The sequence below is a fragment of the Anolis sagrei genome, chromosome 4 (genome assembly GCF_037176765.1).
Source record: "Anolis sagrei isolate rAnoSag1 chromosome 4, rAnoSag1.mat, whole genome shotgun sequence".
NCBI lineage: Eukaryota > Metazoa > Chordata > Lepidosauria > Squamata > Dactyloidae > Anolis > Anolis sagrei.
The window spans coordinates 198,653,908-198,930,326 of NC_090024.1; the positions used below are offsets into that span (position 1 = coordinate 198,653,908).

The 276,419-nt window shown below is 39.1% G+C and overlaps 5 protein-coding genes across 17 annotated transcripts; 3 read left to right on the plus strand and 2 right to left on the minus strand.

Annotated features, from left to right (window-relative positions):
• Positions 1 to 24,702: 24,702 nt before the first annotated feature.
• On the plus strand, positions 24,703 to 83,335 carry CAMK1G (calcium/calmodulin dependent protein kinase IG). Of its 2 annotated transcripts, XM_060772842.2 has the most exons (14): positions 24,703 to 25,068; positions 35,546 to 35,626; positions 44,139 to 44,256; positions 61,651 to 61,779; positions 63,097 to 63,171; positions 66,754 to 66,892; positions 67,227 to 67,350; positions 67,888 to 67,963; positions 72,815 to 72,927; positions 76,201 to 76,279; positions 77,772 to 77,859; positions 78,866 to 79,281; positions 81,712 to 81,836; positions 82,701 to 83,335. In XM_060772842.2, the coding sequence occupies exons 2-13, from the start codon at positions 35,548 to 35,550 to the stop codon at positions 81,797 to 81,799; spliced, it is 1,524 nt and encodes a 507-aa protein (XP_060628825.2). In that variant the 5' UTR covers positions 24,703 to 25,068; positions 35,546 to 35,547; the 3' UTR covers positions 81,800 to 81,836; positions 82,701 to 83,335. The 2 variants fall into 2 exon arrangements, with proteins under 2 accessions (XP_060628825.2, XP_060628826.2); XM_060772843.2 differs by lacking the exon at positions 35,546 to 35,626 and having other exon boundaries at positions 24,704 to 25,068.
• Positions 83,336 to 83,636: 301 nt separating this feature from the next.
• Positions 83,637 to 151,992, minus strand: LAMB3 (laminin subunit beta 3). Of its 9 annotated transcripts, XM_060772836.2 has the most exons (24): positions 145,711 to 145,796; positions 145,512 to 145,608; positions 143,420 to 143,479; positions 141,247 to 141,401; positions 118,449 to 118,563; positions 118,093 to 118,166; positions 117,059 to 117,250; positions 115,825 to 115,888; positions 113,685 to 113,872; positions 112,244 to 112,364; positions 111,111 to 111,299; positions 107,777 to 107,932; positions 103,501 to 103,697; positions 100,905 to 101,016; positions 98,448 to 98,820; positions 97,503 to 97,663; positions 93,990 to 94,198; positions 91,563 to 91,766; positions 90,785 to 90,929; positions 88,295 to 88,502; positions 87,493 to 87,634; positions 87,183 to 87,359; positions 86,010 to 86,163; positions 83,637 to 83,859 (listed from the first exon to the last, which is right to left on the minus strand). In XM_060772836.2, the coding sequence occupies exons 3-24, from the start codon at positions 143,448 to 143,450 to the stop codon at positions 83,720 to 83,722; spliced, it is 3,507 nt and encodes a 1,168-aa protein (XP_060628819.2). In that variant the 5' UTR covers positions 143,451 to 143,479; positions 145,512 to 145,608; positions 145,711 to 145,796; the 3' UTR covers positions 83,637 to 83,719. The 9 variants fall into 9 exon arrangements, with proteins under 9 accessions (XP_060628819.2, XP_060628815.2, XP_060628821.2 ...); XM_060772832.2 differs by lacking the exons at positions 145,512 to 145,608; positions 145,711 to 145,796 and adding an exon at positions 151,950 to 151,992; XM_060772838.2 differs by lacking the exons at positions 145,512 to 145,608; positions 145,711 to 145,796 and adding an exon at positions 151,510 to 151,535.
• A 24,938-nt stretch (positions 151,993 to 176,930) lies between these two features.
• G0S2 (G0/G1 switch 2) lies at positions 176,931 to 179,071 on the plus strand. Its single transcript, XM_060772830.2, has 2 exons — positions 176,931 to 177,082; positions 178,359 to 179,071. Exon 2 carries the CDS (start codon positions 178,403 to 178,405, stop codon positions 178,721 to 178,723), a length of 321 nt encoding a protein of 106 aa, XP_060628813.2. The 5' UTR covers positions 176,931 to 177,082; positions 178,359 to 178,402; the 3' UTR covers positions 178,724 to 179,071.
• Positions 179,072 to 208,110: 29,039 nt separating this feature from the next.
• HSD11B1 (hydroxysteroid 11-beta dehydrogenase 1) lies at positions 208,111 to 232,149 on the plus strand. Of its 2 annotated transcripts, none has more exons than XM_060772829.2 (6): positions 208,111 to 208,531; positions 209,453 to 209,583; positions 212,326 to 212,437; positions 219,306 to 219,491; positions 227,407 to 227,550; positions 229,357 to 232,149. In XM_060772829.2, the coding sequence occupies exons 2-6, from the start codon at positions 209,455 to 209,457 to the stop codon at positions 229,575 to 229,577; spliced, it is 792 nt and encodes a 263-aa protein (XP_060628812.2). In that variant the 5' UTR covers positions 208,111 to 208,531; positions 209,453 to 209,454; the 3' UTR covers positions 229,578 to 232,149. The 2 variants fall into 2 exon arrangements, with proteins under 2 accessions (XP_060628812.2, XP_060628811.2); XM_060772828.2 differs by having other exon boundaries at positions 208,112 to 208,775.
• Positions 232,150 to 242,336: 10,187 nt separating this feature from the next.
• On the minus strand, positions 242,337 to 268,081 carry TRAF3IP3 (TRAF3 interacting protein 3). Of its 3 annotated transcripts, XM_067468075.1 has the most exons (14): positions 267,805 to 268,081; positions 266,905 to 267,086; positions 259,063 to 259,403; positions 257,933 to 258,068; positions 257,470 to 257,527; positions 255,914 to 255,938; positions 254,871 to 254,900; positions 254,226 to 254,321; positions 250,919 to 250,990; positions 249,804 to 249,944; positions 247,515 to 247,652; positions 245,065 to 245,203; positions 243,925 to 243,987; positions 242,337 to 242,814 (listed from the first exon to the last, which is right to left on the minus strand). In XM_067468075.1, exons 3-14 carry the CDS (start codon positions 259,342 to 259,344, stop codon positions 242,750 to 242,752), a joined length of 1,245 nt encoding a protein of 414 aa, XP_067324176.1. In that variant the 5' UTR covers positions 259,345 to 259,403; positions 266,905 to 267,086; positions 267,805 to 268,081; the 3' UTR covers positions 242,337 to 242,749. The 3 variants fall into 3 exon arrangements, with proteins under 3 accessions (XP_067324176.1, XP_060628810.2, XP_067324175.1); XM_060772827.2 differs by lacking the exon at positions 266,905 to 267,086; XM_067468074.1 differs by lacking the exons at positions 266,905 to 267,086; positions 267,805 to 268,081 and adding an exon at positions 260,619 to 260,785.
• Positions 268,082 to 276,419: the final 8,338 nt, after the last annotated feature.

A 276,419-nucleotide genomic window follows, 5' to 3' on the forward strand; every position in this document is an offset into this window, starting at 1 on the left:
ATGACTTCCATAGGGTTGTCTAAGGCAAGGAATAGGTACCAAAATCTGTGGATGTAGGTGCTAAATGCCGAATTCAGCATTAAGTCCTTATGCCATTATTACAGTTTGTAGACAACACAGGGATTTCTAAAGACATACAGGAAAGACTTCTAAAAACCACAGTGAGCTTACACACATGGAAGAGGCTCTTGTCTTCAGGCTTTCTGTTGAAAGAGTTTTTGTTGAGGAGTGGAGCAGGATTCTCTGTTCCTCATACAGCCTTATCACATGAGGTAAATTAATTGTCTTAGGACACTTTCAGGACACTTTCTCCTCACCGCCCACTGGACACTATCACATGGCTTCCAGTGGGGCCCCTTTGTCACAGGAGGCTTCCCTTGGAACACAGGAGGCATCCTGTGTTCCATAGGAAAACCACAGGACCAAGTTCTACCTGAGATGGGGAAACGCCAGGTGAGATGGGGCGCAGGGTGCCAGGTTTGCCCTGCTGATTCATCACGGGTAGTAACCAATTGCTACGAGGGATCTCATCGATGTGATGAGGTCCCTAGGGTGAACATATAAATTCAATCAATGTTAATAATAATAATAATAATAATAATAATAATAATAATAATAATTTTGTTTTATACCCCTCCTCCATCTTCCCAAAGGGACTCGGGGTGGCTTACATGGCGACAAGCCCAAGGTTCAACATAGTTAAAATATAACAACAAAATTCATAAAAACATTTCAATAATATAAAACATCCACAGAATACAATGTTGTGATGAGAGCCAACTCTATCATTAAACAGAGCCTCCCCAGCATGTGTCATTAAAGGGCAGAAAAATATTAGCTGTTTAATATGCTAAACAGTGTTTTTTTATCTGCTAGAAATGGGGAATGGTCTCTGAGGGCTCTTCTGATCCAGAGCCAAGGTTTCATTACTAACAGGGGGAGGGGAGGATATACTACTTGGCCTCATGGGTCCTGATCTGCTAAGCCTCAGTCTTGATCCTAGTTTCAAAAATTTGTGTCCAGACTTCCACTTTATCCCGACAAAACCATGTTTGAAGATTAAGACTGCACCACACCAGTCCTTTACTAATCATGCTCTTTGCTCAAAGACTGCAGAAACAATATGTCTTGAGCAATTGCCATAGCATGAGATTACAGCCAAGAAGAATAATTATCCCTGGCACCAATCAAGATAAAATTCTCACATATTACTGTTTAACAGTGACAGGGGCTGTCTGTTTCTCTTAGCAGGTATGTCATTGACTCTTGAGGAACTGTCATAATTGTTAAAGGTGAAATAGTAATTGTGGTTATATAAGGAGACACCATAAAGGACACACATATAAAACCTGGTGCTCCTATTTAAAGCATTTTAGACATTCAGGGATTTTTCTCTAAATGGCATTAAAAGGGTACTTTCCATTTGTATTTGTTGGTTTATTTCTATGCTTTGAAAATGATTCTTGGGAGAAAGATCTGGCCAAGGTGTGTTGTATGAAGATTTAAACATTTCTTTAAAATTTTCTTTTAATTAGGGAAATCCCATACCAAGGATATAAGTCACTACTAAAATATCACTATAATTTTACTATCCTTTCTTCTCTCAAATCCTTCCTCAAAATTGTCATTTTCTTTTTTATATGTAAGTTTTATTTTAAAATACAATAGAGCAGCAATAAAACTAACAAGCAAATTTGGAGGTATTTGATACTAAAAACTACATGCTACCTATTATGACAAAACTACAGCTAAAAACCTATTAAAATAACAAAACTTAAAAACAAAATAGAACACACAGTACACACAAAAACTAAACAAAGAAACATGAAAATTTTCTTTCACATGTGGCGGACCTTTAAAAAAGGAAGAGAATTCTAGGATAAGGTTCAAAAAACACTGCAGGAAATGTTTAAATCAAAGACACAACTGGAGCCCAAATTGTTTTTATTGGGAATGTCAAATAATCAAACAAAATCATTAAACTACAAAGTATTGCACTACATCATCACAGCAGCAAGAACAGTATACAGACAGTTCTGGAAGAAGGCAGACCTCCCAACAATAGAAGAGTGGGTGGCCTCACACCTCTCTAAAATAGTAGAAATGGACAAATTACAAGTGATGAACAAAAGAAAAAACACAAAAATGTATCAAAAACTGGGAGGCATTTCTAAACTTTGTAAAAAGAAAAAGAAAAAAAAGGAAGGAAAAGTTTTTTTAGAAGTCTTCAGAATTTAACTTGTTAGAATTGGTGTAGGGAATTTATAAATAATAAAAATTAGGCCAGAAGGAAGATTAGAAAAAAATGTAATAGGAACAAAGAATGGAATTATATATGGATGTCTCCAACCCAAGGGTTGGGAAGTCACTAAATTGGGTGGGGTGGGAGGAGGCGAGACTGTAACGCAATATGAATATTGTATAGATGTTATGAAATATTGTACAAGTTCATGCATATATCCATGTATATAGATTTGTTTTGCTATTTTTATGAACATGTATATTGAAAATCAAAATGTATTAATAGAAGAAAACAGATCAATGAACCTCAGACTCACTGGCAGATTTTTCCCCATATAAGTCTCCTCCATTTAAATGATATAATCACATGACTACTTGTGGTAACACTATGAATTCATAAATTTTACAATTGACAAATGCCCTCATCATTGTTGTGAAAAGTAACAAAGAAATCCTAATCTTTCTTAAAGTTGGTCAAAGATTTTCCCATCTTCTAGTTGAAATGGACAGACTGACTATGCTGATTAAAGAGAAATCTTCATTTTCTTTTGGGATTTTGATTTAACATCTGATAGAGTAATTCTAATCTTTCTGAACTGCCATGTTTAGCAAGGAGTGGAACTGCTCCTCCTTCAGTAAGTTGGCCTATCTACTTTAGAGGCCTCATGTAAGCCCATGGGAGTAAGAGTACCACTAACCAGGTTTGTGGACCTCTGATGAGCTGTTCCAGGACCACATCAAGGATAACCTGAGATCTGCAAGTTCCAAACTTTTCCTTTTCCCTTGAGAGCCTGCATGACTATGCCCATTAACCATGGTGTCCTGGAGATACAATACTGGCTTAACCAGAAACAGTGCACAGCAGCCTGGATATCATACTGGTGCACTGGTGGCTAGCTAGTAGGACTGAAAATAGTAGGAAGGGGAGGCAAATATAATAAGCCAGTTAGGAGTAAGCTGTTTCTATAATGTCTTGCTATTTGCTTAGCTATTGTGCTAGCAGGCTCTTTCTACCTTCCATCACTGGCTAAACCAACATATATGTTTGCACAGTACACCAACAATATTTCCTCCTCCAATTGAAGGTAATGGAAAGGAGTCGCATGGCAATGGTGACCTTGAACAACAAATCTTTCATCAATTTCAAGAATAAGGGAAAGGTACCACATAACACCCTGGATGGAGTGGGGTGGCAGAGATTTGAAGATTACCAGACTTAGGATCCAGACAGTCCTAACCAGAAAATGTGGAGAAGTGACCTTTGGAAACTACCTCCCAGAATTTCAGCATGGCCAATGACTGCAGTAGATACCATACCCCAAAAAAGGGATTCCTTCCCAAGCTCTGCCTAATTTCACAATTTTTTTTGTCGTGTCAGGAGCGACCTGAGAAACTGCAAGTCGCTCCTGTTGTGAGAGAATTGGCCGTCTGCAAGGACGTTGCCCAGGGGACGCCTGGATGATTTTGATGTTTTATCATCCTTGTGGGAGGCTTCTCTCATGTCCCCGCATGAGGAGCTGGAGCTGATAGAGGGAGCTCATCCGCCTCTCGCCGGATTCGAACCTGCAACCTGTCGGTCTTCAGTCCTGCCGGCACAGGGCTTTAAACCACTGAGCCACCGGGGGCTCCAATTTCACAATGAAGTGTACACATATGAAACTGTACTTGAACATAGGCGCTTTCTTGTACTTTACATCACCTCCCAGTATCAGTGCTTGATGTCAATACTTTTTGCCATCACATCTTACTTCAAGCAGCATTGCAATTGTTTTGCAACACCCCAACTTCAAAATATACACATGGTTTCCAGCAGCAGTTATTACTTGTTTGCACCATTCCAAGTATTTGACTAGTGGATAGTGCACAGAGACAAGTTGGAACAAAGGAAGGACTTGATATAAGACCTGCACATTTCTGTCTGTGACTTATATTTCCAGATATGGGAAGACATGAATCAAATAAAGTTGGCAAAAACTACCAATAGATACTGCAACATAGGAGTGCCATAGAGCAAAGCTTCTCAAAGTTGGAGTCACATAAGTGGTGGGGGTCATGAAAAATATGGCCAAAAAGGGGTATGTATAGACATCAGACCTCATCATACGACTAAATTTCAGTGTCATAGGATGCTTCATCACAAGTTGAGCCACGGATGCCATCAGATGATGTAGGCTCATTTACGATAGGGCTCCATGGCTCAACCAGGGTGCAAGCATCCTACGACACTGCACCAGCAACATGGGATCCTCCCCATGTTCCATTAGAAATAACAGGGCTAGCACCGAAGGGGGGGGGGGGGGGTGGGAGCCATGCAACAACACTTCCCCACATGTGATGGGGAAGCGTAGCTGCTGGCAAGGATTCACCACGGAGACTGGTGAATTGGAAAACAAGGCCTCATCAATGTTATGAGGAGGAATTGGGCTTCAGTTTGAGAAAGTTGAAAAAGTGCACAGACAAAGGAGGAGGAGAAGTTGGGTTTTACTTTCAGTGAATGTTTATTTATATATCTTTTAAAAAGGTTGCAGGTGGAAAAAATAAGAAGCCCCATTTTTGACTGATCTAAATATGGGAGTAATTCAGAATGGTCAGCTTTTCCCAGAATGCAATCACCAATGTCTATTTCCTCCATCCCTTCCCTTTTCCTAAGAGGCCCCAGTGGCACAATGGGTTAAACCCTTGTGCTAACAGGATGTTCAAATCTGGGAAGAGCTCCCTCTGTCAGCTCCATCTCCCCATGTGGGGACATGAGAGAAGCCTCCCACAAGGGTGGTAAAATATCAAAACACCTGGGCATCCCCTGACCAATTCTCACACACCAGAAGTGGCTTGCAGTTTCTCAAGTCACTCCTGACAGGGGAAAAAAAAATTCATGTTCCTGATATTTAAGCAGTCCAATTTCTTGGCATACTGGGTCAGCAATAACATGGGCACACCATCATACTACAATCCAGCAGTTTCCAGATGCCTCATGTAACACCACTGGAAAGCACTGTTAACCTAACGAGCGTCTCTAGAGTCACTTGCAGAAAAGCACCTAAATGATAGTTTCCTTCTTTGAGTCCTGCACAAAAGAGCAATCTTTTCCAGAAGGCGCTGGGCCTGAGACACACAGAAAATCAGGCGGTAATGCATGACTGCAGTTATGCCCCCACCGCATGTGTGAGAACAAAATGAGATAAGATTCAAGATGTGCTGTGATTTGAGAGTTCTATTTTCTTTTTCTCCCCTTTCCTTTTTGTCTTTTTGCTGATCTCTTAAAATCACCGAGTTTTTTCTGATTCGGAAGCTGACAAATGCTTCCACAATGTGTGCTTACAACAGCAACTGTAGTGATTGCAAGCCTGGTTTATCATTCTTGATAATAAGATTATCTTCCTTTTCTAAGCAAGTGGAAAAAAGCTCCTAGTACAAATCAATACCAGTTACTGGAGACCTAAAAAAGGAAGAAGAAAAAACCCTTACCCAAGGATGAGCTGATTAAATGCAATTCAATCAGAGAAGTCCAGCCAACATATCAAAGTCACACTGCCAGTTACTTACAATTCTCATATGCACTGCTTTTAACTATTCTCTTCTTAATTCTTGGAAACAGTAGGCATTTTTGTCCTACTTATGTCAAGGCTTAGTGTCTACTGCCCCCTGATGGAAATTTCTATGAATTACACAGCTAAATGTGAAGTAGTATTATTCAAGATGTCCCACTGCAAAATGTCTGAATGTTTCAATAATTTTTCAGATATCTGCCAGATGGGCCAATGTTTCACATCTATATAAATAAAAATGTAATGTTTGTTTGTGGGATTAACATAACTCAAAAACCACTGGACAAATTGACACCAAATTTGGACACAGTACACATATTAGGCCAACAAGTGACCATCACTCATAAAAACACTAAAAAACACAGCAGAAGAGACTTTAAAAGCCAAAAAATAAAAATACATTACAACGCATGCGCAAAACCACACACACACACACACACACATATATACATGCAAACACACATATATACACATATACACAAATATATGCACACACATATACACACACAAAGCACATATACACAGACTGGGCCATGGCAACACATGGCAGGCGATGACTACTATTTTATAATCTCCTAAGGCATTCTGGAATATTGTTGCATAAGCTGATTAAGTGTATGACTAACAAACTTTGGTATATGAAAAAGAGAAAATATGAATGTGAAGGACCATAGAAGGTCAAAAGTCAGAACTGACTGTAATTTGAGATGTGAGACAAAATGGTGACCAATTAGCAGATCCTAGAACTGGAAATCCTATTCAATTCATACATAATAGGAAACATAGAAGATTAATGGCAGTTGAAAATCAAACTTGAGAAAGTTAGTTTTTGAAATAGAATTCCACCTAAAAATGGAAATAATGCATGTTATTTTACATTTCCTTCCCTCAAAATGGGGTTCACAATGCTTGGGAAATCCATTCAGGAAGAATAATATAGAGGCAAGAATGTTGTAGTTCTGTTTATTTAATAATGCTAGAAGAAGCTAGTTTCAATTTAAAATCACTGTCTCCATCTTCCTTGTCTTTTGAACCCTTGACATAAAAAGTGATTCTAGATCATCTTGATGTGTTACTTTATTTTCTCTATATAAAATAAAATATTTTGATGGGACCTTCAGTGTCATTTAACCCAATTGCTTGCACTCTGCAGGATCTACAATATGGGATGCAGCTTCAGCTCTTCTAACAGTCATTGAATCTCTCCTTTAAAATATCAATTACAGAAGAGCTCACTAGGTCCAAAGGCATTCTCTACCATTCAGCAACTTTCCATGAGGACTCTTCTACCAAACTTTAAATATAATCCGCATTCCTAAAACTTCCAACTACAGTTTCTAAACCTGATTTCTGCTCTCTGGAATGGCAAACATGTATGTCCTCTGCCTTGTTCTCTCACCTGCCACATGACAGCACTTTAGATGCTCAAGTGCAGCTATTGGGTCTGTTCTCTAGGGCTCCTTTTACATTGCCATATAATCCAGGTTATCAAAGCAGATAATCCACATTATCTGCTTTGAACTGGATTATATGAGTCTACACTGCTATATAACCCACTTCAAAGCAGATAATCTTATAACAGAGGGCTGCTATCATCCTCTTCTTATCCAGGTCATCAATACCTTCTCCCATCCTCCAGGTGATGAGTCTTTTGGCAAGCAAACCCAGACAGTAATCTATGATCAGTCATATCTAAGGGCAAGGATTAGTTGAAAACCCAGGCCCCATCTACACTGGCATATAAAATCCAAGATAGTCCACTATTTTAAGTGCTTCTCTTATCCTGTAAAATTCTAGGGAAACATGGCATTAATGGAAAGGGGATCCAAGATGGCTAGTGGCTTATGTTCTTGTCTTCCTTCCTTCCTTCCTTCCTTCCTTCCTTCCTTCCTTCCTTCCTTCCTTCCTTCCTTCCTTCCTTCCTTCCTTCCTTCCTTGTTTAGAATAGAGCAGTGCCAAGGGCAAAGCTAAGTTCAGAAGCCTCCACCCTCCTTCTAAATGCAAATGAGGATCACTGTGGGGAAAAGAAATGACCTTTTTTTAGGGTAGTACGCTGGAGATAATGTTTCTTTGCATGCTCCCAAGAGACAATGATGCACCCCTCTGCACTACCTTGAGGATTCAGGATTGTCAGAAGCCATTTCATGCCAGGTTCATTAACCCCAGCAACAACTAAGGAAGGAGGGGAAGTGAAAGAGGAGTTATGCTGAAAATTGTCAGCAGCTCAGAAGAAACAATAGTGGAATGAGGGTGGAGAGATAGGAGAAGGAAGTCATAGACTTGTAGGAGGAGAAGGGCTTTCCGTTTGAGTTGTGGTGATGAGCAGAGGGATACAAACAAATGCCAGGGTCAACTGGGGAAGCTGGAATACAAAATTGGCCTGCCCTCTATGAAATTTAGTCTAAATTAAGTCTAAATCTGCCTATCTATACCTAGATATGCAGGGTTAGATATACATGCATGCTGTTTTGGTATCTTTTGTACCACTGCAGCTACCAGGCCATCCTGTGGCTTTTTGAATAGTTATGCTAATACTTGGCTAATCCCCCAACTACTTAGAGTTTTTACAAAGGAATCCAAGTTGCTACCATGGCATCACTGGTCGTTTGTTCCTATGCAGAGTGAAATCAACATTCATGTTTAAAAGAATTCATTTTCTTCTGATACTAGTTATTCAACATGTGTGCAGGCCACCCACTGCTACAGCAATCTATAGTGGATTTAAGAAGAAGAAGAAACATTAGTGACAACCCAGTTAACAAATCTAACATTTTCAGTAGGATCGTTACTGGCTACCCACCCACCAACATACATATAACTGAGAATTATATGGTTAGTGTGGGAGAAGAGGGGGTGGGAAATAGATAGTTTGGTTGTCTTTGGAAACCAAGCAAAATGACTAACATGTCTCTGCTTCCATTTTCAGAACAGCAGTTTAAAGGAAATTATCTGCCTTTCTTAACATGTAAAAATTCCCTAAGTTCTCTTGTTATGGTTGTAAGTATAGCAATTCTCTCATTTTGAGCATTATGCAGTTGTTCTATTTTTCATATTGCTTCTCAATCCATTTCTCATGCTGTGATAGATTGCTTTGTGAAAAGAATGAAAGCAGAGCATTGGCTCCTGATGCTTAGGGTGATAAGATCTCCTTTTTTGCCTGTAGGCTTCCACCCTCAGTGATTGGAGGGTTGTTATATTTTTTTTCCTGCTTGTGGCTGTAGAGGGGTCAGGGGAGAAAGGAATGTGAAAATACATATTCTTGACTGGAATGTTTCCATGTTTGTTCCATTTGGTAAACTCCTAACAGTTGAGCTCATCAATTGCTGGATGTCTAGAACAAAGATTTGTTTCATTATTAGTACCTATTAGTACTATTAGTCACTATTAATACCTAGTAGCCTTAGTACCTATCATGTTACCATGATAACACCATGATAACATGATTTTTGTTCCTGGGTTATAAATGTCATTTCCTAATTGATTCTAACAGAAAAACAGGGGGAAAGTTTATTAAACTGCAAAAATTTTGTCTGCACATGGGAAGGCTTAATACACCATGTTTTCATTAAGGAAAATTATGAACAAAGTACTTAACTCTAGACTGAAGGCAATAATAGTATTACCCTCAGCCACAAAAACAAAGTTTCTGGGGTATATCAACTTCTTTCAAAGTAAGTACCACACAATTAACCAGAAAATAATACTTTCAAACTGGGAACATTTTTAAAAAAAAAAAATGTGTTACATAGTGTAATGTTACAAGCCTCATGTAACAAAAGACATGAAATAGCAATGTAAATCGTCATAAATATTTTTCTATGGTCACATTTTTTTTCTATTTTTCTCTCAGTGCAAGAAAGTGCATACTTTTACAATATTTGTAACTCTGAATTCTGTGCAAAAAAAGAGTTCAACTATTTTGTGCACAAAAATAGCATTTTCTACTCAGAAATGTTATTTTCTTTGGGTTGTTGTAGGTTTTTCCGGGCTATATGGCCATATTCTGGAGGCAATTTTTCTCCTGACGTTTCGCCTGCATCTATGGCAAGCATCCTCAGAGGTAGTGAGGTCCTTTGCAATAAATTCTGGTGTTGGTGTGAAATTCAGAATAGGGTCTGAATTGTGAAGATTCTCATGCACCCAGGATTCTTTTCCCCAGCACTCAAGAAAACTGGTTAACAACAACGTTCTGAATATTTTGAACAGCTTTTACATTCCTGCAAGAGAATATATAGAAAATATAAACTGGTGAGTTCCATGTGGACTCCAAATTAGAACATAGTTTAGAGAATATAATACTAGTAGTCTTTGATTTTATCATTCAGTATTACCTTGATTATCTTGACATGGCTAGGGCACAGAGAGATCAAATATGTGTACTGAAAAAGTGATTAAATCATGTACAGAAGGGATCATGCTGTCTTGCTCCATCTGTCGTAGCCTACATTACATGAAAATCCGTACCTGATCTGGGACAATGACGCACAGTTGCAAGAAGAGTGGTAGAGGGATGGTGGTACTTATGCCTTTTAGGCATAAGTACCAGATGGTAGAGGGATGATGGTTGCATCCTGGCATGGAGCACCAGGCATAGAGAAGAACAGGAAGAACCTGAGGTTTAGAAGTCTGCTCTGCTATGGAGTTTCCCTTCCTCATTATTGAACAGCCTAGCTATCCACCCTATAAATAGATCAGCCACTTACTGTTTAGAATTTGTGGCCAGGTTAGAATTTTCTCCTCCCTTTTCAGATGGTTTTCTGCCTGCCTTGTACTGTTGTGTGTGGAACATGGGCAACTTTGAGTGGATCGCTTCATAGCTAGTCACTTGTGTCTAGGTAGGGGATTAAAGCATTAGTAAGAGTGAACACTCCCTAGGTGCCTACTTAGTGGATGTGACTAATCCAGGCTTACTCCTGTAGGTCATGAAAACTTCAGAGTGGGAAAAGAAAATACTCTTGGAGTCAGCCGGGATCATTTTGTCCCTTTAGGCCATGGGATGTTACAAGAGTGGTCTTCAAAGAAAATCTCCTTTGTTGATGACTGACTGGATGCTCAGTCAAAATGGTGGCTGGCAGTGCTTAACCCAAGGTTGTCTGGGGAAGTGATCAGGCTGAGGTCTCAGCTGGAACTCATTTTAGTCTTCTCCCTACCTCCTACCAGGTCATAAAGATTAAAGTTGAAAACTTAAAGTTGAATAAAGTTAGCTTTCAGTATCCAGCTCAGGTGTCTGGTCTCATTATTTTTTAGTTGATAAGCTAACAGCAGTTCTTTAGAGCGGAGTTGCTCTACATGCAAAGGATTTCTATGCAAGCCAAAACTCTGGATAAACTTGATTAGGGTTCAGATAGAGACTCTAGATATAGAAGACATTCTCCTGGATAGCGATTAATAGAGTTGGATAGGTTGGGTTCAGAAAAGCCTAAAAGTCATAAAAACCTACTGAATTTGGGCTTCCGAAAACCATGAACCATGCAGGAAAAGTGGGAGGGGCAAATCCGAATTTGAACCACTTACCTTTTTTTGGTAAATATGCAATAATGTTCGGATGTCTCCCAAGATTATTTTAGTTTTCACAGCCATTAAGCAACTTTGATAAAGGCAAGAGAATTTTAAAAATCTCATTCTTTCTGCCGGCGATGCAAGGAAGGAAGCGGTGGATGTGGCTAATCACAACCACCTTTAACTGTAGTTTGTGAAGGCCAGGCCCCCAATGGTAGAGATTGCAAAAGGCCCTGTTCTTAAACTACATTTCCCACAATGCACGCCTGCTCATTAGCCAAAGTATGACAAAGTATATCAAAGTATGACAACCAAACATGATAGGACCTATGATCATGACAACATGCAGCCATTGCAGTTGAAGTGGAATTATAGAACTATGTTGTGTGAAAGACCTTAGGAAAGAGAAAGATGCAGTACCTTTGGAAGAAGAAAATAGTATTCTTCCAAAATAGTATTCAGGTAGCATCAGCTAAGGGTCACTGAGTGTCAGACTATGACTCTAGAATCCAGGGTTAAACTCCTTGTTCTGCTGTGGAAATCTCTTGAGACCCAGTCTAACAGGCTAAACACCCTGGCTTACATGGCTAGCCACTTTTTCCAATGGCAATATTTTGGGTTCACAAATCAACATCATTTTTTTGCTATGGAGAGGAAACTGTGTGGGCCTTAGAAATGCTGTTTTGGGAGGGCATAGCAACTTTAAAAAATAGAGTTTTCAAACACTGGGTATTTGTTTTCCAATTGGAGCTCCTTCTATCCAATTGTGCATTCACCAGTCACAACCTTACAATATTTGGTATGATACTTTTCATCTGAAAGGCCCCAAGAAGGATCCCAGTGTTTTCTCCAGACCCCTCATAGGGGGTTGTTCCGTCTCCCAGGAGTATGGGTTTTGCATTTCCTTTAAGTTACTGGAAACAGCCTCTCCTTGTGTTTCTCCCAGGCTGCTGCAGCCTCTGCAAGGCCTAAAAAGTTAGCAGCCAGAGGTAGGAAAGCCAGTTTGCAGGCCCTCTGCAATGATTGGCCAAAGAGTAGCTCCTTGGGCCTGCCCCTGCTTCCAGGGTAGAAGCAGCCATTTTGGAGGTTTCCCTGCCCCTTCAGTCTTAAGGAAGAATCCATGATGTGCTGTTGGCAGAAAGGTACCTCCGAAGATATCACTGTAAAAACAATTGAGACCTATACATAATAGATAGATAGATAGATAGATAGATAGATAGATAGATGATAGATTTATTGAGTAATTGAGTTTAATTGAGTTTAATTGAGTCATAGATAGGGAACAATTGAATATAGATAGAATTTATTAATATAGATGGAATTTATTACTCATTGACTGTTTGTAACATTGATAAGCGGAGCCAAGTCTACCAGGACTTTGCGAATAAATACCCTGTTTGATGTTTCAAACTTGAAGTGGACTCAGTTATTCAAGAAAGCTCAATCGCCTAAAGAAAGACCCCAGCAGTTTCGCCCAGACATAGATAGCAGCACATCAAAATTTTATTTTAAAGCGTCTGGGTGTAACGGCACAGGGGTCATGGAAACCAGGATGATACAAAGAGCTGCTTTCACTCAAGTGTTGCATGGAATTGTAGTAAAGCATGTTAGTTGTACAACTGGGAAATTGGACAGGGAACATGAAAAAAGTAGGGAACCCATTATTGCCTAAGACATTTGTTTTGCTAATAACTTTCTTTCTTTTATTGTTTTTGGAATGCTAGATTGATAACGATTTTCAGGAGGCAAAGCAGCATGAACAAACAACTTCACATTCCTCTGAGCTTTCTTTAGGAGCAAATTACTGTAGTAATCATAAATACCAAAGTTATGCAGAGGTTTCAGGCTAATTATCAGCCTAATTAAAAACAATTTTGTATTTTCATGATTGCATAAATTAGTCAACTGTGTACTTTTTAAACATACTATCAAAATTTGCAAAGCTTCCCCCACCTCTTCTGACTGATGGATGAGAATCATTTTCTTTTCTTTTTTCCTTCTTTTTTTTCTTTCTTTCTTTTATAATAAAACCTTGCTTCAAAAGTTCAGTTTTATGATCAGCCTTCACAGGCAGACAGTTTTGTTTTGGTTTTTGGCTTTTTTATATATATGTGGGTGCATTTATTGGATTTATCAATTTTCACTTGCACAGAAAATCCACTTTGCATAATATTTTCTGTACAGCATTTCAGAATGTTTGAATACATAGGAATATGGACTGAATGAAGATGGTGAAACTGAAGCCTCATCCAGACAAAACAGAGATGCACTTGCTCAATTTGAAAAACAGATAAAACAATAGTGATCCTACCTGTGCTGAATTAGGTTATGCACCCCATGAAGACATGGGTTTTATCTTGGATATGGTCCTGGATTCAGCCCTGATCATAAAAACTCAGTTTTCAGCTGTTGTCAAAAACAAACTTACATAATCACAAGTGGGACACACTTCTAACTACAATGACACATGTATTCATTTGAATTATTGCAATGTTTTCTATGTGAGATTTGAAGAGGTGTCTCTTCCATTTGGTTCAAGGAACTTCACTCAGTTTGGTAAATGGGGCTGACCACATTGTTACAACAGAAAAAAAATCATGTTTCAACGGGCTTTTAGGGGACTATTTTCCCAAGTAGAAATGTTTGGTTTTGAGGCAAGTAATGGAGTAAATGTGGCTGCATTCCTTTAGTCATCATGCAGTATCATGCAGAGCAATTTTTATAAATAATATTAATAAATATTTCCAAAATGGAACAATGGAATTTACATCACTGTTCATTCAAATGCTTTATTAAATGTCAAATTCTGTAGATTTACATGCCCCAGGATTATAGTAGAGTGACGTTTAGCAGTGTGGAATAGTAGATTAGAAATTCAGTATTGTTATTTAGGTTATTACAGCCAAAGATGTTGGCTGTGGAATTAAACTCCTCTGATCGGTGATTAACTGTCCTGTTGGTGACATATGAATGTACTATGTATATCGTTCATTTCACAATCAGTCCAGAAGCTCTTTCCGCAGTGTCCTCCCCATCATGTCCCAAGCTTGATGCAAAAGGCAAATATACACATTCTAATGCAGTGGTATAATAATAATAATAATAATAATAATAATAATAATAATAATAATAACAACAACAACAACAACTTTATTAATATCCTATCAGAATCTCCCAGAAGAAACTTGGGGAGGCTTACAGAACAGCACATAATAATGCCATAAAATACATAAAATAAATCAACATTTATAACAATAACAATGTCAATTAACTTAAAACAACATTTACAAAAAATAAGAAAAACTCAACTCAGTTTAAATAAAATAATAAAAACACAGCAATAGCTACTAATTTAAACGGGCAGTACAACCATGTTAAACCCCCTCCCCAGCCACAAAACAAGTTAAAAGTAACATTAAAGTGCCAAAACGAATATCTATTTATGTATGTATGTATTTAAAACATCTATATTCCACCCTTCTCACCCCGAAGGGGACTCAGGGCAGACCACGGAATATATACGGCAAACATTAAATGCCAGAGCATAAATTCATTATATGCATACATAAACATTAAAAACATTTGTCTCAATATTAAAATACACTGTTTAAACCATCTTGATCATCTGTGTCGAATCTAATTGGCCTGGTAAGGTTTCCTATCGCTGCTTTATTGCACTGTCCCGAAAACTTGGTCCCACAGCCAAGTTTTTACCATTCAATCTGATCTCACCAGGAAGGGAGTTCCATAGTTAGAGGGCAATCACCGAGAAGTCCCTCTCTCTCATTCCCACCCATCGCGCCTGTAACAATAGAAGAGCAGGGCCTCCTCAGAGGATCTTAATCTCTACAATGGTTCATAGGGGGAGACATGTAAATTGGGCTGGGCTGTTTAGGGCTTTACAGGCCAAAGCCAGCACTTTGAATTGTGCCCGGTAGCAAACTGGCGTAACATGGGAGTTGTATGCTCCCTGTATGCCACCCCAGTTATTAACCTGGCTGCCATTCATTGGACTATGAAGCTTCTAAGCAGTCTTCAAAGGCAACTCCACGGAGAGTGTGTTGCAGTCGTCTATCCTAGATGTAACAAGAACATGGGCCACCGTGGTCAAGTCTGGCTTCCCAAAGTATGGGTGCAGCTAGCACACAAGTTTTAATTGTGTGAAAACTCCCCTGGCCACTGCCATAACCTGGGATTCCAGACTCAGTGATGAGTCCAGGAGAACTCTCAAGCTGTGAACCTGTGCCTTCAAGGGGAGTGTAACCCCTTGTTTGGTCATCTAAGACCCCTTCCACACAGCTGAATAAAATCCCACATTATCTTCTTTGACCTGGAATATATGGCAGTGTGGACTCAGATAACCCAGTTCAAAGATGATAGTATGGGTTATTCTGCCTTGGTATTCTGGGTTATAGGACTGTGTGGAAGGGCCCTAATTTAGCAGGTTTCCAACCTTTGATCCTCCAGGTGTTTCAGATTCAACACTTAAAATTCCCAGCTGTCTTACCAGCTGTTAGGAATTGTTGTAGCTGAAGTCCAAAACAACTCAAGGACCAAAGGTATGGTGGGAACTACTGTTGTAGTGACTGGAGAAAGTGGACAGCCCTTTAGTACCTAGAAGAAGGTGCACAACTCCTAGCCATTTAGTGGAAAAGTACAATTGTTCCCTTCCCTAGGAGCCATGATAGCCTTGTTAAAATATTTGAAATAATGTCATATTGAGGAAGATGAAACCTTACTTTCTGCTGGTCTAGAGACCTAAATATTAGAAAGAATGTCCTGGTGGTAACTACTGCTCAAAATGGTGCCTCAGAGTATGGTAAAGTTATTGTACTCCAGAGCAGGAACACCTTTGACCTTAAACACCATAACAGCTTGGTAAAATCAGCAAGCAGTTTATTGAAGACTATAGGTAGGCAAAGCAGTAAAAATGGTAAAAACAGTATAGTCCCAAGATAAAGAATAGTCCATGAGCTTCAAAACACAAGGTAAATCACAAGATTCAGAGGTACAGTGCGAAAATCCTATACATAGTTCAGGAGCTTGGCAAACCTTGGTACATGAAACTAGGGACATTTCAAAACAAAACTGTCGGGGAATTCCAATGTTGACGAAACTGAGGCAATTCTTTCCCTTGAATCAATATAAAGCTTTTCCTGATCCCAGAACCGAAAGGAAAGCATTTCTCTTGCCTTCACAACCAAATAAAGCTTTCTTATCTCTCTTTTCCTGCAAACAAATTAACCTTCGCTCTGCCTGAGAACTTTGCCTCTGTTTACAAAAAATCTGCTTTCTATCTTCACTCTCATTAAATTCTGCACCTGACAATTCATCTTCAGAAGACAGTTTCTCAGAGAAAGACTGTTGAGGGCCTCTCCCAGGAATGTGACTTGTGACTCTTCATGAGACACATCAGGCCTCTCATCTGTGCTTAACTCAGGCCCAGGCAAACTCTTATCCCCAATGCTAACAGACCCAGGCCCAGAAAACCCTTCATCCCCATTCTCATCATGCACATCAGACACAATGACAGACTGAACTACAACAAGAATCTCCTCTTCTTGAGAGGTTTTCAAACATAAGTTGGATGGCTATCCATTAGAAGTGCTTCAATTGTGTATTCCTGTATGGCAGGAGGTTGGATTGGATAGCCCTTGTGCTCTCTTCCAGCTCTGTGATTCAATGTTTCTATGAAAAGCAGTTAGGTCCTATTATGGTTGTATTTCTAAAACCTTTTGGTTTTACTAAACTTTTCACTGATTATTTTAAATAAAATCTGAATGTTATGATCTATACTACTGTTCCATGGTAGAAAACATTTGTTGTTTGCATCTTCCATTCAAACCACAGTGGAACACAATCTATAGCACAAGGCACAACAACACTGAGCACAGGTTTCTCTAAATCCCAGCTGAACATTTTTTTTCTCAATCTTCCTTTGTCTTTGCTTAAAAGACTTTTGCTTTTCCTCTTGTGCAAAAACATGAGATATATTTATGCATTTTAACACAGTTTATCTAAGTTGCACAAATTTGTCCATTGACAAAACATATTTCTCCATTCTAAAATGCATCTGTGTTGTGTTCTGTGCACTTTATTTCTCAGTAATGCTTGGTAAACCAGTCAAATGTGCAAATGCTCAGTGCAAGTCGTCCATTTTCTTGCAATACATTTCAAGATGTTCAGAAATTTAATTTTCATTCAGATGTCAAGTTCAATGAAAATTTTCCCCACTCTTAAGACTAACCCTGCCAACAGTGATGTAACCAAATTAAACTGATGGGAATTACATAACTGTTGATTAACTATTTAACAATTCATTTAATATCTGTATTCTAATTGTAATCTATAGTGTTCAAGCCTCTGACTCCTGCCAGTTCCATTTCCTGTCATGCCAGACATGTTGGCATTGTTTAAATGTATCTACATTGGGGGGTTTAAAGAGAGGAGAAACTATAAGGTGGTGCTGGAAAGTTCTTATTTCACTCTTTGATTATTGACCTCTAAGGTTCTATAGTATTTTGTATTGTCCCTCCATGCTATTTAATATATATATGAAACTGCTGGGAGAGGTTCTCTGGCAGTTAAAGTGAAATCATGGTACTATAAATGTATAGTGGGAAAGAGGCCCAGTTTAGTGATTTAGAAACATCTACTATTGATTCCACTGACGTCAAGAAAGACATATTACTAAATCTATTTTAAAACTGCAAGGGTCTTGTCTACACTTGCCAAAACCCACAGACTCACCTCCAATTGAAGGCTGTCTGTCTTTGCAATACACAGCTAATGCCAGAGAATACTCCAGAACCAGGGGTTTGAGACCACCTTTGGCCTTTTTTGGGCAAAGTTAGAAATGCTCCAGAATTTGCTGGAAACTTCTGGGTATTCTGCAGTTTCAAGGCAGTCTAGTCAGCTAGATCAGGTCCAATTCAGCCTGATATGCTGTTCAAATGGGATACTAGTTCTGTGATCCTTTCCTTGTAATTATCTTCTCAGCAAAAGAGGATGGATCATGACTGTATTCAGGGCTGCATGAGCTCCTGAACATTGCAGGTGCCTCTTCTAACATCAGTATGGGGTGTCGTGAAAGCACCATAAAGGAATGAAAATTGAAGGTATGAGAGACCTGATCCATATATGTAGCTCGGAGGTAAAGTGAATGATTAACATAGCATATAGTTTTACTGTTAGTTTCTCATGAAAATCTTAAAATAGTGTGCTTGAGAAACAGTTTCCACATTTGTCCTGAACATGTTCTTTAAGTGAAATCCAGTACAAATTGTGTAATAAGCATTTTGTCCTTCACACATTCACTGGTCTCTCTGAGACTTTTTGGCTTCCATTGAAAAATTGTGTATGATGTCTGAAAGGAAGAAAGGAACCAGATGTAAATGTTGACATAAGTGACATTTCAATGACATTTCTGAGACTGTTATGTCTTATATATGTCCATGCATACTATTAGCTCGAACCTGAATGCATCTTTTTATATTTCAGAAATAACCAGAGGTATATTCATGGGTATTCATTGCAAAATTTGCAGTGTTCGTATGGGTAGAATTAATACAAGATAGGAAAAAACACTAGATTATAAACTTTTCAAGTCTGCCCAGTATCAACCTCTAGAGGGCAATATTTGTTCATATAGTGAAAAAAAAACTAATAGCGGGGGGGGGGGGGTCATGCTTAAGTTAGAGAATTAGATTATTTGAAGTGGAAATTGTGTCTTCCCAAGATCTGATCCTAGGTTTTCTGATTATCCCAGATTATCTGGCAGGACAGACTCATATAATCCAGTTTAAAGCAGAAAACCTGGGATCAAATCTGTCTGGAAGGGCCCTGTGATAAAGGGATCATGTACTAAGGTATAAAAGTACAATTCATGCTCACATTTTCTACACGTGTTTAAATGGAGTCCAGCCCATGTAAAAATGTACACCTACTGCAAAGTTCTCTGGCATTGCTGATGTGAAACAAGATTGCTTGCACAAATTTTCAGAATGTTCTTTGTTCTGCTGAGAAAAAAATCCTAGTTTCAGGAGATTAGTCACCATCTGTAATGCAAGATCTAATGTGAACCAAAACTCAGCAAGCTTTCTAAACAATGAGTATCCTTTTAAAGAAACTATAGTGTATATGAGCTTTAACTATTAGGACCACCTGGCAACTGGAATAAGAGTGTTCAACAATGGTGAGATATTCAAGATTGTGTCTGTGAAATCCGTCCTGCTACAGCTAATTGAATGCTTGGCCATCATCCTATTACATCTTGCAGTTATTTATTATATATAAATATGAAACCCCAGGTTTCAGCAGTGGCCAGAGGAGCAATCCCACAATAAAAAACTTGTGTGCCAGTTGTGCTCGTACCTTGGGAAGTCAGACTTGGCCACAGTAGTCCACAGTCTGGTTACATCCCAAATAGACTATGCAATGCACTCTACATGGGGCTGCCTTTGAAGACTGTTCAGAAGCTACAAATGATCCAACGGGTGACAGCCAAATTGTTCACTGGAGCGGCATACAAGTAGCATACAACCCACCCTTACGTCAGGTCCACTGGCTGCCAATCTGCTACCGAGCACAATTCAAAGTGCTGTCTTTAGCCTATAAAGCTCTAAACAGTTGTGGCCCAGCTTATCTGTCCAAACATATCTCCCTCTTTGAACCACCATGGAGTTTAAGATAATCTGGGGAGGCCCTGCTCTCGGTCCCACCTCCCTCACAGACATGATTGGCGGAGACAAGAGACAGGGTCTTGTCAGTGGTGACCCCTCAGCTGTGGAACTCCCTCCCCAGCGATGTTAGATCAGCCCCTTCCTTTCTGACCTTCCACAAGAGAGTGAAAACATGTCTTTGTGACCAAGCCTTTAAAGAACTTCTGCAATAGATAGACTTGGAACAATGTGCAATGACTATTTGAACAGCCTGGATTACACTCGTGGATTACGTTTAATTCTTAATTTATTGTTTTCAAATATTTTAATTGTTTTAATGTACTTTTACATTTTATTTTAATATTTAGTTAAGTGTGCATTGTGTTTTAGGGCATCGAATTGCTGCCTGCATGTAAAGCCACCTTGAGTCCCCTCCAAGGTGAGAAAGGCGAGGTAGAAATGTCACAAATAAATAAATAAATTCAAAATTAGTCTCCCCCAATCCAAGAGAGATCAAGGCTGTAAACAACATGTCACAGCATTGACCATCCCATTTGTCCAAGAACCTGTGATGTCGTCAAAAAGCTTTGGGGTCATGCATTATTATAGTGTAACTGGATTGCATTCAGCTATTTCTCTCATCTCTTATTACAGATGACTTCTTGAAGTTTCTATAGTGATGAAATGTAGCGGTCAATGTTCATCATTATCCCATGCTCAAGGAAGTCAAACAAAATCATTCTCTTGTCATCCCAGAAGACATTCACTATAGTATTCCAAGGTGAGCTGTGTTTTGTTTTGTTTTCTAGGGCAGGTGGAGTGCTACAATCCAGTGGACTGGCACTTGGTTATACAGTGGTCTCATCAATGTCTTTGGAAAATGAGCTAATAGGAAGTTACTGGAGTTTTATGCTTTTAATGTTTTTTACAGAGTTTTTATATTGTGTGTTAGAATCATAGAATCATAGAATCAAAGAGTTGGAAGAGACCTCATGGGCCATCCAGTCCAAACCCCTGCCAAGAAGCAGGAATGTTGCATTCAAATCACCCCTGACAGATGGCCATCCAGCCTCTGTTTAAAAGCTTCCAAAGAAGGAGCCTCCACCACACTCTGGGGCAGAGAGTTCCACTGCTGAACGGCTCTCACAGTCAGGAAGTTCTTCATCATGTTCAAATGGAATCTCCTCCCCTGTAGTTTGAAGCCATTGTTCCGCGTCCTAGTCTCCAGGGAAGCAGAAAACAAGTTTGCTCCCTCCTCCCTGTGGCTTCCTCTCACATATTTATACATGGCTATCATATCCCCTCTCAGCCTTCTCTTCTTCAGGCTAAACATGCCCAGCTCCTTAAGCCACTCCTCATAGGGCTTGTTCTCCAGACCCTTTATTATTTTAGTCGCTCTCCTCTGGACACATTCCAGCTTGTCAATATCTCTCTTGAATTGTGGTGCCCAGAATTGGACACAATATTCCAGGTGTGGTCTAACCAAAGCAGAACAGAGGGGTAGCATTAATTTTGTTTTATTTTTGTTTATATTCATTGTGGCATCGAATCGTGCCAGTGTGAGCCATCATGGGTCGCCTTTGGGCTGAGAAAGGTGGCATAGAAATTCAGCAAATAAATAAATAAATCACCAGGGCAAGCATCACTGCATAATATAGATTTCAGATGATGTTGGCCAGAAATACAGAAATTATTTTAGACATGCAACAGATTACAATATCTGGTGCTGTAATATCATTATAGCTTCAGAAAAAAATGGTACATAGGCATGACTTTCAGTATAACCCATGCAAATGAGGTTATGCAGCCATTATGATCCTCTTTTTAGTGCTCAATTTCCTCCTTTGGGGACATCTCTAATTAGACTCTGAGGTAATGAGATGTGCCAGTTTTGTTTCTTCCACATTTTTTTTCCTAAATTCTACTTATTTTTCTCAGATATATATGAAGAAATAAGAAAATATTGGTGATTTCTTTTGAAAATGAACTGAACAAAGTTATTTCTCATTAATTTCAGTCAAATTCAATAGCCGCATTTTTCCCAGCATGGAAAGGACTGTTGAGATCACGACCTGCATGGGTGACTGTATTTATTCCCATTTCAACTCCCTCATATTCTTTTTTTTTAAAAAAAAAAAAACTCTTATGTTATTTGTGTTGAATATGGGACTTTTCCTGCTCAGTTTGATGGTTCTTTCTGCCTTGCCATTTAATTTGTCTGGTTTTAAAAAATGTTTATGGAGAAATTAGTTCACATTGTCAAATTTCTATTCAAAATATGAATGAAATACAATTTCCACCCTAAGGCAGAAACTGTATGTGTTTGATACTAGGACAGATTATGTGACATTCACATCTCCTGCAATGTATGTGTCATGATCATGTTCCTTGTAGCAGGGCTCTAAGAATATGTGGTTATGTTTCTGCTGGGCTGTAATTTCAATCAGTTAAAAATAATGTTCTTACCTGGCACAGTGCAATGCCTGGGTACTGCAGTCAGCCCTCCAACAATGTAGGCTAAAATGAATCTGTTGAACTATGAGAACTGGGGCTCTCATAGATTTTATGGTTTATTTTGCCACCTTTTCCCTGGTATTTTATTTGTGTGCCAGCTTTTTCCCAGTATGGAACTCAAGGTCAACAGGTAAACAGAAAAACTTAGCTAAAACCGTAACAATAAAAATACACAAAAATTAAAACTAAAGTGTCCATCCCTTTCCCAGGAGAAAGCTACTTGAATGCAATTACTCTTTAAAAGCCTGCTTGAACAAGAATGTATCTCCCTAGCAGCCAAAAGAGAGCTCAGAGGAGTTCAGTCTGGCCTCCCATGGAAGGAAATTCCACAGATTGGGAGCAACCATAGAGAAGGCCCTCTCATGTCTTCTCACCAAACACAACTATGGTGGTGAATGGACTGAAAGAAAGTTGTTCCCCTGAGGTTAAGACTCCATTTTTTTACTCCATGTGGGGCACACAGCCCACAGGAGGCAATTTGATTTTTAAAAGGTGCAATTTGAGAAAGTACACGGCAGACAGCTGGTGACAACGGAGAGAGGAAAAGCACACTCATAGAGAGGAGGAGGCATAGAGTTAACTAGAGAATGCATGAGCACAGAAAAGTGAGGCCACTTTCATTCCAAACACCTCACTCTTCAAAATGCATTATAATGTCTTTTTGTTCTGTATATGTATGTATGTAGCAAGAAATCTGTGAAAAAATCCTAAGTATAATTAATTATTGCTTTCATAGGTAAGTCAATATTTTTGTATGGAAAAAAAGATTATCAGCTTGTTGTAGTTTTTTCGAGCTATATGGCCATGTTCTAGAGGCATTCTAGATTATTGGCCACAAGAAAATTAACATCAGACGACAATATTCTTGCATATTCTCACCAAATACACACAATGAAGTTGGACTCAATTCAATGAAGATTACTCAAATCAGTTGTGTATAAAATATTACTACTGTCCACATGATAGATGTCCTATTTCATTACTTTATCAAGCTTGAAATATTTTCATTAGCAAAACCTGGTATTTGCCAGGTTAAAGCATAGAAATCTCAGATTTTCCATTCCTGTGAGGTTTTCCTGATATCTTGCTGAATTCTTAAAAAATTGCATTATTTTTAATGAAAAGAATCATTTGAATGGATAATGAACATAGAACATACATTGACACATCATTAACCATCAACAAATGACATCGCACATAAATGTCAGAAAACCAATCAGCTGAAGTTTTGGATCTACCTTTAATTCCTCTGTCTCTTTATGACAAAATAATACCAAACATGCCATCAAATTGCTCATAGAAAAAAATGTTTCTTCCATATGAATAGGAGTCACTTTTTGAATGATAAGAATTGTATGCCACGGGGGAGTGGGACATCAGGATTTGAGAGGTGCTTAGGTGAGGCATAGCCAAAAAAGGTTGGGGACTACTGGTCTAGACCTAAGCCATATACCTATATTTTAGCACAAGGGTCCTCAAACTTATTAAACAGAGGGCCAGGTGACAGTCCCTCAAACATGAATGAATTCCTATGCACACTTCACATATCTTAGTTGTAGGGCAAAAACACTTAAAAACAATACAATAGTTAAAACGAAGAACAATTTTAAGAAATATAAACTTATTAGTATTTCAATGGGAAGTGTGGGCCTGCTTTTGGCTGATGCGATAGGATTGTTGTTGTTGTGTGCTTTCAAGTCGTTTCAGACCTAGGTTGACCCTGAGTGAGGGCTGGGTAAATGACCTTGGAGGGCCGTATCTGATTTGAGGACCCCTGTTTTAGCAAGTAAGATAAACAATGAACTCTAATGGTCCCAGAGTAGAGATGGGAGGGGGGCGGTAATTGGATTTGACTGTCTCAATGAAAATGGCCTGTTATGAGGAGAAATGCACCTCACTTTGGGAATTTGTACATTTGCAAGGCACATGGGGTATTTGGAGGCAATGAGATATGGACAGAACAATACTGTTGAAATAGCAATTGGCTTAAAATGCATACATCTGGAAAATACACACATTAGGAAATCTGCATTGAAATGCTTGCAAATATCCATTCCCACCTCCACTTCCCATGAAGTCTTGCACCTGATAAGCAAAAAGGATGGAAAGAATCCAGATAGGCTTCAGAAAAAAATTACCAAAATACAGGGTACAAGATTGTGACATCCCTAGACCTGAGCTAAACATGGCTTTTCCCACAGCAGCTAAAGCAGACCCGCCCATAGGTAGAAAAGAAGGTCAACATGATAATGAGCTTCTTATTAAAGTAGCTAGGCATTTTACGAGAGAGAAAATCTAAGCATGCAGAAATATAAATTACTAGCTGTTGCTATGTGGCTTGGTGTGTACTAATGACAGGTCTTCTGAAAAAGTCCAACGCCACTTGCATTTCTGTTTCAGAGGCACCCACCGAGAAAAGGCTTTTTAATTTTCATTCACTCCCCTTTAAGAGCTGCCTAGCTACTATCTCATGAAAGAAGCCTCCTGAATCCCTCCCCTTTAATCTCATTTTATTGTTAGCACTGTGCCTGCCTTTAATCCCTGCAGACCTGTGGGAGCTGAGCAGAAGAATCAGAGAACAGAAGTTGCTTCATTTTGGGGTCTTGGGGGTAAGCTGATTCAATTTCCTTGACAACCATTTGTGCTCTGTGTTTGTTTTCTCAAAAGTATGAATGGCATCCAGTCCGGGCTGTTGACAGACTCTTTTAAACTAGATTTGATGTGATGTTTTCATCCTAAACATAAAAGCTTTGCAGATTTTGTAGCCTGCATTGTACTTTACCCTATATTTTATGAACAAGAATTCCAGCCAGGAGGGAAGTGTGTGTTTGAGAGATAATATTATTTGGCAAGCATTTGTATTGATTTAATAAATAATAACAAAATTGATTTTGGAAAACCTAGTCACTCAACTCTGACAGACACATTCCTTTGGTATTCGATAGCTGATAGGTGGTTCATAATTTATGTTCTAGCTAGGGAACTGTCCTTTTGCCTATATTTGCTATCCTGAATGTTAGCAGAATTAAAGCAAAAAGTTTAGATTACATGTGTAGCACCTCTCTTTGTCCAAATATATCATTAAAAGTTATAGAAGATGGCAAATCGAGAAGCATGATATTGCATTTTTTTTCATATTAACTTTGCCTCTCAACTATTATTGCCTGTGTTTCTGAGGTTTTCCTAATTGATGTATTTAGCGGCAGACTCTGTTAACATATCTGCTGCTGATGCCATAAGACGTGAAAGCTGAACAATTTTTTACTGGGAAATATTTATGCAAGGTCATAACATTCATTATATAGTAATTGGTGACACATCGTTGTCTGGATTAAACAGAATAAAGCAAGTTTAATGTGCACGTATCTGATGTCTAGTGTTCAGGGAGGGAGTGAATCTTCCATGGTTAAGCTTTCCATATTGCCACTACTTTCTCTTTGCAAAACAAACACGTCCTGGCTGAGATACAGACAGAGGCAGCAATTTAGCAGCTCCGGGTATTGTTATTGGGTGGCCCAAAAGCATTAAAATAAATGTGTGGTGCTTTTTACCCACAAAGGGCTCTCTTGAGAACATTAATTCTTTATAGACCAAAGTTTATACACTCTGAATAAAGAGCAGACTATACTTTACGGATGTTTCATTTAATAAGAGATACAGGTTGTCTTATTTTACTGTTACACATAAGACTCCACAGCAATATATGCCAAGCCATTTTTGTCTTCTGCATTTCTTCAATTTGCATCTCTTTTTTTCCCTCAAGGAGAATAATGTTATAGTACTTCTGTGAATTTTATTCTTTACATAGTACTAGATCAATAAATCTTTACTGTGACCATCTAAAGTACACCAAGACTGTTATACCAATTTGTCTGATAAAACTTGGAACAAGTTACTTTCTTGTGCTAGAATTCCTAGAATCCATCACCCAAGATTTTCACAGGGAATGCTGGCTTGAAGATACCAGCTGTTGCAATATGAAAAGTAACTTTTCTAAACTTGGTTGTTTAGGCTGTAAGTGGGGAGGGATGAAGTAAGACTTTTCATTTTGCTTAGATCCAGCTTCATGACATGAACTTTGTAACTAAGAATCTAGTGCCTGAGTTTACTATTTGCCTCCTCCTTTTCAGTGATTTTTTTTCTGTTAAGTTATTCTTTGCAAACTACTCCTTTTTGGCTGAAAAATGGGGTGAACAAGCTAGCTATAGATAAATAAAAACAAAGAAAAGACAAAATTATACCCGTGCAGCTTGTAAATATATGAAACCAGCAATGAGCAATTTCCAGATGTTTTTGAATTGCAATATCCATAATCTCTCTCAACTGGCTATCCAGAAGTGGTGGATGTTGTAGTCCAGAAACATATGTATGGCCAAAGTGGCCCTTTTCATAAAACAGATGGCAGTCCAGTGTAAACTAGTTCAGTGGTAACCTGAATCAGAGTGATCATTTACAGCAGTGTCACAGTAACATTTCTGCAAAATTGCATTGACATTGTAGTCAAAGGAGCTCCATGCCTATCATAAGTGAATGCTAAAGAGCTGTCCCATGTGTGAATTTTTAAAAGGGCTATTAGTAGTTTAAGAAATTAAAAGGGTGGTTATTTACATGCCACCTTTCCCCCAAGAGTTAGACTCGAAGTGGCTTGACTAGGACTCTGGAATTTAAATCCCTGTTTGACCATAGAAAGTCATGGGTAAGTTACACTCTCTCAGAGAAAAGCAATGGCAAACCTCATCTGAATAAATCTTGCCAAACAAAGCCCAAAAATAGGGACTCTGTGTGGTGGAAATGAAATAATACCAAGAGATTCCAAGTGGATGTTTCTGCAGAATCAAAGCATGCGTATTTTGTATTCAGTGGAGGGTATGTGTGTGTGCAGATTTCCAGGGTTGTATTCATTGTTACTGGAATCCTAAGAACCTTTAACTCACTCTTGTAGAGGGTGGGAGAGAAATTAAGGACCTCATGGATGCAGTCTTCTCTCTGTTCTGTTCTGTTCTGGAACTCAGAGCAATTCTTGGGCTCGTGATTATGGACCTCATCAGACAGACGGGGGAAAGGAAAGGGAACCTTCCACCTTCATTCCCAACCATCTTTCCCCATCTACTTTCCTTTCATTTGTTATGCTTTCTCTGCTTTCTCCCATTTTCTACAGTCAGGGACCTCATCCAATGTTCCTTTATAAAGTGGGGAACAATGGGTAAAAGTGTGGGGCAGTGTAGGGAACTGTCTGCCTGTGTTCCCTACATCAGGGTGCATGCCATCCTTTCGACGATGTTTCCCCATTTCCCCCACTTCCTCTTTGGCTCCTCTGCCTTTTTTGTATGAGAAGTCTGGTGTACACTCCACTCTGCTGACACAGAGACCAACAAAGTTCTGCCAGAAGTAACCCTGCCTCATGTGATGTTCTCTGGAGGACTCAGTGCAAGCAGTGCAGAGAGCAATGAGAAGACACTTTTCTGCCTTCATCTGATGAGGTCATAGGAGTTCAGTAGCATTCAAATCCTGAAAACTGATTCTTCATTCCATTTTCAGGCACTGGCAAAATGGACTCCTATGGAGGCCATCCCATGACACATGGCCACATCTGGTGGCTGCCTATGGGAATCTGTGATGCCAGTGCCTAAAAACAGAGAGACCCAATTCCTAACGGCAGAAAATGGGGTGGAAGCAAGGAAAACATGATAAATGACAGAAAATGATGTGGAATAGTTGCCCATCCCAGAAGACGGGAAAAGACAGTAAGTGATAAAGGAGGACAGTTGCCTCTGCTTTCCCCATGTACATCTAATGAGGTCCAAGAATTGGTCTAAGTTCCTTTTATCCTCAGAATCCTCCTGTTCTCACTAACTCACGTTTTAAGGAGCAGTATCTAATTCATGTGTTGAACCTGAAAAGCAATCCCCCCCCCCCCCCACTAACCAATCTTTTGTGTACCTCTTTGTCAATCACAGACTTGCATAGGTGCCAAGAAAAAGTGCTTTTGCCTTTGCTCAGGTTTCCCCAAGGCAGCCACAACAACAGTGTTTATATTGAGGAAAGAAGGCAGCATCCAAAAATGGCAGGGCATTGTGGTATGCCAAACAGAGATACTATGTACAGTCATAGTTGTTCTCACAAATCAACACATACCTTGTAACTAAGAGGAAGTAAAATGGGGGGTTACACTGATGCCAATAGCCAATCAATGAGATTTTTAAAAGAATGTCTGAGAAAATGCACATTTTCTGTCAATCACAGAGAATCCTCAACACACATTTTGTAATTAAAAAAAAAACCCCACCCTTCTGTGTGCAAATCTGTGGGCATGTGCAAGATAGCTAGAAGCCAGAAACAGATGTTCCTCAGGATAGCAACTGCAGGAGGATTATTTCACAATCTAAGAAAGGTAGGAAGTAACACTTCCTCCCTGATCCCATTTTTAATTTTGTTTCTGTGTATATTTACTTTTGTCTGTTGTTTTTGCATGTTTGTAGTGGAAAGTGGAAAAGAAGACCTACATTTTCCTAAAACTCATCAGTTTTTATGATCGCTTGCTATTTGGCAACCAGCTGAGGATTGTTGGATAAGGAGATTGTAACCATTCCCCACAATCTTGCTATACTACATATTCAGTAGGGGTGATAAAGTAGATCAATAGGAAAATAAAAAGAAATAAGCAAAACTTCTGATTTCTGTGTTAAATAATCATTGCAATCAGGCCCGTAGCCAGGATTTTGACTTGGGGGTGAGCTGAGTTTGATTTGGGGGGGGGGGGGGCTGGGGATCTACCCTAGCAAACCTTTTGTATCATTATCCCAATACCCCCAATGCATATGGGATATGCATGGTGATCAGATCATGATATGAATAAGCAAAAATAATATATCTGTAAGGCCTTCTCGCGGACCACCCTGAGAATTTTGGGGGAGTGGGCTGAAGCCCCTCAAGCTCCCCCCCCCCCCCCAGCTACATGCCTGATTGCAATAGTAGGAAGCATTCTGTAAATGTGTGGGTGGGTGGGTGGAATTGGACAAGAGATGTCTCCATGTCTGTGAAAGAGTATGGGGATGATTAATAATAATAAAACTTTATTTATACCCTTCTACCATCTCGGTAGTAGGTGTGGTTTACATGAGGCCAAGCCCGCAGTACATCAATAACAAGAGCAATAACAAAAACAATCAGTACAATACAATTAATATAAATCACATAAACAAAAATAAACAGTAACACACAAGCATTTGAAAACCAATGGCATTACCCTTTTCTCCTCCTGTCATCTCTTCGTCTGGCTGTCTCCAGCCTCCAAGGCAGGCATGTAGCTGGGGGGGGGGGGGTTGGGGGCTTCACCCCCCCCCCGTGAAATTCTCATGGTGGTCCGCGAGAAGGCCTTACTGGTGCATTATTTAAATTGTTATGTTTATTAATATCATTATCTGATCACCATTTTCAATATATCCCATATGTATGGGGATATTGGGGTAACGATACAAAAGGTTTGCTAGGATAGACCCTCTTTCACTCAGATATATTCCTGGCAGTGACCTCTTTAATTGAAAGTTTGGTACCAAATGCAGAAATAGCATGGAAAAAGCATGAAGAGTTACTATACCAGAAGCATAATACACCAGTTCAATCTGTTTCAGCAAACATTTCATTTAAAATTAACAATAGGGACATGCATCATTAAACAATCAGCCACCTCATCACATTGGGGTTTATATGGCCCCTTTTGCCTCTTTTGTATGGGACCTGACAATGACACTGGTTTGGCCCCGCCACCATTCCACCTGAATAGAGGGGAAGCATCACAAGATACTTCCTCAGCCACCACGGAGAGGAAAGTGTATTTTGGATAGTTCTGATGGAGCTACCCTTTTGTTGCCCTTTCACCCATATGATGGGGGAAAGGCCACCACGTGTTGCCACCCTTTCACCCATATGATGGGGACAGGGTGCCACCATGTGATAGGGGAAGGAGGATAATACGTGGGGCACTGTGAGGTGCCCCACACACCTGCTCTTTTGGTGGCAAGCCCCAGGGGCCATGTGAAGAGGTCCCAGGTCAAAGAAGCCTTTTTTAAGTAAATAAAAAATTGAAATCTCAGAACCTTCTAGAGACCACTTGAATGCTTCTTTCAAAATGAATTCAAGGATTACTTTTGTCACACCAATCTCTGCTGTTCTTATGATTGTCCTCTTGGAAGCCAAACTTATACATTTATGTTGTTGTTTTAGCATACTGGAGTAGCTAGTGTGGCAGGCTTATCTGCTTTATCCATCTTTGTTTTTGCTATCCAAAAATGCTCAATAAGGGATTTTGCTATTTACCTTGCCTGTTGGGTGTAAGCAGACACTGCTATAGTAGGGTTGACTAGAGTTGAATCCTTTCTGCTCCCTGCCCCCAGCTCAAGCTTGTTTACTGCACTGAAAGATGTTGAAATGTTTTTCTTTTTTGTGGTGGAAGAATCTAAGTCTAATCTTTCCATATTATTTCTGCCCCTGGTACAAACGTTTATAGAGTCCCTAGTAGGATAAATGGAATCAAAACACCTGCAGTTAAAAGGATGAATAATAGACACATAATGTCTTCGTGAATTCTTTTTCAGCTTATGTAGATGTTCAGACTTTATATGATGAAAGAAACCAGCCACAACACAGAGTGTATGTTAAGCTTAAATGCATGGAGCACAGTCGGGAACAATTTCTAAATGTGTAGTGCTCTTTCCACATAATAAGCATCTATGAAATGACAGTGCCCTTCATTATGCATATAAAACTATATGTATGCTCCGCTATACATTTATACATTTCAAGCTGACATTCAATAGAAAGCACACAGGTTCTCCCTAACGATAATATTCTTACAATACTTAGTTTGAATACCTGCATGGGTTTACAGTTGGTCCTTTGTATCCACAGATTCTGAATCCATTGATTCAACCATCCACAGCTTGATTTTTTTTAAGTCCAAAAAGCATATCTTGATTTTTCCATTTTATATAAAGGACACAATGTCATGATGTCATTTTATATAACAGGACTTGAGCATCTAGCAATATTGATATCCACAGTGGGTCCTGAGAACAACCCCATAGGAAACCAAGGGTTCACTGTTTAACTTTTGTCAGAGCTCTAGATGACACTATAGCCATATCCTTTCTCACAGTGTCTTTTTCACTAAAATGTTGACTCATAGACTTTTTTCTATGGATTTCAATCATTTGCAAGACCTGTCTTGCCAGGGGGCAACAGCATACCAATAGAAATATGAGACCACTTCATTGCTCTTAAAATTAACTGATGACTTCACCATGAGTGGCTTAATGCTTCCAAAGAGTATAAATCATCACTCCCTACATTAGTAAAAATGGCATTGGAAAGGGAAAGGGAATGGTAACTAATAATCTTCCAAATGTCCTGCTATCACATTCAACTGCATAGCTCATATCACTTTGTAAGATTCTTAAAGAGAAAAATATATCATAGGTGAACCTAATTAGGGTTTAGTACAATCCACTTTTGTTAACAGCTCCGCTAGTTCATACCTGATCACAGTGGCTTCTTGGCTACTCTCGTGTCTTTTCTATTTGTTACAGTGGCTTAATCTAGCAGGCTTTGGGGAGCTTAGCTTTCACATGGTGTCCATGTGAGTTCCCTGCTCAGAGGGCGAAGCATGTTGCCCAGGGGAAATAGCTGGCTGTGTATGTTTATGTTGTGCTGTCTGTCTGCTAGCCAGTGATCTGAGACTAGATTCCATGGTTTCCTATCCATTTCTGAAATAAAGACAAATATGTGAAACAATTGTAACTCATGAACAGCAATTGCACCAACTGTGCAAAGCAAATTTCAGAAAATCACTCTTGGTCTAGCTCTGATCTCATTTAAAAAACAAACCGTAGTGGGGAGAAAGGGAAGAGGGGTGGGCCTTTTAAACTTTGACATTGGCATTATGCAACTGAGAAGAGCTAATGATAGGAAATCCCAAAATCGCTCGTCTTAGAATATCAGACATGCACTTTCTACATATTTTGTTGTGTTGATGTACTGTGTGTATATACCCACAGTACATCAACAGTGTGCAGTGACCCAATTACTGTTTATATTTCATTTTTACACCCCTGAATTCTTCTGTTTACCCCAGATTATCTGGCAGTGTGGACTCATACAATCCAGTTTAAAGCAGAAAACCTGAGATCAGATCCTGGGATATAGGGCCTGTCAAGAAGGGCCCTTAGTCAGGTTTCCACTATAAAGAGGGTCATGTTATACCTGTCAGCTATGTAGCAACTAGAGATAAAAAGACTTTCAGGAAAGAAGGTCAGCCACCCAAATTCAGCACCACAATCATGGATAATAACAAAGTGATTCAAAACTAAGAGTTAAGCATTCAAGCCTTCTGCCCAAATTAAATAATCTGTTTGGTACAAATTACTTTAGCACTTTTTCAGAGGTGAAAGAAGGTATCTGCTTGTCATAACATAAACAATTTACCTACTTATATTGTATTTATTGTACTTTGCTTCATGATCAGTCTCTGGGTGATAAACATTGGACAAAAGCCTCTATTGGCTTGGTGGTATGCAATGTTCTACCAAGCAATTCTCCTGATTCACATCTTGCATTTGTTCTGACAACTGAAAATGCAGACTTGTTCACATGGGTGACATTACTTGAAAAACATAATGAATACTCCTTCTGCAGTGATCTCAGGGAATATACAGTATACAGAAGTAACAGGGGTTTACACCTTTGTATGTCATTATTAGGGTTCCAGTCATTTATTAAATTCCTATATTGCTCAAAGAATGATGTGTTTTGTGGAAAATAAAATTGTTTGATAACAAATAATACACATTTCCCTTAATTATTTCCCCTATAATCTTACTTTTGCACATTTTTTCAATGTGGCTATTAAAGGATCAGGTTCTTTCCCTTCTGGTTATGAAGAGGTGGATTTGTACATTGTTACTGAAAAACAAATGAAGAAATCTTGACCTATATCTCTAGTCTTTAAAAAATGTCTTATTTAACCTTCATCCAGATCTCCACTTCAGCCTACTCACAGTTCAAACACCACACAGAAGTCCTAAGTGCCCATTTAGTTAGCTTAGAAATGCTACTGTAAAATGTAACTCATTAGTGTCATTTTAGTACAAAGTAATCCATTGCCATTATACATTACAGTCTGTTTTGCATCCAGGGATTCCATCATCCATAGTTTAGAATTTAAAAAAAACTCCAATAGGCAAAACTCAATTTTACTGTTTTGTATAAGGGATAGCATTTTATTACATTATTGAATATATTTGGACTTGAGAATCCATGTATTTTTATATCCACTTGGTATCCTGGAACCCCAGTGGATACCACTATATTGACAGTTTTAAAGTTCCATGTTGCATTGTTTTTAGTATAGCTCAGGCATGGGTAAACTAAGGCCTGGGGGAGTGGATGTGGCCCCCTGGGTGCTTACCACAGACCTCATTTTCCCTGTCCTTTTAGTATAAGGACACAGGGGCCCAAAACATCCTTATGCAAAAAGAACAAGGGAGAAAGGCATGCATCAGCTGAGAGCCCTCTGAAGTGCTCTCAGCCACCACATGACTCACCCTCCTCCCAGCATAAGGATGGTGCGTACGGCCCCATCCTTATGCCAAGAGGACAGCCCAAGTAAGGCACTCAGCAGCTGAGAGCCCTCTGAAGCTCTCTCGACCATTGCTTGTCTCACCCTCCTCCAAATATAATGCTGAGAAGACAACCTGAGGATTGGGTAGGAGGATTGGAGCAGGAGCTACATGCCTCGTTTTCCTCCTGGCATAAGGATGGGGTGAGCAGTCCCATCCTTATGCCAGGACAACCCAAGGATGACCTAGGCCCTGCCCCACCCTCTCCTGAACCCATCTTCTCTGGTCCATCTCACCCAGCATGTACCCAGACACCCTCTCTCCCAACCTGGCCCTCTTGGTCAGGCCCACAATGCAGCCCCAAGGCATAAAAGTTTGCCCATGCTTGGCATAGCTGATACTTTGGGGAAAAAGAAACTCAACTAAAAATACAAAAATATTGCACTTTCCTAAATATGGACATTTTCCAAAATGATGTTTGGAAGTTACCTTTTATGGGGGTGCAGGGAGTCTTTTAACATCCCTGCCATTAAAACACTGATTAGGAAGGTTGCTGTCTACTATGCAAAAAAAGTGTTAAGTAATAATCTGTGGCTTCCCAGGAACACTTCTGTCTGTACCTGGGATCTAATGCCTATTTTAAAAAAATACACAACCCACAGGGCCAACCTGGACCCAAGATCCCTTGGATCACTCACTGTCTCTAGGAACATCATATTCCTAGTTATTATAGAGATTGGCTCTCCTTCCTACTTCTAACCCTTTCCTCCAATTAAAACAAAAAGTCGAAATGTTGTCTCCACTGATTTTTCTGGAAATCAGGTTTGAGCAGGTATACAGATAGCTCTCTGATAACTATTGACCCTGTGTATATTTACACTGCACACTTATAGTATTTGGTTACCATGGCTCCTTCTCATGGATTCCTGGAATTTATGTGCTCTTAACATTTGTACTCTGTTAACTTCTATGTAGCATTTCAGAAGAGTGGACTAAATATCTGTCAAACTACTTATCATAGGATCCATAACCCTGAGCATTTAAGGGGACCCCAAATTGCAATAAATATAGCATAGATACACTTAGTAGTGTGCACACACAATAGCCATGTATTCTCCTTTAGAGGAAAGTCTTCTGTTTGAAAGGCTGTTGGAAGGTTGTCCTTTATTTGAAGGCCTCTTCTGTCTGAAGACTTGTCCAATTCAAATCCAGTTTAAAAATAGATAACAATAAGAAGGCAGAGCAGCAGGGTCTATAAAGTTACCCATCAAGAGCAATTGGATAGCAGATTTATTAGACAGACACACAAGTCACCTGGACACAGTCAACTCCTGTAGTAAAATATGCTGCAATTATTTTTAAATGATGCCAATTGTTTCTAGCTGTGCATCTATACATATTAAATAGTATGTGTAAATCTTATGCACTCTTGTGTCATTTTCCCCTTTTGGTGATGAATTTCCTCCTTTTTTAGTGATGCATAATTCACCAAACTATCTCGACATGAACCAGAATGAGGAAAGAAAGAGGAGTGGAATGGATTGTAGCACATCAGGTAGGGTTTTACATTTTTGGCTGATCATGTGCCTTAAAAAAAACCCCTCAACTTCTTGGAAGTAGAAAATTAGCATGAAAGGGATGTGATGGAGTAGACCTTTACTCTTTTATGTGCTAATTTTTAAGTAGTACAGAAGGGAGCAGTACACTTCAGAGAGGATTCAAAATGATGGTTTAGTCCAGGGGCCATTATATTGTCTCATTCTGAAGTGCATATAGACTAAAGCTGAGTTTATCATTAGGAGGTAGTGCCAGAAATTTCTGGGAAATGCTATTTATTATATTGATAATACAATTTAATTTGCTAATGTAAAATATTTGTACTGCCAGATACAAATTATTATGCCAGATGCAGTTATATGTATCAACTGATTGAAACTAGAAAACCTCTACTAGAAAAGCCAACTAAAGAACTTAAAATATTACATTTAAAGTAACACTTTGAATCACATTTACTTTTCACAGTGAATTTTCATTCAGTGAATTTCATTTTCTACATTCAATAGATCTTCTTTAGGCGGTTCCAGATTAGAGCAGAGGAGGCATCATAAATCATAAAATGAACAAGCCAACACATAATTCTACACGAAGATGATAGTATTGATCATCCTTCATACTTGTCAGGATTTGCTTGCTGTCAGCATGGAACAAGACGCAACAAGTTGCATGATCTTTATTCACCAATCAAGACTATTTGTGTCATGTTCAAGGCACCAGAATGTATCCATGCCATTAGTTCACAGGCAAGGTTGAGGAATGAAAACAGAATGAAAACATCTGGGGCCCTACATTGGAAAGATCCTTATAACACAAACCAGCTCAGGCTGGAAAACCTGGAGACTAGAGCTGAAGGTATGGGGTTTTGGGGGTATTGAACTGAGAAGTTGCCCAAGTTTTCTTCATTCATAACTTTGCTGTATAGTAGCAACCTAGCACTAAAGACATTTTCAAGGTTGCAAGTGAATTTAACTGCTACTAAGGTTCTCCTTTAGATAACATAGTTTAGTCCACTTTCCAAGTTTCTACATTAAAATGAAAATGATATCTCATACCTTTGTTAGTTTTGAGAAGTTCATGTTTTGAGACTTTCCCTCTCTGGCGAAGCTAGGGAGGGAGAGCAATGTGCCTCCTCCCCTGAGGAAGAGGTGTGATGGTTCCAAGGGAACTATCTAGAAGAGGGGCGTGGCTAGCCAAAGAGCAGCCAGCCCCCATGTCATTCAGCTGCCAAACACTGACCTGCCACTCCCACGCATTAACAGTATAACTATGTGGTTGCCTATTGGGACTGGGTAGGAATTTTTCCTTCCTATGTTCTGGTAAGGTTTTCCGCCTTCCCCTATACTGTTTAAGGGCTAGCTGGGATGGTGTGGTCTGTTTAAATAGGCCTAGTAAAAATAGCTAGGGAAACACAAAAGAGTTGGTGTACATCCAAGGCACCCCCATTTTAGATAATGGTGTGGGCCATTACCTAATACACTCACCTTGATATCCATTTGAGGGGTGAAGTGAAATCAAAAGGCCCAAAAACTGGAAGAGTCTGGTTTCAACAACTTTGAGAGAGGCTTCTCCATATGTCTCCCTTAGAGGTTGCCCGGGTTTAGGTCACCAGGGGACCCAGATGTTTCGCCCTTATAAGCTGAGGGGTAGGCCGGGCAGGGACGCTACCTCAGCTTCGCCACACCAAATTCGACACACTGTTAGTTTAGTTATCAGGAAAAGTTAAATAGGTAGCAGTTAATAAACATTGCCCAATTATTAACCCAAAAGATTTGTGTCTGGTATCTTCATTTCAGGGATGGGTAGGCAAAAAGATATACACATTAAACCCCATTAATCCCTATCCTTGGGACTGTCCAGGGATAGTCTCTTTTTTCTCCTGTTCTAGTAAAAGCAGGAGCAAATATGCTTGCAAAGTCCTGAAAAAGAGCAAGATGCTGAATAGGTTCTTGTAGGTTTTTTCGGGCTATAGGGCCATGTTCTAGAGGCATTTCTCGAGGATGCTTGCCATAGATGCAGGCGAAACGTCAGGAGAAATGCCTCTAGAACATGGCCCTATAGCCCAAAAAAACCTACAAGAGCCTAGTGATTCCAGCCATGAAAGCCTTCGACAATAAGATGCTGAATGTTTAAAATGTGCAGAAGCATCTTGATGGGAATTGAGTGGCCTAGCTTCAACACAGAATCCCAAGCAGAATAATACTTATGGCTAGGAATAGAGAGATGAATGAAGGTAAAGGTTATACTGTAGTTCCTCTGAAGTGGTCCCATGAGGATGAATGGGATAATCCTCTCTGAGTAGGATTATGCCCTTGGCATTCAAGTTCAAGATCTAAAAATTATGTAACAATTAACTCGAAGCTCAAAGCAGTTGTGGCCAGAAGCTGTAGAGCTGGTAAGGCAATAAATGTACAGTGTTTGAATTTTAAAAGAATTAGCCCAGATTTTGGACCCTATTTTTAAAGTAGCTTCAGTACTACGAAGAGCTCTGTTACAGTTTCAACTAAAACCCAGAACTGATTTGCTGCTTCCAATGATAACGAGGGCAACAGTAGCCAAAGTTTGTTTGCTTTTTTAATACTTGATTCAACTTTTTGATATAATACTACATTTAATAATGAATCTTAGAGCAAATTATTAGATCAAAAACGATGGTGAAACAAAACAGAACACCTGCAAGGAGTAATTTTTTTCATTTTTGAATTTTGTCAAGTCTGCTAAAACTTACATGTCCATGTAAAACAGAAACAGAAAAGGGCATCTTTTACCAAGACTTGTAACTGTGCAGTTCATTGGGGAACTTGCAAGCTCCCAAGCAGATAAAGGCAAACTCACATGTTGGCCTTTAAGGAGCTTATAGACTGAAGCTGTCATTCTGTAGCAGCTGAGTCAATTTCTCTTTCACTACACTTGAATTAACCTTTGAAGCCTGAAGCTGGAGCACCAGTAAATACCATGCCACCCTGTTCATTAAAGGTGACAAATACAGTTTCTATGAGAATTGAAAACCTCAACTACCTGTCACAAGAAACAAACTTTTACCCACTGGTTTTTTACTCTTGTTTACTGTTCAAAATGTTCCTTTTCACCAAGAAATTTAATTTGATCCCTGGCAAATTCAACCATGTGCTTAGAGGTTCTAGTTGCTCCTGAAAAAAAGATCAATGGACCATGAATGGGTCTTTGAGGCAATATCAAGGCATCCTTCTTCTATTGCTTTGTTTTTGTTCCTAAACACAATTGGGGCATTTTCAAGAGTCTTTGTCATTTCCACTTCTTAACTGCACTACTTGTTGTGACAGAATAAAAATTCCCTAGTGTGTTTTTAACTTCTTGTGTGAACAAGCAGCTTGTACTGAGGAATTGTTGTGGGTGGTAGATGTTAGTTTTTGGACTGCAATCTAGATTAAGCTTTCACAGTTGTGAAACTCATTATCCCCTAGCCTAATTTACACAGAGATTGTGAAAATCACATGAGGCTGGAAATATGTAGTTTCTCAGCTCCTTTGGGGAATGGAAGGATCAACATTAATTGACTTCTTCTGAGAGCAAAGCTTTGAGGAATGACAACTGTCATTTGGATTCCAGCCTGTCTAAATTTTCCACTCATTTTTCAAATTGATGATGCAGGAAGCCCAATTGCCATACACAAAAGAGCAAATAAGTGTTTTCTGGCCCTCACACTTGTTAGGAAAATACCAGCGCAGGAAACCATAAGCAACCTTCATTTATCATTCTATCTGGTACCTAAGTGTGTACTGGATGACAACCTTAATGCTTTCACCCAGACTAGTCATTGAGTGGTCTGCATTTTAAGGAGGTTTGAGCAATTGTTGCTGTTGGGAATGATACATCCTTCCTTACCATGTGTATCTCAGTCTATTTATTCGTTCATTTGGGATTTTATTTTCTGCTTAACTAGCCTGTATGCCATGCATTCTAAGCAGTTCATTTTCCATACTTATGTTGAAATGATGGTGCTGATCATAGTATCTCATTTCTTCAGTTTTTTAAAATCCACTCAGGACCTTAACATTTCAATCGTATGCAATCCCTACTGAACATAATGAGAATTATAAGTAAATATGCATCATATCTGGTGCATAGGATTAAATTATTGACTTAGCTATAAGCGATTGATAACTTTTTTAATTTTCTCACTACTATGCTTGCTTGGAAGTACAACACACTTTTTCAATCTGAACCAGCTTTCATTTGTCTTTTTCTTCAAAAAGCATGCACCCAATGCTTTATTTCTTGATTTCTTGGAGAAATTTGGTGGTGAAAATCTTTTATTTATACAAAGACTTCAAGACATTTTATACTTACTTGGAAGTAATCTACTAGATTCTTTGTTAGAGCTATACAACCATTTGAGTTTGGATATGGAAGCAAAATAAAAGTTTAATTTAGAATGTTATACAGTGAAATCGTGAATTAAGAGCACTCCAACGCAAGAGCATTTTGAGTTAAGAGATGTCGCTCAGCCCAGATTTTGCTTTGACATGTGAGCAGCATTTTGAATTAGGAGCCCTAGTGCCACAGGGCTTCAAGGGAGCAGCCTCTGTGCCTTGTGCCTCTGTGTCTTCATGCCTCTGGGCTTTTGTCTACTTTGAGAGATTGCTGTCCGCTTTGCTCTTGTTCACTTTGAGGAACTTTGGGTTAGTTGATTTTGTATGGTTTTTATTCCTAGTATGTTTGGCTTCTTGAAAAGAGACCAAGAGAGAGGGGGAGGCTGGAATGAGTACAGTATGAAGAAAATGACCCTTCTGCCTTTTCACTTTGTGCTTTGTGCTTCCTTGCCACAATTTTGTGCTTCTACCATTTTAAAGTTGATATTTCTTTTTTATTGATCTTTCTTTTTTTATGAAAGCCTTCAACAATGCATTTTCTTTTTTATTGTTCCTTTGCACATTATGTATTATTTATAAAGTACACTTTCTTATTTTAAAACACATAACAAAATTTGAGGCCAGGGCAGAATCGATTAATAGCATTTCAATGGGAACTTTTGCTTTGAGATAAGAGTGATTTGAGTTAAGAACTCAGTCACAGAGCGAATTCAAGGTATCACTGTAAGTTAATGTTTTCTCATTTCAAAGTATGTTTTTGCCATTTTATTAAAACATGGCTGAAGCAAAATAACTGAAACCCAAATTGCTTGCAAGCATTTTGATGAAGACTTATATTTTAGATCATTTCCAGTACCTGCACATTGCCATTGTGTTTTAGTTTTATGGCAAAGCCATTTGCACAGACAGAAATGTGATTTTATGTGTCTTTGCAAATTGCTGTATGGTTTGATATATCCTAGGCTATTTCAATCAATTAGACTGCATACTGTATTTTCACATATATGAATTCTGTGCCTCCCTTGGAAGTATTTATGGACAATATTTTTAGTTAATTCCTGTTCAGTTGAAAAACATATGTTTGCTAGTTCTTTTCCTGGAGCATTAATTCTGTATAAACACTGACTATAGAATCTGTCTGGTTTTATATTTATTTACTCTATTTTCTAAAAGTAGGCTATTAAATGGGATGAATGTAGTCACAATGACTTCCTACTATTCTCATAAGCAACTATAAATTACATCTGACTGTCTGTGTTACCGCCTAAGATCCCTACATTTTTTCCTTTAACATGAAAGCCATTTTAATAGAAATAGCTTACTTAGTTATTACATGCATTGTAATGACAGTGAGAGAAAATAGAATCAGGACTTTCTATGTGATAATTTCTAAAAACAGATTTACTGTGCTAATTGTGATGAATCCTCTGCTGTGTGGATAAACACGAGGTTAACGTCTTTTATGAAATCAACACAGCTTTCCCTAACACAATGAGTTATATGAGCAGACAATCAATAGATATTATGGTGGCATCACATAGAAAGTTGTTTTTGAGAAATGCAAGTAGCTGATACCTTCTCTAATCTCTTAGAATCATCACATTTAAATTTTCACAGTTCAGGCATGTGAAATGTTGTCATGTCTAACAGTTCTTCCCAGACTACCTGTTGTGGAAACTTGCTATTATTATTATTATTATTATTATTATTATTATTATTATTATTTGCCATTTTGCCTGGGAAATAGCTACAATTGTAATCTTGTCAAGGGTAATAACTCATGCACCAACATTTTTGAAGTGCTTGGGTCTATAAAAATCTATTATGAAAGGTTTTAGAAAACACAACTTTAAAATTAAGTAAAAATGCAGAGGATGCTTTTGGTGAAAAATGCCTGACATTTCTGAGACTATCCATTAGAACTGTAAACACTTGATTCAGTTGACAATCTTGTCTCTTTAAATTTTTATCCCAAAAGATCAAGATGATGGTCATGGTGGTGATGGTGGATTTTGCTGCTTTTTATTAATATAGTAAGACAACCATAACCACAGAACCAATATCCTCAGGCCCATTTGCCCATGTCTGGAAATAAAATGTTCTCTCTTTGAGTTTTCTGTGTCATTTAGGCCAGGGTTTCTTAGAAGTTTTTCACTTGCAACTCCTTTCCACCTGAGAAGTTTTATTTATCCCAGGTATATAGGTAAATAAAATAGGTATAAAATCCAACATTTACTGATAATAAAGTTCTAAGCCACTCCCATGCTTTCTTGCTGTCGACCTTCCCTTCAATGTACTTAAAATACTATCCATGGAATGGCTTGCTAAGCCACTGCTCTTTTTGTGTTGCAAACTGTTGAGCTCTGTACTCTTGTTTTGATTCTTTGACTTTCAGCATCTCAGCCTTATGGACTTCTTTCAATGCTGGCTCTTGGTTTGTTTGTTTTTTAAATTTCTTTCAGGCTGCTTTTCTCTTTCTCTACTGATTGCTTGACTTGGAATAGCCCTCTTCTTCCTTCAGACCTTGCTATATAGAGTCTGTCTATGTCACTTCTTGGGTGAAGTGCTCAATTTATGGTTGTAATTGTTCATGTTTTTCTACACAAGGGGTCCAATTCAGCTTGTGTCCAGTTAATTATGTCTATAGTGTAACATACTACAGGCACAGTCCATGTATTGATTGCCTTCATAGAATTTCCTCCATTGAACTTTGATTTCAAGATTTTTCTGACCCTTCTAAAATATTCCTTCCTAATTGTGCCTTTGACTTATGCATGCTTGATGTTATCTGCTTGCAGTATTTCCAAGTTTTTGTAACCTTCATTCACTGGTAAACACTTTATTTCTATGCCATTTTGCATATTTTACACCTTCGCATGATGCTAATTTTCCTTTATTATGCTCCAAAGATGCACACTTGTCAAATCCAAAATCTATTGTAATGTCTGTGCTGAAGATTGTTACAGTGATCTGTAGTAGTAGTAGTAGTAGTAGTAGTTGTTGTTGTTGTTATTTGATACACAACAAGATTAGTACACAGCAAACACGATCACTATGCTGGCTTTTGTATTTAATCATCCATCAGATGCTTCCTAAGTGTCTAGTGCTTCCTAAGTGTCTAGTACAGATCCAAGTAGAGTGACCTTTTGCAGCTGACGGTAATTTTGTCAGTGCCTATTGTTTTTAAGTGCAGGCCAAGGTCTTTAGGCATTGCACCCAGTGTGCCAGTCACCACTGGGACCACCTTTGCTGGATTGTGCCAGAGTCTTCAGTTTGATCTTTAAATCCTCATATCATGTAAGCTTTTCCAGTTGCCTCTCGTCAATTCTGCTGTCATCTGGGATTGCAGCATCAACGAGCCATACTTTGGTTTTTTTTCCCCATGATCATGAGGTCAGGAGTATTATTAGTATTATTATGGTTATATATGCCCAGCTTTTTTTCTACACAAAGGAAACACAAAGCATCTGATCAAGAGAAGGAGGTCCATTCAACTTGCTTTCAGGGAGCATGATGTTCTTTCCACTGCTCACCCACCAACATGTGAGGCTGAATCAAGGACCAAGAAGAGGAATTCTGCTTCATATGGTCATAGACTCACTCTGATCAATAGCTGAACAAACCTTTTTCTGATCCAGCTGCTTGGTCTTAATGTGGACTGAGGTAGCGTTTATGTAGTTTTACACTAGAACTATGTTGTCTTATTGAATACAGAATGGTCGTAGGTCCATAAGTCTAGGTTACCAATGTATACTGAATTGAATAATAGCCAATGTCTCTCACTCAAGAGGAAAACTTTATATGATCCCTGAATAGAAATATGTTGCAAAGAACAACAAAATCCCTTTCTACGTAAAACTCAAAGGGAATGCATTACTTTCTGAGTTCACATGGCAGAATATATAAAAAGAATATAGGCCAACATCACCATTATCTGTCCTTGGTAATATAAGTGAAAGTTTAAAGAGCCAATTACATTGGTAGGAGACTAAATACAAAAATTGCTAGCATACAGTGTTTATTAAGGAATGGCAAATACTTTCCATATAAAAAGCTGAAAATATAGGTTAGCACTAGCATCTCTGTGTACAAATTGCTACAGCTGAACGTGTTTTCCTTGTATACATGAATCATTCTGTCATAATTATTATACCTTGTCAGAAATCTCAACTAGAGCTCTGGAGAAGATGGGCCACAAACAAGAGGAGGGGGTTAATCCCTGGAAGAAACAGACAACCAACATCAGAAAAACATTTATTTTCATGGAAGCACTTGGATCGTAAGTGTTTGTTACTTTTTTATTTATTATGGACATTTTTATGCCCAGACTTTGCAGTTCAAACAGCAATCAAAGAAAACATTCCAAAAAATGATAGTTTAAAAACACAAGAGTCAATGGTGACAACTTGGGGCTAGGCTGTTGCACGCACTACAAGCAGAGTGGGAGATTGTGACTCTCCAGATGCTTTGAGACTGCATCTCTCAGCATTCCTTGCAATTAGCTAAGGCCTGAACCTGTACAGAAAGGAAGTTCTTCAAAGCAATTGCCATGGAGCAGGTGGTCATGAATAAAATGCAAGCAGCTTTTGGTCTCTTTGCATCTGTAGATTCTATGTTTTCCTCTAGATTCCATTATCCTTAGTAAAAAAAATGTTCAATAAGGGTGGTGGCACAGGAATACAACATCATCTGGAAGAGACCCAAATCTCCATGGCTACGTTAAAGAAATATGATCTTGATTTGTATTCAGAAGCTAAGTATTCATTATACCTGAGTTAAATATGTTTCCACTTCTCAGGGCTTGTTTACCTTTTAACCTACATCAGACTAGCGGTTGCTCCTTGACATCCTCACAATGTCTAGGTACTTCTAGTCTCTAACATGAGATAAAAACAGTTAACCCTTTTTTTTTTTTTGTCTCGTATTAAGGTGGAGGAACCAGGGAATTATCTGAGGTTTCAATGAAACTCCAGAGCAGCCAGCATTCCAGGGTTAAAGTGGTCAGTTGGACCACCTCTAATTCAAACTGATCTACAGTCCAAACATGAAGAATACTAACTGAACTATCATTCTTCCTGTCATAACGCTATTTTTTCAGTCTCGGAATAAATAATTCTGAGTAATCTTTTCATCTACAGAATTAACTCACAGATCTAAATCAGTTGCAGCAGAGTGTCAGCAAAAAAGTATCCGATGTATTTCTATGTTTTATAATTACTTGCCTTTTTATTGTACGGTGCTGTATAACATTAAGTAGAAACTGTTTCATGTCATTGATTATTTGCCAAATATTATTGTATTGTCTAAATTAGGGCAAGGATCTTGTAGCCCTTACCTTGTAGCTTTCTTGGCCCTCCTATCCTCTCCCCTCCCACTAAACTCAGAAATCCCCCAAATTTTTGAAGAAATTTGAGACAATTCCTTTTTTAAAAAAATGGATATGACTTCCAGGCACTTCTGGTTTTGAAAAAGTCTGTTCCTAGGCTTAAATGACAAACAAGCCTGAATTGTAGTAAACCTGTGCTCCCATTCTCCAAGAGGACACACAGTCTCAAGAGACCTTTTCAGTTTTAAAAAAACAAGATATGATGTGTGGCATAAAACATGTTTTATGTTTATCTCTACCTGACCATTTTCTGTCACACCAGCAAAAAGGGCCTCTTATACAATCACTGGCTCATGCTTTCCCATGTTTGAGGAGTCTAGAGCAGTCATGGGAAGATTTTGGCCCTCCAGGTGTTTTTGACTTCAACTCACAGTACTAGCTGTTAGGAATTGTGGGAGTTGAAGTCTAAAACATCTGGGATATTGAAGTTTGACCATGCAAAGTCCTCTTCAGACTTGTTTTTATTTTATGTGTTCATTCTGACTCTGGTGGAGTCGATGAGTGTTAGAACGTAAGACATTTTGTTGTCTGGTTGAAACTGTATTCTGAACAATTAGCATAATTTCCCATCAGCTGTATTCTGTTTCTCATGCATTCAGTACATTCAAGCAACTGAGGCTCAGATTCCATTTCAAGGGGCAGAAAGGTTCATTCTGGATTTTAGTTCTAGGACTCTTTCCCACCATACAGTTTGATATCACTTTATCTGCCATTCCTCAATTTTGAGGAATCCTGGAATTTGTAGTCTCATGGAGGACTTAGAATTCTCTGAGAGAGAACAGTAGTAGTGCCTACTCAAACTACAAACACCAGGATTCCATATGATACAGCCATGGTAGTTAATCCAAGAGTTGCAATAGTGTAAAATAGGTGTCCAGATCTGACTCCTTGATTCTGTTCTAAATGGTATAATAGAAAAACCTAAAAGTGTTACATCAGTTTTGGAAGATATCTGATTGAACATTTGCAGGAAAAGATTTTTCCAAAGTTAATCTTTTATATTAATTTGACATTTCTTCTCAGTAAGGGGCCAAGACAATTCAATATAGTTTGTTGGCTAAAGCAAATATGCTGGCACTGCTTCATTTCCACTTACAGAAGTCAACTTAACTATTAGCTGAAACATTCATGATGGCACAGCAGGCTATACCTTACTTCAGGGCAGAAGGCAGAAATGGCAGGATGTGTGGAGCATACCACTTGTTTTTCACACAGAGAGGACTGTCGTCCACACAATACATCATGTACTTATGAGGCAAACACATGTACTTCACACTGTCTCATGGTAGGACCAACACTAACATGGAGGATACCTCTCTTGCTTGGCTGTAGAAACCACACTAAAAAGTATTATGAGAAACTGTTTAAGCTTTTACTTTATATATTAGGCTTCCACTAAATGAAACATGAGAGACCATAACATTATAATTCCTCTCCCTTACAACAGAGAACATGATCTAACTTCATTCTATGGATAGGATGGAAGGAAAGCTACATGTTACTAGGGTCCGGAAGGACAGAATATATAGTTTATCCTGAATTTCTCTTTATAGGAAAGGGATTGCAGCATAGGCCATGATCTCTAAATTTCTGGGCTCTAGTAAAATAATAACAATAACACCACACATGAACATTGTGTGGCCCCTGACTATCACTACATGTTACTTCACCTGGTCTTATTCTTCCATATCTACAGCTTTTAAATTACACCGGGATTGTGGCGCAGCTGGCTGAGTGTCAGCTGCATTAAGATCACTCTGACCAAAAGGTCATGAGTTCAAAGCCAGCCCGGGCTGGAGTGGGTGTCCAGCCATTGTGTAGCCCGTTGTCGACCTTTGCAACCCGAAAGACAGTTGCATCTGTCAAGTAGGAAAATAAGGGACCACCTTGTGTGGGAGGCTAAATTTAACTAATTTATGAGGCCATAAAGAAAGAAGACTCCGGGGAATGTGGAATGCGGAAGAACTTCATCGGTGTCGTTGATGGACGATGAAAAGCAGCAGCTCCCCTGGCGGCCAGAAAAAAGTTAAATAGCCTTTGTCTGTTAAATGTTGTTTGTCAAACTGGCATTGAATGTTTGCCATATATGTGTTTACTGTAATCCGCCCTGAGTCCCCTGCGGGGTGAGAAGGGCGGAATATAAGAACTGTAAATAAATAAATAAATAAATAATAGTGAGTAGGCATTTTCTATGCTTTGGGAAACATGGTAAGGGTAAAAGAAAACTCAAGTGGGAACACAAATGGACATAGAAGTTAGTGGACTCCCATGCAAGTCCTATATTAGTAGGACAAGTTGGAAGTGTTGTTACATTCCCATAGTTTGCTATTAAACTTCTTTGCAACAAAGGGGAAGCAGTAGCCTGATACTGTGTATTATTTTGCCTTATTGTGCTGAGAGATCCTTTCTGGACAAGTCACATATCATTCCTCCCTCCCTGTACCTTCTAAATTATTTATTATTTATTTACAGCATTTTTACCCCGCCCTTCTCAACCCCCGGGGATGGGGGGACTCACAGCAGCTAACAAAGGCAGCCATTCGATGCCACAATCAATAACACAGTATAAAACCATAAATACATATAGAGTTAAAACAATAGCTATTAATTATAACCAAATTATCATAACAGTCATTAAAACAATACTCAGTCCACAAACCCACTGATGGAACCATAAAACTGTATCCTCATACATATCATCTTGCCAATCCATTTCCAGTCAAAGTGCTGCTTTATGTTTATTGTCCGAAAGCCTGGTCCCAAAACCAAGATTTTTAATTTCTTCCTGAACGCCAGGAGGGATGGGGTCAATCGTATTTCATTTGGAAGCACTTTCCACAGGTGGGGGCTACAGCTGAGAAGGCCCTGTCTCTCGTCCCCACCAGCCGCGTTTGTGATGTTGGCGGGAGCAAGAGCAGGGCCTCCCCGGATGATCTTAAGTTATGAGGTGGGATGTAGAGGCAGATGCATCCGGACAAGTAAGCTGGGCCAGAACCGTATGGAGCTTTATAGGTCAAAACCAGCACTTTGAATTGGGCTCGGAAGTGGACAAGCACCCAGTGGAGCTGACACAACAAGGGGGTGGTATGCTCCCTGTATGTAGCTCCTGTTAGTAATCTGGCTGCCCCCAGTTGGACTAACTGCAGTTTCCGAACCGTCTTCAAAGGCAGCCCCACGTAGAGTGCGTTGCAGTAATCTATTCGGGATGTGACCGGAGGCTTAGCGATGAGTCCAGGATCACTCCCAAGCTGCAAACCTTCATCTTCAGGGGGAGTGTAACCCCATCCAACACAGGCTGTAACCCTATGTCCTGTTCAGCCTTTTGACTGGCCAGGGGATCTCTGTCTTGTCAGGATTCAGTTTCAAGTTGTTAGCCCTCATCCAGTCCGACACAGCAGCCAAGCACCGATTCAAAGTCTGGCCAGCCTCCTTAGTAACAGGTGGGAAGGAGTGACAGATTTGGATGTCATCTCCATACAGATAACATCTTACTCCGAAACTCTGGATGATCTTCCCCAGCAGTTTCATGTAGATGTTAAATAACTTCGAGGACAATACTGAGCCCTGAGGGACTTCACAAGACAACGGTTGTTGAGTCGAACAGGTGTCACCCAATAACACCCTCTGGGACTGACCCTGCAGGAAGGACTGGAGCCACTGCAGAGCAGTACCTCCAAGTCCCATTTCTGCTAGGCGTCCCAGAAGGATACCATGGTCAATGGTATCAAAGGCCACTGATAGGTCCAGCAGAACCAACAGGGACACACTCCCCCTGTCTAGCTCCCGGTGTAGATCATCTACTAAGGCGACCAAGGCAGTCTCAGTTCCATGTCCCGGCCTAAAGCCAGACTGTGCCGGATCAAGATAATCGGTGTCTACCAAGAACCCCTTGAGTTGCGAGGCCACCACATGTTCCATGACTTTGCCCATCACCTTATCCCACTCTGCCAAACCCCCTCTGGCTTCTTTGATCAGCCAGGATGGGCAGGGGTCTAGGATGCATGTGGTATGCCTCGCTTCTCCAAGGATCTTGTCCACATCCTCAAACTGAACCAATTGAAATGAATCCATTAAAACCAGACAAGCAGATGCTCGTGTCACATCCTCAGAGACTGCCATTAAAGTGGCATCGAAATCGGAATGGATCAGAGCAACTTTGTCCGCGAAGAACCAAGCAAATTCCTCACAGCGATCTGTTGAGCTGTCTGGGATCTCACTCTCTGGTGGATTTAATAGTCCTCTGACAACTTGGAACAGTTCCGCTGGACGGTTCTTAGCATATGCAGTATTGGCCGCGATTGATGTTTTCTGTGCAGCCTTTATTGCTGCGCCATAGGTGCTTAGATAAGAACCCAGACGTGCTTGGGCTAATCTGCTCTGCTTCCTGCGCCACATGCACTCTAGCCTCCTCTTATTTTGCTTCATCGCTGCCAGCTCCTCAGTAAACAAAGGAGCTGGTTTAGCTCGGTTACTCAAGAGGCGGCATTCTGGAGCAATCATGTCTATAGCCCTGGTCATCTCCCTATCCCAGAGAGAGACCAGAGCCTCGACAGGGTCACTTACCAAGGAGGCGGGAAAATCCCCAAGAGCTGTCAGGAATCAATCGGGATCCATAAGTCTCTTGGGGCGGACCATTTTAGTGGGTCCACCACCCCTGCAGAGGTGGAAAGGCGCAGTAAGTCTAAACCTGATCAGGTGGTGGTCGGTCCATGGCAATGGAGCAATGGTCAGCTCCTCCACCCCGCCACCTTCTTCCCATCCCTGACAGGCCACTCCGGCTAGCTCAGGTAGGGAGACTATAGTGCAGTGGGGTGGCCGGTACACTAACAGAATCCCTATCCTGTCCCGGTCACTGATCCTCAGACCAACACATGCTAACGTGGTTGACTGTGGGATGGGGCACCTGGTCAGTGGGATGAAATCCTTATAGACAAGTGCGACACCACCTCCCCGCCCTCCAGGTCTTGACTGGTGCTGTACGGAGTAACCTGGTGGACAAAGTGGGGAGAGATTACCCCCCCCCCCAGCTTCGTCCAGCTTCGTCCAGCCAGGTCTCTGTTATACAAGCAAGGTCTGCATGTTCTTCAAGGGATTAAATCCTGGATAATTGATGTTTTACCATTAACTGACCTGGCATTGAACAGCACCACTCTCAGCCAGGAGGGACCGCCTTCCTAAGTACTCAACTTAACTTTGTCAGGAGCCCGGTTTAAATTTATTAAAGTTCTTGCACAAATTTTTGCCCGAATTGGTAATTTAGAACATTCGCTTGTAGGCCGAATTGGCAATTTAGATATATCACAAATTCTAGACCACTTTGGTGGTTTGGGTCTCCCTTTCCCGCATCTCCCCCTACCAACCACCACCCCAGTGGGGGCCCCCCGCCTGGGACCCAGCCCTCCTTCTTGTTCCCTTATCCTATCTCTAGACCATGAATTACATAACAGTCTCTGATTTGGTACACTTGGACAGGGGGAGTGTGACCTTGTTGGTTCTCTTGGACATCTCAGCGGCTTTCGATACCATCGATCATGGTATCCTTCTGGGTTGACTCTCTGGGATGGGCCTCGGGGGCATGGTTTTGTCATGGCTCCGGTCCTTCCTGGAGGGTCGATCCCAGATGGCGAAGCTGGGAAACGCCTGCTCGGACCCCTGGCCTTTGACCTGTGGGGTCCCGCAAGGCTCTATTTTGTCTCCCATGCTTTTTAACATCTACATGAAACCGCTGGGTGAGGTCATCTGGAGTTTTGGAGTTAGGTGCCATCTCTATGCAGATGACACACAACTCTATTACTCATTTCCACCTAATTCCAAGGAGGCCTCTCAAGTGCTGGATGAGTGCCTGGCCACTGTGTCTATCTGGATGAGGATGAACAAACTGAAGATCAATCCCGACAAGACAGAGGTCCTCCTGGTCAATCGTAAACCGGATCGGGGTATAGGGTGGCAACCTGTGCTGGACGGGGTTACACTCCCCCTGAAGTCACAGGTCCACAGTTTGGGAGTCCTCTTGGATTCATCACTTACACTTGAGGCTCAGGTGTCGGCAGTGTCCGGGAGGGCTTTTGCACAATTGAGACTCGTGCGCCAACTGCAACCGTACCTCACAAAGGCTGATCTGGCCGGGGTGGTCCATGCCTTGGTCACCTCTAGATTGGACTACTGTAATGTGCTCTATGTGGGGCTGCCCTTGAAAATGGCTCGGAAATTTCAACTGGTCCAACAGGTGGTGGCCAGGATGTTAACTGGTGCTCCTTACAGAGAGAGGTCAACCCTCCTGTTTAAGGAGCTCCATTGGCTGCCGTTTATTTTCCGATCCCAATTCAAGGTGCAGCTGCTTACTTACAAAGCCCTAAACGGTTTGGGACAAGCCTACCTGCGTGACCGCATCTCTGTTTATGAACCCACACGTTCTCTTCACTCATCCGGAGAGGCCCTGCTCGCGATTCCGCCTGCATCGCAGGCGCGTTTGGTGGGGATGCCTTTTCCATGGTAGCCCCCTGGCTTTGGAACACCCTCCCCAAAGACATCAGACAGGCCCCTACGTTGGCAGTCTTTAGGAAGAACTTGAAGACCTGGCTGTTCTGATGTGTCTTTCCAGAATAGGAAAATTCCAGCAATATGTCCCAGAAGCACTTTATTAGAGTTTAAGATTGCCTGCACATTGCACTTACCCTAAAATCCGATATACCACCTGTCACACTCAGCACTTTTTAATCTGTATCCATTACATTTGGCCCGGCCCTAGTTTTATCGTGTCTTGGTGTATTGTTTTTTGTTGTTTTGATATTGCTTTAATTGTTTTTGATTTGCTTTAAGTTGTGTATTTGGCCTTTGTAAGCCGCATCGAGTTTTTTGGGAGATGCTAGTGGGGTACAAATAAAGATAATAATAATAATAATAATAATAATAATAATAATATAGTTATTAGATATCGATCTCCCCATCCCACCCACCCTGCAGCTTCCACCTCCCTCCAGTTTGCTCTGATCTTCGAACAATGCACAAAGTGCAAGTGCAAATGTAAAGTGCAATGTGTTTAAAAGCAATATAGGTAAACGTGGAAGACAATGTTATATATAAAGGGCAGGGCAGGCCTCTAAAATATAAAGTGTGATGAGATAAAGTGCAATGGAGATCAAAGTTGGGAATCTAAAATTAGGGACCAGGCTTAGCACCTGAGTTTGTTATAGCAACAGAATAACAATAGCAGCAAAACAGGTTAACAAGTTCTATAATTGAATGTAATAATGAAGATGATAATAATGTCCATTTGTGCTATTCAAACCAATGTCATAGCTCTGTAGTCATGATGTAATTATAAAGGAGCAGCTTCACTGGCCCAGGTCTCAAACAACTGTTCACCCAAGTGACCTGTGGAAAACCAGCCAGCACCAATTGGAACCACAGCAATCCCATCCCTGCTCCAGTAAATCAACACCCCAATAGGAACTACAGGTGACCCAGTACAAATGGGAATAGTCCTTGTCAAACCAAGCAGAGATGGATACAATTAAAGGATACAATAAAAGGCAGGGATGATAAGGGAGCAGCTGGGAGGCAGAAGTTTTAAAGCCTTGTTCTCCCTCTTGCTTCTCTTGCCTCTCTTGTTTCTCTCACCGGTGTAGGGCATGGGGCAGCTAGGACACCCTCTTTCTCCTGTTTTAGCAGGCAGGGATGATAAGCAAGGGAGCAGCTGGGAGGCAGAAGTTTTAAAACCTCGTTCTCCCTCTTGCTTCTCTCACTGGTGTAAGGGTGAGGCAGCCAGGACACCCTCTTTCTCCTATTCTAGCAGGCAGGAATGATAAGCAAGGGAGCAGCTGGGAGGCAGAAGTTCTAAAGCCTTATTCTCTCTTGCTTCTCTCACAGGTGTAGGGGGTGAGGAAGCAAGGACATCCTCTTTCTCCTTGGGACTTCACATAAAAATATGTGAGATGTGTGCTAATAGGATTCTCCTTTTGTAGTTTGGGAAGTCTGACTGTAAAGCTATGGAAAATTGGCATATTCTGATGAAAATTCCTAATTCATCAATTAATTACTGAATAAATATACAATATACAATATACAATGGAGGGCCCCCGGTGGCGCAGTGGGTTAAAGCACTGAGCTGCTGAGCTTGTTGATCGAAAGGTCGCAGGTTCGATTCCGGGGAGCGGCGTGAGCTTCCGCTGTCAACCGTAGCTTCTGCCAACCTAGCAGTTCGAAAACATGCAAATGTGAGTAGATCAATAGGTACTGCTCTGGCGAGAAGGTAACGGCGTTCCATGCAGTCATGCCGGTCACATGACCTTGGAGATGTCTACGGACAACGCTGGCTCTTCGGCTTAGAAATGGAGATGAGCACCACACCCCAGAGTCAGACATGACTGGACTTAATGTCAGGGGACTACCTTTACCTTTACCTAGATATACAATGGCTTTCCCTGATTGGGATCTTTCCCAAATTGTTTGACATTTTGTCCTGATCAGGCCCTGATCATCACATCTTCCTCCAAGGAGCTCAGTTACAGAGTTGAAATCCTCACAGTATGAGTTCACAGTATTGTGTAAAATTGGTAAAGCTCAGGAAAAGCCTCTTAACAGATGGTCATTGAATCTGTTTAAAAACCTCAAGAGAAGGAGATTCCACCACACTCTGAGGCAGCATAATGTACTGTCGAACAGCTCTTACCATCAGAAAGTTCTTCCGAGTGTTTAGGCAGAATATCTTTTCCTGAAATTTGAATCCATTACTCAATGTCCATGTTCTAGCCTTTAGAACAGTAGAAAACAAGCTTTCCCCCTCCTCAATGTGACATCCTTTCCAATTAAACATGACTATCATGTACCTTCTCGAACTTCTCTTCTTACAGGTTAAATATACCCAGTTCCCTAAGCCACTTCTCATAGGGCCTGTATCCAGACCTTTGCCCATTTTTGTTGCCCTTCTCTGGACACATTCCATTTTATCAATATTCTTCTTCTTGAGTTCTGGTGTGCAGAACTGGGCACAGTATTCCAGATGAGATCTGACCATAGCAGAATAGAGTGGTATTATTACCACACCTTCTTTTCTTCCCACCCTAAACTCACATCCAAAGCTAGTTTTTCAAGACTCCGTCAAGAGGCATGCCTGAGTTCTCTTCCAGGAATCTGTTAAAAGGAGGACATTATTACTGTATTTCCAGTTATGGAAACATAGACACTTCACCAAGCCACTAAATGGCTGTCATGGAAGTACGGCAAGTGAGTTTGGGATGGAATTTAGATATTATGTGAGGTCAGTAGAGAATTCTGACCTCCACAATGACCAAAAACAAAACTCAACAACATATACAGACATAAGTTGTACTTATGTAAGTGACTAACATGATGCCAACTATTTTCATAGCTCATAAGATCATATGTATGGGATGAGGGATTATTGTATCAGTATGGGAATGCATCCATCTTGCAAGATTGAATGATGTATCGACTCTTGTGGCAGCAACTCTTGCAGTTGAATTTATTTATGTGTATGTGATAAAACACTCTTTCACCACATATAGCTCTTAGGTTTACTGCTTCCTCCTTCCTAATGAAAGTCTTATATGTAATCATTTTAATGGATGCTCTCCTTCTTACCTTATACTCTATTTGATAAAAAAAATCTCTAAGGTATCTTAATAATCTATGTTCCAGTTTAGCAACTTTCTAGTCTCTTGATTATGATTACATAGCTCAATGGTCAAAAAATTCTCCTTCACACTTCACATCTTTTTAATTCTTTCTTGACATTTAAGTGGCTTCAATATTGTACCACTGGCATAATTTCTGAAGCTTGTAAGGGGTCAGCTATTTTTTCAATTATACTTGCATGCAAGATTCCTTTTACCCATAAAGGATTTTTTTTAAAATTACTCATTGCATCAATTTACATTTTCTGCTTTAGTTTCTCATTTAAAGCACTCAGAACAAATGCTATAAATACCTAACAACCACCGTTTTTAAAAATCTGACTTCGGTAGCTGGCAAAATTTATTGGATAAAGTGTGGAAATATTTATCATTTCCCTATGTTGCATTTCAACATGCAATAAATAGCATTATATGGGTGGAGGGGTCAACTAGCCAAGGGGTATTTATTATTTTGAGATGTTCTGAGGGTGTACATTTATCTCATTATTTAATAACTTAATTTCTTTCTCACTTTCAGAAATAAAGGTTCTTGAGGGTTTTGGTTCTTCCATATTTGCTAGCAATTAATTCACTGGATGCATGTATGCATATTTGTGTGTGTGCTTAAAGCAGCTTGAGGCAAAACTGGATTCAGAAATTGATGGACAAATATGTGAAAAGTTATAACAACTTGTTCCAACTCTTGTGAGAAATTAGATTATAACTAGGCTACTTTGAAGTACTAGTGGACTGAACAGTGCTTCACTAGGCAACTGAGACACAAAATATGATATTCCCATGAGATTTGTCACATAATGATACAACTCCAAAAAAAACCTTGTCTGTGGAAATACTTCTTTTTCCTATCTTTTCTCACTCCTATCCTTCCTTTTCACTCACATCCAAAACATATGGTGCTTGTGACTCCTTAAGTGTTGTAGGATTGCAGTTTCTCTCATTCCTCATCAATCACTATGACTATGACTGATGGAAGGTATAGTGCTGCAGCAGAACATTTCCCATCCTGTTGAGCAGAATATTTCCCATCCATAATCCAAGCCTTTAATTAAAATTTATATCTTAGCAGTTCTCAAAAATTAGACTTCAAATGATTCTGAGCAGCATCACCAACAAACAATCTGGACAATTTTAATATTTGTTAAAGGATTAATGTCTGTATGCACAACATTTCTGAGAAAACTGACTTTGGGATAAAATCAATTCACTAAGCACACACCCTGTAGCAAACAAACAAAAACATTTTCATTATCTACATGGATGAATACCCAATGATCAGAGCAGGATGAAGTTTCTGCCTAATGTCCTTATTCTCAACTCCATGTGTTGATTTAAGCTTTTCCCCTAGCAGTTGATGAACAGAGATACTATATTTACAAGGATAAAGAGTTCAATTATTCTGATAAAAATTAGGGAAAGGATCAGCAGATATATACAGTGGGGGTTCAGAGTATCAGCATTTTGTTGGTTAGGATATCTCTAGAATTAATGCAATCTAATACCATTTTAACGGCTATGGCTCAATGCTATGGTATTGTGGGAGCTGTAGTTTGGTGAGGCACTAATATTCTTTGGCAAAGAAGACTGCCATGATTCCATTTCATTGAGCCATGGCAATTAAAATGGCATCGAACTTAATTAATTCTTCAGTGTAGAGGCACCCATTGTTCCAAATAGTGTAGATCCATTTAATCAGTTGTCAAACAATGAATTAATAAATCTAATGGATTAAATGGGTCTGCCCTGGTTGAAACTAAAAGAGGACTTAGACCAGTGTATGCAGGGGTGTGCAAGAGTATGGATCTTTGAGAGACAGAAAATGAAATTCTCCCCAGTATGGTCTTCAGTGGCTCATGTATCAGAGGGACATTGAATCTGTTCTGAGGATTTACTCTGAACTTTTAAAGGAGTGAAACAAGGTTCTATTTTGAATAGAAAATTCAGCACCTCTGATTTCACCTTTAAACTGTGGATTGAAACCCAGAGTGAATTCTCTGCCCCATTGCCATGGGATCCACCAAATCATTAGTTGAACTTTTTAAAGTTTAGACCCACTTTTATAAAAGAAAGAAAAGGACTATCAAGCTTACAATACACAAATTAAGTGCAGGTTATCATCCATTCATAGATAGTAAACTTATAATAAATGATAATATGGATTAAAAACAGAAAAATTGTAGTTATGAACAAAATTGAGATACATGGTATGAAATGAAATGAAATCTTGGAACAGTGTGTTGTTATTTAGAGAACAAAGGCAAAATAAAAAAAGATAAATTGGTAAGATATTTAATTTGAACAGAAGTAGAGTTCGAGTCATAAAGGAAAACAAGTCTCTTCCTTTAAATCCTTAAAATTGTATATTATTGGTCTTTTCTCATGCTTTCACACGCATAACTTCTTGGCATGTGATGCATCCCACGGTTAGGCAGATCTAAGGATGAGATCAGTTCTCCAGAGAAGGGGACTAGTGAAAGCTTTTGTTTCTTCTGTGCCAGCTTGTTGATTCAAGTAGTCTAAATGCAGGGCTGTAATTATCTTAAACTGTTTAGGCATGAAGCATGGAACAGATGCGGGAACATCTGATTCGTGGGCTGATGGTTTCCTACTGTCTTTGGTCGTAAGGGGAGATTATAGAAATGTCGATTTTCTCATCAATAGTGTGGGTGTTTTAGTAAGTGTTACTGGACAGTGCAGATAAAAGAGTAAAGGGTTGTTTTTTTTTTTAAAGAAAATAGGGAGCAATGTTGTGTGAAGGCACACAACAATAGCAAGGGATGAGTACTGCTCAAAAACTGCAAAAACCCTTGTCTTCTCACAAAAAGAGAGAGATAAACCACACGTTTCTTCCTTTCACCTTGTACCTGTGCCTCTTCAAAATCTATAGCTATGTTTGTAACAGCTGACCTCCAGTTATAACACTCAAGTGGCAGGGCTTCCCAGTTCTTGGTGTTTATACCACATTTTTTAAAGTTAGCTTTGAGCCCATCAACATTCCAAAATTGATTCGTCTTTTTCAGTTGCAAGGTGGTTACTCCTCTAGATTGGAAGTGCAGTCAGGGATAAAAGAGACAGGTTATGAGGGACCTTTTCTAGCCCCAACCCTATATGGGGTGAGCAGAGTGGATCCGAAATAGGATTGCTTAGACATGGATACAGATGCTGAACTGCCTCAGATCTTGAGTTCGAACCACTGAATCCAAGTCCGCCACCCATGTGCTGATCTGTTGCTAGGGACTTCCAGATTTCACTCTGCCCCATCACCACTTGCCAGTCACAATGGGACTTTTGTTGGTTTTGTTGCTTGCAAGGGGCTTGTGTGTGAATTTGTTTTATATCTGGGGATCAGTGCACAATGACCCACATGTAATCCTCACAGAAAATCCAATGGCATGGATGCCATGATGATTGGTGGCCTCTTATATGCTGCAGCTGCTGTGTCCCTTCACAGCTGCTGTAACATACACCATATTACCAGCCACCTGGTCTGCCATTGAGGACTTTCTCAAACAGTTATTTGCCTGGTTCCTCCCCTGTGACCCTGCTGCTAGAGGTGACCCTGCTGGGAGAACATAACGGCTTTGCTCGGAAATTACTGGAACACACATCTTGGTTTGACAGCAGTGCATATGAAAGAGAGCTAGGAGTCTTTGTAGATCACAAGCTGAACAAGTGTGAAAAGTGTGATGTGGCAGTTTACAAAGTGAATGCAATTCTAGGCTGCATCAATAGGAATAAAGTGTCTAGATCAAATAACATAATAGTAGAAATAATATTACCACTGTATTCAACTTTAATCAGACCCTTTCAAGAATGGTATATGAAGCCTTGGAGTGTGGTAGAGGTTTTTAAATGGGTGCTGGATGACCATCTTTTGGGAGTGTGTTGATTGTGTATTCCTGCATGGCAGGAGGTTGGACTGGATGGCCCTTGTGGTCTCTTCTAACTCTATGATTCTACAATTCTAGTCCAGGATTCAATAGTGTGTGTTTGCCATAGCTTAATTCATCTAGAATTGACAATACCATCTTTCTTCTTGCAAACATGCATAAACAGATATGCTCACACAGAATATTTTCTAAAATGAGTGCTTTGTGACAGGTTTTCATACCACAGGAGGCTACGACAACCAGGGGTTTCTGCAAGCATTAGATGATAGGGTGCTGTGCTGGATCATCACCATGTTAAAATTAAAGTATCTTCAATGAAAAAAGTTCCAAGTTTTGTTGTACTGTACAGCCTGTTTTCCATTGTTAGCATTTTCTGTAAGAGCATCAATCTTCAAAGACCTTAGTGCTATTCAATCTTAAGTGCTTCCAAAAAATGTGAGGACTTGGCTTAAGCTGTCTCCTTCCTACTTTGCACTTTTGGCAATTAACTAGTGTTCATACTGTTAAAATGTTAGAGCTACTTTTGCCAAGAGATGTATCATTTCTTAGCAGAGAATACACTTTCTATACTAAGACACGAAAGTTATTCTTCTTATTTGCATTGTGAACATGGCTGGGGTTGCATATAATGTCAGCAACATAAAAGGATTTCTTTTTAAAATGAATTTTACTTGTATCTCAGTGAAGAAAAAAGGCAACATTTGAAAAAAAAATCAAGACAATAAAATGGAAGTACATTTTTAAGGGTTTAAAAAGCAAATATCTTCACAAGACAATGGAGCAATAATCTATTTAAGCTAAGTTAGGCAAAATCAAGTAGAAGGACTTTGTAGACCTTTAACTCGCACCTCATAACCATTTTTTCTTGTCAATCCCAACAGAGACTTGCTCAGTTTGTTGCATCTTGTTACAGTGTTGCTAAAGAAATTTCAGTTATTTTAACCCTCCATCTTATTATCTCTTCAATGTACAAGTGAAGTTATTAATGAAGCCTAATGTTTCAGATCACTGCATCTAGTTTGGAGGGCTTGCAATTTTTTCATGCCATTATACCATAGACTGGTACCATATTTGTTCCACATTGGCTATCACTGTTTGTTTATTTCTTTCTATATTTCTTCCCCATTGGCTACTTATCTACCTTCCCTTCCTTCCTTCCTTCCTTCCTTCCTTCCTTCCTTTCTTTCTTTCTTTCTTTCTTTCTTTCTGTATTGTTGCCCATTAGCTACATTTTTTATTTATTTCTTAACTTGCCAGGTTCCAATAGCAGATGGCTTATGAACCACAATTTTGAGTAACATTTTTTAGTCAATTTTCATGACATCTTTTTGGAAAAACTCATATTCAGAATGCCTGGCATATTAGCACAAATACCCTATGTTGGTTTCTAAATTTGTAGAGCAATGAGAGACAAGTTTTACCCTATGAGAAATCAAAAATACCCTTCAAAGTCCCTTGGAGAGGTTTCCAGTTTGATATTTTATCTTATTTATGAGTAGGTCAAAGTGGGAAAGGTGAAAAAGTTCCTAGATATATGTAAGAGGGCAGCATCTCATGGGTTATGCTATTCCTGGCACCTATTGAGCCACAGAAACCCACTGAGAGGACATGTCACACTCACTCAGCCTAAAAGGAAGACCTCTTAGGAATAAATCATGCAAGGAAAACTCCATAATTTTTTGACTTTAAGGCAGAGAAAAATAACAATAACTCAAACTTGTCTTTTGTTCAGTTTGGTTAATGCAGAGGTGTGCAAAGCAGTAGTAATTGGTTGGTAAATCTGCTCTGGGTTTAAATCTGAATTATTATTATTATGACTATGCAAAATAGTGACTCAATTTTGAGGATATAGTTCAGCACCTTGGATAGCTCTTTTGAAGGGCAGCATGGATTCATTGACCCACTGACATGGAAGGCACCATCTCCCACATGTCCTTAAACTCTTTCCGAAGACTTCCCTTCATCAGAAGTTGCCCGCTGCAGTGATAGTGACCAAAAACATAGGCAGCCAACCATGTGTGGGCTGCAAAAACAAGAATAACTAGGATCTTTGTTTGCTATGCTAGATCAGTCCCCCATCATTCTTACCCTGTGCTCACCTTTTGTATCTGTGATATAGTTGGAAAAGAGGAAGCCATACAATACAGATGTATGGAGAGTCAAGAAAACTACCTCTGCTCTAAGATTACAAGAACTTAGTAAAACACTTCATAACAGGGTGTCTTAAAGGTTTATCGGTTTATCATAAATCAAAACCAGCTTGCTGACAATTAATAACAACAATGTCTCCCCTCTCATTTGATGCCATTTTCAAAACCATAAATTCAAGCCTTTATTTTAGGTTTATACATTGAAGTAGTATGTTACTAAGGAATAAGAAGTTGCTATGCAATTGCTACATTTCAGCCCACATAACTACCATTGTTCCATGGTGCTGTTTTCCCTCTATGTTTCCTACAAAGCCACACGGTAAATAGAAATCCACATCCCTCTGGGTATTTATGCAATTAATATACTTCAATTTGCAGCCAAATCCCCAGGTCTAATTACTAATGCCATCTGTTTCTGAAAAGAGTATTAATTTGTTACTGTATTATTTTCTGGCTATTTCAATGACAGCTTTTGCTGTGTGCATTCCACAGTGGTTTGCAGTCAAGCCTTTGGATCTATCAGTTGTTTGCAGTTAAGCCATGCCAATGAAACCTTGTCCCCAATTTTTTTTTGTGTGTTTGTCTTTCTCACAGAGGTGCCTTTTCTGAAGTTTTCCTGGTGAAGCACAGAACCACGGGCCAGCTTTTTGCTTTGAAATGCATTAAAAAGTCACCGGTCACCCAGGACAGCAACCTTGAAAATGAAATAGCTGTGTTGAAGAAGTGAGTATACAGCTATCGTTTCCAGATACACACAGAGAGAGAACCTATAAGATTGCATTCATGGAGCATCAGGCGTGAGCCAAAGATCTGTTTCATTATCAGGGATAATGAAATCACTTTTCCATGTTGTAATATTGTGCTTATGATTTAAGTTGTTAAACAATGTGTTGCTTTATTTTTTTTTTCCCCTGCTTAATCCTAGCTATCTTTTCAATCCAAACACATACATAGCACATACATAGTATAGCAAGGTAACCTTGGGCAAGAAACACTTTCTTAGACTTGGGGAGAAAGCATAGGCAGACCCTTACAACACAGATCTTGCCATTAAAACCCCATGATAGGATTCCCTTTGGATTGTCATAAGTTGGAAATTACTTGAAGGTATACAACAACAATATATGAAGTCTACTTGCCATGAAAGCTGAATTAAAATTGTGTGCTCAGAGGCAGAAAAATTGTATTGTTATTTTTTTCTGCAGAATGTGTTAATGAGAAATTGATAGTCAAAATGATTATGACTATCACAGAATGACTGTTGTCATAGATCATGACTATTGCAATTAATAAAATCTCTATGTTGTCAATAGGGCTGGTTACAAAAAGATAATATCCCTTCACTGGCTACTGGTCCATTTCTAGGCAGAATTCACAGTATGGCTTCAGACTCCCATATGATCTAGCCAAAGTTTTGATACATACATTTGAGTCATATACATTTTTGCCACTTTGAACTCCATGATGATAGAAAGTTGGGATAATAAATAAATAAATAAATAAATAAAGGCTTTCAGATCTCTGGTGGAAGACTGTCTCTTAGTCTCACCACCATCATGGGCATATTTGGTGAGGCCATAGAAGTGACCCTTCTGCTCTCAGGCTATGTTATTCTTTTTGTTGAAAAGTTTGGTATCCTCCAGTCTTTTTCCCTTCAGGAGAAAAAAAATCCTTTTTATTTAGACAGGGTTTTGGTGTTTAAATTAAGGGGCAGGCGGATGTTCTGAATGTGATGTGCTATGGTTTTAACTTTCTAAGCTCTCAATTATGTGTTATATGAATTTAAATCTGTTTAAGTATTTGCTTTTTAAATAGAATTCTTTGTTGAAATGTTTTTTTTTTACTTTACTAAGGACTGTTTTAGCTGGACTATTTTACATTTTTAGTCATGTGTTAGAAGAAGGAGAGGGGGGAGCGGGGTTGTCCAAATTATGGGAATTCAGTTCCCTTCCCAGAAAACAGCTCTAGAGAAGAATTTGTTTTAGTATAATACTTTATGGCACTTTCATTGTTGTGACGTGTTTGTATCTTTGATTGCAGAATAAAGCATGATAACATAGTGACACTTGAAGACATTTATGAGAGTGCAACTCACTATTACCTGGTTATGCAGCTGTAAGTATTAGTTTGCTGGTTATATAACAAAAATGGCAGTGTCCTATGGCAACATGACATTAACTTTGGATGAATGAGTTTGTTTCCATTTATTCTTTCTCCATTTCTCAAGCCTTGTGTTTGGTTTATGCTGGATTCATCCTGAACATGGAATCTGTTTAGTTTTATTTTGAGTTTTTTAAAGTTCATATGAGAAAAATCACACACTTATGACAACATCTATCTGGTTTTTTTTTCAAAAGTGTATCTCACATTGTACTATATCACCAGTAACTGTGTTGAAATAAGTTGCATGCAGCCATTTCATCACATGAAGAATAATATAGTGGTTTTTCACACATAGAATAATTTAATGGCAAAGGCTACACAAATGAAGAAACCATAAACATTGTAGCAAACAGTGAGAGAGAGAAACTACAGGAATATAAATCCCATGTAATTGCTGTAGTGTTTTTTTAAGTCTACAAATCTCTAATGGATAGTAACCTTCCCAAGTCAGAGACTATGGCATTTTGTTTACTAACCCCTAAGATTAACCTCTTCCTCTATTTCAAACTAGTCTAACAATGCTATCCTGGATATACCTGCTCGGAACTAAGTCCCATCAAGTTCAAGGGGGTTACCTCTAGATTATGGGTGCATTGTAATGTATCAGATCCTGGGACAAAAAACCAATTTCAGTTGGTTTGTGAGTCTTAAGGCACATTATCTTTTTTCTTCATCTACACAAAGCTACATGTTTACTTCATTTCAGCACTATGAGCTTGTTTATTACTTGTTCAGAACAAAAAAAAAAAAAGAAAATTTTCTAGTGCAAGTGATTTTTGTCTTTATTCCAACTGGAGTGTTCTGCTCTAGAGGCTACCAATAGCAAATAAAAGGCATTATGTAACATATAACCTGTTGATGCTGGTGATAATGTGGAGAAGTGGATCAAAAAAGTTTCTAGGCTTCATGTTACCCCCTTTGAAAAAAGAAAGTAGAGATCAAAACTGACAAAATGATGTGAGAGGTATGCATGGATCTCTCTTAAAAGAGTAATAAATTGGCAAGAGAGAAGTTACGCAAGATCCGTTCCTATATATGCCCACAAAAGGTGTAACAGACAATAGAAACAGTTTAGGTTTTCTTTTTGAAAAACAATAACAATGAAATTAACATTGGCAAAGGCTAGAGACCAGAGGAACAGACTGACAAATTAACCCACTGGAAAGCTTATTGATATTTTGATATCTTGCTTTCCAATCACTTACAAATCAAGACAAAATGTGATAAGTTCATATCCTCCAACATTTCACAGTTGAAAACTGAGACACATCTAAGTAAACACATTAGGAACAAGCTAGCAAAAGTAATTAATGAGGAAGAACAGATACAGGAGAACTGTGTGCAATAGTTTCTTATGCATATGAAAAAGGGCAAAATCCTTCCCCTTCTGCCCCTACTCTGCTCATTTCATTGAGGGCAAACTGCTTTTGCACTTTGATAATTGAAGTAAGCCAAAAGCAAAACGATAAAGTGGAAGAGGATAAACAGAGAGAAACTGCTACATTATCAGAGGAGCTGAAAACATAGGATGACAGGTTCAATTAAGACTGTCCCTGACAGATCAGAACAGTTGAAGGATATTTAAGTTGTGGAAAGAGGTATTTACTCCCTTGTAACAATAGAAGAAATTAGAAGATCAGGCATGTTGCATCAAGGACCCCACTGTTTTCTTTCTCCTGCTTAATAAACTAGAACCTGAACAAAATGTAAGCCCTGATCTCCGATACACATAGTTTTCAAATTGCTAAGTCACTACTGCAAACCCCATGTCCTGCGAAAATTCCATCAAGCTAACAAATTCATTAGAAGTGTTGACATGTACAAACTCCATTAAGTTAATCAACCTTTCCCTTGTCCTTGCTACATAATCAGTTCCCCAGTCCCTTGTCCTCTTGGGGAGCGAAATATATCTTATAATCTTCACAATGCTGACTTGCTCTTCTGAAGGAAGACTAAGACAATATAAGTGTTTTGTTAGATGAGTCCATGTGAAGCCAAGTTAGTTTCTTCTTCATTGCCAATATCCACCAACACACTTTCATCCTTTACTAAAACAGAATATTCAGTTACTTGTACTGAATCAGATTTTTCTGAACTAAAATCAGAACTGATAGGTTGATTGTTGAAAGAATGTGTAAATAGAACTGAGGGTACTATAGTTACATCTCAACAAAAGAATGTGAAGATGATGATATAACAGATACAGTAGACTCAACTGGATGGTCCTTGTGGTTTTCCAGATCTGAACATGAGGAAGAACTTCCTGACGGTGAGAGCCGTTCAGCAGTGGAACTCTGTGCCCCAGAGTGTGGTGGAGGCTCCTTCTTTGGAAGCTTTTAAACAGAGGCTAGATGGCCATCTGTCAGGGGTGATTTGAATGCAATATTCCTGCTTCTTGGCAGGGGGTTGGACTGGATGGCCCATGAGGTCTCTTCCAACTCTTTGATTCTATGATTCTATGATTCTATGAATAAAGAAGCTGTATGTCCACCATGACAATTATTTTAGACTAGAAGAAATAACTTTATAAGTGTCTTTTATGTATATCATTCACCATCTTTGCCATTCACTCTTAATTCCTATTGTTGGGTATAGTAAACCACCCTATCAGACAGATAGAGGAATTTTTATTTCCTTTTTAAGTAGCCCAGCAAAATAATGAAAACCATGATCAGACAGCCTTCACCACTTTAGGGGATATTCTCTCTCAAAATATGGGTTCATTGTTATCTCCTTTGACCTTAAGGGATTACAGAGGAGATGCTTATCATTCTAAGGGATTAAGAAGACTATTCAAAAAGAAAATAGGTTATTGTGTCAGCTATAAAAGTTGGTTCAGGATTTAGTGCTGGATAAAAAGTGAATTCATCTAAAATGACGATATTTCATGCTAAATCATATTGAACCATTAAAACTTAGAAAGACCTATGTATACCAAGCTGAGAACTAGGATATTTTGATCATTGCTCTTTGGAGATAATAAGGCAGAATTACTACATGGTCTAAGGCATACTAAGTTTAATTGGTATGTTTTTTTAAAAAATCTTGGTACTGATTTTTCTTATAAATTCTATTATGACATAGAAACAAAGCAGAATTTCCATTCTCCTGCTGCATTTTCAGATTATCTAATAGTAAAACAAAGGATTAGAATTAAAGTACACATTTCCATTGTGGTTTTGTGAAAATCTGGCATTATTATCTTGTACCTAAAGCTTTATGAAGAGATTTTTGCCACTGTGAGAGTCAAAAGTGCCACAGCATTTTTTTCTACTCTGCAATTATAGTCCATGTCCATAATTGCTTTCAGATAACAGATGAAGCAATTATGAGGTACAATTATCTGCAGCATTAGCAATAAATATATCTAGCAAGCTATTCATTGTAACACTGTGTGTAGAAATTCATGTGGAAGATGGGAAATAGAAAACTTAGACAACACAATTCTCTCTATGGAAACATGTAATCAAACTGAATTTTCAAGCAGTTCAATCAAGGCAGCTTTGTGATCATCTTAATTATCTTCATTCACAGAGTGTCTGGAGGGGAATTATTTGACCGTATTTTAGAACGTGGTGTTTACACTGAAAAAGATGCAAGTATTGTTATTCAGCAAGTCCTGGGAGCTGTGCACTATCTTCATGAGAATGGGATAGTTCATCGAGATCTGAAGGTATAATCCTTTAAAACCTTTATCTTGGTCATTACACCACAATAAATTATTCTTATCCATAGACTCAACATTAGCTTTGTGCATATTGTAACAAACTTTAGACATAAACGTGCCTGTGCAAATGGAATAGATAAGTACTACCTTCAGAATAATGCATATAGGTCCTTTTTCAAACAATCATTTATTATATTTCAATTCCTGAAACTTCTGACCAGTCCCTTATATAGCAAATGAAAGCTTTATCGCATAGGTTTTTCTTATATCTTTCTAAGTTTTGTTCAAAGCAATCATAGCACAGGGGGAAAGCCTTTAACTTTATGCTTATCCCCTATAGCCTGAAAACTTGCTGTATCTAACTCCAGAAGAGGATTCTAAGATTATGATCACAGACTTTGGCTTGTCTAAAATGGAGCAGAATGGCGTCATGTCTACAGCATGTGGTACTCCAGGATATGTTGGTAAGAAATCTAGATAGGTTGGTTTGGTGGTGGTAGATGGTAGTGATAATACATGATAATGACATCACTGATGATTATGATTTTTTTCTGTGGGAACATACAATAATATAACTTTGGATTCATGTGTAATTCATCATACATTGAATTACTTGCCAGTCTGCCTGAATCTGGTGGACAAAAATAGGTTCCTGGGTTCCAGTACACTTGTCTTTTCTCCTCTTATGTAGAACAGTTATGTAAAATGAAAAGAGCACTATATGAATGTTCACATTGCAATCTGAATCTTTAAAAAGGAGTTTTGTCTGAAGCTGATTATTAATTTTTGTCAAATTCTGATTTGTTGTGCAGTGCTGAATACTGATTACTGAAATGCATAGAATTGCACCATTAACTAACTCACTTGCCCATCCTTCCTTCAACTGCAACCAGAATGAGATTTTTTGCTCAACCTTTTTTGGTTTCAGGGAGGTTACCCACCCACCCCCACCCCCAATGTTTATTATTATTACTAACAGGGTTGATTTTTATTTGCTGCAGCTCCAGAAGTACTAGAACAAAAGCCATATAGCAAAGCTGTGGATTGCTGGTCCATAGGTGTCATTACCTATATACTGTGAGTGTCATGTTACAACTTGCATGTATATGTTTATTAGTTTGCATGATAAATCCAGAAAAAGAAAAGTGAAGTAATTTTAGATTTTTTATTCATGTTACAAGACTATTCATAGATTCGCTCTGGACAAAGTTCACATGTGGTTATTTTTCTCACATAAAATTACAAGTATATAAATATTGTTTTCTCTTCTTCCATATGTATGAAATTTCTACGGAATAAGTTTCAAACCACAAACATCGCCATCAGTCCAATATTCCTTTTACCACTGTTTTCCTACACTTTAAAAATTCAACCATTTTCTAGCATTTTTTATTTTTTTTCCATTTCTACTTTTAGCTCTGAAAAAAAGACCCATATTTTTGGAGGTATTGCAGTTAAGTACAGTCTTTAGTGTAGGGCAGAATTTTTCCACCCCTGAAATTTCCTGTCTGTACTACACTGTATAGCTTTATATAATACTATACAAGCTAGTACATGACAGTGTTTTCTGTTCTTCTTGCGACTTTTTGTATTTCCCTTTTCCTTCATCTCTTCATGCATTAAATATTGATTTTCTGCCATGGCAGAAAATTACACAGTAGAAATTACAATATAAAATACTGAATAAAATGACAGGCTATTGATGATGTCATCAGAAGGTGACAGATTGGGTTCCCTGGCCTAAGCTTCTCCTTATTTACAATCTTTGAGCATTTATCCACACTCTGCTTTTGTGAAAGTGCTTTTTCTCAAGGTGACCTTGGCTGAAAAGCAGGCTTAGACATCTATAGTCCATTAAGGCATTTCAAATAGGCAATGCATTGCACTTACACGTTGGCACCAGCATATACTGTGTTTACTAGATGAAATAATGTGCCATAGTGATAGATGCAAAGATTCAACAACATTCATTCAGTCTTGTTGCCTCCTTTTTTCAGAGCCCAAGCAGTGTACTTCCCATAATTACAATGAATAAATGCATCATTGTACTTTCTATGATCAATTAGAATGACCTTCACCTTCCTTTGTACCCTCTGAGCTCTCTACTTAATATTTCAGCTAAGTATCTAGTTAGTGCCAGTAGTGTGCTGGAAACTGTTCAAATAAAATGTCTTATAGCTCCATATAGGAGTGAGAGTCCAGCCACACATGGCATTATTAACATGGTTTGTCCTTCAACTGGGATAAAGGAGCTCTGACTTGGCCACGGTGGTCCATGCTCTGGTTACATCCTGAATAAACTACTGCAATGCACTCTATGTGGGGCTGCCTCTGAAGACTGCCCAGAAGCCCCAGCTACTGAAGCGCTTGCAGCCAGGTTGCTCACAGGAGTGGGGTACAGGGAGCACACAACTCTCTTGCTACACCAGCTCCATTGGCTGCCTATTAGCTTGCGAGCACAATTCAAAGTGCTGGTTTTGACCTATTTTTTTAAAATATTTTTATTGCATTTATTCAATTTAACATAAACACATTAAGTAAAAATACCTTTATCACTAAATTATTCCTATACTCTATAACTACTACAAATTATAACTAACTATAAATCAATTCAGACTTCTCTCAGTTTACAAAACAAAATAATAATAATTAGAATCTGACCTATCCTTATAAACAAGTCACTCATTCACTCTCCAAATACAATATGATAGTAACATATATGCAACATGCAAATTTTAGACACGTCCCATCATTCAATCTTATTCTGTTTTGGAAACATAATGATGAGCACTCTTTGAATACTGACCATGGTCCATTCCTGTTGTTTCTCTTTGATACTTTTTTCCCCACCCTCTTCCCCTTACCCTTAGTTTGTGCCCCCTCCACCAGGACCAACCAACTCATGTTGTTTCACCATTCCAAAATATCATTGTTTCTCTTGCTGGCTTATACCCCTTTCCCTCATTAAACATATACTCGATAAATTTTCTCCATATTTTCCAAAAGTCTGTTTGTTTACATATTCCCCTTTTAATTTTAATATTGCAAGTTAGCTTATCATTAATCGCTATATTCCAAATTTCCCTATACCATTCTTCTAATTGAATTTCTTTTTTTTCCTTCCAATTTTTGCTATCAACAATTTAGCTGCTGTTATTAAATTAGAAACCAATTCTTTTTCTTCTTTTACGGGGATTATATTATCATGTATGAGTAATAAAGCTAATTTTGGTGTAATCTCAGTCTCTATTTTTATTATTGCTCTTATTTCTTTGAATTTTTGAATTTTCCCAAAATTTTTGTATAATATCACATGACCACCACATCCCTATTTCCTGACAACCTCTCCAACACTGGTTTGAATATTTTTTTTTGTCAATCTGATCTAATAGGGGTTAGATACCACCTCCATATCATTTTGTAGTAATTTTCTTTAATTCTGATAGACATATTTTTTTAGTATTCTCATATTCCATATGTTTGCCCATTCTTGATTATTCATTTTTCCCCCAAGTCTGTTTCCCATACTTCCTTCAAATAATCTTGTTCCTGTTCATTCATTAATAACAGTTTATAGATATCACTTACTGTGCCTTTTAATGTTATATTCTCTTCTTTAGTCTCCCTTTGAGTTATCATCTTTTCTATTTTTGTGTATTTCCTACCTCCATTATACTTTTTCCTTATATCACTTGACCTATAATACCTAAACGGCTTTGGCCCAGTTTACCCTTCCAAATGTGTCTCCCCTATAAACCATCAAGGACCTTAAGATCATCTGGGGAAGCCCTGCTTTTAGTCCCACCACCATCTCCGTCACATTTGGTGGGGACGAGAAACAGGGCCTTCTCTGTGGTGCCCCTTGACTGTGGAACTCCCTCCCTAAAGAGGTTAGATCTGCCACCTCCCTCCTGACCTTTTGGAAGAAACTTAAATCCTGGTTATGGGAGCAAGTGTTTGTAGAAAAGATTGATTTTATTGATGAAGATGAGATTTTATTGACCACAATTTGGACTGATTTGGATGACATTTTTAACCTGGCAAACTGTTTTAATGTATATTTATAATTATTTTTATGTATTCTTGCTGGATTTTATTTGTGTTTTATATTGTGTCGGCATAAAATTGTTGCCTGTTGGAAGCCGTCCTGAGTCCCTCCTCAGAGGTCGAGAAGGACGGGGCATAAATGTTCTAAATAAATAAATAAATAAATAAATAAATAAATAAATAAATAAAGGGAGCTAGATTGGAACAGCAAAATAGAAGAAACTGACTGTATTGTCAATATGGATTGCTGATAGGTCCCTCCATGCCTGCTCTTTACAGAGATAAAAATCTCTCTTTAATGTTGTTCCATATTGAGATCACAGTAGGGACCAAAAAGTTAAACCCATCTCAACCCACTCGCTCACTCAACTCACTCACTTGCACAAACACATGAAACACAGAACGTGTGTGTGTGAGAGAGAGACTGCCCCATCCTAAATGGCCTGTGAAAGAAGACCTTTACAGTTGAAGGTGAACTGCCTCAATAATACCTTTGATTCATCTCTATATTGTCATCCTATTTAGATAATTACCATCCTGGTAAATCGACTGAAAAGTACCATATCTGGAGACCACCTTTCTAAGGGTGGGAGCAGATTCCAAGGCAGTTCCTGAGAAGAAAAGAGTTTCAAGGATTCTGCCAAGGAGGTCAAAAGAAAACACTATTGCCTGATTTAGGCTACAGTGCTTCAGTCAGTTTGTGGTCTTCTCCATTGAAGGAAGAAAGACAGAGAGAGATTCAGCTTTGGATCTTCCCTCACAGCACTGAAATTTCTCCAAACCCGAAAGACAGAGGATCAGGAAACATGTGATAGTTGGAAAATTTTAGATCAATAAAAAGACCTTCAGTGAGAGAAAAATCTCAAAAAAATGTCAGAGAAGAAGAAAAATAGTAAAAAAAAAACAACAACCAAAAACCCTTTCCCCATGTTCTACCTTGCAATCTGAAGCCTGGTAAACTTTATAAGACGTTGTCACCTCTACTAGTTGGACTGCTCTGCTCGTGCTTGAACAATTTCTTCTGAATTGTGATTACCACTTGAAATGATGCCACCCAACCTTCCTGTTGCTGCTAGACTACAACTCCCAGAAAAGCACGTGGGTAGGGATGCTGGGAGTTGCAGTACACTGTGAAATGGAAGGCAAAATGGTTCCTGCCCTGTAATGCAACAATATATTGCCCTACTTCATCTTTTCTATAATGTTTCCTACTTCAAAAAAACCTATCTGCTGTTCCCCTAAAGGATAATTTTCCAGAGTATAATTGCTAGGTACAGTTCCATTATCTGGGCAGAGGCCACAAGAGGTGCTAGAAAGAGAAGTATAGTTCATAGTATGGGGATTGAGGGTGGGTTGAAGGAGTTAAACCGTCACCCGCTCCCCCCCCCCCCGCCCCCCGCACACACACACCTTTTCCTGTTATTTCTTCCACCCATGCCATCGTCATCAAAACAATCATAGTTTATGACATGGGAAAGAGGGGGATACCCAACGAAAATTGAGAAAAATTGTTTTCTTTCTTCAATCCTCCCCCCCCCCCCCCGCTCCATAAAATGGACTCTGTTTAGATCCCCTTTTGGAGTCTGCCAATAACTATACTTAAGGGGAAAGAGCTTTCCCTATGCTTCAAAGTAACCAGCTGACATCCACCACAAAGGGACAGGTGGCAAGAATGTCTACAAAAGCTTTATCCTTTTAAAAAGGTTATCCCTGTGTGTTGCCACCTTCAGAAGGAGCCACCTACTGTTTGTTCACAGCACTGACCTCTATTCTTTATGAGGACCTCAATATATTTTTAAATATACACAGAGAAGAGGGAGGATCTTACAACTGCTCATTCAAATGTCTTTTCTCCTTTTTTGCCTCCTCAATTCACTTTAGTCTGTGTGGCTACCCTCCTTTCTATGAAGAGACAGAGTCCAAACTGTTTGAGAAGATCAAGGAAGGCTACTATGAATTTGAGTCCCCATTTTGGGATGATATTTCTGAATCAGGTACTTTTCTAATCTGACAGAATCTCTTCTGGTGCTGAGTTTTCTGACTGGATGACCATAAGTGTGCTATACTTTGTACATAGCAAATATCTATTTGTGCAATGAGAGCACTTTCATATGTCCTTGCAGTTTACAATGCTTCCTGACTTGTTCCAGACTATTCCCCAAAGGTCTGGGGAATCGGGCCATTTTTAAAGGCAAGCAGGGCACAAAATAAATAACCCAGGGATGAAGCTATGGGAAGGATGAGGAAATTCACAGCAAATAAGAGTTTTGTCCCCAGAACAAAGTTTTCCTTCAGTCCCCAAATTTCTAGCATTGCAAACAGTGAGTGGCTTAAAGTTGTTCAAAACTACATATCTTATATTCGCTGTGTTTGCATTCCCTTGATAGTTTTAATTAGTTGTTACTGTTTAATTAGTTGTTACTGTTACATTAGTTACTGTTTTTAATCTGTATTTATGGTTTTATATTGTTGTTTACTGATATTGTGGCATTGAATTGTTGTCTGTGTTAGCCGCTCTAAGTCGTCCCCCCCCGGGGGGGGGGGGTGTTGAGAAGGGCAGGGTAGAAATGTTGCAAATAAATAAATAAATAAGTTTTCATGCGTCTTTTTAGAAGCCTAAACAATTTTTCTAAATTCCCTACTCTCTTAAGTTATTGCAATGCTAGAAACCTGGGAACCGATGAAAAATTTTATTTGTGGGGACAGAATTCTTATTGGGTGGAGCATATATTCACCTCACTCCCCAATAGCTACACCCCTGGTATTATTTTTCTCTTTTAATTCTACTACTGCAAGCAACTCTACCAGTGGAAAAGTTTAATAAGATTCCATTTAGCTATTACAAAGCCAAAAGTGTTACTCAGTTGTTTTAAACAAAGCCAAAAGCTTGTTTAGAAATGAAGTCTTCTCAATTTGATCAGTAACCAGAGTTTCTGATCACCTGGAGACTGCCCAGGGAACTCTCTTATTCAAATGTTTCACTCCCCAAGTGAAAAGAGCAGTGAAACTGAAGCAGGACTAGTCCATGCCTGTCTTCCATATTCTTTATAAACAACCAAATAGGGCAGCTATGCATCTTGCATTCAGAGAAGCATCTAAGTTAATTCGCAGTTACTGCTTGGTGTGGTATATAGATGAATAATGAATACACTGCATAACTGGAATTCATATGTTAGATTATGAGATAAAACAATATCATGCCAATTTAACCTCCATTACTAAACTCAAGAACAAATTGAAATGCATCAATTGCTATGATTGTTGTGGAACATTTACCCAATAAAATGGACATATCTAATATCCTGACTGACTGTTCCAGACATTAATGCGTAAATGAGATCATCGGTTTTCACTTCCTCTTCCATTTGTCTTTCAATTTTGCTAATATGTTACTTTAGCCAGGAAACTTGCAGCAATCTTTTATTTAATGTTTGAAATAACCAAAACTCCTAGGAGGACTTTTATCAAGTTCAGGGGAACAGGGAACGGTATAAAAATAAAGCAAAATAAATAAACAGGCAGGGAAATAATATTTTAGAGTATTTCCAAACAGAAGGCTTGTGGCAATGACAATCAAATATTTTTGCTGATATTCCACCTTTAATTAATTAACAGGGTTCAAACAGATCCATACAAATATATGAACTATGGTGTTCTATATTGTCGAAGGCTTTCATGGCCGGAATCACTGGAGTGTTGTGTTATTTTTGGGCTGTGATACTCTGAAGATGCCAGCCACAGATGCAAGCAAAATATCAGGAGAAAATACTGCTAGAACACAGCCATACAGCCCAGAAACCATACAACACTCCTGTGGGTGCTATAACTTAAACTATAACTCAAAGAACTTTGAGTAGGAGAGTTGCGAAAAGCTCTGGGGAGTCTTACCAAGCAAAAGTGCATGTTCAAGCCAGATTCAGAGGCACAAAGACCTTTTATCCACACACACACACAAAGATTATTAAATCAGCATTCCAGCCAATGGTTATTTCACATTTACAGTACAAACCAAATGAAATTTGGAACACAAGATCTTTCCTGTGGTAGTACCACTCTGGAACACTACCACACTGAAATTCATCAGGCTTCTTCTTCAGATATTTTTTACAAAATAATAAAAAATAATAATAAACTTTATTTATACCCTGCCACCATCTCCCCGATGGGGACTCGGAGTGGCTTACATGAGGCCAAGCCCAAACAACAAATTACAACAGAGTAAAACTGAAAACACAAACCAAAAACGTGAACAATAAACAACAACATCATAATTACCAGAAATTGAAGGCACCCTTATTTTTATAGGGCTTTAACATGTAACCTTGTTTATTTTGGATTAATTTAATACATTGAATGCATTAAAGGTTTTTATTAAAGCTCGGCTGCAGGTGCACTTCAGGCTTGCCTGCATACCCTGCTCCCCCACACATGGCGGGGCATGAAGGCAGGTCCAGAGCACACTTGCAGCTGAACGCCTCTTACTCTAGAGTAAGAGGTGCTCAGCTGCAGGTACTGGCAGACACGTGCACTCTCCGGGCCTGCCTGCACACCCTACCACACAAACATTCATTTTCCAAGGAGTGTGTGTGTGTGTGTGGTATGGCATGCAGGCAGGCCTGGAATGTGTGCAAGCTTGCCAGTGCCTACAGCCGAGCACCTCCTACTCTAAAGTAGAAACAGCAGATGCCAGGTAAGAAGAACACATACTAGAAAAAAGAGCCAGTGGGTGGGACCCCCCCCCCCCAAATGGTCTGATTTTTGGGGGCCCAAACCAAAAGAACCAAAAACAACCCTCCCGATTTTGGGAGGCTCACAAAAAAATGAGTCAGGGCCCCTAACAAAAGGCGGGACACAAAACAGGGCAAAGTTTACCCTGAATGCATGTGCCTATTCAGTTCCATTTCCACAGTTCAGTTACTGTGCTTAAATACCCATGACTTTAATATCATTCCATCAATGCATCTGAAGATTGCATATCCACAAAATTGGATAGATATCCACAAAAGCCCAAAGTAAAATTAATCACCCTGAAAGATCCTGCTAGATTTTTCTGACACACACCACTATTACCAGCTTTCTTTCCCCTTTCCATTAATTGCTGAAACTGAGTAATGCAAATATCCTCCTCGAAAATTGAGTAGGAGATTACATTCCCACTCATTTATCTTACCATTTTACTGTTTTAAATAGTGGACCATTTTGCAGATAATGATTTCTGCTTCCTACCATTTTGTTTCATTTTATCTCTTCTAATTCCTTCCAAATAGCCAAGGATTTCATTTGCCACTTATTGGAGAAGGATCCAAATGAGAGGTTTACCTGTGAAAAAGCCCTCAGGCATCCATGGTGAGTTTGGAGTGCTACTACAATCAAATTTTGCAACTCTGTGAAATAGTGCAAAAGATGTATCATGGATCTTCTCTGAGATACATATTTGCATGATCCATGTATATATGGACAAGTTAACGATAAAATATAAGATTAGACGCTTGTGAATAAATATATGATTAAAAAGTTTGGAAACACAGTACCATAAGTGGAATACAAGACCAATTTCCTTCCATCTCACTACACTACTAGCCCCAAAACTCATTGGATGAAGCTGCAATAAAGATGGTCTACATATTTAGTGTGGGCACAAGTTATTGTTGTTCTTTTGGGCTTTTGCAATTATTTCATCTGGGCTGCACAAAATGAAGTCAAGATAACATTCAAATTAATAAGCAGGTAGCAAGTGGATTTTTTCTGACTTATTCTAAGATTCCCACAAATATGACCAAGGAAATAAGGAAAGACTGTAAAAAACTAATAATTAGTTCATCAGCCCTGTACACAATACAGCAGCACCCATCTGATGATAATTGGGCCTTCAGTAATGATTAATTTCAAATGAACTTTGTCTTAAAGTAACCAGTTCAAACAAGGGGAGTTTTTAAAACATGGGATGTTAGTGATATTAGCACTTCTCATGGGAACAGCTCAGATGCTCAGAGGTGTTTTAAACCTTTGTTTGTCAGAGTTGTAGTCTTTAAATTGATGATTAAATTTCAAAACCACATCTGACCACTCTCAACTTTAGTTCTTACTGAGGACAAGGAATCCAACAGTTCCTGAGTTGTACTGTTTTGGTAATCTCTGAGGGAGAAGCACAAGGTACATTATATGCCCATCTCCATTCTGGCACTCCAGAAAGCCAGACTATGTTCCAAAAAGCAGCTGGTGATCAACCTCTGTAACTTTCTCATAGTGCCTGGTTTTGAGGAAAGAGCAACTGAGACAATGAAGAGTTTTCCCATATTTTCTTCTTCTTCCATGGAATGTGACAAATATGAATGGGAGTAGATGGTGAAGCAGGTTGGTGATGATGACAGTGACTTTGTAGGAAGCACTGGATCCTTGTTTCAGGATCCACCAGCCAGCAGGAGACCATTCTCCAAGGACTAAGCCTCAAAATACAAAATAGATGAAAATTGCAGAGCGTTTGGGGGTTTTTTTTGTTTGTTTGTTTGTTTTGGGGGGGTTGTTGTTGTTGTTGTTTTTGTTTTGTTTTTTGCAATCTGAACTTGTCATGCCTGTTCACTGATGTTCTTGGAAGCAGGAATTTTTTAGAGCCATCTTTGGTATGGCATTAAGACAGCCAAGGAAGGAAACATCTCTGCCTCTGACCATGCCAAACATTGAGGAATTTGTTTATATTATACTGTGTTGCTTTTTCCCTTTTGGATTTAATTACTACTGATTGAACATACAAAGACATTAGCTAACTGTTGCGAGAATCCAAATGCCTCATAAGCACCATCTGCCTCCATGCCTGTTTTTCCTCTCACTCCATCTGCAGGATTGATGGAAACACAGCCCTCCATCGTGACATATATCCATCTGTCAGTGCACAGATCCAGAAGAATTTTGCAAAAAGCAAGTGGAAGGTATGTTTCCTGATGCTGACATCCAAAGACATTAGTGTTTTGTTCATGTCCAGCAATGAACATTAATTCCAAATGACACTTTTAAAAATACATCAGATCCAAACCTCTCAGCAAAGAAACCTTTTAAAATCTTTAGTTATTGTATGCCATAAACTTTAAAATGAATTTGGGCCATGTGTGGAAAGCTTCATATCAGAGCTGCCATGCCAATTTAGTACAACTGAAAAATTAACCTGTTGAGGCTTCACAATATTGTATACAAAGGAGAGAAGAAATAAAGTTTTGGGGCTTTTATGAGAAGATTTCTCTGCACATAAGCTTTTTTCATTGTTCATCTTTCTTCAAAGAGAAATTTCTCTATGGATGCACCTGCACTTTAGAATTAATGCAAATTGACACCACTTTAACTGCCATGACTTAATGTTATAGAAACACGGGAGCTGTAGTTTTGCAAGGTCTTTACCCTTGCCTACCACAGAGGGCTGGTGCTTCACCAGACTACAAGTTGCAGGATTCCATAGCATTGAGCTATGGCTGTTCACGTGGTGCCAAACTCCCATTATTTCCACAGTGTAGATTCATCCCAAGCCTTTGGGTGGTGCAATCACAACAACTATAGGATCCTTACTATGCCAAACAGATTTTATGCGGATAGTTGAGATTGTTTAAATAGTCGAGTTAATGTGGAGATAAATGATTTTAATGTTTTAATGATTATGTATGCACACAGTCTATTTATGCCTGGCATTGAATGTTTGCCGCTTATATGTCATGCTCCGCCCTGAGTCCCCTTTGGGCTGAGAAGGGCGGAATATAAATGTTTTAAATAAATAAATAAACATCTCCTGTTGTACAGCCTAGTGAAGGAGGGGGGTGCCATCTGAACTTGAGATTAGGTTCCATTGTTTCCTTATTTCCTTATTTGAGAAAAGCATTATTTGAGAACAGGCATATAGTTCATTAATCATTTAGCCACACTCACAAAATGTGTTCTCTTCTTTACCAGCAAGCCTTCAATGCTGCAGCTGTTGTCCACCACATGAGAAAGCTTCACATGAACTGCCACCACAGTAAAAAAGGCAATCTCCCAGTCATAGAAGTGCAACATGCCTCAAGACCCAATACTCCATCCATTGCCAGCCAGGAAGACCGAAATGAAGACTCCAAGATATTGAATTCTGAGTTGTCAAACCTGAATTCTTCATCTCTTTCTGCCCAACACAGCAAGGTGACAGACAACAAGTGTTTGGGTCACCTGGTTAATACATCCCTCCCTATCACTACCAGCACAGATGTGGAAGCCAGCCAAAATCCTCCCAACCGACCGTCATTTGGTTGCAGCACAACATGTGGAACCCATGAGAAAGTGAAGACTGCCTTTTGCTCAGAGTCAGTACTACTCAAGAAAGCTGCCAAGCCCAAGTAAGTATCCATTGTATTAAATGGAATTGTTGAGCCTAGAAATTATCTGTACTATCTAGTGTCAGTTGCAGTCTCTTCTAGCTTTGGATCATTCAGACATCTTGCTCTAAAATAATCATTGCTGCAATTAACCTTGAGTAAGAATGGTTGGGTTAAAGCACTGAGCTGCTGAGCTTGTTGATCGAAAGGTCGCAGGTTCGATTCCGGGGAGTGGCGTGAGCTTCCGCTGTCAGCCCTAGCTTCTGCCAACCTAGCAGTTCGAAAACATGCAAATGTGAGTAGATCAATAGGTACCGCTCCGGCGGGAAGGTAACGGCGCTCCATGCAGTGATGCCGGCCACATGACCTTGGAGGTGTCTACGGACAACGCTGGCTCTTCGGCTTAGAAATGGAGATGAGCACCACACCCCAGAATCAGACATGACTGGACTTAATGTCAGGGGACTACCTTTACCTTTACCTAAGAATGGTAAGAGTTTATTCTAACTCCTCTGAAGGGTAACAGTTTGGAGAAAGCTGGTATTACTATCTGTCAGCCACAGAAAAGGAAAAAAGCTGTGCAGATGAGGGTAGGTTGTAATGTTCTGTTCTTTTGTGTTTCCATCCACGGTCTCATTTTTGGTCAAAAGCATTCATGCCAAAACGTATAAAAATATCTCATTATTATGAATCATTATAATCTTATAATCTTGCTGTTGTTGCTGTTACTTTTACTACAGGTTGAGGATCCTTTATCTGAAATGCTTGGAAACCAGAAGTGTTTAGAACAGGCATCTTCAAAGTGCGGCCCTCAAGCTGTTTGGGCCTTCAACTCCCAGAATTCCTGACAATTGAACAAGCTAGTTAGGTCTTCTGGAAGTTGGAGGCCCAAAGAGCTGGAGGGCTGCAGTTTGAGGATGCCTCATTTAGAATTTCGAGGGGAGGGAAGTGAATTTTGGATCACTTGCATATCTATAATGTATCACATACACCTTATACACATACCCTAAATATAATTTTATACTCCATATTTTTTAATAATTTTGTGGGAGAAACAAAATTGAACCATCAAAAACCAAAAGTGACACTATCTCAGCCACCCACATAGACAGGTTTGGAGCAATTTGGATTTCTAGATAAGAAAAACTCAACCTGTACTAGAGGAATTAACAAAATATTGAAACCAATTCTACAAATAAGAAACCCAAAACAAACCAAGGTGCAAAAATGTCAATACAAACAGTGATGTTATTGGACTAATATTTCTATGCCCTCAGGCTTACAATCTTAATACGACAGGTCACACAAGGAAAGGGGAATGGCAGTGGGATAAGGGATTAAGTGGAACAGATGCTGTCTGCTGTTTTCTCCGTCAGAGGCCACAGCAAGGACAGTTGGGATCAATTATAACAATACAAAAGTCAATTACATCAGAGATCTTTTCCCAAAAGCTTCAATCTCACTGCATAGCAAATGTTACTGTTGATATTATTGCATGCCTTTAACTTATAGCAACCCTGAGGTGAAGCTATCACAGTGTTTTCTTGGCAATTTTTGTACAAAGGTGGTTTGCTATTGCACATCTCAGATGTTAAGTGTGTGACTTGCTCAAGATCATCCAATGGGTTCCGTGGCTGAGCCTGGACTTGTATTACAATGCTCAAACTACTGTAGCATACTGTTGTTGTGGTGGTGTACCTTCAAGTGATTTCCAATCTATGATAGCTCTGAGACCAAGCCATCACAGGGTTCTCTTGGCAGGATTTGCAGAGAGGTTTGCCATTGCTTACCCCAGAGGCTGAGAGAGTGTGCTGATGTCAATGAAAGCACCGGCACAACTTGGAGAGGGGAGTGGGGCAATCCTCAGTTGTTCGCACACACCTCAAAGTGTGGAGCAGCTTCAGGAAAGCTATGGAGCACCCCCGACATTAACCAGCTTTATCCTATGTTAGGGACTGGATGTCACTGTGAGTCAAGTGGACACCGAGAAACAACTTTTGGTCAGATTCCAGATTTGTGTACGAAAGATAAACCATGCTGAGAAAAATTAGGTTGTTGAGATGCCATTCTGTTATAAGGATTTTATGTCTGAGTTTCAAATATATGTCATGATTACTGAAACTGAATAGTTCACTATCTACTCAACTAATAGATATATAAAGAATCCATGCTTCAGCTAGTTCATTTCTATTTATGTAAGGTACACTAATATATAATTACAAGACAGATGTGGAAAAGGTGTAACCATTCAGATGTTGCTAGCCTCTGTCTCCCATTAGTCCAAGACTGACTCCCATCAGCCATAAGGGATAATCCCATAAGGGATTAGGGGATTTGGAATCCATCTTCTGGAAGACTTCTGTTACTTTGTGTCTGTTGTTGTGTTGCTTCCTTCTATTCACATTTAAAATTGTTTTGTTTTGTTTTGTTTTCTTCTATTTCAAAATTCAGTCATTTCAAATCAGAAGTCCTTGTTCCAGCAAAAAATAACCATTCATATTTTGGCACTGGGCAGACTGGAGTTTGTTTGGTGATGTGATAGGAAAGTCAGCCATATCACGAGCACACCATTACAGGTAAGTGTGTCAAGATCTGGACATTACACAAGGGCTTTCTAGTGATACAAAATATTGTACTTAAGATTAATGTACCACTTATGGTGCAGAATTGCTATTCGTATATCTTTGATTGGTTCTTAGTGAACAGGGATTTTTCGCTAGGTATCCCATTTCCTCCTGACCAGAGGCTCATTAACACTACTGAATTATAACACTATTATTCCACTTTAACTGAAATCCTTGGGTTTGTACTTTGGTGAGGCAGTAGAGCTCTCTTGCTGATAATTCAAAATTCCCCTCCCTAATCTGCAAATTCCATATTAGGGATTAAGCAAAAAATGTATAGAACTATTAAGAACTTTGAGTTCTTAATTAATACAATTATATTTAAAATAATAGAGCTATAATTCTTTTATATGAATGGTCACCTAGTGTGGACACTAATCTTGGAGAGGGGGTGCAATGAATTCTAGCATTAACAATGACAAAGAACTCTGCAAATAATACTGTGTGTACCAAACTAGCTGCTAATGGAAATGCATATATTATGCAATAAATCCCCCCTTTTCATCCTCTAGTGGGCTTTACACATTATGCCCATGTTTTTACTCTCTAGTGACCAATCACAAAACAAAGCACAGTAAGATCAAACTATACTGGTGATCACAATAAAGTCCTATGACTGAAATATGTCCTCCAGGAACACCTCTATTCCCCTGTCCCCAAAGTTGTGAAATGTACCATCTTGTTTAGCTCCAAATTGTCTACAGGACCAAAGGATGCCTGTTCTACAGCCCTGTAGCAAATAATCACAAATGAAGAATTAATTGTAAACTAACGTCAGTCAGAAGTTATATAGGTTATAATTTTTATGTCTTTCAGAAGGACTGTTGGATTCTCTTCAAAACTTCAAACTCAAGCCTCAGTTGCTCAAGAAGAGAAAAGGACTTGACCAGAATTCTGCCAGGAAGAGCCGTGCTCTCAGAAGGCAGTGGCCTTTCCTTGAAGTGCTGCGCATTAATAGGCCTGAGGAATCGGGTGGTGCAATTCTCTTGAAATGTTAGGAGGATCATTTATACAAACCGGGGAAACATTTTTATGAAGGAAAGATACAGGCTTCTGCTAGCAGTTTCAGTGTATTTATTTGCATCCTTCCATAAGGTTACATCTTCTTTGTGGGAGGGCATGTTGTATTTCTGCTAAGTTCACTAAAATATGAGAGTAATTGCCTGGTGTATGTGTGTGGTTGTTGCTATTGTTTTGTGCTGAGTGCATGTGATCTAAGCAGAAAGCATCCCATGCTGACTCAATTTGTGTCTCTTTCATTTATGATATGGGCACAATGAGCCAAGCACAGTTGCCATTTGTTTCACTGCAACTTGCATGGAGTATCTGTACTGGTTCCAGTGGATAGAGACAATTTACACAGCATTCCTTTCTCTTGGTGGAATTACATTTTGTTTCCAAGCCAGTAATTGTTTAGTTATACTATGCTTAATAAAGACTATTGTTTCCAAGTGACTGCTGGTTATTGACAATACTGGAAGTGGCCCTGTGACTAGGAAATTTGATTTCTTTGATTTGAGTGGTATGCAACCAGAAATGCAGTGGGTTGGCCAAGAGATATGCCATCATTGATCTTGTTGAAATACCTTCATAGCTATCTATGATTTTTACCCTTGTAAAATCCAGATTTAATCTTGTTTCTCCTATGCTCATATTAAACACATCCTCTGCAAAAAGAAAAAAAAGCATTCATTAGAAAAATTGATTCAACAGGTGAATTCTAAGAATAAGAAAACTTGGAAAGTTCCAATATTAAAGGCTGATAATGTTGCTTTATTTGCATGGAGGAAAACACAGAAGAAAAGGCATCCATTGGGAAATAACAACAACCTGTTCTAATCCGTGCAGGTGGCATAATATGTAACTCGGCGGCTGATATAGTCACGAATTGTTTCCACTTTTCCTTCTAAGCCTGCCAGCTTGGCTGACTCAAGGACAAGCTCCTTGTTACTCATCTGGATCTCTGCTCCTATACCTGAGGAAAGAATGACAAATAGGTTGCACACAAGAAAACACTTGTCTTTGCTTTATATTTTCCCTTTCATTCTTTAATATTTTCATCTATTTTCTACTAAGAAAAAATGGATTATTGTTGCAGAATCCCCAAACCAACATAATCAGTGGTAATGTTGGTTGGGGAATTCTGGGAGTCATAATAAAAAATACATTCAAGTGTTAAAAATAGGCCAGACTGTATTTTGTTTTGTTTTTTACTTTTTAATTACTGACAGATCAGAGTACAAGAGATAAGCTAAACTCTACTTATCTTATAACACATATTCCCTGCTATTAAATCTATCTGTTTATTCTATCAAGGTCATGTTTAACTCTGAAAAAAAACCCTTCTTATTTTCTTCAGTCTTTCCCCCATAGTTTTGTATGCCAGCAATGTTCCTATGGGTGCACAACTGTTTGTGCATTTATACAGAATTAGTTTTATATTTTTCAAGCCACACAGTTGATAAAGTTCTGTTACTTATTATGTCTTGGTTAAATTGGATGGAGGAATTGAGCAGCTTCTCCTGCTATGCCCTCATTCCAAGCCATGTGCCTGTTTTCTATTTGCACCTTGCCTTGGCCATTCTATGGTCTGAGATAGTGATGGGAGGTTGATTCACAGCCAAGGAACTAGCTATCTCACTCATAAGAACATGGATCTCCTAGGGGTTGTCTGCTGATCTGTGATGGCTGCCCCCATCCTTTTTGGTCACCCAGAAAGAAAGCAGGTAGGTCAACTGTTGGTTGGGAGACACAAGACATAAGTATCCCTGGTGGAATTTTACAACCCACCAGTCTCATCCCATAACATATATCCCCAAGAGGAAATGTATAAATGCATGCGAAATTGCTAGCTGCAAAAAATAGTAGAGTGACAGCCAGGAACAATACAAAGAATTTTGTGAACCAATTTATAATTGGTTCACATTCATATATATTACTTTAGACGTTCCAGGAAATATCATTTATTGTTTTTACTAAGCATATTTAGCAGTGGGCATCTGTGTCTAAATAGTAGGCCATGTTTTCTGCCCTTCCACAACAGTAGCTAGAATCAGTCTCATTCAGCCTCCCTAAACCACTGACAGGGTCTGACCCAACATAACGGAATTGCTACTCCATGGCATAGCATCCTAATCACTTTAGCATTTCCCCGTGATAAAGCATCAGCTCCTTTCGATGGGGCCAAATTAGTTTTGACATTGACGTCAACTGAACCTGCTAATATATGCTCCTCATGTTCTGCATGGGAAATTGCCTGCTGGCCTATTTAATAATATCAACATTCCTTGCAGCTTTCAGTCAACTGTGAGCAGTTGTAACTGGCTGGCAGCAGCCAGCTGCCAAGTTGCTGGTGCAAAGAAGCACCTTCAATGAAAGGCATTCATCAGCGACACAGCTTTATCAATGAGAGCAACACCAATACCCCTTCCTAATAAAATCTCTGGCTGTGGGCCAGTTAGTTATTCATGCTGCACCTGCACAGGGGCCAAGGCATTTAGTCTACACATTGGCTGCTTCCCAAAACATATTGAGCAAAGCCATTAGATAGGGGAAGCTTCACATTGAAATATAAAAATGGAACATTTTGTTTTTTTAAAAAAACTGGCACTTGGCTTGCAGTAATTGCTTGTTATGAAGTGAGCCTGTGAGCGGCTAGATAACATACAGTGTTTACAGTCCCTTGGCATGAACATCAGATCAAAAGAAAAGGCGGAAGTGCGCAATAAAATTTAATCCTTCATTTCTCTATAGAATCCTGAAACTATATCAACAGAGGATTTATTACTGTTGCACAGGCTTTGTCATGAAGAACATGCCCAAGAACAAGCACAACATTCAGTGGTAAACAGTTAAATAGAAGTAGGGTTGACTTCCAGTTTACTTCCAGGTTTAACAGCCATCTTTCCTGAACCTAAGACACGTGAAGGCTGGAGAAAATGGGGACATTTAAAATGTAAAATGAGAGTCCGCTGTGGCAGATCTAGTTGAGTCTCAAAAGCATTTTTCCATTTAGTATCTACAATGTTATTACTAAAATTCTACTTATTTCAGAAGTATTCTATCTAATGAGATTTTCTGTGACTGTTAACAGTTCTTTTCACAATCCTCTATCGTACACCTTACCTTCCATTTTGGCCATCATATTCAAAGCTTCTTTAAATAATGTATCAGCTTCCATGTGAGCATTTTGGACCCGAGTTCTTTGTGCACCCATGTTCACTCCTTGTCCTATCCGGTTTTTCAGTTCTGAAAATTTTTTGGTCACTTGTTCCATTCTCTGTGGGGGAAGAATAACGGTGGGAGAAGTAAAATATCTAAAGGATTCATTATGTTGATATCATGGAAGTCAAGGGAATCCAAACTTCATTCATTCCTGTTTTTAGCACACTATGTGTAATTCCATCCATGGGTTTTGGTATGTAATACTGCATAATGAGAACACAAGAAAACTTAGAGAAGACAATGATGCTGGGGAAAATGGAAGGAAAGGGGAAGAGGGGGCGACCAAGGGCAAGATGGATGGATGGGATCCTTGAAGTGACTGGTTTGACACTGAAGGAGCTGGGGGTGGTGATGGCCAACAGGGAGCTCTGGCTTGGGCTGGTCCATGAGGTCACAAAGAGTTAGAAGTGACTGAACAAATAAACAACAACACTGCATAAAACGTGTTGCCATTTTAATACTTATTTCAGTTTATCCATACAACTGGATTTCTTGCTTACTCATGTTCCCCTCCTAACTAACTACACTGTCATATAATCCAGATTATCAAAGCAGATAATCCACATTATCTGCTTTGACCTGGATTATCTGAATCTACACTGCCATATAATCCAGTTCAAAACAGATAATCTTAATTTCATATTGCAGTATAGGAGGTCCTTTGTCTGATCACTTCAGTTCTTTATTGAGCATCCCTTCTATCATGCTCACTCACTTCCATTTGTCCTAAAACAGTTATTCTTCATTACACCCTTGGAATTTCTTCCCCTTGCTGTTTAAGAGTGTGATTAATAGATCCAAATAGGGAAAGGGTTTGTGGGGTTTTTTTGATCCACAATTCCTAGAATGTTACAACCAACATGATGGCTATGCAAGAGGTGAGATCCTCGGAATGGTCATCCAAAAGCATAATTCTTCAAAGTTCTGATTTAGGCAAGCTCTGTACAATTGGGATATAATAACAAACTATCTCTCTTACATTTTCAGCAACTAGTTTATAGAATTATATTACCTCATGTTTATCCTAATACATAGTTAGAATGGCTGGAGAAATTGTTTTCATTGTTTTTATACCTGCTGAGTGCTTCTTGCTTCATCAATGGCTTCTGTTGCTCTCTGTTGAGCATCTGCAGCCCTCCGCAGGTTCTGACTGGCTTTGTTTTGTAGCTGACTAAAGCTCTGTGTGAAGGTGTCCAGTTGATCACTGATGGCCCTCAAACTCTGCTGAGATGGACCAAGGACAGTCTGTATCTGAACATTCCCAAAAGAGAGAACAATACTTAGCAAATTACTGAAGACCATCATTCCTGAACAAAGACAGTGTTTGCTACATTTTATTCTACTATAAGATTTCAGTGACAGGAGCTTGGCAAATGATAGCTACCTCATCAAGGCGGTCTTGGATGAGTCGGAGGGAATAACTGGAGCCACTGATAGTATCTTCAGCCTCCTGAAGTACTGTTCTTGCTTGTCTCAAATTCTCCACCACATCTTCCACATTGCCTTCAATAGCATTGGCTCGATTCCTATGAAAATATTACATGAAAAGGTGAGATTGACTTTTATGAAAAGTTAATTCCTACACACTAATTTTGTGCCCAGCAACATGGAAAACAGCCTATCTGGTCCTTTAATCTAGCTTTTTAAAATAAAGAAAGGGGAAATGATAAAGCAGCTTTAAAGCAGAACAATTAGGCAAAATGTAATTCCACATCTTTAATGCTCATTTAGAAGTCATGTATAAGGACCCAGATCTTATTAGTTATAAATGAAGTTGCAGTTCAGTTTATCCCTGCATAAGTCAATTTTGGATGTTGTTAACAGAGTTCTCTACTAACGTCATGCAAACTCCTCCTGAATATCTACCTTTTAGAAGCAGCAATGCTTCCAACATTCATTTTTATTTCATTATTTATATTCTATCCTATATAATGAGCTATTTGGGCAACATACAAGATTAACAGATGAGAGTAATTTATGGCATTTTTTAAAATGGCTGGAATTCAGCATGAGGACTGATCTTCATAAGTGGATTTATGCAGTGATGTGAGGGTATAACAGCAGTAAAAAAGGAAGCTTCTAAACAATACTATAAATATACCAATGTCAACTATCACTGAAGCACTGGATAATTTCCATCATTTGCTTTTCATGATCCAAAGCTACTGAAACAATTTTCTTTTCACCTGGCTTGTTCAGCTTCTTGCAGTAGCTTTTTGGCCTTAGCAATATCCCCAGCTGTTTGGGCAATGATGTCCTCAGGGCACCGAAGCTTAGCAGCCAAATTCTGGATCTCATTCATTTTTTGGAGAACCGTAGCAGAGTCAGTAGGAAGATGAAGGGAGAGAACAAACTCACTGACCTGCTGGATGGTAGCAGCATCAATGTCTGGGTCTGCAAAAATTACATTTAAAAAGTCAGAACAAAAACCATGTGAGTTTATGTTCCTTGTGTGGAAAACCAAGATGGACAAAGTAAGACCCCAAGGCATTGCCTATAAGAGCTAGGGCTAATAGAAGTTATGGTCCAAGGACAAATGAAGGGCCATAATTTGCACAGGCCTGCTTAAAGTAAACATGTTTCAAATTATACAGAATTATCCTTCAGTTGCCAAAGAAAATATTTATATATTGTAGCCAGGAACAATAAAATCTACTGCTTTTTGATAAAGGTACAGAGCGAATCCACATAGACATGGGTTCTGCCTACGTTTGCTGCATTTCTCCTCTCTTGATCTCGCTAATGCTTATAATTCAGTCTGTTTACAGACAGCAGGCGACCTCTTCTCCATCATTCTCTGCACCTGCCACATCCTAGAGCTCTCAATATTTCAAGATTCATCACCCCCTTTAAGGCATCTTTTATGCTCAGTATTCTCCCCAGAAAGCTGTCACTTCATAGCATGCTTGTTCCTCAGTATGCATTGCTAGAATTTTAACAATGAAAGGACATGTCCCCTAACTCAGGCACGAAAAAGGAAATAAGTTTAGAAAGTAAGCCTTTCAAATAGGCCATTTGTTAAATATGGACTTGCCAGAATGACACGCAAAGCCCCCAAGTGATGTTTACAAGATAAATATAAACTGATGATAATGCATGAGAAAAAGAAAAGCATGTGATGAGGACATTTTCATGCTGAAAACATTAAGATCTTTTATTTAAAAAATGCAGTTTCAATATGTCAGAAGAAGGAAACCAGCCAGGAATTAGATTGGATAGTTAAGTGGCAAGATGTAAAATGCAAATTGGAAGTGAAAAAGAGGATTGCAAAGAAATTAAAGCTCTGTTGAGAATCCAAAATCTCACTAACTTAATCACATGAGCATCATGTTGCACTGACCTCCCCTCCACTCATGAAGTCAATGAAGGTCTGATGTACTTTCATGGAATGTCTATCCGTATGGTATGCGTGTTTGTAAAAGAGATGCCAGTATACATACATCTGTATATATTTCAGCTTCGTTCTGGAAGAAGCTTGTACTGTACAAACAGGTCACAAGTAATGGCATGTATGTGATGTTATGTAGCAGGGTGACATAGCACACCGTGGCTCTTCATTCACGTCAGAAGATAAGTTGGATTTTGAACAGATAGGATTAGATGAATTTAGAATTCATAGGAAAATGTCCAAAATGTTGAAGGATCTATAAACCAATTTCTAAGAGGGCCAACCAATTCTCACAGTTATCTCACTTCCTTGACCACAGTGGGATTCACTCAGAAATACATGATTTAAGAAATTACATCCGTGCTTATCTTCCAATTTCAGGGGTAGTATAATCTTTTTCTGACATGTGCACATGTATTACCATTCAAGTTTTTTATCCACATTAAAATGTGGCCTTGGTTCAGAAAGAATTCACTGTTCTCATATAACACAGAAAGTAGTCCAACTTCTGCCTAAAGACCTGGGAAAACAGCGACTAAACAAAATGGATTCCATTTCAATACCAACAGAGACTGTATATAGGCAACTGATGGAAGATATTGTATAACAAAGTTTCTTGAGTTTAAAAAACTAAAGGAATAAAACTAGCAAATCACTGCTGTTAAAAGTTGCAAATTTATTTCATATTTTCCATTTGCTGTGTTGCCTCCAAAAAACTGAGATAAATGTAAGAACTAAGCCATTTCTATGAGCACATCTGGTTTGTGATCTCATTTCTTGTAATCTCTTTTCTGATATCAGCAGAAGCTGCTTCATATCCATTTGGGATATGAATGAGATGTGAATATATTTTTACATTTTCAAGAATGGTTAGTAAAACATTAAAATTCACTGGTTTAAATTTTTTTCCTCAGTATAAAAAAATCAGGATTTTTGGAAGATGCTCTAGTACATTGATACACATTCTCATGACTTCAAGATATGTAGAGTATTTCAACACACTAGTCAGATGTGAAATATAATCAACATTGTGGGATTATAGTATTTTGACTCCATTTATAACTGTTATAGCTTTGTCCTACAGAATGCTGAGATTTGTAGTTTGGTGTAACACCAGAGCTCTCTGATAGGAAGCCTTCTAGAATTATATAACACTGAGCCATTGCAGTTAAAACAGTGTCAGACTTCTGCAATGTGAGTACATTCCAGCACATCTGAAAAGTGTCAGGTTGAGTATGGTCAAACTAATACAATGAATAAGTACAAATGTTTCATGAATTGGCCCTACCTGACAAGAAGTTCCGGACTTGGCGGATGAACTGCTGGGTGCGCTGAACATCTTCCTCTAGCTGTGTCCGAGTTGTACTCATTTGATCTCCCAGGCTTCGGGCATTTGTCTGAATTTTGTTGGCAGCTGCTTCCATTTCTCTGATCTATAAAGATACAAAGCAGACTCAGCAACTGTATAGGACATCCTAAAAATATTTACTAATAACTTCAAATTGATTCCAAGAGTGCCTTTTAGCAAAAAAATGAATATCTTTTTGTGACTCTATCTTTCATAGGATTTCAAAGAAGCAAAAAAGGAGGTTAAAATAATCACTAAAAGAAGATGGTTTGAGCAGAAAGTGCCTCTGAACCAATCCATAGGCATTAAAATCATGAATGCCCCTTTTCTTTAGTTTTGGAGGAGTCACTTCCAAAACTGTAATAACTTTCATTGTGAAAGACCTCTATCTTGGATATCTCATGACTAGGTGTTTCCAAGTTTCTGTAAGACTAGATCCCTTCACAAACTCATAGAAATAATCATTATGTAAATAATTCAGATTCTAAAGATCACCAGAATTGAAATTAAAGTTTAACATAGCTGTTTTATGTAAGATTTGCTTACAGCCCGATTCATAAATTCAATGAAAGTCAGATAGTATAAACAAAATGGATGTTTCCGTGCTTCTAAAAACAATCTCCATTGTTTTATCACTTTTTCCTTGAAAAGAAAATAGTAATTGCCCTATCCCCATTGTTCATTCTGCATTCACACCATTCACATTCATACTACACACCATTTGTGTAGTTTCTTGAAGTCGGATACTCAGGTTGCGAATCTCTTGGGTTGTTTTCTGGGCCGTTTGGATGGAGTTGCCAGAAAGGGAAAAGATCCCCCTGCAGCTCAGGCCAGCACTACATTCTACTGTGTTCTGCTTGAGGCACAGTTCTCCAACACATTCCCCAGGGGAGCAGATCTCCGATCTGATACCACTGCAAATCTGAAGAGAAAAACGATTTCATCAACTCAATGATGCCATTAAGAGACCAGGGAGAAACACAATTCAGAGAGCTACATAATATTGGTTTACTTAAACCATTTCTATGCTGCCTTTCATCAGGCAGACTCAAGGCAAAATGCAATACCCTACAATAAGAGCAAGGACAAGGACAAGAAACAATAACTAAAAACAGAACATGAAAATAACTAGTTCCATTTCCCTACATATCTACTAAGTAGTTTTGACTTCCCCAAGGAGGTTTTACAAATAAATTTGCTAAATAGCACATCATTAAGCAAACAGAGATTTCAGTGTGGTGAAAGAAATAAAAAGGAGTTTTTCTTGTTTTGTTTCTCTTTTCTTTTTCTCTCTCTTTTCTGGCTTTGTATTCTTACTTCGTATTGTTTTTTTCTTGCTTTTAATCATTATAACTTTTAATATACTCTAAAATGCTCAATAAAATATTATTTTAAAAACTACAAACTACATGGAATTACAGCCTTAATAATAATAATAATAATAATAATAATAATAACAACAACAACAACAACAACAACAACAACAACAACAACAAAACTTTATTTGTACCCCACTACCATCTCCCCAAGGGACTTGGTGCGGCTTACATGAGGCCAAGCCCACAGCACATCAATAAACAAAGGCGATAACAAATAGTCAATACAAAACAGTTAAAATAAACTCAAAAACAGAAAATACACAATAAGCAATAAACAATAACAATATCAATAACATACAGCATTTAAAACCTATGGCCGGGCCAAATGTAATAATCAAATTTAAAATAAAAAAAATTAAAAATGCTGGGCATGAACAAGATAGGCTAAACTAGGATAGGGTTTTCAGAGAGAGATGAGGACGCGCAGACAATCCTAAATCAATATTAAAGTGCATTTGAGGACATATTGCTAAGAGTTTTCCTTATTCTGGTAAAGAGCCTTGGTAAAGAGTTGCTCGCTGGTGTTCCAGTTTCCAGTAAAACTTCTCCCTTTTCTTTTTACTCAGACCCTATACACAAATAACAATCAGATTTCTATAAATCAGAGGTGGATAAATGTACTGGGTCTTAGGTTTTCCATCCCTTGGTACCGCCCAGGGCTGTACATATTGCCTCTCCCAAAACTAAATAAACTAACTACCAAAGAAATAAAATGAATAAATGAATTGATTGATTGTGTTTTAAAAAACTGGAAAGGACCATAAGTCCAGACCTAGTTTTGAAACATATCTAAAAGTAAATTCTATTTTTATTAAAATTTCTTTACAGACTTCTAAGAGAGATAATTCACTTCTCCCCCACTGTTTTTGGCTGGGAAAAGGGCAGCCTAGTAAGTCTCAAGAGACTGAATGGACAAACAACTGCAGAATATTAGGAAAACTAAACAGGAAAACTAAACATGCTAGAACAGTGTGGATCTCAATCTGTGGGTCCCCAGGTGTTTTGGCCTACAACTCCCAGAAATCCCAGCCAGTTTACCAGTTGTTAGGATTTCTGGAAGTTGAAGGCCAAAACATCAGGGGATCCACAGGCTGAGAACCACTGGTCTAGAAGAAAACCAGTCAGCATCTCCTGCACCTCTAGGAAGGTTTTGTTCAGCTCCTAGCAACTCTAGAGCCCATGTGAGTAGGATTCTGTATGAATGTCAAGAGTTATCCATGCCATTATCCCACATCCATTTACACAAATGTTACTTAAGAACTGTTACACAAGACAGCAAAATGAAAGCTTTGCATAGCAACAGGAGATCTTGGTATGAATCTCCATGGCAATAAGAGAAAAGTCGAAACAAAGATTAAAAGCAAAGAAGTGATTTTGCCCAAAATTGTTTCATTAAGCATCAGATGTTCATGCGCTGTCAAACTCGGGCAACGGGGGGAGGGGGGCACTATATCCAAATTACACATTGAGCAATCCAGCTATTCAAATTTTTTGGCAGAAATTAAACATGTTTGTGTGTGTATGTGTGCATGCATTCCTGACTTCAAAAACCCTTTCAATGGTGACCCCATGAATTTCATATGGCTTTCTTAGGCAAGGAACTCTCAGAGGTGGTTTGCCAATTCTTTCTACTGGAATATAGGTATTCCTGGTATTCATCACCTAGTATTCATTGGTGGTATCCCATTCAAGTACTAACCAGGGCTGGCCCTGATTATCGTCCAAGATCAGATAGGACCTAGGCTTCACTTAAATATTAGTTTCACCTTATTAATGACTGGAGTCAAGTTTGGAGAGAATGCCATTTCATTCTGGAGAGCTTCTAATTCCGACCCAAGACCTGTAAGGCGACTTTCAAGTTTCTCAGCACTTTGCCTGTTTTCCAAAGACTTAGCCAGTAGTGTAGAAGATCCAGCTATCCGCCTACTGGCATTGAACGATGTCTGATATGCAGAGCTGACAGTCTTGAATGCTCCTATGGGAACAAAGAAAAATATTGTATGAGTGGTTTAGTGACTCATAATGCAGCATTTCTTAACCAAGCATTGAATTTTACCTTGGAGGAGGAAGCAAAAAGATATATTAGAAGAATGAATCACAAGGCAAACATTTGAAATGCATTCATCAACAAGAATGGGGAAAATCTGTCAGATTTGTTTTCTCTCACATTTCTTTTTTTAAAAAAAAAAAATCTCACATGCTTTCTGTCTGAAATATGAAAAACTTTTTAGAATTTAGTAAAGAGTTTAAGAATCAACCGAAACAAAATCTCCATTAGTGCTGGTCAAATTCACATTACTCTAAACACATTATGCAAAAGACCACATTGTACCTGGTTAAACTATATATTAAATATATATAATATTTAATATTATGGATTCAAATGAATTTTTAAAAATTATTCTACCATGGTGAAAAACACAAGAATTCAAAATCAGACAGTTCGGAATTGGGCAGTCAAATGGATGGATGGATTTGGTTTTGGGTCCTTTTTTCATCTACCCTGTATATAAATAAATTGCAAATTTTAAGTAAACGTATATAGACTGAAATGAAATTCTCACCAACCCTTTCTTGTTGATTTGTTTTAAGGTAATACAGGTTTGTTTATCTCTAATTCCCCAAATGCCTCAATACTTACTACAGCTGCTAGGAGTTGGAGTTTAACATCTAGAGGGCTACATAGAACCAAAAATGGACTATATCATCTACAAGTTGCACTTAGTACAGAAAAATGTCTTGCTCTGAGAAATCATCAAGATTCTCCTACTGAACTTTGTAAGCTGAGGTACTTGATCTCTTATGCCTCCTTTTGTTGCAGTTAAGGGAAATATTGAATTTACTGCAGTAATCACTCTAGCAATTGTACCTCAACTGAATATTGTGCCATCAAGATGCATCATAGAATAAGCAACAGTGAAACAGCTGCACAGATTTAAGATGACCAGTTGCTGAAGTTCAAAACTTAATACAGTATATTGAAAGCCGGATTTTGCCAAGGCTTCAATAGCTATGCAATAGCGTAAAATCCAATAAAGATTAATTTCTCCTATTATCTCATCTTTATCGCAAAGGGAACAAAATTGGTAAATCTACTTGCAAGTCACATCAAAGTAAACAGATTCAGAACAAAAAAAAAACCCTTTGCAAACATAACTAAGAAAACTCCTGGATGTTTGTTTTTCAGTTATAATGAGGGACACCCCATCTCTCAAAAACCAACGGTAACTAGGCATGTACAGATGCCATTCATGGTAGTAAGAAAGATGAAGTTAACAGGATTTGCTTTGACCTTTCAAACTTTCAATCAATAACCAATGACTTTCAAAAATACATGATCATCATTTCTGAAAGCAATATTTTCAATGAAACTTCGAAAAACAAGCAATGCTATTCTTATGTAAACATTTGAAAAAAATAATTTGGAGGACTGGAATTCTCCAACCAGCCTAGTCAGGTGTAGGTGGAAAAATTACATATGCTAACTTCTGCCCAGTTATGAGAGATTTCCCACCATCTGTTAGGAAATTATGGGAGTGGTTTTCCAAGATCTATCCTTACATTTTTGTAGGAATTTCCTAACCAAAACAAAATCCTGAACATGAAATTCAGAACAGTGACACCACTATGTAAACAAGGAACCATCAGTCTTGTGTACTCTTTAACTTCTGAAAACAATTACTTTAGTTATAATGTTGGCATTACATTTACCATTATATTTCCTCTACAGTGACATTTGGAAGCAAACGTAGAGCTTTCCACTCAGGTGAAACATTCAATGATTTTAGAGGGAAGAATAATTGTCAGTTTGACTAAAAAATGTCTCATGGGGTAAGAATTCTTGCATCATCTCTATTTAAATGACTTAGCAAGAACAATTAAAACCTCTAACACTGTTTCTCAAAGGGGATACTGAATACCACTGGGTATATTTGAAAAGCCTTAGAGTTGTACTTTATCATCACGTGTGTGTGAGTGTGTCTGAAAATGCCCTCTATCAAAACCAATAATGTAAACATAACAGTATGATTTGACACTAAGCTCAAGCAAAATTCTGTCATATATTGTTATTAATTGTCTAAAGGCTCAAGTGCATCAACACCACTCAAAAGAGGGAAGTCACTTGTATTTTACTCTCAAGAAACAGAGAAAGCAAGGGAAAGGCATTTGTAGGAATGGCAAATCTAGGTCATATATTGGCATTGCAAACATAACCCATGCAAAAACTATTTTAAACCTCATGTGTGAATAAGCTCATTGTCTGACATCCACTTGATTAGGGATTGTAATTGTCATCAACACAGTCTTCATTACTAGAGTTCCTGTGACAAAATAATCTATTCATTTTAATTACATATCTACCAAATCGAAATGAAAGACTGTTTATTTTTTGAAGGGATTCTTAGAGACGAAAGAAGGCAACTGAAGGAGAGAGGGGAAGGAAGGAATATTTTCAAGGAATATGGTTATTACAAGGGTGCATTTATTCATGTATCATCGCTGTTGTCATCACCACCGCCATCCCCACAAGACATTTCCATGAATACAAATATTTGATATTCCACATTTGGAAAGTGAGTGCCTTAGAATAGTGGTTCTGAAGCTCTGGTCCCTCTATCCAACATTGATGAGTTCTGGGCCTTGAATACCAGATTTGGATCAAGATCTGGAGGACCAAGGTTTAGAAACCACTGCTTTAGGGCTTTATCATACCTAAACAATAAAACAATGACATTTCTGCATCTATGCTATTTATGTCAATGAAAAAAACAGCTAATGCAGGACAAAAAGTAAGACAGACATTTTATAATCCATACATATATTCTAGTGAGTATATGCTTGCTTTCACATAGGATGCTGTTTCTCAATGGTCACATGCAATATTGGGTATAGTCGTGTACATGTGAAACTGGGGGCCTCATCATACGTTCCTCTAGAATCACCACAGATTGTGCAAATCTGGCAGTGCTCAACCAGGGGAACTAGTTGCCCCAAAACCTGCATTGCCCGACTTACACCATGACCCATCCCACGGGGAGACATGTCTGACACACGACTTCCCCCCATTGACCCCAATGCAACATGGGAAGCCTCCCATGTTGCTGCTGAGATGGCATAAGCTGGTTCTATTGTGATGTAGCCCCGCCAGAAGTAGATATACATAATGGGATGGGAGCTGGCAGGCTCCATTGCAAAACTGAAGAGGAACCGGCATATGCTGCCAATTTTTACCCCATCTGATGAGGTCTTATATGGGTTCCAAAGAGCAACTTTTATACCTGAAAGGTCTGTACTGCGGCTGGCTTTTAACAGTGCTTCCTTGTTTTGATATTGTGCAGTTAGCAGAAGTAGACTCTTATCAAGAGCTTCAACATCTAAGGACAGGGAGGACACTTCATCCGTCAGAGGGATTTCTGAGCTTAAACCTTCAATGTTCTTCCTGAAATCAATAGAACAAAATGTGTTTGTGGCATGAAGTTTAAAATTCTTTTCTTGTTCATCTTTCTCATGTTCTCATGCTGGCATACCTTCAGTATAGTATTTTATTGGAAGAATCAGAACAGATGAAATGAATTGGATAAACTACTCTATAATTGTATAGTGTAAGGAGAAAGAGAAGACAGTGGTGTTAGTAGCTACCACTCAAGATGGCTATATGGCACCGCCAGTACCAGAGGCATTTGCATATCAAGTGTGTGCGACAATGAGTGGGAGGGTGCAGTTTTGCTCGTGTCCCACTAGCAGCCTTTCCATAAGCACCTGGTTGGCAACTGTTAAACCAGATTCCTGGTCTAGCCAATATTTTCTCAATCTTTGGTCCTCCAAGTATTTGGGACGTCAGCTTCCAGAAACTGCAGACAGCATGGCTAACTGTTAGGAATTCTGGGAGATAAAGTTCAAAACACTTGGAGGGCCAAAGTTTGGGAACCACTTCACTTGCATTCTTGTATTAACACATGAAAAGTGTGGCTTGTTTTTTGCGCTCTCTCTCTCTCTCTCTCTCTCTATATGTTTTCATGATTGGCAAATATTGGAATAGGGGAAGGTGTCCTGTTCCCTGTGATCCTATAAAAGCTCAACCTAGAAGCCTGCACTGACATGAGGGATAGAGTACTTCCAATTCATGTAGGACTGACTTTGAAGTAGTAAAAGACAACATACTTTCTTGAATGTTGTGAACACACTTTATTTGCGGAAAGTAAAGAGTCAAAAAACATGTTTACCTGATTGCAGCAATGGCTTTAGTCACCTGGCCCAGTTCCTGCTCTGTTGTAAGAGGATTTTCCAGAATCTCTTGGATGCGCTGGATTTCATTTCCTGCTTCTAAGAGGCGGGTACTGAAGCCAGAGCTCATTGTCCCCACTGGAAGCAGCTGTGTGGAATTTTTCAAGGTGGCCTGACGCAAACCCAACTGATGGAGATCATCATCATAGTTCTGGAAGCAGGGGTGGCATGCCTCACAGTATTGGTGTTTATCACAGTAACCTCGCTGGCATTGGTCACAGCGGGATCCAGTAAAACCAGACTTGCAAAGGCACCGCCCTGTCTGCTTGTCACAGCCCATTTCTTCTGTGCCTTCAAAACTGCAATCACAAGCTATTGGGTAGAAATAGCCAAGAGGTATTCATTTTTGTTTTTATCCATATTCTGAGGAGGCTTACAGCATACATTAAACCGGAATACCGGCATATTTTACATATATACTTATGCAGGCTCACATGGGAATTGAACCTTTAGATGGTCTAGATCCAAGGTGTCAGTCAGATGCCAATTCAGCCTTCCCATGCATTCCCAGCATAGATTCAAAACACAAGACTCACTTATATGTTTGTATAATTTTAGTTCGACAGCAGTCTCCACTTTGTATTCCTTTACTGGAGACTTTTGCACAACACTGTTATTCCATATTAGCTACCATAGGAACATCTTATGGAATCCTAAGGCTTGTAGTTTGTGAGGCACTAGAGTTCTCTTGTTGAAAATTATGAACACCTATCCCTAAACAAGTCTAATTTTTCCACAGAGTCCTATCAAAGCAGTTACAGTGAAATCACAGTGTGTGTATTGACTGAAAGGCTCTCAAGTGTTGGGGTGTATTCAGGGCTGCCATTCATTTTACTTGGATAGGGAACCCGTGACCCTCCAAACCTTTTGGACTAAATTCCCAAGATCCTTTGTCACAGAGTCATGCTAAGTGAATCTGTTGGATCTTGAAGACAAAAATGTCTAGAAGCCCACAGGTCCCCTTCCTTGTATTAGCCCAAAGTGTCCACCATATGCAGAAATCCTGTTTTCATTTCGGACAAGTACCAAGTGCATTTCATTCTTTTATTCTGTTTGCATGAGCTGTTCCTTGGCAATTCAGCCAGGCAGCATAGCAACTCTCTGTAAAAAGAAATGCTTGCGCTTATTGTGCTAGCTGTTTTAATAGTAGCCAAAATAGTAGTAAAATCCCATGTGTACATTTTCTCCTTGTGCAGAAGTAGGCAACACAGAGCTGGTTGGCTTCACATGACCCTTTATCACTGTTTGGGCAGTCCCAGGAGTACCAGGATTCTCTTAACATCCTCATCACAATGGAGTCATCTTCACTGAACTGATGTAATATGTTGTATCAAAGTGCCACAATAAAGTATGGTGAACTTCAAATGCAGAGCACATTGTTTCCTCAACCCTTTCTACAAAGCTGTGTATAACCATCACTGTTGCTGCAGGGAAGGACAGTGGGATTACCACATTGCCCCTTTGAAACATGTTCTGTGTTTCCTATGAACTTGCCTTAAAGTGAAAATGTGCCTCTGGATTCCACACTAGTTATTTGCCACTATAAATATAGGGAATGTGGAAGAGAGGCTAAAGTGGATCTGATTGCATTGTATAATGGCTAAATCTTATTTTTCTTTCCACATTTTCTGTGCTACCTCTGAAGTATAAGGAAAGGATGGTCATGGTAAAATAGGACAAAATAGTTATTCATAGGATATGTTTCCTTCATACAACTATGCCATTTCTCCGAGTCTGTTGGGATTGTCAAACTAAGCCACTGAAAAGTAGGATCTATTTGTGCAGGAAGGAAGGAAGCAGAATCTTAGACATCTTTTATTTTAAGACTCTTGTTATTTTCCAGTTTCACAGAACACACAGCACAGAAATCCAAAGAAACATGCTTTTTAAATGTTTCCCCAATATCCATCCTGTTGAACATTAAGAAAATTATAAAACCACCTAGACACAGGAGTGGGCAATGGTGGTTCTCTAGGTGTTGTTACATTGAACTTCTTAGGCTTCCCATCACCATGCTACCATGAACACCCAGGAATGAGAGACCACCAAATAATTCCAATGGTCTCCAAGTAGAGCTAGAAAAGAGTCCTGCTTGAAACACTGCCAGTCAAAGTTAACAATATTGACCACCAATATGGCTTAGTATAAATTAGCTTGCTGTGTTCCCAGCCAAAGGTCATGGAAGTGAAATGTCCACCCCTACATTAGAAGAAAAAATTGAAGAGACACAAGCATAGTAACACACATTGTGGCGATACTTCCATTGCATTGATATATTAATAAATAAAATGTCAAAAGAAAGCCTATTCTAGTAGCACAGTGGGTACTGCAAAATAAGAGTAGTTCACAAAAACCTCAATTATCTCCAGGATAAAAAAGCATTCTACTTCCCATACCTCTACATCCTGTTCTGATATCGCCATAAGACCGATCTGGACAAACCCGGATTTCTAGAGCGGAGCAGGTCAAACCTCCATACCCTTCTCTACATGGGCACTGCCCTGTAAACTGCAGAGAAAAGGAAAAAAAGAGACATAAGTATGAGGAAATAATAATAATTTTATTTCTTACTTGCTCTCCTCGTGGCTTGAGGCAGGTTACAGAATAATTAAAATGCATAAACATTATAAAAATACCACAAATACACATATAAATGTATTCTATAAAATATAAATATTATAATGTATTTCTATAAAATAAATATTAAAATATACAAAACACAGATTAAACAAATGACACGAGTTTAAAATTCATGCTTAAAAACTGGCTGGGTAGGTCTGCCAGAATAGATAGGTCTTTAGATGATTTTTAAATTGCAACAACTCATTTAGCGGTTGGAACTCTTCCAGCATGCACAATGGAGGACCTTCTCGCAATGACACCAGAGGCACTCCAAGTGGCCAGTTTCTGGACAAAGGAAATCTAGTATAATGCCAAGTTTCTAACTTTGTTTGTGTTTTCTTAAATACATAACTCAAATAGTTTCTAACACGATAAATAAAATACTCTTCCAGCAGGTCATTCCACAGTCTTGGGATGACTGATGAAAAGGTCCTCTGGGTGATGGTTGCCAGTCAGGTTCTGGGTAGGTGGAGTAACCAACCCCTAGAGGACCTAAGTGTTTGGAGCAGATTGTACAGGAAGTAATCCTTTAGGTAACCTGGACCCAAACCATGTAGGGCTTTAAAGCTCCAACAGAAATTGCCACAGCCTAACCCTGTCCGAGGTGTAATGGTTTGGGTGCTGGACTAGGACACTAGGGGATCAGGATTCAAATCACTGCTCAGCCACTGAAACCCACTGGTGAACTTGGACAAATTATACTCTTTCTGCTAAGACAAGCTTCCTTTGGACAAATTCTGCCAAGAAAACTGCATGGAAGGGTCAGCTTAGGGTCAACTTAAGTCAGAAAATAATTGAAGGCACAAATAATAACAAATAATTCTACAATTTGATGAACATGTGGCTAGGCCACCAAAAATCTATATAGGAAATAGCAATCTGACAAAGAGAAAGAGGCCCTGTGTTGTTGCAGATGGAATAGAGAATACAAACCAGGAGGGATCTAAGGCTGAGTTCTTGTTTAGCTATTAAGTTCTCTGAATTGATCATTCAATGCCTCTTAACCTAATCTATAACAACATGAAACTAGTTTTTATTAATCTTGACACATAAATCTAATTAAGAAAAGTTTAATTAATTTCCAAGCTTTGCACAAATTCATGGATCTAGAACTGGTAAAAAGTAGGGAAAGCATTGGCCACTTGATTTTGCTAAATGTACAAATGAGGCTTTTACAGCAACACGTGGGGGGTGACTACAGTTTAGTTTTAATTGAACTTAAAGAAGTAACAAGATGTTGAACCCTAATATACATATAATGTCCCAGATAACTCCACTAGTGTACTACAAATGGAAATGTGTTTTACATCCACATTATGTAAATCTGCCATTGATTTTATATGTTGATGGATTGCGTTTTACGTGTTGTATGGCACCATTGTGTATTATTTTGTTTATAAATTATTATTATTATTATTATTATTATTATTATTATTATTATTATCATCCAACCTCTACTGATAAACTCAAGTAATAGTAAGGGAGGGAGGCAGGGAGAACAAGGAGGAGAGAAAGGGGAGGGGAAAATGGAGTAGGAAGGAAGCTGAAGTCCTATTCCCATTTTACAGTTATAGTGCTGTGATTCTACTTTAGCTGCCCCTGATCACATGCTATGGAATCCTGAGAACTATAGTCAGATGAGGCACTAGACCAGAGATTCCCAAACTAAGGCTTACAGGCTGGATGCGACCCTTGAGGGCCATTGACCCGGTCCCACCTCAAACTTGAGACTTAAGGTCACACTAAGTCGGAAACGACTTGAAAGCACACAACATCAACAATCCAAAATAACTTGAACATCTCATCAGCACGCCCACACTTCCCATTGAAATACTGGTAAGTTCATATTGGTTAAAATTGTTCTTCATTTTAAATAATGTATTGTTCTTTTATATTTTTGCACTAAAAATAAGATATTTGCAATGTGCATAGGAATTTATTTGTGTTTCTTTTTTTCAAACTATAGTCCAGCCACCCAACAGTCTGAGGGACCATGAACTGACCCACAGTTTAAACCAGTGGTTCTCAGCCTGTGGGTCCCTAGATGTTTTGGCCTTCAACTCCCAGAAATCCTAACAGCTGGTAAACTAGCTGGTATTTCTGGGAATTGTAGACCAAAACACCTGGGGGACTCACAGGTTGAGAACCACTGGTTTAAAAGGTTTGAGGACCCCTGCACTAGATCTTTCTCTGTGATCATTTTAAAGCTTGCGACTCCATAGGATGTTGCCATGGCAGTTAAAGTGAGAATGCAGAACTATAATTAAGTCATGTGGAAGGGTTCAGAGTCGTACAGCATGCAGTGAGTTTGCCCTTATTCAAGAAGTATAAGGGGGGTCACTAAAAGTACTACCTCTTTAAGCAAAGTACCTGGTTACACTGCAGGCTGAGAGAATTTTGAGGGTTGCACTGGCAGGGTTGGCACCCCTCACCACTTGCAATTTTCCAGTGATTTGCAGCACAGGCATCACACTTCTCTCCCACCACATTGGGAAGGCAGAAACAGTGCCCGGTTTCATCATCACAGGGCATGTTACGGCGGCTCCCCAAGACGTTGCAGGCACAATCTGGAAGACAAAGCACACAGCATCCTCATAAAAATTCTTAGATGGAAGAGAAGGTATCCAAAGCCATTCTCTACATAATACCAAATGATAGTTACCTTTCACAGACTATAACCCCCCCCCCCAAAAAAAAAAAAAAAAGCTCCAGAACTCAAACAACTAGAATTCAAAAAATATACCTTTTTAAAGGTCTTGGCATATGGTCATGAGAGAATTCCAGATTCTACTAACAGAGAGGTCCTGTTTTTACTAAGCTTCCTCGTCTCCACTTCTTCATTCCATGTGAATTGATTTTTTTTCCTCCATAAAGAATAATGATCACTGCTGGTTAGGATGCCTTTGCAATTAGTTTAGACCATCTCATGTCCCTATCAACAGAGTGGCTTTATGCAGCCTCCAGATTCAAAGACAGTGTATTTCTGAATATCTACTGCTTAAAGAAAAAAAAGTGGGAGATAAATGGTGTGTGTGTCTGAGTGCAGAAATGCAGCACCTTTAACTGAAAAAGAGTAGTATAGGTTGCTATGAGTCAAGGTAACTCTATCCACTTCTACTGTCCCCCAATCAAGATTACCAAAGACTCTACTGCCACCTGCTGGGGAAATAGAGAAACCCGAGAATACAGGCAGTCCAAGATTCGAATAAGATAGGTTCTGTAGGTTTGTTCTTAAGTTGAATTTGTTTGTAAGTCAGAACATGAACTTTTTTTCAGTGTAACTCCAGACAAAAATATAAATATATTAGCTTTGATTAGCATAGGGGAAATTCACACTACTGTGGTGTTTGTTTTGTTATCTGTGCCCCAATTCAGATGTCAACTCACTTTTTGTCCCTGTGAACATTGGGTTTTCAAAATTTTGGCTTGTTGTGGAAAGTAGAATTGGTGAGAAAGCTTCAGTGGAGGCACCTTTTCCCATGATAACTCTTTCAAGAGTGAGTTTCCCTTCCGAGAGGTAGATTTCTCTCACTTCCTATTGTCTCACCCCGTGGTGGCACAATGGGTTAAACCCTTGTGTTGGCAGGACTGTTGACCGAAAGGTCAAAGGTTCAAATCTAGGAAGCAGGGTGAGCTCTCATCTATCAGCTGTAGCTTCTCTTCTTTTCTTTTTTCTTTTTTTGTTGTGTCAGGAGTGACTTGAGAATCTGCAAGTCACTTCTGGTGTGAGAGAATTGGCCATCTGCAAGGACGTTGCCCAGGGGATGCCCAGATGATTTGATGTTTTATCATCCTTGTGGGAGGCTTCTCTCATATCCCCGCATGAGGAGCTGGAGCTGGTAGAGGGAGCTCATCTGCCTCTCCCCAGATTCGAACCTCCGACCTGTCAGTCTTCAGTCCTGCTGGCAAAGGGGTTTAACCCACTGCATCACCGGGGGCTCATGCAGGGACCTGAGAGAAGCCTTCCATAGGATGGTAAAACAACCAGGTGTCTCCTGGGCAACAACCTTGCAGTTGGCCAATTCTCTCGCACCAGAGGCAACTTGCAGTATCTCAAGTCGCTCTTGACACACCAAAAAAAGCCCAACCATTCTTAACTATAAGTCATTTTTAAGTCAGATGTTTGTAACTTGGAGACTGCCTGTACATTTCATTTCTAACCGAAACAAGACAATACTCATATATCTTCCATTCTGAGACACCTTTTCTCCTTATAAATATCTATAAAAACAGAATGCATCCTAGAACCACAGGTGCTTAGATAGATAAATAGATAGACAGACAGACAGACAGACAGAGGGGTAAAAGCATCCACTACACACACACACACACACACACACATAGTTGATGGTAGTAAACTTAGTTTACATCTTACAATCAGTGGTGTCTTAAAATGGAGGAAATACAGTATGTGCCTGTGATATACTAACAAAGATTGATCAAAACGATATACAAAAATATGAGATTTGGTTTATCAAGCCAAAGCTCGGCTGAAGCTATAAATCACACCATTTCCAGCACATTTCCAGTAGATACATATTAGGATTTAAGCCTGAGGAAAAATACTTTTGGGCTACATCTTTCAGAATACTGCAGCCATCTGCAATTCTCTCAATGACTACGCAGGTTGGGAGATTGTTGGCATTGTAATTTTAGTGAAATATGAAGTTCCAGGACAACTTTTTTTTTCTTTTCCCACAATCCACAGGGTGGGGATCATTCTGAATTTTTCACACTGTCCGATTCCCTTTTGGGGGTGGAGGAGTGAGTTGGGATAAAACACAAAACTAACTCAAACTGGTGGACCCAGGAGCACAAGAATTACTGTGATAGATCAGATAGAACGTCCACTTAGTTGCACATTATCTTTCCATAACAGCCAACTAGATGTCTTTGTAAAGCTTGCAAGAAGGATGCACGTGGATAAGCACAGTCCCTGCTCATGTTTCTTAACAGCAAAACAGAGAGGCTTACTCACTCTGATACTAAACAGAATACACAGTTATCCTAAGTCACGGTCATCTGATTACCCTATGTTCCATGAAATGAAGGCTGTGGGTTGTATGAAAATGTGCCACTTGTGCTCAAGGTAAAATGATGTTGTGATAGGGCAATCCACGACTCAAACAGTGGATTAAAGTTACAAGATAAGAGACTTATCCTAAATATTAGGAAAAACTTATTTACTGAAATTGTTTTTAATAGCCTCTTCTTCCTTGAAGATCTTCCAACAGCAATCTTTAAAAATTTAGTGTATACACAACAGGGCCTTTGGTTTTGGTTCCATGGTCCTCCATAGATAGAAAAATCCATAGATGCTCAAGTCCCATTATAAACAATGATCAGTAAAGTGGTGTCCCTTATATAAAATGGCAAAATTGGTGCTTATTTTTAATTTTTAAAAATATTTTCAAACTGTGGAAATTTGATCCCATGGGTGCAGATTTTTTGGATATGAAGAACCAAACACACCTGCAAGGAAAGGTGCTGGATTAGATGGTCCTTTCAGTTCCTCCCAATTCTATGATTCCATATTTACTATCCAATTACTCAGCCCACTTTCAGCAGCATTGTTAAGAGGGACAGCTGCAACCAAAACTTCATCAAAATCCTGGTTTCTCAAGACCACTCATATTAAACAAACTGAAAAATAAAGAATAGGAGAACCATCAGAAAATGAAATATGCTTGGGAAGTTGGAGGTAGGCCTTTTTTAATTTTTTTTTTTTTACATTTTAGAACAGGAAGCGGGTGTTTTATTTTCGAACATGAAGCAAGTGCTTGTGCTTCTCCATATGTTAATGAATGACTGCACGTATGTTCCCTCATCACTAGTTATGATAACTATAGCTGATTTAAGTTCAACAACATTTATAGGATCATCAGTCCCCCACCATGATTTAGAAATGGGAGTTTATTGAGAGCTTTATAAAATTCTGGGCAGTGTGGATTGACAGAACAGAGATAAATTCTTCTCCCCCAAAACAAGGAGGTGGCTTTGAGATCATCCATTAATCAATTGGCTGTGGATTGCATACAAACACAAAGGAAATGTTTTTCATCCAACTTACAATGGAATAAATCATCTTCAGGGACAGTGCTGTCCATTAGATGAGATGGTTTTGAAAAGGAAGAGATAAATCTATAGATAATGGATCTGTCACAATCATCATAGGTAACATCAGGACCTCCAAAAGCAATATTTCTCTGACTGTGAAATCCAGAGGGCAATCTACACAAGATGTTGATGTTTCATGAAGGTCGGAACTTCCTAAGTGTCTGGCTTGTTGTTGAAAACAGAGTGCTGAATGGATTGAGCAATAATTCTTAGACTTTTGTTATTTTAGTCTGCCATGCATTTTGAGTTCTGGGAAGTAGGTGTCAGTTTAATAAGGCTCCATACTTGCCTTCATGCTAATGTGAGCCAACAATGATGCAAAGTTATTTATTTTGTTCCTCCTGGGAACATTCATACATCTTCATGTTCCTACCCTCACAGGAAAGTCTTCCTCTTGTTCAGGAAGATAATATCATCAAAGAGAGCATTTAGCTATAACAAAGCCCTTAGGAAAGCCAGACATTTCTCAGTCCTAAGTTTGAAACAAAACTGCCGTTCATTTCTTGATCTGTTTGGAAGTCTCACTAACCTCGGCAGCCCTGGGGATTGGAGTTGGTTAACTGTGTGAATCCAGGCTTGCATAGGTGGCAACGATCTCCCTGTACATTGTTCTTACAGACGCAGCGGCCATTCAGAGGGTCACAACTTGAACCAGGAACAGTGCCATCTGGATCACATTCACAAGCTTGACAAAATAAAGACAATGTTTTAAACAGCATTTTAAGATATCAAAGGCAGATGACAGCATTTTAACAGTGGCAAACAACAGGGAAAATCCCAAGAGGCTATTTACATATAGAGTTACTCCAAGCTTGGAAAAATCACTCTTTGGCCCCTTCCACACAGCTATATGAAATCCCACATTATCTGCTTTGAACTGGGTTATATGATAGTGTGGACTCAGATAACCCAGTTCAAAGAAGGTATTGCGGATTATCTGCCTTGATATTCTGGGTTATATGGTGTAATGATTCTTACCTCGTAGGCCGATAGAGAAGCCTGGAATACCAGTAAGCCGGCCTCCAAAGGAAGCAGACATCTTGGGAGTGTAAAAGGAGAAGAGGGGAGGGGATGAAGCTCTCTTTTGATTGATTAGGACAGATGGGAGGAGTTTAGCCCTGAGAGGAAAAAGTGTCAGCTTGGCAGAAAGAGAGGAGATTAATTTTTGAGTTTGAAGAAGAGAGATTGATTTTGGGAATGGAAGAGGAGAGAGGTAGATTTTTGGTGTGCTTAGATTTTTCTGTCAGAGAGCATTTGTGACAGGCGATTCTGCATTATTGGCCAGGAGGGTCAAAGCAGATGCCTGGGTGCTTGTGTGGGTTTTTACACAAGTGGTTTGCTCTCTGGGGTTAGGGTAGATTAGTTTACAGAGGACTCTGCTTAGAGTGTAGCTAATTGCTCTAGGGACAACCTGGTTAGGTTTGTCTGGGGAACTCACTGCTACTGTGTTATTGTAGAGTGAGGAGTTTTACTCATATCTAAGTCAAGTAACCTGTTTAAAATAACCATCAAGATTATTGTGCCTCAGTAACCATTCAAGCTTGTGTGCCTCATTAAAGAAGATAGTTGTTTGTTCTATATTATCAATAAACATTTTCTTTAGTTCAACTTTTAAAGAAGCCTCATTCCTAGTTCTATCTGTTTTAACATCTAAACATCACAGTCAACCCTGGGAGCTAAGGGAGAGCTGGTGGGCAGGAAGAAGTTTACCTCAGTGAATCATCTTTCATATCCTAAACTATTTTAGGTGGTGGCAGCGAATCTACCAAAATGCATACACGCTACTTCATTCACATACAAACGCTCCGTGCCAGAATCATATTTCATCATATTGGTGTCCAGTTGTGGGATTAGTAATTAAGATCCTTTAAACTGATGACCAGCGGTGTGATATATTCTGAGTTATAATACAAGGATCCTTTATATATGGCTATGTGGAAAGAGCCTTTATTTTCCTCAACTACAACTCTCAGAATTCCACAGTTACCATGGCCATTAGTTAAGCTGACTGGAGGATTCTGGGACGTAAAGTCTGAAAGTCATAAGACCTTTACTTCAAAAAGTTATTTTCAGGATTACAACATATGGACTTCCCCAGCTCCCATGGCCATGCTGACTAAAGGACTCTAGGTGCTGTAGACTGAGGTGCTTTCTACACTGCCATATAATCCAGTTCAAAGAACATAATCTGGGTATCAGCTGCCAGTTAGCACCCTAAGGTCCCTTTGACACTGTCATATAATCCAGTCTCTGATTCAAAATCATCTATTTGAACTGGATTATATGGCAGTGTAGATTCATATACACCAGTTCAAAGCAGACAATCTGGAATTAGGTACTGAATTATATGCCAGTGTACATCCGGCTCATGTATGCTATATAATCTGTATTGCAAAAAGGTTTCTAAATTCTTGATTAATACTATTCCATTTCTTTGATTGCCAGGCAGAACTGTAAATTCCCTGGGGGAAGGGGGCAGATTTGATAATGAACAGTGTCTGATGTAGAGTTTGTCTGGCCTACTAGTAAACAAGCAAGACTGCTTTACCACGTTTTGTTTATCAAAGATGAACAGCTGTTGCTGTGCTGACTCCTCTTTACACTTGTACTGCACATTCATTGCCCAGCGACTGGAAACCACCAAGAAAGGAAACACAGCAGATAAGGCAGCACTGGCAGCACAGATGCATGCAATATCAAAATCAAATTAATAAATAGGTGCTAGGAATTCAATCAGGATTAGGAATCAAATTTCTAGCTTTTCTAACTGGCAGCTGATACCCACGATGTTTCCAAAAGTTACTCAGGCCATGTATTTTTTGGCAAGCCTGCATTCAGAACAGCTGTGTGGTTCCTTCCTGTGAATTCCTTGGGGGAATGAGATTTACTGGCAACTTCAGGATTCTCCATTATGTGCTAAAGGGAAATCGCATCACCTTTTTAGGTCCAGTGAGAAGAACAGAGACCTTAGCAGCTGGAAAAAGTGGGGAAACTAAATTCCAAAGAACTGGGAACAAAATGAAAGGAAAAGGAAAGGAGCATATAGGAAGAATTGTGATGCTTTTCTTGTATTCTCCAACTGCTCTGATTTGGTATGGACAGTTCAATTAATCCTCTGTCATCCCAATTTTTCAGCTGTTCTTAAATTTTGAGTGTTTTGGGTTCTCTCTCCTTCCACTTTGTCCTCAGCTTACTACAGCTACTGCTATAGTTTACATTCGACAGGATTCTGGGTAGTCTTAAGCAAAAGACAACTGCTGCAGCCTCTCCCAAGTTTGCATGATCTTGCTCATTTAATTTATGTTATCCTGTCTACACTATACCGTTGCATGGCTACATGCATCTAGTTTTTCTTTGGTGAAATGTTGGAGGGCAAAATTTCTATACTAGACACTCTAATCGAACTCAAAACCAATCAGATTTTAAAGTGGATTAAAGCAATGAGGGTATTGTAGCTTGGGTTTCTCATTTTCCAGTGTTCAATTTCCATTTTTGTTAGAAGTTAGAGGAAATTAAACTTTTCCAAGAATTTGCAAATCTTTTTTTTCTTTGTCTTTCTTTCATTTCTTTCCTTTGGATATCTTAGAATATATATATATATCCCCACAAGACAGATTATCATACATATTTGTATAACAGTTCTACACAATGTGCAATCCTGGAATAGCTATGGTGACCTACAAATAGAATAAATACATTATTTATTATTATTATTTGCATTATTTGTATACTGCCCTTCTCAACCTCAAAGTGGACTCTAATGGTTCACAGTGTTGGCAACAATTCAATGCAATCAATAAAAAACAGTATAAAACATCAAAATTGACCCTGGAGAAGCAAAATAAGCTTTAGCAACCACTTACGGAGGCAAGCTTCTGGGTGGCCAAGATCAAATCGTTGGTTACGGAAAAAGTTGGTCTTGCAATGTTCACAATGTTGCCCTGCTGTATTGTGCTGACAATCTTCACACACACCACCACTTATACCTCCGTTGGCCTCATACACAGATGGATCAAAATGACACCTGTTGGAATGTCCATTACAGTTGCATCCTATATGGAGAAAGAATGTCAAGCTATCTGTCACTTGGAAAACTGGGAAAACAATGGCTTTTAATGTTCAACTTCACCAGTAGATGGTGCTTTGGGTTCCTTCATTGTGCCTAACAAATTTGTAACAGAGAAGCATTCATATTGTAGTGGATCCAACTTGAACATAATCCACACTGCACATCTTTTAACAGAAGAAGTACCCTTGAATGCTCCATGTCCTGCTGAGTGCTCTTTCTGGACTTATATTTCTCCCCCAGGTGAAAATAACACATAGAAAATGTGCTTTTTTCTACAAGGCATACTAATAATGTTGAGAGTAGGAAATGATTTTTCACCCAGCCAGAGCCCCTATGCTGACAAGACAGTCTGACATCACCAGGATGTTATTTTAGTATTTCTGTATTTCTCTCAATGTAATCCATTTGTAAAATTCAGACAGTTGAGATGTGTGTTTAATAATTTTATTTGAGCTTTTGGGTACAAAAGTCATATAGCGTCAGTCCGAATGCCTATGGCCCTACAGAGTGCAGAGAGTATACTTTTCTGGAGTACAGCTACCAAAATCCATCAAACAAAATGGCCATAGCAAACTCATTTTTGTGGTACTGTCAATAACAATGATTGGTGGCAGGTCTCCAGGATTTTATGTAGTTTTCCCATACCTATCTGGATATACCAGGAAATAAACCTGAAACCTTCAGTGTGCAAAGCACAGGTTGTGTCATTAATCTATGCTCAAGCTTTTTCTCAAGCTGGTGAAGGGAATTTTTCCTATGAATAGTGAGCATCCCTTGTATATGAAAAGCATAGCTATCTGTTATATGACTTTTCCCCTTCAACAATTATGATAAAAGCAATATGTGCAGTGAATATAACATTAAAATTATAGTTCAGGAATGCTAGCAGGAAATTTTTCCCCTGGGATATTGGTGAGGCATACATACGGCGGCATTCATTGGGACTGTTGTCTTCAGCAGGTCTCCATGGCTGGTCATGGTAAAATGCTGCACAATGGTCACAATTTGCCCCAGCAGTGTTGTGCTGGCACACACAACGTCCATGAATCTAGAAGGTACAAGGAATTTTTTTCTCAATTCTCACAATTTATCTCACCATCACCTAGTAGTGTCTGGACCCTCTCAGTTATTGCATTGTAATTTGTTTTACTTAAACCTTTTCCCCTCTCTTGGGCAGGGATATACATTCTTGACTATTTCATCTGTGCATGTGAGGGTGAATAATTACAGTAATAAATAATGAGGAATATTTCTTGCATTCCTGGCCTTATACACACACACACATGCACACACATCCAGAATCATTTTTAAAGCCAGTTCATGTCCATGGGATTCCAGTCTAAAAACGCATTATGCAAATAGGTATTTACAGCAGTGAGAGCTGGGGGAGATAACCTTTTTTTCCCAGATGAGCTGGTAGAATGGCCCTTCTGTCCATTTTATCTCCCATGTTTTTTCTGGCTCAGCAAAAGGGATCTGCTCTAGCTTTCTTATAGTATTGCATCTTAATTGCTTCCACAGTATAATGTTTACAGAGCTTAAAAAAATTTGCTTCCTCCAAAACTCCTACACTGGTTAGTGGATTCTGAAAATTGTATTACCAAATTTTCAAGCTCTGAACATGGGGTGTTCCTTGCAAATGCCAAATCAGAGTAACCAATGTCTACACAGCAAAAATAAATATTGATTATCATTATGAGGAACCCTGCTGTTCAATTACTGATCATAGAATTAACATAATGTACGCCGCAAAAATCCTGAGCTTTGTAATTCCTCCTTTTTTTGAGTACTCTTTCTCTCTTTCTCTCAGATCAATTTTAACTATTAAGTTCAACACTGTCTGATATTGTGGAAAAACTTGTGTCTAATTTAGTACAAGCTTGGCAGAAAAAAAGGAATTTGTTATTGCTGCATATCTTCAGGTTGTTTCCAGTGTATGGCAACTCTTAGGCAATCCTATCGTAGGGTCTCCTTAGCAAAAGCAAGGTGCCTTTACTTTCCCCTCAAGCTCAGGGAGTCTGACTTGCCTAAGATGACCAAGGATTTCCAAAGTCAAGCAAGGATTTGAACCATGGTCTTCAGAGTCATAATTTCACACTCAAACCAGAATGCTATGCTGGCTCTCATGAAATTATTCCACACTGATATTATAGCTAGATACAATATCAAATAGATATGCCTTTTCTCCACCAAAAACAGACCATCTTGTCTAGCCAGCACTCACTCCACTCTTCTGCCCACTATGTGGACAGACTAGAAAGAGGAGAGCATGTTCAAGTAAAACGAATGCAGTTGAGACCTACTAGAATCGAATGCTGCAATTGGGAAGTCATTGCATCTAGCAATACTTCTCAATCTTCACACTCACCATAACACTGGGTTCTCCAGAAGAAGCATCGGGGACATCACAGCGGTCAGCATGTCCATGACAGAAGCAGCTCCCTTGCACTTGCATTTCCGTCAAGGCATAGAAAGCACTAGGCAATCGATATCCCTGGTGTGGAAGGTGGGACAGCTGTGTGAAATTCACTCTCAAGTTGGTGAATTCTGCCAGATCTATTTGAAACCAAAATAAAATACACACATCTGAAATGCCTTGTGAGAAAATGGCCAAATTCATTACCTTGGGAGACAGGGACAAAATAAAACCTAAAAGTGGGTAATTTTCTTCATAAGATAATATAGGAGAATGAATAGGATGACTACTGACTCCCAATGACTACATTTAAGAAATCAGAGGCAAAATGGCTAAAGACTGGAATTAACACCTCTGACTCCAGACAAAAAGCTGGAGCTTTTTTCTTTAAAAAATGCATGCCAAGGATGATAGACAACTGCTCTGAGGTAAAGATAGGGAACGTTATCAGCCCTTTTTCATCTGAATTGAATTATTTGGGAAAAACTGAATTCTAGCAATGAGAGGAATCAAGAATACTAGGTGGGGCTAAATCAAAGAAGGTAAGACCAAATGTGGGCAATTTATCAATAAAAAGTACATTTCTGTGTATTTTTATTCTAATGTGAACTATAGTGCAAAGAATTATGAGCAATAAACTATACATTCATGTGGTTTTAAAAGTCTATTTTTGTTTTATTTCAACTTTAATGGGATATAATAACAGGAGGCTCTGTTATTGTGGGTCTGATGTGTAATCCCCATGGGCCACATTTAGCGCCAAGCTAAAGGTTAGCCATCACTGCTCCACGGTAATGCTATGTAGAAGCATGTGGTGGCATTACAATTGTAATTCACATGCTGACTCAGAGAAACCACCTGTATGTGTCACTATAACTGCCCAATGTACCTGCCAGTCAGGTCACCTGGTGACTTCAATGTTAGCAGAATGGTAAATAAACTGCAGGTTTATCTGAACTTAATGGGGAGTATCTAAGGAGTAAGACCCTGCACTTTGGTACCTCAGTCAGTTCCTTTACCATCTAGACTAAAATCATTTACCATCTCACTGTCATCAGTGCCATGAATTACTTACTACTGCCCTTAGCATGGATGACAAATAATTCATCTCTGTTGAAAACTTATGCTAACACTGTAAAAGTTTCATTATAAAAACTCTTTGTAAAAAATGAAAAAACACAGCTCAATACCAAAAACATTGGAGCTCAATGCTTTGACAATGACATCTTTTTATTCTCTTATGAATATTAAGTGAGCAAAATATGTCAATGCCAGAACAAATAACTAACACAACAAAGCCTAAAGAAGGCTGGTAAGCTACCACAGGAGAAGGTAACTGTACTTTTACAGATAACATTCAATACAATATAAGTTTCAACTCCCAGACTAAAGAGAAAAAGTCTAGGGTTCCATAATAAAAAAAATCCAAAAATATGCAATCATAAGATTATATTTTGATATTGGGAGATTCCTTGTTGCCTTTCATAGCACTGCCCCAATGACACACACAACTGGCAAAGTTCCTCAAAGCTGACTGATATAACTACTCCCTCATAGAGTATATCAGACAATCTGCTATCCAATCCCAATAACAGACATGCTCTCTCTCAGGAATACTGGGATATAGCAGGCATGGGCAAATTTTGGCCCTCCAGGTGTTTTAGCACAACTCCTACCGACAGTTAGGAATTGTGGTAGTTGAAGTCCAAAACACCTGGAGGGCCAAAGTTTGCCCATGACGGGGAAATAATATATCTGATACACCTTATGTCAGATCAGACCAAAAGTCTTTTCCAACATTGGCTCTATGTGCTTTTTAACTGGAGATGTCTCAATTCAACCTAGTATCGTTTTCATGCAAAATATATGTTCGATCTGTAAGCCTTTTCCTCCACTCATCTTAAAAAGAGAAGTAGCATCTGTCTGCTCTATCAGGTTTAAGGGCCAAGACTGAAGAATCTTCAAAATAAACTAGAAAGAATTATGCACTTTGGTATCTTAGTATATCTGCTTTCTGTAATTTTCCAATAAAATTTATCTAGTCCACTTCTGCAATGGACCACACATTCTACAGACATGGGTATGTACATACTGTTGACATTTTGGCTATGAGATGTTGTCATCCCAGATGCAAGACCAATGGGGTTGAACTCAATCTTAGAAGGATAGAAAAGGAAAACATGTTAAAGATCAATAATACTTCTTCCAATAATTGTTAGTTTCATTTCACAATTATGAAAATGTCTTTTACATTATCACTAAAAAGCATACAAATAATAGTATAATAATACCAATAGCATATAATGGTCATGGTGGCTACTATATTAGTGTTGTGGTAAATCTGATCCAGCTTCTAGTTTGAATTTTAAAGGTGTGACACAAGATGCTGAATCTGTTCTGAGGACAGGATCAATGCTCTGGATAGGTCCTTTAAAGTTCATACGAAAATCAGAAGAAGATTCACCACCTCACTGGCACAGCAGCAGCTAGCTGACAGAACATAGAGAAGAGTTTGCTTGCCTGGCTATTTTTTTTTTCTTTCATGCAAAAAGTGACATTGCTCTTTTAAATACAGAAATAAAGAAATAAAATTGTAAAATAAAGATCAGTAGTGATTAATGTGGTTTTTAATAAACAAAATTTAAAAGGAACTATTCATGGAGTTCCTCTAAACCCTAATTTTTCTAAGAAATGTTCTGGTCACACCAAAGCATGTCATGCTATGTCAATGCATTGACTACATTTTCATCCTAGTTACCAAAAAGGAAAAACTTGTATGGTTTTTGATGTTAACCCCTTCGAGTCTCCTTTGAGAGAGAGAAAAGCAGAATATAAATACTAATACAAGTACGGTACTAATAATACCAATACCTATTATTATTATTATTATTATTATTATTATCAAAAATGATGAGCTCAGATGACAATTACAAAGAAGCTGGATCAAAGTGATATATTCTAACACCACAATAAATGGTTTGTTGTTTTGTTTATAGAGAAATAAAGATTAGTTACCTTGGTTGAAAGCTGAGTAATGAACTTTGCTGATGGTCACTGTAAAACTATCTGAGTATTAATAATGCAAAAGTTTGGTAGTATAGTGTCCTTTGGAGTCTGCATGATCCAGAACCCCTGAAACATGTGTGTTCATGCCACTGCCATTTAATAGTATGGGGTGTCATTTTCCACTTTATTCCATATCACCAGCAGGTATCAGAACCAAACCACTGTAAATACAGTGGGTCCACTATATCCCCACAGTTTTCTCGAGCCCATAAGTATTGGATTTACTTTCTCAACTGACAAGTTATTGCATGTGGATATACCTTTCCACCATTCTGAGGTGGTCTGTGCTGAGTCTGCATATCCTGGCAACGCACATCCTGCCATGTTTGAGGGAGACCACTGGATATCCGTGGAAATGATGTGGCACAATCTGTGGACAAGTATTGATAAACCTTCCAGGTTGTGCCAAAGTCGGTGGAACGCTCGATCACCATTCCAACTGGCAAAGGGCTCTGAGGGGAGTGAGGGGAAGAGAAAACAAGGTTCAATCATTTCACCATCCTCAATGTGACACGATGAGAACCAGCCTCTGACAAGTGAGATGGGCCTAATGTTTCCTTTCAATAGAGAACTAAAGAGGAGAAGGATTAAGCCATAGCTGAATTAACCTCAATATTCAGCTGAAACTTTGAAATTGGTTTTTTTTTTCTATACATTTCAATGAGCAAAAAGTGCCAGATAATAACAATATAAGAAGAGGCACCGCAGATCATTTAAGCCCAATAGCCAATGCCACAAACAGGATTATTTACTTAATATATCACTAAAGCACCATGCCAAATTTCCTTGGATTTCAAAAGAAGTCTTTTCCTGAAAAATTCAAACTTCCATGGCAGGGAACTGTAATTTTTGCCATTTTGGCATGGGAAATACAGTAATCAAAGAAGCCATTGATCATATCAAGACATGTTACTATTCTCATAGTCCCAGGCAATATAGGTGGTTTAGTCTGTAGATGGAACCAGAACATTGCAAAAATTACATTTTGGATACCATTTTGAGAATCGTAATCTGGTTGAGGAATGCACAATGCATTGTTTTAAAAAATCACATTTCTAAGCCTTGGATTCTACCATGTCTGTTCTGTTGTAACATCCTGACAGACAAGATGAACATGTGTTTGAACATATGGATGAACATATAGCCACTGTCATCATTTTACAAAGAATCTGGCTGCTTGACTTTGTCAGAAACACTAATAAATGCAGAAATTAAGATTCTCCTTGACTTACAGAAACCACACGAATTCAAAGTTTTTTAATCCTAGTTACTACCATGGCAGCCTCGCACGTACCCTGAAGTCCATCAGGATGCTATCAAGCTGAAACTTCTTATCGAGATCTAGCTGAAGAGAGACGTGATTCACATCTGTGAAGAGACACAAAGGACCATGGTCAGAGTAGCAAGTCATAGAGGTTGTAAAAACAAAAGATTTTTCCTGTCAGACAGGTTAACCATTTCCTCTTTGCACGTAATCCATTCAAATCCAGACCCTGTTTACTGAATCTACAGAACCCTTGGCCCCTTTCAGCTCATCATGCCTATCATAAAATTTCCAAGCCAGACAACCATCTTACAGCACGTTCACATCAAGAGTGTTTTCATGCTCTTTTTCCTCTTGAATGCATCATAAGAAAGACAGAAGCTTACCATTCTGGGACTGCCACCATCTTATGTGTCCAGCCGAAGACAGGACATTTTCTACCCGGTGACTGTTGAACACATGAGGGGTTCTGGAATCACACCGGCAACATTTCAGTTGCCACTGAAAATGAACACACACAAATAAAAGCAGGTTAGGATGCCCAAGAAATGGGATGGCCATACTATAGAAAATATAGTTTGCTATATTGTTTGCTAAATTAAAATATTAATTATATTTGTTATATGTAAATAAACAATGCCATGCCTGTCCCAAGATATATTACTGCCTGGGGCAGAATATAAAATGACAATCAGTTCCCAATTCTAATCAAGTTGTTTTGGGCCTTGACTTAATATTTCACAATTACCTCTCTTAATATAATAAGTAAAACAACTAAGATGTTACTGCCTTTACATGACAATCAGAATCAACTTCTGACATGAATGTCTCATCCTTCATAAGACTGGTCCTGTTTGATACATGAAGGTAAACTACATCTTGGTTAATGTGAAAATGGAGGGAATCAATTTATTTAGGATTAATAATCACTGGGTGCTTACAAATGAGTCATTAAGAAAACAATTGTTCAGTCTATTGTTGAAGGCTTTCATGGCCGGAATCACTGTGTTGTTGTAGGTTTTTTCGGGTTATATGGCCATGTTCCAAAGGCATTTCTCCTGACGTTTCACCTGCATCTATGGCAAGCATCCTATGACCTCACTACCTCTGGGGATGCTTGCCATAGATGCAGGCGAAACGTCAGGAGAAGTGCCTCTAGAACATGGCCATATAGCCCAAAAAACCTACAACAACCCAATTGTTCAATAGCTAATTTGAAAGGGGAGCCATTTGTTGATTTTCACTTGCTTGCTTCCTGGAACTTCATGCACGCAAAACATGGGTTCTGCTCTTGTTTTACAGCAATTCACCGGTCTCATGGTCATTTCATAACACAATTAATGTTTAAGAGATTGTTGACACAAATACACACATACAAAACCTGAAGTGTGGAAGTTATATAAAAAAACCCACCAGCCTTGAGGAAAAGTCTGTTTGCAGCCATTCACGCTTCATGAAGATTTTAAAAAATCATAGCATTTGATCAATACCAGTTAGATACTCTGTCCTTCTTCTTGAGATGTTCAATAACTTCAAGATTAGATTGCTGCAAGTCAAGAGTCACAACAAGATGGTGTATGTACCTTAGTACTTGCTCTCTATCAGTTAGACATTATGTCCTTCTTCATGGGATATACTAACGTCTGGGATCAGGTTATCTGTTAGCAAACATATGTTGTAGCCTATCTTTTGCCAGAAACAAAACAAATACTACAATATAGAGTCTATACTTGGAAAGAGAGATCTCACATCACTGCTATGGTTGATACAGCTCTGCAGATGTAATGATAACTCCTGTTTTTCCCATATTGAATATGTTTCAATTTATGTAGTCTGAGGATGTGGATAGGAAGCTTGGAGAAGTGAAAGTTTCCATATAGGTACCCAATCTGTGCCCTTCCAGGATTATAGAACCAGAAAAAATTGAGACTGACTTAGTAGGTAATGGGGAATGCCTCACTGAAAGAAGGCAATGCTGAAAGAGGTTATGGCAGAGCCTCTACTGGAAAAAAAGCCCTCCTTGAACATGAGCACACTAGAAAATTATCAGCCAGTCTCCAATATTTTATTTTCAGACAAGATTCTGTAGTGGGCTCTTGAATGAAATGGGTTGTCCATTTCAATTTGGCTTCAGGTCTAAGTATGATGTTGGCTGATTTTGTGGATAACCTATGTAGTGAACCGAATATGGGAACATATCCCTATTGATTCTGCTAGATTTCTTGGTGGCTTTCAGTACCATCAACCATGCTATCCTTCCAAGTTGCCTCTCTGGGATGGGATTTGAGGGTATTGGTTTCAGTGGTTCCAATCTATTTTGGGAGACATAAACTTGCAAACTCAGAAGGTAAACAAGTATTAGAGAAGTTCTATTTGACCAAATGACACTTGGCTTGTAGGATACCTCAAGATCTGCTTTTGTCCCCATGCTACATGGTTTTTTGGGACAGATTTTCTGGAGTTCTGGAATCAGGTGTCACCATTCCATTTCCACTAATTCCAAGAAAGCTGTCTTGATTCTCAATCTGACTATCATTAATAATGAATGTGATGAAGGCAAACAAATTGAACCCTAAGTTAGACAAGATAGGGATCTTCCTGGTCAGTCAAAGAAGGGATGGGGAAATAGGAATATAGCTTGTATTGCATGTGATTTCACTACCCTTGAAATCTTATAGCTTGGATGCACATTTGATTCAGCCTTGAGGTGCAGAGTGTGCAATTCAAACAAAAACACCAAGTCAAACAATTGTGGAATAGACACACATATTTCATGGTAATATCTTTGCTTGTGATGTCTCCCCTTCATTCTTAGACTAAAGAAGGAGCTCCAGTCACTGATACTTAGCCATATGCTGAGATTTGGCAACCCCTCAAAATATCCCTTGTTTGCAACCAAGTAAATGACATTGAAAAAGGAATTGCTTCCACGAGTTTTTCACATGGCCAGTTTGAATTTACTCCATCTCCACCAGCAGTATGTCTAAACAAAAAGTGTAGAATGGTACATCCTGGATTGCTGTTTTGAGCCTTAAGATTAAATGGGCACCTTTAGTTTACTTAAAGGCTTATCACAGTCCAAACATTGACCACAACAATGTTTGCCATGCATCAAAAAGGTTAGAGATAAATACCCCAACACTGCAGCTTCAGCCTTGTCCTGCATGAAGTTTCATTTGGGCAAACACCATAACCTTTATCTAAATCTCAAAATACTTTGAGCCTAAGGGCCCTCTCAGCACCCTCTCCCAAAAGCAAGCAAGAAGGCAAGTAGCCTCAGTGGATGAAAGGTTACTGGGTGAAAAGTCAAGCAGAACAAAATTCATTCCTTAACTGGAGTGAGTAATTCAAGAAGCAAGACCAGTTGGCTATCCCTAAAGGGCTGTGCATACAGAAACAGCTTAAAGAGACTTCATTCCCTACTTTACAAACAAATACTCCAAAATGAGAGGTCAGGCTATGCCACAATGAGCAGGACCTTGTAGAAAAGCCCCTATTATAAATGTTTAGGAAGTCTCTCTTGCATCATGCAAATACAAAGGTGTGGCAGAGAACAGAATAATACTATATTATATCAATTATAATAGAATATATTGTTACATATTGTGATTTTCCTGCTTCTTGGCAGGGGGTTGGACTGGATGGTCCATGAGGTCTCTTCCAACTCTATGATTCTATGATTCTATAATAATATAATAGTGTATTGTCTATATTAATATTTTCTGATATCAATTATATGATGCATCAGGAATACACATACACACATAAACACACACATACTACACTAAAATTATTCATGAATATTTAAGTCAGTATAAAATAGAAAACACAATGGAAAATATGAAACTCCATGGAATGACCACTAAAACAAGGCTAAGAGCACCTTACAGCACACAGGGTCATTTTTGTGCCATTCCTTTTGGGTAAAAAAAATACAAAGGAATATTTCACTTTTTGGGAGGCCTGGAAGTGCATTTCCACCAAATTTTGCAGCCCCTCAGCCCAATCTGCATCTAGAATAGATCATTTTTGAAACCCAAAACAAGTGAAAGTGCTTGGGGGCAAAAACAAAACAAAGCAAACTCAACAACCTTTTTTTTTTTTTTAAATGAAAACACAGAATTCTCACCCCAAGTTTCCAAGAGGACTAATACAGCCTCCTAAACCTTTGCAGTTGCCCACCCTGTTCAAAAAGCACCAGGGGAATAAACCAATGACCTTTCCCACAAATTTCTCTTTGCTTCAAAATTGTTGTTTTTTCAAGAGGCTCAGTCCCTTGGTTTGGAAACAGCAGCATTCTGACAGTTTTGAGAACCTACCCTAATCATGGTTTAAATTGCTGATCACACCTTCAGTTACCTGTTTACCTCCCCAACTAGATATAAGCTTTGAAGGTGTCTCATTTACATGATGTATATGCCTGTAAAACATATCCATTATACCCCAAAATAACATAACCACAAAAGCCAGATAAATCCAATACAGTTTATTCACACTGCTAAAAAGAAGCAGAACAAAGGTTTTGCTGAGGATTAATTAACGGTTTATTGTCAATGGAAAAAGAAGTGGAATTTAACTCATAGGAAAAGGAGAAGCTTGACTGTGAGAAAAACTCCATTCGCTGCCATAGTTATTTCAGCGCTATTGTAGCTTAAATGTGTCATATGAAAAAGCCCCAAATCTTCAGAAGCAGAAACCTGCTTGCTATAGCGTATACCTGGAGAGCACAAGCCCTCCCCATCTTGTGTAATTGCCTAAAAAACTTTCTGCCGTATTTTTCACAAGCACAAGCAGTGAAGTCATGGGCAAAGACTGCAAGACTAAACACATTCATATTTGTAGCAGGAATGTTTTATCTGGCTTAATCTTATCCAAACTCTTTTGGATTTATTATCAAAGCTACCCCACCCTATGAGCTAAGCTACAGACATACTAGACAGCCTTTCTTGTACCTGTGCAGAGTAAATCCACAGACAATAAATACATTTTGGTACAAGATTCAGAGCAAAGATCTAAATTCTAGATGGTTGTCTATGACCTAGCATCCCTTTCTGTGTTACAAAGAGGCAACACTAAACATGTGGATGGATTTGGCAAGGCTAGAATTTCCACATGTGGATGGATTTGGCAAGACTAGAATTTATACACTGCTTTCATAATCCATACAACATGGACAATTATTCCAAGCACCAAGTGCAAGTGCCATAGATATTTTCAGATGTTACACTTAGTAGTATGCTGAACATGGGGTTTCGAAGGGCCCATCTACATTGCCACGTGATGTCTGACAGTGATTGCATTTCCCTGGGGCATCCAAACAACATCCCAAATTAATGCAATATAACTCAGCATAAACCTATTACCTTGGGTTTATCCTGGGTTAAAAAGCACCAGAAAAGTTCTGGATCTTCCAAGAAATTCTGTACCTTTGCTGGTGCCGTCTGGAATTACCATGTGCCTGATGGCAGTCTCCACAGCTGTCCCGCCCTCCATGGGTTCTTCGGTTTTGGGGTGAAGTGGGATATAGGAAGCAGAGGGTGGTACATGCCCTCCCATGCAGACAGCAAATAGGCACAGGTAATTGTATGCTCCTGCCACTAGTAGCTGCTAAATGCAGCACAGATCTGCATTTTAATGCCAGTTTGTGTCACATTTTGGCCAGTGTGGAAATGCCTTAAATACAAACAGTTCACCACAAATTTTCCCCTTGTAGGAAGGATAGAATTGTTGGCCTATGGCCGTGATTGGGAAGAAACTGTAAAATAATAAAACCTGACTTTTTTTATATATCTGGGAATTTCAAACCTCTAAACACAAGGTTGCCTTCGTGCAATATTAGAATAAAGCTACTCAGCATAGTCTCTTTTGCTCTTCAGCTTGCTAATTCCTGAATAGGGTATAATTGTGTTCTAGTTTCAGTATGGTGACTGAGGCAGAAGATGAACAAATTGCTCCCATTACTGATTTTGTATTACCATTTTTGTGCCCACCTACATTTAGCAAAATGAAAACTGCCACAAATGTGGCCAAGCAACATCAGAATGTTATTAATGAGGAAAACCAGGAAATCTAGAAGAGGCTAGAGTATTTTGCTTTGGCCTGACTACTGGGAAAGAAAAGATTTTTATTCTCCTCTTCCTTTCTCCTGTGTCCAATGAGTGCCAATGACTTTTGTTGCTGTAAACTCAGTTTATTGTAATGGAAAGAAGCTGAGAAAAAAGAGAGAAAGTGGGAAGAGGTGCAAGAAATTAGGACATTTTGAAGGTATCTGAAAAAGTGGGATGACAACAGATTAGTCAGGACTATCCCTACCAAATAGGGTATGAATTGGAAGGTATGAATGTTTTGTGTTCCTCCCATTTCAACACATTTCTCTGAAGGAAAGATGAGAAAATATGTACTGAAACTACACTGTCTTTCTCTCATGCTGTCTCCAAAAACTGTAGCCCTTCAAAATCTTGTCAGTTTTGCTCAGTCCCACTTACTGTGTAAAAGGTCAGCTGTGATTTCAGCAGTCTTGCATGTGTTCAATTCAAGGTTGCACTCCTCTGAAAGAGCAACTTTGCCAGCTGAATTGTGATACATCAATGCTTGGACCCTGAAATATTTGGACTCTGACTATTTCACGAGGCAGCCCACTGCAGTGTTGAAATCTTGCACTCTCTTTTTTTTTTCATTATTTGGAAATGCTAAAATTAACACTGGAAGCAAACGTACAGGCTGTCTGCTGCACTGAGCAAATTGTGTAATGCTGCATTGCCTAAGAGGAAAAATTTGGCCATTATTGAAATAGTCGTTTGGAAGAAAAGGTGTATGTCTTAAAGTTCCTCAGGCCAGAGTGAACTATAGACCAGACAAATGAAGCTGGGGTCTTTTTAGTTGGCTTTGATCAGGATAAAAAAAACCCACCTGCCAAACACATTGGATATACTGACCATTGATCATCTGCATGAAAAAGAAATGGATGAGCAAATTGCTTCATGTTTAACTTCTGCATTTTTGGGAATAAGAGCAGACAGAGGCTTAGGGCCCTTCTACACAGGCCCAAACCCCATGATAGATAATGGGTTTACCTGAGGCATCCAAATGACAGGTAAACCTAGATTGATCCAAAGTAAACTAGGTTTTCCCAGTTTACTTCAGATTAATAAAACACCTCAACAAATCCAGAAAGTCCCAGATCTGTTGAGGTACTGGGCTTGTGGGGATTGACTTCTGGGACCACGTTTCATGATTGCAGGAGTCAATCCTCACAGTTATCCTGGTTATCCTGGTTCTTCAGGCTCCTAGAGGCCAAAGGGGCTGGAGGGTGCCATGCCCTCCCCTCCTCCAGCTATCCATTCTCCCCCCCCCCCACAAAAAAAAAATATTGAAGGGACTTGGCATTAGCGCAGGCCCCTCTGCACAGTTCTCCTGATGCTTGAAAATGGCCCATCAGGAGGGGGAGCAGGAGGAGGAAAATCCCTCCTCCCCCCACCTCCTTCACTGCCAGCAGGCCTTTCCAGTGAGTGTCTTGGGGATATGGGGGTCTGCGGGGATCTAGCCACCTTCAAGGGAAAGGCCAGGGTTATGGGAGAGAGTGGGAAATGAAACCCTGGAGAAATTGGGTTTTTTTTTTTAGCCCACTTCCTCTTGGATTTTAGTTAAGTGTAAGAAGGCTCTTAGAGATAGACTCTGTGGTCAAGAAAATAGGTATACGTATCTGGGTGTTATTTCATAGCATAGAAGCCATGACTCATCAGAATACAATGTGTGTCATTGAAACAAGATATAAAATGGCATCGCATCCAAACTGTGGAAGAAATAGTAGCCTTATGATAGAGATAGTTGGGTCCTAGAAATTCTGCTGATGCAAGAGGAAGCATGAGGTTTACTGGCAAAGAAGTCCAGGAACAGTCAGTGTAGTCTTCTTAGAAGTAAGCACTTCTTAGAGAACATAGACCACTTGTGAGTAAGACATTAGACTGCAGCTAAGAGACATGCCTGTAGGCAAAAATAAGCTGAGTCACAATATGCTGTTTTGTTGACCCTGTTTGCTCCTACAAATGGAACCAGGAAGGTCCCATGAGAGAGATGTATTTGTGGGCTATCTCATACAGTGAAATTCTTTCCTGATGTCACCATCTGCCTGTTTCTCCTTCAGTTCTTTATTTAATCAATAGACCTCTATCTTTTATTCTACAAAGGTTGGTTCTTGGGTTAGTGCTAAGTCCAGGAGGACACCCAAGCTGCTGATCTGTATCTTCAGAGGGAGTGTAACCCTGTCTAACACAGGTTGCACCCCTATACCCTGATCTGCCCTACAACTGACCAGGAGTACCTCTGTCTTGTCAGGATTAAGTTTCAATTTTTTCATCCTCATTCAGACCATCACAGCTTACAGGCACTGATTCAGAGTCAGGATGACTTCCTTAGCTTTTGGTGGAAAGGAGTGGTAGTGTCAACTACATACAGATGGTATCAAATCCCAAAACTCTGGATGATCTCTCTCATGTAGATGTTAAATAACATAAATACTGAACTCTGATGGACCCCACAGGACAAAGGCATGGGTCCCCCAGAATGACCTTCTGAACCTGACCCTCCAGGAATGAGCAGAGTGCCACCTAATCCTACTGCCACCTAATCCCACTGCTGGTTGATAGTATCAAAAGCCTCTAAGAGGTCCAGGAGAACCAACAGGGACACACTCCTCCATCGAATTCTCTGCGTAGATCATCCACCAAGGTGACCAAAGCCATCTCAGCCCTGTAGCCAGGCCTGAAACCAAACTGCGATGGGTTTAGATAATCTATTTCATCCAGGAAACTCGCGAGTTGCAAAGCCACCACACCAACGTTACAGAACCTTGCTCAAAAAAGGGAGGTTTAAAAAAGGTCAGTAGTTGTTAATCACAGAGGGTCTAAAGACAGGTTTTTTTTATTGGTTTCTACAATATGTGTATATGTATCTACACATATGAATCAGTATGTAAAAATGTTGTGCAGATTTGTACTATTATTCCGGTGGTGTACTTCTTTGCGTCTCTCTCTTCTTTTTGTTTTGTTTTTTTTTGGGGGGGGGGGGGGAGTTGCGATGCGTAGCTGGCAACTCTGTGTATGGATATTTGGATCCTGAGCCATATGCACATTTGGACATAACTCCCTTTCAAGAAGATGAAGATGAGTCAATACCCTTGAGGGAAATCTGTGTCAAATTTCATGTCATGGTTTGAGAAAATGGATTTTCATAGAAAAGTCCATGTCTTATTTGAAATGTATCTATCATTCATGCTTTCTCATTTTCAAGTGCAATATAAAATGAAGTTTTCTCTTGTGCTAACATCACACTACATCATAAGATCTCTAGTCTTATGATTTCTTCAACAACAAATATTTTGTTCAGTTGCACTCAGCCAGGAAACCACCCATGTTTCTAGAAAGCATGACTAGAATCCAGATTGAGCTTTGTATTAATGCAAAGAAAGTATCAAAACTTCTGGTTATAACAAATTGGAAAAAAAACTGTGAATTTCATTAAGAACTCCCAGTTTACCAAGTAATATTCTAGATCACAAGACAGAGTTCTCTGCAACCTTAGTGTTCTGAACATTGTTGTTAGTGGTTCCTTGAGAGATTTGGGGAGAAACCTCTTTCTTTTTTAACTGAAGACATAATTTTTATGTAGGAGTTTCCTGGCATTTATTTCAAAGGTTCCTCTAGGTTTGTGGTGCCGAACCTATGGTGCTTGCCAGAAGAGGCATGCAGCACCCTCTCTCTTGGCACACTTAATAAAATACACAAATTATTATGTTATTGTTGTTGAAACTTCAAATATGTTATTGTACAACAGGTTTATTACTTATATACACAATATAAAGGAACAACTTATCTCTATCACAGATAAATGTCCATGTTCATGTAGATAAGCATAATAGTCCAATCTGTCTGATGATTTGAAAAGTAACTTATGTGACTTTTCAAATCATCAGACAGATTGGACTATTATGTTTATCTACATGAATATGGACATTTATTCATGATAGAGATAAGTTGTTCCTCTATGTTGTGTATATAATAAGCCTGTTGTACAATAACATATTTGAAGTTTCAACAACAATAACATAATACTTTGTGTATCTTAGTAATAGATCTCTGTGTTCCATATATTGATACCTAATAAAATACCAATGTTACTTCTGTTGGGAAGTGCAAGAACAAGGGTAGCAGTGGAAGTTTGCCAGCTTCTGAACTGACAGATGAAGGTGTCCTTTTAACAGTGATTTGATCTACATTTGTTAGCAAGAGATAATATTTAGCTCCAGGTCATGAAAAACAACACTGCGTATCTGCCAAAATCACAGAGGAAAAATAGATTGGGGCATGTAGCATTGTTTTCTTTCTTTCTTTTTCCTGACCAAATGGTGTTCATATTTCTGTGGCATTTCAAATAAATAAACATTTTAAAAGGTCATTTGAAAACAGCTGAAAATATTTCTCCTTTATGTAGATAAGTATTAAATTTCCAAATGAGTATTCAAGAAGGCACATGCACACTTCTCTTTGTATACACTCTCACTCACAAACACTTTTATTTTTAAAATATATATATGTGCTAGAAAATTGGAAGTGAAGTCTTAAAACAAGATTCTAACTTCTTATATGTCTGGACTGATATGCTTTTCCTAATAGTGATGCAACAATGGGGAAAGCTTCACAAGCTGAACTTCTACTAATCACGGAGCCCTGAGATGCATTGGAGTACTGCTGTAAAATGCATAGGAGTCCTGCTGTCACAGAACAAGATCCAAAGATCACAGTTACTTCTGAGTAAACATAAATGGGACATCGCCATCCATGAATAGTGTATATTTCATTAGGTATAATTAGTTGGGCCTTTGCCACCAGATAGATATTTTCTGAAATCCTTGTTGGCACTAAATACTATCAGCTGTCCAGTGGCGTGAAAGACACAGTTTGTGCTATTGACCTTGTCTGATACTTTTTGCATTAGCCTGGCAGTTTGAAGCTAGGAAACGATAGGAATGCTGGGAACAGACTGTGGGAGCTATCCTTTCCTCTATCCCTTTGCTCAGGTCTCATAACTGATGGGAAAGGGATTGAAGGACTTAGGAATTCCTAGGGAATATAACGTTCGAGGAATTTGTTAAGTCTTCCAAAAGAACTTTATGGTACTTATTAGTGGAACAGAATCATAATAGAGTTGGAAGAGACCACATGGGCCATCTAGACCAACCCCCTGTCATGCAGGAAAAGCACTTGAATATGGTGTGTGATACTGCATAACTATTAGCACTTGGAAAAATGGAGAAACAGAGCACAAATTTGGATAGGAAAATTATTAAATGCAGACTGTGCAAGATTATAGTTGCCAGTCTAGTAAATCATTATTACTAGTGTAATCAGTATTTACTAGCCACATTAAAATCAGCTTAGGCAAACATATCCATTTATACACACACACACACACTTACTTTCTGGATTGCTCTCTGTTTTTACAATCCAACAAAGACTGGGCATGACAAACATAGTCACTCAAACAAGTATTTTGCATGGTTTGTAAATCAACATGAGCACGTGTCAAGGTGAGAAATATAATCATTAACAGATGGAAGAATGTGGCATTTCATCCCTTAACAGAGCACAGTGTTAATGTGAGCTAATATTGGGGCTTTATATAGAGGAAAAGGCTGTGTGTTCTTTCAATAAGATCATTCTATACATCTCTGTAGAAAATCAAATATAAGACAAAGCAAATAACTGACTGTACTTCCACAAACAAAACGGGGAAACAATTAATAAATATTGGGTGTACCTTACTTGGTTTTTTGTATAGAACTTTCTTATCCAAAGTGACATTGGAAGTAAAAGAAAGACACTACTCATGCAGACAATATTAGGTTGACAGACTGAGCAAATATATACACAACCGCTACCAACTTCTCACAACATTTTATAAACAGAGAGATGTGAGCATACATAATAAACCAAGGCCAATGCAGCCTTCAAGCTTCCTCTAGCATGAAAAGCCCATCATGTACGTATAAGAAACGCTTAAAATATATGTGGGGCATTCAGGGTCATTTTTTTGTCTTCTTGTCCTTTAGTCCAAGGCTGTCAATGATTATCTGCACAAGATGGACCCTTACATCCATGCTATTCACAGAGATGTTCACTGCAGGCTATGACACAAATATCCAACAGGAGTTGAGATAGTTTTTGAGCTTCAAAAAGAAAGAAAGGATGAACACTGGATCAGGAACTGCCAAAGAGAAATGGCTTGAGTCTGCTTAGAACAAGGTCATCCATTAAAGCCAGGTTACACAAGACTTTATTTTTATTTCCCTAATTCTGATATAAATATAGCACCTAGTCTCAGTATCAAAGAAAGGCCCAAAATAGAACTCTCACCTCCTTCTCTGCACTTTAATCTACTCTGTTAAGTAAGAAGGCTGGATACACTACGTACTCTTGAATTCCCAGGTCCCAAATAAAGAAATGGGTTATATTTAAAAGTAATGCATAGTTCCCTTTGATGCATTAGTTTGAAAGCCTCAATTTTTCCTTGAAGTTGGAGAATGACTAAGTAAAATGTCCAGATTATTAATATTACATAACACATTTCATTATCAGTTTTAGTAAAATATACTTTTCACTCATTTTCCTTTATTGTTTATTCCTGCAGTTTAACAGTCACTTCATACTTTCCACCTTGGGTAATAACAAATATTAGATTTCTCCATATCCTTGCCAGAGATGTTCTGTATACATTTTAAAAGCCCAGTGCAATAACTGTAACGTTTGCACCTTACCAGTCCCCTTGCCCATTATCCCAAGAACACTAAAATCTGTCCTAGATCAGACTAGAGGAACATTCCAATATTTTGTTTCTACAGTAGTCAGACAAATGTCTATCAGAGGCCAACCTGCAGGAAATAAGGCTAATAGGAACCTTCTGCTTGTATGCCCTAACAACTGGTTTATAGAGCCATGCTGAAAAAACCGCCATTGTTAAATGCTGGAATTTGTTTGATCCCCATTAAACCATCCTTGGGCCCATCCAGACAGTCCCTTTATTACAAAAACTTCTGCAATAAAAAGGGGGCTATCCAGATGACTTTCTGGCCAACGTGCAATTAATTCACCACAAACCAGGAAGACCCTGGTTTGTGGTGAATTAATTTGATAGTGGATTTATTCTGTGCCTTCTTGGAAGGTGCTTCCAATGTCTGGAATGCAGTCCAGACACCATTCTCACAGTTTTCTGGACTAAATTAGTCCGGAAAACTGTGGGAATCCCACCCCCTCCCCCAAAGCCCTCAAACCCCCTTTAAAAGTAAAGAAAACTTACCTGGCCTCCATCACTGTCTTGCTGGAGAACTCTCGGCGCAAAGAAATGACATGCCAGGAGAGAGAGGGGGGAAGGAGTACCCCCCCCCCCGCGCTCTCCTGGTGTGTCATTTTTACGTGCCGGGTTTTAGGGGTTTTAGGGCTTTGGGGGTGGGGATTGTGGTGTCCCGTGCTGTACTGGGAAGTCCCAGTACAACATCTGGATACCTACCCCAGCAAGCAAGCACTTTCTAGGGTATTTGTGAACAACCCCCCAGGAACATCCATGTTTTTTAAACATGGATGCTCCTGGGAGAAAGGGCTGTCTGGAAGTGCCCCATGTCAGCAGCCTTCAATACATTCCACTGTTTAATTCTGTGTTGTGTGAAAAAGAGCTTTCCAAAATTCCACTTAATTCAGTGACCTGGGTTCTAATATTATGAGAGAACAAAAGAAGAGATGTCTTTTATCTGCCTTCTCCATATTATGTAGAATTGTATACATCTCTCCTTTGCTTGTTTTTTTCTGTCCTAAAAAGCCCCAGGACATTCCAATCTTTATCGTTTTTGTCTTCTCCTTTTCAACATATTTTTCATCTTAAGAATAATCGGCACATTTTCCAGCCTTTTGAGGATGTATTTCAGGGCTTCTCTAAGTCCTCCAGTGCAATTCCATGTCCCAAATATAGTCAAAATATTGAATTTGCTAATGTGTACATTTTCAATTATCCACTTGGGGATCTTGGAACATATCATGCTATATACTGTTCCAAGAATAGTCCCAACTCACAAGTCTCAGAACAAGTAAGGAAAAAAGGGATGGGGCGGAGGGCCAGTTAAAGAACAGTCCAACAACTGAATAGTTCCACACTCTCTGGGGCTTCAAATTGTTTGTTATAACTTAAATGTTACATCTCCATCATAATCATGACAACTATGGGCCCTTCCACACAGCCCTATATCCCAAAATACCAAGGCAGAAAATCCCATATTAGCTGAGTGTGACCTCAGATAACCCAGTTAAAAGCAGATATTGTGGGATTTTCTACCTTAATATTCTGGAATATAGAGCTGTGTGGAAAGGCACTATGACTGAGGTCCAGGAATGTTAAGCACCTGGTACTGCTGATTTTGTTTAAGGATAATAGGAATACCCTTCGAAACATTGTAGAACTATGCATCATCCTTGCAACTCTTTGATCCTGTGTTTGTGTCCATCTGAACAGCCCGCATTTTCTTACAGGACATATACTGTATCAGGGAAAAACAAACTAATTCAGGTAGCATTATAAGACTGTGGTATGTGAAAGAAAGAACTGCTCTCTGAATTATGCAATGACACTTTCTAAATCACATCAGGCAGCAACACAAATGACCAGCACCAGCAAGGCATAGCACAAGCAACAGAGGGATAAGTTACACACACACACCGCCCCCATTAAGATCATGGACTAATTGTACTCTTGTGCCACTTCACTAGCTATAATAAATACTTATGGTATTTATCCCACTACAGTAGAAGTGAAAATAGTTCATTTTTCCAGATATTATTATATGACAAGTCAGAGTAGTGTGCGTGTATGTACTATCCTACAATGTATGGTATAGTTTACTTTTTGTCCCAGTACTTCAGGTTAATTATTTATTTATTTGTTTGTTTGCTTTACTTGTATACCGCAGTTTCTCAGCCCAACAGGTGACTCAACGCGGTTTACAACAAGGATAAAAGTCAGACAAAGATATACAATTTAAAACCCTAATAGCATGGTATACAATATTAATATAACAATAAACAACACAATACATCTCATAACTAAAGTCGTGATCCAGTTCGTCATCCGTTTTTCCATTCCTGTATCATAACATTCATTGCACTGTTGGTCCGAATGCCCGCTCAAACATCCAAGTTTTTAATCTTCTTCGAAACACCATTAGTGAGGGGGCTGATCTAACCTCCATGGGAAGGGCGTTCCACAGTTAAAACATGTGGAACATGTTCCACAGTTAAAACATATATTCTCTCTCACCTTTTTATCTTCACAGCAACCCTGCAAAGTAAACTGTCCTGAGAGCTAGTGGCTTCATGAGCAAACAGGGATTGAATTTGAGTCTCCCCAGACCATATTCATCACGCTAAGCTAGTAGTGAGAAACATGTATCCATCCAAAGGCTGTTGGATTGCAATTTATAGCACATATATGAAATCTGGGAGCTGCAGTTGAAAAATGGATGAATGTCTGTGTGATTCTCTCCTCTGTCCTACAATTAAAATTTAGGCACCATACTACATATCCACATAATCATGGTTCAGCTAAGTGTCATGGCACTTAGACTTAATTAATAACTCCTTGTATAGTATGAATAGAAAGTTTCTTTTGCCATTTCAGAGTACCCATGCAGGCTACTAGAGATGCCAGACCAAGCCCCAATTAAATGAAAAGTATGTTGTTGGCATATTCCCAGTTTGCAGAAGTGGGGAAACAACTGTCTGCAATCCTGTCTCAAGTAGCCTCAGAAATGTTAAGACTGATCTTAGCTCTGAATGTCATAATCATTTCAGATGCCTCTGGAGTGGTCAGATTCACTGTCTGATTTATAAGCTGATATTTTTAGGAGGTGTCATGCAAGGAAACTGGCATAGACTGTTTATAAGTAGAGGACTTTGCTGTTTAATTGGCACTATAACATTTTACTTTACTGGCTGGAACACAGATTCATGAGTTGATCTAATAATAAAAGTTTTTATTGTGATACCCTTCAGAAAAAGTCACATGTGTGCAAAGAGCATTTGAGAACATCAAGGTATCAGCAATGGCAGATACGTTTTGTACACAAACCATTACTCAGTGTGATACAGCCGAGTACCTTGATTCAGAGGGCACATGCAGGAACTCTATATATCAAGCACTACCATAACATGAATTTTGAAAATTAGATCTCAGGTGTTACAAAGAATACAAAAAAAACCCCTCTTGGTTACTTGCCTGAATGAAAAAGAGATTCCAGCTCACAGGACTAATGCTACTATTTGACAATGAACAATAACCTCATGCCAAAGATGCTGAGAAGTTGCAGGAATTCTTTTGCTTTCTTCCCAAGCCCCCCAAGTATTTTCCTGTCTTGGAGAACAAAGCTGCCCTATAAATTAGCTACTGCTGTCTACACCAGATACTATCTCATTGCCAATAACTGAAGGGAGATCCAATTGGCAGTCCAGACAGTGTCTACATATACTACATAGAGGAGGACATCATCCTACCCTTTACCTCAGACAGCAGAATGACTTGGTCAAACCCTGCTAGCCTAGATCCACTTTTAATATCTGCATAGATTCAAGATTTGTGGTCTATGTCTATGTCTTATATTAGGACTCTGGGAAACCAGGGTTCAAGTTTCCAATCAGCACAAGGAAACCCTGTGACAGGACCATCATACAACCAAATTAAAGGCACATAACAACAACAAAGAAGCTTACAACATTTTCAGAATCACCAGCTCCATGCTTGACTAAATGCTACTGTTCCATGTGCCTGGCCTACACATTAAGCAGCCAAATGTAGGATTCTGATAGAAGCATTCTGACTATATTTAGGCTTCAGTTTCACATTTCTATAATACTTCTTTATATAACAATCTCCTAATAGAAATGTATGATTGTAAAGAATAAAAAATGTCTTGTTTTGATTGTATTTATATGTTTTATTACTCTATAACCGAGCTGCATTAGGAGGGCTTCGTCTTGAAAGATTTCAAGGAAATGTTTGAAATAGAAATAAAATTACATAAAATAAAATATTCAATTGCTTAAAGGAAAGCATGGTGTAACCTTACCTTCCTGCAAAGGGAGCAACCTTAAAATACAAACAGGTTCTAAAGGCTAGAAACACTGCTCTCTAAATCTCTGACCTTATAATGTTTACATATGTTGTTGCCTTTTCTTCATTTTCTTCAGATAACGACTCTGTTTGATTAAGTTCCACCTATTTTCATCCTCTTTCTATAAGCTGAAGCTCTATTCTCTGCTTATTGGCTTTTTTATATCCAACAATTGTTGTTGTTAACAGCTGTCAGATCAGCTTCAACTGAAAATGACCCTATGAATGCAAGACTTCCAAGTCACCCTATCATCAGCAACTCTGTTCAGATCTTGCAGTCTCAGGGCCGTGACTTCCTTGACAGAGGGTGGGTCCACACTACACTTAAACATGCACCAAAGCGAGTTTAAAAAACATGCTTTGGCAGATGTTTAAGCCCCTATCCCCACTCCAAATCCAGGCTTTCCCAGGAGGGTGTCTGATGCTACCTCGGAAGCCACTCAAAACAACGTCAATATAAGTGATTTTAATGTTTTTGTATGTGTATGGTCTAGTATGTTTTGACATTGAATGTTTGACATTGAATATGTTGTACTCTGCCCTGAGTACCCTTTGGGGTGAGAAGGGCAGAATATAAGTACTTTAAATAAATAAATAAATAAAGTTTTGCGAAATGCTAATCATCTTCATCCTTATTTTTAATCTACTCTCTCTCACCAGAGGGACTCAGGGCAGCTTCCAAAAGTGAAAAATGGCAAACATTCAATGCTATGTGCAGTAGTACAATACAGCATTAAAACAGACAGTTAAAAATAAACATATTAAACATCTTGGCTAAAACATATAGAAAATAATCCTGTAGTGCCTTAAAGATTAACAGATCTGTTATAGTTTGAGCTTTCCTGACCACTCCAACAGATGGATGAAGTGTTAACCTAATATTTAAGGCATTTATGTATGTATACAATACATGTTGTTGTGGGTATAAAGTTTTGGGGGCTAATGGAAATGAAATCAAATGTTACTGTTAGTAGCCATTACATTATAACAAGGGCCATGGTGCCATTCACAAAACTGTCCTTTGTAGCATAGACATCCTGACATTTTGTTGTTGCTATTCATTTTTAAGTTCACTCTGACCTACAGCAACCAAATCATTGGTGTTATCAACATTTATTCAGGGGAGGTTTGCTGTTGCCTTCCTCTATAGCTGAGAGTGTGTGACTTGCTCAAGGTCACAGAGTGTTAAATGGCTGAATAGGTATCTGAACAATTTCTTTTCCATTTGTTCTCTCCTGAGCTGTGGATATTATTAGCTTTATTAGCTTTATCTTGCTTTAGTCCTCTGGAGACAGATTGGATTTCTCACTGACTGCCACCTATAACCCAGCAAGCAAAGTCAATAGCTATAGAACTAGCATCTAAAGTGCTCCGATTTTCCCACATCTGATTTACAACCCCATATCTAGCTGTTCATTATCAGCAGCATGTTCCACTGACTTCTATGGGACTTTATTCCAAAAAGGCCTACCTTGGTCAGCAGTTAGTATAGCTAATCTCCTAGGGTTCATCTATACTGTAGAATTAATGTAGTTTCACTACACTTCAATTGCTTTGCTCAGTTGTATGGAATCATGGGGATTGTAGTTTGGGGATTGTAGTTTGGTAAGACACCAGGACTCTTTGGCAGAGAAAGCTAAAGACCTTGTAAAACTTGTAAAACTACAACTCCCAGGATGTCCTAGTATTGAATCCTGAAATTCAAATGGTGTCAAACTGTATTGATTCTACAGTGTTAGGTGCACCCCCAGATACTACTTGACAGTTGGTTACTTGTCTCGTCCACAGTATAGACTTCATTTTCTTATCCTACCATATCTCTTAGACTATAAAACCATCTTCTCACTCTTTGCGATTATCATGTATTAATGATCCCTCACTGCCAGGCAAGATAAGAATGAGAGTTGGTGTCCTTGACCTAAGACAAACAACACTCTAATTTCCAAGGCCGTAATATGATAAACATTGAGAAAGTTAGTCTGCTGAGGTTTTGCATTAGTCTCAAATATTACCTGCCCCAACATGAAAACTGGAGTGACAAGAAGCCCTTCACACAAAGATGAAGAAACAATATTGCACTCAGGTTGTAAACTTTATAGGAGAAGCATCATGAGATTCCATGTGCTAGCATTTGATAATATTTTAATGATTTCAAAAACTGTCAGGCAATAAACCTGTAAGTTAAGACAGCATGAGGACTAGAAGCAAATTAGTTGTGCAATTTGGACAAAGCTTGACACCTGGGGATTCTGAGAGTTAATATCCAAGGAAGTTACATCTCCAAACTCTGGATCTGGAACAACTCAATAGAATAGTCTGCTTCCAGATTTATCACATGTCATCATAAAGGGTATTTTCAAGGCCATCTCCTGGAGGGAGGGATCCAGTAGATTCAAATGTAAACTAATGGAATTGTAGCTTGTTCTGACTGTCGATCTAATAAGTAGCTGTGAAAAAGGCAAATTTTATGTTGAAGATGAATGTAGAAACAAAGACTTTCAAAATTATATTGCTTTTTGAAAAAATGTATAGTACCACCTTACTTGAAATCATTGCATAAGTTGTTGATCATTTGTTTCTGTGTTCCTTCAGTTCATTTCCAGCTTACACCAACCCGAAAGTGAAATAATAATGGTTTTTCCTAAACAAGGTTTATTTAGAGGACTTTGTCATGCCTTCCTTTAAACCTGCAGTATAGAATGAGTGCAGTTTGTAGCCACTCCACCTTTAGTAGTTGAATGGAAATTAGTTAGGTCCTAGCACTATTGGGCGCAGAGCTTAATACCTTGTAAAACTAGAACCTCCATGATTCCATAGCATTGAGCCATAGCAGTTAAAGTAGTGTCAAACTGTATTATTTCTGCATTTTTAATCTGTTGCTTCCAAACCACTGATTAGGATTAATAGACACATGGAGACAAGTTCCCATTGTGAACATCCATATTGCACTTTGCCTAGTACTGGCGTACAGACTGCCACTGTGGGGGTACAAAGTATAAAGGTTAGAAGGAATCGCCGCCAAAGTTAGAGGCTATCAAAGCAGAGGCCCAGGACTGAAGCACTTCCATCAACAGAGAATTTGCCAGAATTGCAAAATACTTCGGGACACTAAACACACACTTGGGACATTTCTCTGATTGGCACTAAACTCAGACAGTACACATGGGCCAGCAGGGCAGAGGGTGAGGCAAGCATGGAAGAATAACCCCTCTTTCCATATCTTGTGCAGAGGTTGCAAAAAACAAAATGAGAAAGGACTTTAAAACTTTCCACTCTTTGGCACAAAAATGGAGGACGTGACATATAACATTATAATGATGCTAGGAAGGCAGTTACTTAAAATTGTCAGGGAGGGGAGGGAAATAGCCAAAAAGATTCCTCTTTCAGTTGGGAGAAGTAAGTCATGAAAGTACTCATCTAATAAAGGAAAGAAGCAGCTAATTCATGCTAAATAGATATTAGGTTGCCATGACCTTTGTTCCCAAATCTAACCAGACTTCTTTGAATATTATGCAAAATACTTGCTAATTTAGGAATTTTATGTCTGTCACTTTGTGTTGGCCGCTGGAAAGAACATTAAAAAAAAGTAAGATGACTGAAAAAAACATGTTTCTCACACATCAAGAAAATTTGATGAAAAGAATCATGGCCTGGACTGAATCTTCACAGTTCGGGACACATTGTGCACAAAATTCTCATTTGCACAGAAAACAGCTTTTTTTCTGCAAACACCCACATGCACATTTTCATCAAAACAAGTGCCAAATATAAAATAGCCTTTAAAAACCCCTGTTTTATTTTAACAAAAGCAGGTGTGGCTTTTTATTGGGCATGCTTTAAACATCTTTTAATTTTTTATGATTCCTAAATGTATTATGTGATTGTAATTGTTTTTAGATTATGAGGTAAATATTTTAATATTGTTTTTGGAAGCCGCATTGGATTCCACTCTGGGAGAAAGGTAGCATATAAAATAAATGAATGAATGATAGAAATAAACCTATGCCCTATGTCATTTTTCAAATTTCAAAGAAGTCTTCACATCAGAAAATCTACATATTGATTCCTTCACACACAAAAGGAATAGTAAAGAATTGCATCTCTTCCTATGATATTGACCATTCTCTCTCCTGTAACCTAGGTCACCTGTCCTTTAAGACTGGTTAAAGCACTGGTTCTCAACCTCTGAGTCCCCAGGTGTTTTGGCCTACAACTCTCAGAAATCACAGTTAGTTTACTAACTGTTAGGCGTTCTGGGAATTGAAGGCCAAAATATCTGGGGGCCCACAGGTTGAGAACCACTTGGTTAAAGTATGGTGAAGTATCTGGTTAGCTTTTATCTCCTTTTATATTTTTGGGAAAGGGTTGTGTGGATAGCCAGCAGAAAGATAGTGAGAGGGAGTCAGAAATAGAGTGGCGTGACTGAAACAACAGTGAACTACTAAAGCTTGGATTACTAAAATTCCCTCTGCAATTAAAAGTACAGAACATTGTTCATTTGTTTATGTAATCACCTTGTTTGTGAGATCCTCTGTTTAAGGCACCAAAGCATCTTGACTGTCCTTGGGTATATGCACTTTAAGAACATAAGAGCTATGATGGAGTAGACAAAAGGTTTATCTAGTTCAGCATCCTGTTTCATCATGTTCAACAATGCAAACACAGAAGCACCCACTAATGTGTGCTGCCCCAGCAATGGGCAAAAAGAAGCCTGAGTACTACTTGAAATCTAATTTGACTGGAGACTACATATGAAAACATTATAAATACCACTGAAAGTGGTAGGAAAATAATGTGTTTTATTGGTTGCTTTGAACCAATCAAACAGGCTTCTAGCATTATAGTAAATCTGTTTGTTCTTGCACAAAATTACCCATGGTGTGAAGCATTCCTAAATGGGTGAGTTAATAAATCAAATAAATCCCTATGCTGGATAGAATAAAAACATGTCTGCTTTGCTTTTTTTAAAAAAATAAAAAGCTTAAGCTACCATACGTCAGAGCTTAGTAAAATCCTTTTTTAACTGGAACTCCCAGAATGCCCATTCATCAGATCCTGAAAATGTCACCTTTCAGTCTACAGATCCGGAGACATCCAGTTACTATCAATATTAACTGGATATTTAGTGAGCTTTCTAAAATAGTCACATTTCCAAACTCTACCATTCCCGGTAGTTCAAATCAATTCACTGGGTAGAAGGTTCTGATCTCTTTGAAGTCCAAATGGCCAAATTACAAAATAAGCAATTACTGTCAATCCAAAAATATACCTTCTCTCCATATTTTGTGACAGTTGTGACACATCAAATCATAAAGATCTATTTGCACTTTTTTGTTTTGTTATAGGATTGATTAAAGCCCAACAGAAATGGTTGGAGCTCCCCTTAAGCGAAGCCTTAGATATAAGCTTCTGTTCAACATTGTTTGCTTTTATTAAAGGTCTAATGTATGTATTTTATAATGCTGTTTTAAATGTTATTTTAGTTACATATTGTTGAAGGCATTGAATGGCTGCTTTGTAAAGCCGCCTTGAGTCACCTTCGGGCTGGAGAAAGGCAGGGTAGAAATGTCGCAAATGAATAAATTATTAATTTAATCAATGACATCAGGGAGTTTTTACCTTCTCTGAAATCATATTTAGATAAATGGAAAGTTGCTTTAGATTTATGGTAAATGTATTGTTATTTTCTCATGCTGTGAACCTGTAAACCTAAAACCTCAGAAAAACATGGAAAACCTTACTCAACAAATGGGGAAATAATATGCAGTGCCTGGTGAGTTTCTTGTTTGTTGTGTTAAAAAGGAAGTTACATATGTACCAAGTCTCTTGCACCATACCCTACTGACAAGTAGAATCATTGTGAAAATATGGCAATTTCAGTTAAGAGACATCATCCTATCTGCTCAATAGCAAACACATAACTGCTGCCACTGCTACTGATGATGCTTGTTTCCCCTATGGATAAAAACATTTATATCTTACTTCCCCATATGGAGTGCAGTAAGTTTCTGGCTGGACAAGTCCACAGGTAGAAGAGGCTTTCAAGTGATGGATTCTTCCAATAAGGAGATCTCGAACAGGTGGGTAACACGCCCCATGTAAGCAGGCATTCTGCGCAATCAGGAGCTGCGGGGAGACTGAGAGATGGGAATAAGAACCGAACTTTAATTATGCCATTAAATAAAAGAGAATCACAAAAGTCACCTCTAGCATGGTGTTTGAGCACTTGACTATGTGTCCGGAGGCTTGGCTTCAATTCCCTGCTCAGCTAATGAAACCCATGTAATGATGTTGGGTAAATCTCAATTGCAGAAAATGTAATGATAAGTTAGCCCTACGGTTTTCTTAAAACAGAAACAACTTAAGGCATACAACAACAAAAGCTCAGTTGCCTCATAGAAACAATCAGAGACAAAATGGCAGATGGTATAGTTCAGTTGATGTAAAAAATTAGGAAGCCTTATGACCAAGATTGATTTAAGATGCAATCCTACACAATGGAGAAGCAGACACTCTTTTTCTTTTTTGAAAGGCTGCATTTCCTCTTGGTCTCTAGCAGCTGGTGGCTCTTTATGCCACTGGGTGGTGAATTTAGATTGACAAATTAATGATCTGATAGCCCATCTGAGACACTGCCAGTTTTACTCTAAACTTTAAAGGAGCTATCCACAGAGTTAAACGCCATCCCCAAAAGGAAAACCTTGGATAATCCCTTTAAATGTGCTAGTTCAATTATATTTTTAATTTTGTATGAGAGGAATTTTAAAGCCATATCTGTTATAGTATTTGTAAGGCACTTGAGTCTTGAGCTAGACAAAAGCACGATATACATATATGTATTGCTTTACTCTCAGTGCATGGATAACTGGATGGATGCTAAAGCCATGCATTTCCATTGGCCCTGCTTCTGTTTACACTTCCCCACAACCTTCCACAATGTTAATCACATGAGGTAATAAAATTCAAATACATGCCCAATTATCCGGTTTGATCTAGGAAGCTATGTAGGTTCAGCCCTGATTAGAGCCAATGAATACTTGGTGCTGTAGGCTATATTAAGGAGCTTTCCTGCCCCGGCACAGCTGGGGAGGGAAAGAGGTTTTCCTCCTTCCCTGAAAGGAGAGCAAATAGTTCCGGCAGGGAATATTTTTTAGGTGCTGGAACCAGGGTTCTAGCCCCAGCCTACCTCCTCCTTCATTCATCTGCCGACCACCCACCCACCACTCTCACCCATTAAATAGTATATTACGGTTGCTGTTAGGGGGCCAGGTAAGCATCTTTTCCCTCCTCTGTTCTTCACCTACCCTATACTGTTTCAGGGAAAATGGGGGTGGCGTGGCTTTAAATAGGTTGTCACAGAAAGCAGTTAAGAAAAGCTAATAATTTGGTGTATACCCGGGGCCTTCAGGGGTGAAGGCCATTATCTAAAACACTTGCCTTAGGTTCAGTTGTTGAGGTGAGGTGAATTCAAATGGCCTAGGAATGGGGAGAGACTGGCCTCAGATATCTTGAGTGAGACTTCTCCGACACATTTCCCCTAGAGATTGCCCGAATTAGGTTTCCAGGGGACCCAGGTGTTCCACTCAACCTAGCCAAGGCGTAGGCTGGGCAGGGATGCTACCTCGGCTTAGCCACACCAAGTTCACGATCCATAGATTTAGATCCAGTTAAAGTTAAATAGGTAACCATTAATAAAAGTTGCCCAAATTTAAACCCAAGTACTGTTGTGTGGTCTCGTTATTTTGGGGGTTGGCAGGCAATGAAGATTAAACATAGAAACCCACCTGTGAATATTCTTTGCCTAAAAAAACCCTATGAAATTCACAGGGTCATCATAAACCGGAAGGCAGCTTGAAGGCACATACACAGGACAGGATTGGAAAAAAGGCTAAGCATTAGCCTATTTCTGATACCTACCATGACCATTACCAGATTGCATTTGTAAGCAGTTTCTGCAAATTTTGCATATTGTTATCCATTGCTGAAATTAATTGTCTGTCATTTTAAGTCAGTTTTAAATAAAGATTATATGCACACAAATTTGGAAAATACAATTTAGCTTGGACTTTCCCATTAACAATAAATAATTGATACAAAATCAATACAAAATTATATGTTGTTGTTTTTTAAAGATACTTGTTTAGGGAACACTTACCTAGGACAAAAAGCAAGATCCTCCACATCATGATGAGATTCCACAAAACCCAAAATTCTCCTGAGATGAAAATAAAACACAAATTTAATAGCATATAGATTATTTATTTATTTATTTATTTACTTTACTTTACTTGTATACCGCAGTTTCTCAGCCTAACAGGCGACTCAACGCAGTTTACAACAAAGGTACAACAGTCAACAATATACAATTTAAAACCATAAAAGCATAATACACAATCTTAACACAACAATAACAACCCAATGCATCTCATGACTAAAATCGTGATCCAGTTTCGTCGTCCATATTACCATTCCTGTAATCATCACATTCATTGCACTATGGCATGAGAAAAAAAATGATCTATCAGCCTTGTAATTCCTGTAATAACATGCCATTTCACTGTTGTTGTACTGTATTAAGGCCCTTTCAACCTTAATTTATCACCTACCTCTTGCACTTTACCATCAGCCCTTGTTCGGGCAGTTGAATTGCACAAGGCTTCCTTCGCCCCTCAACTTGGGAATACCCATTATGCTTGGCTGCTGGTTGTTGTATGATGAATTATGTCTTTAATTATGTGTTATGATGTTTGTATATGTATTTTATTTTGTATATTTTATTCTGTTTGATTGGGCTGAGACCCCATGTAAGTCGCCCCGAATCCCTTTGGGGAGATGGTGGTGGGATACAAAAATAAAGTTGTTGTTATCAACATCATTATTAGCCTAAAAGTGCCATAAATAAGTATATAATTGAATTCAGCACTATACAGAACTGAAGGTTCAAGGTGAAATCCAAACATATATATCCTAAAACCTCATAAATGTCCCCTTGACCTCATAATAATATTAAAACTTTATTTGTATCCTGCCCTATCTCCCTGTGGGGACTCAGGGTGGCTTCCAACACAACAGGCAAACATTCAATGCCTATATAAAAAAAACCCATAAAAAATAAAGAACAATACAAAACATTAAACACTAAATTAAAATAAGCAATTATATTAAATAATAATCATTATGGCATTCCATTGTGAACACTGCTTTAGAAAAAAGCCCAGCTGTGTGAGCAATAAGGGATGTGTTATGCCAAAAATGTCCCCTTTAATTAATTAAATGGGAAAATTTATTCCTGAAGGGAATCTTTCTGCTGTATCTGAACATAGTGATGTTATTTGAGATGTTTTTCCCTTTTCAACATCAGTAAATAAACAAACATTGTTTGGTTGGTTTTTTAATTTGCTTTGTATTAAATTTATCAAAGTGTGTGACTGTAAGCTGCCCGGAGTCCCCTCGGGGAGGAAGATGGGGTATAAATAAAGTAAATTATTATTATTATTATTATTATTATTATTATTATTATTATTATTATTATTATTCACATGGCTCACTGTTATAGTTGACACTCTGTATACACAGATTCCACATCAATAAATTTGCCTATCCATAGCTTGAAAATTCAAAAAGCTAACTTTGTGCCATTTTATATAAAGGACACAATTTTACTCTATCATTACATATAATGAGACTTGAGCACCCACAATTTTTGGTATCCATATGGAATCAAACCCCAGGTGATATCAAGGTGTATTTTATGTAAGCTCAGGCAAAAGACATGCACATCCCAATTTTCACTGCCACTTCTCTTTATGAAGGAGAAAAAGTGATCTCAAAACATAATTCAAAGGTGCACTCCTCAGTCACAGGCCAAGGTTGATTCTTCTCAATTCACTTTTTACTCATCGCTTTTGCTCAACATCTTTGTATAAGTACAGCTTGAACAAAGACTTTCACCAAAGAACTAATATCCATAATTTAGCCCTTTTGTTTGTTTTGTTCCTTTCAGAGAATAAATAAGTACTCAATTTCTATACAGACTTTGGAGAACCTGATTCTGCTGTGACAACCATGGTAACTGTGGAGCTACAACTTCAGGCAAATACAGAGAATGCACTTGTTTAGATCTAGAAAGCAAGTAAACACATCATTTTCTGAAATATCGCCTACAGCATGCATTTCCTTTCACTTTAGTTCTATTGCTTTGTGAAGTGCGAGCCTTCACTCTAGATACCAAAATTAATTCTCCTTACCTTTCAGCAAAGCAGAAAACCTTTTCTGGGTAAGAGAATCTAAATCGACAGAGTAATTCTTCCAGTTGCTGCTACCAAATCACTATGAGTTGATAATCTGTTGAAAACACACCAGTAATTTCTCACCTATGATTCAGAAACACTTTGTTGCAGATGCAATGCCAAGGGGGTAATTTTCAGCTCCCCACATCCCACTTACTCTGAGCCAGATATTTTCTACTCTCATTGACAGAAGTCCACCTAAATCCTGCACTTGGTCTCTGGAACTCTTTCGTTTTTAAATCTGCCTCACCTGGGCAAGTAAGTTCCTGTGGGTGTTGCAGTAATGATAAAAGCAGTGATTCAAGGATCTCTTCAGACAGACACACCTATTTACAGTATAACTCATTATACCTCATAGACAGTGAGCGCATGTCGAACTAGCAATCTTTTTAACAATGTATGGAATGGACACAATTATTCTGACGTATGAATTTACCTTCTGCGGCTGTAGTATTGCAAAGCTGAGGCATTTTTTTATATTCTCACTTCTCTGAAGTTTTCTTCTTTTTTAAAAAAAGTTTTGATTGACTGTATTAATGGCATACAGAATATAGAAATGAAAACATCTGGAGATAATAAAATACAAAGAATCCAGGTACAGCTATCTATAAACCATAAGAAAATGTTTTTGTATTAATAATATTGGGGTTTTTTAGCTCTTCAAGCTTCTTTCCTCAGACAAGCATTGGGGGGGAGGGGGGAGGGGGAGAGAGAAGGACACATTTCCCAGTTTGGATTCTTCAAACAATGTTATAGGCAAAGCAACTCAAAGCCTGCTTCTTGGCAGGAGTTTGGTCTGGATGGAACATGAGGTCTCTTTCAACTCTATGTTTTTACATTTTGTGCATTCAGAAGCAATATTTCTTGAAAACAGTTCTCAAAAATATCTCTTGCTTAAAAACCAGTTAATAGATCCAATTCATTCATATACCAAGTTTATTCAAGGAATAGAACAATAGTGATAATACAATCTAACTTGTATTTTTTTAGGTGACTCACTCAATACACATTATCCTGCATTTTGTTTCAAATTTATTCACATTACACAGGGCAATGATGCATAAATCTTTCAACTGAAATGCACTTTGAAATTGCCATTCAAGGAGTCAAATGATGCTACTATATCTGGAGTGTGCTTTTCCCCTATGGGATAGACACAGATAATTGCAGTTACCCCATACATTTGCATGTCGGGATCTGTACATGCAACATGAGCATTTCATAGAGACATTTATGTCAGCACAGGAGAGCCAGTCTGGAGAATATGTAGCCCTCTAGATGTTCTTGCTCTGCAATTCTCATTAGCCTACCCAGCAATGGAAGGCTGGATCTACACTGGCCTATAATCCATTTTTTAAATCTAGATTATCTACTTTGAACAGGATTAAATGAGTCTGCATTGCTACATAATCAAATTCAAAGCAAATAATCTGGATTCAGTAACTGGATTATATGGCAGTGTAGATAGGGCAGAAAATTGTGGGAGTGTCTAACCAAAAATATCTGGCCATGTTCTCCATTTCAAATTAAGAGGATGGAAAGATATTTGTCAAAAAAACATAATGTGTAAGCTTTATTTAAATGCCACTACTGCTTCAAAAACATAGTTAACAGAATGCACTTCAAACTGAGTTTTACACTTCAAACTGAGTTTGAAGCAATTGAAGCAAGGTAGGATAATGGAGAAACATGGAAAGAGAAGAGAAAAATGGGCATTTTAAAGCTGAAAAAGTGGGCTGAAAGGGCCTTAATCAGAACTATCAAATTTGGAAAATAGACGGTACTTAAACTATATGATAAAGGGAAAGGTTTCCCTTGACATTAAGTCTAATCATGTCCAACTTGGGGGGGGGGGGGTGTTCATCTCCATTTCTAAGCCAAAGAGCTGACATTGTCCATAGATGTCTCCAAGGTCATGTGGCTGGCATGACCGCATGGAACACCATTACCTTCCTGTTGAAGTGGTACCTATTGGTCTACTCACATTTGCATGTTTTCGAACTGTTAGCTGGGGCTAACAGTGGGAGCCTATCCCATTCCCCAGAAGTCAACAAGTTCAGCAGCTCACCGCTGCACTACCGGGGTTTCCTAAAATACAGGATAGGAACCAGTAAAATGAGTGAGTGAAGCACAGCCATTAGGTTGCTTATAGTGCCTAAACTGTATTCAGTAGCCTTGGGCTGTTTTGCATTTCTTATTCTCCCTCTAAGTTCTCCTTTTCAGGTAAAAATGAACTGTAAAATCTCATTTCTACTCCAGAACACTGTCTTCTTTGATAATAGATCTCAGAGACCCCAGTGCCCCACCGCCTACCTACCCACGTGCACCCATTGGAAGAACTGGAAGTATAGTTCAGCCTTTTCCATCTTTAAGTACTTCGAGACCTAGTGTGGGCCATGTAGAGATCTCACCACCATCACTTTCCAGACTATTTGTAGTTGCCCACTTCTCCAGCAAAGAAAAAAAACTCTGGCAACTATACTCATGCAAAAGAATAGACATCTTCCACAAATCAGTGGAATCAGGTGCAAATGAATGGAAAATAGTCTCAGCATTTTCACTGCACTACTGCATGGGTTAATACTTCTTTGTTGACAATTACAAAAAAATGTCATATCCCAACTTCTGAGCACATGCTTCATGTACAGAAAAATCCCATTTTCATTCTCTCACATATTTTGAGAGAATTGTATGAAAAATCTCTTTTTGAAAACCTGAATAAAGGAAAATACTGGGCTACATGGGTATGTAGACTGACATTGTCTAAGGCTGCACCTACACTGTTGAATTATTGCAGTTTGGAACCACTTAAATGGCCATGGTCCAATACTATCAAATCATGAAAGTTGTAGGTTTAAGCGGTACCAGCACTTCTTAGTAGAGAAGGCTGAAAACTATAACTCCCATAATCCCATAACATTGAACCATAGCAGTTAAAGTTGTGTCAACGTACATTACTTCTACAATGCAGATGCACTCTAAGGCAACTTCCTACATATGGTAGTACATTAAAAACAAAGAGACAACACTCTCAACTCTCGTTGTGTCTTAAGTCTGGCACTGTGGATTTAGCTCAGCCTTATTTTTACTTCTCAGGGTGTAGGGTATTCTCAGTTTCCGTTCCTTTCTAAACTTTTTAAAAACTGCAGTGCCACAATGTTGTCTGAAGTGTATTGTCAATGGCTTAGTGTTGTGTTACCTTCGCATATTTCCATTTTCTATTTTAGTTCTGAAAATGAAAAACCACTTTTCTATCTCACTGGTTTAAAAATGCAAGTAGGGATGGCAAATCACAATCTGTCTCCTTAGGCTATAAGATTTGAAGGCCTGATTGGGAGTTTTCTTCCGTTCTTGGGTGTGTCAAGAATGCTTGGTAACTGGATTGAGACGCTGGGTGTGCCTGCTTTTGTGTTGCTTGCCCAGACTCCAATTACTAATGCTGTGATGCCAACTTTTTCATCATGGAATCTTGATTCAACAAACCACCATGTAGTTAACAGCTCTCAACATGTCAGGGAAGATTAGTAGGCTTGCAGAAAGAAAGAGAAATGTGTGTTTTTCAAACTTTCTGTGATACACCTCCTACACATGCTAGAAAGGCCTTCAGATAGGCACTGGATCCAAATACCAGTGCAAAAGAAAACAGTACTTTTTCTATTCCCACAATACCTTTCACCACAAAGAAAACTGTGTCAAAGAGAGAAGGAATAACTACATAGCATATCACTATATCTGTGTTAACTGTCTTATTATAACCTGAGACCCATTCACACTACAGAATTATAGCACTATAATAGTGTAATAGTGGTGTCACTAGAGATGGTATAACCCAGTGTGAGAACTCATAATGCCATCCTCATGGACCTATTCCCATTCCAGACCATTCAGAACCTTTAGTAATATTTTTTGTACTAATGTTACCCATAAATCATAATTCCTGTACCTCATTAGATATCTGGAGGACCTTAAGATGGTAGTGCATGTGCTGGTAACCTCAAGGTTGGCCTTCTGCAATGCGCTTTATATTGGGCTCCCTTTGTACCAAGTTCGGAAGCTCCAGTTGGTTCAAAATATGGCAGCCAGAATGATTACAGGAACACCCAGGAGTGAACATATTACACCAATCCAAAAGTCACTCCATTGGCTGTCAATTAGTTTCTGGGCAAAGTACAAAGTGTTGGTTTTGACTTTTAAAGCCCTACATGGTTTGGGTCCAGGTTACCTACAGGATCACCTTTTCCCATACAATCCGTCCCAAACATTGACGTCTTCTGGGGGGCATCTACTCCAGCCAGCCTGAACCCAACTAGTGACCGTCACCCAGGGGGGCTTTTCATCAGCTGCTCCAAGACTGTGAAACGACCTGCCGGAAGAACTCTAACAGTTAGATCAGCTGTTGCAATTTAAGACACAAATGAAGACCTATCTCTTCCGGCAGGCCTACCCATACAGTTTTAATGATACATTTTAAACTTGCATCTTATGTTTAATATTAGCTTTGTGCATTTTAATATATTTTTGTGGAAATATGTTTTAATATCTGTATTTTTAAAATGTTGTAGCTAGCCTTGAACTGTGAGGGGAGGTAGGCAAGAAATAAATTATTATTATTATTATTATTATTATTATTACTATTATTATTGCAAAATCATCAACTATTAAAACAAACAGCAGCAGTAGCACATTTATAAATAAACAACAACAGAGTGTGCTGTGCCTGCAGTTGAAAACATGATTCAAAGCATTATTGTAATTGAGTTACAATGACAGCTCTGATGGAGACAATATTTTTCTTCCTTATGAAAGCACAACAGCTCTCGTATTTTGGGCCCTGCCTGCATGGCCCCCAAGATTGTCTGCCAAATCAGTTGAAGATTTTTTTTCTTTGAAGATCACTTATCATTATTTTAGCAAATAATATTAGATCAATATATTTACAATTGGTCCATCATATCCAGGAATTCTGTATCCATGAATATCCATAGCATGAAAAAAATTAATCACAAACAGCAAATTTTGATAAAGGTCACCATTTTGCCACACCATCGTATATAATTAGACTCAATTTTCCACCAATGTTGGTACCACTGGAGTCCTGGGCAAACACCAGCAGATACCAAAGGTCCACTGTACATCATTCAGTAAAGATTACCTATTTTATAGTTCTTGGGTGGATGGCACTTGTGTATACGTGTAGGCTTCTCTCTGATGCCACTTTAATATCACCTTTATATTAAAGACACGTGGTCACTGAGCACTTGGCAATCATAGCAACACTTCATAAGTTGTGTGTATACACCAGCCTACTACAGACATGGTCAGTTTTAAGTAAAGAAGTGATAAGAAATACAAATGAACCAGTCTTTGACATGAACTGGAGACTGCCTAGTTGTGTTTCCTGCTCAGGATAACAACTCTCTTTTTTTTTGCCCCTCTTACATTTCATTGTTGTGGTTTGAGCTTGTTTTATTTAATGTTTAAAATAAATAAACTTGAAAACAATGTAACTTGAAATCAAATTCAATAAAGAAATACAAGTTTCTGTGCTAACTTGTAATTGTTATGGTCTCAGAAAACAAGAACTCAAACTTTATTTGATTTTTTCTAAGCTTTGCAGTGAATGGAATGGAAGGCTCTATCCCACAGAAATCTGTTTTATAATGCACTAAGTAAAATTCTATATAAATTGTATATTTCAGTTTCAAGGCCATTGTCTACAAATTATTAGAATCTGGTCAAGACTTCCTCCATTGCTGGGCTGGGATGTTGCACAAGTGCTTTGTAGGCATATGTGATGCACAGCATTTATATGTTAATATATATCTTGTTATTATATCTTATCTATGTTGCAAATGTAATCCTCTGCACCAGACAGCTGACCTCCACCTTGCCCTTTAGAGGTTAGCTGACCACACTCTACCCATGAGTATGGCTGTCCGCATGGAAGTGTACTTACTTCGCTTGTTCCATTTCAGACTGGCGTGGTGGCCTGTTGCTAGCTAACCTATGTGAATCTTTTTAAAGGAAAAAAAACCCTAAGCAAATAGGACTGGAATGTTTCCTGTTTGGATTTATTGACCAACATTGCAGACAGGTGGACAGCTTAAGCTAATTTTGCTGAATCCAAGTATCTTTTGCAACAACTGCTCTTTTTTCAAGGGAGACGTTGTGTTGGTGATGTTGGATATGGTAGTATTGTTCCTGTTCTTATTGATGTTATATTCCCAGTTTGAGATGGCTAACAATAGTTAAAACAAACATAATTAAAAATACTGGAATGCAAAAATTCAATTTTGTTGTTGCGTGACTTCAAGTCATTTCAAACCTATGGAAACCTTAAGGCCAACCTATCTTGGTTTTCTTGGCAATATTTGTTCAGAGGGGGTTTGCACTTACCTTCATCTGATGCTGAGATTTGAACCATGGTCTCCAGAGTGTAGTCCAACACCCAGTCTGCTAATCCAGACTGGTTCTCTGAAATTCAATTAAACTGCCATAACATTAAAACCAGTTCAAACAAATTAAGAAAACAACAACAAAATAAATAAAAGTTCAGCACATTATGCAAGATTGGTCTCCCCTTAAAAATACATTTTCAGAGGCCTGTTGGAATGAAAAGAGTTCCACCTGCTTCAGGAAAAATAATCAGAAGATTCTGGGAAAGGTCCAGAACCTTAGAGCAACCATGAGATCGTCTTCTCCCAGATGTTCCTATGGGATTATTGTTTGTTATTATTTAGTTAGTATCCTGTAAAATGTCTTACAGACATACAAAGAAATGAATTCCCAAAATCAGGAGTGGGCAATGCTCAGATTTTCCAGATGTTGTTGAACTATACCTCCCAATATTGTTCAGAATTAACTATGATAGCTAGGGTACATGAGAGTTGCAGTCCAACATCTGGAGTACTGCATTTTGCCTATCTCAGCTTTATATTTCTGCCTTGAAAATATTATCCAAAAAAGTTCCCAAAAAAACCAAACATTGATTTATCATTTTATATGAGGAATTCTATTTCACTACACCATTGTATGTGATAGGACTTGAGCATTCATGGATAATAGTGGCCCCTTGTATTTCTGTACAACATCATTCCTGATGTAAAGGCTGTTTCACATTTCCTTACAACCCACACATAGCCATTGTTGCCAGAGTTTGGGGGCCCTTCTACACTTCCCTAAAATCCAGTAGGAAGTGGGTAAAAATAACCTGCTTCCTCCTGGGCTTCAGTCCTCACCCCCAACCCAAACCCCGGGATTTCCCATGAGGGGTGGCTAGATGCCATCTCAGGTCAACCAACTGGTGACCCAAGATAGCATCCAACCCCCCTCTAGACCCTCATTCCCCCCCCCCAAAAAAAAAAAATACCAGAGGGGCCTGCCAGCAGTGTAGATTTCTCTGCATAGTCCTCCTGATGCACAAAAATGATATCAGTAGGTTGGGAGAGGGGTAAATATCTCTCCTCCCCACCCCCACCTCCTGATGCATCATTTTGTAAGTTTTTTGGGGGAGGGATGGGGGCTAGAGGGGAGGGGGCTCTGTCGCTCCTTCGCGCTCTAGGAGCCCAAAGAATCTGCATCTTTGAATGTCTTTATGTCCCTGCACTCGGAAATCACAGATTTTTTTCAATCTAGGTTTAGTCCCAGGTTTTAGATGTTTGTTCCTGATTGGTCAGTTCCTAAAATTGTGCCTGTGGGCTCCCACCTAAGAGATTTTAATATTTTAAAATCAGGGAAATATGTCTCCCCTGCCCCATATAGAGCTTTATAGTTCATAACCAGCCATTCCAGTTGTGCATATTAATGGACCAAGGGACAATGCTGCTGCAAGGAAATTTGATATTCCCTGTAACCAGCAATCTGTCTACAGCAGTTTCCAAAATGCTTTCCAGGTACAGACCATCACAGAGGATGTTACAGTAAGTAGACCTAGGAACAAGCAGTAATGGAAGAGTGTGGGAAGGTATATTTGTTTCACACCGTGTAGGGCAATAATCCCTAAACTTTTGATTTTATATGGGTCTACCATTTTTTCATTGCTTCTTATATATTGAGAAGTGGTTAACCAAGCTGGTAAAATCTGTTCAATTTCATCAGCCCTGCCCTGCAGGCATTTCCTCATTCCTCCACCTGCTATTTCCCTCTTCAAGCTTTACTAACTGACTATATTAGCTATAGGCTTCTGGGAGTTGTAGTCCGAAACATTTTTTTCTAAGCTCTTGTTCTTTTATCTTGTCCTGGATACTTGTTTTCACCTTAATCCTATATATAGCTGGTGCCAGTCAGCATGGTGAAGAAAATGTACTTTACTTCCAAAGGAATCATTTACTCTCCCTTCCTGCAATATATTGAAAGCCATTCGAGACTGGCATTTTATCCCACATCTTTTCATGTCATTTCTTTCTTCTTGCCACTTCTTAGAAGATATTGTCTGAATACAGTCTCTAAATCTATCTCCTACATTATCTGCAACAAATAGACTCCTTCTTCTCCCACCATCTCCAATGCAAGTCGCTTCTGGTGTGAGAAAATTGGTCGTCTATAAGGACGTTGCCCAGGGAACACCTGGATGTTTTGCTGTTTTACCATGCTTGTGGGAGGCTTCTCTCATGTCCCTGCATGGGGAGCTGGAGCTGATAGAGGGAGCTCATCCATGCTCCTCCTGAATTCGAACCTATGGCCTGTCAGTCTTCAGTCCTGCTGGCACAAAGATTTAATCCATTGCGCTACCAGGGGCATCCCCAGTACAACTCCCTCTTCCCCAGTCACCCTTCTTTTCTTCCTTGTATTCCTTTCTCCCAATACCACCTTTTAATTTTATTTTATTTTAAAAAAGAAAACTGGAGCACTAACTAGAACCTCTCTCTGGACTTCCTTGGAAATCACATGAATTTATTGAGATTATACCAATGTTCTGTGAATGTAGTTGTTGTGCAACTGTCTGAATGTATGTAGACAAATATAAATGGACTACCTGGTAAAAATGATTTAGTTATGATCTTAGATGTGGAATCATTCAGCAAGTAGTTGTAGGAGAACATTGTGAGGGAGGTGTGAATTAATTAAACTGTCAACCTGTTTCTTTCTTACTTAAAAAGAAACATTAAAATCTTGAACTAGACCTCTGTTACAGTTTCAGAATAATCAGCAATCTATTCTCTTTCTGAATGCAATACAATCACATTCCTACCCACCCACCTCTGGTTGTGATTTCTGCTGCCTTTGTTATGTAATCCCTAGTTCATGCTAGCGACCAGCAAACCATTTACATCCAAGAACCAAAGTCCACATGCTACTGACCTTTGCCTGTACAGAAACCATGTGGAACTGGCCGATGTGGCAATGGTCTCTTGTGCCTTGTCAGTACAAGGGTAAAAATAATGCTGTGCAATATTTGGGAAGTGTTGCTGACTGTCTGGCTGAAAGCAAAGCTGATCTTTGAAGCAAATAGCCCTGCCTCCCTAGCATTCCTCAATGATCAGACCATACAGACCAGAAGGACATCGGCAGTCATAACTGACAGTCAATCAGAACAATATTCTTCAATGCCCTCATGTTTAAAAAAAATCTCAATTTTCCTTAAATGTTACATACATGCTTTTACTTTATCAAAATTAAAACTAATGCTGCTTGCAATCTTCCCTCAGAGGAACAAACATGATGCTGTGTCTGGTTACAGCATATTAAACTGAACATTGCGTTTTCCTTGAACCAAATTGCATCTAGGTAACAGATGTCTTAATTAGGACTTCTCCTGCTAGTCTTAAAACTGAATTTAGGAAATACAGAAAATACGGGGAAACCATGATTATTCTAATAAAAGTATAGGCCAATCGGATTCACTGGCTGAATTTAACAATCACTAAGGAAACATAAAGAAGTGGGGAAGACTCCCTTCTTCACAGCTGGGTGGGGAGAAAGGAGGAGGAAATTTACAAAATAAGACCAGAAGATATAATCTGAATATAAAATTAAAGCAAACAGAACAGTCATAAAAGAAAAAGTGTCTTCCATAGTTACTATGAATTATTAACTTCCCTTTTTCCTGAATCTCTTTTAAAATAAAGATTTTAACCTGTTCCCCAATTTTCCACACAGTTCCCAAGTTTGCTCTTCTAATTTCCATCTAAATAAAAATCACAATTCAAATAGTTTAAATGTGAAAATAACATTATCTCCTTCAAAAGAAATATCATGTTCCTGCTAGCTTGCTACAAAAATGCAGATGTCTTTATCATTCAGGGACTGCAGTCCAAATCGCAAAGCTTTCCTTTGGGATGTATAATGTTTGGTTGTTCCATTGTTACCTACTTCTATGTCCCATATTTTGTGTCTCACCCACAGTTCTCTTCTTTCCAGAATAGGATGACAGTGGTGTTGCTATAGTGCATAGGGGAGAGGAAATGAAGGCATTGACACACTCATACTAAAAGGAGCCCCCGGTGGCATACTGGGTTAAACCCTTGTGCCGGCTGAACTGCTGACCAAAAGATCAGCAGTTCAAATCCCAAGAGTGTGGTGAACTCCTGTCTGTCAGTTCCAGCTTCCCATGCGGGGACATGAGAGAAGACTCCCACAGGATGGTAAAACTTTTACCTTTGCTATATTCATATTCTTATATTGGTAAGTTTTTCCTCCCATTTTCTTTGGATGCCTAAACTTTATTTCAGAATGCTTTATTGAATTTTTAAGTAACTGCCATGGTAGACGGAGCCCCGGTTAAACCACTGGGTTAAACCACTGATCTGCTAAAGTTGTTGACCGAAAGGTTGCAGGTTCGAATCTGAGGAGCGGCATGAGCTTTTGCTGTCAGCCTCAGCTTCTGCCAACCTAGCAGTTCGAAAACATGCAAATGTGTGTAGATCAATAGGTACCGCTCCAACGGGAAGATAATGGCGCTCCATGCAGTCATGCTGGCCAGATGACCTTGGAGGTGTCTATGGACAAAGCCAGCTCTTCGGCTTAGAAATGGAGATGAGCACCAACCACCAGAGTCAGACACGACTGGACTTAATGTCAAGGGAAAAACCTTTACCTTTACCTCTAATTGTGGACATGTGGAAACTAACAAAAGATTTAATCCACCCTTTATAGGCCTAGGATAATTGTCTAAAACCACTGAGCATGACCCTTGAACAGACAAGACTGAGATTGTGATTGTGTCTGCACTTACAGTTGCCTTCCCTTTCACACCCTGTGAGGTTCTGTCATTGGGGTAGATGTTGAGTTAAACAGCATGGTGAGATCCATCCCTTTTATGTTTATTTTCCCCAAATGTGCATGGTCATTGTGAGCATGTTTTAAACTGCATGCATTACTTGACACATGCATTGTACTGCATTCCAATGAACATGTTTGTCTATGCACACTTTTCCAATGTGCATATTTGGGAGAGACACATCAACAACTGCTTAACAGTTTTTTAGATTCTGGACTTCAGAAGGTATCTACAAATGGTCCATAAAGTTTGCACTGGTCTATCTTCTAACCTTCAAATGAAAAAGCATTTTTACTCATTCCTAAAGGGAGCATATTCCGTGGTGACCTTGTACTGACTTGGGACAGCATTTATTTGGTATCCCACTTTCCTTCCAAGGCTGGAATATATGGTAACTTACAACATAATATAGCATCTAATTGCTGTTGTGTGTCCAGCTAACAAAAGTAGTTATTAAAGGTCTCTCAATTGAAGGATATGTTTGTTCATTTTCCAGGTGTAGTTTCCAGGTGTAGTTTTTGCTCCAGCATACTAACACAGAATATCCAATAAATGAGAACAATTCTAGATGCCACAATTGTGAATGTAGGTAATGGAGTGAAACAGTTCATACATTTGGTAATGTCCTTTTAAGGTTGCTGATGGCTTAAATAGGATGGCCCGTGTCATCTAGCCGTGGAAGGTTTACAAACACTAAAGTTCAATACAAATCTCAGCTGGGTCATATATCTTTATAACCTAAAATCCTTAATGAAACAACAGATCAGCAGCCAGCTATGAGTTTGTTGTCTACTGATGTGTCTGCAGGCATGAGTAGCTTTAGGCTCTATCACAGCTATAAAGATTACGCAGGAACACTTTCCTCACCACAAGTCTTTGTTCATAACAGTGGCTGATAAGAGCTGTGCCATTTGACCCAATTCATCAGGGGGGAGGAGGCAACAGTTCCTGGGAATCTGCACTCAACCTGAGGCAATATACTCAAAGCAGCCATATTCACATAAGGAAAATAGGATGTCCTCTTGATAGCATTTACTACTGAAGAGCATTCCAAATTCAGGAGTCACCAGCATTATGTTCACAATTTATCAAGTAGTGTTAATTAAACATATGAATACCCAAAATAATAGGAACTTGGCTTTGATTAGTGTGCATCAGTTTGGTGAACATGTATAGCAGATAAAATAACCAATAACTGGAGTAGGGATTTTCCACGCAGTGTATTTCCAGTGAAACAGCACTGGCATGATGTGTGCTTTTCCTTAAGAAATGACCTTTCACTCCATAACCTTCATGTAAGGCAAGTTAGGAATTCCCACTACATCACATTGAATGCCAAATCTCATGCTTGAGAAATCTATCCTTTCTGCAAGATGAATACAATATACAGATTTAGAATGCTGCCACTTCTCATCCTGTCCTTCATACTTACTTGCTTTTAGAAACTTTAGGCACAAACATAGGGCTGGCCCACCATATTTTGTTGCTTGAGGTGAAGAACAACATGGCACCCCCACACTATCCAAGACACTACATAAACTAGCTGATAAGTAGTTGAATCTTACTTCAAAATTAGGAATGTGGTAGAGGCTCAAAACCAGTTGCACATTATACGCAGCTCTGAACACCAATAGAGACAAACAGCCAGGTATTTAAGGAGAGATAGTCTGGATGCTGGAATCATTGCTGTCCAAACAACCAAGATGGTTTTCCCTCTTCATGTTCCCATTAATAATAAGTTTAACCCTGCCCAATCTTAGTCGCTACATCCTGCCTTAATTTCTAAATTGTAATTGTAAAATATATGTGCCCTTTCCCTGCTTTAAATTCTAGGTTGTGAGTTCATAGGGCAGGGACCTGATCTGTCATTCTGTGCTATATAAATCTATGTAAAATAACAGCAGTGACAACATCTAGCAATCCAATAGGTTGGTTGCACCTTTGCAATAGTAAGGAATTAGAGGTGACTTACATATGTTTATCTATGTAGTGGAACAATTAATTGAACATACACTCTTCATTTAGAGTCAAGCTGTAAGAGCATACATGGAGAAGAGAGATTTCATTTATATGTATTGTCAAGAATGAGTTGTAACAACACCATTGAACTAGACCAGCGGTTCTCAACCTGGGGGTCGCGACCCCCAGGGGGGTCGCCTGGCCATTTCGGCGGGGTCGCAAGGCTGCCTCATTGGCCCTGCCCCAAGGGTGTGGCCAAGTGAGGTCTCGCGCGAAGCCCGCCTTGTCTGCCTCACTCTCTCACAAATGGCGAGGGCACGAGGCAGGCGAGGCGATAGAGCGGGGCAGGCGAAGGGGGCTTCCGTGACACCAGGCCTCGCGTGGAGGCCTCCTCGTCTGCCTCGCGCCCTCGCCATTGGCGAGAGAGCGAGGCAGGCGAGGGGGCTTACACAAAGCCAGGCCTTGTGCAGAGGCCTGGCGTCGCGGAAGCCCCCTTCGCCTGCCCTGCTCTTTCACCAATGGCCATCGGCGAGAGAGCAGGGCAGGCGAAGGGGGCTTACGTGATGCTAGACCTCGCGCGGAGGCCTCCTCGCCTGCTTTGCACCGTTGCCATCGGCGAGAGAGTGAGGCAGGCCAGGAGGCCTCTGCACAAGGCCTGGCATCGCGGAAGCCCCCTTCGCCTGCCCCGCTCTCTCGCCGATGGAGAGGGTGCGAGGTAGGTGAGGAGGCCTCCGCGCGAGGCCTGGCATTGTGGAAGCCCTCCTCGCCTGCCTCGCTCTCTCGCCAATGGCCATCGGTGAGAGAGCGAGGCAGGCGAGGCGGGCTTCCGCGATGCCAGGCCTCGGGCCGAGGCCTCCTGGCCTGCTTTGCACCGTCGCCATCGGCGAGAGAGCGAGGCAGGCGAGGAGGCCTCCGTGCGACACCTGCCATCACGGAAGCCCCCCTCGCCTGCCTCGCACTCTCGCCGATGGCCTCCACGCAAGGTGAATGGGGAAAGTAACAGCGTGAGAGGAGAAAGAAGGGAAGAGAAGAGGTTGCGAGGCAAGCGAACGAGCGAAGGAAAGAGGAGAGCGAAGGGGAGAGAAGAGGCTGCTAGGTGCGAGGCGGAAAGAGAATCAGCTGAGATGGTCAGAGGAACAGAGCTTGAGACTACAGTGAAGGATGAAGGAAGAAGAAAGAGGGAGAGAAATAAGGCAACTCTGAAAAAAGAAGAGGAAACAGGAAGTAGGAAGCAAGTAGACACACCAGATAAGAGATTTGGGAAAGGAAGAATAGAAGGGAAAATGACAGAAGCGGTGAAAATGAAGGAAGAAAGGAAAGAGTAAAGTGGTGAAGATACACCCAGGAAAAAGATAGTGGAGTAATTGTGATAGGCAACTGACCCCAAAAGATCCCCAAATAAATTTAGAAAGATAGTATTGTGGAACAGCAAACAAACATAAACATATAAATTTAATAACAATAACAATAATACCAATAACAACATCAAGGAAAACAAAAGAATTATATATATAATATAAACTTTAACATAGAAAATAAAAAAATAACAAATTTGGGCATATTGAGTGTTCGTGCCATGTTTGGTCCAGATCCATAGTTGTATGGGTTCACAATGCTCTCCAGATGTAGGTGAACTACATCTCCCCTAAATCACTGTCAGTTCCTCCCAAACCCCTCCAGTATTTTTTGTTTGACATGGGAGTTCTGTGTGGAGGTCTCAGTGGTCTGTGGACGTCAGCACTGAATCAGTTGAAGGTACTGCAAATCCCATCATCTGTTTTCCATCTGTTTTTAATTATGTTTAATTTGTAACAATGAAAACACATCCTTCATATCAGATATTTACATTACGATTCGTAACAGTAGCAAAATTACAGTTATAAAGGAGCAACAAAAATAACTTTATGGTTGGGGGTCGCCACAACATGAGGAACCATATTTAGGGGTGTTAGAAAGGTTGAGAACCACTGAACTAGACATTTGAAGTATATAGGTTGGCTTAATTTTCTTTATTTATTTATTTTCTAGTATTTCTACCCCGTTCCTTCTCAACCCCCGAAGGGGGACTCAGGACGGCTTACACTTGGCAACAATTCGATGCCGCTACATATATCAAAGCAATATAACAACAGTTAAAACAATAAATAGAACATTAATTAAAACAATAAAAACAATATTAACAGTCGTATCACCATTCCAGTCGAATTCCATACCCAAAGTGCTATTTATGCCTGCTGTCCAAAAGCCTGGTCCCAAAACCACAACTTCAATTTCTTCCTAAAAGACAGGATGAATGAAGCCAATCTCACCTCAGTGGGAAGTGAGTTCCACAGGCAGGGGGCCACAGCCGATAAGGCCCTGTCTCTCGTCTCCACCAGACGTATTTGAGTGAGAGTGAGGAGTGAGAGCAGGGCCTCCCCGGATGATATTAAACTGCGAGTGGGGACATAAAGAGAGATGCATTCAGACAAGTAAGCGGGGCCAGAACCGTAAAGGGCTTTATAGAACAAAACCAGCACTTTGAATTGAGTTTGGAAGTGGAATTCATATTCTGACATTGTAAGCTACCACAATTTCTTTGGGGCTGGCAATAGAATCCAAGGCATGCCTACACAGAAGTAAGTCCCAGAAGCAAGTTCAGCTGGACATAACTCCTAGCTACAGGTATACTTCAGTTAATGAAATAAATGAGTTTCTGGGCATTACTTCTTTATCAGAAAATTTGGTTCCGGAAGCAGACATAAAATGGAAAGTGATTCCTACAACACTATACTTTTTTTGAGTTTTCATTCAAAACTAACAATATGAACATGTGAGATGAAATAATCAGATTGGACAAGCCTTGCATAAGTAAACAAAAACATTCTAAAGTTAGTAGCAATAAAAATAAGACTTGATTTTTTTTTTTTGCCTTAACCAGTCTCCATCCACTTTTCTACTGAGTTCCATTATGGTGGCCAAATGTATCAGTCAATACATTTATAACATTTCTAAGCATTCTAGAAGAGCTTATCAATTGTTGATTTAGTAAGCTAAATAACAGAAAACACAAGGGAAAGGAGATGGCAATAGGGAAGAAAATTAAATCCACAGATGCTGCCTGTTGTTCTCTCCCTCTGTGACTATAGCAGTTGCAGTTGGGATAGAGGGGGTCTGTCCTCAGCTCCTGGGTGATGAAGCTGTGCCTGCCTCTTCTTCTCTTCCTCCAAGGCTACAGCAATAGACTGCACATACAACTACTACCCATTGCCTGTATCCATGGACCACACTTACCATCACTTCTAAAGTGAGTTGAGAACTATTGTCCTAGGGCTTATCTACACTACTATATAATGCAGTTTGAAACTGCATTATATGGCAGTGTAGATGGGGCCCTATTCTGTGCTTTCCACCTGGAAAAACACTCAGCAGTTTTGATATTTTAGACTTGCTCATCTCTTCATCACAATGCTATTAATCTGATAGCATATAAACTCCAGTGAACACAGTGGCACTTTTAGGAGAGCAGAATGTACATCTACACAAAATGGTAAATCTACAGAATGTGAATCTACACAAAAATACAAACTTTGTCTATTCTGTAAAGAATGTAATGTGTTCTTCTGCAAAGAATGCATTTTAAAATAAAGGAAAAAAGAATATCAAATAGAGAATTATATTTTAAAAAAGATTAAGATGTGATGGCACCATTATTTTGGATGGTAAAATCCAAGTGTGACACAGGAATCTTTTAAGCTGTCAGGTTTCTACTCTGAAGAGACTGTCTTGTTAATGTAAACTTCCATTAGGTGGCTCAAATTCATACATTTCTTACCTCATCCCCATTAGTATTGTAGTCCTTAACTGCCTTATGAATACGTAATAGCTGCTCAGTCAGTCTGAATACAGTCCTTGGAAATATAGTGCAATTTACTTCTGAGTAAACATGCTTAGGATCTGGGTGTGAGCACTACACTGAAGAACACAATGTTCTTCTGATGAAAGTTATTCTAAGATACTGTATCTGACTCATATATTTTACTATTTTCTTTCTGCCTTCAGGCAAGTCCACACAGCCAGTTACACAGATTTACCAGTAACTCACACAAGGAACAGTCTGTTATTATCTTGATATTCCCATCTGAGGCAGACTTAAGAGAAATGATATCATGTGTTTTCTACTTGGCTTTCATAGCAAATAAAGTTGTACAAAACATCTAGTCACAATGGGTATCTATTACTTAGACTATGGACCTCATCATATTGATGGGCCCCAGTGTTACAATTTGTCAGCTTCCATGGCAAATCAGCGGGACAGCTTGGGCAATCTCTGTGCCCCGCCTCGCCCACAGCAATGCTTTCCCATCACACAGAAGTGTCACTGTGCAGTTTTCCCCGTGCTGACTCTGTTGTTTCTTACAGAACATGGGAAGCCTCCCATGTTCTGGGCACAATGTTGTAGGATGCTTGTGCCACCGTAATTCTATGGAGCCTCGCCGAAAGTGAATGTGTGTTGTGTGATGGGCAGCATGGGGCTCTGTAGATCAGCTGTGTCCTAAGAGTCTCACGACACTTGTAGCAAGTGATTTGATGAAGTCGTAAGTCTTCCACTTTATAGAGATCAGCCTTTGATTTGAACCACCACTAGGGTAACATTTTCTATCCCGGTGTTAGCAAAAATAATGATTTACAGACAGATCCACAAACCATCTACTGCCATGTTGTGACAAGTTTATAGGAAAGATTAATTACCTGGTAATAATATAAATAAATATGGCATGTGTCTCTGGCATATTGAAGAAAGAGAATTGAAAGTTCATAGACTTCTCTATTTTAAGCCCCCCGCCTATTTATAGGACTGGCTTCTGTTCAAAGATCTAGGCCTATTAAAAGGAAATGCGGTAGATGTTTTGAAGGTGTCTATCCACAGTTCACAACCAGACATCTCATACTCCCCCTTGCTTTGTCAGTACAACTCAATAAGGGGCAATTGTTGGTGATGCTCAGATTTCATGTACCAGTCTTTCTTAATCTGGATCCCTTCAAGTATTTTTCTCTTTGGTGTCCATGTCCTCATTCATTACTGGATGCAACTCTTGCCTAAAACAACTTGAGGGCAGTAGTCTGAGAAGACTGCCCTAAATCTTTCTGCTTGACCATGAACAGAAATCCAGTCAGTCCATTATCAGCTACAGGGCTAACCCCACTGATAAGAGACTGAAAAAAACAATGCCACATGAGTCTCCTTTGTCTCTACTGTCATAAAATGATTGGGAATTTCCTTTTCAAAAGATTGTTAATTATTGTTCTGAGGTCCTGGAATTTTCTGTAATTTTAAAATGCACACTCTTTAGAAAATGATTGTTTCCTTATTATTCAAATGTACCTAAAATAGCTGTTAATCGTTTTTGGGGAGGATAAAATCAAAAACCTACAAGCTGTTGGCCTGAATTACAGTAAAGCCACACATACTATGCAACAATTAAAGTAACTTAAAATATTTACAGTCACAATATAAATGTTACCCCACCCCCACTTTGTTACAATCAAAATGTTTCTTTATGCATTAGATGCTGCAAAAATCAATTAACTACAAGTAATTTGCTTCTCTCTGTATATACCTAAGAGCCAGCATGGGGTAGTGTTTTGAGCATTGGACTATGGACCTCATTACATGGACCTTGGGAAGCGGTGGGGACCATCTGTCTAGCAAAAGGATTGTAAGGTTAGATCCCCAATCATTCTGTTTCAAGTTCTGTCTTCCCATCACACATTTCTCTCTTTAGGTTTTCACTCTCTGTTGCCTGCATTCAGAACCATCACACAGGGAATCCTTTTCTCCACCCTCTCCGTATTACTTTTTTTAATCAGGGAAAATTTCAATATCCGAAAGCCAAGAGATCCCTTGCCCTTCCCAAAGCCCTGCATACCAGAGGAGATAGGACACTGTCATATGCTCCCCAAATGCCTGCAATGCCTCTGCACTTCAGTCTTTTTTAGAGTACTCTCTGTATAGTAGTCTCCCAACAAGGACATAGAAGAAAGATGTCAACTTTGAAAATGTCTGGAGAAACAGATCTTCACTGGAAGAAATGGCAAACTTTCAATAAAGGGAAAGGAATGTGAGTCAGTCCATGTCAACACTCAAACAGCAGTACTAAGACTTACATAGTTTATGCAATATAACAATACACCTAAGGAACTCCCCTGCCTGTGCTGTTCCTCCACAGAGCCAGATCAAAAGCTGGTATATAAGCTGCAGTTTTCTTACTCAGCGTGAACACCTCTTTCATATCAAGAAGCAATTTTGTCATCTGTTTCCCTAGCAACTATTCTAGTATCTAGAAAAATAGAACTTATGCCAGTACTTCAACTGCCAAAGTAAAAAATGTCCAATATTACATTTATGATGACTTTCTAAGAAAATCAGTGATCCATGAACACCACTGCTGTCTCTGCCAATGAGATTTAAAAGACTGACAATGGGATTCTGTACAGGTTTACTAAACATGTTGGGTGGCATATATACCTTGGTACCAACTGGAATTTGATTCCAGGACTTTCCATGGATACCAAAATCAGAGGATCCTCAAAACCCATTGTATATAATATAAAGTCCCTCTAGCTTGCCCTTACTCTCATAATCTCTCTTGGAGAATGGGTCCACTTTCACAGTCTCATCTACTTCACAGGGTTGTTGTACAGCTTTGCAAGATTTCCACAAACTGTTCTAAGAATTTTCCACATGGAATGCTGTATCTGAAAAATGCAAGGAGCCAGTGATACAAGATTGTACCAGGACACCCCCTTCCCCCACCCCCCACCCCCCAAAAAAGAGCACTGGGTTCTGCTTTTCATCATCATTTATGTCACCCCTCCACATAGCAGCTTTCTCAAAAGTACCTTCTATGTCCATGTAAACTTCTAAATAAGCTGGAGAGTTGCCACAGATAAGAGGTCTAATTCATCAAAAAGCTAATTACCTTCAAAAATATTGAGTTGTGGTGGGTAGATCTACCAAAAAAGCATCAGAAATGTCTACTTAATACCATGTTCCACAAATTCAAAATGAATGCCATGGGACACTGTCATTCTTAATCCCTTTTTACTGCACATTTCAAAGTCTGCTCCCAATCATCTATATAAAGACTGAAAGGAGTAAATCACTGAATTTACTCCTATTCACTGAATGCACAAAGTGCTGTAGTCCAGCAAGACCACTGCACGGAATAATCCACTCACTATCTTGAAGTTGTTGTCCAGTTTATACCTAAACCACAGACCCTTCAAGTGAACAGACTACATGGCTTTGATCAGAAAAGGAAGAAATCTCTTTTATTTCATCTCCAGTTTCACATAAACTATATTAAAGGATTAAAGGATTTGTGTATTAAAAGTATATCTTGCCCCAAGCTCTTTTTTCTGCCGAATTGAGATATCAGTCAACATTGTGTATTAAAGAATGCAAGTCATCAAAGGCAATCAGCATCAAAGTTTAAAGACAGAAGACAGATAAATGATGATTTATTGATTGTGTGTGAGAGAGGGGTAGGGAGGGGAAGGAGGGGGGAGAGAGAGGATAGGTAGGTAATCTACTATCTATATAACTCAATAGTGGAGGAGCAAAAATCATGTTATATGGGATGTATGCAACTCCCCAACCACTTTTGTAACCCAAGATACTTCACATCTATAAAGTCCCTGGAACTGCCACAAAATTAAAAATGGATGGGGGAGACCAAAAGATATCACAATTCATGAAGTAAAAATGTCACCTTTACTCCATCCACTCCCTAAATCCCACAGAGAACTCCCAAATCTGTCAAAAATCCAGAAAGCACAAAGTAGAGGTGCAAACTATTATACATTTTTGGCCAATTCCTGGCTGAAAATGCAGAGGTGAAATCTACATGGATGCGCAAAAATGAAAACTAACCATTGCCTATCCTGCTATAGGATAATACAAAAGATATACTGTTTGTTCACATTCACAATCACTTTCAGAAAGGCAAACTTTGGGTGTTATTCAAAATGGTGTTTTTATATGATGTTGCAACAAAGATGGAGGACGAACGACAAGGTATGGCCCAGCCAAGGATGTGAGGGAACCAGACACACACACACACCCTCACACACAAGGCAGGGCAGTGGGAAGCTACCATTGCATATTTAGTATTTCTTTGCTGCCACTAAATATTTATTAAGGTTTCTTTTGCTGCCACCTTTTATCTATTCATAGGCCACTTCCTTCACTATAATGTTTAAGAAGCAGTGTTGTCAAAGATAGGCTTTAAACTTTTGTCAGCATAATTTATCCAGTTCACACATGGTTGTGATTAATAGGAAACTGAGAAGACAGAGAACATGAATTGCTCTGAGATGTTACTTTACTCAGTGACTTGGTGTACAGAATACATCTGTTTCTCTGAAGGCACTAACTAGAGGGAGTGTGTTTGTTTGAGACAGGATGGATTTTCTCCATTTCCTCTGTGCGCAGGAGAATTTTACAGATGATGCACAAAAACTTTGCAAGATCAGTTTCTTATCCTTCCCCTGACTTAAAACATTTTTTCTAATTCTTGCCAAATTCTGAGTCATTCATACTATGAGCACAAACAGCACGTAGCCAAAGGAGCTTTCATTTCCTCACCAGCATGTATGTTCTTCAGTGGCCATCTTTCCGGATGGGGCATTACTCACCAGGCTGAGTGTAGAGACATCATTTGTCATTTGGAAAAAAAAAAAGGTGGGGGAGAGATATGACAGCACCTTCAAAACTTTTTTTAAATTTTATCATGAACTTTCAGGGATGTAAACCCATTTCTTATAATGCAGTACCTAGTGGTATTAAGGCCTCAGGTATAACATATTTATACAGCTGTGAGAATGGGACTGAATATAATAGTATCCATAAAGATGTAAATCATGACCCTTGCCCTACATTTTCAAAATGTGGGGTGGAATGATATAAGACTTTCAGATCTTTACAAAGGTCAGTTAGGGTTGATGTGTGAAAGCAATAAAGCTACTTTTATAATCTAATCTTTGCTATCTGACTTAAATGTGGGGTCCTTTCATTTCTTTGAGAGAATGTAACATTAAAGGATGTGAACCTTCAGCAGCATAATATTATATCTGTTGATGGTTATCAATGGGTTAGTGATGTATGTCCACATAACACTGGTGTATTTTAGCGGGATAGAAATTCACTATCCCCCTCATTCAATGATCCCTGACCTATTCTCTCACCCTGTCCTGCTCAGCTTCCACAGAGCAGTGAAAAGGGGGAGATCATAGACAAATTACTGGGGTTGCTTCTAGAGATACAAGAGAATAGTTTCATCACTATACATCTGGCTATAAGCACATAGCAAGGCACTTCTTCCCTTCACTCTGCTCTGCATCGGCCACTAAATGACAGGGGAAGCAGACCTCTACAGGAGGAAAGTGAGTTGTATGGGAAGGCAGTGAGGAGACAGGGCTAGCTTCACTTGGGTGGAACTCTACCTTACATCTCTCCACCCAATATATTATATATTTAATTATTTTTTTTTAAAAAAATGAGGGTAATTAGATGACAATCACATGGAACTAATGGTCATTTCATACATCCCAATGATTATGATAGATCTATAGTGCTTGTTGAGTTGTCAGCAGACGATGCAATTTACAAACATATGTCAAGAGAGGATACAATTTACAAATATATGCACATCCCAAATGCAGTAATGACTTTAGACTATGTACAAGTGATTGCAAACTCAGGTTTGCTCCAGACAGTATGTGATGCTTCCACTCCTAAGTGAGAATAGACGGCAGTTCTTTCAAGTTTGGATTGCGTATATCAATTCCGAGACAGAGTTGCAAGATCTGGCAAGTTATGTATTCTGCTTTACTTAAATAAAAAAACCCTCTTATCTCATCCTCCAACTTGGCATCAAAGGTTACAGTCAGTTAATATGTATTTCCTGTTCTATATTTTGAAAAGTGAACATTAACACAGGCGGCAACTACCAATGTGTTTGAAATTAGACAGAGAAAGTTCAAAGGTAGTGTTATTTGTGTTGTACAGGTGTTTAAGAAATTGCACCGGCAGCAAAGCCATACTAATCCTTTAAGAAGGTCTGTTCAAGGAGAAAAATGTGTTTCGTATGCTTGTCTCCTAAGAAGCCCAATGCTCTAGTGTCTAGAGAACTGCTAAGTAGACATCACTCTCACAATTAGAAATATAAGGTAACAAGAAAAGACAAGTATGGCTTTTCTGGGCATCCAAATTAGAGTGTTAAATTATGCTCCCAATAGTTAACCAAAGTTCTAAGAACTTCAGGAAAATCTTGATGTGTGGGCATGACATGTTTAATTGCATGCTTGTCTCAATGAAAATAAATTATTTCCTTGTCTCAACCTGTGAGATAAAATATTTATAAAGTAGAGATCAGGGGACATTGAAACCATAGAAATACTGGAAAAGCTTTGCTCAGCCAGAACACACAACAAACATGGGTCAGCTGTCTAAGTTGCAAATTGGAGGAACACTTGGTTGATGTCTTCTGCTCACATCTTTATAATTATTTAGGAGATGGTACTCTTTAGTAATCTCTGCATTATTGAATATTATCACATGTGTATTCTCACGTGCACACACACCCCAACTAATTTGGTATTACATTAGCTATCTGGCACTTTTGTTATCTTTTCAGGCCTCAGATTTTATATCCTGAATTTATTTATGCTTAGGAGGTGATGGTGTTGCTTTTCTTTTCATATTATATTTCCATTTATTGCCATGTTTAATAGATGTATGCTGCTTGGAAAGTCCTCAGAATACTAAAGAGGATGTAAGCATGTGTAATTAATTAGCAAATAAAAAAGCCAGGAAATAAGAAAATAACTGAGAACAAAGAACAAGCCATCTTCATTTCAGACCCAAAGAAGAGCATATAAAAAAGGGTGGAAATAAGTCCAGGTTTGTTTGTGTTCTCTACCACACATCATATCTTCACATTGCCAATCATTTTCCTGTATTTCCCTGATTTCTTTAAAAAAATTCTCATTGTCTCTCAATGGTCTAGCACAATGACATGTTAGATGATTTGCTAGAAGCATGTGATGGGAGAGAAGGACAGGTTTCTTTTGTTGCTGACGGTACTGAAATTAGTGTATGTCTTACAATCAACAGCATCTTAGAATCAACAAAGTACAGTAATACCTTATGTCAGCACTGGAGCTGACAGTGGATTGCTCCCATCATTTGGGGCTATGACCTTTCAAAGAATAGAATGTATTTACTATTTATGAGAAGAAGGTTAATAGCTGCTTGAGGTTAAAAGAGGTGTTGCTGAAGCTGATGTAATCTCCTTTTCCTAACTGATGAAATACTCATCCAGGAAAAGACCATGTGAAAAGAGTAGGGAATAAAATGCAGTCACCTTCACACAATGTGCCGTCCCTTCCAACTCTGAATCACTGCTTCAGAAACAATTAATATGCACTTTGTTTTCCTCTGATTTCATGACCAGAGAAGGGAAGTCCACTGCATTAAGAAAGAGTGCAAAAGGAAGAAAGGAAACTTCATAACTTAACATCTTGTTATAAAACCCAGTCAGCAATTTCTTCTCCATGTTCTTTTCTTGATACAATATCTATACTTTGGGGCGGGGACACTATGCATTATTGAATGTGCCTATGCTTCAGAGTGTTTTATTTGTGACCAATGTGCTATTAAGATTTCAATTCCTATCAGTCTAGACAAAAGTGCCAGTAGCCATGTTGCCCAGTCAGTAATAGTACTAATTTAAAACAATTGGACCAATGTTTAATCAGCTGAAGGCTATGGTGCACCTTCAGCTGATTAAATTCAGTAAGTTTGGGGATTCTTTTTTTATGTTTTATTGATACAAGGATAAAAAAGAGTGAGTAGGGAAAAGAAGAAAGAAAAAGGAGGGGGGAAGTGGGAGAGGTAAGGAGGGGTGGGAGTGGGGGTAGGGTAAAAGGAAGAGGGGAAGAATGAAAAGGGAAGGTAAAAAAACAAGAAGAAAAGAAAAAGAAAAACCTGGGGGGAGGTCTTCTTCCATTCTTCTTTACAAGGGGTAAGATTGTGTCGTGTTGTCCTTATTCTCGCATCCCTGTTGTCTTCTCTTTTTCCATGGTGGTTAATTTTTTTCTTCTATTTTTCAACAAAAAAATGTTAAATTAGTAATTTCATTTTATTTTCTTTTAACCAGGCTGTCAGAGGGGACCAATCCGTCATCTTCATGTGTTTATTCTGCACTTTCATAATAAGTTTGGGGATTCTTACCAATCTCTCATAAAAATCATGGAAAGCAAACAATTTAAAAAACCAATTTTGATTTGAATCAGAACTCTTATCTGTATCTGTCCAAAAGAGAGAGAGAGAGAATACAGCCCATCTGGGACAGCAAAATAGTTCTGTTTGGTGAGTTGTTATGAATATAAACCCTACATACATACACATACCACTGCCTTAGGTGCAGTTTAGGTTAGATGCAGATCTATTCTTTTATATACAGGTTGTCCCTGTATATGTTTCATTATTAATAAAAGGTAATTATCTCTGCCCTGCCTTCTCACCAACCAGAATACTGGGAAAGGACAAGAATGAAAGATCCCATTAAACCTGGAATCTGTCTGAATTTAAAGAATACTGCTCTCTTTGATGTAAAGCAGACAAAGTCTAGCTGTGAAATTGCATGTATCCCTCAATACTATCCTGGGGAAATTTAATTCACCTAGCTCCCTATTTTTCTGTCCACATCCTGTAAAAAGAGGGCAAATGCCTCTCCCTGGAGCCTATGGAACCTACATTTTAAGTTCACTATTTAATAATAATAATAATAATAATAATAATAATACCTTTATTCTTGCACCTCACCTTCATCTCCTGAAGGGACTTGGGCGGATTACATATGGCACAAAGTGCCTAAAACAGATCATAAAATAAACACACATAGTACAATACAAGTAAAACATATAGCATATAAAATAGCAATTTAAAACTTAGAACAACACCAAATAGCCTGTGGTGACAACTATCATAAGACATGGCCAGACTGTAAACAAGACAACAGAATGGGATAGTGCAAATTGTGGCTAAGGAACAAGGGCATGGTATGAAAGTGCAGTGTTGTGTCATGGATGGTGGACCATTGGGGCTAGACGCTATCAAAGACTTGTTTAAACATCCAAGTTTCCAGATCTCTATGGAAGGAGGACAGTGTGGGGGCCTGCCTAATCTCCTGGGGAGGGTGTTCCAAAGCCAGGGGGCACCACCAAGAAGGCCCTCTCCCTCGCTCCCACCAACCACACTTGTGACGATGCGCGGGATGGAGTGTAGGGCCTCCCTGACAGATCTTAATGCTCATGCAGGTACATAGAGGGAGATGCGGTCATGAAGATATTTAAATGTGTTTATCATGCCCCTTGCACTACACAACATCAAAGGCTACTGATGTTTCAGAATCAGAAGTGGACTTCTAACCACTTTCAGTTTTTGGCTTTGCTACTCTGTGGTGCCCCTCAGGAAATCTGAATATTCTGGCCCTCGAACCTAATATATCTGCCCACTTCTTATTTTTGGCTTAAATTCTAAATCTAAACTATGTTCAGGCACATTAAACTTGGGAAACTAGCTTTATCACAACTCCCAGAATCCCCAAGCCAGTATGTCAATTTAAAACATGTTTTTGAAAAAACTTTTCAAGCTCTCTTTAAAAAGAATGCTTCCAAGAGATGAGTCACGGCTGGTGATATATATTCCTCCTCTCCATGTAACCTGCTTGAATTTTTCTCTCCCTTGTCCTAAAAAAAACAAACAAAACAGAAGGCATGTTGTGGGTCTGATAAGGCATGTTCTGGAAAACTCACACTGGCATGTAGAACCTGAGGCCACAATCCTGACTCCCATGCTTTTTTTCTTTCTCCTCATTTTTGGCCTTTACTTATCTGAATCAAACCTCAAGGTCTCTATTGCAATGAGTAGCCACTTTTGCAACAGATTGACAAGCCACACATGGAGTCACAACCCCTTATTGTCCAAATAGACAACAGCAGCCAGTGGGTGAGAGGTGAAAGGGAGGCACATAGGCTTGTGCAAAGTTGCACTGCAGCTTGGCAGACAGAAATAGAATAAATATCCCAGGAGGAATGCCCTACAGACTCCTGCCCTATGTACTGGAAGGGGGCTGTCTCATCATCCTGAAAGCTGCCTAGAAATCAGCTATACTAAAATGGGTTGCTTGCCTTTCACCTGAAAAAATGAGTCAAGAGCTGAGAAAGGAGTCAAGAAATCTGTTTAGGGGTGGCTAGTCTCCATTTTTACAAGGAACTGGCATAGTAGTTAGAGTGCTCCACTAGGACTGCGGACACCTGGACCCAAGTTCCAAGTAAAGCTCCCTAAGACCCCATCCACACTTATAGTTTAAGACAGTTTCAAACTTGTATTGAAGAAAATGGTTTTGCTGTGCAGATTATTACAAAGGAAATCCTGGAAACAGTTTGAGGCCCAGATGGTGATGACAGAAACTACAGAGCATTGGTGCACATTCAGGGCTTTCTTTAGCATACTTTTGTGGGAGTTTTTTCTATATCCACTTGAATTTGAAGCTAGCTTCGCACTGAATTAAATGGTTAGTGTGGATGAGGCCTGTGTGACCTTGGGGCAGGTCATCTCCCTCACTTCAGGCAAGTTCTCCATTTCCAATCAAATGTTGCTGGACCTCCTCCTCTTTTTGGTTACCTTCTCTATATTACATTTTTAAGTAATAGATGGCTGCCTTGTATGTAATATTTCATTTGTAATTTGCATCCTTAACAGAGCTCATCTTGATATAAATTGAGTCATTTTGTCTTCATGGTCATTAAGTATGATAGACTGAAAGATTCCTCTGCTAGCTTCACAAATTGACAGTCTTGGGAAGTGAGACTTGGGACTTCTGTACCTTGGGAAGTCAAACTTGGCCACAGTGCTCCACACTCTTGTTACATCCCGAATAGATTACTGCAACACACTCTACAAAGACTATTTGGAAGCTTCAAATGGTCCAACGAGCAGCAGCCAGATTGCTCACTGGAGCGGCCTACAGAGAGCACACAACCCCACTGTTACACCAGCTCCGCTGGCTGCCACTTTACTACTGGGAACAATTCAAAGTGCTGGCTTTAGGCTATAAAGCCCTAAACAGTTTCAGCCCAGCTTACCTGTCTGAATGTGTCTCCCTCTATGACCCACCTTGGAAGTTAAGATCATCAGGGGAGGCCCTGCTCCTGATCTCACCACCTTTGCAAACCCAATTGGTGGAGATGAGAGACAGGCCCTTCTCAGTGATGGCCCCTCATCTATGGAACTCCCTCACCAATGAAATCAGATCAGCTCCCACCCTCCTGTCTTCCAGGAAGACACTTAGGACATAGCTGTGGGACCAAGCATTCAACCAATAAATAGTGCAGTAAGGATAACAGACTAATGGAATTGACAATTGGACAGGCCTTGGACTGAGATCTGGATTATGTGATTTTAACTGATGTTTTAATAATGTTTAATTGTATGTTTTTAATTGTATTTGTTTATTTTTGTATTTATATGTATTAACATCAAATCGCTGCCAGCTGTAAGGCCACCCTGAGACCCCTTTTAGGGTGAGAAGGGTGGGATACAAATGTTGTTGTTTATTCGTTCAGTTGCTTCCAACTCTTTGTGACCTCCTGGACCAGCCCACGCCAGAGCTTCCTGTCGGCCGTCACCACTCCCAGCTCCTTCAGACTCAAGGCAGTCACTTCAAGGATACCATTAATCCATGTTGCCCTTGGTTGACCCCTCTTCTTTTACCTTCCATTTTTCCCAGCATCATTGTCTTCTCTATGCTTTCCTGTCTTCTCATGATGTGGCCAAAGTACTTCATCTTTGCCTCGAATATCCTTCCCTCCAATGAGCTTGTTGTTGTTGTTCATTCGTTCAGTCGTCTCCGACTCTTCGTGACCTCATGGACCATCCCACGCCAGAGCTCCCTATCGGCCGTCACCACCCCCAGCTCCCTCAAGGTCAGTCCAGTCACTTCAAGGATGCCATCCATCCATCTTGCACTTGGTCGGCCCCTCTTCCTTTTGCCTTCCACTTTCCCCAGCATAATTGTCTTCTCTAGGCTTTCCTGTCTCCTTATGATGTGGCCAAAGTACTTCAACTTTGTCTCTAGTATCTTTCCCTCCAGTGAGCAGTCGGGCTTTATTTCCTGGAGGATGGACTGGTTGGATCTTCTCGCAGTCCAAGGCACTCTCAGAACTTTGGACTGATTGGATCTTCTAATGGTCAAAGGCATTTTCCTTCAGCGCCACAGTTCAAAAGCGTCTATCTTTGGAACATGCAACATATAATTGTCTTTCTTTAGGGGGCCCCTTCAAATCTATACTATATCTGTATGTGTGTGAATCACATCTTTCTATCTATGGCTGGATGACTCTTTGTCAGGAGGACTTTGATTACATTTTCTTGCCCTGGTGAAGGGAGTTAGACTGGATGGCCTCAAATATTTTCTGTTGGTCATGGGGGTTCTGTGTGGGAAGTTTGACCCAATTCTGTCATTTGTGGGGTACAGAATGCTCCTTGATTGTAGGTGAACTATAAATCCCAGTAACTACAAATCCCAAATGTCAAGGTTTGTTTCTCCCAAACTCTACCAGTGTTCACATTTGGGCATTGTCTGAGTCCACAGTGCCCTCTGGATACAGGTCAACTACAACTCCCAAACTCAAGGTCAATGCCCACCAAACCCTTCCGGTATTGTCTGTTGGTCATGGGAGTTCTATGTGCCAAGTCTGGTTCAATTCCATTGTTGGTGGAGTTCAGAATGTTCTTTGGTTGTGGGTGAACTATAAATCCCAGCAACGATAACTCCCAAATAACAAAATCAATTTTTGAGTGATGGTCACTCCTTGGGTTAGCAGGTGTCTTGTGGCCAAATTTGGCAGCAATTCATCCAGTGGTTTTTGAGTTATGTTAATCCCACAAACAAACATTACATTTTTATTTATATACTAGCCATCTCCTGCCACGCATTGCTGTGGCTCAGTCTGTGTATATGTGTTTTGTGTGTGTATGTATATGTGTTTATATATTTGTGTATATGTGTGTTTGCATATATATATATATATGTGGATTTGCGCATGTGTTGTAATGTATTTGTTTTTTAGCTTTTAAAGTCTTTTCTGCTGTGTTTTTCAGTGTTTTTATGAGTGATGGTCACTCGGTGGCCTGACAGGTGTATTGTGTCCAAATTTGGTGTCAATTTATCCAGTGGTTTTTGAGTTACGTTAATCCCACAAAGTAACATTACATTTTTATTTATATAGATATATATATTATATTATTTCACATATTGCAAATATGTGAAATAAATAAATAACTGAATCCAACCTTTGCTCTGCCAAACTGAACTTTCGACACATTATACTCTAATTCGTTGGCATGACTTGATAGGATTTGGAAAGCCACCTGAATTCTGAAAATATTCTGTACCTTGTGGAGGGCCCAAGTTTGCACATGCCTGAATACCCTGTAGAATTAATATAGCTTGACAGTACTTTAACTGCATTTTAGATTTGATGTTAGATTCTTTAAAGTTTGAAGAGACCTCATGGGCCACCCAGTCCAACCTCCTGCCAAGAAGCAAGAAAATCAAATTCAAAGCACCCCCGACAGATGGCTGGATGCTCTGGAATAATGGGAGTTGTACTTTGGTGAGGCACCAGTACTCTTTGGCAGAGGAGTCTAGAGGCAAAAGAAAGTGGTGTCAAACTGCACTGGCAAGTTTTTGATGGGCAGAATGACAGGCAGCTGAAACTCTGGAAGGAGGCATAGGTTGGCCCCCGCCTGCTCCCAGCCCTCCTTGACCCCTCAACCCTTGGCGAGCGGAGGACGCGTCCACGACGCCTGCTACGTGACTGTCGCCTTCCCGCACACAAACACCCCTCCCCTTGGGAGAGACGAGGCACGCTATTGATGAATGGAGAAGGGTCTCCAAGCCCCAGCGCTCTCCAAGAGTCCGGCGGCCAATGAGCGGCTGCGTGTCTGCAGCGTGCTCGGCGCATGGGGCAGGCCCATTGGTCAGCCCCCCGACTCCCCCCCCCCCCCCGCGCGTCCCCGGGTCCAGAGGCAAGGTCGCGCGGGCTCTGGCGAAGGAGGCGGGACTTCTGGCCACGGCGCGCGCCTATAAAGAGGCCAAGGGTCTGCTTTGCTTTCCAACGCAGGGCGCTGCTGAGCCAAGCCGAGTTCTTCCTTGGAGAAGCTTGGAAGGGAAACGCACGCTCGCTCGCTCCAAAGCCCCCGATTCAGGCAGGCAGGCGGACAGACTGTGGCTCTTTGGTACGTACTATTCAATATCAATACCCATCAGTGGGAGCAATTGGGAGAATTTAGATCCGGTGATGCTCATTGTTTTGGACAGAGTATGCATTTCGTAGAAAGGCTTTGGTTAAACTCAGGTTTTGCAAGGGAGGCTTGCACGATTGATTGCAGTTTGAGCTCACTTTTTACTGCTACTTGGCTCAACGCTATGGAATCATGGGAGTTGTAGTTTGGTGAAGTGGCAGAGAAGGCTGAAAATCTATTTCTGCAACTCCCATAAGCACTGAGGCATAGCAGCTAAAGGGGCGTCAAACTGTATTCATTCTGCAGTGTAGATGGGGTCTTCTTGGCTTTAGGATGTGGCTTTCACCAGCATTATTTGGCAGAGAAGGCTGAAAATCTACTTCTACAACTCCCTTGATTCCATAAGCACTGATGCATGGCACCCAAAGGGGTGTCAAACTGCTTTCATTCTGCAATGTAGATGGACTCTGCTTGACTTGTGGATGTGGCTTTCTTAGAAGACATTACAAGGCCATTGTGTATTTATTTATTTAAGGAAGAAAAGGCTGTTTTCAAAAAAAAAGCTTTGCAAGTTATCTACACCATGGAATTGATGCAGTTGACATCACTTTGGCTGCCATGCGTCAATGAAGTTGAATCCTGGGATTTGCAGTTTGGTGAGGCACTTAAAATTACAGAGAGCCAAAGACCTTGTGCAACTACAATTCCCAGGATTCCATAACATGGCAGTTAAAACGACATCAGGCTGCATTAATCCTGCAGTGCAGAGATGAACCCTTGGGATGGCATTTCTTTAATAGCCTGTCTATAAGATCTTTGTCATTTTGTATGGCCTTGAGCTAGCCATACTCAGGCTCCTTCCACACAGCTGAATAAAATTCCACATTGTCAGTTTTGGACTGGGATATAGGGCAATGTGGACTCTGATATTCCTGTTCAAAGCAGATATTGTGGGTTTTTCTGCCTTGGCATTCTGGGATATAGGGCTAAGTGGCTGAGGGGGGAAAGGAAGGGGCCTGAGGCAGTTAGGAATGGTGGGAGCTGAAATCCAAAACAACAGGAGGGGCAGAGTTTGCCCATGTCCACTCTAACCTAAGCAAACATGGAGGACTGAGTACAATACCACTATGTGGAGATAATACTTTGTAGTGTTTGATATGGTGAGTTTTTATACTAAAAGTGCTTCAGTTGTGTTTCTTCAAAGCCTGGAAAGGGCTTCCTTCATTGAGCTTGTCACTCATGTGCTGCTTCTCCTTGTTTTGTTCTCTAGGTCTTTACCATTACGGCTTGCCCACTTGTCTCTCTAGCTGAGCCATGGAGACGATGCAAGAGCTGATCCCCTTTGCCAAGGAGATGATGAGCCAGAAGCCCAATGGGAAAATGGTCAAGCTGTACATGCTGGGGAGTGTCCTGACCTTCTTTGGGGTGGTTATCGGCCTGGTGGAGACAGTCTGCAGCCCTTTCACCTCTGAAGGGAGGCTGGAAGATGAGGGGGAAGAGGAGGAAGAGAAGAGACCTGCTCCCCCCTTGACAAAAGAGGACTTTGCTCCTCAGAAACCAGAGGAGGTGATCTTAGAAAAAAGCAAGCAGGAGCTGGCAGTGAGGAATTCAGTGACCAGGCAGCGTGCATCCTAAGGAGACATTGGGTCTGGAGAGAATGAGAACATGTTGGCCTGTGATGTGCAGACGGGCTTCTCTTTTTTGTTCTGATATGGCAGATATACAAACATCCAGAGAACTGTTTCTGTGCAACTGCCAACATAAAGAGACTCCTTATAAACTATGCTGTTTTCTATTTTGCTGCTGTGCAGCAGTTTTACTATGCAGCTGTTTCAATCTCACATACCTGTTCTCTTGGTATGACTGCGCAAAGCTGGTAGCATCTTGTACCTACTTATGTGAGGGGTTATTTTTTTTTTTATTCTGACTATACCACAATTTTGCAAATATTTTACATTTTAAATAAAACTATTTTATACCTGATGCTCATTGATTCCAGTCTAGCTCTTTTTCTTGGGTAAAGGGAGCTTTTTCAGGGGCTCTTTGTGGGTTTGGTGGAGACTACACAGTGAAAAACATCCTTAAGAGTTGAGCCCCCTTTGTTACAAATGTTTCCATGGAAATAAAAGATTTTAAGCCAAGTAAAACCATGTTAAAGCTATGGCAGAGTGTAGGTGATAATGTGAAGACTGACTTTCTATAAACACCTGCAAGGGTATAATGGGTTCATATATCCAGTTTAAATATAGTAGAGAAACTGGGGTATGGATGTGTTACCAAGTTTTACTAACCATTGTTTTGGTACATTAATCATTTATTCCATCATATACAGATTCAATCACAGGCTGAGACATTAAATTGTTTTATAAAACCAGAGGTCTGCACACAAACTGCCATGTGTTCTGAATATGTCTCTAAAGATTAAGGGGACCTGCCCCACTCTCTCTCTCTTTATCTCTGCTTTTTCTTGATTCCTAGACCCAAGTAGAGTGAAAACTATGGAGAAATAAATGTCGCAGAAGGGTCCTGAGTCCCTAATCACAGTGTTGTGTAGCCCAAAAAGTAGTTTTACAGGCCATTTTGAGCCAGAAACAAATCTAAAAAATAACTCCACCCTTTTGTGACTGAATGAATGAGGCTAGGGGCTGTTTATGCACTGGGAGAATCTCTTATCTCCTTTCCTTTCAAGTGGTAAGAGTTTCATTCATAAGTTTGTGGTTGCAGAAATAGAGTGATTTCAAATTGGGTCCACCTTTTTGAAACCCTCTGAAATAATAGTATTCAGTATGTATCTTCCATAACTAGGAAGCCTCAATTTCTAAAAGCGAGTTCCTGTTATGGAACTGATACCACCTCCTTTAATGAGGCTAGTATTTTCAGAATCACTACTGATGTTATTTTAGGCATTGGAATTTTCTTAATTTTAAATGTTTCCTATACCAAGTGCATATGTCTGAATAGCTTTCTTAAACCCATAATTGATATGGATTGCTTTTGACTATCTGACACAGATGTTGTCACTGGCATTGTGCAGAAAAATGTGCAAGTTTATATCTATGTACTTTTTTTCTTATAATGTGGGAAGGCGGAAGGAAAGTGGAGAGATCTTGCAACCCTTCAGATCATCATCACCTATGGTGAGGAATGTTGGGACTTGTAGCACAAGAATATATGGTTGTTACAGCAGTCCCCCTTCAAGCTAAGTGTGGCGTATAGCAGCTTTATCCTAGAGTTTTTGTGCCAAGATTTATTGAGGAGGTTTGTACTGTATTCCTTTGAGGCTTCCACAGATGAGTTTCCACTTATGATTTCCCATTTGAACCTATGTCTCTCAGAACCCAAGTTCAGTATTCAAACCACTACACAATTTATAAGTTCTGGAGTACTACAAAATCCCCACCTCTGAGTTGGAACATCAAACAGTTTAAAATATTAAAAGGGCAGAGATTCTGAGATTATTTTTAATTAATTTAGTCTCAATTCCCTAGCCAGTGTGACCAGTGGTTGGGGATTATGAGAGCTGATTGCCAGCATCATCTGGAAGTAAATTTTTGGGGTTGGACTGGGTGGCCCATGAGTTTTCTTCCAACTCTATGATTCTATATTAAGTACTGTTTGCAACATCTACACATTTGTACATTATTGAAAAATCATAAAACCCACCACTTGCCAGTTACTTTAGTGCCTTTGTGTTTCAAAGCAATCATGACTTTCCCAATGCAATATTCTGTCTTTACAGAAGAAAAAAAAGACGGGGCCTCACATCAACTTTGCTACTGGATATAAATAGAAGGTCATAGCGCGGGGCTACATTGTGTTTTCTAGAGATACAATAAAGGTCTCTTGTTCCCACTTGTGGCTGTAAACGGGCGGTGAACAAAGATGGTGATGTTGCAGAAGAAGCTGGTATCATGACCACTTCACTCCCTCTCCATGGTCACTTTGGATATATGGAATCTTATTTTGAGAAGCAATTTGTATGGTACCATTATCAGCAGATCATCATTATGGACAGAGGTAAAAAAGCAAAGCTGAGAAAGATTACATGAAACCAGCAATTTGCACAAATATACTGTTAACCAATAGGTATTGTTTATTTTGTGGTTCCAGTTTGCATAAGCATTTTGAAACATTCAACTAAATCTGTGATTATTAATTAGATTTAGAGTTTTGGTTTTTTTAGGGGTGCATTTTTATAGACAAATGCAATATTCAAACATCTCAAAGAGTGACTGAGAGTTCTCCTTTGTCAGTGGCAGGTTTCCATTGCATAGTCATATTAAACTGGTTCATAGGGCACAGCCATGATACTAGCACAGCATTGAAAGATTCAATAATGGATAAGACTAACAGCTAATATTTATTCAGTGAAGGCAAACAAAACAGTTTTGTTCATGGATTCCTTGGGGGTCAAACTGTCCTTTCCAGTGCTTTTAGCAGAAATGAAGTTCCAGTTAGCCAAGAAAAGAGGGGAAGACTTGAGACAATTTGGTAGCAAGATAGAAATTAAATCCTCAAACAAAGGATTTCTTAAAGCTTCTAGTTTTGTTTTGTTGTTGATTTTTTTAAAATCCCATAATAGATAACCTGCCTGGATATGCTGTACTTTACTTGCAATTCAGTATGCTAATAGTTCTGTTCTTACACATGATTTCTTTAACAGAAACATTGATACAAGAGGCAGAAATAACATGGAAAGAATAGGAATAGCTTTCTACACCACAAAAAAGGAACTTTATATTTGAAGCCAGCAATAAGCACATGTGAAATTAAACAGCCAGGCAGATGCATAAATAAACAAAACATTTTGAACCACTTGAAACTTTATTTCAAAATTCATTAAGGGAAAGTTTCTATTTCACCATTCTCCAAATGACTTTCATTTCCATGGACAGACTTCTTTAAGAGAAGCTGGTGAGACAAGGTTATCTCCTTTCCATCTTTATCTTTGTTTTTCTGTTCACTCATGCTCAGTAAGGGATTCTGGAGGCAACAACTGTTCACTCTGTCCATTGTAAACAAGCAGATACAGTTACAGTAAGATTGGCTAGAATATAATGTTATTCTTTCCTAGTTCAAGCAGTGTTTTCTGTAGACAGCTGCATATGTTGCTAAAACCTCCAGGTAGACAGAAAAAGAGAAGGAAAAGATGTCTGGGTGGGCATACAAAGACTTCATGAAAAACAGCTTCCTTCTCAAAAGCTTTGGTTACTGAGGTATAGTTTCATTTGACTGCTATTTCCCCCTGTACTCATATTAAACTTATTTTTCCCTTCGCCAAGAATCACCTTCACAGTTTTCTTGTACTTTTGATTTGCTTATTTATTTGATTCTATTCTTCCCCTTAACACATAAGAAACTCAAGATCAAAACATAGCTTATACAATAACATTGAAGTCCTTTGGCTCCTTCTGTCATATAATTCAAGTGACCCAAGCCTCTATTATAGAGGTTCCATGGTCGGATCACTGTGCTCTGAGAGTCCGGTTGGAGCATGCCTACCCACCCTGGAAGGGCGGCGAGCCGATTTGGGCTCACTCAAGGAGACTTATGGAACCCAATAGGTTCTGGAATGCTCTGAGGGATCTGGAGCCTGCCAGGGACTCGATCGATGTGCAGGTGGACACATGGAACATCAGGCTATCCAATGCACTCGACAAGATCGCCCCTAGACTCCCTCTCCGACCCCACCGAAATTGGTCTCCTTGGTTCACCGAGGAACTTCGACTGATGAAGCAGGAAAAGAGACGGCTAGAGGGCGTGTGGCGAGAACTCCATGGCGGAGCATCGAGATCAGCTTATGAGGCATTTAAGGATATGAGCATGGTATCACTGAAGCAAAGTGAGTATATTATGCCTCTTTGATAGCGTCTGCTAGCTCATGCCCGGCAAAATTGTTCAAGATAATTCGATCTTTAACTATGGTCCCTACCGTCCCAAAGAGCGGTGATCAGGCCCCTTCAGCTGAGGTGTTTCAGAGCTATTTTGCAGACAAGATCTCACTACAAAATGCAGCTGCTCGGCTTCTTGCGGGAATTCCGATGAGATGCCACATAACACCAATCTTACTACAGCTGCATTTGTTACCAATTGAGCACCGGATCACTTTCAAAGTGATGGTACTTACCTTTAAGGCCTTGCATGGTCTGGGGCCGATGTACCTGAGGGACCACCTCACCCCCTACCAACCCCAGAGATCCCTCCATTCTAAGGACCAAGATTTATTGGAAATTCCCAGTGTCAAGACCTTGCGTCTAACAGCAACCAGACGCAGAGCCTTTACAGCAGTGGTGCCATCACTCTGGAATACTTTGCCACCTGAAGTCCATGCCTTGCGGGACCTATCAGCTTTCTGCAGGGCATGTAAGACATATCTGTTTCAACAGGCCTTTGATCTTTGATATTGCTGTTTTTAAATTGTTTTAAATTGTTTTAAAATTGTGTTAGATTTTAGCCTGTTCTTGTAAGCCGCTCCGAGCCCCAGGGGTGTGGCGGCATATAAGTTTGAATAATAAATAAATAAATAAATAAATAAATAAATAAATAAAATAATGCATTGTTCTGGGCCAGTGTATCCTCTCTTCCCACCCATTTCTCATCCCCAGAATTGCAATTCTCTTTCAATCCTTGAGCAAACAGAGAACTAACTGTGCAATTGTTTTGACTCCAGAATTCTGTTCTTGTTGTATGAGCCCAAGTTGACTTAATGGTGATCCAATCCTCAGGTTTTATCAGTAAGATTGCCACTGCCTTCATCTAATGCTGAGATTGTGTGAATTGTTCAAGGATACCCAGTGCATCTCCATGGCCAAATGGGGATTTAAACTCTAGTATTCTAGTTCTGAGACCACTACACCACAACAACATTTTATATCAGGCCAGTGATAGCCAGGCTCACATCACACATTCTGTTCAGAATGCATAGTGTCCATCCTATTTTGTCACAAGACCAACATTCTTATTAATCCCACCAGCCTTCCCAACATTTTCAAAATACCTAGTTGACACAGATGAAGTAACCACTTTCATGATGTGGCAAGTCTTTTGCTTGAAATAAAATAAAATAATAATTTCCTTCAGCAGGCTCATTTTGAAGTCAGGAGCACTCCATTTGGAAACACCAAAGGAATTCTGTGGCTCACTTCTTCTACTGTCTTTGATCCTGCAAAAGAAAATGTGTCAAATGGCTCTTTCAGATTATGCAATCATAACATTATGATTGCACTTTTACTGCCATGGCTAATCCTATGGAATCCTAGAATTTACAGTTCAAGGAGGGGATATTTGAAATTCTCAGTCAGGGGACCTTAAAACTTCAGACCTCGGGACTCCATAGGGTACTGCCAGGGCAATTAAAGTCGAACCTTCGTGCAATAATTGTATGGTGTGAGGGGGCCTGAAATCTTTGGCGAGTAATAAGATGAGTTTTAGTGCCTAGCATTAAACAATAAATGTGGCAATAAATTCTTATTTATTGCCTTTTATGTTGTTCAGTAAAAGTTCACCTGAATTTCAGGTTTCTTGGTTAATTTGCCCTTTATCCACCTGTATGAGGGATACTACTGCTCCTTGATATTAGATGAGGAAGGACTTTTTGACCAATGTACAGCTTACCCATATTCTGGAGAGTGAGAATCAAAGCACAAGTTGCACTAATCACATGATTTGCGCTTCATAAACATATGGCTTGTGCTTTGTATTTTTTCCCCCTGGCAAATAGCAACTGCTCGATTGGGACTGATATTCTGTGCACAGAAGGTTTAACTCTTTGTCCCCCATCTGTAGTCCCAAAGTAGTTTGCATTAAGTTAACTCATCAGGGATTTTAAAAGAGATAGGGGTGAAATATTGCTCTTTCCAGTTCAGCTTATCTGAATTTGAGCTTCCCCTCATTAATTTTTGTCACCTTGACCATGTGATGTTGCTTGGCCATACATGTCCCAGTTTTCATCTATGAAATGTCAAAGAATATGAAAAAAAATACTAGCTGGACAATTCAGTTAGTTATACTCAAAAACTTAACTTTCCCGAGATCTGTTCAGGGCCTGAATTTGAATTAAATACCATAATGGAAACCCTGGGAATTAAATACTGTTATGGAAACCCTGGAAACCCGCGGCCCCAGTAGGGTTTGAGGCATGTAAAGAACCAATACTTTAAAGATAAACCATTTCCATTCTTGATCTTTTCTCCCTTTACTGATTTATGTTAGGTGCCATGCCACTGCACGTACAATTGTGGTAGCTGATTAGACATTGCAGTTGAATTGCTCCAGCCTTTAGACAACAACTATGAAAATAATAAATTGATAGAGTTTTGGGGGGAAAATGGTGCATTCCATTCTGTCCTCCAAAAAGTGCTGGTGATAAAAAAATAACAAGTTTTTTCATTTGTTTTTCATGGAAGGGTAAATAGGCTATTTTTGCTCTAACCATTGGATGGTTTTCTGCATCAAGGGATTACTAAAAAATTTTAAGCAAATGCCAAAGAAAAGGGGGGAACTGACATTTCATCACAAAAGAATGCTGCATGAGAGGACCTCCCAGCTCCTGTAATGGCATGGCCCACACAAGTTTCCCTGTTATGGGAAAGCTAGGATGCCAGCCAGCAGCTCCCTTTGAGAAAACATGATGTTCCCACCAAGCCTTTGTAATACTTGTTTCCCCAGGCAGTCAGGAGCCAACATAATTAAATTCCCTTGCAGTGAGCATACAAATAAGGAAGAATACAAGCATAATTGCTTTCCTCTAAGAAAGTAGGGGGCAGCAAGGCTTGAGTTCAGTTGGTTTTGTAGCACTTGAAAAGTGAGACTCCTTGCCAACACTTGGAATGATATTTTTTAAAGGAATTTGTGGCTTATTAGCCTCCTGCCCCCCTCTACCCCAATAATGTGTTTACACTGAGTTACCATGTTAGTAACACATTAAGTTTGGGGTTATTTTCTCTCTCTTTTTTTTTTTAAGAAACATGCAAATGTAAAAATAGCTTCAAATCTCCAAAGATGATTCACCACATAAAAATAAACATTTTTGTAAGTGACATAAAAAATAATGGTGCTGCCTATTGTTAAAAATACCCATAGTGACCCACAAACTATGTTATATTACAGGTTGACATAATTACTTATGAGGCATTATTTTAAACCTAGGTACTTGGTGTAACATCAACATCATCATCATATGTCTGATGGGCGACTGTCACCCAGAGGACCTTTTCATTGATTGCCCCATGACTGTGGAACAACCTGCCAGAAGAGCTCCAACAGTTAAATTAACTGTTGGAATTTAAAACACAGCAGAAGACAATCTCTTCCGGCAAGCCTACCCAATCAGCTTTAATCATGAATTTTAAACTCACGTCTTGTGTTTTAGTCTTTGTTCAATGCATATTAATATGTATTTTATAGAAATATATTTTAATATGTGTATTTTGTAGAATGTTTACAATGATTATGCGTTTTAGCTATGTTGTAACCCACCTCAAGCTGCAAGGAGAGGCAGGTAAAAAAATAAAATTATAGTGATGATGATGATTACTACAATAAATAAAAAATAAGGGGAAATGGAAGCTGATGAAGTTAACATTTCCATCTCTTCTTATCACATAGTCCACCTGTGTTCATGGAGTCAATATGCATAAACTACCACACCGACTGGTTTTAATTATGTCTCCATTTTTCTATGAGAAATAGTTCTGTTTCAGTGCATCACTTCCCCACATATGACCATAAGAGAAGCCTTAGCTGGTCTTCTGCCATCAGACAAGGCAGATAGTGACTTGCTCATAAGAATTTGATAGTTGTGTGGCTCTAGATCAGTGGTTCTCAACTTATGGGTCCCCAGATGTTTTGGCTTACAACTCCCAGAAATCCCAACCAGTTTACCAGCTTTTAGGATTTCTGGGAGTTGAAGGTCAAAACATCTGGGGACCCACAGGTTGAGAACCACTGCTCTAGATAAAGATTGATATAGATATTGTCTTCTTCCCATCACTTCAACAGCCTATTTATGCATTTCCAGCTGAGCGCTGGAAAGGCACAAAGACAGCTGGCATTCAGGCAGTCATCAAAGGCTCTATAAACCACATCCAGACATCCTGCAGCTCAAGGGCTGTACATTTTTTAATTTGTTTTCTGTGTGGCACGTTACCATTCCCTCCCATGCTACCACTGTTCTGGATAAGATGGTGCACTAGGAAAGTCACTGCAGGGAAGTCTACTTCCCAGTACAACCGTCTTCCTGAAAGCCAGCCAAGCAGTTGTGTAGCCCACTCTTGGGAATATTATATAAATGGGGGAAATGGTTCAGGATGAGAGTTATGCTTGCACAAATAACATTCTTCCTCCTGCCCTACTCTGTTTGCCTCTGCAAGAGGGCACAAAGCAATCTCAGCAAACAAAGAAGGGATGGCTGTAGATGTCAAGGATACTATATTTTCCGAAGCTGTGTAATTTACAGAAATACAAGGAAAAACCAACCTGCAGAAATGCACATATTTTCTAAGACACCAACTCCTCCTTCCCCTCACCATTGCTTCGCAGTGGCATGCAGTGAGGAGAAAAAAGTTTTAACTCATCTCACTTCTTATACCAGGACAAAACTATACTTATATTCTTAGGTAAATCACATGCTTTGCATGAGGACCTTACAGAACAAAGCAGTCATATCCATACATTTGATGTTTAAGATTTCCCATTTTTTCTCCAAAGCAGGCATGTAGCCGGGGGGGGGGGGGGGGTTGGGGGGCTTCATCCCCCCCCCCCCCCAAATTCTCATGGTGGTCCACGAGAAGATCTTACTGGTACATTATTTAAACTGTTATGTTTATTCATATCATGATCTGATCACCAGGCTCAATATATCCCATATGCATGGAGGTATTGGGGTAACAATACAAAAGGTTTGCTAGGGTAGACCCTCTTTCACTCAGACTCAGCCCCCCCCCCCCCCCGAACCAAACTCAGCCCCCCCTGAAACAAAATCCTGGTTACGGCCCTACTCCAAAGGTGACCTGCTCTGATTTCTACTGTCTGCCAGGTTGAATGGGCTTATTATAAAACCTCCCACCCACAACTTCCCAAGAGTGAAATCTAGACAAGGAACAAGGAACAAAAAGACATGAATTTTTATAGTTTTAATGGTTTTTACATGGATTTTATGATGTGATTTAATTGTTTAACTGATATATGTATGTATGTTATGGCATCCAATTGTTGCCAGTCTGTACGCTGCCCTGAGTTGTCTTCAGGCTGAAAAGGGCGGGATAAAAATGACGTAAATAAATAAATAAATAAACTCAGTTTTTCAACAAGAGAAAGAACAATGGCAGAAAGCTATATTTTGTTCCCTCATCTTAAATCCAATTGTCTGTCCCATCTTGGATAGACCCCCCCCCCCAATTCAATTGCTAAATAGTAAGTTTCATTAGAACCTTTTAATGAAAAACTATCACCTGGATTTGCTTTTTTTCTGTCTTTCCTTCAAACCTTTTTCTTCTTCTTAACTTGTGATTTTTTTTTGATCAATGTCACTCAAAGCAGTGGTCAATGGATGAGTGTTGGTTAGCAAGACATCAGTTGCTGGGTTCCAGTGACTTTCCAGGAGAAAATAAAACAGTTACAGTCAGTGGACATTAAAATGTCACTTTGGAACAGGAAGAAATAATTTATTGTCCCCACAATAGATAGCCTGAAAAGCAATATTATAGACTGTACATCTAAGAGGAGGAATAATCTTATTATTGACCTTAGTAGAGCAAACTTATTATTATTTCAAAAATAACAATTTGGCGCCGTGATTTAAAGCCCTGTGCCAGCAGGACTGAATACCGACAGGTCGCAGGTTCGAATCCGGGGAGAGGTGGATGAGCTCCCTCTATCAGCTCCAACTCCCCATGCGGGGACATGAGAGAAGCCTCCCACAAGGATGATAAAACATCAAAATCATCCAGGCGTCCCCTGGGCAACGTCCTTGCAGACGGCCAATTCTCTCACAACAGGATGCTCCTGACACGACAAAAAAAAAATCAAAAATTTTAAAATATAATGTGAGACAAAAAAATATCCAATAGATAAGAAAGATCAGTTCACTCAAACCTATCTTACATTTGAAGGCAAGTGTCTCGGGCCATTGTGTTTGCTATGCGTAGACTGACCTGAGCTTAATCTGAGATGATGGATATTTTTAACTTCAGACACTTAAAATGGCATTTGGCTCTCAGAGATAAATGGGGCAAAAATGTTTTATTAATGCTTCACTTGGATGAACTGAGTTGTGTAATGTCACTGTTTATAAGCTTAAAGCAAAGAGATATGTGTAAGTGTTGAAATAGACATGTCTTAAGTAGCCAAATGGTTTAAGCAGCTAGAACAGACAGGATTACACTAGTCTTTCCGTCCAGTATAGTTTTCTGTCTTCTGACCTGTTAGAGTTCTAGAGGTCAACAGTTTCAAAATATTTCCCAAAAGGGTCAACAAATCCATCATCCTTTGTCCAAATGGCATTTAAAAACCAGACTAAAAGGTCAAATGTTAGAAAGTAAATTGTGATGATAAATTCTCTGATATAATTGTTATGTGAATTTCACCTTCTGCATGAAATGCAAGTTCAGAACCCAGCATGTCTAGCTTCCCAGAATACCAGATGAGACACAGATGAGTTGAAGGCAAAATCAACAAAATCAGAGGAAATAGCAATCAAAAGAACTGACATACTGCAATACTGAATACATCACATATTTATTATATTTTGACAGCTTTCAAGACTCCCATGCCAGCTCCTGATTGGTTCAGCTAGAACCCACTCTCTGGTTGGTCCAGCACTCAGTCTGACATCAGTGCTGGTTGGTCTTTGTTGTGGTGAGTAAATTTAATAAAGTGTCATTGAATTATTTTGAAGAGTGTGTTTTTTATTGGATCACCCCCAAAAGGAGCACAATCGGAAAGCAATGTGGTGGAGCAAGTGAGAATGAGTTAAAATGAATTTTTGAACTGGGAGAACAAAAGTTGCTGGCTGTTTCAATGGGTGTCATAGGGGTGGGTCTGGTTATGGGGCATAGAGAAAGAAGTGTTCCCAAAGATAACCCAGATTATATTAGGTGAAACAGGAAAAAGGACCCAGGGGTTCTTATTCCAACCCATTGTGTATCTCCCAGAATCTCCCAATGTATTGTGAAGAGAATAATAATTGGGGAATCTTTCCTGAACTCTGAGGTGTGATGAGACAACATTCTAAGGAAATTTATTTTATTTATTTAACACACTTGTATCCCGCTCTTCTCACCCTGAAGGGGACTCAGGGTAACCTCACAAAGGCAAAATTCAATGTCGTATAAACATATACATGAAAGATTATTCATGAAAGATGATTACAAGACAAAATGGAAAAGGTAGTGCAGGCATACTGCATGTACCAATGGATCCACCTCTCACAATTCATAATTTTGGATCTAATTTTCAATAACATAATCATGATGAGCAGATAGTACTCAAACAATCCTCCCTCTAAATTCTTCAATTTTAAAGCTAATTTTAACATGTGTGGCTAAAGTTTCAGGTAGCATTTGCTTCTGAATGTAGCATAAACACCGGGCATATGGTATGTCAAATGATTTTTGTATAATCTGTTTGGAAAAATGACTATTGGGATGTAAAGTATTTCAATTTTTTTACTTAATTTTTATTTATTTTTTTAAAAGCACAAGTTGAATCCACCAATCTATATAAATAAAAATGTAATGTTCATTTGTGGGATTAACAGAACTCAAAAACCAGTGGGCCAATTGACACCAAATTTGGACAGTATACACCTAACAACCCAATGTATGTCCTTCACTAAAAAAAATTGATTTTATCATTTGGGAGTTGTGGTTGCTGGGGTTCATAGTTCACCTACAATCAAAGAGCATTCTGAACTCCACCAATTAAGGCATTGAACCAAACGTGGCATACCGGACTCCCATGACCAACAGAAAATGCTAGAAGGGTTTGGTGGGCATTGACCTTGAGTTTGGGAGTTGTAGTTCACCTACATCCAGAGAGCACTATGGACTCAAACAATGATGGATCTGGACCAAACTTGGCACAAATATTCCATATGCCCAAATATGAATACAGATGGAGTTTGGGGAAAATAGACCTTGACATTTGGGATTTGTAGTTACTGGGATTTATAGTTCACCTACAATCAAAGAGCATTCTGAATCCCACAAACAACAGAATTGGGGCAAATTTCCCACACAGAAACCCCATGACCAACAGAAAATACTTAAGGCCATCCAGTCCAACTCTCTTCACCAGGGCAAGAAAATGTAATCAGAGCCCTCCTGACAAAGAGCCATCCAGCCATAGACATAGATAGATATGATTCACACACAGAGAGAGATATCGCATCATAGATTTGAAAGGGACCCCTAAAGAAGGACTATGATATGTTGCATATTCCAGAGTAGGCAAACCAGACAATCTCCACATCAACACTGACAAAGAAACAATAAGAAATACTGTTTACCTACAAGCATAAAGAAATTACTTATATTAGAAATGAACACTTTCTCATTACTTTATTTTCCAGATCACCAGACTGGGTCACAGCAAGGTGTGACAGGGGACGGCTAGTTAAAGATAAAAAATAAAGTGCAAAGACACTAAAATACCCCCATTTTATTGTCTCTTATTGGTTTTGCCATTTCCAACAGATCATCTTGTGGTCACTGAAAAAGAACACAGTCCCATTGGTCTGCTTTGGGCTCTTTCTCCTTTTTGGCTCCTCCTCTAACTGCACCTCCCAAAAGTATTATACATTTGAAAATCTTGTCATTTTTCTTCTTGTGCTGGATGATACCACATGGGATACTTAAGAGTCCAAACACAGAAAAGGATACAGATACAAGAATTGTGATTGTTGTTTTAAAATCAAAAGTAAAGAGGTGATGAATAGATTCCAGAATTCTGACTTTTTTATTCCAGACCTATTGCAAGGATAAAATTAATGAGCACAAATCCAGTTGGCAGTTCTAAATACAGTAGATTAATTGAATTAACTGCTATATAGTAAGCTACAAAGCTCACTGATTCAGTGGATCTACTGTAGTTGAGACCATCAATTAGATTAGGCCACTGTTTATAGAAAGTTATAATAGACTTAAACATCATGATGTAATAGTTAAATCTTGGCCTAGGATTCAATCCTCATCCAGCCATGGAAACCAACTGGGTAGTGTTGAACAAGTACCAGTATCTCAGCCTCTGAGGAAGGCAATGTTAAATTTGAATAAGCCTTCTAAGAAAACGCCACAATAGGCACACAACAACAACAGACTTAAGATATCAGGCTGGAAATGCCATGAGTTGGAGTTAAACAAAAAGTACCAAGAGGAACAGCAGATGTACCACAATATCACATCAGGGCTTTAAAGTGGGCAACCTTGCATTTCTGCTGCCTGCAGAATTCTGAGAAATGTAGTTTTGAATGGCGAGGACACTTTTGAGTATTAGAAAGGCATGTTTGAGAAGTAGCTGCAGTTATACATTTCCATAAATTCATATAATAGGAAATCAAGAAAATAATAACAATCTGAAATTAGGCCCCTCGCCAAAACATGGACTTCACTGCCAAACTACTGTATTTCAGCACTAAATAGTCACATTTTATGCCCCTTTTTCAGAAAAAGGGTATGTGAGTATTACACATGGGGAAAATGTGTTGGTATTACTTTACACAACCTATCTAGTGCAGGAATAATCCAATTTCTCCACATCACATGACAACTGTAGAAATGTTCAGCCGTTTCTCTGGCTGCTATGGCTCTTCATGGGCCAAGTCCAAAAGCTGGTATTATCGCTCTCTTCAAACCAGTGCTTCTGGACTCAATCCAGTGAAGAATGTGACAATACTGGCTTTCGGACTCAGCCCCATGAAGGGCCATAGCTTCTGTAGTAGCTACAGAAGACAAAACAGAAATCACCAAAGAAGAATTCAAATAAATAACCAACTTCTGCAGGGAAAAGGTTCGCAAGGCTAAAGAGCAAAATGCGTTCGGGCTTGCCAGGGACATTAAAACAATAAAAAGAGTTTCTTTCCTTATGTTGGTAGAAAAAAGAAGAACAAGGAGGTGATAGGGTGTAACGTAATTAGCAGCTGACCATAGGTTAAATATATCAATGACCGATGCTTTTGATAGATATGACTGCCACCACCTCAGCTTTATTGGCCTGAGGTACCAAAAGGTGTGAGTGTGTAGTAGGTAAGGTGTGTTTGCCCTTGGTTCTTCTGTAACTCTTTTACTGGTTGACTGGACTTTAAAAGGGTCTGACAGACTGAAGCTGACACCAGTTAAAAGTGAACTAGAAAAGGTTTATTGAACTTTAAACAAATAGCAACTCATAGAATGAGTGGTACAGAAGCGTAATTCAGTTGTAGAGACTTGGTTGGGTTAAGCATTTAGTTCTACTGACAATAAAGCTTTTATTAACTGTGAGTTTCCTTAAACACACCGTTCTATTCTTAGAAACAGTATCTACTAGAGAACAGACCCCTATCTGTCTCACACGCAGGGCAATAAGCTCTCTCTTAAACTTCTCCTAAGTCTAAGCAGACAAAACTCTCTTTAACTGGTCCTCTCAACACAGTAAAAACCCTAGCCTTTGTCTCAATCTTATTCCCTATCCTTAAGGCTCACTTCCAAGCTTTCTTTCCCTGTCAGACTCCCACTTTAGCTTCCTCTCCTAAAATCCCATCCCTCTGTGTCTGATGTCAAGACACTTCTCTCTCTGTCCAAAACTGACAGCCTCTTTCCCTCTCTCAACCGACTCCTCCCCTAATTGCTCTCACCAATCAGGAGTCGGCTTGACTCCTCCTCCTGCTTCTGCCTGTCTTACAAGATGACAGCCACTGTCCTTCAGGCCTCGGCCTGGTCGCCTTAAAGGTAGATTTCACTACATAGGGCCTCTGTGAGGAGAAGATGGGGGTAATGCTGACAGGGGATAGGAAAAAGGCAGAACTACTTAATGCCTTCTTTGCCTCAGTCTTCTCACAAAAAAGAAAGCTGTCCTCAAACTCAGCAAAATGAAGTTGATGAAGGATTAGGGGAAATCCAACCTCAAATAGGGAAACAAGTCAACCAGGAATACTTGGCCACTCTAAACAAATTTAAGTCCCCAAGACCAGATCAACTGAGTATTGAAGGAACTACTGGAAGTCATTTTGGAACCACTGGCAATAATCTTTGAGGGTCCTTGGAGACTGGGACAAGTCCCAGCAGATTGGAGGAGGGCAAACGCAGCCTCACATAGCTGGTATGTTTTTCTTCATAAATAACTTTTGCCATTTTGACCACACTTTGATGTTGCTTGGTCAGGTAGGTATAGTGCTATCCCTAGCATCTCTCACCTGTTGGCTATTCCTTTTCACAGAGTCACATTACAAATCCCTGTACACATGTAGAAGCCAGTCTACACATATTTATAAAAATGGGTGGCTAGAAGACTTGTTTGTGGGTACAAGCCACATTTTCTACATCTAAATGGGTAATCAGTGTTTATTCAATTATTCCTAATGTCACCATTGATATATTGATGGTGGACGGCTTTGATTTTGTCAGTTCATTTCCCCTTGACCACCATATTTTGCCTAAACACCTCACACTTTGGCATTCTACAGCCAAACATACCCACCTTTGCTGCCATTCTGATCTTGAGATACCCCTGTTTCTGGTGATGTCCTAATTATGCAATGATTATCTTATTGGTTTTTTGCTGTTGCTTCATATATTGTGACTGCTCACAAGTCTTTCTCATTTATTTGGTGGAATAAAAATGAAATGAGTGTTGCAGTAGAACTTCAGCAGGCAGTGAGACTCTTGAAATAATTCATCTCAGAGACACAGAAAGTAAAATACGTGTGAACATTTCTGGTTGCAATTTGCAAGACATTTCCCCCAGCAATTAAATTTGGAAAAGATGGAAGTAAATTCCATTCCCTGTATTGGAATCTATTCTAAAGAGCACTGAAGTGCAGCTTGTTTTTCTAAATGCCTACCTTATGATAACATGATGTCAACTGAACATTTACCATAAACTTCTTAATAGTATTTGGCAGCTTAAGTAAGGGCCAAATAGTTGCCTCTGGTCTCAAAAATGTATGTGCTTGACAAAGCAAAATGATGTGTAAAAGAGTGAAGATAGCTTTTATGTTTTCCTGGAGGGTGCCAGTAGAAATGTGGAAACATATGGATCCCAGGACTTGGTGACTTGGTGGATAGTGCCACTAGTTGGCACTAGAATATATAGAATTGAGGCTGACTCAAGCATTTAATATTCTGTTTCCTGTTATGTATTTTCTGCTCAAATATTTTCCTGTTCAATAGCAAGGCTGGATCTCCACCCACAGACATTAGAATATGAGGAGCAAAGAATTGCACATGGCTGCCTGCTGAGCGTTTAGTGGCCTCTTTCCAGATGTGGCAAATGGAAGCAGCTGCCCTATTCTTGCACAACAAACTCTAGAGAGCTAAATCATTTGCTTTCTTTCTGTGATTTCTGCCCTTTCCACAATGGCTGGCTCAAAGAAAAGGCCCTCCCGGATATTCTTGGGATGGGGCAAACCATAATTGCCTTTAATCCCAAAGACACAAGCATTGCTTTGTTCGCACTTCTTATGTAAACTGAAGTTGAAAACTGTGATTTTGCCAGATCTCCATCATATATAGAGGAGACAGAGACGAGTCAAAACCATAACTGCATTAAGTTTCAAACAAACTGTCTGGTGTGATGGGATCATAACAGGTTTGGGTTAGATATCAGAGGTCAGAAAGCTCTTTTTTATAGACTGGCTGATTTGTAGTTAAATATTAAAGATCCAAAGAAGTTGTGTTCCGCACTGAACATCCTGCATTAAGGGGAGAGATTAGAAGTGCTCTAAGGCTGGATCTACACTGCCCTATATCCAGGATTTGCTCCCAGATTATCTGCTTTGAACTGGATTATATGAGTCTACATTGCCAGATAATCTGGGATAATCTGGGATTGGATCCTGGGATATAGGGCTGGATTTACACTGTATAAATCTAAATTTTATATGACTTTAATTATATAGCAGTGTAGACTCATGTAATCCAGTTCAAAGTAGATAATGTGGATTGTCTGCTTTGATAATCAGGATTATATAGAAGTGTAGCTACAGCCTAAGGCCCCTTCTACACCGCCATATAAAATCCAGATTATCCAATTTGAACTGGATTATAAGGAAGTGTATACTCATATAAAGTTCAAAGCAGATAATGAAATGGCAGGGAGAAGGTTTGAGGAAAAGAGACAAAGAGTGATCCTGAGAACTGAAAAGCATGGCTTTATTCTCGGTTGTGAATTAACTGCATTGATAATCTGGATTACATGGCAGTTTAGATATGACATAAGTCCTTTGTACACTGCCATATAAAATCCAGATTAGCTTATTTGAACTGAATTATAAAGCAGTGTAGACTCACATAATCCAGTTCAAATCAGATAATGTGGATTATCTGATAATCTGAATTATATGGCAGTGTAGAAGGAACCAAAGATACTCAACAACTCAATGATTCGATAAAATCCAAATGAAAGAACAGGTCCACGTTTTCATTTTCCTTACATGACACAGAAGCAAAAATGTTTTACTTTGTTTTGGTGAATAATCCACTGCGTTTGTCTTGACGTAAAAGCCAATTTCAGCTACTCCCTTTCTCTATTGCAAAGGCAAAATGTAGAGATGAAATTGTGAGCTGTTTCTTTTTCTGTTTGTCTGTTTGTCAAAGCAGACTGAAATGCATGTATCTCAAAATGGCATGGTATGCTAAAAATGTTTCAAATGAACTCAGATTGATGACTCAAGCTGCATGAAATCCAGGCGCTGCCAAAATTATTGATAAGATCTACAGCTGCAGTCTTGAATTCGCTCACTATAACAGTGCGTGCCCAAAACCATGCTAAATAAATACCCAAGAGAAACATGGAATGCTCTGCTGTCTGGGATGAACTGGAAAAGTAATCTCAGATTGTATTTTAGCTGCACCAGGTGGCTGTTGGCAAGTCCATTGTCACCTCAGTCTAGTGGTTGGGGAAATTATGTTTATACTGCAACTCCCAGAATACACCCCCCTCCCCAAAAGACTTGCTTTCCAACTCAGTCCAACTCAGTCCAGCTTAGTCCAAAAGGTACTTATGATACGTAAACAGAATACAGGGCTGTCAATATTAGCAGTGTAACCTGTCTGTTCTCAGTTCATACAAAGACAAAGATAGATGGCAAACTAACTGCTGCCTTGAAAAACACAAACTGTATTGTCATAACCAACTGTTGAGCTCATGCACTTCAGAAAACTAGCATGTTTATTATCGATAATTATTCTACTGAAGAAGACCACTGAAATGACTTCACGAGTTCCTGAGAACGTAGGCCTAAATATGTTTTGAAATTTGCCACCATAAACACTTTTTGGAATTTTTTCAAGCATTCATAAATTGTTATTTATAAGGACCTGGGTTCATTATTATGATCGTGTTAGGAATAGATTTGTTTTGCCAGTGTGTTTACAATCCATGTTGTGAGTTGATGGAATTCTATTTAGGTAATTGTTGGCTGTTGCTTTTTTTTTTTTAATTTGTCCGGGCTGGTTGTTTTAACACAGTGTTTCTCAACCTTCCTAATGCTGCAACCCCTTAATACAGTTCCTCGTGTTGTGGTGACCTCCAACCATAAATTATTTTTGTTGCTACTTCATAACTTAATTTATCTACTCTTATGAGTTGTAATGTAAATATCTGATATGCAGGATGTATTTTCATTCACTGGATGAAATTTGGCACAAATACCCAATACACCCAAATTTGAATACTGGTGGGGTTCGGGGTGGTGGGACTGATTTTGTCATTTGGGAGTTGTAGTTGCTAGGATTTATAGTTCACCTACAATCAAAGATCATTCTGAACTCCACCAACAATAGAATTTAACCAAACTTGGCACACAGAACTTCCATGAATAACAGAAAATAATGAGTTTGGTTTCTTTGAGTTTTGAAGTTGTAGTTCACCTACATCCAGAGAGCACTGTGGACTCAAACAATGATGGATCTGGACCAAACTTGGCATGAATCCTCAATATTGTCAGTGTATGATTTAATGTTAATATATGTGTGTGTTTAAATGTAACTTCATGCAGTAGATATATGGTTGCCATTAGATTGTATTGCTAGGATGTATGTTTATATTAGAGGCTGTGAGAAAGTAACCCTGAGACACTCTCTGTGTGTAACTGTGAGAGAATTGAAAAGTTTGGCCCAAATGTGAACATTGGTAGAGTTTGGGGGAAAATAGACATTGACATTTGGGACTTGTAGTTGCTGGGATTTATAGTTCACCTACAATCAAAGAGCATTCTGACCCCCACCAATGATAGAATTGGGCCAAACTTCCCACACAGAACCCACATGACCAACAGAAAATACTGTGTTTTCTGATGGTCTTTGGTGACCCCTCTGACCCCCCAGGGGTCCTGACCCCCAGGTTAAGAAATGCTGTTTTAACAGCTTTTGAAAATTTGGTAGTATTCATAGAATATATTGAGACAGATTTGAGTTCTCAAGGATTATGTTGTTAATTCTGTATGTATATTGACAATCTATATTACAGTCTATTAAATAGGGTAACTGAGTACAAGCCTGCAATGTCATGACTATTTGCCATTCTGTATACATTTTATGCTGATCCTATTACAATGGGGGTTTTTTCATACATGTTACTTCCATTATTTGTCTGGGGTATTTTTGTTGTTGAAAAATCAATCCCCCCAAAAGAATGAATTAAACATGTAATATAACTTCCACACTTGCGAAAGACCAATGGTTCAGGCTTTCACAAAGGTTCATCTTCACAACCACCCAGAGTCTGGACACTCCTGAAAGGATTAAATCAATCCGTATTGTTCAGTATGTTTTTCATTGGTTTGTCTATATTTGCATAAGCTTCTTCATTGTTTCAGAGACTGCTCCTTTTGTATATTCATATAATACCACCACAGACTCTTTACATTGCCTTAAACTATATGATTAAACCTAAGCCTGGGCGAGCACTCTGAACCGTTCAAATGGACAAATGACAGATATCAATTCTTCCCATCCACCTCTGACATCAGCAGGAGTCCCCAGTCAACCGAAGCCATATCCTGGCTTGAACATGTCTAAGCCAATCAGGGAGGGAGCGGGTCTTTGTAATGACTGTCAAGGGGAGTAAAATGCCTTGCAAGGATATGTCCGGTTCCTTTTGAGCAGAGGCTCTGTATCAGACATCTTTTGAGGCCTTAAAGTTAATAAACCTCTGTTTGTTGCTTTCAGACTCAATCTTCACATGCCGAGTGACAAATCCACACCACTCATTTAAAAGACTAGATGATTTTGGCTTATTTTTCATTAGTCATGGTCTTGTTCAATATCTATATAAATAAAAATGTAATGTTCGTTTGTGGGATTAACATAACTCAAAAACCACTGGATGAATTGACACCACATTTGGACACAAGGCACCTACTAACCCAAGGAGTGACCATCACTCAAAGAAAATTGATTTTGTCATTTGGGAGTTGTAGTCACTGGAATTTACTGTTCACCTACAATCTAAGAGCATTCTGAACCCCATAAACGATAGAATCGGGGCAAACTTCCCACACAGAACCTCCATGACCAACAGAAAATACTTAAGGCCATCCAATCCAACTCCATTCATCAGGGCAAGAAAACGTAATCAAAGTCCTCCTGACAAAGAGCCATCCAGTCATAGATATAAATAGATATATATGATTCTCACACACACACAGATAGAGCATCATAGATTTGAAAGGGACCCTTAAAGAAGGACAATGATATCTTGCATGTTCCAGGGTGGGCAAACCAGACAATCTCCACATCAACACTGACAAAGAAACAGCATAAAATACTGTTTACCCACAAAAAAATTACATATTTTAGAAACCAACACTTTCTCATTACTTTATTTTCCAGATCAACAGACTGGGCCACAACAACGCGTGGCAGGGGACAGTTAGTAGGAAAATAATTCTGCATTATGAACATGTTGTTGTTCTATTAAAATACCTGGGCAAAATGAGACTTCAATTTCATCCTGGAATGAAAAGTGACACCAGAATATGTGCAGCCTAATGTTGTTGATAATCTGTACCCTCAAATCATTTCTGAGGTCTGGCAACCATAAGATAATCTATCACAGGGTTTTCTTGGCAAAATTTATTCCTTTGCTTTCCTTTGAAACTGAGAAAGAGTGACTACTCATTGCCTGTAAAAGGAAAATTGTTAACCAATCAGATCTTTTCTAAAGCCCATCAGTTTATTTATTTACCTGATTGATGATCAACCATTCTCTCTATAAGGAGGCTCAAGATGGTTCACAGTATGCTTAAAAAGCAAATCCCATTGAAATGACAATAAGTCATAACATTAAATTACAGTTAATGAGAGCCAATGTGATATAGCAGTTTTAATTTTGGAGAAAGATTCTGGAGGCTGGGGTCAATTTCCCACTTGACTATGGAAACCCACTGGGTGATCTTGAGCAAGTTGGACCCCTTTTACACTGCCATATACTCCAGTTCAGTGTAGAAGGGATCTCAGGCCCCTTCCACAGATGAATAAAATCCACAGTGTCTACTTTGAATTGGAATATATGGCAGGGTGGACTCAGATAACTTAGCACACATCCAGACAGCCCCTTTAATGCGGGAGTTACCACAATTAAAAGGAGGCTGTCCAGATGATGTCCTGGACAAGCCCAAATTAATTTGCCAAAAACCAGAAAAACCCGGGTTTGTGGCAAATTAATTTGTTAGTGGGTTTATTCTGCACCTTCCTGGAAGTCCAGACAGTCCAGTCCTGCAGTCCAGACAGTAGTCCCATGGTTTTCCAGACTAAACTAGCTCAGAAAACTGTGAGAACATCAACCTCCTCTCCAAAAGCCCCCCAAAGACCTGAAAAACAAAATAACTTGTTAGAGGGCTGCTGGAGCTGCTGGCATGTAGAAATGACGAGCCAGGCAAAAAGGGGGAGGAGGAAAATTGCTTCTGCCCCCCCCCCCCTTCTCCTGGTGTGTCATTTTTACAAGCCGGGAGAGCTCCGGCAGCCCTCTAATGGAGGCCTGGTAAGTTCTTCTGTTTTTTACTGGGCTTTTGGGGAGGGGGTTAGAATGTCTGAGTGTTCTCCTGGAAAGTGCTGGGAGAACATCTGAACACCCACCCCAGAAAGCATGGACTTCCTGGGGTATGTGTAGATGGGTCCCTGGGAACATTCATGTTTTTTAAATGTGTGTTCCTGGGATAAATGCTTGTCTGGAAATGTTCCCAGTTCAAAGCGAATATTGTGGATTTTCTGCCTTGATATTCCAGGTTATATGCTGTGTGGAAAGGCCATTGGCCTCAGATGGACACCAAGGTACTTCCCTCAACAAATCTTGCCAAGAAAACCCTGTGATAAGGTTGCCATAAGTCAGAAATTACGTGATTTAACAACTACGACAATCCATATTAGTGCAGCATACCCACATTAAACATTATTTTCTCAACAACCATGCAGTTATCTATTTTAAAAAGGCATTTTCATACAAAACTGTAAGAGGGAGAGTTCCAATCTTGCCTCCCTTGGAAGGGAGTTCCACAGAGTGTTAAGAAATGATCTGACCTTGGGTGTATAAAAGGAAACCTTTCATTGCCCATTTTGGAAGAAAGGGTTAGGAAACTTAATTAGGCCAACTAATTAAAGGGACAGTTCTAGGGGAAAGCAGTTCACAGCTAAATAGAAGCAACAGAGCAAACCTGTGAGGTGTTGAGGAGATTATGTGATAACAGACCCCAAATACAAAGTGTTTCCTGCAGCCATGTTTATGTGAATATGAGAGGGAGGCAATATTTTTAATCCAACCATGCATACTCATACTCTTATCTCAACTTCTCATCAATTGCAATAAAAAAGAAAAGTTCATCAGATCCAGAACTGGCATAGTTTGGGTTTTTTGGGGGGGGGGGCAGTTAAATTTAGAGGAATAAAAGATCTTGGGATGGTCTACATCCATGGTCTCCTTTGTGCACTCAAGAAACAAATTACACAGAAGTAATTAAAGATATCTGAGCAGCAAGAAACAGGAGATGGGTGATAGATTAATGCCTCTTTTCACACAGCATGAAGGTTTATAAAGAACTGGTTGCATCTGGATGCATTGATAAATTGGTATTGTTGGAACTAACTGACCAGAAACTAACAAAATGAACCAGTGAGTAATGAAACAAAAGCTTCCAGTACAAACTTGAATTATTCAGTTGTCGCTCCTCTAGCCAAGCTTTGAACTTGGTTTCTCATTCATAAGGACACGTAATTATCTGGCTGGGGTGCCTCGTAACTTAATTCCTGGCTGACAGCCTTCAGACCTAAGATAATCAATTTTCTTGCTATTGACTGGAGTTATATTGCTGAGCCCGATACACACATACATGGTGTCCCCCAAGAGGCTAGTGCTTGTTGGATTCAGTTTTCTCAAAAGAATCCAGGGATTGAATTCTGTGAGGAGTAGAAGGAATTTGTGGAAGATGGGGAAGAGACTGTGAGAGAAGAGTGGATTTATGTGGTTAAGGTTTAGGTTAGTTGCATTGCACAATAATAGAGCCAGTGTGGTATAGTGGGTTTGAGTACTAGAGTATGACCCTGGAGACCAAGGTTTTATTCTTCACTCAGTCATGGGTGACCTTGGGTGAGTCATATACTCTCAGGCCCAGAAAACTTGGGGAGCCATAAATAAGAACCACTCAAAGGGACACAACAACAAATTGATGATGATGATGATGATGATGATGATGACATTATTTTTATACCTTGCCACCATCTCCCCAAGGGGACTTGGGGCGGCTTACAAGGGGGCAAGCCCAAAATTACAGATAAAAACAGAAACACATTAAAATCAATCAAATAAAAACATAACACAGTCACAAAACATCGTCATGAAACAATCTTATGGCGGAGATAAAAGGTATTAAGCCTTTTTTCCAGTACTTGGTCACTATTCCTTGAGCCATAGTGAAACAGACTGTACTACACTAAAACAAGATGAACAACTCAGGTCTATGAATGAGGTATTTTTAATAGCATCTCAAAATGTGTAGTGTAGACTATCCCATTTTGTGTAAATTGATATTTATTTTAATGTTTACTTTTAGAGTTCAAGTATTGGGCTGAATTCCTATTGTAATTTTTTCTAGCGTACAGCGATTGCATCAGTTTGATTTACTTATGTGTTAGCTCACCATTCAGGAATTGAATGAACAGGTTTACACATTCATCAACATTCCATGGATATAAACTGGGGCAATTGTAGCCAGCAACATCAGAGTGCGGTCAAGTTTACAAGAAACTATAAGAATCTGCAGTAGCTTGCTTTTGCTAGAGACTATTGGGTTAACTAAGAGCTCATCAACAAGGGCCACTCAAACTAGAGCCAGACTAGAGCAGAAATGTTCTGTAATGGTCCTGAAGTTCATGTCACACACATTTCATTCTCAACATGCAGCGGAGCAGAGTCCGGATGGTCCAGTTGGGCCAAGACTGACCCCTTGTCATCTGTGTCATTATCACTGCTCCCAGATAGCCACAGAGCTCCATGAGAGAAATTGTTTGTCATACCACCCTTAATGAATAGTAAAAAGAAGCTGGTACATTTTAAAAGCAACTGAGAAATTGGGATGGCAGAGGATTAATCAGCATTATTCCATCTAGATAGGGATAGTTGGTAGGTATGGGTTTACTCTGGCTGAGACAAAACAAGAGGATTTCAAGGATTGCATATAAGTCATACCTGGAAATTCCTAGGCAAGCCACAAATGAAACACAGATTGTATGGTAAATTGACAAAGCAGGAATCAAATTTGGGCATTTATTGACTTGAAACAATTCAGATTATTTATATTAAATATACAATTTACAAGTAACACATCATTTCAGAAGAGCTGCGGCAACAGGGATTTCTTGTTTGTCCCTATCTCACCTGTGCAGTATGTATTAGAGTGACAGCCGTTAATTCTCCATTTATTCACTTATTTAGGTCAAGTGTCTCAGTCTGTGACCTCAAGGTTAGGAAAGCTGAGAATTTCCCTGCTAAACAAGGACTCATTATACATCTGAAACAAGCACAAAGAGTTGGCTTTGTTTGCTGGAATAATTCCTCTTACTTCAGCAGAACTTCATGTCCAGAGTATCACAATAGGATGTACTGAAGGTAAGGATTTTAAACACCCAGCTCTATTAAAATGTGTCCAAGGGAGCTGCTTTCTTTCTAAAATTTTGTCCTCAGAAGCCATGGGAAGTGGTCAAATAAGCTGAAAGGAAGACAACTGGTGTATTAACTTTTTGCATTTCAACCACCTGGACAGAAGTCTGATTTTGAATGGGTGCCAAAAGGTGGGATCATCTAACTGACTATGTTATAGCTATTAAAAAAATTACCCATGTCTAGTAACAGGAACCTCTGACCAGCTGGGTGGTTATATCCAAGCTGGAGAATTATAACAGTTTGACATCATATTAACTACAATGGCACAATGCTATGGAATTCTGGGATTTGTAGTTTTGCTCTGTCAGAGAGCTCTAGTGCCACAACAAACTACAAATCCTAAGATTCCATAGGATGGAGCAGTTAAAGTAGTGTGAAACTGCTATAATTCTACAACATAGATGTTAGGCACACTGAAGAACGAATTCCTGCTGAAACAATCAAAAGACAAGAACAAGTCTTGCAGAAGAGTAAGTGTGGCTTTTGTATCACACCTCAAGCAACAAGGAGAAGCAGGCAACGAATATATTAGTATGACTGCTACTATTACCTTTGTATAGAGACATGTCACTAAACCAGCATCCTGCATTGTAACATGAGACTTCACCTGTGCAGTCCCGCATCAAAGAGGTATTGAATATCTCCTCCTGCAATATCCAAAAATAGGACACACACACAGAGTCCAGCATGGTTCTGAGCCTAATTCTTTAATTATATGGACAAACATGTGGCTGAGGATTTTTGATGCACACAAAATACTAATGACCTTATCACATTAAGCCCCCAATTCCAGTGAGGCCTGGCGTGGGAAACCTGTCACCTCATCCTGCATCGCCCACCTTTCCCCTCACCTCATTCCACAGGGAAAAGCCTCACCACCACCTAGCTTCCCTCTGTTGTTTTTAATACAACACGGGAATTCCTTCATGTTGCCACCCCACTGCCTATGCCAATTTCACCCCTCTTCAGGCATGGATCAGAAATAGATGAAAGAATATTATGGGAGCTGGCAGGCTACGTGCCTGAAGAGGGGTGAAATCAGAATACAATGGGCAATTCTGATGAGATGGTTAGTCAAACTTGCAGAAAATTCTCAATGATATACAATCGGTTCCAAGGAAGAAAGTTAAAAATAGCTTAGAACACACTACAAAAAAAGGGGGGGGGAGAGCAACATGTCTAAATCATGACTCATTGGCTAGGAACTGAAAACCACCTCCAAATCCTGACACCAAACTCTGGGTTCTTTGGAGATATTCAGGAGACATATCCTCTAACGTGTAAAACTACACTGAAATAATGATCTAAGTATCCCACCAACACACAAGCTAAGGATGATTTAATTTAATATTCTATGGGTTAAACAAAGCATGGTGTATTTTTTTTTACCCACACATGTTCACAGGAGTGCTGTTTAAATTGAACCTACTTGATTGTCAATGAGTTTAATACATACACTCAGTTTATACCTCAATTCAGAGGATTCCACAAGAATATGAAGGGGGTGGTCCTTTTGACAGGAAAGTTGGATTTAGTGGTTTGGTGAGTAAAAAAGAAAACAGATTTCAAAAGTTCCCTATGTATATAACCAAGGCTAGAGCAGTGTAGTTCAGGATAACTTTGTGGTTGTTATTCTGTGTCTTTGAGTCATTTCCAATCATGGAGATCCCAAGGAAACTGGTGACAACATTCATCAGCAAGATTTGTTCAGAGGAAGCTTGTCATTACCTTCCTCCAAAGCTGAAAGAGCTTGATTTTCCCAGGATCTCTCAGTGGGTTTCCACGGCTGAGTGGCAATTCATTCCCAGATTCCTAGACCAACGCACTCAAATCGCTACACCATGCTGGCTCTCGAGAATTAATTTTTGAATGCAAACATATGCTCTGCATTGTTTGGGGTATTAATAACAAATACAAGATCCCATCTGGCTCTGCTTCTTTGAGATTATAGTTTTACTTGGAAGGCTTAAAAGTATTAGAAGTCTGTGCAGAGATCAAATATGTGGTGTTAATTTTTCAAGAGCCCATTTGTGTAGGAGGATATGCTCCTCCTTTCTTAATTGCTTTTTAAGTGGATTCTGGCACACCAACAACAGTATATTTGAGGACTGTGGGAAAGATACTACTATGGCAGGGCACATGTACTGTATACCATTGCATTGCTGCCAACAATATTTCCTGTGCAATACTGGTTTTAATCTTGTCCTACTCTTCCAAACACAGATGTTTGGGATTCTGTTGGGTATTTTTTAGCCTAATTGGGGTAATGGTCAATTTATGAGTACTAAGGCATTTATGTTCTAGCATAGCCTAACATAGAACACTCTACTTTTCTGTACCATCAAAGAACATTATAAGCCATTGATACTTTCAAATAGCCCCTATTATTGTCTTTACTAATTGTCTTTACTAATGCCTGGAGGATAAAGGTCTTAGATTAAGAGTGAACTATCTTTTAAGCCTAGCTCAACATTGCTGACCTTTTCTCCACAAGCATGGATTACAATATTGTTATGATATTTATTTTTGGTGGCCGTCTGTCAGGAATGTTTTTATTATGTGTTCCAGCATAGCAGGGAGTTGGACTGGATGGCTGTTGTGGTCTCTTCCAACTCTATGATTTTATGATTCTGTTACAGTGGGTACCAACTTTTTTTTACCAGGGACCACTTGACTAGGGACCACTTTGACCAGGGACCACTCTCCAACCAAAAGGGTTAGGAATCCGTTTTTGGTCAACTTTAGATTCGGTTTGGGGTGCTGATTCAGAAAATTGTATTGGATAAACCACATCAACTCTAGTTTCTGAAACAGAACATATGCCATGGTCAGTGACAATTAAGGAGTGGCAGGCAGCGTGAATGGAGCGGAAATAAAATAAATAAATAAATAAAGCGGAAGGAGGTTTGCAGACCAAATTTTATCCTCACAGGTGTTCCATGGCCCACAGATTAAGAAACACAGTTCTATCACAATACTCTGGAGATTGACAACTCAGCAGGACTCTCAAGAATTCCCAAAGGAACTAAACCACAGGGCAATCAACTCATGTCTATTAACTCAGGGCAAGGCTTCATTGGTTGATAAATTTGGGACAGTCTAGCAGTGGTGAATTGAAGTCCATATGTTCCAGCCTGCTTCACTGGTCCTGCTGGACCATCACTTATCATCCATGTTGCTGTCACTACTCCCAGATAGCCACAGAGCTCTGTTTTGTGGATGTCCATATTGGAGGCAGAGGAGAGGAGGCCACACATCACCTTCTTCCCTGGTCACACAGGCACCTCTACTGATGTCAGCATGGGGCATCCATCGATGGCCAGACTGTAGCCATTTGGGAGCAGCTGCAGCAGAGATAATGGGCCTCTTCCTCATTTTCCCTGCAATGTGATGTCTGATATGAACAGCAGACCGGTCCAAATTAAACCCAATCCTGCGGTCTACATTGCTCCTAAAATGTATCTCCTGACTTTTCCTCACACAAGGCTAAACGGATTAACCCACTTTGCCTGGCAAGACTTACTGAAAGTGCAAGAACATTGTGGATACAGGCTGTGAACTCAGGATGAGTATGGGTTATAATGCCCATGCAAATGAAGACTGGGTCTCTTAAGATCTATTAATTATTATTTGTTTTGCCTCCTCATCCAATAGCTCCAAATTCCTGCTGCATTACACTATCCTCCTCAGCTGCTGCACTGCACTCTGACTGCAAGCTCTTTGGGGTGAGAGATGAAACCTTGCTGTGAACAGGAGCAGCCAGTCTGCACTGCGTGTGAAAGAACCTCTGCCTGGCAGGTTCGGGAACAATGCCTTTGCAAGCCAAGAGCCCACCTGGAGGAGGTACCCTGGGATCTCCAATGAAGTGAAACTTGATGCTTTTCAGCAAAGACACACCTCTTTCAGGGTGGTGTTGTGCAAATTTCTCTATTTTAAACCTAGGGACAGGGAACATGAAATGGGACATAGCCTGAAGTTTACTAGCACATGATAAAAAAGAGAATCAGAGGCTTGCAATGAAGCCCTTGTAACAAATATCCTGGATTGTCAGGAGCTTGGACATTTGAGGAAGTTGCTGCTTCACTACACAAACAGTTGGTAGGGTTTTCTTTTGAGGGGGGGGGGGGTTGTTTTGTTGTTGATTTTTCCAAAACAGCATTGACATTGCTCCTTCTGTCTGGAACAGCTTTACAAGACTTTTGTTTTTTCCGTTTTTGCTTCTCATGCTTTATTATTTCCTGACTCTCTAGTGGGATGGGTTTCTTTCAAAAGATTCTGATTCCTTCAGTAGCATTGGTCCTGGCTGTCTGTTTTTATTCAAGAAAGGAAGACTTTAAACCTGGTAAGTTATTCAAAACAAAGGCATTTTAGGATAAAACAGGGAGCGGGGGAGAAGGGACCTTGCCGGAATGCCTTTTTAAAGAGAAAGAGGGAAAAAAACTGGTGTAAATCCTTAAACAAAACATGCCTAGGCATTTCTTGCATTGCTGGTAATAGATGACTTGGCAAGGCTGTGAAATACATTAAGTGACAGGCAACCTTCCCCACCCTGCACCCAGCAAACAGGTGAGATAGAAGGGTTGTGGTTTGGGTTTTCCAAGAGAATTGATAGTTTCTCAGTTTTAGAGAGATGAAAAGATTTTTAACAGTGTTAAAGGCAAAAAGGAATGTTGTTTCATTGTACGCCTGCTTCAAAACATCCAGAACATCAAATATGCAAAATGGCTTTTAAAAAAGGAATGCTTGTTCTATATTCAATGAGAGGATTCTTAAAAATTACAGACCTCCCTCTTGGCATACCTCTGTGCCCTGGTGGAATGTTAGCAATTCTTGTTCCTAGCAATTTCTTGGGAGGAGAATGTGGGCTCAATCGGATGACTGTTGGCACCAGGCACTTCATTTGGAAGCTGACATGTAGGGTTTTCCTTTTAAGTTTCTTACCCTTTAGAGATTTACTTAGAGTGGGGAAAAGATTTAATGGCATATTTGTCAATAGCTATTTCTGTATTTTACTTTTAGAAATGCTGAAAGGGAAATATGTGATTGTTACTGGGGCAAGCACTGGAATCGGCGAGCAGATGGCGTACCACCTGGCGCGCATGGGTTCCCACATACTAATCACTGCACGGACAGAAGCCAAGCTCCAAAAAGTAAATGTCAAATGCTCAAATACACATGTCTTTTCCCAGAAATATTCCTTTAAAGGCAATCTTCCAACTATTACTGTAACCATGTGAACACTGAATTCATATTTGTGTAAGTCGTGATAAACTGGGAGAGAGGGAAAGAAATCATCACTGCATACTTTGTAAGTATCCATATTTATTGGGCAGAATGAATAGTCTTCCAAATCTTACAGTACATTTTCTACAACAGATTGCTTTTAACCATATTGCATATAGCTAGTAGGGAGTGTGTCAACATGAATGCATTTAGGTGCTTCTAACTGGAGCACAATTGGTAAAAAGGGGATTTTCCAAAATGAATGGGCAATCACCAATGTAGTACTCTTCCCTTTTAAAACTTATCTTATTTTGTATTACTTATGTTAAAAGGTTTGTACAGTAATGGAAAAAACCACATGGCAGTTTCCCATAGGATAAGTTCACAAATACAAGACTACACTAAGCATTTTCAAAATATTAACACACCATACATTTGTCATTTTCATATACACGAGGGTGTGGGGCCTAAGTATATCTGTGGCCTTGTTTACATCCATCAAAGATTAATTCCCAAATTTGTCATTACAAGGGAGGGGTGTGTGACAGTCCAATATACAAGTATTGTATCATTATACCTATAAGGCTAAAACTCTATGCTGATTTGCTTTTTGAACCTTCTAATGCATATGCATTCTGGTTAGAGCTAACACTATTACTCAATTACAGTGACACTTCCAATCACATGTTTTATCTACATATACTGCAAGCACACATTGTTATTGATTTTTTATAGTCACTGGTTTTATCATACACACACACACACACACACACACACACACACACACATATATATATATATATATATATATATATATATATATATATAATGCAATGAGTGACACCAGCCATCTAATAGACCTACAGTTCCATTAACAGGCATGAGGCCTACTGAAAAGAGAATATGCAGAATATGTACCAATGCAAGCCACAGGCATTTTAATATGGATACCTCTCTTGCACAACCATGGTATCCAGTACAAAGAGCACATATTGCAAATGGAACATAACTGTTTCAGGGATTATTTACACTACACTTTGCCAAAAAGTGTTCTGTGCCTTTGGACAATACTCTAAAATCTACCACTTTTATAGAGGCAAAACAGTTATTCCTGGTTCTGATAATCCATTTTAGTTTTAACAACTTAGGCTGTGATTTGGACCAACTGACGATCAGGTTCACCCATGTGAGAATCTGGCAAGTAGCAGATGTTGGGATTTGTTGCACATACCATGGAGTCTCTATCCTTGGTGAATGGGAGGCTTTAAAAATTGGAGTATTTTGAAGCCAACAATATGACTACTCAAGATACATTATAAACACAATGCTCAAGATTCTCTTGACCATCCTGATTCTTCACAAGGAGGGACAAACTAGAAGCATCCACTAGGGTTATCAGTCTGGTAATAATGTCATTTATTTGCTGTGAGTATACAGGCAGTCTCCGAGTTACAAACATCCAACTTACATCCAACTCATAATTAAGAACCAGAGTAAGACAACAGGAAGTGAGAGAAATCTACCCCTCAGAAGGGAAATCTACTCCTGAAAGAGTTATAGTGGGGGAAAGGTGTAGCCACTGAAACCTACAAAACCTATATTGTTCGTAACTTTGTAACTACCTGTATATGAGTCCAGGATCCTGTCTAGCTGAACCATTGAATTAATTTTATAGGAACAATAATGAACACTTATGATATGGTTATCTGCTGTAACAAAACAAAACAAAAGCAAATTGTATTAATTGCACATGCTCAAACTGAAGTAGCACTACCCCTTGGTTTTCCATTGTATTAATGGGATACAAAAAATTAGATACTAACCAGCTCTGGGTATCTCCATAAAAGAGCCATGTTAATGTAGCAACTAGCATCTCTATATCGCTCCTCCTTATATATGTTTTTAAAATCCCACTAGACCCTAAATTGAAGTGGAATGGGGGAGCAGGGCCGCTGTTGGTCAGTGAAAAAAATTGAAAGGTCATAATTCCCTTGCAGCTTTCCGTTAGCATACCAGGAGTTGGTCTAGTATAATTACATTGCATAAGCCAGTATCTAGTACCCACTTATACTACATTTTGTAAGTGCTGTACAATAGATAACCTTCATGTGGAGTTGCAGCATCCATTCCACTGTGGAGGCATACTAAGAGGGCTTATTTATACTTTCACCCAGATGGATGCTTTTGTCCTTTTGTACTGCATCTTGATTTCTTCATATATGCATTGGTGGGACTTAGTCTTCTGCTAGGTTCAAACAGGTTCTTCACCTGTGAAATATTTGTGAAACTTTCAGGTCCTGTAGACCACTAACAGGAAATGGTGTGCAGTCTCATCAGGAAGGGGTCAGGTTCTGATGTCAGAACCCCAAACTGCAAACTTTAATGTTCAACTCACAACATTGAAACCATCTGTGTGTTTTGTCAAATGAAGCTCCATGATCTTTCAGCTGCACATTTTCAAAAAGCTGCTTTTTTTCAGTGGAAATTCCCTGCTGATAACACTGATCCGTTAAGCAGACAGACCAAAAATGTACTATCCAAAGAATCCTTATAAAGTGAACTATCCAGCTGTTTCTTTGCAGTAAAGTAAAGGGATTTAATTTGGTAGGAGGGGCAGGGGACTGCAAGGGTAATGAACTTCCATAAATCTCCTTTTGTATTTGTCTTAGGTAGTCTCTCGGTGCTTGGAACTTGGGGCAGCCTCTGCCAGGTATGTGAATGGCAGCATGGAAGACATAATATTTGCTCAGTTAGTAGTGAAGAAAGCAGAGGAATTATGGGGTAAGCTGACTTTGTGAGCATGTTTAGAGGAACCTTTCTAGATCAGACCTCAAAACGGTCAGGTCTAGCTATGGATGTAAAATCTTAATGTATTTCAACTTTATGCAGAGTAAAAATTCACCAAAGATGTTCTCCTCTGTAAAAAGTGACAATAACATTTTTGTCTGTCTCAACAAGTGTGTGTGTGTGTGTATATATATATTTACAATTTTTGCTCACAATGTTCAATATTGAAAACTAGCAACTGCTACCTTCTTGCATCATTAAAAAGTAGGCATTTTGGAAAAATGCCTCTGCCTTTGTGAGCACTTAGCCAGTTTTTTTTTGCATGTTTTTCAAAAATGAAAAAATACCAGAGGCATTTTTGTGCAAAGCACAATTTTGGGAGGGAGGGGGCACTTAATGTCACAATCTCCAAATGGAGATGGGGAGTCCTGCATGGACTGGAGACTCAACAGCATCATCATCATTTTCCATCTTCCTTTCTTTTTTTTTTGTTTACCTTTCTTTTCCTTTTTCCAATTTGATTTGGAACTCAAGGTTGCTCTCACATGTTAAAACAAGCATAGCTAAAAACTAACAACTCATAAAAGTTACAAATGTAATTAAACTAGTAAAAAAAAACCCAAATCCATTAAAAACATAAACCATTAAAATCAAACAGCATATGTGAGAATCAAGCTCATTAAACAAAGCCTATTCCATTTTGTGCAAACAGTCTTCTAAGGCTTAAAAACCCCACCCCCTTTATCAACCTGAAGAAAAATAGCAGGGTAGGCACACTGAGAAGGGGTTTACAGAGTCTGGAAGCAGCCAACAAAATCACCTCTTGTGTTCCTGCCAGATGTAACTGTAGAGGTAGTGGGATGGAGAGAATGGCCTCCTCTGAAAATCTGAAAAACTTGGCAGGTTTACATGGCAGAATATGGTCCAGCATCTCTTAACTGTGGACAAAATCTTGGCAAAAATTCTTGGCCTTCTCAAGAAGTGGAGGCCAATAAGCCTCACATCAGTGGGTCTGTGGATCTGCTATGGTTTGTAGCACCTTGAAGAGTTCCTTTGAGGCTCAAACTAAAACCCAAAATAAATTTACCATCCAAGACTCAGGAAGCCGAGGGCGAGAGAAATAAGGAAAAACTATTCCATTATCTAACTACTGCGGCACGCATTGTATACGCTAAGAAATGGAAACAGAAAGAAACTCCCCAAAGAGAAGACTGGTTTAATAAAATCCTGGACATAATGAATATGGACGAACTGACTTATTGGATAACACCAAATTATGGAATTCCAAAAAAACCCACAAATTGGGACCCGGTAAAAGACTATCTCAGGAAATGGAAAACTGATATCATCTACTAACAAGAGTAAATCACAGCAACGAATATACAAAGAAGGAAGAAGCACCACAGAATTAAGACTGGAAACATTTGCAAAAATCCTCCTCGAATAGATGGAAGTTTTTTTTAACTATACCTCAACCTACCCCCCTCCCCTTTCCTCAGGACCCTTCCCCTCCCCTACTTTCTTTCCTCTTCTTTTTCTTCTTCTTTTCTTTCTGCTCTCTTCTCTCCTTTCTCCTCCGTCACCCTTTCTCCTTCTCCCTTCTTTCACCCCCTTCCTTCAACCCCCCCATCTATCCTCCCCCCTACTTTTCCATTTTTCCCTAGAGACACAGCAACTATGTGTTTTTTTTCTTCCAACTATACTATCCTCTACATATTGTTCTCCCACTTTCCATGTATTTAAATATAACTCTAATAAAATTTATATATATATATATATATATATATATATATATATATATATATATATAAAAAGACTCAGGAAGCCACCAGTCACTACTGAGGCCAGTGTTGTTTCCCACAGTGGCCAAGCAGACCAGAGATGTGGGAAAACAGCCCTTTCTCATTGTTGCTCAACCATAACATACACTTAACAGCATTCCATCTTTATACCTACAGCTTGCTCAAATAGTCATCATGGAACCATGATGTGAGTGGTCCTGTGAGTGGCCTTCATGAATTCGTCTAAGCCCAGAAATTCTCAGCATGGCACCTTTATTTATATTTGGACTTCAACTCTCATGATCCTACAGATAGCCTTGCCACCAGTCAGGCTGCCTGGGGATTATGAGAGTTTTAGTCCTATCATCTGATGAATGCCAGACTGGGAGAATCCTGCTTTTAAGCTATCTTTCTAAGCCATAACAGGCACTCTATCCCATAAGCACTTGTTCTATGCGACATTTCTTTTTGCATGACTAAATCATTGCTCTTTCACTACCAGCTGGATGCTGAATTATTATGATGGCTCCAGGGTGGCAATTAAGGGAGTGCTTTCTTCTCCATAACCATTTCACAATCTTTGTCTCTGCAGGCAAGATCTTAAGTATGTTTATTCATGCACCATAGAAAGCGTGCTTAGGACTGCAGTCTTTTTCCAGTCAAATCCCTCTCAGTCACTGGACCTATTTCTGCACTTGCGCTTTACTCTTCCAGTGAAAAATAAAATAAATATATTTCTGACATATTTTCTGACCCCCAGGGACAAAAAGAGCTTTCCTATTCCTTTGTCGGCCATGGCCACTGTCCCTGCTATGGGCTTTCATTTTATTGGAAGGTACACTATTAAGAAAAATATTTTCCCCTAAAGATCCCTTCCACTTAGGGAAGCTTTTACTCCTTCCTTTTACTGAATTTCAGTTTTGTGTGTGTGTGTGTGTGTGTGTGTGTGCGCGCGCATCCATGTATCATCAGGTTGCCTGCCAACTTAAGACATTTATAGGATTTTCTTAAGCTACTCAATACTCAGACATGGTTTTGCCTGTTAAAATCATAGCAAATATTCTTGCCATCAGTGAAAAAAGAATTTCTCAATATTTTGGTACACTACTCCACCAAGAACATCCTTGCCTACCCTTCAACTACCCTGATTTGATGAAGAATTAATTCTCTGTTATCTCACTTTTTCATGATGTCCTATTTCTTGCTAGTCCTCCCACTTTCCCTCTTTCTCCTCTACCTATTTCAATTGCTGCAAACTGATCTCAAAGTGCAAAAGTATTTTGCATTTAGTTAACCAGTAGTAGGGAGAGGAAAAGTGACAGATTTCCCAAAAGACTCAGGCAAAGGCAAACTGCTGTGGCCTTTCCTAGCTTGTCTATTCTTCTTAATAATATTGCAATTTTAACCACATTCTGATATCACTTTGCCACATATATCTTGGTTTTCATATGTGAAATTTTGGGAAAATCCTTGAGGGTTTTTTTTTTTTTTTTGCAAAAATAATGGTCAGCAGAGAAAACAATGCATTTAATACAGAAAAAAATGTTGTTTGCCCACCAGTATTAAGATGATGTTGGCTGAAATTTGCAAGTACTGGTCCAAGGGAGCAAGACGACTCAGAAACTTTTTAATATTGCCCAAGCAATATTACCACTCAATCCTAAGAAGGTGTGTGTGGGGGGAGGGGGGGGCAAAATGAGGACACTGCCCCTAAATAAGAATTCTGCCCCCTAAAATGATTTTAGGTCACCGAATTGCCAGCATTCCAGAGCGAGACATTAAGATAGCTTTCATAGATATCCTATGTTTGTGTTCACATTCCCTTGGTAATGCACAATAAAAGATACTTCAATGTTAGAAACTTGGGAACTGAAGAAAAAAATATTTTGGTAGAGTGGAGAATTCTTACTGTCAAATTGCATTAATTCTACACTGTAGATGCACCCTGAGGCAACTTTCTACGCACAGCAGTACATTAAAAGGAACATAAAACACCATTGATTTAGTCGCAAATGTTGTTGTATATTATTCTATCTCTGGAGTCAGAGTGACATAACGATGTTATAGCAACATGTGGCAAAAAGGAACATAGGGCTACTTGAGCCTTAAATAACCATCTGCAATTGTCCACAGTAATACTGCTGAGCAGACATACTATTTCTGCAATGACGGGTGTCCTCTACAGTTATGTCTTTGCCTTATTTATTCAGTATTCTGCCATTTTCCTAACAATGGGATCCAAGAGAGGCTTACAGCATGCTTAAAAACTAGAAACAGCTGGAAACATATTGTGAAAGCCATTATGAGTCACAAGCTTCAGAAACTGGGAAAGCATGAGAGGGAGACATGACAGTCTGTCAGTGACCTTCCAAGTTCTGACATCTAAAACGATTGAATAAGCACCACAGGAGCAAAGCCTAAAAGAGTAAGCAACTGAATTCACAAATCAATACATTTCCAACTTTCCCAGGAAGGAAAGTGCCTATCTATGTTTGTGATTTCAAAGCAACCATTTGTTTTAACCCAGGCAACATTCAGTAATACAAATATATAAAGCGAACCATAAATAGAGTGCTGAAGATAAATATTTTGATATCTCTGCCATTTAAGTTTCCATTCGGTATTAAATTTCCATTTGGTATAGAATCAAGAAATGCAGGAAAAAAGGGTTTAAATATTTGTATATTGGTGTATCTCGGTAAATGAAGCAGATTATATGTTCTTGAACATTATTTCTTTTACATGGGCAGAAACAATATGGGGAGACTAGGGATTGGTTCCTCCACCACAAAAAAGGAGCTCAACATGTTCTAACAATAGCAAGAATATTCATGTGAAATGAAACTACCAGATCACATAAGCCACATAAGTTAGCTAACACATTTTGGATTTTGAAAGGCCACATGAAGGCTTCTTCTAAAAGTCGTCTGGGGATGACTATTTCTTCCTCCAGAATTCACTCTTATTTTGATGTTCATTCTGGTGGCTAAACTTACAGATCTATGTGCTTTGATTTGTTGACAATAGTTACTGTTGGAAGCTTGTCTGCTCTTCCCTTAATTAGTTTAATGTTCTTATAAACAGTAAAGGATTCTGGAGGCAGCTGTGTTCACTTTGTGTGTTGTAGGCAAACATACACAGCTATTCCATAATTCAGGCTAGAATCTCATTCTTTCCCGGCTCTTTCTTTACTGGGTTGTTGTAGATTTTTTCGGGCTATATGGCCATGGTCTAGAGGCATTCTCTCCTGATGTTTCGCCTGCATCTATGGCAAGCATCCTCAGAGGTAGTGAGGTCTGTTGGAACTAGGAAAAAGGATTTATATATTTGTGGAATGACCAGGGTGAGACAAAAGACTCTTGTCTGCTGGAGCAAGGTGTGAATGTTTCATCTGATCACCTTGATTAGCATATAATGGCTTGACAGTGCCTAGAGCAAATTTTTGTTGAGAGGTGATTAGATGTCCTTGTTTGCTTCCTCTCTGTTGTTGTGCTGTTGTAATTTTAGAGTTTTTTAATACTGGTAGCCAGATTTTGTTCATTTTCATTGTTTCCTCCTTTCTGTTGAAATCGTCCACATGCTTATGAATTTCAGTGGCTTCTCTGTGTAATCTGACATGGTGGTTGTGAGAGTGGTCCAGCATTTCTGTGTTCTCAAATAAAATGCTGTGTCCAGGCTGGTTCATCTGTCTTTATTGTCATTTACCACAAACATGCTACTGCAACCTGGTACTAAAAGTCTGTGTTTTTGCACACACCACTTCACCATCCTCCTAATGCTGATGTTGGTTAAAATATGTTTCTCCCAACTAGATTAAAGACTAGAAGGACAAGGGTGGGGAGAGTGGCTGTAAAAGGATTGCAAAAAAGAGTGTTAACTAAAATGTGCCTATATTATGTTTTGTCAGGAAATTTTCAGAATCCCTTTTAAGTATTGACATAATAACATTACTTTTTCCTGAGTCATGAAGCATAGGAAATGTTTGGGAAAAAATATCTTGATGAATAAAACCAGGATGAGGAACTACAGAAGGTCCTTTTCTAAGGTCCTAATCTGGTCTTCTGGGATTTAATAAAGTCATACTTCATAAGATATAATGGTGTCTGGTTCTTTTTTCAAATAGACCTGGGATCAGAAACATGTTTATGGCCATTGGCCATGATTGCTTCTTTTTTTCTTAGCAATTCACCATGAGCCAACTATCTGTAGATCACAGATTAGGTAACATCATTTTGGGTAGCACTGCCCTAAAAAATCATTGTCCTTCACCATGCCACTCATTTTTGGTAATAAAAATAGAATTTGTTTATTTGGATTTGTTTGTTTGGAATGGATTTTCCCATCCTAAAAGACTGAGATGTTCTTTAAATTCAAAGATGTTAGTAGGTCAAGTCTTTTTGTCTTTGGCACTGCACACAACTGATGTTTCTTTGGGCTCTTAGGTTGAAACAGGTACACACACACCCCCACCCCCACCCCCACCATTTGCAATATAGATTCATATGGTGTGAGGAAATTGTTGACTGATCATTCGGGAAAACAGAATTATAGAACTAGAAAAGACCACAAGGCCCATCCAGCACAACCCCTTGCCATGCAGGAACAAACAACCAAAGCACTCCCAAACGGCTGGCCATTCATTCCCTGCTTAAAAACCTCCAGAGAAGAGTCCAACAGACACTGAGGAGGCAGCAGTTTCCATTGCCCAGCATCTCTAATGCATATCTTGTTGTGTGCTGTTAGGGAGTAACCAGAACATTTTATAAATAAACCAACCCTTAAAGCCCCCCAAAACCATAAAAAATCAAACCCATATTAAAATATGCAAACATCAATGGCAGACCAAGTCCTGTGGATTTCACATATTATAATTCATTGTTTCTTAATGCCTAAATGTATATGTTCTTATTCTGACATTTGTACATTTTTGGTGCTGGTTATTGACCATAAATAAATGTATATACATTCAAGTATCTCTTCTTTTTTTGTAATTAGGTAGAGATGCCATAACAAAGTCTATTATGGTATAGCAAAGTCATCATCTATTAACTTGACTTGAAACAATTCTTTACTCTCCTCAGGAAACCTAGATATGCTTATTCTCAACCATGTTGGCAGTTCCTACTTCAAATTTTTTGATAGTGATGTTGGGCATGTGCAAAAACTCCTGGACATCAATTTCCTAAGCTATGTGAGCATGACAGTAGCAGCTCTTCCCATGCTGAAGAAAAGTGGAGGAAGCATTGTAGTGGTTTCATCTATGGCAGGTGAGTATAAACTGCATGGAAGCAAGGAATTGCATGTCTTGAATAATAAACCCATATATGATTGTACACTTAACAGTTTGCAGCTTCCAACTTTATGTAGGCATAGGTTCCATTCTTCCAACTATACAGATCATTGTATTTGATGATGAGATCACGACTTTAATGCCCTTAAGATGCATCCCACTGAAAAAACAATCATAATCTTCAATGCAGCTCAGATAAACATTCATGCTACTAAGCAACAGCAGAGATAACACATTTTTCAGAGATGTGATTCTGAATAATTTCTCTATAAAATACAGACAATATACAATGTTTTATTTGCATGTTCACACATAAAATCATAATCCCCGAAGCAGCTTTCAACAGATATTCATACTACTTAGCAACAGCAAGGTTAAGACCAACCATGCAATAATGAGACCAGACACAAAAATTTGGATTAAATAAGGGTCATTTTATTTCATGTACATACTCTTTAAATTGAACCTAAAAAGAGTAAAAGAGGAGAGCACCCTGATGTGGGTCAAGCTGGAGTAGGGTCTACCCCAGATTACTTCCTAATTCTTCCCTTGGGCAAAACACATAAACTCTTAGCACAATCCAGTTAACCTAGAACATTCTCACCCAAGTTCCAGGACATTACAAGTAAGAACACAACCTCCAGGTGAGCCTCATTCCCAAGAATGCAAAAGGCAAAAGGACCCTAAGACCAAACACTCAACATATGGAAACAACGTATTCAACTAATGGAATCTTAGTACAAGTTATACAGCATACAGTTCTCAAAACCAAAAATCATTTATCTTATATGGTATAAACAACGAATTCTACAGCAAGATGTACATCTGTTTAAGGTGGTTTTGAAAAAAAATTCAATAACAATACAGTTTGTGAATCTTCTTGCAAGTCTCTTAATCCAGAGCTTCTTGATTAAAGTAAAGTTTGTCCACTGCAATACACAGTTTATCAGTCCATTTTTTTTCAAAATCACAGTTTGTCAAGCACAGTTTGTCAGTCCTTTTTTCAAAACCCTTTTTCAAAATCACAGTTCTTCAACCACAACCGGTTTCGACTGTGTACAGTCTTCTTCCAGGTCTAAATTTTCAGATCTGTAAATCTGATGTTATTTTTCTATGTAGTATGCACAACACATCCGTTGTGAGTTGTTTGGACATGACCACACACTTATTCCATATCCTGCAGTATGTCTAGAATGATTAACCCTGGTCTAGTTCTGTATTTGCAACACACTGCTATCTGAATGTTTGGAGATTAATTAGAAAAGTAAATTATCTCAGATCAAGATACTATATTTGATGGTTTCCCCAATGATGTGGCTATTCCAATGTGCCTTCAATGACTGAATGTATGATAATCCCTGACCAAACTTTGCATAAAATACCCTCACAAGCACTTTATTTTCTGGCTTGTGCAATTAAATCCTACCCTAGCCCCCGGATCCCCTGCGTGATATTTTACACTGCCCTGTCTCCCAGTGTTTTAAAATTTTAATATTTGAATTTGGCCCTGCCCACTGTGATCATTTTTAGTTCTTTTAACATTTTGATTTTATATTGTTTTGGTGCTTATTTACATTGGTTATGTATTTTACGTTATTTTATTTTCTGATTTTCTTTTGTGTCTTTGTGTTATATTGTGTTTACTGTATTGATGGGTGTGACCTCATGTAAGATGCCCTGAGTCCCTTCCATATTAACTTGTAATAGTTTTCTTTAACTCGTATCGATAAATTTTTTAAATGTCTTTGTCCCCATAATTGTTGCCACTCTATTTCACTTATTTTTATCCCTAAATCCTCTTCCCAAATCTCTTTAAGGGTGCACTTTTTTGTTTTTTCATCCTTCATTTCAATTAGTATCTTATAAATTTTGCTAATTATACCTCTCAAGTTTTCGTGTTCTTCTACAGCCCTTCCCTTCTGTATTATTTGTTCGAATTGATTGTTCCCCCCCCCCAAATTTGCACCTGTGCCAGTTACTTCACTTTGTCTAATACAGAGGTATGGTAGATCTAGGGGGCAATTTGTATTTGCTTCTTACACTCTCTGAGGGCAACAGAGACTGCAAAACAATAACACAGAAGTAGCAGAAAACTTATGTCTTTAAAGAGAGAAACAGTTTTGAAGGGTGTACTTTGCCCAGCTCAGTCTAATGTTAGGATCAACTACACAATATCCCAGAGTACTTGTAAGGTATTAGCACAAACACAAAACAATCTATGCGTAATGTCAAAGTGTATTATCAAAAGAGTATATAGTATTCCATTTACCAAAAACCCCAGTACATAGCTCAATTCAGTGGTACACAGAAATCAAAAGGAGCAGCCGCTCTCAAACGTAACAGTTCTAGGTCTGGATAAGGATTCCACTGTATATAGGCTTCAGGGATTCAATAAGAAAAGTCATATAAACAAAGTAAGCATTGAGTCATGAGGCTATATGTAAACTGAAGACAATAATGAGGATGAAGCGCCACTCTCAAAACAATCTTCATGGAAAAGATCCAACTCAAGTCCAGTGAAAATGGAGCACTGCTTCTCAAAATAAGTCTTCAAAGGAAAAGTCCAAATGGTATTCAACAGGGGTGCCCGGGTATTTTTGTACCCTGTTTCGGGGAAAGCAATCCCCTTCCTCAGGAGTTGAAAAAATCAGCAACTCTAGACTCTATCATGCCAGATAGCTTATACAAAAAGTGACTCTGCTTTTTTTTTTTTTTTTTTTTTTGGTTAAAACTGTTTATTTTGATTATGGTACATAACAGAAAAGCAAAGCAAATCATGGCAGATATAATCAGGTACCAGTATTTTTGACGTGTACATGCCTATCTACCTTATTCAGTCAATCAGTTAGTTTTGTCATTAAGTACAAATTATTATCATTTACATATCTTAATATACATAGACTTGCTATTTCTGCCTGTTTTCCACTGCTTTCCGTCAGAGCTTTGTATTATTTTTTTCCATAACATTCAGTAAATCAGCACATGGCATTTTACACACATACCACAGACCTTACACTCATCCCAAACCCCCTATCCTAAACAAACTAAACCCTCATCCCCACACCCGTGCACCCTTCACCATGACTTCCCACACCAAAACACTATGAAGCCTTTAAGCCTATTTATCTCTCCTTATTCATGGTAAACCTAAATTCCTAATGGAGCTCCTTTATATTACTGACTCTCTATTCAGATATGCCATGGCCAACTTCCATTTTTCTAGAAAGTCCTCATTACTCTTATTCCTCCTGTTATAAGTTAGTCTGGCCATTAGCATATATTCTCGCATTCTTTCCCTCCAATCCTTTTTGGTTAGACATTTTTCCCCTTTCCAATCTTTGGCTATGGTTAATCTTGCTGCTGCAAAGCTATATTTATATATTTCTTGATCCTTTTGATTATTGTTTTCTCTCTGTAGACCTAGCAGACACAGTCCTGGGCTTTTTTTTAATCTTGTTATGTAACATTTTATTTGTCTCCTTAATTACCTTATCCCAAAATTCCTGTATGATCACACAGGTCCACCACATGTGGAAGAATGTCCCTTTCTGTTTCCTGCACCTCCAGCAAATACCTTGTTGTGATTTGTCTATTTTAGCCAATGTTGCTGGAGTGATATAACACCTATAAAACATTTTGTATTGATTCTCCCTGATTGAACCCGATAAAGTAAATTTGAATTCTTTGTTCCATAGGTATTCCCATTTGTCCAATTCTATTGGTCTGCCCAGGTCCTTGGCCCAGGATAACATTACTGTCTTGACTCTGTTGTCCTCCATGTTATAGCTTAGTATGTATTTGTATAATCTAGAGATTAACCCTTTATCCCCCTTTTCCCATATTCTTTCAAATTCTGATTCTTTGGTTGCAAATCCAATCCTCAAGTCTTTTTTGTATCTTTCAAGCAGTTGGTGATAACGAAACCAATCATTAATCTCCAATTCTTCCTGCCCTTTTAATTTCCATTTTTCATTTTCTCTGATAAGGTATTCTTTATATGTTCTTGTTTCTACCCTTAAGGTTGGTCTTGTAAGTGCTTCTAGTGGCTTCAGCCAAAGGGGGTTTTTTTGGTTCCATACCTTTTCTGTATTTTTTCCAAATATCCAATAGTCCCCCTCTAATTGTATGTTTATTAAAATCTTTATTTAATTTATCTCCATTATACCACACGTATGCGTGCCAGCCGAATCGTAATCCAAATCCTTCCAAATCTAGTAGGGTCTTGTTTTCTAATTTTATCTATTCTTTCAGCCAGGACATTGCTGCAGCCTCATAATAGGTCCTTAAATCGGGTAAGCTTAGCCCCCCTCTTCCTTTATCATCAATTAAATTTCGGTATGCTATCCTCGCTTTTTTTCCAGCCCAAATAAAGTTAGTAATCTCTCTTTTCCATTTCTCAAAGATTTTTGTTCCTTTAATAATAGGTATATTTTGAAACAGGAATAACATTTTGGGGAGTACCATCATTTTTATTACTGCAATTCTGCCCATCCAAGTTAGAGGGATTGTTTGCCATCTGGTGAGATCTTTTTTATGTCATCCCATGTTTTAATGTAATTATCCTGGAATAAATTGATATTTTTGTTTGAAAGCCATATTCCTAGATATTTTACTTTCGTTATCACCTCGCAGTGTGCTGCAGCCTCCAATTTCTTGTGACTTTTAACGTCTATATTTTTCACTAAAAATTTAGATTTCTCCTTATTTATGATAAATCCTGATATGTCACCATATCTTTGAATTGTATCCAATAGTTTTTTAATACTTTGTAGTGGGTTAGTTAGGATACAGACTATATCATCTGCGTAAGCCCTAATTTTTAGTTCTTGGCCACTAATCTTTAAACCGGTGATTTCTTTCTCTTCCCTTATCCTTACATTTAAGATTTCTAATCCCATAATAAACAGTAGTGGGGACAACAGACATCCTTGTCTTGTCCCTTTTTGTATATCAAAAAGTGACTCTGCTTGAAGTAAATTCACACTGCGAGACAGTTGCAGTTGGGTCTAGCAGTACCAGCTACAGCAGAAGTAGATTTCAAATCAACAGAATATAATTAGATTAAGAAATGCCTCTTGAGCATCAAGGAGTTTTCAGAATCGACAGCTTTCCTTTTTAAGCATTTTTATCAGTACCATCTGAGATCTATGGCAGAAACCAACAAAGAGATGCTTACCAAATTATCAAGGGAATTTAATCAGCTAAAGTGAAGGGAATTAATTTCTACATCAAGTCTCAGAAAGACATCTGAAGAGGTAATGAGGCTTATAGCCTGAAACAAGTAATGTATAGTACTTCCATGACTATGATGTGGAATCAAAAGTAAGGGCCCAAGGACAAAGAAACACATTTCATTTCCATTCATGGCTTAGAACTGTGTATAGCAATGAAACTGGAATTTCCTTTGCATGGAACATTACACTGAGATTCCATTTTAACTGGATGTCCAGGGTGCATACATACAAATTCGAATCTCTTCTAAAATTTCTAGTATGAAGTGGCTTGCCAGATCACAATTCAGAGGTCCTGCCTGCCTCTTTTCCCTTTTCACTTGCTATGAGGCAAACCCTTGAGTTTTATTTGCTCAAGTACATAGGAGAGGCTGTCTCAGAACATTTAAAGAAAACCGTGTGTGTTAATTAAGAATTATGTCCCATCAAGTTAAATATGACTTATTTCAAATAAAAAAATATGTATAGAATTGGGTGACTAAGATACTAAGAGACTGGCATGATTTCTGAGTTGTAACGTGGGCACATTCGCTAGGCACACAAGACTAAGCTTCTAAAAATTATGGTTCTGTACAGGTTTTACTGCATTTAGTGGCAGCGTCTGCTCCTGTGTCCATGTGCTGGTGAATCTGTTCTAATTCAAACTAAAACAGCTATTCGGGGTGCTGAATCTATGCAGTAGATATTGTTCAGGACCTTTGAAAGCTCCTTTAAAATTCAAACAAAAATCCTTTTGATACTGAATACAATAGCCAATAGTATTCATTCAAAATTTGTCTGTTATATAGATAGTCTATATGCACAGTGTTCTATCACTGCTAACATCCTAAATCTCTTTCTTATCATTTATTTATTTATTTATTTACGACATTTATATGCCGCCCTTCTCACCCCGAAGGGGACTCAGAGCGGCTTACAAGTCATAAGTACATACAACATACTACATAATACATAACTAGCATAGTACTATTACATCATTCATAACACTAGTACTACATAATATTACATTATTGCTAGGGGAGGGGCGCTGATGTCACAGGGGACAAGATGGCAATGTCCTCCCGGCTCCTCTTCTTTATTCTGGCCCCAGAGTGGCCGTTGGTGTTGGGGGAGGGGCGCTGATGTCACAGGGGACAAGATGGCAATGTCCTCCTGGCTCCCCTTCTTTATTCTGGCCCCAGAGTGGCCGTTGGTGTTGGTGTTTCTCTCATACATATACACTAAAATCATAGAATCATAGAATCAAAGAGTTGGAAGAGACCTCATGGGCCATCCAGTCCAACCCCCTGCCAAGAAGCAGGAATATTGCATTCAAATCACCCCTGACAAATGGCCATCCAGCCTCTGCTTAAAAGCTTCCAAAGAAGGAGCCTCCACCACACTCCGGGGCAGAGAGTTCCACTGCTGAACGGCTCTCACAGTCAGGAAATTCTTCCTAATGTTCAGATGGAATCTCCTCTCTTGTAGTTTGAAGCCATTGTTCCGCGTCCTAGTCTCCAAGGAAGCAGAAAACAAGCTTGCTCCCTCCTCCCTGTGGCTTCCTCTCACATATTTATACATGGCTATCATATCTCCTCTCAGCCTTCTCTTCTTCAGGCTAAACATGCCCAGTTCCCTAAGCCGCTCCTCATAGGGCTTGTTCTCCAGACCCTTGATCATTTTAGTCGCCCTCCTCTGGACACATTCCAGCTTGTCAATATCTCTCTTGAATTGTGATGCCCAGAATTGGACACAATATTCCAGATGTGGTCTAACCAAAGCAGAATAGAGGGGTAGCATTACTTCCTTAGATCTAGACACTATGCTCCTATTGATGCAGGCCAAAATCCCATTGGCTTTTTTTGCCGCCACATCACATTGTTGGCTCATGTTTAACTTGTTGTCCACGAGGACTCCAAGATCTTTTTCACACGTACTGCTCTCGAGCCAGGCATCCCCCATTCTGTATCTTTGCATTTCGTTTTTCCTGCCAAAGTGGAGTATCTTGCATTTGTCACTGTTGAACTTCATTTTGTTAGTTTTGGCCCATCTCTCTAATCTGTCAAGATCGTTTTGAATTCTGCTTCTGTCCTCTGGACTATTGGCTATCCCTTCCAATTTGGTGTCATCTGCAAACTTGATGATCATGCCTTCTAGCCCTTCATCTAAGTCATTAATAAAGATGTTGAACAGGACCGGGCCCAGGACGGAACCCTGCGGCACTCCACTTGTCACTTCTTTCCAAGATGAAGAGGAAGCATTAGTGAGCACTCTCTGTGTTCGTCCACTTAACCAATTACAGATCCACCTCACCGTAGTTTTGCCTAGCCCACATTGGACTAGTTTCCTTGCCAGAAGGTCATGGGGGACCTTGTTGAAGGCCTTACTGAAATCCAGGTACGCTACATCCACGGCATTCCCCGCATCTACCCTGCTTGTAGCTCTATCGAATTCAGCTTGAAAAATTTGAAAGGTATGTAACATATGTTTTTAACTTTATCACTCAAGTGGCATCTCCTGTTCGGATTTTAAACACCCAAATTATATGAAAAAAAATTATAAATAAAATAGTGGAAGCAGGGAAAAATAATTCCCCTGGGGACAAAAACCAGACCATTATGCTTCCTTGGCTGCCTTCAGATACAGTGCCTTACACTTAACTGCATTTTGTTTTATTTCTAGGGAAAGTTGGATTCCCGTTTACTGTTCCCTATTCTGCAACTAAGTTTGCCTTGGATGGATTTTTCAGCTCTTTGCGGCAGGAATTCGTCATGCAAAACATCAATGTTTCCATCACGCTCTGTATCCTTGGACTCATTGACACAGGTAGAATTGTTTGTCATTCGTAACACCTTTCCTCTTTAGCTGTGCTGAGGATCCTTCAGATTTCAACCTCAATCATTTTAAAACCAGTAAAAATGCTTGTCATTTTCCCCCTGACCCAAATATTACAATGCCATAAAATAGCAGTCAAGAAGCAGCCTTCTGAAGCAGGGATTGTGTATAAATTATTCTGAGACAGATGTGTGTTGACCCTGGTGAAACAAAATGTAGAAATTTCTCCTGAAAAGAGCATTTAAGCTTTTACAATTATGATGAAAGGTTATTTATAACTGAAAAGCACCTGCCATGACCATCCTACTATAAAGTAGCCTCCCAATTGAAATTGTTAACTTGGGGATTGGGGGAAGTGGGCTTTGCAGTCCAAACATATCTGGAAGAAACCATGTTGGGGAAGTCTGTCACAATTTATTTAAAATAGAGAGAGCAACTCTGTGCTGAACTGCATTCTGATGAACACAGGAAACATACACTCTGTGTCCCAGCATGCTCCATACTGTTTTAAAGGACTTGGTGACTTAATATGAGGTTTCTCTTCATTCAAACTGCAGAATCCTTGTAAGATCATTGAAAGGTCACTGAAAATGAACCGACACACTTACCTCCAAATACATGACAATTCTTTAAACAATAATTTCTACTTATTTTGTGCACAAATTACAGGTTCCTGGTTACCTATAATTATTATGCCAAGCCAAGTATCACCAATAGATACATTTCTGGCATAAGCCATTATTATTATTACTACTGTCATTTTGCTTCTATTCTCCTGACATCAGGCCCACTGCAATCAAAACAGAGAATAAAAAGAGGTGGTGGATCTGAATGGGTGAAGCCTGTGTATGGTATTCTTCCAACACAATCGTGGATTTAGGTTTTTTACAAAGTTGTTCATTGTACATACAAACAATTTTATCCTATGTGAGACTAGTGAGGTTTCGTGGGATGCGTTCTCTCAAGAAAGCTTCAGAGGCTTTTTTGAGAGAATGCATCCCATCACTGGTAAAGATATGACCCCTCCATCACTGGTAAAGATATCACAGCCAAATGTCCTGTAGAAATGTCAGTGATGAACACAGGAAACACATACTGTTTCCCATCATGCTCCAGACAGATGATTGGTGGGCATAGAGCACATAAGGAAAGCCCTATTTCCTATTACAATCACTGCATTTTTCAAGCAACCATTCAGTAGTACTAGTACTAGTAATGATGGGTACTCTTGAGGCTGTTCAAACAGCGAACCAGGCCTGTATTACTCTCCTCTGCATTATCAGGACAAATACACATTGAAAGACTTAATAAAACTGTTTCTGCAAGCATGATATTCTGCAAGCATGATATTAAAGAGTGAAACAGATTGAATATGTGTGCAAGATTTCTACATGTGGCACACACTTTGGGCTAGCTCAGGGGGAGGTGAATCTGTGACCTACCAGATGCTTTGACTACAAGCCCCACTAAAAATGATCCCATAATAAAATATTTTGTGGAGGGCAGTCCAAAAGATCTGAAGATTCCCACCCCCTGTCCCCACAGAAAATTAAGTGGCAGTACTTAGTAGAGACAAGCAATTCACTTCTGGAAAATACATCTAGGCTATTTAAGATGGCAATTATGATTTTTTGTGTTACTGTAAGTCATTACAACTGCATTTGTTTACCTAGGATTGAGTCTTACTGAACACACTGGGGTTTACTTCTGAGTAGGCACTCAGTACAAGAAGCACTTAGCATTGGAATTCCTAAGCAGGCAACACATACTAAATCAGGTTCTTTTTTCTTTCCGTAGAAACTGCAATGAAAGCCACTTCTGGCGTTTTTACATCTCCAGCAGCACCAAAGGAAGAATGTGCACTAGAAATTATTAAAGGTGGAGCCTTGCGTCAACGGGAGGTTTATTATGAATATACATCCACAAAGATCCCTCTATTAATCAGAGACTGGGTTCCAGATCTCCTGGATTATCTCATCAGGAGCAGCTATAATATGGAAAAACTGAAAGAAGCTTAACTGAAGTTTTATAGAGCTTTTGCTTGTCTTTCTATTTCTCTTGTTCTGTTACATATACCTATAGTGTTACACCTACATCCCTTTTCAGACTTAGGCTGTCTCTTATTTAGCTTGAACAAACATAATTCTTCATTATGTTTGTTCTCAAGGAGAGTAATTTCTGCAATTTTCTTCCCATTATAAGAAAGTCTTCAAGACCCATGCAATTTTAGAATGCTATTTTCAATTTGGGGCCTACTCTATTAAATATTGCTGGTGTTTGTAGACAAAAAAGCACTTTCTGTGCAGAAAATAACATGTTCTGCACAGAAGATAATATTTCATCATAGAAATGTTTATTCTTGCACAGATCTTTTTTAAAAAAACACAAAAAATTACATTTTTGTGCAAAAAGCTTTTTCTAGGGATTAGTTTATGTAATGAAATATTATGTTGTATGCAAAAAATACTATTTTCTTTACAAAACAGCCACAGCTGATTTATTTTCACCAAAAGTCCCAAACTGCAAAAAAGTCTTCAATCCAGGATTCCTCTTATCAGAACGGCTCAATACTCAAAAATACTATTTTTCAAATATGTTTTCCCCATTCCTCCTAGCTAACATGACGAAGGATCTTGTAAATGCTGGGATGCTCTATGCTGTTACATCTTAGATTTCCAGACCACATACTTTATCTTTGAAATAAGGTATAAAACATGAATAATAACTAATAAAGTGCCTTAGGTTTCACACTTCTTTAATCAAGGGGTTATGAGCAAGATGCTTTAAAGCAGATCAAAGTATGAAAGAGAAAGTAAATGCAAAAAGAAATTAGTATGGAACAGTCCCTGCAAAGTCATTGCCTCTCTTCTTTAGGCTGCTATTCCTGAATGGGTACAAACCATAATTTCTCATTGACAGCCAATCAATGCAAGCAGCATGATGCAGTTACATAGAGAAAGAAAAACATTTAGAACATTAACATGAAAGTTTACTCACACTGAAGTTTTAAAAGCTTCATTTTTATTTGCTTTTAAAAGGTTGAGTCCTATGGTTTTTCCAGGCTAAAATATATTATTATAATGTTTTATATATTAGTGCTTAGCACGTAAACTACTACTGAACCATATGACAACAAAATCCTTATTTGAAAATATCGTGGCTTTGTAAAACATTCAGGTTATATGATTTAGAAGAGTATTTATGAGTAATATCTTCCAAATTCATTTCAGTTTCCTATAATGGGCACAATGATATCCAGAATTAAGGCTCTTCACTGCCTCACATTACAACATTTGAAATGCCCCCCCCCCCAAGAATATGGCATTATTGTTCCATGTTTACATTTATAGTTAAAAGTATAATATAGAATTGACAGCATGTGCAACATATTTGTATTCATAAACCTTTTCAAAATGCGTTTTTGTGCAAACAATGGCTCCCCCTCCTGGCAAATGAAATTCATAGGACCTATATGCCAGTGAGATGAAACTGGAGCCAGGCAGCTTTCAAGCTACTCAGTCGTCTATTGAATTGCATCAGAATGGCCTAATGTTTTAAAGAAGTTGTATAATGTTCTTGTTTAATCTCTTGGTGTTTCATGTCAAGACAAGATAGCAAGTTGGACCACATGAAAATCAGCCTTTTAATATCAGATAATATTATATGTGTTCTAAATCACCTACAAAACTTATAAGCTTTCTTCTCTGATTTTCGCAGTGTCCTGATATTATTGTACTCTATGTACTTAGAAATCTAATTCTAAGGTTTTCCTTGTCTCTCCAAGGAGTGCACAATTATTAGAAAATGTGCCATATTTTATTCTTGTCCAGGTGAATGGATGTCCTTTTTTCAGAACCCAATGAAACAATACATAGATTATACTAAAATGGCCAACAGCTCATTCAAATAGCTATAATGCTCCTTACAATATAATCACAGTGTCCCTGCAGCCACAAGTCAGAGAAAATCTCCCCATCCTGGGGCAGCCAGAGAGGGAGATCTGATTCTGAAACCTTTTGCTAGCCACTGAAGAGTACTGGGCAGATGATGATATTTATTTTACTTTCCCAACTCTGGGCACCCATGAGGAAAGTGGGAAAACTTTGAGAACAAGAGGATCAAGAGAGGCTAAAGCCCTCACGGATTTTAGTCATATGGGCAGCTAGAGAGGGAGATCTGTCTCTGAAACCTTCCTGTCTTTCACTTTGCTTTATTCATACTGGAACGGATTGAAAAATATCAAAGATTCCAGCATCATGGCATCAGCACCCTTTCACACTACAGACAATCCACACGTTATGAACAAGATAGGTTCTGTAGGTTTGTTCTTAAATTGTATTTGTATGTACATCAGAACAGGTACAAGTGTTATTCCAGCACAATATATACTGTATGTATATTTAGCTTTGGATAGTATAGGGAAGGGTTAACACCCATGGTGTTTGTTTTGCTCTCTATGCTCCTGTACAGAAGTTTTCACTTCACTCTATATCCCTGTGATAATTGGATTTTGAAAAAACGGCTTGTTGTGGAAACAAGGATTGGTAATAAAGCTTCAGTGGAGTCACCTTTTCCCCATGAAAACTCTCATGTACTGTTGTCTCTGCGGAATTCTTAACTATGAGTAGTTTGTATGTCAGATGTTTGTAACTTGGGGGCTGCCTGTACACAATTATAGGACTACAATGCCATCTTAATTTCTGTGACTACATCCTATGGAATCCTAAGGTTTGTAGATCGTGAGGCACAAGAGCGCTCTGGCAGAGAATTATAGATACACGTCACTGGGCTTCAAATCCTAACATTCCACAGCAGAAAACTGGGGGATCCTAATGCTCAGACTTTGTACAGTCAACCCAGTTACTGATTTATCTTTTGTGGATTTGATTATGCGTGGAATTGAATGAGAACCTAGAGAGGAGTTATCTCAGGTAAAAAAGGGTTTTTTATTTGCAGTTTTTCCACTTTGATAGGAGTCCTGTATCACAACCCCTCATGGAAATGGAGGACCTACTGTAGTGTTAAAGAAACACTAGAATTAGAATTGCCCCATGACCAAGCCTTGCATAATTATATTTGAATAGAAAATCAATACCCCTTACTTTGTCCCCAACTTTAAATTATTCTGCCTCTTATTATCTCTTATTCAGAAGTACTGAAGCTCTCATTTTGGTGTTTTGTTGGTAGCAGGAAAATGCCTATCATTTTCTTATTATCAGAACTGTGCAGCTCGCATTCAGTCCTTTATATCTTGATTTATCTAAAATGCTGTTCATGCTGAGTAAATGGGAAGCAAAATATAACGCTAGAATACTGTTATGTATTACAGCATATACTAGTTAGATTATTAGACTACCAGACTTCCCTTCTCAGGAAACACATTATTGAGTCAATTATGACTAGAGGGAAATGAAGATAAAACATTGGCTAGAGATTTATTTATTTTTTTGGTGGTGGTTGCCAGGAAAGGGGATCAAGGTAGTTAATGCAAAGAGACTTAGTGCCCTTCTACACAGACACTAAAATCAGGCCTGAAGCTGGCCTGAAGTCAGGGCATCTACAAAACGTACACTCCCCCCAATGTGAGTTACATCACAAATCATGCTGGAAACAATGTGTTAAAACATGAGATATCCCAAGTTAAGCCATACATCTGATAAAGCTTATCTGTGTATAAACAATGCGTGGCAGGAAGCTGAATGACAAATGCGAAGCACTTCCCAAACATATTCTTTATTAAACACACACACACACACATATTTACACACACACAGAGAAGAAAAATGGAGAAGTCAGGTGTAAAAGAAAAGGAAAAAGAAAAATATTTAAAGGGGTGAGATTAGGATAATGGAGCGATTGTTAGTAATTTAGCATCTTTACCAATATCTAATATGTAGTAGAGGAGAGGGGAGGAGTTGAGGGGGCAGGAAATGTACAGAGTTGTAATCATTACATCTATTTTTCCATCTCTATTACACTCACAAACATTACTTAAATTATTAAAAGTTCCATATGTCCTCTATATAAAAAAGAGAGCACTTATGTATACATGGATCAGATTGTGGTCACTGTTCCATCCAGTTTGTGGGGTGCCTGTGTAGGCACTCCAAAGTGGACCAGATCTCTTCTATTTACATTCTTTTTTCTTTTCCCCCTCATTTTTATTTACCAATCAAAATGTATAAGCATACATCCTTTCCCCATTTTACAATATCTTGGACAGGGAAATATGCCATATTTTTAATAGTTACAGGAGCATAGGTTCAATACATGGAGGAGGAAGAATATCACATTGTTCCAGTGCTAACTCACACTATGCCATATGCAGCTGCCTTATGTTCAGTTCCTAGTGTTGACTGAGCAATGAGAGGATGGGAGGAAGGTATCTTTTGTAGCAGAAGGCCAGCAGCACATAGCATTCAGATTTTTCACCAAAAGTAACCCAAAAGTAAAATAATAATAATAATTAAGCTACTTTAAGAAAATGGGAAAGTAGAGGTTACTCTGAAAAGTTCTATTACATAACACACTATTTTCCTCGGTCCCAGAAGTGCAATGATAAATAATTAGATACACAGTTTTAGACATAACATTTCAAGCTCTGATTCTGTTTACTCAAACTACCTTATCTTCTATTGAATTGCATTAGAATTGTCTCATGTTTTAAGAACTTGTCTACTGTTCTTGTATAATCTCTTTGTGTTCCATGTGAAGGCATGATAGCAAGTTACATAATATGAAAATCTGCCTTTTAATATTTTTAAAAAATAATATTTATCCAAATCACGCAGGGATAATTAGGGAAATTTAAGCTTTCTTCTCTGACTATTGCAGTGTCCTCGTATTATTGTAATATTGCAGAGGCCCTCAAACTAAGGCCCAGGGGCCGGATACGGCCCTCCAAGGTCATTTACCCAGCCCTCGCTCAGGGTCAACCTAAGTCTGAAATTACTTGAAAGCACACAACAACAACAACAACAACAACAACAACAACAATCCTATCTCATCAGCCAAAGCAGGCCCACACTTCCCATTGAAATACTAATAAGTTTATATTTGTTAAAATTGTTCTTCATTTTTATCATGACATTGTTTTATTATGTGTTTTTTGCACTACAAATAAGATACGTGCAGTGTGCATAGGAATTCATTCATTTTTTTTCCAAATTATAATCTGGCCCTCCAACAGTTTGAGGAACTGTGACCTGGCCCTCTGTTTGAAAAGTTTGGGGACCCCTGTATTATTGTATGTAAGCATTCCGTGGACCTAGAAATCTATTTCTAAGGTTTTCCTGGTCTTTCCAAGGAGTCGATGATTATTACGAAATGTGCCATATTTTATTCTTGTCCCAACTCTGGGCAACCACGAGGAAAACGGGAAAACGTTGAGATCAAGAGGAGCTAAAGCCCTCATCATTTTTAGTCATGTGCTGTAAAGGTAGGGATTGAGGCCAGTCCTGGAACTACCAAAAATAATTTATTTCCATTACTTGCAGTGGAAGGGAAATAGCTAGTAAAAAGAAAAGCAGGGTGATGTGAAGATACCTTCCTGACTTCCACTTTGCTTGGTTTTATTCAAAGATAGCAATGATTCCAGCATCATAGTATTCTGAGGGCGCTTTCACACTACACAGTTGTAGAACTACAATTTCATATTAACTAGTATGACTATTCCTATGGAATCCTGTTGTTTGTAGATGGTGAGGTACAAGAACTCTATGGCAGAGAATACTAGATACACATTGTTAGTCTTCAAATCCCAACATTCCACAGCAGTTAACTGTGGGATCCTATTGCTGGGGCTGTGTAAAGCTCAGTGTGTAGTTCAACAAACATCTCCCCACTGGAAAAGAAACCAGTGTTCCCATGGGAGCACTCTAATTTCATATGTTCCTCTGCCTTGCAACAGTCAAGTGCTTAGAACAGCGTTTCTCAACCTGGAGGTAGAGCGGGTGTCAGAGGGGTCACCAATGACTATCGGAAAACATATATTTCGGATGGTCTTAGAAGCCCTTTGGCAGAGAAGGCTAAAGATCTTTCCACCTGTCCTTCTCTTCCTTTTTAGAAATAGACGGCGAATCCTCCCACCCAAAGCACTCTTCCACTGTGATTGGCCCACCTGTCAGGTGGCCTCTCAGCCGAGGTGAGAGCTGTTTCTGAAACTCCAAGAGGGAGGGGAGAGCAGACGTGATCAGCACATGGCAGCGTGGAGCGCATGTGCAGGCAAGAGAGTGTGCATGAGGCTGGAAGGAGGCTCACACTGGCGAGTCCCTTCAAGGCATGGGGATTCTGTGTGGGAAGCTTTGTCCAATTCTATCATTGGTGGAGTTCAGAATGCTCTTTGATTGTAAGTGCGCTATAAATACCAGCAACTACAACTCCCAAATGTCAAGGTATATTTTCCCCAAACTCCACCAGTGTTCACATTTAGGCATACTGAGTATTTCTGCCAAGTTTGGTCCAGGCCTATAAATGTTTGAGTCCACAGTACTCTCTGGCTGTAGGTGAACTACAAACCCAAAACTCAAGGTCAATGCCCACAAAGCCTTTCCAGAATTTTCTGTTGGTCATGAGAGTTCTGTGAGCCAAGTTTGGTTCAATTCCATCATTGATGGAATTCAGAATGCTCTTTGATTGTAGGTGAACAAGCAAATACAACTTCCAAATGACAAAATCAATCCCCTCTCCAACCCCACCAGTATTTAAATTTGGGTTTATTTGATATTTGTGCCAAATTTGGCTCAGTAAATGAAATACAACCTGCATATCAGATATTTGCATTACGATTAATAATAGTAGCAAAATTACAGTTGTGAAGTAACAACAAAAATAATGTTATGGTTTGGGGTCACCACAACATGAAGAACTGTATTAAGGGGTTGCGGCATTAGGGAGGTTGAGAAACACTGGCTTAGAAACTGCTTTTTAAAAACTATTTTTTTATTAAATTTTTCAAATAAATACAATTAAAAAGTCAGTTAATGGTAAAGTTGGTACAAAAAAGAGGGGGGGGGGGACAAAGAAAAAAGAGAAAAAAAAGAAATATGTACTTCCAAGCTCTCCCCATACTGGGAATCTCATTACTCTTGCCAAATCTTTAGTTTTGTCCTTTCCTCCTCGGGTCTATCTTCTTCTTTTTTGGTAAAGACTTCCAATGGTTAGACTGGCTATATTATTAATTTCCTCTTCTCTTTTTTCCATATAAACTCGGAATAAGTGCCAGTCTGTCTTTTTAATTGGTTTCTCGTGATGTCTTTTTAGAAGTTGGGTCAGTTTGTCCATATTCATTATTTCCATGACTTTCATTATTCATTGTTCCTTTGTAGGAATTTCCTTTTCTCTACCTCGTAGCATAAATTATTCTCACTGCCATCACTGCATAATTAAGGAGTACTTCTTTATTAGTTTATATCTTCACATCTATGAAACTCAATAGGAAGTATTCTTATTTCATTTGCAGTTAAATTTCTAAAAAATTCTGTACTTCTTCATGAATGGTTTTTTATCAGTGTTTCTTAGTGGAGGAGGTAGGAACAACAAAGCAACCTTATCTCGGATTGAGCCACTCTCAGTGGTTTTGTGGCCACTGTCCCAGCTTCCATGCAATTCAAGTGGTGCCAGTGTGAGCACTCCAAAGCAAACCAGATCCTTTCAATCCACATTCTAATCCAGATTACATGATTGCGTAAAAGCAGTGACAGTTATGTTTTAGCAGAATCTCTCAGGCAGCATTCTAGTGGTTAAAAATGTAATGGTTTCAACTGCTGGCCTGGCATAATGTGACAGACAATACTTGTGTGTGTTAGAAAGGGGGATATAAAATTGAGGGATGCAAAAAATCTCTGGCAGATAATTCATCAAGTAAATTTTCAAGCATTTTTGACACTTGCTCTTTCTGTGCTGAAATTGGCAAAGGATTGCTAAAGCTAGGATTTTCGCTTTCACATTTATCTTCATCCTCAATTATATCAGGTTCCTCTTTCTGTATTTTTGATTCAGAAGACTTTTAAATTTCATTCAAAAATGGTAAAATACTAGAATGGTATATCTTCCACCAGAGTTTAAGGAATTCTCTTTAAGAGCCCAAAGTTTTCCAGTACTAACTTTTTTCTCTACATTTAATTATTTCTTTGCCACATGTTCTGGCCTCAGAGTGAAGAGGAGTTGGTTTTCACCTACACGAGTAGGACTCAAAGAACCACTTAATTTTATTTAATAATAATGGTGCTCCATGCAGTCATGTTGGCCACATGACCTTGGAGGCGTTTACAGACAATGCCGGCTCTTCGGCTTTGAAATGGAGATGAGCCCCAACCCCCCAGAGTTGAACACAATTAAACTTGATGTAAAGGGGAAACCTTTACATTTACTATTCTTCCTATAATAGAGATTTATCCTGACTGCATTATAATTGCAAGTTAATATAATGCAGGAAAACATCATGTTTCATGCAGTCGAACTAAAACTTGTGTTAATTAATAGTTACAGGAACATGGGTTCAATAAATGGAGGAAAAGGAATATCGTATGGTATCGTTATTAGCTTACACTATGCCTAATGCTCAATTCTTGATGTTGACTTAGCAATGAGATGGATGAAAGGTATATTTTGTACCAGAAGGCCAAAGGCACATAGCATTCAGATTTTTTCACCAAAAGTCACCAAAAATAAGAATTTAAGCTACTTGGAAAGTGAACGTTACTCTTAAAATAAGTCTTTCACATAACACAATATTTTCTCTGGTCCCAGAAGTACAATGATAAATAATTAGATATACAGACATAATATTCCAAGCTCTGGTTGATTCTGTTTACTCAAAGCTGTTCAGTATTCATGACTAGGTCTTTACATTCATTAGATTCTCTTTTACTTTTATTGTAGTTTTCTTCATCCCTGGAAACAGAGTCTTTGGGTAGCACAGTGGGACCTGCTGGGATGAATTTGGCCAATGAGCCTTGCTCAAATTGATATGAGCATCCTAATCATTCTTGATATAATTTTTCCCAATTAAGTCAATACAGCTGTATACTAAAGGCAGCATGCTATAGCAGTTTGAATGTTGACCTAGGGTGGCGACAAGGGGTTTGGATTATCATTCCTCCAATGGGTTTAGAGCCCTGGTGAATCTAAACCTGACCAGGTAGTGATCGGTCCATGACACATATAGAAAGTTACTCCACAATACCGTCACTGTCATCCCATCCCAAACAGAAGACTAAATCTAACATGTGGCCAGCACTATGGGTGGGGCCCAAAATCATTTGAGGCAGGACCATGGTTGCCAAGGAAACCATAAAGTCTTGACCCACTCCTGACAGAGTGGTCTCCACGATGCTGAAGTCCCCCAGCACGACCAGCCATTGGGACTCCAATACCAGGCATGAGACCACTCCGACTAGCTCAGGCAGAAAGACTGTTAAGCAGTGGGGTGGTCGGTACACCAACAGAATCCCTGCTCTGTCCCAGTCACTCACCCTGAAGACACATTCAAAAGTGGACTGTGGGACAGGATACCTGGTCAGTTGGATGGAATCCCTGTCCTCCCTGGCTGCACCCCCCCCCCCGGAGGTCTTGCCTGCTGCTGCATATAGAAACCTGGTGAGCAAAGTTGGGAAAGATTTACCCCTCTCAACTTCGTCCAACCAGGTCTCCGTGATGCAGGCTAGGTCAGCATGCTCATCCAAGATTAGATCTTAGATGGCCGTTGTTTTTCCCTTCACTGTGGTATTAAGCAGCAGGTCTTTCAACCCAGGGGGTCTGACTACTTGGTTACCAAGAGTATTTGTGGGTGGAGGTGGTCCAGGGGCTGCAAGAGTTCTCTCGCAAACTCCAGGCCGTCTCCCCCTCCCGCATCTCCTACAGCCCTGGAATATAGGAATGGCATGACCATAACCCCCCAGGACCCCATTCACCAGCAGCATGTGAAATAAGCGGGTATGCTTCTGGTGCAACAGCCAAGCAGTGGTTAAGGTCATCAACAAGCATTCCTATAAATATAGCATGGTGTTAAAGCTTGTGTGGCAATTTGTTTTGATATGTTATATTCCAGGCCTGAACAACGACATTGCAGATTTACTGTTTTGTTTTCAGGACAGAAGCACACCCAGCCAACTTCCCAGAGGAGCTCTGGAATCTTGGATACACAACATATGGCAAGGACTTATGAAGGCTGTGGCACCTGCTACAATGAAGGCATACGGGATGGTGCCCAGATTCACCAAATTCAGAATGGATGCAGGATACAGGAGAGATTGGCCAATAGCAGAAGACAAAATGCTTCATTACCTAATCTTCTTAAAACTGGCTTTTATGGGTGTCAGTCTATTCCTTGAACCTTCACCTCTTTGGTATCTCCTTCTTTCACAAGGCAGGCAATTTCAGTGACCCATGTGGGGCATTTAGAGTCTGAAAAGTGGTCAGAAACTGGGGGAAGCAGTCACCTCAATAGCCAGACAGTAGGAGACCAGTCTCATATGCAGTTCTCAAGAGGATCATTAAACAGCTTAGGATCATCTGTGACTCCAGCTATGAGGCTAAGTTATTTTCAGCTGCATTTACTATAGTGTTTTTCAAGGCCCTTTGGATCAGGGAGTTAGTGGCAGACTGAAAAAAGACATATCAGAGATGTTTGGGGGATGTTTCATTCTGGGATGGGGAGCTAACTATCAGAATTAGATGATCAGCTGGGGAGGGGTGCCTATGTTTCTGTGCATGATCTAAAAATGGGAAACTTGTGTCGTCGTCCCCCCCCCATCAGGACCCTTTTGCACCTTCTGCGAAATAGGGGGTCTTCACCAGGCTTGCTGTTTGTCCGCCAGGATGGAACCCAGCTGTCCATATACCAATTCATTGCTATTTTTCACCAGGCACCTAGCCTGGAGTGGCATTTAACAGAAGCCTGCACTACACTTTGTATTGGCCCTTGCCATCATGGCTCAGTTGTGCCATCTGGAGGCTCCTTCCAGTTCTCATCAGATCAGCAGGCAGGCTGCCCAGTATTGCGATCCAGGACCCATGTGTGTCTGCCATAGAATCATAGAATCAAAGAGTTGGAAGAGACCTCATGGGCCATCCAGTCCAAGCCCCTGCCAAGAAGCAGGAATATTGCATTCAAATCACCCCTGACAGATGGCCATCCAGCCTCTGTTTAAAAGCTTCCAAAGAAGGAGCCTCCACCACACTCCTGGGCAGAGAGTTCCACTGCTGAACGGCTCTCACAGTCAGGAAGTTCTTCCTCATGTTCAGATGGAATCTCCTCTCTTGTAGTTTGAAGCCATTGTTCTGCGTCCTAGTCTCCAGGGAAGCAGAAAACAAGCTTGCTCCCTCCTCCCTGTGGCTTCCTCTCACATATTTATACATGGCTATCATATCCCCTCTCAGCCTTCTTTTCTTCAGGCTAAACATGCCCAGCTCCTTAAGCCGCTCCTCATAGGGCTTGTTCTCCAGACCCTTTATGCCAACCATATTTCAACTGTAACCAATAAACAAGTTGTGGCCTTTGTTATCCCAGCCTATATGTCTTCTGCGTCCTGTGTTCAGGTTGGGGATTGTTGATGTGCACATGCAAATACTGACAAGATCATGTAATAATTTGCAATGAAGACTATGAACTTCGAAATGTGAATTGTTTAACAAAAAGTTAACAAGTCTTCCTCTCTCCTTTTGGTTGGAGAGACATAGAAAAAAACCTCGTGTGATACAGTATATGGAAACTATTTTTAAATGATTGAGCTGTGAACACAGTTCTGATCAGATACAGACTCTAGTTTTTAGCATATGCTGAAATAATTCCTTAATTCTAAAAATACCTCCCTATTCTGCCTTCTTGTGAGCAAAGCTTTAAAAGAAACAGTATGAGCTCCTTATCCATGGACTCAATACCTATGGTTTTACTTACCTGAGCTACAAATCCACTTCCCCCTGGAAGTGTTTGTGGGCTTCTCTAGGTTCTCCAGTCCGATTTTATGATATGTATCAGGCCCAAATATAACCCAAATATAGGGCTTCTCTGTGTTTTCAGGTATCAGAGATCAGTGGATTCAGGGGATGTATTGTACTTTTAAGTCAACTGGATATAAATAAGCAGTGACAGTGTCCTTCAACTCCCAGAAATCCTAACAGCTGGTAAACTGGCTGGGATTTCTGGGAGTTGTAGGCCAAAAACATCTGGGGACTCCAGATTGAGAACCACTGCTCTAGATCCTGTAATATCCTACTGCTGATCTATAAGGGATGACTTTAGTAGCTCAATCAATCAATTGCCTAATTTAGGTCACATGACTGCTGCCTTACTTAGGCAGCAATATATCCTTCCTTGGGAACCCTGAAAGAAGAATGCACTTATTGATTGGAGTTAGTACCTCCTTAAAACTCCAGTAATGCTATCACAGTGAATTTAACAATATTGGGATAGGGATCTAGATGTTCATTTCAACACATGTGGACTAAATTTACATGGCCCTTCTTTCATTCCTGCTCTGAATCTGATGACGAAGAATCATGGAGAGCGGACCTAGAATTGGTAGATGTATATGCTGATATCTGATCCTGAATGAATCGGAACACTGAGGTTTCACACTTGAATGACATTTTAAAGTGACTGTTTTATTGAAATTGTATGTTAGATTTATACTTAGTACGTAGAACTGGGTTAGAAGAAGACTTAGTGCCTTTATTCCTATATCTTGTTCTCTTAAGTTCTCACTTGTCCGAGCTATTATTTTATTTAAACCCCTGGGTTTTTTTTTAAAGCAGTAGCAAAGTGGAAATCAGCAAAGTGCAGGCAAACAAGATTTATTGCATACTCCAATAAACACAGCTTTATATCAAGAGAACATTTAAAGCTGGTGTGTGGAAATTTCTCATATAGATACACATTACATGATTACGGCTCTTACACAAGAGCACATCTAAAGCTGGTGTGTATGCTCAGACCCAGCTTGTGAAGAATGATCCACAGCATACCAATTACAACATTGGTTGGCTAGAGGCCCTGCTACCAGTTTAGCTGGCCTGTCTTTTGTAGTTCATCTTGCTAAATTTTAAATTCCTTTGACTGACTGTGCATCAGTAAATGGAACAAAGCAAAGTTAATCATAACTCAAAACACTTGCAAAACACTTATTTTCAGTGATCCATAGGATATCAATTATAACATCCCGGTTGGCCAGAAATCCTGCGACCAGTTTAATTAACCTGTCTTTTGCAGTTCATCTTGCTGAATCGTAATTTCCTTGGATTGACTGTGCATCACATCTGTAAATGGAGCAAAGCAAAGTGGATTGTAACTCAGAACACTTGCATTCTTTATTATTTTCTGTCTCTATCTGTACTACTATTTTCAATCACTAATACCCTATTCAAACAGTTATGGGAAAGGATTCTCATTCACCTAACATTTGCTAAATTGGGCTGAAAGCAACCTATCCTTGTGGCAGTTACCCACACTTCAAGTTTGCTGAAAACAACAACATGCTCCGCTGGTCCATTTTCAATCTCCGTTAAAGCAACTTCGGCACATTTCGTAGTAGGTCAGATGCAAGTCTACATCATTCTGCCAAAAGACCTTCTCATATCTGGCTTGGAAGTATAGCTCCAAGGACATAAATAGAAGGCTAAGACTAATGGATGTGAATAGATTCATTTATTATCCTGGTCATCATGTAACCAGTGGGACTAAAGAGAAGTTGTTTAGATTCTTTCCCCTCATTAATGCAAAGCCATTTTCCTCCTATGCACATACTACTACTACTACTACTACTACTACTACTACTACTACTGCTAACAATAATAATAATAATAATAATAATAATAATAATAATAATAATAGTTCTAGACTGCCCTCTTTCCAGATTGACTCAGGGTGGTTAAAAAACCATGGACTAACATGCTATCGTATGTTGTCTTTCTTTTCCACACAACACTGCATTCCTACCTATATAGTTTTTTCTTGCAGGCAAAATGCATGTGCACCATACAAATGTCATTGAAATGTACAATAAGGTAAAGATTATTTATAATGTGCCGTTTTCCTACATGGATACAAACATCTTGTTAAGTGAAGCTACCCCACACTCACAATTCCTTGAGTTCAGACATCACACTTTTCAAGTGGCACAAAAAGTTAACCATAATTAGAAAACAACTGCCATGTTCAGGTGTAAAGTTGGTGACTTGTCCCTTTCTTTGTGAAAGTAAAATAGGACAATGATTTTAAAGACAAGTGCTTGTAGTAGTAATCTCTATACCCCTAAATATTTAAAGACATAGGAACCAAATGGAATGTTAAAATTAAAGCATTATACAACAAATAAACTCTGTTTGTCAGCCTGCATGGTCATCATTACCATCCTTTTGAATACTTACCATGCAAACATTTAATTGTTGCTTTCAGAGAGGGGCCCTCTTTTTCTTGAGTTTGCAGTCTGTCTGAAATTAATGATTAATTAACTTTTTAGAAATAATATGTAACTATGCAAGGCTTTTCTTATAATATTTAGCATCTGCAGTGAGAACTAGATTTAAAAAGATAGATTTAAAAGCTCTAATCTATAGAAGTCAAAGGAAAATTCTTCCTGGTGGTTTATGCGCAGCATCTATTTGCAAATCCTTTCCTTTTCTGAATCCATCTGAGTCAGTCAGAGTTGTGTTATCACCAGTGCACAGGTGGAGAAATAGAGTAATACATTATGTAACTGTTCAGTATCTCCCAGCAGCTCAACGGCCTCAAGGGGAAAATAAGCCCTAAACTTCCTGACAAGTTAATTTTAAGCCTTTTAAGTCAATTGTCCTGTTCATCTGCAGTAGCTGCTTGGATTTGACATAAAATACAAAAAGGTGTATCACAATGCCTTCTAGGTCATTGAATAGAGGGTACACAGAGAATTGCATGCCTGAAAACATCTCTGCACAAGGAAAGCTATTGTGTTAAATGAAAATCTTTTCACAAACCCGTAATTTGAATTGGAAGATCTTTCAAACAAAATATATATCATTCATTTGGCGGAGGTACAGTCACAATTCATGGCTGTGACGTGTTCCCACAAACATATGAAATCAGCTCTTTGGTGCATTATTATTATTATTATTATTATTATTATTATTATTATTAGCTTTATTTGTACCCCGCTAGCATCTCCCGAAGGACTCGATGCGGCTTACAAAGGCCAAGGCCTCAAAACATAACATAACAATACAGAATGAATGCAGTTTGACACCTCTTTTGATTGCTATGGCTCAATGCTAAGGGAACCTGGGAACTGTAGTTTGGTGAGGCCTCAGCACCCTTTGGCAGAGAAGGCTAAAGACCTTATTAACTGAAACAACCATGTTTCAATATAATGGCATACTGTGGGGGAAAATTGATGTCATACTGCATTAATTCCTCAGTGTAGATTCAACCTTAATCTCTACAGAGGAAATTCTGAAGCCATGTTGGAAATAGGTGGCCAGTACTTTGTCTTAGAGCTGTAGTGATCCAGCTTTCTGCTTCTACAAATGTCTTACTTTCCATGGCACTGAAGTTCTCCACTGCAAGCCTCTTGTCTTCTTTGACATCATCAGGTTTTGCAGGCAGACTTGTGTGTTCACTACTCTCCAAGTCCTGCAGGTTTTGGTGCATCTGAGAGTTCCAAGTCTCTGATTGCTGCAAAGAAAACAACAACCACAAGAGCAAAGGGCTGGTTAGCAAAATAAATAATGAGTCTGTGTAGCTCCTCCTTATATACACACTTATTTTAAAAAAGCAAACCATTTATCACTTTATTTTTAAAAAGAGCTGATTCAATGCCTTAAAAGAGAAAAAATGCCAGCTGCCACAATGAAGATTTGTGCTGATCCTTTAAGTGTGCCTCTCAGTGCTTCATCACGCTTATTGCTGATTTGCTTCCAAACACTATCTTAACTTTTAAAAAAAAGGTTTAAAAGTGGCACATTTCAATTCGTAGTTGTCTTGCTTATGAAGTGGGCATGTCCAGCTCCTTTGGGCATATGGAGAGAAGGAAAAGAGGGTGGAAACATTCTAAATATAGGGAGGGAGGAATTAGACGTCCCCTTTGATCACCACAATTCACACAATAATGAAATGTATCAGGTTTAAAAAAAGAAATCTCACATTTCATCTAGGAAGAAGTCACTCCAGAATACTGTGGGAAAAGAGGCAAAGCAGCACAAAACTTTTAATTGGTAGAAAAGCATCTGAATTTGAAAAAAGAAGGATGTATGGTAATACCGTATTTATTCCTCTTACTGCTTCATCACGCTAGAGAAAAAATCCACTTAAACTCCAGTTTCTGCTGATAAAGGCTCCTCCGTAAACCATAAACCTCAGAATTCTTCAGGAGGCAGAAACGGGATTTTAAGTGGATTTTTCTCTAGTGTGTATGCTCCATCTGGACCAGCCCACAAAATGACATTTTCAGAGATGAAAACTGGATTTAATATGATTCCAGAACAGTGGTTCTCAACCTGTGGGTCCCCAAATGTTTTGATCTTCAACTCCCAGAAATCCTAACAGCTGGCAAACTGGCTGAGATCTCTTGGAGAAGCCAAAACACCTGGGGACCCACAGGTTGAGAACCACTGTTCCAGAAGATAATAGGTTTTCTGGTCTGCATCAAGCATTTGTATATAATCACTTTAAAAATACTTTGCAAGGGGAAAATTGGCCTTTATTTTAAAAAAACCGAAAAAACAAAACAAAACAAAAATCCTGTGGGGTTTAAGGTCAGCAATTGTGTTCTGATAAACTGAATCTGATTTTGGAACCAGAAACTGACCATAAAACAAATGTCTATGACTTGGATTATGACTTCGGATCTTCTATGGTTTTAATAGTTGGTTTTAATGTACTGATATGCCATGATTTTAATTTTTACTAATTTTAATGTATGTGTATATTGTATTTTTATGTTTCTGCTTGAACAGCATATTATTATTGCCAATCTGGAAGCCACTCTGAGTCCCCTTTGGGGTGAGGCAGAGCAGGGTAAAAATATAGTAAATAAAATAATAAATAAATGTCTAGACCAGGGGCAAAATCATTGTTTCTGAACTACTTCCAAAAACAAAAAATGTAATAGAATGTACAGACAATGCACCCATGGTGGTATCATCACAAAGAGCTTAAAAATAGGTGGTTTGCTTTGTGAGAAGTTTATATATATATATAGTTGCTAAAGCAATTAGATCAATGTGGAGTCACATCCTGGAATGGAAGAAAGTTCACATAATGATTGCTATGATAAAAAATCATCCTGATCCCTTGTGATTCATTACTACAGCACCATTAACTTTCAAAGATATATCCAATGGAAGTATCTATGCTTCTGGGTCAGAATAGTGGACAATTTTAACCTATTGTTAGACCATATTGCTCGCGATGAGGATTATTAACATGAGAGTAGACCAGGGATGGAAAACAGTAGGTGTGAGTGCTTTTTTCCTAAAATTCTCTCCCCAAATTCTGAGAATGTTCTCTTCTCTAGAAATTGGCAGGAAGGTCATGTCTGATTTATTTAGGAATCCCAAATTTGCATGTGTGGGTTCCCCTAAAATAATCTGTTGTGGCCCTTGTGATACAATTTGCCAGGTTTTTGGCCAAAACATTAGAGGGGAGATGCTGAGAACCAACAAGAATCTGGTAGATCATATGTAGCCTAAAGGCCATGTAATTTCTACCATGGTTAAAGCTTATTCATCTTGATGTTAGGCACTGCACCCAATTTAAATTCTGTTTTTGAGTATTTGGGGCTACAAATCCTGGCTGCTCTGCATATTCTAGATAACTCCCGGAATACCTTATCATTGGCTAATGCTGGTTGAGTATCTGGTGTTTGTTCCAAACAACCAAAATACCAAGGGACCTTTGACCTAGAACAGCTTTATACGAGATTGCTTGCATGAAAAAAAAAAAAGAATCTCAAATACAATCCTGTAAAGAGATAGAAGGAATTTACCTGAAGTTTGTTTTCCAAGATGAAAAGCTTATTTTCTTGTTCGGCATACTTGCCAGGGTGGTGGCTCCAGTCTTGCTTTAATATGCTGCACTGTTCTTTCCAAAGGGTACACTCATCCTGTACAATAGCTAAGGTTCTCTAGTAGGTGATATGAGAGTCAGGCATAAACATGTTAGAATCAGGGCATAAGCAAGTTACTCTCTGGATGATAATTTCCAGAAATGCCTAGGACAGTGGTTCTCAACCTGTGGGTCCCCAGATGTTTTGGCCTTCAATTCTCAGAAATCCTAACAGCTGGTAAACTGGCTGGGATTTCTGGGAATTGTAGGCAAAACCACCTGGGGACCCACAGGTTGAGAACCACTGCCCTAGGCAGTATGACCATTAGACTTTTCCAAATACTGACCAGAATGTTAGCCATAATTAATACATATGCTTTGTGGAAAGTCGAGTAAGCCCTTTCCTATACCACACATGTTCGTACTTGTGTCTGCTTGCCTTTATTAGCCTATTTAACTCAACTTCCTGGACCATTCCTAAGATTCATGGCTATGGCCTGTAGAGTTGTTTGGGCAAGGAATATGCAACTAAGAAGCGTTGAAGACACTTGCTCTTTTCAGACTGCCAAAAACACAAGGAAGCAGGCTCTGAAGCCATTGGGGAGACATTAATTGCATGATTTCCATTTCTTTGTGACATATGTTTCTCCTAGACAAAGAGCTGTGCAAAACTCAAAAATTCAAACACCCTTGCCAACAACTCTTCCTTTGCTAGAAGTCTTCTCTAATATTCAATGTCCCCTAGTTATTAGCTTTTTATATGGTGCCATCCAGTGGAGAAAAAGAAGAGAAAGACTGTAGGATCAAGCTGGAAAATATATCCAATGTGTTTCTGGATTTGTTTCTCATCTCTTTCAACACCATACTGAGTGCTGTTTTGGATTGCAACTAGCATAGTAAAGCAGTAATTTTTCCAAGTTTGGGGGCAGAAGAGCTGTAGGTTCATTGGCAACAGACTAGTGTGGTTTGTATGTGTAATATTGTTTTGCTGTGGGCAGACAGCATCCTGTCTCCTTTTTATTGATTAAGTAATAATCAAGAAAGAAGTTGGCCATAGCAGAGCACCTGGTGAACCAACATGGACACAGCATATTATTTGAGATCACAGAAATGATGGACCACTCTAACAACCACTATGTTGGAATACATAGAGAAGCCATTGAAATCTACAAGCATGTGGACAATTTCAACAGAAAGGAGGAAACCATGAAAATGAACAAAATCTGGCTACCAGTACTAAAAAAAAACCTTCTAAAATCAGGACAGTAAATAAAGAGGAAAACTAAAAAAGCAGGGGAGTTCCGGACATGGCAGAAACCAGCCAGGCTTTGAAGCTGCAAGGTGATTAAATGCTAATCAAGGTAGCCATTTGCAACATTCACACTTGCCGCAAGCAGACAAGAGTTCTTTCTCCTACTCTGGACATTCCACAGATAGATAAACCTCACTTGCCTAGTTCTAACAAACCTCACAACCTCTGAGAATGCCTGCCATAGATGTGGGCAAAACGTCAGGAGAGAATACTTCTGGAACATGGCCATACACCCCGGAAAACTCACAGCAACTAATAATTATCACTGGACTGTCTAAGAATATTTGAAATCAATAATTCATAAAAAATATAAGGAAATTATATTGAGCAACATTATTAACATTATTAACCCACTGTGCCCCCGGTGACGCAGTGGGTTAAACTGCTGAGCTCTGCTTTCCTTCATGAAAAGGGATCTGGGGCTTGAAAAGAATGGCAAAGATGAGCTCTGAACCAGAGACTCTCTGGTTTGTAGCTTAGCCACTCAACCACCTTTCTACAACAGTGGCACTTTTTCTGTAAATATTATTCCCCACTGGATATATGCTCCTGTTTTTCAGCATGGATATATTTCTGTGTAGGACATGAAAAATAGATGCTGAGAAAGGAGAAAGAACATTCTCAGTTTCACAGAGTGGAAATCTGTGAGCATTAGAAATGAAATGTTACTACCAGCAGCAAATCCCAAACCCTCATCTGCTGAGCAACAGGGGAAGATGATGCCTCAAGTAGAAAGAAACACAGTGATCTGCTCAAAAAGATATTGATCAATCCTGCTCTGAAAACATACTTTGCTCATGCTGCTTTCAAGTTTCACCTTTGTGGTTTACTCCATAGGTAACAAGATACCTCTATGTCATTTGGAGAATGGGAGAAAAATTCTGCCCAGTAGTCACTCTGCTGAACTCTCATACCTACCTGGACATTCTCAAGTTGTCTTTCTAGTTTCAGTTTCTCTTCAAGCAACTTCTGTAGAGACTCTTTCGTTTTCCGCTGATAGTTCTGCTTTTGATCTTCGAGATCCAGAATAACTCTTTGTAAGTTCCGCTTTGAGTACCTCTAGAGAAAACAACAGAAAACTAGAGAATGATTCCTAGTGTTAATGTATTGGGTTGAATTCAGACTAATTTAGCCATCATTAATGCCAAAGAAAGCAATGTCCAGAGATCTAGAGGCTACATTTACCCTGATGTCTCCAACACCAAGATTTCCCCCCAAAGGTTTTTTAAGTGTTCAACTCTTTTAATTGTTAATTTTAAATTGGCTTGAAATGTTTTTAATCGTATGCTTTGAAATATTTTCATGCCATTAATCGTTTTCATTTCTTTGTATATTTTAATAATATTGTATTGTTTAAAATATAATCTCATTTTGCCCATGAGATTGACCTAATTATTCCCATTAACACAAGATGAAAACTGGAGCAAAGCAGCAATGTTTTAGTTTTGACTTAGGACCATTTTTTCTTGTAATACAGGCCACAAATTTTTTAAGTGTAACACTAATCCAGACATAATTATTTTTTTAAAACCCAAACATTCTGCTCTTACAACCTCTGAGGCGCCTCTAGACCGTGGCCATACAGCCCGAAAAAACCTACAACAACCCAGTGATTCCGGCCATGAAAGCCTTCGACAATACAGTGATGACACTCCTTTTGATTTCAAGCAAAACATTAGTATGCTGCTCTCTCGTGTACTTTCTAGACAGTCAAATGTGGTGATGTTTCAGCAATAATCATGTTCACTGGCACATGGACCACAAATACTAGGGTATTTTATTTACAGTTCTAACTGCATTAATCCTTTTAGATTTGGAAACCCACATCAAACATTTGGAAACACCTAGCGTTAGTATTAAGGAGTCTGATAAACAATTGGAAAGAACTAGGGATTATATACCATGTTATTATAAACCTTATCTGTAATAAGAAGACCCTGCCAGAATGCAGAAGTAGGCCATGTCTAACATACATGCCCAAGCTATCTCCACTTTGAGAAACAGATCATTTCTTTTTTATCTGAAGATATTACCTGAGAGCAAATCAGAAGCTGATTTGCCAAATTATCCACTCTGTCCTTGAGTTTGTCTTCGTTTAAGTGATCCTGACAGGAGAAGAAAGTTGTACATTTTGTATTACAGTCTAAACATTGGTCAAGAAATGAATATATACAAATGTATGCATATGTTGAGGTAGCCAAAGTCAATCCTGTAGGCCACAAATGGCCCATGTCTATTTTTGTGACTTTGTTCGTCTCTAACAAAAGCCAGACCATTACTTACTGCAATCTTATGCACACATACATCAATCATTGTGGAATCTCAGAGTTAACATAAAAAGCTACTTTGTAAGAATTGTAACCAAGAAAAGGAAATGAAAAGACAAAAAGAAAAAAAGAATATTTGATTAAAATGGTCCCCAAACTCCTTAGATAGCATTTGGGGGTGGAGGACGGGTGCACCATGTTTTCACTGTTCACCATCTAGTTGACTTCCCATTGCAAAATAAGACTCTTAGCCTTAAAAGCAGCTGAAAAGAGGCACAAATGTGGCCAAACTGCCTCAATATCCCCTATGTATCTGAAGGGGTCATTTGGAGCAATAAATAAAGATGTGGTACAGCAGGTTAAACTGCTGAGCTGCTGAACTTGCTGACTGAAGGGACAGCAGTTGAATCCAGGGAGTGGGGTGAGCTCCTGCTGTTAGCCCTAGCTTCTGCAAACCTAGCAGTTCAAAAAATGCAAATATAAGTAGATCAATAGGTTACTGAACTCCATGCAGTCATGCTTGCCACATGACTTAGGAAACATCTACGGACAATGCCGGCTCTGCAGCTTAGAAATGGAGATGAGCACCACTCCCCGGAGTCAGACATGACTAGACAATGTCAGGGGAAACCTTTACTCTACATCTTTATTTATTGCTCCAAATACATAACCTACCTACCACCATTCTATTCTGTTCTTCCAAAAGATAACCAATACTAGGTTGAGTTAAAATATTGTTTGCTCTTTGATTAATAGTTACTAGTGCTACCAGTCAAAAGCTATTGTGCAGCTATCCTGTCTTTTCTTCCATAGTAGACTTTATGCAATAAGAAAAAGAAAGATGGGAGAGAAGATGGGAAAATATAGGGAGGTTACAAATGAAAGATGGCATTACCCAGACAAGACAGGGCAACTACACAATACAAGTCTCGCCCGGTTCATTTAAAGTAGGTTGATGATCTGCATTAAAGCAGAGGCCTGATACTGTGGACAAATCTTGCCTTCTGTACATGTAAAAATGCAACTTTGATTCTCATTTCATTGAAAAAGAAACAAAATAGTTTCCTATTTTATAGTGATGGATTTTCAACAGGCAATGCCTCAACACTGACTGCAGGTAACTTCTTGTGCGTTTTTTTTCCCCTAGGCGCTGTTATACTGAAAGGACATGAAGTCCTTGGGTTACAAACAAAATTGGGTTCTGCAGGTCTGTTCTTAAGTTGAATTTGTATATAAGTTGGAAGAGGTAATTTTTTTAAGTGTAACTCAAGCCAAATATGTGTTTAGTTTTGAATAGCATAGGGAAAGGTTAACACCCCTGTGGTGTTTGCTTTGCTGTCTGTGTCCCTGTTTTGAGGATTTCACCTCACTTCATGTCCCTGTGATAACCAGATTTTAAAAACTTTGGTTTATTGTAGAAAAAAAATATTGGTGATAAAGCTTCAGTGGAGGCACCTTTCTCCCATGGTAACTCTTCCAGGAGTAAATTTCCCTTCCTAAGGGTAGGTTTCTTCTGATTTCCTGTTGTCTCCCCTTCATTTGTTAGGAGTTGTATGTAAGCTGGATGTTTGTAACTCGGGGACTGCCTGTATCAAAAAGAAACCTGAGTTTGGAACAAGCTTTTGCTTTTTCAACAGATTCATTTTTCTTCTCATATTTCAAAAATTCAAGTGTCAATGTTTCTGAGCTGCATTCTGTTTTGAAATCCCAATAGCAAACTGTTGTTCTGATGGAAAGCCAAAAATGGATTATGGTGGAAATTATCTATCAGAACAGAAATGCTCAAAAACAGAAAGTCTACACCCACCTGTTGCTAAGCTGAGGTTTGACTGCTGCTTCCTGTCAGCAAGGCTGTCAGCCTATTTTTCCCTGATCTGGTGAAGTGTGACAGAAATGTTACACAGAGGAAGTCTCAAAAACCACAATGTGCCATACAAGACATTTCTGTTCTGAAAGATCTCTTGCTGATCTTATTTTTCAATTTTTTGGCAAACTACATTGAACTGCATTTTTTTCTCAGCAAAATGCATTTTCTTCAATGTTATAATTTCAAGTCTCCATGAGGATTCCACACCCTGTGTGTGTGCATCTGTGTGCCATCAAGTCACTTGTTGACAAATGGTCACCACATGAATTTCTTAGGGTTTTATTGGGCAAGGGGTACTCAGAGCCGGCTTTGCTGGTTCTTCCAACTTTATAAGGTCTTTATTGTACAATAACGTTGTCTCCCTTTTGTGTTTTCCCCCAAACCTTCCCATATTTTCCTACTGCTTCTTCCATTTTTGTCCTTTTTATTCAAAAATAAATGTGAGGGGCAATATGAAGGATCCCATGTTTCTATATAAGCTGATTGGGTTTTGATATGTTCAAAGGCAGCCACCACACTCCCAGATGCAGAAGAAGAAAGAATTCTTGTTGCTTGGTCCCATCCTCCCCAGAGGCTAGATGAGCGGCCTAATGGCAGCAGAGTGAAGATTTTAATTTCTTTGTTTTGATTTTGGGAATTCTCTGGTTAAGGAGAAAGGACTTTTAATAACTGTGTTGTGTTGTTTTTAAAATGGGTAAGCTGTCTTGAATCCCAGGACTGGGAAAAGGAAAGTATAAGAATTAGTTGAAAGCACAAGACCATACATTCTGGAGTTCAAGGGGTTTAACAGCACCATCCAATCATGAACTTCTTCTGTTCTACAGTGGGATAAGATTGGATAGTAGAATATTTGGTCTCTATGTTTTCTAGTATGATATCAATGAAAACATGACTCTTCTTAGAAGACAGGGAGATAAAATGGATGGATGGCACCTGCTAACACCTATAGCTTAGCACCTATGATATTTTTGGAGGCAACAACATATCACTCACAATCTGAGTATCCTTCAGAAGCATTGTAACAAAACTAAAGATGAAAACATATACTTATGAATGTATACATGCCTTTCTGGCAAAGAATAGTATTATTTCTTTCTTGCAATAAATTATTCTAACGAAGTACTAATAGTGCTTCTGAGCTTCTCCAAGAAGATATCAATAAATTATGTAGAAAACATTAATAATCTCATAAAGGCTATTTTATACCTTCCAAGATTTTTCTGCTACTTGATATAAGTTGGATAGAAGCCCCTGTAAATTCACCATTTTCCGTTTCAGCAGTAGTTCTCGATATAGTGCCTCCTAGAAATGAAATAAAGAAATCGTTTCTGCTGGGAAATGATAGTATAGGTGCCATCTGGATCTCCCACGGGCAGGCCTTCCACAACTGGGTTGCCATTGCTCAAAGTCATTGTTATAAATTTGAACATTGCTTCACTTGCATTGAAAATTAAAGCAACCATCCTGTAGTTACTGCAAGACCTGGTGTTGGAATTTCTATTGAGCCACTGTTTTGTTTCCCATATTTATTGACAGATTTTAGTTAGGACCAGGCTAAATTCTGACTCTGTAGCTTCAAGCATCTATATTATGCCATCTGTTCCTGGTGATTTGTCTGATGTGCTCTGAGAATAGTTTCCACTTCACTTTCTAAAATTGTAAGTTCATCATCAGAAGGTTGATGATAAGAATATTACACAAATAAATAAATTTTACTGGCATCTGACAACAATGTAGAGACAGAAGACTCCCCATCAGTAAGAAGTTACAAAGCCAGAGACTATTACCAATAAGTCTCTGTCATGTCTGAATCCTCATAAATTACCACAAGTTAGTTTAATAATTACTCACTTCAATGTAGATAGAAAGCTGAGTCACTTCCTGAAATAAAACAACAACATGTATTTATGATTCTAACTGTGTTTAACATGGAAATGTCAAATCTGAAAAGGAAATGCAACCATCATTAATAGTATGCCAGAATTCTATCTGAGAATTCTGTTGTTGGGCAAATAAATGAGCCAGTGTTTTGGGTGCTGCCAAAACCATGCCTCCTACCCCAATCAAAGGTCACTGTATCCATTTTTTTCCTTAAAATTTATTTGCAATTAAGAAAATGGACAGAAGCTGCAGCAGAAGACCATGGGAGTATTGCAAGAGAAGGGAAGTTTTATAATGTCTGGACCAACAATAACATTCTAAGGAAGCAATCAAACAATAATATTGTCTTAAATCACCTTGTATTTACATTATTATTACAGGTATTTTATTGCTAGGAAGTGATGCTTGTTTGTTTTTTTGCCCAAGGCCCTCCAAAAATTTGACCACCCTCAACACTAAAAAAAAAAATGAGTTGGAATGGAGTCCACTGGTTGCTTTACCAAATGTAGTAAAATAGTCCTTGGAAATACCCAAAAAAACAGGATGCTGTATGATTCAATGAAAGTGTGACTTTTCCCAGTACTTAAGTGATAACTTTGCAACCCCACACAGACAGCATGAAGGAAAAGTCACACTATCAGCTTAGGAAATAGAAGTATAGAACCCAGCTAGAAAGATACTAGACCACGTTTATTGTATATGCTACATTCATTGCAATTCTTTTCAGGGTTTCAGAATGGTATAGTGGGTTGAATATTTTTAAAGCATTTTAAATGAAGACAGGTTATACCATATTAAAAACTGCAAATATTAGTCACCTTATCTTACCTCCACTGAGCAGCTTGTGTGAGATTGTTGCTAGACATATACAAGTGATTATGGAATGAAGGGATGATAGCATTAAAAGTACATTTATATTTTGGGGCAATTTTCTGCTGCTACATAACACATCTATTTGTTTTCAATGTCTTAAATGAAACTGGATTCCCATCACCATTTCAAGGTCTACTTACCTTATCAAAAACTTTGGTTTCACAGCTGAAAAAGAAAAAAATGACAGAACTTTATTTTCAAGTAATGGGATAATGGGACAGGGGTCGAGGTAATTACTTAACATGTCAATGCAAAATAAACAGAAAGCAACCTACTGAAGAATTCACCAAAGATGAAATCTAGAAAGAAATCTCATTGTTAATAAGTTCTCCCAAGTAGCACCACCAATGGAAGTACGAACTGTACTTCTATGGAGCATCCAAGAAATAGTATATTCATACCACATATATTCATGTACCACATATATTCATATGTACAAGAGTGAAGGTTTGCAATCAGTTTCACTGAACTCATCCATGCTGCTGATTTGTATAGGTCATGAAATGGTTTTCAATTAACAGAAACCCACTCATTTTCAGCATGTGTTTTACCTGGATTCACTGTGTCTGAACTGTTGATAGGAAAAGGTAAAGCTTTCCCCTGAGATTAAGTCTAGTTGTGTCCGACTCTGGGGAGTGATGATCATCTCCATTTCTAAGCCAAAGAGCCGGCATTGTCCTTAGACACCTCCAAGTTCATGTGGCCAGCATGACTGCATGGAGCACTGGTACCTAGCTCTACTCACACTTGCATGTTTTCAAACTACTAGGTTGGCAGAAGTTGGGAATAATGATGGGAGCTCACCCCACTTGTTTCATTCAAACTGCAAACCTTTAAGTCAGCAAGTTCAGCAGCTCAGCAGTTTAACCCGCTGCACTACCAGGGGGCCCTGAATTGTTGATAGCCAAATTACTACTTTTACATTTTAGTACTAGGTTACTACTTTTTTGATCGTACCACCAAAATGTAAAATCCGTCCCTAATATGTAAGTAGCACGTAGGTGAACTAAGGCAACCGTGTATTCCTGCTGCATCCATAATGGGACGTCTTTATTTGCAGAGGGCTAATTAATAAAGCACACTCAAAAGACTGCACACCCTTAACATACCCAATCTCGTCTATAAAAAGACTGTATTTAAAAAGTCTTGAAAAAGAGGGAAGTGCAGTTTTTCCCACATCATTAGACCATATTTCTATAGGATGATTTTTGGATGTACGATGTGGCTTGTGAAAGCAAAGTATCTAATAGCTTTTAGAACAGGCATGGGCAAACGTTGGCCCTTCGGGTGTTTTGTACGTCAATTCCCACAATTCCTAACAGACTACCCATGCCTGTTCTAGAAACTGACTCTGGCAGTATTATGATTTGCTCGTTTGTTTTAACTGTTTTACAGTTGGATAGGGGTATGTTTTTATTATTATGTTCAGAACTGAATTTTGCTAGTGCCATGTAACCTGCCTTGAGTCCCCTGCGGAGTGAGAAAAGGGGAGTATATATGAAGTCAATAAATAATGACGTAAATAAATATATAATACTAAAGAATGAAAAACACCCAAACATCCTCCAGACTAAATCCCAACTTTTAATACAAGTGGGAGGAAATAATTTGTCATGTCTCTTTAAAAATTCCAATATTCAGTATTCTACATGAAACATAAAAAAATCCAAAAATACACAGTAAAATACTTGCTTACTCTGTCTGTTGGCTTGAGTCTTTCTTTATTGCACTGGATTCCACAGTGGTTTGTGTTCCTGTATGAACATAAAATTCAATTCAAGTACTTCAACAATGAAGATTTAAATATTATTTAAGATTTTTGATAACACAGTTTTTTTCTTGTGAAAGCAATTAAAGATGGTAGAAACAAATGCAGATTTTTAAAAATATATTATTTTATTATTTTAATATGCATTTGTGAAAAAATAATCTAAAAATTTTCTAATATGTGGATAGGTAAAATCATATGTACTATTTCCATGACTTTAGGGGCTGTACTGTATTAATATTTTAAAGTTTTCAGCAAGAGAACAATTGTACTTAAATCTTTTAGCATCCATGGAAAAGTAATGTTCAAGTAATGCACATGAATGTAGGAAATGCACAATCAAGTCACTGATTGGCTAAATGGAAATGTGATTTTAAACTTTTCTGCTTACCTCTAGAGTTTTTAGAAACTTCCACGGTGGGCTTGTTTACAGATGAGGAGTCCAATTTGCTATCTACAAAAGTATCACGGAGGTCGCACTGAATAGCCTTGTGATGAAGTAGAATGATCTGATTACTCCAAGACTCCTGGAACAAAATTGTAATTTATTTCTCTTGAACCTGTTTTTCTCTTCATGATATTGGCCTTAAACCTGAGAAAATGAGTCATGGTTCATTTCTACTGAATTCAAGTAAATTAGGATTACTGATTAATCAACTTTCTGAACTGTCCCAGTATCAAACTGCCTTCCTTAGTAGCTTGCCTTATTTACTGTCTTATGCTTATTATGGCAAAATAGCACTATATTGGTATTTTAAAGACAACAAAGCAAACTGTAACCAAGGCACCACTCACACTGCCATTATAATGCAGACTGAATTAGATTATATGGCAATCTAGACTCACATAATCCAGTTCAATGCAATTCAGTCTGCATTATATGAGTCTACACTGACCATATAATACAGTTCAACCTGCATTATATGGCAATGTAGATAAAGCCTGAAGCTTTCCCTCTAAGGCAGTGGTCCTGAACCTGTAGATCCCAGGTGTTTTGGCCCACAACTCCCATAAATCCCAGCCAGTTTACCTGCTATTAGGATTTCTGGGAGTTGAAGGCCAAAATATTTGGGGAACCAGAAGCTGAGAACCATAGCTAAGGGAAGAGAAACCATGTCTGAAGTCAATGTGACAGGATATTCAATTATTTATTTAACATGTCTCTTTCTACTATATCTCCACAGATTTTGAGTGGTTTATAAAGACTGAAGTCATGGCTAACACATAGACCACATCAAGGTGGCAATAAATGAGGCCATTGAATTCACAGATTTTGATTTCTAAATTAACATGCTTTGAACTGGGCTTTAACTGCTATTCCTACTATATTACCTGGTCAGTAGACAAAGAGATGAGTAATATCAGTGGTTCTCAATCCAGGTGTTTTGGCCCACAGCTCCCAGAAATCCCAGCCAGTTTACCAGATATTAGGATTTTTGGGATTTGAAGGCCAAAACATCTGGGGACCCACAGGTTGAGAACCACTGCTGTAGATCTTTCATGGAAATCTTTGGTTCTTACCTCAGTGATCAAAGATGTTTTGGTGTCAGGAAGTGGCTGAAGTTCTGTTATTCCAAGCTCTTCCATTCTTACATTCCTCCTCCTGAAAAATTCTTTTTGTCGTGGGTTTTGGAGTTGCATATCAGTCCCTTTCCTTTGGTGTTTATCCTTAAGATGGGATATAGTCCAACCTTTCCTTTTAAGCTGGATTTCATGCCTCTCCTGCAGGCGCTCATATTTTTCTTCATAACTCTCAGGATGAGGACTGCGCTGGACACATGACTGGCAAATTCTAGACATCATGCTCACTGCATAAGTCCCAACGGTGCACAACTTAGTAAATACACCAGAGAGGTATTTTTCTGTGGAAATCAAACGAAAACAAGTCAGCACTTTACAATTTTGTGCATAACTATATATTTATTTATCGCAGTGTGTCACTACAAAAAGCCCCTGGTGACACAATGAATAAAACCCTTGTACTGGCTGAACTACTGACTGAAAGGTTGGCGGTTCGAATCCAGGGAGTGGGGGTGAGCTCCCATCTGTCAGCCCTAGTTTCCCATGCGGGGACATGAGAGAAGCCTCCCACAGGATGGTAAAACATCTGGGCGTCCCCTTTCAGATGGCCAATTCTCTCACAGCAGAAGCGACTTTATTTTATTTATTTATTTAATTTACTATATTTGTATACCGCCCTTCTCAGCCTGCAGGCGACTCAAGGCAGTTTACAGAAGCAACAATTCAATGCCCAACAACACCATAAAACATTTAAAACATTTAAAAACATTAACATATAATATAAAACCATAACAAGATCAATAAAACACTTTGCAGTTTCTCAAGTCGCTCCTGACATGACAAAAAAAACCCTACAAAGATTCAGTATTACAATATCAAATATTCTGTTGTGGACAAATATTCCGAGTTCCTACCAGAAGATAATTTTCCTCATTTCAAAATATATTTTCAGTTTCCAAGCCCAACACAAAATACTCAACTCCCACTACTTATCCTAGCAACTGCAATTATAGTACTGTTCTACTATTTGGACTTCAATAATATATTCCAAGAAAATTCCTAGTGTAATGTTAGTTTAGAAAAGAATCATTCATCTAATCAAATGTTTGGATTCCTGTTTTAAATAGTCATGCTTATGATGGAAAATACATGCAACATCCTATGCTGTAAAATTAGTTGCCGTCTTGAATCCCACTCTTGAGAAACAAAGTGAGAAGTGAGCCAATCAATCAGCTGAATTAAAAAAAATATACCACTGAACTACAAAGGTATCCAATGTGGTGTCTATTTTAGCTTCATTTTTAGACAAGAACCATTACTCTAACATCCACTGCTAACTATCGCTATGGCTATTTTACAAAGTGGGGTATCTTCCCTCAGCTCCTGTTTTACATTTGCATCTTCTGCTTATGTAGATTACTTGGGAATCATCAAATGAGCAGTTAAAGAAAATTCTTTGCTATTCCTGGAAGCAACAGATTCACACATTTCTGAAGGCAAAGTTCATTTTAACAATGGGCAGTCGCACCACTATATTTTAGTTGATCTCTGCTTACCTCCTCCAGTGGATTTCTTTTTCACATTCCCACTCTCCAAATTCTACTGTATTCCTGCTACTGTGCTATATCCCTTAATGATAAATCTTTAAATGCATTTACATTCACTCTGAAGGTGTAAAAACTGAACCTGAAAAACTACTGCTCAATGCCAGAGATTAATTTTGCTTCTACTCACTTGTTTCTCTGTGTTTTTCTGACTATAATCCAAAAAACCTAAGTGGGTAGTACTATAATTCTCTCAGAAGAATGGGCCCCTTTGTCAAAGCATTACCTCGCTACTCTGTGGTATATGAAGTATGATTTATTAATCTTTGCTTTTCCTAATTAAAACTTTTATGAGTCATGTGTTGCAATTTTGCATGCCACAGGGAGCCAAAAGAATTTAGGCTCTTTGCTTTTCTATCAGACGTTGTAAGGGGAGAGAAGTGGATGTTCTTTCAAGAACCTTCACCCACATATTATTCTTGTTTCTCCATGGCTGCTGACTATGAGACTCTCTGTGCCCTGAGCCAGTAGGATAATCCCTGTAAGAAGGTTCATGTGAGCAAGCCAGGCACTCAGGGAAGAAGGTTAAAATGAAACTGGCAGGCAAAATTTGGAGTGGGTTGGTTTGCTGGGTGGACACATCACTAGTTTTGAATGATTTGCAAAGGCTCCTGGCATACTGGACCACTCTAACAACTACCATGTCAGACAACACAGAGAAGCCATTGAAATCCACAAGCATGTGGCCAATTTCAACAGAAAGGAGGAAACAATGAACATGAACAAAACCCGGCTACCAGTATTAAAAAACTCTGAAATCAGGATAGTAAATAAAGAGCAATACTCAAAAAGCAGGGGAATGCCAGACATGATCGGGGCCAGCTAACACCTCCCAACAAAGGATGCCCCCAAGTAGAAACCAGCCAGGCTTTGAAGCTGTAAGGCCATTAAATGCTAATCATGATAGCCATTTGCAACATTCACACTTGCCTCAAGCAGACAAGAGTTTTTTTTCTCCCACCCTGGACATTCCACAGATATATAAACCTCACTTGCCTAGTTTCCAACAGACCTCTCAACCTCCAAGGATGCTTGCCATAGATATGTGTGAAATCTCAGGAGAGAATGCTTCTGGAACATGGCCATACAACCCGAAAAACTCACAGCAATCCAGGAAGCACTTTTGGTATCCATGGTGGGTGTTGTAACCAAACTCCAGTAATACCAGGGGCCCACTGTAATCAAGATAGTTGCTGCTAAATGGGGGTACTTGGAGAATATGCTACTGATAGGTGCTGGGGGTTTCTGAAAATTATAGTCGTAAAAAATTACTTTTACAAACTTTGAACAGTTACAAACTTTGTATAATTTTATAAACTTTGTATAGACAATAGTAACTGATGTCCCTTTGGTTCTTTTTATACATGCAAACAAATATCAGATGCATATCTTAAAGCAACAAGTGATTTCTCATGCAATTAATGAAAAGGACTGCAAAACCTTTCACTTAATTAGTGGAATGTCCTCCATGAAAACTCAAATAGATCTAACAATTGATGGTAGTTATGAAATGCAGTCATTCAAAGTAAAGCAAATACCCATGTTTTCCGTTGAACACCCCCAAGTGGTCATCATTTGTCAAATAAGAAAATACGCAAGCTGTTGTTGACATCTTGGCATTAGTGTGAGTTTTCCTCCACTAAGAATTATTTACCTGTGTAAAACCTTATATCCCACCCCTTCTAGTGTGCACACAACATTCAAGAAGGTCAACAGTAGTGAAAAGAAATATACTGCAATAGAATTGCAAGATATAATAAAAGCAAATCAATAACATAAATATGACATTGCATTAAATGGCCAAACAGAATGGTCTTTGGTGTACAGAAAAATGCAGTCAATGAGGTGTAAGTCTATCTGAATCAGAAATTTTAGTAGCTGTGAAGAGGTACTAATTCAGATTACTGACAAGGTAATTCATCACTATTACATTCCTTCTGTCAGACCTTCCTAACTCTTCAACTTAGTTCATTGCATGGTGGCTATTTGTGAAAATAAAAATTATCAATTCATACTCTTTGTCCTTATTACTGAAACCCGTGTACTCAAATGTTTCTCATAGAGGGCTACAGAGTAATTTATAATGGGGTGTGTGTGTGTGTGTAGATTCTTTCTTCACCAGGGAAATAAGATAACATAATCTTTGAACAGATAATAAATGTCTATTATGGTAAAGTATTTCTACATCATCTATTCACCTTCTTTACAGATTCATTCTCATTCATTTTTTTGTTTTGTTTTTCTCCCACCTCCCTTCCCCACCCCATCCCATCCGCCACATTTTCCTCTATATCTTTAACCACAAACACAATCTTCTTAATCTTTGTACAATATCTATGCTGGCTTCACCTTCTTGTACCCATTTCATATAAATTGTCCACTTCTCCTTAATTTATTTTTATTTATTTATTTCGTATACTTCTACCCCGCCCTTCTCAACCCCCGAGGGGGGACTCAGGGCAGCTTACAAAAAGCCACATCTTGGTGCCCACACAAATACAATAACATATAAAAACAGTAATAAATGGTCAACAGTTAAAACAATAAAACAACAATATATCACAGTACAATTGTGATATATTGTTTGGCAGAAAAAATGAAATGCAAAGATACAGAATGGGTGACGCCTGGCTCGAGAGCAGTACGTATGAAAAAGATCTTGGAGTCCTCGTGGACAACAAGTTAAACATGAGCCAACAATGTGATGTGGCGGCAAAAAAAGCCAATGGGATTTTGGCCTGCATCAATAGGAGCATAGTGTCTAGATCTAAGGAAGTAATGCTACCCCTCTATTCTGCTTTGGTTAGACCACATCTGGAATATTGTGTCCAATTCTGGCCACCACAATTCAAGAGAGATATTGACAAGCTGGAATGTGTCCAGAGGAGGGCGACTAAAATGATCAAGGGTCTGGAGAACAAGCCCTATGAGGAGCGGCTTAGGGAACTGGGCATGTTTAGCCTGAAGAAGAGAAGGCTGAGAGGAGATATGATAGCCATGTATAAATATATGAGAGGAAGCCACAGGGAGGAGGGAGCAAGCTTGTTTTCTGCTTCCTTGGAGACTAGGACGCGGAACAATGGCTTCAAACTACAAGAGAGGAGATTCATCTGAACATTAGTAAGAACTTCCTGACTGTGAGAGCCGTTCAGCAGTGGAACTCTCTGCCCCAGAGTGTGGTGGAGGCTCCTTCTTTGGAAGCTTTTAAACAGAGGCTGGATGGCCATTTGTCAGGGGTGATTTGAATGCAATATTCCTGCTTCTTGGCAGGGGGTTGGACTGGATGGCCCATGAGGTCTCTTCCAACTCTTTGATTCTATGATTCTATGATCCTGTGAACCTTCTTGGGTTATACCTATAATACTGTCTGATTGGACTTGCTCAAATAAATAGTTATTCCAGTTTTCTAAACTCCATTTTTTCCATCATCCCCAAGCTATTACCCCCATTCCTGCTATAATGATTGCTTTAAATAGATATTGGTTGTTTGCATCAATATTTTTGTTCCCTATATTGCCATTAACATAAGTTCCATGTTAACCTGAATTGTTATTTTGAACCATTTCCCATTTTTTAAAATTATCTTATCCCTTTTTTTCTTTTGCATTTAGACAATCCCACCACATATGTGCATACCAGCCTTTCTCTACTTTACAATGCCAACACATTGAGCTTAGTCTTGTTCTCATATTTGCAAGTTGGACTGGTATCCTATATAATTTACAGATACATTTTCTTTCTAACTCTTTATATATTTTTCCAATTTAATATTCTTAACCCCCTTCTTTATTTCTTCAGTAGTTTGTTTTGTGAGTAGCCCAGCTTACCTCTCCATATCTCTCCTTATGAACCATCTAGGAACTTAAGATCGTCTGGGGAGGCCCTACTCTCGATCCTGCCTTCCTCGCAGGTGCGTTTGGCAGGGACAAGAGACAGTGCCTTCTCAGTGGTGGCCCCTCAGCTATGGAACTCTATATCTAGGGATATTAGATCAGCCACCCTCCCTCCTGACTTTTCAGAAAGGAGTAAAAACCTGACTTGAACAAACACAGTACAATGAAATAACGAACATGGAAAGGCTAGACAATGCAAATGGATAAGGAATTGATCTGAAAGACATGGATGTTTATAGATTTAATTGTTTTATATGGATTTTTATTTTGTTATATTAAATGTTTTTAATTGATATGTATGCATGTATATTGTGGAATTAAATTGTTGCCAATCTGTATGCCACCTTGAGTCGCCTTCGGGCTGAGAAAGGCAGGATAAAAATGCTGTAAATAAATAAATAAATTCCTTCTGCCATTTATTTTCTAGTGTTCTTACTACATCTTCATCATCCTTTATCATCATTTTATATACTTCTCCTACAAATCCTTTCTTTGTTTTCTGTCCTTTTGTAAATATACTTTCCAATTTTATAATGGGTTCATAACTACAGACATGAACAGTTTTGCATCCAATCTGGATTTCCATTTTAATGTGTTTACTATAAAATCCTTTTTTTAAAAAAAAAAAAACTAACTACAATTTGTCTAGTTTGAATCTATGGGGTGGAGAAATATATTGAAAAATCCCATTGGAGGATTCTGGCAGAACTTCCCTCTCCCAACTATGGACTGAGTCCTGTTCCTACATTTCAATTTAGCATCCCTGCAATGCTGCCCTTAGAGACTCTTAAGCAAAATAATTTGCAATTTAGACCGATTTCTAAACTAATTCCAAACAAGTTCAGAATAATTTCTTCCCTTCTTTACTCTAGATTAAAACTCACAGCTCAGGGTGCTGAAGTTCTGCCAAATGAAGCCAGCATCCTCTGACTTTTCACGGCCAAGCAAGAACCCTTTATAGCAAAATAGCAATGGTTGACTCTGTGATGTTGAGGTGGAATGTACCATTTCACACTAGAGGTGAATGTCCTCTTATGCTTTTAGGAAAAACAACACTCTGATTTTCTGTAAATCAGAACTGGAACTACAAGCAATGGATTGGGCCTTTCTCACTGACAAAGTAGTTTGTTCATACATTTGCATAAAAGGGGTTAATTGAGAAGACTCATAAAAAAAAACAACCCCATTGCACAGCCTGAAATGGTACATCCCACTCTACAAATTGAGGATTCTGAAACAGGTTGTGTGGAAGGATTGGTTCTCCAAAATTGTTGAACTGAGCTGCAATTCCAAATATTTCTCATCATTGGCAATGGTGAGTAGAAGCTTCCAGGAATTGCAGCCCAACAACATTTGGAGATCAGCACATTGCTTACTTCTGTGTTCTACTCCATTCATAGAACAGACCAAAGTGAAATATTGCCCAGTAAGAGGTGATTTCAACTTGAAGTTAGAGTTGGAAGTTTCCTACCAATCTTACAGAAAAGTTGGAGGAGATAAGCATACATACTCTCTACCAGTGTCCCATCTTTAATTACCAACCTTTAAGATGTCCTATACTATATATCTGGTTTTGTATTGTAATTGAATATTTGTGGTACCTATTTATTTATTTATTTAATTATTTAATTATTTTATTTATTTGCTTTTGTGTTTTAAGGGAATCCCTGTGCAATTGCTTCCTCCCATGCATTTTAATATACGTGCCAGATGGAGCTTAATCACACTGGAACCCACCTTTTTCCTCCTCCAGTTATGGCAAGTGACCCCATTACTATGTGTTATGAAAATGTCAGTAGTTATTAACTGAACAAATCAGTCAGGTTGTGTATCATATGTATTTGGTTGCTACAGAACAATTAAAATTACTACCCTGACTGTGTAGGTCATATATATCTCAGTCATATTACCCACTCCAGAGTTTTGCTTGAGTAGTTGCTGAAAGGCTATTGCTTTTTCCTTAATGTTGAAAAAACTATATTTTTATAATAGAAAAACAACCAATGTTTAATACTAAGTAATGATTATGCAGAGGTGGTTGTAGTCTCTTCTCCCACTGTCCTTGGCATCTGAATTACTTGCTTACTAATAACATAACATTATTATGGTCCATGCTCTCGTGACGTCTAGGATAGACTACTGCAACACACTATATGTGGGGTTGTCTTTGAAGACTGTTCAGAAGCTTCCAATAGTCCAACAAGAGGCAGCCAGGTTAATAACTGGGATGGCATACAGGGAGCACACAACTCCCATGTTGTATCAGCTCCACTGGTTGCTACCGAGCACAATTCAAAGTGCTGGCTTTGGCCTATAAAGCCATAAACGGCCCCAGCCCAGTTTACCTGTCCAACTGCATCTCTCTCTATGAACCACTGCAGAGATTAAGATCTTCCAGGACCCAATGCTCTTGGTCTCACCACCGTCACAGGCTCTATTGGTGGGGATGAGAGAGAGGGCCTTCTCAGTGATTGCCCCTCTGCTAGCGAACTTCCTCACTGGTTAGATCAGTCTCCTTCCTCCTGTCCTTCAGAAAGATGATAAAAACTTGACTGTGGGACCAAGCCTTTGGGACAGTACAATAAGGTAACAATAGGAAACTTTACCCTGCTGATCGGATCCGGTATGGCTGATCCGAGATGGTTTAAAACAATTTATTTTAAAGTGGAGATAATTGATTTTAGTGTTTATATATATTTATAATTTATTTTATGTTCCAGCATTGAATGTTTGCCGTATATATGTTGTGCTCTGCCCTGAGTCCCCTTCGGGGTGTGAGGGGCAAAATATAAATGTTTTAAATAATAAATAAATAAACCCATAAGCACTTTTTTCACAGACAAGCCACCAGCTTTCTATTAAGCCAGCAGTATTCCTTTCAGAGTTTCTGTATTAAGCAGCTGCTTGAAATATCTGAAACTCATCTCGAGCAAGAAAAATGAGAAATATTTGCTCAATTTAATGAGCACATTTGGGCAAAGTGATGAGGCCTTATTATTATATTATGGGGTTTCCTTCTCTCTTGGGCCAATATATGTGTCTCGGATAAATGCAAATGCCATTAATCATTCGGCACTGTTGTGCTGCCCAGTTTAAGCGGTGGAAATATTTCCCGTTCATCTTCCAGCACCACATTGTCAATATGGATAATGGCTTGGAGAAAAGGTTCCTTTTTAAGGCTGTGTTTGCTTCCTGTAGACTGAGAATTAAAATGGAAGGCTGCTACTAACAATTGAAGTTCTTACCTTGCCTTTTCCGTGGCAGGTCTGGGTGAGCTCTCAGAAGTTCAGCTCTGCTGTTGCTGAAGCACAAATGAAAAGATGCCTGTTTAGTTATCAAGTACTAACATGCTGTAACATCTTCATTCGGACGGATTCACTTTGCTGCTTTGGGTTATTCCCCCCGCCCCTCACTAAAGAACAGGAAATGCTCTGAGCTGCAACACTTCAGCTTGGTTAGTTCCTCTCTTCCCCCTTTCATTCTGTCATGCTCTGATATGACAAGGGAGTGACAGGAAACCCAGAACTTTGTAAGCAGGTTAATGTTGTGGTCACTCGAACCCGCTGTAGTCGAGTGGTCGACATGTCCACCGTTATCACTGAGACTCCAGAAATATCTCTTTGCAGGCTTCACGTTATCAGCCCTGGCACCTTGAACCTCAGTATCACGCCGTGAAATTGTGGTTGGCACACTGGGACCATATTGAAGTGTGATACTTATGGGAAGAAGAACTTTCTGCCTTGAGTAGAAAATAACTTGTATTCATTTTTGAACATTGTAGCATGCATGCATGTAAACAGTTGTAACTTTGCCAGCTTTGAAGTTTGATGTCTTTAATGAGTGTGGCATCTAAGGTGCACCTACACTGCCAAATTAATGCAGTTTGACTTAACTTTGACTGCCATGGCTCAGTGCTATGGAATCTTGGGATCTGCAGTTTGGTGAGGCACCAGAACTCTTTGACAGAGAAAGCAAAATCTACAACTCCCATAAATCCACAACACTGGGCCATAGCAATCAAAATGGATCAAACTGCATTAATTTGACAGTGTCGATTATAGGAAAGGAGATTCCACTTGAACATTAGGAATAATTCCTGACTGTGAGTGCTGTTCAACAGTGAAGCTCTCTGCCTCTTGGTATTTTGGAAGCTCCTTCCTTGGAGGCTTTTAAATAGAGACTGGGTGGCCATCTGTTGCTTTCACTGCCTGGCAGGGAATTGGACTATATGGCCCATGTGGTCTTTTCCAATGCTATGATTCTATGATCCCAGATGCACCCTAAAATTCATTAGGTATTCTTACACAAGTATGTCCCAGTCCTGCCTTTGTCTCCTCTACATCTACATTAAGAGCCAGTGTGGTGAAGTGGTTTAAACCAGGACGATGAAGGTTCAAATTTTTAGTCAGATATGGATTCCCATTGTATAACCTTGGGCAAATCACAATTTCTTAGCCTGCTCTGAATTAATCTTACCAAGAAAACCCAAAGGTATACTCCACAAGGCTGAGTCTGCAAGACTAGAGCAGGTCAATTGATGATAGAATGACTTGGCAGTCTCTCATTCATAGTCACCATACATGGAAGTCCATTTGGTGACAGTTAGCAACAGCAATAAGGGCTCACCAGAAATTAGGAGAGACCTAAAGGCATAGAATAATAAAAATTGGCCTACCCCGTGTAGATAGTGCTATACACCATGTGATAGCAATAATGTGTGTGCTCTGAACATTATAGAGTGTTGTGTAAATATGTCATACTCTTGCTAAAATTATTAATGGTATCGAGGAAATTACACAGATTGGTAAAATGTATCACTATTTGTATCTGTCTGCTGAATGCACCCTGTCTAAAATGTGAGAGCCCTCATGTTCACACATTACAAAAGGGGAAGCAGGGCCCATAAATAACCTGTGGCCTGTATTTTCCTTTTTTTCTTTCCACTACTACATTTTTCTTCTTTGGAAGCATTGTTTTTTATCACAGCAATTGCTTATTTTAACATATTTGAATTAATATGATTACAATTTGAGACAACAATGAATCTTATCATACAAGTTATTTTTAAAATTTTGTGAGGACTTCACTTTTTAAATAATAATAATAAATGTTATTTGTGTGCCTTTCTATCTCTCCAAAGAGACTCGGGGGAGTTTCTGTCGTGTAAGGCAAACATGCAATTGCCGAAGGTGAACCCAGCGAAGACTGAGATTCTCTGGCATGGCCGCCCGGCAGGCCTGACTCCTCCATTACCCACCTTCGATGGTGCCGCCCTATCTCCATCGACCACTGTTAAGAGCTTAGGTGTCATCCTGGATTCACAGCTGACAATGGAAGCTCAGGTCGCTGCTGCCAGCAAACAGGCCTTTTTCCATCTACGACAAGCGAGGCAACTGGCACCCTACCTAGCTGACGAGGCTCTGACAACTGTCATCCATGCTACAGTCACGTCTAGGCTGGACTATTGCAACGCCCTGTATGTGGGCCTTCCGATGTCTACGACCCGAAAGCTTCGTATTGTTCAGAATGCGGCAGCAAGGTTACTCACAAGAACGCCCATGAAATGCCATATAACACCAGTGCTGCAACATTTACATTGGCTTCCAACTGAGTACCGTGGCCTGTATATGATGCTAGTTCTGACCTTTAAAACTCTTTACGGCCAGGGTCCATCGTACCTTAGGGACCGCCTCTCCTTCTCCCATCATCGGAGGACGCAACGACCAGCCCAACGTGACTTACTCCATATACCGCGTCCTAGAGAAGTGCACTTGGAAAGGACCAGACGCAGGGCTTTTTCTGTTTCTGCCCCTGCCTTGTGGAATTCCTTGCTGCCCTACATGAGAGAGCCATGCGTGACTTAGGGCCTTTTACTCTCGCACTTAAGACCTGGCTTTTTACTAGAGCATTCGATCTCTGTTAATTTTTAATTTTTGTATGCATGTATTTTATCTTTTATAATTTAGCTGTAAATCGCCTAGAGCATTCTCGGATGGAGGGCGATTAATAAGTTATTAAATGATGATGATGATGATGATGAAAGAAACCATACAGACAATTACATCAAAATAAACGCATTTGACAATATAACACAACCTAATAAACTTAATAACAAAATAACAACTAAAAACATCATAAAATACAAAAAAAATCTGCTAAAATACATTTAAAATAAAAATATTTAAAACCCATTTCATTATAGCTGACTCATATTTGAGTTTTGATTTATACTTTCAAATAGAAAGTTGAAAATGTTAGTTTCAGTGATCTTTAACTAGAAACTCATTATAATAAGGGATGTATTATATATAATTATATGTGTGTGCACCAGACTTCAGCTGAGTCCAGTGCATAGATATATAAATAAAGCATCCTTTATCCAGCATTCTGAAATCTGAAATCTTTGTTCAGTGTAGACAAAATTTGTTTCATGAACAAAATTATTTAAAAATATAAAATTAGCTTCAGACTATGTGTATCAGGGTGTATATGAAACATAAGGTATCTAATCATATACACATATGCAAATACAGGATTTTCAAAATCTAAATAAATTCAAAATCCAAAACGTTTTGTACCCAAGCATTTCAGATAAGGTATGTTCAATCTGTAAATGCAGTTCCCAAGTTATGCACAGGATAGGTTTTGTAGGTTTGTCCTTAAGTTGTATTTGCATGTAAGTCGGAAGAGGTACTTTTTAAAGTGAAACAAGCCAAACACATACATTTTTAAGCTTTGGAGAGCATAGGGAAGGGTTAGCACCCCTGTGGTCTTTGTTTTATTTATTTATTATTTATTTACCTTACTTATATACCCCTGTTCTCAGCCCGAAGGCGACTCACAGCGGTTCACAACAAATACGAACAGCAAAAATTCAGTGCTACACTATAAAAACAGTTAACAACCTAACACATTACACAATTAATAAACAGTTACTACATACCCATTCACTGTCATCTCGTCATCAAAAACATGTTCCAGATTCGTCATCCATTGTTCCATTCCAGTGTTCATTAACCAATCATTGCACTAATTATTCGAACGCCTGCTCAAACAGCCAGGTCTTCACTTTTTTGCGGAATACCATTAGAGATGGTGCTAGTCTAATGTCCGTAGGAAGGGCGTTCCACAGCCAAGGAGCCACCACCGAGAAGGCCCTATCTCTCGTCCCCGCCAGCCGTGCTTGAGAAGCAGGTGGGATCGAGAGCAGGGCCTCCCCGGAAGATCTCAAAGTCCTGGTAGGTTCATAGGCAGAGATGCGGTCGGATAGGTAGCTTGGGCCGGAACCGTTTAGGGCTTTAAAGGCCAACACCAGCACTTTGAATTGAGCCTGGTAGCAGATCGGTAGCCAGTGGAGTTGGCACAACAGGGGGGTTGTATGCTCCCTGCGCTCCGCTCCTGTTAAAATCATGGCTGCTGAGCGTTGGACTAGTTGGAGCTTCCGAGCTGTCTTCAAAGGCAACCCCACGTAGAGAGCGTTACAATAGTCTAAACGGGATGTAACCAGAGCGTGGACTACAGTGGCCAAGTCAGACTTCCCAAGGTATGGGCACAGCTGGCGCACAAGCATTAGCTGTGCAAATGCTCCCCTGGTCACCGCCGAAACCTGGGGTTCCAGGCACAGCGATGAGTCCAGGGTCACACCCAAGCTGCAAACCTGTGTCTTCAGGTGGAGTGCGACCCCATCCAACACAGGCTGTAACCCTATGCCCTGTTCGGCCTTGCGACTGACCAGGAGTACTTCTGTCTTGTCTGGATTCAATTTCAATTTGTTCACCCTCATCCAGACCGTCACAGCGGCCAAGCACCGGTTCAGGACCTGGACAGCCTCCTTAGTAGCAGGTGGAAAGGAGTGACAGAGTTGAACATCATCCGCGTACAGATGACACCGTACCCGAAACTCCGGATGATCTCCCCCAGCGGCTTCATGTAGATGTTGAACAACATGGGAGACAATATTGAACCTTACTGTCTTTGCTCCTGTTAAAAAGATTTCACCTCACTTTCTGTTTCTGTGGTAATGGGATTTTTAAAAATGTGGCTTGTAGAAACAAGGACTGGTGAGGAAGCTCCAGTTGAGATATATTTTCCCCAGGATAACTCTTGGGAGTGAATTTCCCCTCCTAGGAGTAGATTTCTCTCACTTTCTGTTGTCTCACTCCATTCTTAACTATGAGAAATTTGTAAGTGGGATGTTTGTAACTAGGGGACTGCCTATAATGCATATTTAAACTTATTGTTTATCATTGTGCAGTTTAGTCACTAGGTGGCACTGGGTTTAGTTATTTCTCAGTGAGTCTGGTGTTTCTAGTTGCTGTTTTCTTATTTGAGAGAGGAAATAAAATGCCTTGCCCGACTTGCTGACTGACTGTCCTTTAATGCTGCATCTACACTATAGAATTAGTATGGTTTAACACCAGTTTAACTGCCATGTCTAAAAGCTATGGAATCATAGGTGCTAGAGTTTCACAAAGGGTGCCTCCACACAGCATCGAAATGTGGATTTAAAAAGTGAGGCAAAACATCTTGGGACCTGACAGCAAGTCCACACACACACCTGTCCTGGGAAATGGTCCCCTGCCATCCTCACTTCTTCCTATGAAGCGGATCAAGATGGAGGAGGGACAGGGGACATCTGGCAGAAGTTTTTATTATTTTACTGACATAAAAGCACAGTATGTCACAGCAAACGAGATCTATATGCTGGATTTCGTATCACAAAATCACAAGTCGAACACTTCCCAAACGTCTAGGACTGTGTGATGTATTTTAGAATGATGCGCGCAGATCCAAGTAAGGTGGCCTTTTGCAGTTGACAGATTGTGAGTTTGTCAATGTTTCCCCCTGAAAGATCAAATGTGTTTCTTGTGACTATTTCTGTGACTGGACTCCTTCCATCTCTAGATGGTTAGATAGACAGAATGCCAGATGCTTAGATAGACAGAATGCCAGCTTCAACTCCTCTACCAGTTGTGCCTTTCCTGGATGACCAAAAGAGTTCATCATGTGGTAACCTGGCATGACGGCTGCACTATATTTTATGGAGGATCATGCTTCAATATATGGGATCATGCTTCAGTGTATTGAGCACATTAAACTGGGCAAAGTGATGACCCTTTCCCCTGGTTTCTAGACACTTTAAAAACAGAGATAAAACATTGTATGACAGAGCCCTTCCCACTAAAGTCCTTGAAATTGGGGGGCGGGGGTGGGGGGGGGGAGAGACAATCAGAGATAGCCAGAGCTCATGAATCAGTGCAAAAAGCACATGGGACAGGAGCTGCCAAATTTGCCCATGTTGAATCACTTCCATGATGTGGAGTAAGGGGCATTCCTATGGTAGTCCCTTACCAAACACTGACATTTCTTCTTCCCAAATCCTGCTTCATGAGCCTGGCATGGTAATTTTTTCAAATTAATTTAATAATTCAGAATACCAAAATCTCAAAATATATTTGTTTTTCCTCTGTACTGCTCGGTTTTAAGTTTCAGACTTCCACAATGGAGAGTATTGAGATTTGGAATACAGCCTAGGTTCTCCAGTGGTGTCTTTTCAAGATCAATTTTTGGGGTCTACTCCAGAACAGGATGGGAGGAAAAATCCCAGTATCCTCCAAGGTTTTAATTTTTTAAAAAATAAAGTGGACAGGAACTGCACTAGCTCATGTGATAAATCTGAAAATTTCAGGAGAAAAACCAAGAAAGAACAACAAGTGATAAGGAATGACAAATGAAACTATGTACTTTGTAATGCTGCAGGACTAAACACCATGGTTAATAGAACACCGCCACACACATACCCCCAAAGTGGGATAATGGCCTTAAACAACTTATAGGTCTTCAGCGTCATCAGTTGAGAGCCCTTCCCCCAACACCAATTGCTACTCTGGGATCAGAGTAAAGAGGGGGGCAAAGAAGACAGTGCCATCTTGTCTTCAGGAGAGTATCAATTATTTATTTTGAAAGCTGTTTTAACAATTATCTGCAAATACAGGTTGCCTTCCCATCCATCCTTGACCTGATGTTTTATATTGTGCCTCAGGGAGGCAAAGAGCAAACTTAGTATTCTAAGCAAATTAATTATCATGCTTTACATATCTTGCTATTGTTTCCCTTCAAATAATTTCTGGCTAATGATAACCCTATCATGAGATTTTATTTGCAAGCATTATTTCTTTCCCCCAAGGATGTGGATTGCTCAAGTTCACCCTGGGGGACTTCCAGACAGCGGCAAGGTCCATTTCAATCCGGGTATAAAGAACCCAGGTCGGGATGGACTGTAGTCTGCACACTGCCAAAGAAATCCACGCTTTCTGGGATTGACGTGCCAGGAGAGGGGGGACAGGAGCAATTTTCCTCCTTTCCCCACCTTCTCCAGTCTAATAGAGGCCAGATAAGTTCTTTTATTTTTAAAAGGGGGTTTTGGGGTGTTTGTGGAGGGGTTTGGTGACCTTGCCATTTTCAGGCTGATTTAGCCCAGAAAAACGTGAGACTGCTGTCTGGACTGCCTTCTCAAAAATCCAGAACTTCTGAGGGCACAACCAGACAGCGGAAATAGTGTGTTTGCCCCACACCTTCCAAGAGGGATCATAATAAACCCACTAACAAATTGATTCATGACAGGGTTTTCCTACTTTGTGGCAAATGAATTCATTTTTCTGTGGGACGTCATTTGAACATCCCACTTTAAAATGTGGGAGCTCCCACTTTTAAAGGATTGTCTGTATGCGCCCCTGGATTTCCATGGACAAACCAGGATTCAAACCCTCTGTCACCTTCCTAGGTTAACATTCAAACCACTACAGCATGCTGCCTTTCTTATATAACTGTATAGACTTAATTGGGAAAAACTATGTAGGGACTGATTAAGATGTTAATATCAAATTGAGCAGGGCTCATTAGCCAGATTCATCCCAACAGGTCCCACTGTGCTACCTAATGACTCTACTTCCAGGGATGAAGGAAACCTCAATAACCATAAAAGAGAATCTAATGAATATAAAGACCTAGTCATGAATACTGAACAGCTTTGAGTAAACAGAATCTACCAGAGCTTGGAATGTTCTATCTTTATATCTAATTATTTATCATTGCACTTCTGGGAGCAGGGAAATAGTGGGTTTTGTGATAGACCTATTTTAAGAGTAACCTTCACATACCTGTTTCTTTAAAGAAGTTTAAATTGGGTTACTTTCAGTGAAAACAATCTGAATGTTATATGCTGCTGGCCTGGTACAAAAGATACCTTTCTCTCATCTATCTCATTGCTGGGTGAACACCAGGAACGGAGTATGATGCAGCTTCATAAGGCATAATTCTATGTATGCTAATAGTGATACCATATGGTATTCCTTTTCCTCCATTTTTGAACCCTTGTTCCTCTAAGTATTAAAGTAGCTTAAAGAAATTCTAGTTCACCTGCATGTTTCATGATGTTATCCTGCATTGTACTAACTTACAGTTATAATGCAACCAGGGTAAATCTTTCTTGTAGGAAGAATATTAATGATAAATAACTAGTTCTTTGAAACTGGCTTCTCTTTGCCTAGGGGCAGAAAAATGTAGCAAAGAAAAAAAACTTAGTGAGAAAAGTTACTATTGGAAAACTTGGGGCTTTTCTCATTCTAAAGGATCAAAAGTGCGAAATAGACGTTCAGATGGTAGAATATCATCTTGTGGAGACATTAGATTTCTCTAATATGACAACTTTTGGGGGGTTGCTTCTACGTACAAAGATTAGAACTTGGACTGAAGAGATTCAATTCGCTTTGGAGTGCCTACACAAGCACCCCACATGCTAGATTTAGTGCCTCTGTAGAAGGTCCCTTACCCCCTTTGCATTAACAGGAAGACTCTGGCA

Bases quoted from the DNA above. Each gene is read 5' to 3' on its own strand.
- CAMK1G (XM_060772842.2), top strand. From the start codon at position 35,548: ATGCATAATTCACCAAACTATCTCGACATGAACCAGAATGAGGAAAGA. The intron at 61,780-63,096 runs GTGAGTATACAG...CTTTGATTGCAG, and splicing joins GAAATAGCTGTGTTGAAGAA to AATAAAGCATGATAACATAG. The intron at 67,351-67,887 runs GTAAGAAATCTA...TATTTGCTGCAG, and splicing joins TGGTACTCCAGGATATGTTG to CTCCAGAAGTACTAGAACAA.
- LAMB3 (XM_060772832.2), bottom strand. From the start codon at position 151,977: ATGGTTCAAATCTCAGCATCAGATGAAG. The intron at 141,402-143,419 runs GTAAGTGTTCCC...CCCATCTCTCAG, and splicing joins GATCTTGCTTTTTGTCCTAG to TCTCCCCGCAGCTCCTGATT. The intron at 113,873-115,824 runs GTATGTACATAC...GGTTTCAAATAG, and splicing joins TCATAGCCAAAATGTCAACA to ATCTGGCAGAATTCACCAAC.
- TRAF3IP3 (XM_060772827.2), bottom strand. From the start codon at position 259,344: ATGATGTCTAGAATTTGCCAGTCATGTGTCCAGCGCAGTCCTCATCCT. The intron at 255,939-257,469 runs GTAAGCAAGTAT...TTTCTTTTTCAG, and splicing joins GACTCAAGCCAACAGACAGA to CTGTGAAACCAAAGTTTTTG. The intron at 254,901-255,913 runs GTAAGTAGACCT...GTTTTATTTCAG, and splicing joins AAACCAAAGTTTTTGATAAG to GAAGTGACTCAGCTTTCTAT.
- HSD11B1 (XM_060772828.2), top strand. From the start codon at position 208,688: ATGGGTTTCTTTCAAAAGATTCTGATTCCTTCAGTAGCATTGGTCCTG. The intron at 208,776-209,452 runs GTAAGTTATTCA...TTTTACTTTTAG, and splicing joins AAAGGAAGACTTTAAACCTG to AAATGCTGAAAGGGAAATAT. The intron at 212,438-219,305 runs GTAAGCTGACTT...TACTCTCCTCAG, and splicing joins GAAAGCAGAGGAATTATGGG to GAAACCTAGATATGCTTATT.
- G0S2 (XM_060772830.2), top strand. From the start codon at position 178,403: ATGGAGACGATGCAAGAGCTGATCCCCTTTGCCAAGGAGATGATGAGC.